This window comes from Muntiacus reevesi, chromosome 1 (assembly GCF_963930625.1).
Source record: "Muntiacus reevesi chromosome 1, mMunRee1.1, whole genome shotgun sequence".
NCBI lineage: Eukaryota > Metazoa > Chordata > Mammalia > Artiodactyla > Cervidae > Muntiacus > Muntiacus reevesi.
The window spans coordinates 201,189,183-201,422,917 of NC_089249.1; the positions used below are offsets into that span (position 1 = coordinate 201,189,183).

At 41.0% G+C, this 233,735-nt stretch overlaps 2 protein-coding genes and 1 non-coding gene across 5 annotated transcripts; all 3 read left to right on the forward strand.

The window, feature by feature from the left end:
• Nucleotides 1–17,609: 17,609 nt before the first annotated feature.
• Nucleotides 17,610–17,716, forward strand: LOC136156611 (U6 spliceosomal RNA). The gene has a single exon (XR_010661105.1). It is a non-coding gene; the product is annotated as a U6 spliceosomal RNA (small nuclear RNA).
• A 1,911-nt stretch (nt 17,717–19,627) lies between these two features.
• Nucleotides 19,628–85,362, forward strand: ACSL6 (acyl-CoA synthetase long chain family member 6). 3 transcript variants are annotated; one of them, XM_065918155.1, is made up of 21 exons: nt 19,628–19,841; nt 37,553–37,773; nt 40,564–40,678; nt 41,314–41,378; nt 41,657–41,758; nt 42,275–42,374; nt 42,972–43,150; nt 44,102–44,134; nt 45,392–45,443; nt 53,742–53,815; nt 55,366–55,443; nt 59,218–59,352; nt 59,911–60,045; nt 61,149–61,244; nt 62,378–62,450; nt 65,754–65,842; nt 66,548–66,664; nt 69,601–69,744; nt 70,779–70,880; nt 71,790–71,861; nt 81,744–85,362. In XM_065918155.1, the coding sequence occupies exons 1-21, from the start codon at nt 19,793–19,795 to the stop codon at nt 81,879–81,881; spliced, it is 2,169 nt and encodes a 722-aa protein (XP_065774227.1). In that variant the 5' UTR covers nt 19,628–19,792; the 3' UTR covers nt 81,882–85,362. The 3 variants fall into 3 exon arrangements, with proteins under 3 accessions (XP_065774227.1, XP_065774224.1, XP_065774226.1); XM_065918152.1 differs by lacking the exon at nt 55,366–55,443 and adding an exon at nt 55,501–55,578; XM_065918154.1 differs by lacking the exon at nt 55,366–55,443.
• Nucleotides 85,363–89,316: 3,954 nt separating this feature from the next.
• Nucleotides 89,317–225,697, forward strand: MEIKIN (meiotic kinetochore factor). Its single transcript, XM_065918164.1, has 13 exons — nt 89,317–89,428; nt 89,601–89,694; nt 90,104–90,191; nt 92,355–92,415; nt 100,513–100,650; nt 107,545–107,664; nt 141,829–141,868; nt 148,602–148,654; nt 157,340–157,401; nt 161,173–161,253; nt 166,762–166,881; nt 216,463–216,583; nt 225,563–225,697. Exons 1-13 carry the CDS (start codon nt 89,317–89,319, stop codon nt 225,592–225,594), a joined length of 1,122 nt encoding a protein of 373 aa, XP_065774236.1. The 3' UTR covers nt 225,595–225,697.
• The last annotated feature ends 8,038 nt before the right edge of the window (nt 225,698–233,735 follow it).

Below are 233,735 nucleotides of genomic sequence, written 5' to 3' on the forward strand. Positions count from 1 at the left end.
TTCTAATTTTAGGAGATTTTGCTGAGAAAAGATATTGAATTGTTGTGGACTCCTCTTTAATATGACAAAGGACACAAGCTTTGGAGTCAGATGGCTTTGGACAAATCTCAGGTTAGCTCTGAAACCTTGAGCAAGTTCCTTCGGCCCTCTGAACCTCGATATCCTCATCTGCAAAATTAGATATTGTAGTAAAATTTATCACAAGCAATAGTAACATACTCAAGCCAGATAAAGATTGACTCTAGGTCACTGGGAAGTACCTCACTTGCTCCAAATGCAGGAATGTAGCTGGGCCTCCAGGGTACACCAGAATCAGGAATACAGCCACAGTTGGAAATGCAAGTCACAAGTTCAGAATCTATCAAGGACTGGCTAAAAAAAACACCTTTCCCTGGGGATTTTTGTTGGGCCTGAGGCCTCTTCTGGTCTGGTTTTTTTACACTGACTTCCTTCACCCCTCACTGGCCCATGGAGAACTCAACAATGAATTTCTCTTTGTCTCTCATCTTTGTTTCTCATCTTTGCTTCTCTGGGAGTATTTGCTTCATTTTTCATGTTCTCTGCAGATGTGCACTCTCTGCAGAAAAAGATTAAAATTCCAATTCAAAATTCCCTTGGATGAACTACACTGGGTTCAGCCATTGTACTGGTTATTGGTCATCTGGACCAATCATCAGGGACAAGGGTAGAGTCACCTGTGTGAACATGGCAGCTTTTATGGTAAAGCTATGGATGGATTGAAGGTCATAGTGCAACTGGTGCAGAGATAATCCTGGCATCCTTATAGAATTGCTATGGTAGAATATGAGCTCATCATGTAATTACCCCTGCGTGGTGCTCAACAAATCTTTAGGTATGCCCTGATTGCTTGTTTGATATCAGCCTGGCACACTAGAGGTACGTGTTGTTTTATTTTAGTGGAAATTCAAGTTACATATTTAATCATCAGTTAAAATTTTGTTTAGGAGATTTTGTGCCTATATTTATATCTGGTATTAGCCTATCAATTTTTCGTTGTTTAAAAATTTGATGTCACATCAACTTTTGGAATTCTATGTATATTTACTTCGTAAATTAAATGATAAAATTTTTTTATAGTTTCAAATACTTTATATGATATAGGCATTATTTATGTCTTCAAATGAAATAAAATTCTCCTTAGAGGGTGTACCTGTGCTCAGTCATGTCCAACTCTTTGCAACCCCATGAACTGAAGCTGCCAGGTTTCTCGGTTCATGGAATTTCCCAGACAAGAATACTAGAGTGGGGTGCCATTTCTTTCTCCAGAGGATCTTCCTGACCCAGGGTTTGAACCTGAGTCTCCTGTGTCTCCTGCATTGGCAAGCAGGTGCATTCTTTATCACTGAGCCACCTGGGAAGTCCTCTTTAGGGAGTAATGGTTAACATATTAGACTGGGGAGTCAGAATGTCCACATTTTGGTCTTTGTCTTAATTTTCTGTGTGACCTCAAGCAAGTCCCTGCTCCTCCCTGGGGTTCTACAGGATTAGGGAGGACAGGACAGATGGCTCAGATGTGTTGAGCTGCCACTTAGCTGGTTCTTCTGGGGAGTCAGCCACTGGTCCTTGGGGTTGGTTCTTCTGGCAGCCCCCTTCTCTACCTTTCTGGTGCCTTCTAGCAGATTTCTAGCCAGTGGTATTTTCCCTGCCTTTGAAGTGCTCTATGTTGTGCTCTTGTTTCTCTCCTGGCCCTGAGAGCGGCCTCTTAAAGTACTGTTTTTGTTATTTGTGGGTCTGAGCCCACTGGGCGGTGTCTTTGACATTGATTTTTTGGTTCCCTGTAATAAGCTCTGAGACTGGGAAGCAGCCTGACTCCCTCCAGGGAATGTACCGTCCTGTTCTGAAAATTCACTTCTCCTTAGACTTCCCAGCACCGGCCCCTCCCCAAGACCTCTTCCATCACTTCTAAAAAGGCCTGCCTCTGCCTGCCTCCCTATAGTCTCTAACATCTTCCTGGGCTAACATGAGCCTCTCTTAAGGTCCTCAGGGCCACCTCCAGTCCTGACCACGTGGACTTCTAATGACCGCCAGAGAAGGGAAAGACTTGGGCACATTCAAGAAGACCACAAATCAGGATATGAGGAGTCTGGTAGCACTGACCCTCTACTCACACCTTGCAATTCATGCCATGTAGGAGGGGACATCATTCTCATTTCTGTCATGATCTTCCCATGACATGCTTCTCCCTCTCCAGCATTCCAACCCTTTCTGAGCCAAGAGAGAGCTCTGGAAATGCTCCTTATTAAAATAGATTTTTCCTTGTTACAGAAATGCCTATTCATTTTAGAAAAATTGGAAAATACAGGTAAATTCAAAGAAAAGAAAAAAAAACTCTTATAATCCCACCAGTCAATGATAATCACTATTAACTTTCCTTCCATTTTTTTCCATGAATGTATATTGCCTAGAAAATCCCATTGACACAGGAGACTGGCAGGCTACAGTCCATGGGGTCGCAAGAGTTGGACATGACTTAATGACTAAACCACGATACGTGCTTTTAAACATAGCTGGCTCAGATGGTAAAGAATCTGCCTGCAGTGCAGGAGATCCGGGTTCAACTCCTGGGTCAGAGAATCCCCTGGAGTAGGAAGTGGCAACCCACTCCAGTATTCCTGCCTGGAGAATTCCATGAACAGAGGAGCCTGACGGGCTACAGTCCATCGGGTTGCCAAGAGTCGGACACGACTAAGTGACTTCACACTACAACATATGAAAATTATCCTGAATATATTGTTTTGTAACTTACATTTTTTACTTGGCCACATGCCACGAACATCTCTGTGTCATTCCACAGTCTTCTGCATCATCATTTTTATGGGCAGCAGAGCATCCTACGGATGTACAAAAGTGAATTCTGCTTTGGGATTGGACTTTTGGATAGTTTCCACCTTGGCACTGTGGTAAATAATACTGCAGTGACAATCCTCATGGACAAAAAAAAAAATCCTGATTTTTTTTTTTCCTCCATGTTAATTCCTAAGCAAACCTGCTGGTGGTAGTCAGGGTTTAAGAATTTTTTAAGATTTGTGACACAGTTTGCCAAGCTTCCCATCAGAAAGGGTTTGCAGTATGTCAGACACTTAGGTGTCCACATTTTCTCCTGATCTTTACCCTGCTTTTATTGTTGAGTTCATCTGGCCTGGCGGTGGGCTAAGCTGCCTAGGTTGCCAACAGGAAAAAGGGGCTGGATTCTGGCTAGATGGGAAGAGTGATAGAAGGGAGGGACTTCCAGGTGAGTGAGGTGTGGATTATGGAAGCCTGGTCCCTCCTCCTCTTACAGGGATCAGCACCCCTATGACCTAGACTTTGGAAGAAGGAGACGGAAAAACAGCGGCATTAAGGCAGCTACTTCACATCTCACCTGAATGAGCAGCTAGGCAGAGAAGGGCAGCATTTCTTCTTTCTGGAATTGCCTGTCTTTGTCCTTTGCCTGTTTGTCTTTTTTATTCTTGATTTGAGTTACAGGTCAAACCCTTCTTCTGTTGCCAGTGTTACAGTTTTTGCAAGTTTTCTATTTATCTTTTAGATTTTTTAATGGTGGTTTTTTTTTTAACATGGAGACATTTAGAATTTGCATGTAGTCAGATCTTCAAATCTACCAGTCTTTTCCTTTGTGGTTTCTGCCTTCTTTGTTGTGCTGAAAAAGATTTTCCCTACCCCCAGATGGTATAAGCATTCAGCCAAATTTTCTTTGAAATGATTCATTTGTTTCATTTCCAAAATCTTTCAGGTATGGTTTGTTTTCCATCAGTCCTGACCTTGTGTGAGCTGGAGGCATATGCACAGGTGTCTCAGGGACCAGTAGTAGTGGCTTGATCAGCCCTGTGGATGCAGGACAAATTGCAAGGGCTTCATCTTTGTCTTTCTCTGGCTCCCAGGAGCCCTCTAGTTATCTAGTTGACCTTTTTAAGAGAAAAGAATATAGCTGCCTTTGATTGGCTCATCAAGAGAATTTTCAATCAAAAGAAACCCAAATGAGTGGGTTAATTGATTTCTGACAGTTTGGCAATGGCACTTCCATAGCACAAGTACATTTCATGTGGGCTGACTTTTTGTTTGTTTGTTCACTGCTGTATCCCCAGTACCTACACAATGCTTTGCGCTTAGTGGGGACTCAGCATAGTACTTGTTAACCAAATAGTTAACTGAAAGAATGCATGGACATCATGTATCCATTTTTTTTTTAATTTAAAGAGGTAATAAAATAAGGAAAGTACTTATGTGGTCAGGTTTTAAAAAGTAGCATATGTTACCAAATAAATTTATCCTTCATTCATTTAGCAAATATTTATTGAATTGTTCTATGCGTGGGGAAAATGGTTGATGTAATTGATTAAATGAGTTAACATATTGTGTTAGTCTTCCAGTACTGCCATAACAAAATACCACATATTGGGTGGCTTAAACAATAGAAATTTATTTTCTCATGTATCTGGAGGCTAGAAGTCCAAGATTAAGGTGTTGGCAAGGTTGGTTTCTGGTGAGGCCCCTCTCGGCTTGCAGGTGGCTGCCTTCTTGCTGATTCTTGATAACACCTTACTCTGCCCGTGTGTCCTCCTGGTGTCTTGTCCTCTTCCTGTAAGGACACCAGCTCTATTGGATTAGGACTCTCCCCTTATGAACTCATTTTACCTTAATTATCCCTTGAAAGGCCCTGTTTCCAAATACAGTCATATGGCAGACTTCAACATGTAAATTTGGGGAAGACACAATTCAGTCCATAACTCATATGTAAATCATATGTCAGAAATGCTGAGAAATAATGGCTGACCCATATTAATACTAAGCACTATATAAACACTTATTATGAAATACACAAAATTGCACTGGTGATTATCCTTGGGGAATAATTTCCAAGCATTTCTATGCTGAACAATTTTATTAACCTGGGGGAAAAGCACTACTATCCAATAAAAGACACGAGTTGAACACAGTTTGCAACCATGTCATCATATATTCAAAACCTTTGCTCTGGATAGGATTTCAAGTTCTTGGCTCAGCTGTCCAGATTTGTGGCTGTCATAGTAAAGAGAAACAACGGTCTGACTTGGCTCAACCAGGCTCAGCAGCCAGCACCTACGTCTCCTAGCGTGTTCTGTGGTGGGGGTGGTGGGCGTTGTGTTGTGTGCCCAGTCCCATGTCCACCTTCCAGAGGGCTGGAAAGACCTTTAACAGTGGGGCAATGAGTAGGTCAGCCTGAGTACTTGGTTGCAAACAACAAAATTCATACTCACTACTTTAAGCAGAAAGAGAATATATTTTAAAATGTTAGGAAGCTTACAGCATAGTTAGTAGGGCTCAAGAAGCAGGGTTAAATCTCAGCTCTCAGAAACAGCTCCCAAATCTATCTACTACTCATCACTTCTGCTACCTGCCTTGTGTCAGCAAGATGGAGCCCACCTGTAGGACTCTCACCTGCTCATTGCTGGCTTTTGAATCAAAGGCTCACGAGGGTTCATCTCACTGGTATAGTCCAAGTCACTTATCTACCCCTTCCTGCAAGAGCGGCTGGATAAGAGAGTTTTCTGGGTTCTACCTTGGGAAGGAGGTACTTGCAATGTGGGGAACTATCCAAAAATAGGAGAGTGTTCAAAAATATTGGAGAGCTCAAATAACAGAGGGTCCGTCACTGTCGGAGCAGCATGGCCTAGATGTCCTAAGTGTAGGAAAACCTGGGTCCAGGGTGACTGAGTCCATCCTTGATTGGCTGTCAGGGGCACTAGAAGCCTGGACTTAGAATGGACATGAGGCCCCAGAGAACAGAAAGTGACCGCTTGTGATGATGAAGAGGCATCAGAGTTATTTCCAGTTAGTTTTGATGCCCAGAAACCTCTAGATCCACCTCTTATACCAGTGAACACAGAGAGGGACAGAAACTTGCTCAGGGCTGCTCCGCATGACAGAATCAGAGCCAGGACTGGGAGTGGTGTCCTATGTTGAACTCTTTATGCCTGGCAAGATTTAGAGCCCTACTCAAATATTTCCCTCTCCCCAGGATATCTCCCCTGGGTGGATTGTGTGTTGTCATGTTCACCACCCTGGACTGCTATTACTGCTGCTTCCTACTTGCCTCTCCTGCTCCTTCAGTGCCCAGCAGGGGGCAGGCACATTATTAGTAAACAAGAACTGAATGAATGAACAAATGAGAGTCTGGAGGCAAGAACTGCTATGTGACCTGAGGCAGATGCTGTCATCACTAGACTTCAATTTCCTGCTCTGTTAAATGTGGTAATGTTCTCTGCATTCTTTGGGTCAAGCCCTGTGCCAAGGCTGAAAATATGATCAGGATCCTGCCTACCTGCCCTCTCAGAGATGCTGATCTGAGAGGAGATGGCATAAACAGCACTGACCATTCCTGTGGCTGGCTGACCTTGCTAACAAACAGAGAAATCCAAGGGTCCTCCAGCTCTGCCTAGGTATCTCTGGGCCCCCGGTTCATTCCTGTTGGGTTCCATGATTGCCACACCCATGTAGAGTCACAGCTTCCCAAGCTCACAAATAGTTCATAGATGGAAAACCGCAGAGTGGAAAGGAAGTCTCTGAAGCCCAGGACAGGAAAGAACAAGACCCCTCACCTAGTGACAGGAACAGACCCATAGAGGAGAAGGATCTGGTCTTGCTATCCCCATTCCTCAGGGAGGACCAAACCATGCTCAGTGAAAGAAAAAGGAAAACACAATGAAACTGTAATGTGTCACAGCTTCAGCATAGGTTTATGAATTAAAATATTCACAAGTAGCAGAGGCATCTGTAAGAATAGTAACTGGATGTTACATCTTGAAGGAGGTCACACTAAATGTATCCCATGACATCACTCTGGAGAGGAGGCCGCCTGGACTTATGCAAAGACCTGGAACACTTCTGCAGTTGAGTGCTGCAGAGGAGGGCTGGGTGTCCGGCTTGAGGCTTGACTTTTGGGCTCTTCGCTCTGCAAAGAAATGCTTTGTTGGTTCTGTTGCCTGCTCACCTCTGTAAGACTGCCTGGTCAGGGGAGACACCTTCTTTCTTCCTAGCATTCTACCTTCCCCTGAGTTTCCTCCTGAGTACCAAGAGGTCTTTAGTTAATCTGCTGCCAGTGGGAGTAAAGTGAGGGTATTCTGACAGCCATATGAGACCCTCTTGGATGATTCCTGCCGATCTGGGAACATGAACAATTCCCCAGTCCCTGCTAGGCTGTGCCTGAGTTCCAGCAGGAGCATCTCTCCCTGGAGTCCCAACTTTACAATAGGGAAGAAGGTGGAAGTGCCTATTGTAAACACAGGAAGGGTCTCAGAGGTATATATCTGCACACCTATACACACAAGGTGTGTATAGACAGGCTGGGCACACACATGACATATATTGCTACTACAGGCCTGTGCCTATACACAAACTCACACCCTAGCTGCCTAGCTGTGAGCACACATGCACACAGGGTAGGTAGGCTCTGGTGGGTCTGAAGAGAGCTCTGGCCCTTCCACCATCTGCTACCTGACCTCTGCTCTCTGATTTCCTCCCCGTTTCTGCCTGGGTCAGCTACTGCCTGGCTAGGGATGGCTGCATATAGACTGACTTGGGCTGCCTGAGCGCTGTCCTCGGTGCTGGAGACCTAGTGGTACATACATATTTTGAGAATAAGCAAGAGTGTTGCAGAAAGTAACCTTGAAATCCAGTGTGGGTGTTCACTGAAGCCTACCAAAATAACTACATTTATTCTCCCAGAAGAATGTGCAGCTGGGCTTCCTTTCAGTCCCAGACACTGAAACAGAAGGTGTTCAGTCAAAACCAAGTCCCACTAAAACTGAGTTCTCTTACTGAGTTTATGATTAATTTCACTATCCAAACATTTATCCCCTTTCTTGTCCTGTCTGAGCTCAATCTTGCACTAACTTGAATAGTCATCAACCAGAGTCAGATGATTATGATGTCAATAACATCATTAGTGTACTGAAAATGCTATTATTAGATATCATCACTAGTGTACAAACACAAGTTTTTTCTCCAAAGCAAGATGAGCTAACACACCCTGAGTCATGGACTACCTGGACAGAGAATCAAAAACTAGAGTCATCCTGACTCTGAAAACTTGGATTAAGAAATGGATGGTGATTAATACCATCCTCTTTGTTCTTCCCCTTTAAAAAAAATTAAAAGGAAAACCCTAACTCAAAGACCAAGCTGGAATAGATTTGAGGCTTATCTTCCACTCTTTTGCTTGGCAGTCTGCAATACATGCTGTACTTTCCTTTACCACAGCCTGGCATCAGTAGGTTGGTTTTGTTGAGCATGAGGTGAGCAGCCCCAAGTTTGGTAAATTTACAGTCTTCACAACCACAAAGGAACCACCACCCCATGTAGGCATCTTGTCCATGCCACACTGGCTGCTGGCCAGTGGTGGCTCTCAGATCCTGTATAGCAGCTACTTGAGTGCTTCTGTCTCACGGACAGCCCCACGGTCTTACTGCTGACCAGGCATTGTTGACCCATGGAGCTCTCAATTTTGTGATGAAAGATGCAAGGCACTGACTTGTTGAGATGTCTCTGGCAAGTAGCAGAGCTCATGTGTGACAGCAACAGGGTATTCTTCTCTGTTGTATTTGGTTTCATCTTTGGCAGGACATTGATTGGGATTTTCCCTCTTGGATTAGGAAACTGTGTCCCTGAGAGACCACTCTGCATTGATTTGTTTGTTTGCTTGATATTTGACAACACCGGCTGTGAACAGCTAATAATAGATAATCGGGGCTCTTTTCCGTCTTGTAGTCCTCTAGGGTGTATTTTGGAGAATTGAGAAATTTTTAGTTGTGCACCTGTGAAAAGGAAAAAAATTGTATTTTATTGTAACACTTGTTGACTTCAGTACTCCTTAAAATCAGGAGAACAATGATCCCTAATGGTTCTCTAAATGATAATGCCATCTACCAACTAGAACTGTAAAAAAGAAGGACACATGAGGAAATTCCTTATGGGTGAGTTTTTATGCTATTGGATTGAAGTGAGGCTTTGGAAAATGGTTTTTGTTTGAGACTTTGGAGTTGGTTTGATTTTTATCTTATATACATGTGTGAGGGTATATTTGTGTTAAAGGAAGTGCACTACTTTAGTTGGCAGACATGGGCAACAAAAGTTCAGTTCCTAAAAATAGCCCTTTATGTTGCATCCTAAGAAATGGGACCACCTTTATTTGTGATTCTGTGACTGAACCCAAACGTACATTGGTTAGCACTGCATGGTCATGATATTCTTTAAGCTCTGGAGAAAATATGAACAAAATGAGGTTCATTTGACAGTCTAAAGCTGATTTTGCTGGCTTGGTAAAACATCATTTTTCAGAACTTTTACCCTAAGGGAACAAGTCCTTCTAAAAGGAACTTGCTTTTCTCTCCCTGTTCCTTTGTGATGGGCTCTCAGGAACTCATCTTTGTCTTACCCAGACCATCCCCAATTCTTTGTCAACTGAAGAAAAAAAGGAAAAAGAGGTCTTTTAAAATTTATTCCAACTGTTATTTATAAACTAATGAGCTTTATATTGTAATATGCATTTCATAACTAAGTTTTAAAATGAAGCTATGAAATCTCTGGTTGTGTTTATCTATATGTCCATGTATGTGTTATAAATTTGGATGGTCTTACCAAAATTAATTTCTAAATGAGCTCTGTTTAATTGGCTTTAAGGAAATATAAAAATAAAAGTAACCCAAATGAATTTCCAGTTCACATGAACTGGGAAATATTCCATATTAAATTGGTAATTGGTATTAAAGTTAGTTTAAGTTTATTGGTTTAATTAATACAGACATATCTTTAGAGGCACCAACATTAAGTATAATAGTTTTATTGTACCTAGGTTTATTAGATGTCAAATAAGATCTTACTATATCCGTTGCAAAATTTGTCAGGAAACAGATAATAACTTGGTATGATGAAATTTTTAAAATATTTTTTTTAATTTATTTTTTGGCCAAGCCACATGGCATGTGGGATCTTAGTTTCCTGACAAGGGGTAGAATCCATGGCGCCTGCATCCCTGCACTGGATTCATGGAGTCAACACTGGACCATCAGGGAAGTCCATGATGAAATTTTTATAAGTAAATTAAATATAAATGAGATAAAAGCTTTTAGGTAAACTCTTTGGGAATTATCATGTTTTAGGAAGGGCTTCCTCAGTGGCTCAGAGGGTAAAGCATCTGCCTACAATGAGGGAGACCCAGGTTTGATCCCTGACTCGGGAAGATCCCCTGGAGAAGGAAATGGCAACCCACTCCAGTACTCTTGCCTGAAAATCTTGCCTGAGTTGGACATGACCGAGAGACTTCACTTTCACTCACTTTTAGTTAGGATTGTCTACTTAAAAATAGTCTCTCCAGATTTGGGTAATGTGAAACTTTAAAGTTTTGCTAAATTAAGTGTTGAAAATTTTTAAAATATCTAGGTCATTCCTAAATAAAATAAGATACTGGAACATTAATTGTTGAACATAGGCTTCCTTTTACAGAGACATTAAAAGTATCAGAAAAACATCTACTACTGCTTTATTGGCTATGCCAAAGCCTTTGACTGTGTGGATCACAATAAACTGTGCAAGATTCTTAAAGAGATGGGAATACCAGGCCACCTGACCTGCCTCCTGAGAAATCTGTATGCAGGTCAAGAAGTAACAGTTAGAACTGGGCATGGAACAACAGACTGGTTCCAAATTGGGAAAGGAGTACATCAAGGCTGTATGTTGTCACCCTGTTTATTTAGCTTATATGCAGAATACATCATGAGAAACGCCGGGCTGGATGAAGCACAAGCTGGAATCAAGATTGCCGGGAGAAATAACAATAACCTCAGATATGCAGATGACACCACCTTTATGGCAGAAAGCGAAGATGAACTAAAGAGCCTGCTGAGCCTCTTGATGAAAGTGAAAGTGGAGAGTGAAAAAGCTGTCTTAAAACTCAACATTCAGAAAACTAAGATCATGGCATCTGGTCCCATCACTTCATGGCAAATAGATGGGGAAACAGTGGAAAAAGTGAGAGACTTTATTTTGGGGGGAGGGGCTCCAAAATCACTGCAGATGGTGACTGCAGCCATGAAATTAAAAAACACTTGCTCCTTGGAAGAAAAGCTATGACCAACCTAGATAGCATATTAAAAAGCAGAGACGTTACTTTGCCAACAAAGGTCCATCTAGTCAAAGCTGCGGTGTTTCCAGTAGTCACGTATGGATATGAGAGTTGGACTATAAAGAAAACTGAGCACTGAAGAATTGGTGCTTTTGAACTATGGTGTTGGAGGACCACAGTTGTGGTGTTGAGAGTCCCTTGGGCTGCAAGGAGATCCAACCAGTCCATCCTAAAGGAAATCAGTCCTGAATATTCATTGTAAGGACTGATGCTAAAGCTGAAACTCCAGTACTTTGGCACCTGATGTGAAGAACTAACTCATTGGAAAAGACCTTGATGCTACAAAAGACTGAAGGTGGGAGAAGGGGACGACAGAGGATGAGATGGTTGGAAGGCATCACTGACTCGATGGACATGAGTTTGAGTAAGCTCCGGGAGTTGGTGAAGGATAGGGAAGCCTGGCGTGCTGTAATTCATGGGGTCACAAAAAGTTGGACATGGCTGAGCGACTGAACTGAACTGAAAGGTATTTAGAACTGTTAATAAATAGGTTCGGTGTCACACCAAGACATTTTTGGTAAATAATACACACATGTTTTTAGAAATTACAAATAATATTTATAAGTTGGCCAACCTACAGAATGCTAATGAGAGACAGGTGACAATTACTGGCTTACTTCTTTGTTTTCACTAGAAATTAAGGTTTTTAAGAGTTGAGAATTCCCATTAATATATGTAATTAAAACTAAAAATTAATAAGAAAAACATCTTTGTATGCAAGGTAAAAGAAGGTATGGAAACACATTTTGTTAAGGGAAGATAATTATGTCTGAAAGCTGTTTATTTCTAAATAGGAAAGAAAATAAGGGACTAATATATATAGCTATAGAAAGTTGTAGAAGGTTTGTGAGGGGAAAACATCTTTAGAAAAGAATTCTATGTGTGGTCAGGACTAACTAAGATTAGCATGAATTTAATTAAGTAAATCAACTTTAATATTAAAGATAAGATAGTAAAAATCCTGAATTTAATTTTTCTCAGTTAAGAGAGCAAAGGAATTTTTTGTTTTTTATTTTATTTTTTACTTATTTATTTTTGGCTGTCCTGGATCTTCATTGCTTTGCTTGGCTTTTTCTCTAGCTGCAGTAAACAGGATTACTCTCTAGTTGTGATGCAAGGGCTACTCTCTGAGGTGGCTTCTCTTGTTGCAGACCACAGGCTCTAAAGCGCATGGGCCTCAGTAGTTGTGGCATGTGGGCTTAGTACTTGTGGTTACCAGGTTCTAGAGTACAGTCTCAATAATTGTGGCACATGGGCTTAGTTGTCCCTGGGCATGTGGGTTCTTCCTGGGCCAGGGATTGAACCCATGACTCCTGCAACGGCTAGGGGATTCTTTATCACTGAGCCACCATGAAAGTCCCCATAGATTTTTGTTTTATTTTGTTTTTGTTTTTAAATATTGAGCTGCTTTGGATAACAGATTGTAAGTTATCTTTTGAGAAATTTGTTGTAAATTTTTATATTTGCTTTTGATAACTTTTATCATCAGTTTGATCAAGTAGATAAGTACTATTTCACAGTGACCTATGACCATATTTGATCAAGTATTTTGAAACTTTTTGGTATTTTTGACAAACTTCCAAGAGATCAAATTCTAATTGAAAATGATTTGACTTCTAACTAACCTTGAGTTTTCCGAAGGGCCCCTGAAGCATCTCAGTTCAGTTCAGTCGCTCAGTCATGTCCAACTCTTTGCAACCCTATGGACTGCAGCATGCCAGGCTTCCCTGTCCTTCACCATCTCCCAGAGCTTACTCAAACTCATGTCCATGGAATTGGTGATGCCATTCAACCATCTCGTCCTCTGTCATCCCCTTCTCCTTCTGCCTTCAATCTTTCCCAGCATCAGGGTCTTTTCTAATGAGTCAGTTCTTCACATCAGGTGGCCAAAAGCTTGGAGTTTCAGCTTCAGCATCAATTCTTCCAATGAATAGTCAGGACTGATTTCCCTTAGGATTGACTGGTTTGATATCCCTGCTGTCCAATGGACTTTCAAGAGTCTTCTCCAACACCGCAGTTCAAAAGCATCAATTCTTTGGTGCTCAGCTTTTTTGGTCCAACTCTCACATCCATACGTGACTACTGGAAAAACCATAGCTTTGACTAGACGGACCTTTGTAAGCAAAGTGATGTCTCTGCTTTTTAATATGTTGTTTAGGTTTGTCATAGCTTTTCTTCCAAGGAGCAAGCGTCTTTTCATTTCATGGCTGCAGTCACCATCTGCAGTGAATTTGGAGCCCCCAAAAATAAAGTCTATCACTGTTTCCCCATCTATTTGCCATGAAGTGATGAGACCAGATGCCATGATCTTAGTTTTTTGAATGTTGAGTTTTAAGCCAGCTTTTTCACTTGCCTCTTTCACTTTCATCAAGAAACTCTTCAGTTCCTCTTTGCTTTCTGCCATAAGGCTAGTGTCATCTGCATATATGAGATTATTTATATTTCTCCCTGCAATCTTAATTCAAGCTTGCACTTCATCCAGTCCAGCATTTCACATGTACTCTGCATATAAGTTAAATATGCAAGATGACAATATACAGCCTTGACATACTCCTTTCCCAATCTGCAGCCAGTCTATTGTTCTGTGTCCGGGTCTTACTGTTGCTTCTTGAGCTGCATACACATTTCTCAGGAGGCAAGTGAGATGGTCTGGTATTCCCATCTCTTGAAGAATTTTTCAGTTTGTTGTGATCCACACAGTCAAAGGTTTTAGCAGAATCGATGAAGCAGAAGTAGATGTTTTTCTGGAACTCTCTTGCTTTTTCTATGATCCAACGAATGTTGGCAATTTGATCTCTGGTTCCTCAGACAAGCAACTCAGAGAGAGACGTTAAACTAAGTAGGATTATTTGGTATGTTAAATTACATGGGAAGTATTGTCAAAGAGTGATAAACCACCTCAGGTTATACTGTATGGGTAAATATTATTAATATATATATTTTTAAATTATATGGAATTCTTAAAAAAAACTGATGTTTTCTGATAAAATGTTATCAGTCATAATTCTAATTATTATCTTCCAATGCTGTCTGTCATAGCACTAACCAAGTTTCTTTGTCAGTTGCATTATAGTAAGTAAGATCTTTAATGCCTTTTGAAGTTTTTGTCATTTATAGACAGTTATTGTTGTACTCTGATGCTTTTGCAAAAATACTTCATCTTCAAGAAGATTCATAGAAAATACAGTTTTCTGGTAACTTTCAGATTATGCCACTGAACTGGGTAAGAAATTAAAGAATCCCAATGGCTGTATAAAACTGTTAACAAAAAGGATTTGTCACATAGCACTGAGTGAGCTGCTGGATATAATATTTTTGTGGTCTTTATCTGAAATATTACAGACTTTTAATCTATGTGTTTTAGATACAAGGAAGCTTTCCCCTTAAGCTAATTATGACTTCCAGCAGCTTGATAAATTACACCTTTATAAGCAGAACTGAAACATTTATCTTTTCTCTCTCCCTGATCCCTCTAGAAATCGTAAACTCTTAAGTTTCCAGCAGCCTTATCAGGTGAATAAGGAAGATCACCTCCTGACAGGTGCAGGAATTGCAAGGTATTTGGCGGGAGAGGGGGACTTGAGAAGAATTCACTCAAGTCTATAGATATCATAAGCAGAATCTGTGACAAGCCCTTGGCATGACTTTCCTGGCCTTGAGAATCCTTTTAAAAAGTTCAATCTAAGATTCCTTATGAAAAGTTCCAGGACAGCCAATTTAAAACAGTCTATATGATCAATTGTTGTTGTCTTAGTTGCTAAATCATGTTCAGCTCTTTTGCAACCCCACGGACTGTAGCTGGCCAGGCTCCTCTGTCTGTGGGATTTCACAGGCAAGAATACTGGAGTGGGTTGTCATTTCCTTCTCCAGGGAATCTTCCCAACTCAGGGATCGAACCCATGTCTCCTGCATTGGAAAGCAGACTCTTTACAACTGTGCTACTAGGTAAGCATATGGTCAATTACCCTTATATAAATAATCAGGCCAAGTTTATTAAAACCAGATGCATTTTGCAAACAAATTAGTTTTCATTTGGCTACATTTGGTAGACACGAGGGTAATTTTAGAGAGAAAAAGATTATGTTTCAGTGGATATTTCAGTGGATATTAGATTCTGGTTCTGTTGAGTTCTGTGAAAATGAAAAGTGAAAGTGTTAGTTGTTCAGTAGTGTCTGACTCTTTGCAACCCCACAGACTGTAAGCCCGCCAGGCTTCTCTGTCCATGGAATTATCCAGGCAAGAATACTGGAGTGGGTTGCCGTTTCCTTCTCCAGGGGATCTTCCCCTGGGTCAAACCTGGGTCTCCCACACTGTAGGCAGACTCTTTACTGACTGAGTCACCAACTGAGGTCTGTATTTACTGCCTAAGATTCATTTCCCAGATAATTCTTTGTTCTTATGTTACATTATTGTAAATTTTATTGAATTATTAAAAGAGCACTCTAAATTTGTTTCTGAACCTTATCAGAGCAGTCTGTCGTTGGGTGAAGAGAAAATGCCCCATGACCTGCAACCAGGAAATTATGCCTACTGGAAAAGGCATCAGTCAAAGGACTGTCTCCAAGCTAGATGAAAAGATCCTTATTAGGGACTCCTAACTAGCTCATGCACAGCAAAACTGAAGGGAATTGACTCTTGAATTAATATTTCCTATTTAAGAAGAATTTCTTCACTGGACTGATCTATGAGAAGGACTACTAACTGCAAATGACACCCACATCCAGGCAAGAAGAAGACGAAAACAGTGGTAGTCTGCTGACCCAAGAATCTAGACCAGATCTGTAAGACCCATCCTACTAATTCAGTTGAACTGTTAACCAAATGTTTGTCTACTGTCAAAATTGAAAGTTATTGTTTTATGTCTAACCATACTGTTGTCCCCGATGTTCAGGATAGAAGGAAAATTCTCTAGAGAAATTATCAGAGTATAACTACTCATGACATGTATCACTGCTTGCTGTAAGTCTACCGCTAAAAATACATGTACAATGATGGTGTGGCAACTTAGTATAATGGATAAAATGCATATCCTATAAAATGTTTCCCCATAATCAGACCTCTGAACTTGTTCACTGTGTTGGATTAGTTTTCCTCCAATGTAGAAAACTAGGAAGGTCCCTCTCTCTAAGTAGATAGATAGATAGATATAGAAGATATAGATATCTATGTAGATATGTATGTAAACAAAAAGGTCTAGCATTAAGGGACATGATGGATTCAGGGAGGCAGTAATCATCCTGGCATCTATTAGGGACCACTAATAGGGACAACTATTTTGATCTGTTGAAAGATTTGCAAACAAAAGGGTAAATGACCAAAAAATTGTTCACATATTGAGGTCTGGGGACGTCATTCTGGCTTACACATCATTTAAATTAAATTGGAACAGTCTATTCTGTGGCTTATTGAACATACATTGTACATCTCCTTTAACCATTAAGGAAAAAATACATTTAGAAGTGAAAATAGAGTAACTGTGGTTCAAGCATTCAAAACAGAGCTGGGTGGCCATTTGTGGACCTGGTTTCAGATTGGTTCCTATATTACTGAGAATTTGAATTTTCTGAACTAACCATATCAGACTCAAGGACACCATCAGCTGTTCTCAAAACAGTATCTCCTAGCAGCTGCCAACTCAACCTTATGAAATCTTCCTCTTACTTTAGGAATATTAGTGACAGATGAAACAACTCAAGCCATAGCCTCCCAGCAGAAGGCATTAAATTCTTTAGCCAGATTAATACTAGACAATAAAATTGCTTTAGATTAGATTTTATCAGAAAAAGGAAACATAAGTGTAGTAGCTAATAGAATCTGTTACGTATATGTTAATACCATTTCAGAAGTTAAGATCTACTTAGATAAAATTAGGAAATTCATTGCCTGGTGACAAGTCTCCCCAGTAGCACCAGGTTCAGGCTGGTTTTCAGGCTTATTCTTTGGAATTCCTTAGTGAGTGAGATCTGTTTACCAAGGTACATTTAAGTTTGGGTTGTCACTCCTCTTCCTGCTTCTAACTGGGTACCTGATTATAAAATGTACTGTAAGCGGTTGCACCAAAGGTGCAAGACTTGGATCTCAGAAATATTTCCTACTTGGTATGCAATGTTTCCATTTCCAATTGAGTCAGGACTATGCCCCCATTTCAACAGGAAATAGCCAGAATGGTCATCACTCTCTTCCCTCAAAGATTTGGCAGAAAGTTAAAACAGGAGTGAGGATTGAAGCTGTGTCTCCCTAAAATTGAATTTTCTTACCGAGTTTATGATTAATCTCTCTATCCAAAACTTGGTCTCCTTTCTTGTCCCCTCTGACACCAGCGCCGTGCTAACTAAACAGTAATCAACCAGAGTCAGATGACTAAAATTGCTGTTGTTGATATCATTAATGTACTAAAAGCTATTAGAGAGATCATCATTAATATACAAACTCAGTGCTCGCTTTGGCAGCACATATGCTAAAATTGGAATGATACAGAGAAGATTAGCATGGCCCCTGCGCAAGGATGACACGCAAATTTGTGAAGCATTCCATATTTTTCTGTAAAAACAAAACAAAAAACAAAAAAAAAAAACTCAGGTTGTTTCTCCAGGGCAAGATGAGCTAACAGACTGCAAGCCATGGACCACCTGGCCAGAGTATCATAAACCAGGGACATCCTAACTCTTGAAACTGAATCACACACCTGGTTTCGGGACTTAATGAAGCTCAAGTTCTTGATATCTCATCGCATAAAGAATTCAGTGAGTCACAAAAGTGATAGGTAAGAAATGGATTTATTTAGAGAGAAGAACACGCCACAGAAAGAAGGTGGGCCATCTCAGGCAAGAAGACCTTGAAATATGGCCTGGTTAGTTTTTATGGGCTGGGTAATTTAATAGGCAGGAGTATTCCAGTTATTTTGCGGAAGGGGTGGAGGTTTCCAGGAATTGGGCCACCGGCTTCTTTTGGGTCTTTGATGGTGAGTCTTGGAACTGTCCTGGCACCTATGGATGTGTCATTTAGCTGCTGATTTGTTACAACCAGTGTATACTGAGGATTAAGGTCTGGTGGAAATTGACTGGTCTACCATCTTGGACCCATTTGGTTCTAATAGTTTACGTTATCCTCCTGCAAGCATGCTAATTCGCTTCAGTCATGTCTGACTCTTTGAACCCCTATGGATGGTAGTCCACCAGACTCCTCTGTCCATGGGATTCTTCAGGCAAGAATACTGGAGTGGGTTGCTATGCCCTTCTCAGGGGATCTTCCCAACCCCAGGATTGAACCCATGTCTCTTAGTCTCCCGCATTGACAGGTGGGTTCTTTACCACTAGCACCACTTGGGAAGCCCCATGTTGTCCTCAGGAAATGCCATTCTTTCAAAGGCACCTTCTGGCCCCTTCTCTCCTGTTTCCAAACTGCGATGAAGAAATGTCACAGAAATGTCACAAGAAGATCAATTTCAGCCTGTTTGTTCATATCCCTTAAGAAAAACACCCTAACTCAGAGACGAACTTGAAGTAGATCTGGGGCTTATCTTCCTCTCCCTTGCTTGGAACACTGCGATAAACACTGTATTTTCCCTCACCAAAACCTGGTGTCAGTAGATTAGGTTTGCGGTGCCTCAGGCTGGGTGAGTTCAGTTTGGTAACACAACTGGTCAGCTAGCAGTGGAGACATCCCCGTCTTTGGGTGCCTGTGTGGCCATTCTTTGTAGCTGTGAGGGGCCTCTTGAGAGGCCTCATGTGCCACATATGATTGTGTGTGAAGACCAGGATTACCTGTGTTTTGGGGAAACACCTGTGATTCCATGTGGTTTTCTGTGACCTCATGTGACCCCGTGTGGCAGCCTGTGACCACATGGAGCCTCCTGTGACCTTGGGTGACCTCAGATTCAATCTTCCCAGAAGGAGAGATGTGCGATCTGGGGTTCTCAGCGAATATGGGCACTGTCCCTCCTAACAGCCACTTTTCCAGATCCTACTTAGACCCTTATCGCCCTTTCTCTTCTTTAGTTAAGAGGGCTTGATACCCAGAGGCTCTCAGTGTCTGCAAACTGAGGTCCTAGGGGGCGTTAGCGTCAGCGGGAATCGGCGCAGCAGCACGTGCGCCTACTAGGACAGGCGACCACAACCTCTCTGCCACCCAGAGTCTGCCCTGCCTTAAAAGCCAGGATCGCGCGGGTAGGGGTAAGAGTCGCGCATTGGCGAGGTGCGCGGCGTCACCACCCCGCGCGCGTCGCCAGCGCGCCCCTCTCCTGCCCGTTTCCCCAGAACGGCGAGTCCTGACGTTGGGCTGGGGTGGGGAGGGCCGGTCCGCTCTGCAGCCTGGCCCCTCCCCCGCCCGGGGCCTCGGCGGTTTCGACGCGGGGGTGAGCGCGCGGGGCGCCCGGACCCGGCCCGCGGCGGACCTGGCTGCGAGCGCCAGTGCAGAGCGCGCTCCCGGCCCTCCCCCTCCCGCCGAGACGCCGCAGCCGCGCGGGAAGGCGGGGCGCTGCGGAGCCGAGGGGCGGGGGCTAAAAATACCCGGCGGCGGCGGCGGCGGCGGCGGCGGCGGCGGCGCGGCGACTGCTGGGGCTGCGGGGCTGCGGGCCGGGGAGGCCGTGCGAGGCCGGGCTGGGTCCCGCTGACCGACATGCTGACCTTCTTCCTCGTGTCGGGGGGCTCCCTCTGGCTGTTCTCGGGTGAGTCCCCCCATCCCCGTCCTCGTCCGTGACCCCCATCCCCAGCACAATGTGGGATCTTGGTCCTGGGTTGGCTGAGCCCCCAGCCCCGGCTTCTGAGCCATCCTTTCAGGACCCCGCTGGATCGCCCAGGTTTCCCCCTTCCAAATTCTGGCGGGCTCCGGGCCGCGTTTGGGAAGCAGCTGTGTCAATAAAAATGAGGGACCTTGCTCACTGTGACCCCACAACAGCCTCGTCTTTGCGACCCCACAACTTCCCTCCAGTTCTCGTGGCCTCCCCCCACCCCCACCCCCAATATGGCGAGGACCATCCGCTGAGCAGACTAGGCCTGAGCCCAGTCGTCCCCCAAGACCAAGTCCAGGGACAGACAGTTTATCCTTGTTCATCTCCAGGGTCCAGAACTGGAGGGTGTTGGGCCCTGAGGTCCCACAGCAGGTCAAGGACATGACCCAGAATGACCTGGGGCATCCCAATCCTGGTTGAGAGGGTCTCCTCACGACCCCTCCCTGCCCACCTTTGACCCTCTGTAAAGCAGGGTTCACCTGGCTCCTCAGCTATGCCCAGGGCTTGTGTCCCCACTGTGCCAGCCCCCAGCCACTCCCCCTCACAGGAGTCAGCTTCTTACCTCTGCATCCTCTCAAGAAACTTTGAGGACCCCCCCCAAGTCCCTGCCCAACACCCTTCCTCCCCCACACAAAACCTGGGCTCTCACCCAGGATCCATTCATCCACCAGTTTTCCTGCCTGCCTCAGTCAATGCTCTCTGAGCTTTGATTTCCTCTAGGTTATGATACCACTAAAGGGTCTCCACCTACCCCCTTGTACAAATTCAGCCTGATAATGTATGTGCAGTGCTTGAACCTTACACTGGCTTTAAACTGACCTAGCCCAGAGCAAATGCTTTATGAAATGTTAGTTTTATTGTTATTTTACATTCAAACAGCAGTATCAGAGGAAGTAGTAAGGTTCTTTCTGAGCAGAAGGGGAGGAAGTCGACCCTTTTGAAATTCTTAACTGAAACTTTGCCTGTTATTTAATATTCACAGCAAATCCTAGGAGGTCGGTGGTGCTGGTTTTTTTTTTCTTTTTTTTTTTTAAGTGAGGTTCAGAATTGAGGTTAATTGACTTGCCAATGTCACACGGATAATATCTGAAAGATTAGGGTTTGATCTGAAGTTTTAATTGATCCATCATTGCTAAGTGCTTCGTGGCATCAGACTTGAACTGGAGGGTTGGTGGGCGTCCCCTTCCATCATTACCCTGTGTCAGGCCACAGGGGCAGCTCCCCTGAGCTGGGGAGAGAGTGAGGCCTCCCTAATCCCCTCAGCTCCCTAAGCTCCTTCTGTCTGCCGGGTCTGAGGACAAGCCGGACAGGGCCCTCTGGGTCTGATGTGTGTATCCAGCAGACAGGGTTGGAGCTAGAGCTAGGGTTAGGAACAGAGGGCCAGAGGTATCAAAATAGCGATGATGATAGTAACAGCCCCTACTTACTGCACGGATGATGCTCTCAGAGCCCTTTCCTTGTGCGAAGACCCCGTCGCGCTACCCTTAGGCGACCCCATCCCCACCACCACCACCAACAACAACCCCCTGGCCATAGGTCCAAGGGTAGCTCTCTGGAGCCTTGGTCTTCTGTGGCTACAGGGAGGTGCCTGAGAACTGCAGGAGTCATCAGCAGCCTCTGAGAAAAAAAATCCTTTCGGTGCAAGATGCTCATCTGAAAGTGGGATTCAGCCAACCCTAACTCAAACTGGCCTTCAGTCCTGCTTTGGTGCGGAATGTTTTGCAAAGCGATCAGGTGCCGCCTAGAGTGGGGAAACCGCCTCACTGAAGGGCTTTTGAGGGTCCTTGGAGTGGTCAAGTAGGGAGGCTCTTGGTACAGGGGGGCAGCTGCTTCCCTAGAGGCCAGATTTCTCAATGCGTACAGGAAATTTCTCAAAAGATGCCACAGTTGGTGTAAGGGTGAAACACTGAGGCTGCTGTGTGGCGCCTACTCCAGCCACACGTCATGGCATTCCCAGATCATTCTACCTTCCTTGGGACTCTGCCTGGACCCAGCCTTTCTCTGAGGGCAGGGAGAACACCTGGGCTAACACTGACTACACATTCTGATCCCATGACAGCTGCCAGAATCCTCTGGCTCAGCTGGGGCTAGGAGAGGCCTCCCCAAAGTGATAGTACTCTTTGTAGAGTTATGTGCCATTTACCACCCAGTCTGGCCCTACAGAGACACGGGGAGAGCCTCCTGGAGGAGATACTGCCTGTCTGGGGGAAGCAACCATGTGCTCTGAGCCTTGGGAGAGCAACGGCTATACTGAGGCCAACCCAGATCCCACCTGTGTGTTGAGTAATAAAGAAGGAAACAAAATAGGCCCCGGTGTGGTGAGTCAGATGCCCTGACCTAGGAAAACATGGTCTCAGTGCTGTGAGCACTCAGAGGACTTTGAGAACAATGGATTGGCACTTCTGCCTGCCAAATGGCACCCTTGTACACAGTAGAAAGAGGCTCACCTCTTGGTGGATGAACTTCTAGGCTGACGCAACCCTGTGTCCTTCTACAGGATCCAGTCTGCACAACCATATACCCGACCATCGGTGACGTCTGAGTGGGCTTCTGCAGCATACAGGGGTGTTTGTCAGAGGCAGGTAGGCCAAACCCCAGGTAGAGAAAGTCAGGTCAGCAAAGATGTGCAGGAAGGACTGTGGTGGGAGATGGGTCTTTTAGGGTCTTTTGCTTGAGTATTGTGGGTTGTCAGAGGGGATGGAGTCTGGATGGGAGGGGATTCTAGAGAAGACGGTTTTATTTCTGGGGGAGAGAAGCCCTTGATTTACCTGCAGTGGCCAGGCTGAGCCAGCAGGAGGAGAGTGGGGGCTGGGAGAGCAGTGGGAGGCTGTTGAGATATGGGTGAGAAAAAGTCTGGCCAAAGATGGTCCAGTTGAGGCTAGGTTCCAGGAAGAGGAGTGGTGGCAGAGACTGGTGTGGCAGCAATCTGGCTATGGGTGTCCAGGGCAGGTGCAGACTTGCACAGCCTAGCTCAGTTCAGCCCAATCAGATTCTTCCTCCATCTCTGCTCCCATTAGGGTAGAGGACTGGTGTGAGATCTCGGGCCATCCCAGGGGGCCCAGGAAGGCAGCCAGGAATTGCACAGACAGTGGACTCCGGGAAGGACATCTGAGGGCACACTTCACAAAAGAAGGCCTGGATTTGCATATGGCGCACCTCTGTGTGGGAGAATTCTGACCTTATTGCCCTCTCTTGCTCCCGAGCCCATGGTGGGGCAGGGGGGTACTCCCCACAAGCGCACGCTAACACCAGGGGGCAGTAGAACCCAGCCGCTCTGCTTCCTGGATGGTTTTCTGTCCGTTGAGATTATAAGGGCTCTTGGGTTGACCTTCAGAAGGCCAAACCTGGCTCAGCTACAGCCCCAGATGGGATCCAGGGCTGTCCCCTACACATAGCATCCAGGATAAGTGAGCATGAGGCTCTGATTTTTTACAAGAAGAGGCTGAAGTTGCAGGCGTTTGTATAACAGAAGCTGCAGTGTGTAATTAGCCAGTGCCTGGCACATAGTAGGCACTCAAAACATTCATTGAATGAAGTACTGTTGGGGAGGAGCGGTGTTTTCATCGCAGAAGTGTTGTTGCAAACGTGCTGACTTGACTGCTGTTTTCTTGAACGTATATCGTGTGTCCAGCACCATGTTCTACAGTCTGCAAGCTATCATTTAATTTCACCCATGACACTGTGGTGCTGTTAGCCCCCTTTAACAGATGCAGCATCAAGACACAAAGAGGTTCAATGGTGAAGCCACCCCTGAGAGCTGTGAGTCAGACCACATTCTCAGACTCCAGGCCACAGAAGGACCTGGAGGATTGGAAAGAACCCAGGCCCCTCCAGCAGGCTGGTCGGTGGGCACAGACAAGGGAGCAGTCCTTGGATGGGGAGTGTTTAAGAAGACAGGCGTAAAGAGCAAAGAGCAGGGGCTGGTACATAGGAAAGGGCTAACTAAATGTTAGCTAAAGTTATAACACCTTGAGCTAAGCCTTCCTCAAAGGAGATACAGGACTCTGACATGCCAAAAGGGAGCAGGGAAAGAACAGACATTCCAGGCAGAAGGACCCATGAGAGAAAAGACTGAGAAGACAGTTGAATGAAAGCTTGGCACAATCTCTACTCAGCCAATGTGGTCTCCGGGGCTGGGCTCTGCAGGCCTAGGAGGCCAGGCCAAAGAGGCTTTATTCTGTGTGGTAGCTGTATCAAGGGCATATGGCCAAAACTGAGCATGTGGATGGCCAAGGTGAACGGTCCCTGCACCCTTCAAGCCACACGCATCTCCCGGGGGCACAGGTTCCACTAAACTATAGTCTTTGGCCTCTTCTACTGTGATCTCCTGAAGACAGAGCCAGGGCCAGTACACAGTGTGTGTGTCAGTGTTGATTGCATAAGTGAATGATGAGAAAAATTCCCTGAGAATAATTTATCTTAATAATGATGTGCTTTATAATCTTTTGTCTCACCACAAGTCCACTGACTGACCGCAGACCTTGAATGTGCTCCTACTGGGTGCCAGGCTCTCTGCCTAGCTGGGGGATGTCGTCAATACGGGGAAAGTCCTAGGGGGAAGTAGGTATGAACCCCTTGCAGCCAGAGCCATAGCAGCCTTCATTGGAGAGCTCAGAACAGAAGGAGGTGCTCCAGAATTGCGTTCACGAATGAGTGAATAACTGCACTTGTAGCTGCAGGGTGACGGGCTTTGTGGAAGGTAGTCTTCTCTGAGGACAAGATTCCATCATTTCCTTAGAGCTCCACGTTTCCAGTCTCCCAGTAGGCTGGGAACTCACTCTGGCCAAGCAGAGCTGAAAGGAGGCCCCAGCCCCGGTCCTCAGCTCACTGGAGGATCTCGTCTGATGGCCCCATGCCCTGTGTTGGCCTGGTCAGAGTCCCCACCAACCACTCATTGAGCCTTAGGAGGGGAAGCACTGTGACTGAGGTACTGTTTTGGGCCTTTGGGGTTGGCCTTCAGGTTAGGCCCAGAGGTGGTGCCACATAATTGCTCAGTTGCTCTGGGATCCCGTGGTTGGTGTGGTCATTCTCTGACCTAGCTACTTGGTGTGGTTTCCTGATTCATGTGAGGCTTGGGGTCCGTGACGAGCAGAAGTAGGAAGATGGAAAACGGGCTGGGACAAATGTGAGCCAAGCCGAGCTGTCTGTTCAGAAGTTCAATCTGTAATCTAAGACCCTGAAAGATTTTAGATCCCAAGAAGTCCCATCTGTGCCTGTTCACCAGCTCTTCCTGGAGATACTCTCCTCTCCCGACAGCTACTCCAGGGAGTAGGGGTGCTTGGGGGTGGCCATGGAGAGTTGGGGGTGGCTGGTTTCTGATTCATCATCTGCTCATTCAGGCCTGCATTCCAAGGTAACTGCCACCTGGGGCTTTAGAGCAGGAAGCCAGGCCAGGATGGTGCCAATGAGGTAACAGTCGGCATCTGTTACCAGATCCTGGGGTAAGCAAACCTGGGCTGGTATCTCTCAGAGCTGGGAATAGCTCTAGTGACTATAGCTCTTGGAGGAATGGAGAGAGAGGACAGGCTGGCCCAGGCTGAATGGGCAGCTCTGGGATAGTGCCCACCAATCAACACCAGGAACCCTGACCCACTCTCTGTACCACCACAGTTTGGCCTACCAGCACAGAAGGTGGCTACCAGGATTAGCCCTTGGTAGCCCTGTTTTTCCCACTAGTGTATTTTCATTGTTTGAGTTGATTTTTGTTTTCTCTAGATTGTTCTCATGGCCAAGAATCCCCAGTGGGGTTCCTCCTGACCACTAACCCTTCCCCCAGCCTTGGCTATAAACCATTCTGGAGACTGACTGCGGGATCCTGTCACATAGACAGGAGGGCTGTGGGGAAGGGGGAGGGGGCAGTAAGGTCAGCCAGAGGTTGGACAGCATGGCCAGCTGGAGCCACACAGCAGAGACAGTCAGAGATGGAGATAGAACGGTAGTCAGAGCTGGGGCAGAGAACGCAGCAAGATGGAATGTGGGCCAGCCAGTGCGACTGGAGAGTAAGGTTGGCCTGAGGGTAGATGGTGAGGTCCTAGAGGTCAGTAAGAGGAAAGCAGGTGTCCATGTGGAGAAGGGGGCCTCCGGGAGAACCTATCCAGGCCTACCATGACCCCTTGACTGTGGAAGGGGTGGTGCTTCTGGCCATTCTTCTGCATGAAGCCATCTTTACCCCAGGATGCTGGAGAACGTACCTTCCAGCAGGTGTGTTGGGTGTGCTCCTCTGGGGGACACCACTGACTCACCTGTATTCAGCCCCCACTCAGCCTGCAGGCTGCCTCCTCCTCAGCCTGGCTCTGCCTGGAGTGGTGCAGAGAAAGGGAAGGCGGCTTTCCCTTGGCCCAGTGGGCTGTTGGGATGTTTGGGGATGTGTGTCCCCGATCCCCTTGCCACAGCTCAGACGGCAGGGAAGGCTGTGACCTATGAAGCCCCCTTTTCCATCTGGATTGAAGTTTCGTTTCTCTGCCTCCCCTACTTCCTGCTTCTCACCAGTGGTGCAGCCCCATGAACTCTCTCAGGGTTTCTTGGGCATGCTTTGTGATCCCAGCACAGCATGGATGGTCATCAGAGATGGGCGTTTTCTCTGGGTTAAGAGGCAGACAAGGCCTGTTTCCCTTGGGTTGCAGGATACCTGTGGAACATCCACAAACCCTCCTCTTGGTTCAGAATCAGCACCGAGGTGGTTTTGTCCTAGATTTTCTCTCAGGCTAAATGATCATATGTGTGTTTGAGATCTTGCTGTGTCATTGTCACCTGTTGATGGGAGTCTGTTTAGCATCCATGCTGCATAGCTTCCAAGCATCCATGCTGCATAGCTTCCAAGCATCCATGCTGCATAACCTGTCCACACAGGTTAGCCTCTCTTGTGTGTCTGGTCTCTAGGTGGGTGCCTAGGGTGTGCACTGTTTTGTACCTGGTTTATTCACTTCAGTGTCATCCACTGCAGAGGAAATCTGCAACCACACATTGCAAACAATGTGGAAGCTGAAGGCAGTACTGTGAGTTTTTCAAGTTAAATGACTATCCTTTATTCTGAGATGATGTTCTTCCATCTGTCTTGTAATAAAATATGTTGGGAATCTGGTTGGGGTTTTGTTATTGATACATTCCTTTAAAAATATGTAGATAGATACAGATATTTGTGCCATGATTAATGGACAGCTCCTGGTGACCCTAGGGTGTCAAACAAGCAGCTCTGAAAGTCTGAACAAGGCTGAAGTCTGACCTTGTGGAGCTCTGTGGGAGATGGAGTCCCAGCTCTGGAGTGTGATTGTGCAGGTTGGGCTCTGGGTTACGACCCCACCCACAGCCCACGGGTGCTTGTGGCAGCAGGCAGGGGTACCCGAGACCCCCGTTCCTAAATGTCTTCTCTGTGCACTGCAAGGGCTCTTGTTTACTGTCACATATTTCTTCCCATTTCTTTCTCCACATTTCACATCAACTCCATGAGAATTACCGAAGTTCCAAATACCTAAAAGTTGCTTCCTGAGGCCCAGTTATGATTATTTCTGAGAAGGACATAACAGCCAGAGCCTCAGAATGGGCCGATCCTGTTTCTTGGCCCCGCCTTCCCCGACGTGACGCAGTGATTTTCTAAGCAGCCACAGGGGCCGTCAGCTGCCTCTGGAGAGCTGGGGGATTCAGTGAGAATCCAGGTGATGACTCCTCAGTGGGTCAGCGTGAACAACGTCTGTCAGCCTCCCTGGGCCAGCCAGGACCTGGTTTAGCTTTGGTCTGAAAGAGATTTTTGTTTTCTGGTGAGAACAGTCCCAGTCTGGCCAAGTGCCGGAGGCAGCGGTAGGAATACAAACCCTTTCATGTGACAGACCCGAGTATAGAGGTGCAGGCCTGCCAGCAGCAGGCCCTCCCCTGCCACGGCTCCTCCGGAGGCAGTGATTTGCATAGTCCCCCATTCATCCTGGCCTTGAAAAGGAGGCCTGAGTTCTCAGTCCTCCCTGACCGGCGGTGGGCTGGCTGCCTTAACTCTGTGGACGCCACCACCTCTCCCCAGCCAGCAACAGGTCTTGGTGACTAGAGGGCAGTGGAAGGCAGAGGCCTCTGCATGGCCCTGAGTCACTCCGGAGGGGATGATTCAGGAGGTGGCAGGGTCCCACTGACCAGCACAGACTTTCTGCTGAACTGAGCGAGATTCAGATTTGTTTCTCCTTGTGCTGTTCTCAAGAGGAACTTGGTCAAAGAATGAGGAAGCCAGAAGATTAAGCTGTTTATCAGAGTCCCAGAAAACTTTAACCAAAAGCAGAACTCCCTTTTCTCTGCTCATTGTCATTCCTGTGAAATAAACCATGACCCGGAAAGGGTGGGTATAGGCGCCTTGTTGACTCCTGGCCGTGGTAGTGGTGCCTCTGGCTGGGATCTGGAGGCATGGCTTGCCTGGGACACTCTGACATCCTCAAACCCCGCGGTGCTAGGTCAGGTGAGCTGGTGGGCACCATCAGCCTGTGGCTGATGTACAAAGCACGGGGTGATGTATAGCTCAGATCATAGTCTTTTTCCCTCAGCAGCCACGTGCCGTCTTCTCAACCTCAGTGCTTCCTTCCCAGGAGTCCCTGCACATTACAGGCCTCTTTCTGGGACTCTGTTGCCTTCTCAGAACTCTCCTTCCCACCTTGCTCCTGATCTCTTGCTCCCTGTCCCTGACTGAGGATGTGTTTTAGGTTCTGTCTTGTGACTCCCACCCCAAGCAGGATGTCTCCAAGTTGCTCCTGAGTAACAAGTGGGCAAGCGAGTCCATTGCTCTCTTGCTCCCCTCACCTCAGTGACCCCAACCACCTCTTAACAGGACCCTCAACCCGCCTACAAGGAACTTCCCCGTAGCTGAAGGGAGTCGCATCCTGTCCCACCTGTAACCCTGGCCACCGGCGGTTGAGCTCTGAGAGCAGGACAGCATGGCCCTGCCAGGAGCAGCCCACGTTTTCTTTCTGAGCTTGAACCTGTAGGGTTTGCCGTGTGTCCTCACTTGGGACCAGTGACGAAATGGATCACTGCTCCCAAGGCCAGGGCTCTGGTAGCCCTAACCTGGACGGGCGGGGCAGGGCGGGGAAAGGATCATGTTGCAGCCACGAGACTTGGCTCCCTGCGTGGTGGGGCCTGGCCAGGGTGTATCCTCTGCCTGTGTAGCGCTCATGGCCCTTGCCATTTTCCCTGTCTGCTGCCCCAGGAATTGGTGTGGAAGGAAGGACAGCGAGGCCTGAGGCTCACGCACCCTGTCAGTCCTAGTCATTGTCCCCTGGAAATACTGCTGAAGGGAACATTGCCATTGTCTTAACTTCTGCTGCTCCTTCTCATTCTGAGAATTTTTGTCCAGTCTGATTCCTGGTAAGGACAACTTTTATCTCAGAGCTTGTAAAAGACACTGTGTTTCTCTTTGCTCCTCTGCGCTCAAGGCTATTTGTATTTTTAAGTGTCTGATTAAGTATTGTTGAGCCTGGCTTCCCGGTGTGACTGTCAGGAATGCGGGCCCATGTTCCCTGACCAGGGCTTAGGGTGAGTGAGATTCCTGAGAGGTACTGGGCTGAGGATGGGGAGCAGAAGGTGATATGGGCCACCTCCAAGTGAACTGCTGAAGGGAAGCCTGTCTAAGACGGGTTCAGGCTATTGAGACAGGGGCCTTGCGCAGCAGTTGGGCACAGCCAGCCTTTAATTAGGCCTTTCTACGTCAGGAGTCTGAGTTAAACCTTCAGAACTACACTCAGGCTCCTCAGGGAGGTTCGGCAGGTGAGCTACTCTGTAACCCAGCAACCCTGAATCCTGGGCCTGTCTCTCGTGGGGGAACGTGCAGTGGGCCTCACCTAGCAATTCCCAGCTCGGGGAGGCCCTCTGCCCCGCGTCTGCCCCAATCCTCTGTGGTCCTGTGAGTCTAATTAAAGCCCAGGAGGAAGGTGGCCCCTCTCTCAGCACAGAGCTCAGATGCCTGTGTGGACGGGGAGGGTGCCGGGCTGAGGGAGAGTTATTGTGTCTTCCTCTCAACAGACCAGGCCACCCAGGTGGGATGGTGAGGTTTGTGCTTCTCTTGACCTGGTGCCTGGGTCACGTGCTTTGTGGGGCAACATTGCTGGGCTGGGACTCCCCGCCTCTGGCACCCTGTGTGGTTTTCTGTCAGCCAGGACCTGGGTTACATCCACTGAATTTTCTGCCCCAGAAGCTACCCTGAGAAGCATTGAAGGAGGCTTTCACCTTAAAGATTTCTCTGAAAATGTGCCTAGATAAGTAAGAGTCCCGCCTGGAAAGAAGAGAAAAGGGCTTTGGGCTGCTGAGGGTGGGTCCTCAGGCATTTGTGCATTTTCGAGCTCCCTCCAGGTGGGGTTGCCAGAGGCTGGGGCCTGGGAGCCCAAACAGGCTTGTGCCAGGTTCCAGGTAAGGGCTGCTGAGGCAGGAAGCTCTCCAAACAGCCCGCCCCCAACGGTGGGGCTAGCAGGGGAAGCCGAATCAGCTCCAGGGAAGGTGTTGCAAGGCCCGCAGGCTCTAGAGTTTCCAGGCAGGCTGAGCGCAGAGCTCTCAAGAGGGAGCTCAGAGTGCTGTGCCGCGACCTGAGGAGGTGGACGGTGCTGGGAAGGCCCTGTTCTGGAAGATTCGGAAGAGTGTGAGTGGGGCTTGAGGGTGGTGCGGTGGGTCCTCTGGGCCAGACCTGCCTTTTACTCTCCAGCAGTGGCCCCTGTGTGCCTGCTCTGTGCCCTGTCACATCCTGTCTCTGGAAGGAAGAGTGAAGAAAGGCTGTAGCTGATCCCCACCCCCACTCCTTCTCCGGTGAAGAAAACTTGCAGGATTGAGGCCCTGCACATCCTGGGACCTCACTGTCCCAGGCTGCCTGCCAGAGGTGTTGAGGGAGTTTTGGGGCTAAGCTTTGGTTTCAGCGGGCCAAGGTGTGGATTCTGGCTCCAGGGTGGCCACCTCCCCGCCCTCCGCCGCCCCACCTCCCCCACCAGCAAAGTGGGAAAGCATCTCAGGGCAGGCCTTGAGAAGGGGCTGGTGTGCTGCTGTGCTGGGGGAAGCTCAACCATTATCTTTTACCTGCCGATACTGGTATTTGGTCTGGAGTGTCCTCACTGCCCAGAACGTCTCTAAGCAAACGTTTTTTCTGGGACTGTGCCTAATCTCTTTCCTCTCCCCGAAGTAGACTGAGTGTGACCTGGTGGGGGTAGAGGCAGCCTCTGGAAGGAGCTGGAGGAGATTCCTGGGCAATGGTGCAGGCTTCCCTCTGCCAGATCTGGCATCCCCTCCCCCACTTCCACTGTTTCCCACCACCCCCACCGCTCATGCTGCCTGCAGGTCCCCAGCCCACGGCTGAGGGCCTGGCCACAGATAGATGTGTAAGAAGACTTTGTCCTTAAGCAACCCTTCTGACAAACCACTCTCTAGAACTGAAGACAGGGTGGAGGTGGGGAGAAGCAGAGGGGTATAATCTGAGGCTCTTTGCAACCTGGAAGAGTAGGGGTTAAGGCTGGGTTGCTTGCCTCTGAGCTGATCTGAGCCAGTGCTCCCCTGCGTGCAGATTGGAGGTGGGGAGCAGCGGGGGCCTTGAGGGGCCATCAGCTCCCCATAGCACTGTTCTGCACCCCGTCCCCTACCAGACCCACTGCCACAGCTGCCGGGGAGCCTCTGCCACCACTCCTAGAGCTCCCACCATCAGCTGGCTTCTCAGAGCAGGCATTTGTTGCCATCAGCTGTCCCCAGGAGGACAGACTTGGGGCAGGGCCTTCACCACTTTTGGGTTTTGATCAAGATGTGGTCAGTGCTCCCCAAGCCCCACATACCCTTTATAAAGGGAGACTGGTACTGGTGGGACCAGCTCACTGCCTCCCCAGTGCCAGGAGCCTGCTGGAAAGGTAGGGTGTGAAGGCATGTCATTCTGCAGGTTGTCTTCGAGCCCTTTTAGCTGGCAGAGACAGAGTAATTGCTTGAGCTAACTTCTGTCTATTGAATATTTTCCTTTCGGTGCACCTGGCGCTATATTCTTTGTCCACAAGATTTTTTGAGATGAGGCACAGGGATTAAGTGACTTGTCTGAGGTCATACAGCTATCAGTATGAGTCAGGACTTGAACCCAGTCAATCCAGCACCAGAAGTCTCCTATGGGCCTTTTCCCTGGCTTGTTTGCAGGAGCTCTGGACCCTGGGAGTTTAATTCTATTTCAGAGCCCTTCACTGGTAGTTAAGGAGGTGCTTTAATGATCTGCTGGCTTGCCTTGTGCGCCCCCATTTCTGAAGCCCTCAGAGGTTTGCACAAACCCATTGCACGGACCTCCTCCCCCCCCCCCGCCACCTCCAAGCAGATACAGAGGGAAGCCAATGTGTTTCTAAGGGGAAGGAAGAATCTGAGGATCATGGAGGGTCTCAGTACCAGGGTACTGACTTCGAAGTTTTGTCCTCAGGTAGGAGGGAGCCAGGTAAAGTTTTTGAGCAGTGGTCACTATTTGGTCATGGTTGTGTATCAGGAACGTAACTCTGGTGTCAGTGTAAACACTGCACAGAGTAGGGTGACCTGTGGGGAGACTGGTGTGGGAGTCTGGACTGCACTCGGTGATGGCTGGACCAGATCAGGCCGGGGGAGGGGGAGGGGTAGCAGGGTGGAAAGGAGTGGTCAGATTTGGGAGATGTTTAGGAAGTAGTCCTGACAGAACCATCTTGCCTGATCATGGAAGTCTAGAGTGCTGGGGTGGGATTAGGAAGCTGGACCAGCAGAGGGCTCTTGGAGTGGAGCCATGGGTTTTGGGGCCATCTGCACTGGAAATGGGCCCCGGGGCTCTGCCTCTACCACCTTGAAGTCAGAGTACTTCCGACCAGGGTCGCCTTCCTCCTGCTCTTTCTCTTTCCTGGGTTTTAACAGCTGTGCCTGTCACTCCCCACCATCCATGGGGGTGTGGAGGGGCCTGGTGCCACCACTTGGTATTCTGAACTGGAGAAGGAGGCATAGGATATGCTGAAGGAGAGGAGGCTAGTTGATGCTGAGGGCTGAGAACCCTTGCCAGGTGAATATTTACAAACACAGCTGCTCTCTTGGCAACACCAGCACCACAGCTGATTCCCTTAGCTGCTGTCCCCCTCCCCCAAGGCCCCCTACCCACGCCCAATGCTGCTGCAACCACGGAAGCCTCCAGGGGACAGAGAATGAGGCACCAATGGCTCAGACCCCAGGGACCACCAAGCCCTACACCAGCTTGACAGAGAAGGAGCAGAAGTCAGAAGAGGCCAAGGCCATGTTAAGTAATGAGATGAGACCAGACTCCCAGGCCCCGCCTCAAGCCAAAAGCCGGGTGACACAGGCTGGCTCTGAGGTCCGTGTCCTTAGAGGACCTGAGTTTGCAGCTCTCCCCTCTGGTGGGTCCCGATCTGAAGCATTCTCAGGGCATGTGAAAGCACCCCTGACTGTCTGAGGTCGGTGAGCCTGCAGGAATGACACCCTCTGGTCGCTACCCAGCCAGGAAGGGCACAGGCCCAGCCTTCGCACGGTAGGACCTGCAGTCACTTGAGTTGCCTCCTTAGGGTGGGCCCCTGAGTAGGAGCTTGGGGAGAAGTGGGTGGCCAAGCCCTTTTCCCACCACTCTCCAGTGTTCCAGGCAAGTGGGCCTCCTGGAAGGGAACCCAGCCGTGGGAAAACGGCAAGTTCATAATGTGAGGCCAAGAGGGAGCCCACCTATAGTGTGTGCATGGTGAAGTGCAAGTGACTGGCCTGGCTGACTTGTCCCCTGCTTACAGGCTCTGGTAGTTATGTGCTGCCCTCTACCGACCTCCCCGACCTGGGCTTGGACTCTTCTGACCAGGTCTGAAGCTGGTTTTCTGTGGGTTTGCATGCTAAGTCACTTCAGTTGTGTCTGACTGTTTGTGACTCTATGGACTTCAACCTATCAGGCTCCTCTGTCCATAGGATTCTCCAGGCAAGAATACTGGAGTGGGTTGCCATGCCCTCTTCCAGGGGATCTTCCTAACCCAGGGATTGAAGCCATATCTCTTACATCTGCCTGCATTGGCAGGTGGATTCTTTACTGCCAATGCCTCCTGGGAAGTCGTTTCTGTGGGTTTAGCACTGTCGCAAAGGAGAGTATGAGTTGTGGGTGTGGATGGTACAGTGTAGGCAAGAGTTGGGCTGGCAGTGCAACACAAGGCAGTGGTTTGAGAAGCTGTAGTCATCTGGGGCTCAGGTCCTGGCTCCCCTGCTCGCTTACTGCACCTGTGAATGGCAGGTAACTTCTTCGGTGGAGTCTCTGTGTCTCCACCTCATAAAGAGTCGAGGACCGAGCGGTGCAGTGTAGAGGCATGGACTCCCCGGTGTACTAACATTTCAGGGACTTTACACAGGTTCTATTCTTCCCTCTCCTGGGGTCTGTGGTGCTTTGGTGATGGCTGAAAGCTCCGCACATCCGGGAAACCAGCCTCAGACTTGTGGCCCTGAACCTCGTACAAGAGTTCATGGGCCCCAGACTTCATTTCCTGGGTATAATATTTAGTTTGCTAAGTGCTCCGTGGTCTCCCTCAGCTCTAGCCTTTGCATATTTGCTTCCCTCTGCTTGGGACACCTTTCCTCTTTATTCTTCAGTCTCGGCATCAGTGCTACTTCCTGTAGGAAGTCTGCCCTGACTCTCTGGACCTGAGTTGGGCATCTTTTCTGGTGCCCTGTGTCTGATCACAGCCCAAACTGCCCTCACAGCACTGCCCATTCCCTTTTGGATCTCCCTGATGAGACTGCGGGCAGGCCCACATCTGGCTTGGCCCTGTGCCCAGCACTGAACTAGATCAGAGTGGGGCCATATGAGGGTCTGCTAGGTGAGTGGGTGGGTAGATGGGTAAGTGGATGGATGGCTTAGTCATTCTTTTCTGTGCTCTGTGACAGCCCCAGCATTGCAACCAGTGCCCACGTTTGGCTGCAGCCTGGGGCCTGCAAGGAGCTGCCAAGGGCCAGGGACTGGTGGTGGTAAGGCATGCGTGTGTATGTTAGTGGCTTAGTCATGTCCGACTCTCTGCAACACTGTAGACCGTAGCCCACCAGGCCCCTCCGTCCATGGTATTCTCCAGGCAAGAACATTGGAGCTAGTAAGGCATACTTCCAGGGTTTTCTCTGAAACTTTTGGGACTGCATAGTTGAGCCCCAGGGCTGGGCAGGGACTTCTTGAGCCTTGGCTTCCCAGCCTATGGAGTCAGTTGAGTCTGCTGTAGGAAACATCGTTCAGCTCTCAGAGCTCACCCAAGGAGCTAGTGGACATATCTAGATTTTCCACTATGTAGTGAGTCATTTTTTATCTGATGGGCCTGGTTGTAACTTAGTCTCTTCTTTGCAGCTTAAGGAAGTAAATCTCCCAAGAAAGCCAACTGGCCTCCTGCCCAGGGTCCTCCCCAGAGCAATTTTCCTTAGTGGATTTACCTTGTTCCATAGCCTGTCCTCTGCTTTGCTGATGCAGAACCTTAATTTCACCAGTTTGCCAGCAGTCATTTGTTCCTGTGGGGTGGCCCCCAAAATTGATCCAACTCAAGCAGGCTGCTGGTAAAACTGGATTTCTGGCTCAGGGACTCAGTGAGGATGCTATGGCTAGGTGGGGGCTCGCTTCTCTCACCCAGACCCTGTGGGTGGTTGATGAGTGTAACCTGGGATCACATAGCCTGCCGTGCCATCCGTAGAGCATAAACCCCTGTGGGCCCCCATACCTGGTTTTGGACACCTGTGTCCAGTGTATTTCAGCCTGGGCTGAACAGCCTCCTTGTTCTGACAAGCATACTGCTAGCCATCTCTTTAGTCCCATCATGCCTCTAGCTACACCACACCCAGGATGAGGAGCTTTACATGCCTGAGTGATACTGTCCCCATTTTAAAGATGGGGAAGGAGAGGTTCAGAGAAGTGAGGTGTGCTCAACCTAGCATAGCTCACAAGTGAAGGAGAAGGGACTTGAACTCTGGAGCTTCACCTGCTTCCTCTGCAGTGACTTTGCACAGCATTGACCTCATCTTTGGTATGGTGATGTTACAGTTCAGCACAGATGCCATTTATTGGAGTTTCAGCAGCTCTCTCCTCTCCTAGGGGTCAAGCATTTGCTATTTGGCTCATATCCTGTGGCTGCAGAGTAGCTATTGCTGGCCTTTCTCATTCTTTCCCAAGAAGGGAAACAACAGTCATGCACCCCAGAGACGGGGCTGAAGGGCCAGTGCATGGTAGCCCAGAGCCCATGCAGCCCTCACTGGGCTGGCAGACCCTTAGGTGTCATAGAGCACTCCTAGCTTTGGGCCGTCCAGGTGGGCAGTGACACCAGGAAGACCCCTGTGGAGGTAGAGCGTCCAACACCTGGCCCACCCTCGCTGCCTTCCTCAGGCCTGGGCAGAGTGCAGACCCCTGAGCCCAGCTAGCCGTGTGTGTGTCTTGCCAGCACTACTTCACTTAGCAGCTAACAGGAGGACCTGGTAGCACTTGGGGGCTTCCCTTTTTGAACCAAATTAAGCCACCAGCACTTGTCACAGAAAAGCCTCCACTGGCCACCCTAGGGCATCTTCCATGTGCCGTTAGTAGGCCCACAGTGTCCACTTGGACTGCATGCTTTATCCCATCAGGGCACCCTGACCACCATATGCAGTGTCACGAGGGATGCTTGTGGTCCGTAGGAGGGACCCAGCACATTGCTGAACCCCTTCTCTCTGAGCCTTCATTCCTTTCCCTTCCCAGCAGCTTAACTCTCGCTCGCCTCTGTTGCCTCCTTTTTCCTCTGAACATTAGCCGATGGGACCCCAGGGAGCACAGCTCAGGGCCGTTGTTAATGGTGGGCCACCTTTTCCTCCCGCCATTGGGTTCTGGTCTGTGGTGGTGCGGAGCCGCGGTGCATAGTGGTCAGCAGTCCGGGGCTGGAGGGCCGTGTCCGCACCTCAGCCTGGCTGCTCTTGGGAGCGCCGCCGTTCCTCAGAAAGTTGGCCCCAGTATCACCTCCGCCCCTGGCAGGCCTTTGGCTATAACTTCTCTTCAAGGAGAGCCCCCCGGTGGGCCAGTATGTGGGCCTGAGGGGACTCCGCTGTGTGTAATGCACTGAACCCTCCCCTTCCGGTTCGCTACCCCCGCCTTCCGGTTCGCTCCCCTCACGTCTGTCAGGGCTGGTCTGTGGGCTCTGCCCCCTCGCCTTCTCTGTGTCCCTCAGGGTGAGAGCCGGGTGCTGGCAGCTTTGAGGTGGTGTGAAAGGCGTCTGCATCCCTTCACCCCCCACTCATCCTGGGCACGGTGCCAGGCACATCTGCTGCCCCTCCATGCAGTCCACACCGCGGGAGCAAGGATAAGCAAGATGCTGTGACCACACACAAGAGGCAGCACACCCAGGCGCTGGGGCTCCGGAGCTGTCAGAGCACGCTCTAGCCCTGGGAGATACGGAAGCACATGTCAGGCGTGGCCCAGGGCCCGAGCATATGTTTCTCAGGAGAACTGGGCCGGGTGTCCGACTGTCTGGTATGGCTGCTAAGGGCTCTCTGGCCTATCACCGGGAAGGGTCCTTCCTGGCATTCAGCTCCTAGTATATGCTGTGCTGCTCCAGGAGACTGTACATCTCACCTCGCTTAGGGCCCAGCCAGGATCAGTGTGTGGCTTCTGACTCAAGTGGGAGGAGAGGCCCCAGATCACCCCTCCCTTGCCTCCTGCCAGGCCTCCTCCCTCACCTGCCTCTCGTTCCCCGCAGAGTTCTTCCTCTCGCTTCTGGAGAAGATGCAGACTCAGGAGATCCTGAGGATGCTGCGGCTGCCTGAGCTGGGCGACTTGGGCCAGTTTTTCCGCAGCCTCTCGGCCACCACCCTCGTGAGTATGGGTGCGCTGGCTGCCATCCTTGCCTACTGGTTCACTCACCGACCGAAGGCCTTACAGCCACCGTGCAATCTCCTGATGCAGTCAGAGGAGGTGGAGGTGAGCAGCATGTGAGCAGCTGGACTGTGGGAAGTAGTGGGCAGGTGACAGGCATCTTGAAGGTAGAACTCAAACTTGTGGCTTATTTGACCTCTGATGGCCCAGAGAATTTTGGTTTCTTCCCTGGGCAGCCAGCCAGGAAGCTCTGAAGCGGCCCTGGACAGGCTCTCCTACCAGATACTCCTTCTGCCTCTCCCAGTAGCTGAAACCCGGCCAGAGACTGACCTTGGCCCTTGCCCTGGGCCTCTGGTTTGCCTGCTTCTTGGGGAGGGGCCTTGGCTTATGGTTGCCTCAGTAGGAGCCCTATGCATGTTCTCAAGGGGGTGCTGGGTAAATTTGCTCCCAGATTCTCCCTGTGCCCAATCCTGGTCTGGAGCTGGGACCCAGAGGGGCCCGACTGCAGGGCCCTGCCCTTCCAGAGCCCACAACTCACAGGCAGAGCCACTGAGGGAAAAAGGGACAGCAGCCCAGCCTGGACAGGGGTTCCAGGCTCAGCCTAGAAGGGCCTGTAAGATTTGTTTCTTAAGTTTATGGAATTTATTTAAAACTTTGAAAGTAAAAGTGTTAGTCACTCAGTCGTATTTGACTCATTGCGACTCCATGGACTCCAGGCTCCTGTGTCCATGGGATTCTCCAGGCAAGAATACTGGAGTGGGTTGCCAGGCCCTCCTCCAGAGGATCTTCTTTTAGTTATTTTGAATAGTTAGTGTATTCACACAGTTCAAAAGCAACCAAAGGACATAGACTGATAAGCTTCCACCTTTTCCCCCTTGCCTCCCAGTTCTCGTCCCCTGAGAATTGTGTTAGCTGTTGTCCACAAGCAAACGTATAGACATCTGCCCATGTTTTAAAATGATAACACACCACATACACCATGCAGCACCTTGCTTTTACTCTTGACAGTATATCTTGTAGGTACCGATCATAAGCATGACAGAGTTTTGCCTGGTAGGAGAGGGCACAGGCTGAGATAGGAGTGGGACCTTTAGAGCATTTTTCCAGAACATGCTCTGGAAATGTGTGCAGAGGTACAGGTGTGTGACAGTGACCTGGTGGTTTTGGGAAGTGGAGATTCACGTGGTGTGGCTGGAAGGTGGAGAAGGGCTGTGGGTATGTAACTTTGTTGCCTGTGGTGACCAGCAGCTCTGGATTCACAGGCCAGCCATACCTCTTCCTAGCCTTATGGTCCTTGGCAGTTTTTATTGTTTTTTTTTTTTTAAATAAACTCTCTGAGCCTCAGTTTCCTCATGTGTCAAGTGGGCAATAAAAAGAGAACCTGCCTCCTGAAACTATGGTAAGGATTTGGTGAGATGATGCAGAGGAAGCACTAAGATGAATTAACTCACCAGGAAAGGCCAGCAAGGACAAAGCCCCATAAACTGGAGAGGGACTCTCAGAGTGGACAACCTGGATCTATTTGGGGTTTTAAGTAGCAAGGAGAGACAGGGCCATTTTTGCTGTGACTTTGCAGGGGCCATGTGTGGGGAGGCACCTGGCGCTTCTGGGCTAGAGGTGACAGCGATCTGTATGCAGTCAGGTTGAGGGCCAGAGAGTGAGTCCCTTGTGGGTCTGGCGGGGAGGACAGGACATGGGCACAGCTAAGGCCTCTCTTCCTGGGAGGGTGGTGCCCTCCCTTGCCTCATCGTCCAGGAGTGCAGGAATCCGGAGTGACTGTAGTGAAGGAGGCGAGGAGAGAGTGTTAGGAGGTGAGATGAGAGAGGTAAGAGAGATCCAGATCATAGAGGGCCTGGTAGCATTTACTCTGTGTGCTACATGGTAGGAAACGATTCAGATCATGTCTCTTACTGGCTTAAAATCCTTCCCAGCTCCCCATTGCCCTCCACGTGAAGCTCAAGCTCCTTGCCTTGACCTGCTGCCTCTCTGGACCCCTCCATTTACCACTTGGAGCGGCATGAGTTGCCTCCAGCCCCCAGGTGCCCTTCTGCCCCGAGTGTTTGCACTCGTTGCCTCTGGTGAGACTGCCAGTCCTTGTTCCTCGTTCTGCCCAGTAAACCCCTTCGTATCCTTTAAAATCCAGCTCAGCAGCCACGCTCTGACACACTAGCCCACGCGAGCCCCTTCTGTCCCTGGCACACAGTCTCTTGCTTGGGAGCCTGAGGAGAGGGGTGGCATGAGGAAGGGGAAGAGGCAGGAGAAGCCCAGCTCCTTTTCTAACCCCAGCGCATGTGGCGTTTGCTACCTTCCCACTCGATTCACCGAAGGTCCGGGCTGTTCCCTTCACAGCCTTCTAGGCCTCTTTTCCCGGGAAAGTACCTTCAGCGGGTTCTCAAACTAATCACACTGTTATGTGAGTGATGGATGGCAGCCGTGATTCTTAACCTTCATGCATAGCAGCAACACCTTGGCGGGTTGATCCTGATGCTTGACTGCAGCCAGCACCCACCACTCTGTTGCATGAGTGAACCATGGGTGTGTCTGCACAGTAACTAAAGATCATGGGCAGTTAGTGTATGCTGACCTGCTGTGTGTGCATGTGTAGGAGACCGCTATACTGGACCCATGGGCATGAGCCGCCTGTTTGAGTGTGGATGTGTACAGGTCCAGTGTGTACAAGCCACGTGCCCATGAACGTGTGTAGAGGTTGTGTGTGTCCAGCCCAGGTGTGTATAGGTTGTGTGTGTCCAGCCCATGTGTGTGAGTGTGCAGAGAGCGTGTCCCAGTTCCAGCCACATGGCCCAGGTGTGCATCCACACTCTGCACAGCCCGGTGCCCTCTCCTGACACCCCCGCCTGCCTCAGCCAGGCTCTCTGTTCTGTGCTTGGCTCGTAGGACAGTGGTGGGGCCCGGCGGTCCGTAATAGGGGACAGCCTGCAGCTGCTCAGCCACTATTATGACGATGCCAGGACCATGTACGAGGTGTTCTGCCGTGGGCTTAGAATCTCAGGTGAGAGGGGCCTTGGGGGTATGGAAGGGTCCCGGCAGGGGTTGAGAAGGTGCAAGGGTGGGAGTGAGTAAGCATGGTTCCAGGGGTATGGCGGATGAGTCATGCCCAGGGTCAGAGGAGAGAAGCCATTGTTAGCCTTCCTGCCACCCGGTCACACAAGTAACTGCTAATGCGGCCAGCGACTGACCTCAGCTTTTGTCCAGCCCTGGAACCGCTGACCTTAAGCTGTCTCTTAGCACATACTCCCTATCTCTCATTGGCAGCCCCTGGTGAGCCTTGAACTACCAGGCTACTGGCTGGCATGGTTCTGAACCCAACTTCCAGGATGTCTGGGTGACGGGAGTTGTCACAGAAAGGCAAATCGCCACCTCTGCCCAGTGGCTCCCGGGTCTCCGTGTCCTCCTAGGGCTGCATCACACAGGTCATGGGGGGAAATAACTGGCACTGTGTCATCTCCCTTTCCTGGGCCTCCCTGATCTCCCTGGGGAGATGCCATGCCTCTGTACTTTAGGCCTTCTTGCACTTTAGGAGGTTTAGACAGGCAGGTGGGGAGCAGTTCACTTGGCGCATGGATGCCTCCCGGGACGGGAGGTTCACCCGGGTGTCTGCTGAGTGGTCTGCTTATCTCTCTGCAGGGAATGGACCCTGTCTTGGCTTCAGGAATCCTAAGCAGCCTTATCAGTGGCTGTCCTACCAGGAGGTGAGTAACGGAAGACAGCCCCCACCCTGTCTACCCACACAGACCTGGCACTTGGAGCGAGGTGGGAGGGTGGGTTGGGGCCACCCCGGAGGGTCTCAGTTACTTTTTCCTTTCCTGGCCTGCCTGTCAAACTCCTGGCAGCAACCTTGCAAGACTTCCAACACCCCTGGGTAGGGAGTTGGGGAGCTCCCTCAGACTGTAGAAATCCCACCTGCGCCTCTCCCTTCCTTGCTGAAGAACCCTTGCTTTCCCATCACCGCTCTGTTGTCTGTGTGCAGGTGGCTGACAGGGCTGAATTTCTAGGGTCTGGACTTCTCCAGCACAACTGTAAACCGTGTACCGATCAGTTTATCGGCGTTTTTGCACAAAATCGACCAGAGGTGAGCATCAGCCTTAACTGGTTTTAGAGGCATCAGTGGAATACAGGATTGGGTACCATAGAACAGCCCAGCTCCCACTGTCGGAAGGGTCTGGGACAAGAGGAAAAATGGAGATCCTTTATCATGCCATCTCTCACTCCCTTGGCCATTGCCCCTAATCAAGGGTGGACATTTCAGCCAAGCTCCATGCGCACCCCACCCAGCTGCACAAACAGTGACTCCCTGAGCCGTGGGAGAGGAAGGACCTGGGGAAGAAGCCCATACAAACCCCGGAGGTGGGCTTGGGGCAATTTGGAGTCCCGTGATTCCCTGGAGCAAGCGTGGACTAGAAGGCTGTGGGTGAGCAGGCACAGCCCGTTAGCTGCATGGGTCCCTTGCTTGTGCACAGGGCCAGAACAGAGCACTCCCGTCACAGGGCCCCAAGCAAGGACCCTGGTTGCCGGGGCCTAAGGGCAGCGCAGCCCTGCAGCTACCTGCTCTGTGCTCCCCCGTCCCCCACCCTGATTCTCTCCACAGTGGATCATCGCAGAGCTTGCCTGTTACACATACTCTATGGTGGTGGTCCCTCTCTATGACACCCTGGGCCCTGGGGCAGTCCGCTACATCATCAACACAGGTGAGCCCAGCTGCCCCCCTCCTGTCCCTGGTGGCCAGCCCCACTTCCCCTTCCCAGCCTTCAGCTTATGCTGATTGTCTGACACTAGCAAACACTTTGCTGCCATTCTCAGAGAACACTGGGGGCTTCCATTTTGGCCCTTGAACTGGCTGACTGAGTCCCCAGTTGGACTTTACGTGAAGGCTCCTTCTGCACAGTAGGGCTGCCAAGAAGGAGCTTCCACACAAGCCCCCCACATAGGCTGCCAACCCTCTGAGATCACTTCAGCTTACGGCAGGTGTTGGGGGTGTGATCAGTATCTTAGACCAGGTGGCTGAACCTGGAGAAAAAGGAATGTTTGGAGTCTACCCCAGGGAATCTCTTGAGGGTAGATTCCAAGCATTCCTAAGAGATTTCCTGGTCTTCTGCCCTTGGCTCCGTCCGGGCTTTGGGCAGTTTTCCTCTGGACACCTGTCCGTTGTGACCTGTCATACGTGTTCATTTACACACAAGCTTGTCTTGTGGCAAACACAGTCCATGGTTCTACGACCTGGCATGTGCTGCCCGCGGTCACAGCCTCTGCCCACACAGCCTGACTCTCCCTGACAACCCCTACAGCTGACATCAGCACCGTGATCGTGGATAAACCTCAGAAAGCTGTGGTTCTCCTGGAGCACGTGGAGAGGAAGGAGACGCCAGGGCTCAAGCTGATCATCCTCATGGAGCCATTCGAGGAGGCCCTGAAAGACAGAGGGCAAGAGTGCGGGGTGGTCATTAAGTCCATGCAGGATGTGGAGGTGAGGGTCTCCTTCTGGGCTGTTTCCTGGGCCACAGCTAATTGGCACCTGAACCAGAGCTGCTGGTTATCTGCCCATACGACCCTGGGATGGATGTCTGAGGCCATCAGGATATTTCATGTGCCAGGGTTCAAACAGGGGAGGCTTCACAGGGGCTGGTGGTGGGTAGTAGAGTTGGTCCCCACAGGCATCCTCTTTGATACGGGCTCAGCTGGTTGGCACAGCTAATGACCCAGGCACCAGTAGGTGATGGTAGTGCCATCTTGCCCCAGAGCTACTCCCACAGCCTCTGGAGTCTCCTCATTTCTGAGGAGAAATAATGCTCACGGCTAGCCTGTCTGAGCCGGAGGACTGTAGTAAACTGGAGTCCTGAAGAGGTTCTTGTAGATGTCTCCCAGGCCACCAGCAGCCATCAGAGCTGGTTTCCTTTGCATGGCCTCCCCAGAGACATTGGGCTGGTGGCAGCCTGTGACCTGCTGGAGTGACACAGAGCATCCCCCAGGGCCTCGGGCTTTCCTCAGTAGCAGCTGACCGCCACTGTGTCCTAGACCCGTGGGCCTTCCAGTTCTCCGCCCGTTTCCCTGTGTGCTCTTGAATGCCTGTGCCATGCCATGGTTCTAGGGGCCACACCTAAGCTGGCAGCCCCAATCTGCCCCTCCAGCCCTGACCACTTAGCACGAGGCCCAGGCCACCTAGTCACTCCGTCTTGATGTACCGTGGACCCCTCAGGCCATCTCCCCATTGTACATGTATACGGTGCTTAGCCTCTCCCTGGGCTGCAGACCCCTATCTGTGATGTGGGGTGGCCAGTGCCTGGGCGTGTATCTTTGTATTCCCTGGATTGGGAATTTTGGACTCTGGGCTTGGTGCAGGATCGAGGCATACTGTGTTTATTTATCTTTTTTTGATTAGAACTTTTGAGTATTTAAAACCAGTGTTTTCCTCTTTCAGGACTGTGGCCAGCAGAACCACTGCGATCCTGTGGTAAGCTCATTTTCCAGCAGGTCTTGATTGAGCAAAATGGTGCCCAGGGTACATCCTTACAGACCTTCCTCACCACGCACAAGGCTTGGTAGAGAGGCCAGAGTAGCACCCCTATGTTAATAAACAGCTGAGGAAATGTCCCCTTGGGTGCTGAGGACTTCTGTGAGTGAGGGTCCAGAGAGGGACCTGAAACAGGAGTCAGATGTTTGGGAGGGAGGAAGAAGGGCAGCCAATCCCTTGGGTCTTCAGTAACTTTTTCTTTGGGAGACCTGATGTTTTCCCTTTCAATGTAGTGAACTCTCCCGAGGATCACTACCCTCTGGGAGGGGCCACTTGGGGACTTTGAGCTTTCTCACCAGGCCTCTTACCTCCAGCCCCCTCTGCAGCTCAGCTCTTCCCACTCACTTCACCACCCTGTGAGCCTTCTCATGCACAGGCTGCAGCGGGTTACATCCCTCTTCCCAGGGCCCTTACCTTCCCAGTAGCCCCTGATGTGTTCCTACCTCCACACACGGTGCCACCCACCACCCCCACCCCCAGCCTTAGAGAACTCCTTTCTGACCCAGCAGCATGCCCTGTCTCTTGCACCTCTGTCTGTGCCCAGGCTGGTTTCCTCTCCCAGATTGCCCACTGTCACATCTCTGGAGAGATGTGGCTTGTCCTTCAGTCTCAACTCCTGTGGCCTCTTCTGGGAAGGCGTCTTCTACATGCAAGTGGTCATGGTGGGCTCCTCCTGGTGACCCCAGGACTACATGCACAGGGCAAGGGCCAGATGCAGAGCAGTCTTACTGACACAGTGGGCAGCTCAGTTCTGGGCTCCATGTCCTGTCCCCAAGCCTAAACCCAGACATTTGGGGAAAAAGTGGGAAGAAAGGAGGAAATGGGTCACATTGCCTAGAAAGGTGAGGTCTTTGACAATGGCCTGTGTGTGGCCACTGCAGCACAATCCCACTAGAATTCAACTCAGGCACAAGTCGGGGAGGTGGAAGGAGCAAGTGTGAGGTGGCTGAGACAGATCTGTGTCCCTGCCTGGTTAGGTGTCCTTGGCTTTTCCTCCTCTTTCCTGGGGACTTGCCTGCTCACCTTTCCGATGAGAGCATGCAGGGCACGCACGTGTGCCAGCACATGCCTGCACCTCACACCCTGCACACACACATGAGGTGGGGCAGGGCGTGCTCAGAGGGGCTGGCCGGGGAAGGGGTCCGGGCTGGCCACCCCGGCCGGGTCTCTGACACACTCCTCTTCTCACCTCTGTAGCCCCCGAAACCCAGTGACCTCTCCATTGTGTGTTTCACGAGCGGCACGACAGGTAAGTGGGCTTCTAGCTCACCAGCCAGGGCCACCTACTCCCTCCCTGACACCCTGGACAGGGTGACCGAGGGCTCTCTGGCACCCTCTGCGGGGGTGGGGGGGGCTGAGCCTCGTCCTGCGCCTGGCTCCAGACACCGGCTCCTTGCTGCTGCTCCCAGCGGCCGACACGAAGCAGTACGGGGCGGCTGGACGGTGTGGACTAGGAGGACTGGGTGGGGGCTACAAACTTCCCAGAGTGCGGACCAGAGGCAGTCTAGGCAGTGGGGTCACGCATGACTGAGGCAGGGCTCTCACCCCTCTGCTTCCTGCCCCTGCGTGGCCTTTGTGTCAGGGACTGGGGAAGGAGTGTGGAGTTTGGTGTGGGAGAGTCTGGTTTTGAGCCCCATCTCCACCACTTGCTGGCGGGGCACCTCTCTGCTACCACTGTCCCCAGTTTCTCACCTGGGTGGTCAAAGGTGCCAAATAGGAGGTGGGAAAGATGTGTTAGAGGGCAGTGCAGATGATCTGTGGCTGGTGTGTTGACAGCAAAGGTGTCAGGAAGAGGAAATAACACACTGCATGCCTGGTGCTGCAGAGGAGTATGTGCATCAGTGTTGGCGGGAACAGCCAAGGATGGCTTCCTGGAGGAGGCAGGATGCACTTCTTAGAGGAGGCAGGACACACTTGAGGAGCAGTTCCACAGGCATGGCATTTTGCAGTCTTCAGTGGCCTGTCCACCCTATCACTGTGCCCCTGAGACTTCAGCAGTCTGCAAGGCAGGCGGGGTGGGGGCTGTCCAAGGGGCACCAGCAGCCAGTGGATACAAAAGGCCTGTGCCCTCTTCTCCCCCCAGCCCTGCCCGGTGCTCTTCTCACTGCTGCGTCTCTGCCTCACCTGATAAGTCGGGAATGGGTAGGAAGTTTCTAGCCTCTTCCCCAGACCTAGGGCTGGCCCACTTTGGTGATATTTCTTGATGGGCAGTCAACTAGGGCTCCCCACGCCTTCTCCAGATGCAGCCTCTAGGGCATTTGGCAGATCCTTGACCAGTCCCACAGGCAGGACTATCCTTGTGGGTGGAGCATGATAAGTATGACTTTATTGAATCAAAATGGGCTTTTTTTGCCATTAACTCACGTTGATTTGGGGGTTTCCCCCATGCCTCAGCGGTAAAGTATCCACCTGCAATGCAGAAGACCCGGCTTCAATCCCTGGGTTGGGAAGATCCTCTGGAGGAGGGCACGGCAACCCACTCCAGTATTCTTTACTGGAGAATCCCCTGGACAGAGGAGCCTGGCAGGCTACAGTCCATAGGGTCGCAAAGAGTCAGACGTGACTGAAATGACATAGCACGCACACAAGCAAGTGGGTGTGAGAATTTCCACCTTACTGCTAAATCCAGTCAGAAGAGAAATAACAGCCTCTGCTCCCCAGGAACTGACATCCAGAGCCAACCCAGAATTTTAAAATATGCCCTTCAGATTTATGTTGCTTTTTATTAAAGAGTTTCAGTGTGAAATTTTGATAACCCGTTCCTCCACCCTGGGTTTGGGAGCAGGTCACTACTCTGGCCTTTAACTTTGGATCCTTACTGTTCAAGAGTGTCCTTGGGCTTCAAAGCACAGAATCACTTAGTCACAACTATGTGACTAAGTCACTTAGTCACAAAAATGAGTCACTTAGTCACAACTGCTGCCCCCTTGTCTCTGGAAAAGAACTTCATGATGCAGAAATGTGCTGTTGCCTAGCTGTGGAGGACAGGCCTGGTGTCCAGGGCTTTTTCAGACCATGAAATTGCAACTGGAAGCTGAGCCATCCTGCCCAAGCTCTACATGGAGGAAACAGAGTACATGGAGCCTAGAAAACAGGTCTTGATTTGGTGCCCAAAGCTCCCACTCCAGAGTTGTGGCGGGTGCCAAGAGTGGAGCTGGGGGAGGGAGCAGGCCCCTTACCTGGTGTCCCCCGACCTGGTCGCACACTCGGACTTCTGTGGCATCAGCCTGAGCCTGTGCTGTGTCTCTGACGGCTGTCCTCCTGTCCGGCACACCACAGCTGAGGAGACAGCTTCCCTTCCACGATAAGTGTCCTGGCCTTGGCTTCGTCAAGAACCATGTTGTTCTTTCAGTGAGGAAAGATGGAAAATACTGTCTGAACCTGACATTTGAAATCATGATTCTAGTGGAATCATTCTGGGAAGATTTTTCTCTTGGTGTCTGATGGAAACATCTATGGAGATTCCCAGAATAAGCCAGTGGTTTGGAGCCACTAGTCAGGCCAAGAAGGCCCTGGAGGAGGTGAAAGCTTGAGGTTTGTCTGCACTCAGGGATGGCTAATGGGTGGGCGTGTGGTTGGTTGTTCATTTCAGACTAAGTATTAGCTGGATGAAATCGAACTGCTTTTCCCAAATGAAAGATACTCTTTTATACTCTGTGGGTATAACGTTATACTCTGTGGGTATAATGTAGCCTAATCTGGGGACTTGGGCCCCATGAATGATAGTGCAGATGTATCCTTATGGGTTCATGTACACTGTCTTCCCAGAGAAGAAACTACAGTGGTCTTTAAAACATGTCCTTGTTAGTCTGTGGGTTTTTAGCAGTCCTTTTCTGATGTATATGGATTCATTCATTCAGCTCAGTTACCACTTTACATCAGACCACTAGGATGTTAGAGGCCAAGACCTAGTGTTACACAGGGATGGAGAAGACACGGCCCTGCCCTCATGAGCTCACGGCTCATGTCCTTGTTCTCTGCCTTGAGGGCCTGCATCCCAGGATGCGTGGAATGCTAGGCCACCCAGAGGTCAGCACAGCAGGATGGAAACAACTCCAGGTCTAAGCAGAGTCTTGAAGGACTGGTGGCTGGAGGAGGAGAGGGGGATGGACATTCTCAGTGGAGGGAACAGCATGTGCAGAGAGGACCAGCAGCAAGAAAGAAAATGTTTCTGCGAGGAAGAGTCGACCGAGGAAAAGAGGGATCTGGTTGCAGGGGCGGGGAACCCCGACAGGAGAGGAGTGATGGGGGTCACAGTTCCAAATCAAAGCTGTGCAGAAGCAGCCCGAGAGGCCAGAGGAGGATAGAAGCTGTCAGCATTGTCGGGTGGCCAAGCTGTGCCCTCGGGATGCTGCCGCAAGAATACCTGCTGCTGCTCGTGTGGTGGGGGCGGTGCTGGGCGCAGAAGCTGACGGTGATGGACCGAGGAGTGGGTGGGAGAGGAGGATGTCAGTTCAGCAAGTGTGGACAGTTCTTTCAAGAGCCGTGGCTGTGTCACCAAAAGGCATGCTCCATAATGTTCCTAGCATGTAACTTGAGAAGTTGAATATGGAAACAATTTAAAATGCCTGTCAGCAATAGAATGGTGTATCTACACATAGGAAGTCATAACTCAGGTGAAAGAAAAAAAAAAAAAAGACACAAAATAGTGTATGATTTCTTTTATATTAAATGACAAAGCCCAGTATTCTTTGATTTCAGAAGTCAAGGATTGTGGTTGCCTTCTGGGATTCTGCTGCTGTGGAAAGCTGGTGATGTTCTGTTTCTTGATCTGGGTACTAGTTGGCTGGATAACTTGTGCCCAGATAACTAGTACCTGAATAATTTTTTTCACTTTGAAAAAGATCTACTGAACTATGTATGTATTAGGGCACTTTACCATATGTATGTTATACTGGAACAGAGAGTTTATTTATTTATTTTTTTTAAAAGATCAGCTGTGAAGGGATGACAGAGAACAGAGTGGCAGCTGGTGGAAGCCATGGGGTTGAGGGAAGGTAGAGTTTTTGTTGTTTTCCCGGAAATACCTGAAAGTGTTGTGAATAGTTGGGAGAGAGCCACCGGAGACAAAGAAAAGGAGGTTAGCTCCGTGGAGCAAAGCCCCAAAGCTCTGCTTTGGGGCTGGGGAGAGAGCAGGCTTCTAAGTCCTGTAGAGAGATACCTACCTGGGGGGACAAAAGGAGGAAGAAAGGCTTCTGGGAGGCCGGGAGGATGGGAGACCTCCTCCGTGGAGGAGTCAGTGTCCTGCCTGAGGGTGAGATGTGTCGTGAGTGGACCAGAGTCTCAGGGGGCGCCATGTGAGTTTCTGTGAGGAACACACCTCTCTTGGGCTGGAGACCGTGAGCCTCTGGGGTCATACTGTGGAGGGAGTGGAAACGGTGGGCAGCTGGATTGACCTGGTGGGGTTACCTGAGTGGGGTCCTCCAGGGGACGCCTGGGGACTGCAGGACTTGGCGGGAGAGTGGCTGGAGTGAGGGACCCTGGAGGCCAGCTTGGGAGGGAGGGGAGGCTGGGGAGCACTGTGTGTCTGGAGTCACAGGAAAGGGTCTCAGCATGCCAGGTTAGCTCTTAGTGGTGGCAGCAGGGCTGGGAGGCTGAGGAGGAGGTGGAGGCCCCGGAACTGGAGTATCCCCTCTATTCCAGCTGAGGATGCCTAGGGAAGCCTGTCGTTTAACCTAGTGTATTAAGTGCCCATCGGCCCTACAGCTGTGCCTGCTCAGGGGTGGGCTCTCTGGGCAAGGGCTCACCTTGACTGACGCTTTTTGCACCATCCCATTCACTATCTGTGTGACCACAGGCCTAAGATTACATCATGGCACTTGTGCTGTGCAGCTTTAGGGGAGTTTCTTAAGCTCTGTTAAGCCTCAGTTTCCTTGTGTAGGAAATGAATACATCTGATACCTATAGCATAGACTTGTTCCAAGAAATAACTGAGCTACCATTTATGAAATGCCTAGCACAGTGCCCACATTGGTGCTCGGTAATTGGCCTGCTGTTACAGTTATTATTTGTATTCCTGCTAGTCCTCGAGTCTGATGTTTTAAAAAAATTGGTGGATATGGGGTTGATGAAAGTAAGACTCAATTCTTAAAAAGATTTGGGAACCTTCAGCAGGGAGATGAATGCTCTTATCTGCATTTTACAACTTCTAAAGCACTTCTGTCACTGGTATCTTTCGTAACCCACCTTTGTGAGAAAGCAGAAAAAGAGAGCCAGAGGAGCTCCCAGTCCTTCTCCCATCCATTCCTAGAGGAGAGACCGTGAGCTCAGCTTCACCCCACAGCTGCCCCATCTCAGGACCAACATCCATCTAGGGCAGATCTTCACCCAGTGAAATGCCCTTCGGAGCACTGGCTAAAGCCAAAATGCTGTTCGCAGAATCTGAAACTCAGAGAGTTTTCTTCCTTCAGCAGCTGGAGAGAAAATGAAGTGCAAGGATGGCGAGTTTATAAGTAGAAGATGGGAAGTGGGCCACAGGTCTCACTCTGCCAAGATGTGAGGGCCTGGGTAGCCCCGTTGTCACTGATGTTGCACCAGGAAAGGAGAGAACCAGAGGACGTGATTTTGCAACTTTGATTGCACATAGGTCTAGCTGGGAATGCTTAGCCTGTTCCTCCCTGTGAGCAAGTTGGAAACATTTTCTTATCATGTTTAAAACAAATGCTACCGGGGGTGTGTCCTTGTCCTGAATCAGAGAAGCAAGCAGAGCCTTTTCAAAGGCTCACCTCTCAACTCCCAACTCAGACCTTGGAGTCTTCTCCCAGGGTTTATTATCAGTGTTTACCTCTCCTTTATCCTCTGGGGCCACATCCAGAGAGGACTTGAGGAAATAATTGGAGCATTTCTTGGAATATTTAAAAGTTCTGCAACTCACTAGAAGTTTGTAAAATTTCATTTATATCTACAAGAAAACATTTGTTTCTTAAAGCTGTAAGCTTTTATTATCATGTTGAAGAGGAAAGGGGCATGTCCAACTAAGCAGAATTGAATAACTGCTACCATTGTGTGTATTCTGGCCTGCAATGAATGGAGGCTTTAGACGTTTTTCATCAATGAAGACAGATTTCTCTTGATATTCTCAAACTCTCCACTGAGGTTATATTAGATGTGAGTAAGTTACTCAGTCTAGCAGGTCTAAAGCTGTGTAGCATAGTACCATGTTTTGTGACAATTCTGATTTCATACTTAATATTTTGGAGGTGTTCCTTAGAAAAAATCCAGAATTTGGGAATCCACAGGTGAAAATTTCTAGATGATACTCTCAGAATAGTTTGTGGGTCCAGGGACTCTTCTGGGATTTGTATATAGGAGACAATTCAGGGAAATTTCTCAACAAGGGTCTGGGTTTGAGGAAAGATGCTGGGATGAAAAGAAAGAGAAGCAGTAAAACAAAGTGCATGGATCTTATTTTCAAAAGGAGGGTATTTTAACAGCTGCCTATTAGAAAATAATTTTTTTTCAATCCTGTAACTTTCTATGTCCCCAACATCACCCCTGTGATTTGCAAGATGGATGTAGATGCCAGATCACATGTTAAAACACACCACATCTTGGTCAGACAGAGGTGATGCCATTATTGACAAAGAGGTCACCAACAGGGTGAGCCTCACAGAGTCTAATTATGAGAGCAACTTTATTTTTGTCTCCATCTGTTCTTTTACAATTGCTTGGTGGAGATAGCTCTTTGTCTGCCCCTGGATAAAACTTAAGCATCCATGCCTTTTCTGGTCCCTCTCAGGTGAGTCCCATGGGCATTGAGTCACAAACTCAATCTTAGTTCAGAATTACAAGTGTCGGTCCAAAATATGAATGTGTCCACTTCATTGAGACTTCCCTACCCAGGCCAGGGCTGGCTGCAGGCTGGGTGGGGAAGGTATGAGATCACGCCTTCCTCCCTGGTGGTCCTCCCCCTCCTCCACTGGCTGCTGAAGGTTTCTGCCCTCTCCCGCCAGATGGAAGGAGGGAGGGAGAATGACTTCGGGCAGATGTTTACAATTGCGTCTGTTGTCTCATGGACACTTTTAGGAGGTCTGTGGAAGCAGGCAGTGCCCTTCTTTGGTTATCTGCTCCCGCTTCACATCCGCTTCTGTCTCTGGTGTGTACTTTACCGCCCCCTCTGGTCTGAGGGCGGGTACTGGCCTTCAGGTAAGAGTCCTCTAAGACGCCATTCCCACCACCACCTGATGTTCCTTCTGTAGACTGTGTTCAGTTTCTGGGGTTTATTATTTGATTTTCAGCCACAGTCTTCCTCACCTTTCTTATTGGGAACCCCGAGCTGTAGGGAACATGATTGTGCTTTTCCAATAGTCTCATTAGGGCCCGAGTTAGCTTGGGTTTCAGATTGGAGTTGGGAGAGAGGACCCGTCATTCCTTCCCTTTTGATGAGCTGTAGGACTCAACAGCTCTCCGAAGAAATCCTCACAAATTCTCCCTCATTCATTTATATTCTCTTTCTCTTTTATTGAAGTGAAATTCGCATAGCATAAAATTAACCTTTTTAGAGTGAAAAGTTCAGTGGCATTTACTGCAATACTCTCTTAACCTCAACTCAGCCCTTTTATTACCTCTTTTCTGGGTGAGGGTTGCAAAGTTAACAATTTGGCTTATTTGGTATTTTTGGGGTAAGTTCTGCACATGGTCTGACCCCTCACTTTTGGAGTTTAACAGATCATGTATCTCCTGCCTCAGTGGAAACTTGTAATTTAATATCTTTTGTACCTGGCTAGGTACAAACTCCGAACTTAGATAAAGCCCCATTTTACAGGTTAGGAAACTGAGAAAGGGAAAACAACCTGCCAGTGTTGTGCTGGCAGTGAGGCAAGGCCAGGATTCGAGCCTGGTCAGGTCTGTCCAGGAGCACCAGCAGTGTGTGTCTGCCCTGACAGGACGTGGTAACCAATGACCTCCCTCCACAGCCTGCTGTGTCTTCTGTCCCCACCTGGCCTCTGGGCCGTCCTAGCAGCCCCGGGCTTCCTCAGGTGCAGCAGTAGAAGGTCGTGTCAAGACAGTCCAAGAACATCCATGTCCTGACTCTGCCAGTGAGAAGGTGGGAGGGCTCTCCCAGCAGTCTGGGCCTCCAGCCTGGCCTGAACTGGGGCCTTTCCAGGTGTCAGTTACAGCGAGGAAGTCCTCTGCCAGCACAGTTGGCAGCTGGAGACTGGGACAGCACTGGCCTAGAGAGCAGCATGGGTTACTGGGGATATGCCTAAGGAGACTGGGGGCCAAGAGCCTGTGCTCCCTGAGGAAGGCAGGAGGGAAGGCAGGGGCCAGCCCGTCAGGCCTCGAGGCACCCCACCTGTGCAGCTGCGTCACCTGCCTCCTGTGGGATCAAGCAGCTGGGAGCCTCAAGGTGGGTGAGCTTCAGGTGTCTGCAAAATGATGGTCCTTCACAGCATTCATCTGCGTGGGACTCTGATGGTGGCTGTGGACGAAGGCCAGAGGTTTGCGTGGACAGCACTGGGTGTCTGGGGCTGACGACTCGGATGCTCTTCTCAAGGAGTGGCCGGTGAGCTTCCAACTAATTTTCCTTCTTGCTCTCTCCTTTCAGGGAACCCAAAAGGTGCGATGCTCACCCATGGGAACGTGGTGGCTGATTTCTCAGGCTTTCTGAAAGTGACAGAGGTGAATAAAGTAGATTTTCTAATGCAGGTTTACTCTCAAGGTCACCCTCAAGCCCTCAGAGGCTTTTTTTTTGTGCTTTCTTTTTTTTTCCCCTGATATAATCTAGGCTGCCTTTCCCAGGCAGGAGCTTCTGTTTTCATTAGAGCAATCCCACTTTCACAGATACTTTGAACCACAAACACTGAAATGATCCATACCTGGTAAATATTCAGTTGATTTCTAATAGTGCTGAGATCCCAGAAAGAAAAAACATGGAAAACTGTTTTCCATTTTTAACTTCAAAAATTGAGATACCTGTGGTTTAATGTATACCTTTATCTAAAAAGTCATCCTTGGTAACTTCTTTTTCCAAGTAAGTCAGGGTTTAATTCAATCATTTTGTGTTTAAGGACTACTAGAGTCTGAGAAACAACGGCAACTGCTAATTTATAAGGCTGTACTAAAAAAGGTAAATCTAAAATCAAAAAAGCTTGATACCTTGGCCTGACAAAAGCATGTTAGCATTTTTAACCAGCTAAGAAGGAAGGACCTTTTACCACAAGTGGTGAGTATCTGAATGTCCTACAGTTTCCTTAAGGAGGAAGTGACATACCTTTTCATATAAATTAAACTTTTTCTCCACTGTAGAGAAAAGCACCATCCATATTTATGCCAGATGGCATTATGGAGCATATGCCCAAATAGTAGGAAAGTTCCTGCATCTTGGTGGGAAACTGAGAGATCGTTGGTAGCTGAGCCCAGGCCAGGAGCCACGAGCAAGTTTCCCAGGGCTTGTCCAGACTTGCCTGGAAGCCAGTTCAGGAGACTGAGGACCTCTGAAAAGGGGCAGAGAGCAGGGAAGTCAGCCCAGGAGAGCTCATCCCTGAGCAGAGCCCCTTGACCAGGGCAGCTCCTGTCCCTGAGGTCAGACCTGGCCCAGAGAGGGGGATCCCGCTCTGGCACCCCCTGTGAGGCCCTGTTCTCAGGTGTGGCTCGTGAGGCCTGGCTCCAACCGCCACACATCTGCCCCCGGCCCTCGTAGACACAGACCTAGGGTTCTCTGGGCCCCTTTCTCCAAGAGGACTGGAAAGTGCCCACAGGCTGAGACCCTCTGAAGCCCTACCCCGGTGGCCCAGGGATGCGGGTGAAGTGGGGCCAGAGGCAGACCCTGCAGCTGTGGGGAGGGGGAGGTGCGCCGAGGTGGCAAGACGACTGCGTGAGCTGCAGGCCCTCCCAGAGGAGACTTCCCTGCGCAGCTGACTCTGCTGGTTTATGTGTGCTGCAATTGGCTCTTTGCTTCTGCAGATAACCTAGACCCACTGGCGCTTCGACCTAACACTCGGCTTCCTACGCTGCCCTTTCTCTCACTTCACTTTCTGCACCTTCTGTCTTCCTCTCACTCCTCCCCCTTTTCACTTTTTCTCTCTCTGTCATCTCTCCTCTGTCTCTTCTCCCTCCCCATCTTCCTTTTTGCCCCTCCAGGTCATTTTCTCTTTATTGTTTTATGACTCTCTCGTTGTCTTCCTGTCAGTGTTTCTTTCCTTTCTGTCTCCCATGCCCGGCACCTGCAGAAAGTGATCTTTCCGAGACAGGACGATGTGCTCATCTCCTTCCTGCCTCTGGCTCACATGTTTGAGAGAGTCATCCAGGTAAGACGCCCGCCTGACTGACCGGGCCTTGCCTGGGCTCCTTCTGTTTTCTTACAGAGTCAGTGGGCTCCCACTTGTGCGGATGTACACATTTCCTATTTGCCTTTAGCACACATGTTTGAGCGAATGGTACAGGTAAGGCCCTGGCTTCAGGGAGGCACATTCTGTGCGCTGAACCCGCAGCCCTGGCAGGGTGGCGCTTTGGCACTGGCAGTGTGAAATAGAACTAAACTGGCCTGTCTTGGAAGGTGCCACAAGGGGTCAGAGGACCATGGCCCCTCGACCTGTCTCTCTTGGGACCTGCCTGCACCACCTGGGGACACAGCTTGGCTGAGAGAGGTCCCAGCTGATGGCATCTGCTCAGAGAGCATTGCTTCTCTGCAGAAGTGCTTTATTGTTCAACCTCTGTGCAGTGTGGCCCCGTTTATGGCCAAACACCTATATTTTATAACTTCCGTCACTCACAAACTTCTAAAAGAGAAAACAAGACAGTAAAGTTGGGGAATCAAGCCACTCAGGCTATTGATGGCACTGCCATTGTGATTGGGCACTAGGACAGACCTCCTGGGGACAGAGAATGGAGGGATCCACGTGAGGTTGTGGGGACAGAGAAACATCTGTGTGTGTCACTTACGGAACCAGCCTTTGCCTACATTATCTCCCAGCCAGTCAGTCAGTTCAGTTGCTCAGTCATGTCCTACTCTTTGCGACCCCATAGACTGCAGCACGCCAGGCTTCCCTGTCCATCACGAATTCTCGGAGCTTGCTCAGACTTATATCCGTTGAGTCAATGATGTCATCCAACCATTTCATCCTCTTGTTGTCCCCTTCTCCTCCTGCCTTCAATCTTTCCCAGCATCAGGGTCTTTTCTAATGACTCAGCTCTTCGCATCAGGTAGCTAAAGTATTGGAGTTTCAGCTTCAGCATCAGTCATTCCAATGAATATTCAGAAGGACTGATTTCCTTGAGTTTGACTGGTTTGATCTCCGTGCAGTCCCAGGGACTCTCAAGAGTCTTCTTCAACACCACAGTACAAAGGCATCAATTCTTGGGCACTCAGCTTTCTTTATAGTCCAACTCTTATGTCCATACATGACTACTGGAAACACCATGGCTTTGACTAGATGGACCTTTGTCGGCAAAGTAATGTCTCTGCTTTTTAATACGCTCTCTAGGTTGGTCATAACTTTTCTTCAAAGGAGCAAGCGTCTTTTAATTTCAAGACTGCAGTCTCCATCTGCAGTGATTTTGGAGCCCCCCAAAATAGTCTCTCACTGTTTCCATTGTTTCCCCATCTATTTGCCATGAAGTGATGAGACCAGATGCCATGATCTTAGTTTTCTGAATGTTGAGTTTTAAGACAGCTTTTTCACTCTCCTTTCACTTTGCTCAAGAAGCTCTTCATTTCTTCACTTTCTGTCGTAAGGGTGGTGTCATCTGCGTATCTGAGGTTATTGATATTTCTCCTGGCAGTCTTGATTCCAGGTTGTGCTTCACCCAGCCTGGCATTTCACATGATGTACTCTGCATATAAGTTAAATAAGCAGGGTAACAGTATACAGCCTTGACGTACTCATTTCCCAATTTGGAACCAGTCTGTTGTTCCATGTCCAGTTCTAACTGCTGCTTCTTGACCTGCATACAGATTTCTCAGGAGGCAGGTCAGGTATTCTGGTATTCCCATCTCTTTAAGAATTTTCCACAGTTTGTTGTAATATACACAGTCAAAGGCTTTGGCATAATCAATAAAGTAGACCTAGATGTTTTTCTGATATTCTCTTGCTTTTTCTATGATCCAATGGATGTTGGCAGTTTGATCTCTTGTTCCTCCACCTTTTCTAAATCCAACTTGAACATCTGGAAAGTTCATGGTTCATGTACTGTTGAAGCCTGGCTTGGAAAATTTTGAGCATTACTCTGCTAGCTTGTGAGATGAGTACAATTATGTGGTAGTCTGAACATTCTTTGGCATTGCCTTTTTTTGGGATTGGAATGAAAACTGACCTTTTCCAGTCCTATGGCCACTGCTGAGTTTTCCAAATTTGCTGGCATATTGAATGTAACACTTTAACAGCATCATCTTTTAGGATTTGAAATAACTTAACTGGAATTTCATCACCTCCACAAGTTTTGTTCATAGTGATGCTTCCTAAGGCCCACTTGACTTTGCATTCCAGGATGTCTGGCTCTAGGTGAGTGACCACACAATCGTGGTTATCTGGATCATGAAGATCTTTTTTGTATAGTTCTTCTGTGTATTCTTGCCACCTCTTCTTAATATCTTCTGCTTCTGTTAGGTCCGTACCATTTCTGTCCTTTATTGTGCCCATCTTTGCGTGAAATATTCCCTTGGTATCTCTAATTGTCTTGAAGAGATCTCTAGTCTTTCCCATTCTATTGTTTTCCTCTATTTCTTTGCATTGATCTCTGAGGAAGTCTTTCTTATTCTCCTTGCTATTCTTTGGAACTCTGCATTCAAATGGGTATAACTTTCCTTTTCTCTTTTGCTTTTTGCTTCTCTTCTTTTCTCAGCTATTTGTAAGGCCTCTGCATACAGCCATTTTGCCTTTTTGTATTTCTTTTTCTTGGGGATGGTCTTGATCACTGCCTCCTGTACAATGTTCTGAACCTCCATCCATAGTTCTTCAGGCACTCTTGTCTATCAGATCTAATCCCTTGAATCTATTTGTCACTTCTACTGTATAATTGTAAGGCATTTGATTTAGGTCTTACCTGAATGGTCTAGTGCTTTTCCCTATTTTCTTCAATTTAAGTCTGAATTTTGCAATGAGGAGTTCATGATCTGAGCCACAGTCAGCACCTGGTCTTGTTTTTGCTGACTATATAGAGCTTCTCCATCTTTGACTGCAAGGAATATAATCTGTCTGATTTTGATATTGACCATCTGGTGATGTCCATGTGTAGAGTCGTCTCTTGTGTTGTTGGAAGACGGTGTTTTCTGTGACCAGTGCATTCTTTTGGCAAAACTCCATTAGCCTTTGCCCTGCTTCTGGGCACAGCAGAAACACTATCTCCTAAGCCTCTCCCATTTGGCCTTGGGGGAGATCTGGTTTACTAGGCAGGGCCTTCTAACTTTTCAGACCCGGATTCCATTGCCAGCGATTATCACTGGCAAATGGTGACTCTGGGCAAATGCCTTTACCTCTGAGGCCTTTGCAGTCCTCATCTGTAAAACCGATAAGAATTCTGTCTCCCTTACATAATTGCTATGAGTATGAAAGAAAGGAGCTCCTTGGCATATTCCTAGTCCCAATAGCAACCAGCCAGGCTCCATCGTGGTCTCCCTTAGCCAACAACATCAGCAGCATCTCCAGCACTCTGCACACCCTCCCAGAGTTGCCGAGGTGTCCCTGGGGAAGTGCGCAGGCACCCTGAGACCTGGAGCAGACACACCGATGAGGTAGTACAGCTCAGGGATGGAGTCCCCACGGAGGCCTCTGCCCAGGCTTGGGAGTGAGCACGGAGGGGCAGCCACCAGTGAGTCTGGCTTCTCTGGCATTCCCCAAAGCCTCAGGATTCCACCCTGTCTCCTGCTTCGCTTCATGTCTGAGTGGGACTTAGCGGGGAGGCGGGGAGCCGTGGAGGGGGATATGTCACCTCAGATGGCTTTCTTCAGTGTCCTGTGGCTGCAGCCAGAGCTGGCTTAGGGGGTCACAGGTGCCTCCGTATGGGGCAGAGCTTTGGACAGCTCTGGACTGCTCCCAGGAGTGACCACCCTGAGGGACTCCTTCCTTTCTGTCCTCCCCCTCCAGTCCGTCGTCTACTGCCACGGAGGGCGCGTTGGCTTCTTCCAGGGAGACATCCGCCTCCTCTCAGATGACATGAAGGCCCTGTGCCCCACCATCTTCCCAGTGGTCCCCCGCCTGCTGAACCGCATGTACGACAAGGTGAGCCTCGCGGGGGGTCTTTGCTCGTTCGGACGGAGGCTGAAGCCCCAGGTCCTGAAAGTCGCCGCCTCTCCTATATCCTGACTCTCACCCCTGCTTCTCCTGTTTTCTTCCAGCTCTCCAAAACCCTGGTTGGGAGATTTTGAGGGGAAGGAAGCTTCTTTCTCAGCTGTGTGCCTGGGCCTCGTAGTGTTAACCTTTAGCTGGATGTCACACATTTAATGAAACTCCTGCTTCCCTGGTGGCTCAGTTGGTAAAACGTCTGCCTGCAATGCGGGAGACGTGCGTTCAGTCCCTGGGTTGTGAAGATCCCCTGGAGAAGGGAATGGCAACCCACTCCAGTATTCTTGCCTGGAGAATTCCATGGACTGAGGAGCCTGGTGGGCTACAATCCACAGGGTCACAAAGAGTCAGACATGACTGAGTGATTAATACTTTCACTTGCAGGGGCAAAAATAGTGTGGCTTCTCTGCTGACCAGTCTGAGCTTTCTTCCTGGGAGTATGTCTTGAGGTGGGGTATGTAGTCCTTACAGCTGTTCCCAACTTCTGTTCCTCAGATCTTCAGCCAGGCAGACACCCCATTAAAGCGCTGGCTCCTGGAGTTTGCAGCAAAGCGTAAGCAGGCCGAGGTCCGGAGTGGAATCATCAGGAACAATAGTATCTGGGATGAACTCTTCTTTAATAAGGTTCAGGTGAGAAAATGAACAAGTGATGATGGAGTGGCACCCAGGTATCCAGTGGATGACCTTATAGAAGAACTGGAGAAGTTCCATCCCAGTGGCATGGCATGTAATCTTATAAAATAGTAACTTATTTGCCAATGAAATCAAAGCTTAAGCTACCATTGAAATTTTAAAGGACTCATTTTTGTTCTTTGGAGACGTGTTATATTTGCCTGCCTCAACCAGCAAGAATTCTTGGACTCCTGGAAAGTGAGTTCCCTGACCTCTGTAGGCAGTAGGACAGCTTTGCCCGTGGGTAGTCGGGTTCACCAGGGATCTCCTGGGACCTGAGGATTTTCTCGCCCCCTCCCTGTAACCTTGGCCGCGGTGCCTTTCCAAGCAGCACAAGGCTCTAGCATGATGACCAAGAATCTTCCTTTCCCTCCTTGTTTCCCATCCCTTCAACTTCTCCCAAACCAAGCCGTATATGAACTACTCATTCCTGTATCCCCACTAAAGTTGTAAACCTCTGCATCACACAAAGAATTTGTAGTTAATTAGAGGAGTGAGCATCACTCATTTTTCCTTACTACTCTATTTTTAGCTATGAAAATGAATATTTAAAATCTCTTGGCTCAACTTACAGAAACAAAGTGCTTAAAAAATTCATTGTCCTCTGCTGGGCATAGGTGAATAGCTCATGGCATTGATTTAGAAATGAAAAAAAAGGCCATGCCATTAAGGTGCAAGTGGGAAGAAATTGTCCTAAGTAATTGTATTGGATCCTTGCACACAATGAGAGAGTGAGGGAGCAGCTGTGTATTTTAAGAAAGGGAGAACCAAAATTACAGAATGCCGCACAGATTAATGGCTCATGTCTCAAAATACATAAAAGAGCTAGCCAGCTGTACTGTGGCTTGGGTTGCAAAGCAATTTGGATCGATGCATTTGGAAGGAGAAGGGCCTTCCTCACCTCAGCTCTTGGGTTGTACAACCTCAGGCTGCCTCTGATCCCAACTTCAGGGTCCAGGTTAGGGTGCAACTGTGGTGTGTTTTTGTTACGTGAGACCCAGGTGAGCTGCACGTCACCTGCAGCAGCACAGACTCTGGCATGTTTTTCTCTCTCCCCACAGGCCAGTCTTGGTGGGTGCGTGAGGATGATTGTTACTGGAGCAGCCCCCGCATCACCAACGGTCCTGGGATTCCTCCGGGCAGCTCTGGGCTGCCAGGTACTGCCTTTATGTGGCCTTCCCTGGGGGCAGTGGGGTGTACACTAGGACAGGGCAGGGAGCCCGTTGTTCCCTCTTCTGTATAGAGAAATAACCCTAGGGGCAAGATTTTTGTGGGGTAAAAGCTCCCTGCTTTCAAGATGTAAAAAGCCTAAGGGTCACCAAAAGCCAAGATAGCCTTGTGCGATCCCATAGAGGGCAGCCCTGGTTGGCTCCCCCGTCCCTGGGATTCTCCAGGCAAGAACACTGGAGTGGGTTGCCATTTCCTTCTCCAACACATGAAAGTGAAAAGTGAAAGTGAAGTCGCTCAGTCGTGTCCAACTCTTAGCGACCCCGTGGACTGCAGCCTACCAGGCTCCTCCGTCCATGGGATTTTCCAGGTAAGAGTACTGGAGTGGGTCACCAGTGCCTTCTCCGGACTTATGCAGACTATATAGTAACATAGTTGTGATTGGTGGGTTTTCAGTAAAGTAGGCACATATATTTCATAAATGTGCACGCTTAAAATTTTATGCTTTGGAAGTTGTGGACTTCTTGAGACTTCCCTGGCAGTCCTGTGTTTAGGACTCAGTGGTTTCACTGCTGGGATCCTGGTTTCAATCCCTGGTCAGGGAACTAAGATCCTGCAATCCTCCCCACCCCACACACACAAAAAAAAAGGAAGGAAAAAAGAAGCTATGGGCTTCTTAGACTGACCCTCCTGTTATTCAGCAACATGAGCTGGCCTCTCCTAAAGGCTGCTCTCCTACATGGTCTAGTCATGCCAGCACATGGGGCTCTGAAGGGAAATATCTTACAGAGACAAAAGAAAACCTCTAATGGATTTTAAAATGTTTGTCTTTACTATGCATTATTCAAACTGAAAATAAAGTCAGTGGTTGAAAATAAGAAGTCTTTATCCCAAACCACGTAACCTTATCTACTAAGTGTCTCTGGTAAAAATAGCATTTCTTCCAAGCAGAGTAGCCATGCCTGTTATCTGTCCAGTTTCTCCTGGAGTTACCTAGTTTCAGGGCACCGTCCCTAGCCAGGAGAGCCAGATGCTCAGTGGGAGGTTAGCTGACTGAAAAGGGCGGCCAGTTACCTGCAGGAGGGCGCGCATCTCCAGTGCAGTTTTTGTGTTCTGCTTGAAGGTTTATGAAGGTTACGGCCAAACTGAGTGCACGGCGGGATGTACCTTCACCACACCTGGGGACTGGACCTCAGGTAGGATGGGCTGGAGATGTGGGAATGAGTTAGAACAGCAAGCTCGAAAACTTCCTCTTGGAGAGGATACTTACAAGCGCACTTAGGAAATAGAAGAAAAACATCGATGGTGGTTTTGTCTGTGTTGTGGCATTATGGAGCTGGTTTTTTTGTTACATATTTTTGTACTTCCTTTTTTTTGTATTTTCCTATTTCTTTCATAGATAATTAGAAGTCACGTTTTAAAAGTAACAGATCACAAAATACAGCTCCAGATAGAAAAATACCTATAATACTAATATATTGGATTTTATAGTTTCTAAATATCACAGTGTAGCCTATAGTCATGTTACAGTGAAGGAAGCAGGCTGCAAACTGGATATGACCTAAGAGGGAGGGACAAGTTTATAGCAGCCAATGTGCTATTTCTTGAAGGGCCATTTCAGAGGCTTTTTGGAACTATGGTCTCCTGTGACTGCAACATCTAAAAGGCAGTGGCAGCCTCAGAGAGGAGCAACTACTGCCCACACCCTCATTCTGAGGAGACATTTTTCGGGACAAGGAGGAGGCAGTAGGTATTGGCCTACATGTATTGGCCATCACCAAATTTAGACCAAATGCTAGAAGAATCTGAAAAACATTTGTCAAAAGACTCCTTCCAGATACCAGCTTCCTCTGTGAGCCCGGGGCTACCCTTCATGCTTAAGTTTGCTCAGCTGTAACTAGAAAACTTGGAATGATGTACATAGGAAAGAAACATGCTTAGTAACGCAACTATTTTCTGAGCACCTTGAGGTAGTCAGAAGAAACATGATAGGTGAATTCTAAATTGAAATCACATTTGGCCAAGTGAGGTATAGAAGCATTTTTTTTTTCTTCTGAGTTTTATCTCCTTAAGCTTCTGCTGAATAAAGTATATCTTGTATGCAAAGTTTTTGGTTTCCCTACCACTGGCACATTTACTACAAGGACTGTATTCTGAGATCATGGCTCATTAACTTTTTTCTTGTTATGCCATATTATATACTGATTGCTTATATATGTGCCCTTCCTTTTGGACACTTTCTTCCCTCTTATGATATCCGCTCCATTATCACATGTGAAGGTTTGGAAGTTTTACCATTTTTAGGCATCCTTACCATAAAAACATACGAAAGTTTATCAAGTATGAGAGGATAGCTGTCTTTGTACAATACTGTAAAAGATTTGACAATCTCTCATTTAAAAGAGAACGTGTCAGAGCCTCCTTTTTGTTTTCATGGTTCACTTTATTTCAGGACCTTGGCCAGCACCTGCATAAAAATCCTCCCCTTTGCCCGTAATCCGTGTAACAACCACAGTTATTAGAACATAGCTTAGGTGTAGTTTTGTGGTTGGAATATACAAGACCAAAAAAATGTAAAGTCTTATTTGGGGTGGTGGGGGAGAGAGAATTGTAGATGATTATTATGCACATTAATCAATAGTCTAGTGACTGGGAGAAAGGCAATAGTGACTATTTTATGATCCTCAAACTGAAAGAACAAAGAGAGTGGAGGTGATGGGATTCCAGTTGAGCTATTCCAAATCTTAAAGATGATGCCGTGAAAGTGCTGCATTCAATATGCCAGCAAATTTGGCAAACTCAGCAGTGGCCATAGGACTGGAAAAGGTCAGTTTTCATTCCAATCCCAAAGAAAGGCAATGCCAAAGAATGTTTAAACTACCGCACAATTGCACTCATCTCACTGGCTAGCAAAGTAATGCTCAAAATTTTCCAAGCCAGGCTTCAGCAGTATATGAACTGTGAACTTTCCAGGTGTTCAAGCTGGATTTAGAAAAGGCAGAGAAACAAGAGATCAAATTGTCAACATCTGCTGGATCATCAAAAAAGCAAGAGAGTTCTAGAAAAACATCTACTTCTGCTTTATTGACTATGCCAAAGCCTTTGGCTGTGTAGATCACAACAAACTGTGGAAAATTCTTAAAGAGATGGGAATACCAGAATACCTGACCTGCCTCCTGAGAAATCTGTATGCAGGTCAAGAAGCAACAGAACTGGACATGGAACAACAGACTGGTTCCATATTGGGAAATGAGTACGTCAAGGCTGTATATTGTCACCCTGCTTGTTTAACTTATATGCAGAGTACATCATGTGAAATGCCAGGCTGGTCAAGCTGGAATCAAAATTGCCAGGAGAAATATCAATAATCTCAGATATGCAGATGACACCACCCTTATGGCAGAAAGTGAAGAACTAAAGAGCCTCTTGATAAAAGTGAAAGAGGAGAGTGAAAAGGTTGGCTTCAAACTCAACATTCAGAAAACTAAGATCATGGTATCCCGTCCCATCACTTCATGGCAAATAGATGGGGCAACAATGGAAACAGTGAGGACTTTATTTTTGGGGGCTCCAATGTCACTGCAGATGGTGACTGCCACCATGAAATTAAATGATTCTTGCTCCTTGGAAGAAAAGTTATGACAAACCTAGACAGCGTATTAAAAAGCAGAGACATTACTTTTCCAACAAAGGTCTGTCTAGTCAGAGCTATGGTTTTTCAAGTAGTCATGTATGGATGTGAGAGTTGGACTATAAAGAAAACTGAGCACCAAAGAATTGATGGTTTTGAACTGTGGTATTGGAGAAGACTCATGAGAGTCCCTTGGACTGCAGGGATATCAAACCAGTCAATCTTCAAGAAAATCAGTCCTGAATATTCATTGGAAGGACTGATGCTGAAGCTGAAACTCCAATACTTTAGCTACCTGATGTGAAGAACTGACCCATTGGAAAAGACCCTGATGCTGGGAAAGATTGAAGGTGGGAGAAGGGGACGACAGAGGATTAGATGTTTGGATGGCATCACTGACTCCATGGACATGAGTTTGAGTAAGCTCCAGGAGTTGGTGATGGACAGAGAAGCCTGGCATGCTGCAGTCCGGAGGTCGCAAAGAGTTGGATATGGTTAAGTGACTGTACTGAACTGAACTGAAACGAAACCAAAAGAAACGATCTAATAATGGGGAAATGTCTTAATATAAAAAAATCCTGACTGTGTGGTTGCTGTGGGTATGAGCCTCCCTACAGATCTGGGCCCCGTAAGTCTGTCCAGCTGGACGGATGTAGAACAAAGGCCCTGCAGGGGTTGGTTGGCCTCACCTTGCTCCAAAACTTTATCATCAGTGCTTACTTATGACAAACACCTGTCTAAAGGTGTATTGCTTTCCATCCACAGTTCCCCACTTTGACCACTTGAGGGGTTTTACATAGCATGGAGCATCTTCAGTGCTGAAACTGAAATGAACACTGACAAATGCCCCTTTGTTCTGGTGTTCTAGGACACGTAGGGGCACCTCTGCCCTGCAATCATATCAAGCTCGTCGATGTCGAGGAGCTGAACTACTGGACCAGCAAAGGAGAAGGAGAGGTAAACTTGAGTGTTTAGCCATTCATGTCTGTGGAGGCTTCATTATGTAGGAAGTAAAAGAAAAAAAAAAAAAGGAATTATTTTCCTTTCACCCTATGTGTAAGGTCATTTCATATTCCTGATTAATTTAAACCCAACTAAATTGAGTATTTCCTCTCCTGTTTACGAAGTAACCAACCCCCAAGGATCAGACTGGGCTGATCTAAAATAAGATTTGGGATTGCTAAACTTTTTGTAAAAATCCATTTTTTTTTTCTTAACTGGCATGGCTTGCTGCTGTGTATCTGTTGAAATAGAAACGTGACCATTTGGAGATAGGCCAGATGGGGTAGATAGAGCTTGCCCGCAACTGCTGATCCCATGGGAGTGGATGGGAATGTGAGTGCCTGGTCATGAAGCGGGGCGTCAGGCATCTCTGGCAGAATCAGCCAGCCTTCTGTCTCTAGGGAGATGCCATCCAGTGCTACAGAGCTGGGTTCCTGAGGAAGAGGGGATGGCATAGGCCGGTCTGGGGTGGCCAGAGCAGAGAGGTCACTGCTTGAGAGAATGCTGGTGGCCATTTCTGTCCTCTCTTTCCACCACTGTGGTTTCCACAGTGGATTTCCTGAGGGATAGTGTACATTTTTCTACACGTGCCTCATGACAGCCTCCTATCAGGGTTCCTTATGCTGCGTCCTGAGAGAAACCAGGTGTTTGTCCCTACAGATATGTGTGAGAGGACCAAATGTGTTCAAAGGTTACTTGAAAGATCCAGAGAGGACAAAGGAAGCCCTGGACGAGGACGGCTGGCTTCACACTGGAGACATCGGGAAGTGGCTGCCGGTGCGTACGTTGGAACCATGGACCTCCACACATTTTGGTGGTGGGAGTGTGTGTCATCTGGTTCACTTCCAAGGCAGGAATCTTCACGTCCACCCCAACAGTCATTCCAGAAAACCTCCAGGAATTTGGAGGTTTTTCCTTACCTTGCCCCCAAAGCTTCCTTCTCCATCCTCCTGATGAAGGTGACAGGGATCTTTGGGGAGCATAGAACTGGAGTTTGAGGCCCACTGCCTACCCTTAAGTGGCTTCCTAGAAGAAGTCTGACAGTGCTCTGGAATCTGATGGATAAAGAATTACACATGGAACAAGGGGTTCATAGCTCTAGGAGATCTGAGAAAGGCAGGGCCTGGGACACTGGCCTCCAGCTGAGAGGTGACACTGAGCGATGTGAAAAGCTTGGAGCTGAGCAGGAGGATTCTAGGGTTCTTATGTCTCTGCTAGCAGCTACTCCAGTGACCTTGAACAAAGCTTTATCCCTCCCTGTGGCTTTGTATTAACTCACTTGTAGAATAAGAAAGTAAGTTACATGGCATTCTTTAGCTGTGGCCCCCAACTTTTAGTTAAAACCAGTTATGGTGATTCATTCTATCATTTGTAAAATGGGGGTAATAATATTGCTTACCTCTGTGGTCATGTTGTAAGGAAGAAATGAGATTACAGTGTACCTGTAAAGCTCTTAACACACTACCTGGCACATAGGATATGCTTAGGTGAAAGCTATGACCACAGAAAGGCTCCATCCCTGAAACTAAGAGCCCCCCCACCTGCTCCAGCCTGCCCCAGGAAACCATTCCTGTGTCTCTGGGAAATTGCTAAGGCTTTGGGTGGATGTTCTGAGATGTTGAGTTTATCAGGCAGGTTAGTGATGTTGAGCCCTCCAGGGGCTGGTGAGCTGATTTGCCCCTGCTTGGAACTGTGTACTTCACTGGGAGATACCCTCACTCCTGCAGCAGACATGCATGTGTCCCCACCACGTACCCAGGACCAAGGACTCTGCTCAGGGAAGAGACACATCTTTAGACGCTACCCAACCCAGTGTGGTGGGAATGAGATGATGGCCATGCTCACCTGGGGGAGAAGCAGAGAACAGGCGTCCACTGGCTCTGAGTCTCAGGATTTCAGTCCTGTCCCAAGAGAGGGAAGAGCAAGAAGGACAGTCAGGGCAGGAGTAGTAGCTGCGCTAAGTTGAGGAAAACCAGGGTGTGAGGCAAGCGCTTCTAGCTGAGAGCCCACAGTGGAGGAGAGGGGCTGGAGAAGCAAGCAGGGCCCTGGACACTTGCAGAGGGCCGATTGTCCCTGATGGGGACAGCGAAGCCCAGGCTTCAGCCCTTGCTTGTATAGGCCCCTTTCAAGGCTCTGTACTTCATTTTATATTATTAGGGGGGAATCCTCAAAATTGGGGAGAAACTTGAAGTCCCACAAAACTGCATCTGCCAATGATGCCCTATAACTCAGATGAAACCACCCACCTTGCAGGGTGTTGTGAGAAGCAAGTAAATTGATTCATGCTTGAACTCACAGCCCAACGCAGTAGGCAGGCAGTCTGTGGGAGTCAAGTTTTTAGATTATTTTGGAATAGTATTAGATAGGGAAAAATTATAAGTTTCTGATCCGGAAAGACCTGATGTAAGTCCTGGTTCTCTCACCTCCTACCTGCATGGCTTTGGAGGAGTTGACTGACCTCTCTAATCCTCACCTTCACCATTTGTGAAATGGAGGTGATGACACCCAACTCATGGGGTGCCACGAGGCCCAAAGAAGCCAGTGTAGTGAAAGTGTTTGATGTCCAGGCTGGATTTTGAGCAAAACAAGGCCTGCCTGTTTTTCTCTTCTGGTGTGTTTCTGATGACTGTGGTTCTGATAATTGAACAGATAGAGCAGGGCCAGAGTGTGTGCACACGTTAGATAAGGAAGTGGTTTTGATGGGAGGAAGAGTCGACTGTGAGAAGGATTTATGCATGAGGATGGGTGAGCCTGACTGCTGGAAGTCCCAGGAGAGCGCAGTGGCAAGGCCATCTCTAGGTCTGGGGCTTGGGGAATGGGACAGGCTGGAGGAGGAGGAGGAGGGCCATCCTTTAGGGCACACTGCATTGTGCAGGGCAGACAGCCTGGCTTTTTTTTTTCCTTAAGTCTTCTGAGGAGAGTGAGGTTCTGAGGCTGGAACTCAGTGAAGACCTCTGGCAGGAAGCTCAGACAGATGCAGGAGTGGCCACGGAGGACATAAATGGTAGTCACCTCAAGGGACATTGTCAGTAGAAGTGAGGACATGGCAGCATTCAAGGGTTGAGCCAAAGGAGACAGACCAACCTTTTTATCTCAGAAATTCAAAGAGATGTAAGGGAGTCAGGGAAGTGGGAGGGGGTCCTGGAAGCCAGGGGCTCAAGCACTCACTGCCCAGGGGTGGCCTGCCTGCCGCAGAAGTCTTGGAGAGAGAGGGTCCCTCCTGCCATCTGGGGGACTCCACCAGAGCTGTGCTGTGTGCTGATGGATGGAGTGTCCACCCTTTGGGAGTGGTGGCCTAAGCGTGGTTCACAGGAGCGAATCTGAAGATTCAGATGACAAAGGGGACAGCTGGAGCCCCAGTGGGAGGGTGGGGAGCCTTCTGATGAGGAAGACACCTATTGCTGGGCACCTGGTTGGCAAGTGGGAGGGGGAATAGGGCACATGCTGAGGGGAAAGGACAGTGGGCACTCAGGGCCCAGCAGAGCTTGAGAGCCTTCCACTTGTGTACACACCGTCCCTCTCTGGCCACGTGGTGACTTCATGAGGGCAGAGATGTCGGGTGCACGAGCAGATCCAGTGGGGCGTGCAGGGTGGGACAGGGCGGGGGTTGAGGGTCTATGGCATGAGTAAGTGAGGGGCTATGGCATGAATAAGTGAGGGGCTCAAGCTTGGGAATGCCATCTTTTTATGAAGCTGCTTGTCCAACTCCACAGGCTGGTACTCTTAAAATTATTGATCGGAAGAAGCATATATTTAAACTTGCTCAGGGAGAATATGTTGCGCCTGAGATGATTGAGAACATCTACATCCGGAGCGAGCCTGTTGCCCAAGTCTATGTCCATGGGGACAGCTTAAAGGTGAGTCCCCAGGCTTCAGCCCTCCCACACGTGCCAGGCCTGATGAGAATTTGGGGAATGATTTCCTAAGTATCTGGTATTTGATTTAAAGTGATGACCATTCATTTCCAATCAGACACTGATATTACCTGGCATATAAGATCAGGAGAGAAAGGGAGAAATCTTAATTGCTTATAGTTTGATAAATTTGCAATTAGGTAAATAAGTTGCTTGAAGTAGTAGTAATGCACATTCCTACTACTTTTAACTTATGCTTCATCTACTTCCAAGAGAAATTTTGAGATCTGAAGTCAGAAAGATCATTGTGAATATATTCTGTGCTATCATTGCATGCTCAGTTCCTTAGTTGTGTCTGACTCGACAACCCTATGGACTGTAACTCTCCAAGGCTCCTCTGTCCATGGGACTTCCCAGGCAAAAATACTGGAGTGGATTGCCATTTTCTCCTCCAGGGAATCTTCCCGACCCAGGGATCGAACCTGAGTTTCTTGCATCTCCTGCATTGGCAGGCAGATTCTTTGATACTGTGTCATCTGGGAAGCCCCTGTGCTGTCATTAGATTTATGTAGTTAAACACTATTATTTTTTTAAGAAAATACTTTAAAAATTAAAATTGTGTTCTTGATGAATGAGGACCATGTTAATGAATCAATTTCAAAATGGTCTGGAAATCCTTAGAAATGTATGTCTTTTGGATCGTATAGTTGGGTGATTAGTATCCTAAAGACGGTCTCATTTAAATTTGTCATTAGAATCAAAGGTACAAACAGGACTAACCTTACTGATTTTTAATCTCCTTTAAGCTGATTTTTTATTAATCAATCTTTTACAAAGTTAAGGAAATATATCAGAAACATTCAAGAATATTTTGGTCAAGAATGTGTGATATGTTAGTGGAAGTGTTTCATAAGCATATACATATTTTTAGGAAAGAGTGGAGTCTGAGAATACCAAGATAAGTTTTAATGCTGGACCACAAATAACCACTTTAAAAACTTTTGTCCTAACTGTGTTTTCCTCTGGTGGGATCACAGGCCTTTTTGGTGGGCATTGTCGTGCCCGACCCAGAAGTCATGCCCTCTTGGGCCCGGAAGAGAGGAATTGAAGGGACGTATGCAGAGCTCTGCACAAATAAGGTCTGTACCTGGGGGCTGTTTCCTCAAAGCCTGCTGGACCTTCCATGATACTGCTTAATGAGAGAACACAAAAACGGTAGCCCAAGTGAAATTTGAGCCAGTAGGGAAATTTGCAACTTTATTTTATAAGTGGTGGGAGTCCTAAACCAGAGGTTTGTCTTTTGTTATTGTTATAGAAGAACCTTAATTCCTCTTAGAATACTTGATAAATGTTTGAACTTTCCAGCCAGGAGACATCACAGAAAGCTTGCCCAGCTGTTTTGCAGCTTGGAGGAGAGTCCAGGGAGTGAGGGGGCTTGCCCAAAGCCACATAACTGGTTAACAGCAGTGTCAGATGTGAGCATAGGCCTTCTGACGGCCCTGTTCTCTCCTGATGAGAGGTAGATTTTGTGTCTACTGGGCTTAGAGAGATGGTCATGGAATTGCAAAAGGAGCACAGTTCTCTCTGTTGAGAGCATTAGCTGCTCACACCTTCCAGACACCTCCTGGCATGTGCACAATTCTATGGAAGAGGATCTCTGTGCCCTGACTCAGCATCAGCCCTTCAGTTACATGGCCTGTTTCTTAGCAGTGTGAACTCTAGAGCTCCCACCAGGCCCTCGGCTCCTCTGGGGGTCACAAGGTACCTGGGACTCAGCAGGCTGACCAGAGGGCCAATTTTTAAAAAAGCTGAGTAGTCCCTTAGCCTGCTCTCAGGCACTCCTTAGGCCTTGCCAGCACTTACTTACCAGATGAGAGGTGGTGATTGGCTTGCTGCCAGCGAGTGTCAGCCGTAGCTGGGGGTTCAAACGGTGGGGTGACGTGTTGGTATGGTTACTAGTTGTACTTTGCTCAAAACTCATTGATTCTTCTATCTCCATTTTGAAATGTGATTTTGCCTTGTAATTTTACCTATATGGTTTGCTTCAGGAGCTGAAAAAAGCCATTTTGGAAGATATGGTGAGGTTAGGAAAAGAAGGTGGACTCCACTCTTTTGAACAGGTAACTGTTACCTTTTCCATAATTGTTATGGCCCTTTATGTAGGGATGAAAATTAAAGTCACCGACGGTGACCCTAACCTAGATTCCCCATCCTCCAGACTGTGGCCTGCAGGCAGTCTATGTACCAGAAGACCTCTGAAGACCTGTTCCAAGCTGACTTTGCAATAACCTGTAATCTAGCTAAAAGAGGTCATATGCTAAGTGAGACTGCACTCATTGTCCTCAGAATAACAAATGTTCATAAAACTGAAATATTTTCCTAGCTGTCACTGGTAGAGCATGTCTACATGGTGTGTCTCCGAGCTGCATGCGATACTCAAGAGCAGCAGAGCCCTGTCTCATTTTTATTTTTATGGGGACTGTCTTCTTGGCTTGCAGCCAGCGATCTTACTTGCTGGGACATGGAAAAGATTGCACTTCTGGGGCCAGGGATCTGTCAGCCCAGCGTGCCCTTTACAAAGAGGAGGAAACAAAGTGTGTTGGGAGTGGACACAGCAAACCTCTTAAGACTTTTTGACTTTTCAAGGTTGGGCCTCTTTTTTGTAACTGAATTCATGAGCATACTTGGTCCTTCTTACACATACCATTTATAATCCTCTGTAATCAAAAATTCAAAAATACAATTCTTTAAACAGAAAAATATTAATATGGATTTTTAAAAATCCCCCAGTATGCATTTAATTATAATTGATTTTCATAAAATGTTTCTCCAAGAACAGAGCCTATAAGGTTTATGAGAATTTTTAAATTTTATATGTTCATTTTGATGTTAACCTAAAAGCATTTTTTTTCATTTATTTTTATTAGTTGGAGGCTAATTACTTACCATATTGTAGTGGTTTTTGTCATATATTGACATGAATCAGCCATGGATTTACATGTATTCCCCATCCCGATCCCCCCTCCCACCTCCCTCTCTACCTGATTCCTCTGGGTCTTCCCAGTGCACCAGGCTCGAGCACTTGTCACATGCATCCAACCTTGGCTGGTGATCTGTTTCACACTTGATAATATACATGTTTCGATGCTGTTCTCTCGAAACATCCCACCCTTGCCTTCTCCCACAGAGTCCAAAAGTCTGTTCTGTACATCTGTGTCTCTTTTTCTGTTTTGCATATAGGGTTATCATTACCATCTTTCTAAATTCCATATATATGTGTTAGTATACTGTATTGGTCTTTATCTTTCTGGCTTACTTCCCTCTGTATGATGGGCTCCAGTTTCATCCATCTCATTAGAACTGATTCAAATGGCTGAGTAATATTCCATGGTGTATATGTACCACAGCTTCCTTATCCATTTGTCTGCTGATGGGCATCTAGGTTGCTTCCATGTCCTGGCTATTATAAACAGTGCTGCGATGAACATTGGGGTGCAGGTGTCTCTTTCAGATCTGGTTTCCTCGGTGTGTATGCCCAGAAGTGGGATTGCTGGGTCATATGGCAGTTCTATTTCCAGTTTTTTAAGAAATCTCCACACTGTTATCCACAGCAGCTGTACTAGTTTGCATTCCCACCAACAGTGTAAGAGGGTTCCCTTTTCTCCACACCCTCTCCAGCATTTATTGCTTGTAGACTTTTGGATAGCAGCCATCCTGACTGGCGTGTAATGGTACCTCATTGTGGTTTTGATTTGCGTTTCTCTGATAATGAGTGATGTTGAGCATCTTTTCATGTGTTTGTTAGCCATCTGTATGTCTTCTTTGGAGAAATGTCTGTTTAGTTCTTTGGCCCATTTTTTGATTGGGTCATTTATTTTTCTGGAATTGAGCTGCAGGAGTTGCTTGTATATTTTTGAGATTAATCCTTTGTCTGTTGCTTCGTTTGCTATTATTTTCTCCCAATCTGAGGGCTGTCTTTTCACCTTGCTTATAGTTTCCTTTGTTGTGCAAAAGCTCTAAAAGCATTTTTAAACCAAACCAGTTTTAAATACATTGCTAAAATTCATACAGCAATTATTTGGCAACTAGAAAACAGTTCCACAGATTAAGACTTTAATTTCTTAAGTTTCAAACTGAGGAAATCTAAGTAAACACAGTTTCAGAGTTTGAGAAAAATATTTTTCTTTTGAAATAGATATTTACATTAATCTAGGTTGAGAAACACTGCTTTGCCTGCATCTGTCAGCATGTTTTCGGGCAGATAAGACCTAGATAAATAGATTCTTATTTTAAAAAACTATAAAATCTAAGGCATTCAGGGAAGTCACATATATCTTTCTGAATGCAAAGTCACTTCTGGCATGATAATTATTTAAATTTTTAAATTTGCTAGAACTGACTTCATTGCTTCTCCATTAAGGGAAGCTATGTGACTACAGACAGGATCCTCTATGTAGAGCAGGGGCCACAGAGTTGTTGGAGATTTGGTGCGTCTGGGCCTCTCTGTTACCTGAATGGCTGGCAGTAAGGGCGATGGGGGTGTGGTGTGGATCCTACAGATATCTTTGTGATTCCCAAGGCTTGCACGCCCCCTGCTGGATGTGGGCTGTGTGACCTGCCTCAGGGTACATGGAGAATTATGAGATTCTCCTTCCTGGAAAGGACTACCACTTTTAAAAGATTATGTTTAACTCTATGGCTGATTCACATCAATGTATGACAAAACCCACTGAAAAATTAAAAAAAAAAAAAGAAAAAGAAAAAAATAAAAAAAATAAAAAAAAATAAATTCTCAACATACAGAAAAAAAAAAAAAAAAGATTATGTTTAAAGAAACTTTTGGTTAAATTTCCAGTGTTAACCATTGCTCCAATTAGAGCTTTTACTGAGAAGGGGCCCATTCTTGACTTTCCATATGCCTGAAGCAGAGTTTCTGCTCTATTACTCTGCCCTTGCCATGGTAACCTCACATACAGAAAAGTCATGTGGCATCCCAAAGGCCTGAGTTTCTTTGCCAGGGCTGTTTGTTATCTCTTCATTTTCTCTGTTCTCATTCTCCCCTTTGTTGGTCTGTGGCATCCTCCCCACCGCAGCCAGTGTGTACCCTCAGCTGACCACAGGTGAGCAAAAACCAGGCTTCATAACTGAGAAGGGTGTGCTCCTGATTGTATTCTAAAGCTTGACAGAAATTATTCCAGTTAAGCCATAATCTATTGTCAGCTAGTCCTTTTCCCTTTCCTCATAAAGGAATGATCAAATAAGGCTTTTGCTAGTTTTTTAACAGCACCCTCCCCTACTGCCCCCACCCCAAATACATGCCCACGGCTTAAATCATTCAACAGATACATTAGGAGTTGAGACTTACTGGGCAGGATTGATCTGAATTAAACTTTGAATTAGATGAAAATTTAATGTAATTTAATTTTCAGAAACAGACAATTCCTAGAACTAGGCCAACCATCATTAATTTATGGAGATCTTTGAAAGATATTTCTTAATGAGTAGATAGGAAGCATTTAAAATAACTGTATCAATAATTAAAACATATAGGTTCTTGAGAAGTATTTGAGCATACTTAACCATGATTTAACCATTTTCTTGACATTTATATGGCCTATTAGTTTGTATAGGCATATAAATACAAAGTGAACTTTGAAACTTAATATTATTTTTCAAATCCTGACTGCAGAGCCCTTGCTAAATATCTTTTACTGTATTTTCTGTCATTGAGATGAATACTTACCTAATCAGTTTGCCTTTAAATCAGAAATTAATTAAGCATTTCCCTAGTTAATTAAATTAAAAAAAATTTCTCCTGTCTTAAATTATTTAGTTTGTATTTATTATCTACAGGCAATAATCTGTGTTAAAGTGTTTCACTGAATAATTCCATTGAATGATTTTTCAGGATTATGAAAATTTCTATACTTCAGTGAGTTGGCATAAATTGACACTTGTGAAACATTATATTCTAATATAAAATTTAAATGTTACAGTGTCTTTATTTTTTTTTTTTTTTTTAATTTATTTATTTTATTTTATTTTTTTATTATTATTTTTTTTAATATTATTTTATTAGTTGGAGGCCAATCACTTTACAACATTTCAGTGGGTTTTGTCATACATTGACATGAATCAGCCATATAGTTACATGTATTCCCCATCCCGATCCCCCCTCCCACCTCCCTCCCCACCCGACTCCTCAGGGTCCTCCCAGTGCACCAGGCCCGAGCACCTGACTCATGTATCCCACCTGGGCTGGTGGTCCGTTTCACCATAGATAATATACATGCTGTTCTTTCAAAACATCCCACCCTCACGTTCTCCCCCAGAGTTCAAAAGTCTGTTCTGTATTTCTGTGTCTCTTTTTCTGTTTTGCATATAGGGTTATCGCCACCATCTATCTAAATTCCGTATATATGTGTTAGTATACTGTAATGTTCTTTATCTTTCTGACTTACTTCACTCTGTATAATGGGCTCCAGTTTCATCCATCTCATTAGAACTGATTCAAATGAATTCTTTTTAACGGCTGAGTAATATTCCATGGTGTATATGTACCACAGCTTCCTTATCCATTCATCTGCTGATGGGCATCTAGGTTGCTTCCATGTCCTGGCTATTATAAACAGTGCTGCGATGAACATTGGGGTGCACGTGTCTCTTTCAGATCTGGGTTACAGTGTCTTTAAATTAAAAAAAAAAAAAAAAAACTATGAAATCACTGGTAAGAGTATAGTTTCGGAAAAGGAGCTAACATCAAGTATCTCCTTCCTTCTTTCCACAACAAAAACTTTGCTTATTGCAAACTGGAAAACATGTTTTATGTTGTGTTAGGCATAATGGGAGAATAAAGACTCATCTCCTTTTTTCCCCGCCACAATTCAACAATTTGGTTTTATTAGAAAATATGTAATTATTTATAAAAAATGAAAATTGGTAAGTTTTGAGAAATTTTTTTTTTTCTGGGGGGAAAAAAAAACTAGGTTGGCGATCCACAGTTAAAGTCAGTGTTAGCTAAAGAACTGTTTTGACTCATTTCTTCCCAATTATGGATTAGATTTTTAGCTACTGGAGCAATTTGTACAGGTATTTTCATGGAAGGATTTAAATAGACCCAGGGCTGTAGGTCAGGCTGGAGCAGGGCCTGGCAGCAGTGCCACTTTGACCTGTTTGTTAAGTGGCTGAAAGGCGAGCTGAGCGCCGTATTGCTTGGCTTCCTGCAAGACTGTATTTGTTTCCTCTCCTCAGGAAGAGACTGTTGTAGAGAGCCACAGTGACCTGCAGATGCCCCAGTCAGCACTTCAGGCTTGCTGCAGGTAGCTGGTTTGACAGATACTCAGAATCTACCAGCTGATGCAGTTCTTTCTTCCTAAGATCATAATCTTTCTTTTACATTCTACTTACCATCTTAATAGCATAATAGCATTGGTAGCTCTGTGTGAGAGTCATCTTCCCCGTACTGTACCGTCTGAAGCTTCTGCTTATCACTGCTGGATTTTCCAAGGTGTTCACCCAAGTCCCTGTAGTGAATGTAGACTCTTGTCTCGGATACACATGTTCTCCACATGCTGTTAGGAACGCAGATAAGCTGAAACCCAGGCTGCAAGGACACTGTAGGAATTTACATTTTGGCATTGGCATCTCCTTGTAAAATTATATTATTTTCATTTACAGAAGAAGGTGGATGCATTGTTTACACTTGTCAGAAGTCTTCCCATGCTGCTGTTTCTATCAGGAGCTAAGGATGTTAGCTCTGTCAGTTTTTTAGTTTTTCATTTCATGACAGTAAACATGAGTTGCAAAGTTAAAGCACTGTATCTTGGGTTAAGTTTTATTTGGATTTTGTTCATATTTCCTTCATGCTAACTAGTCTTGTTATCAAATCGTGATTTCCAAACTCAAGTAGCAGAACTTAGATGACATGTACCAGACATAAGAGCAGAGCTGCTCGAGTAGGTCTAGGGCTTGAGCCAGAGCCTACCTCCTACCCCCACTTTCAACCTAACCCCCTCAGTTACCCCTGCCCCACTCCACCTCCATGCACCTCTGACTTTCCCCCACTTCATCCCACCCCTGCCCTCAACACCTCACCTTCATGCCCACGTCCACCTCCACACACCCATCCGCAGTGGCCACTGCAGAAGCCCTGGTTCTTGGTGTACTATGGTCCAAAAACATCTCCCTTGGGACCTGTTTCCAGTGACTTTTGCATCCCCTAGGATGATCTGTGTTTGATAAAAGCACATTAGGAAAAAAGTATATTCCAGAGGGTACAAAACCTGGCAGCCCTGTCCCTTACCAACTCCAGCAACCAACTTACATACTTGCTTCTTTGAATATCAAGATCACTGGGGGAATTTTCACAGAAAACACTTATTACAAGGACCTTTACAAATTTCGAAACATTAGATAATGCCTCTTTTTTGGGCAGGAGCCTCAGATTTCCACCTATTCATATTGGATATCCAAGTAGAAATCCTTCAGATGTGTGAAGTAAAGTTGAGGCTGCTACGTGTAATGCTAGCTTTAGTTTTAGTGTAGTCCTGTCCTCCCCTCCTCACCACACATGGTCCCCTTAAAATGCTATTCTTTCTACAGCAAAAGTGAATTCCTTCATTTGAACAAATTTCTAAGAGACAAAGGTGAATCTCATTTGTTAATGTTGTGCTCATTTAAAAATCATCACAGTTTTTAATTATAAGCATGCATTTTAAAAATGCCAGAATTTGTTAGAATTTTTCTTGAAAGCTTTTTAAAAAGTAGAAAGTGTAGCTGTTTTAGGGGTCTTCTTTGAATATTGAGTCTTTGATCTGAAAAATCAATGAATGCAATGGAGAATTTTCTGAGCAAAGAATTCTTTGTCATATCACAATATCCACCTGCCAGAACACTAGGCCATTGGCATCAGAGATTTTTGAAAACAGTCCTTGACATGTTGAATGTTTTGTGACTGTTTGTGACTATTTGCATGCATTGATTTTCTCCCAAGTTTTTTCTGGTTGTTAAATATGCATAACATAAAGTTTACCATCTTAAACCATTTTTAAATGTGTAGTTCAGTGGCATTAGTACATTCATAATGTACAACCATTATCACCATCCATCTCTATAACTCTTTTCATCTTGTAGAATGAAACTCTGTACCCATTGAACAAAAAAATTCCTTCCTTACCCCAGTCTCTGGAAACCACCATTTTAGTTTCTGTCTCTATATGACTTTGACTACTCTAAGTATATTATCTTTTTGTGTCTGGCTTATTTCACTTAGCATAATGCCCTCAAAGTTCATCCATGTTGTAGCATGTGTCAGAATTTCCTTCCTTTATAAGGTAAAATTTCACCATATATCTCTGCCACATCTTGCTTATCCATTCATCTGTCAGTGGACATTTGGGTTGCTTCTCCATTTTAGCTGTTGTGAATAATGCTGCTGTGAGCATGGATGTACAATTATCTCTTCAAGATCCTGCTTTCAGTTCTTTTGGATACACACACCACACACACACACTCCCCAAAGTGAAACTGCTGGGTCGTATGGTAATTCTGTTTTTAAATTTTGGAGGAACTACCATACTGTTTTCCATAGTGGCTGGACTATTTTATATTCCTACCAACAGTGCACAAGGATTCTGTTTATATCCTCACCAACACTTATTATTTTCTCTCTTTTGGATAATAGCCATCCTAATGGGTGTTAAGAGTATTTTGTTTTGTTTTTTTAAATAAGTCATTTCCTGATTGTACCCATGGATTTTAAGTAACAGTTCTCCTATGACAGTCGCAGGTAACACAGGGACCTTGCGCTCTTGTTCTCCTGGCTTCTGTGACCCACACCCCCATTACTGCAGCCATAGAGCGACCTCTCCCTTCCCCTTGCTGTCTTCATCTGGCCAAAGCCTACTTATCCTTCAGAGTTTAACTCAAGCATCCCTTTCCAGTGAATCCTGACCCAGGTGGGGTTAGGGGTTATGTCAGAAATGCATTCATCTCTGAAAGAATACCCTCAGTATGTTACATACATAGGGTGTGTTTTTGTGGTTTTCTTGCATAAGAAGTCCAAGACAGGATGTCCAAGGCAGGTACAGGTCTTCAAAGCCCTGGGCACTCTGTCTTTCTTCCCGCTCTCCATTCTGGGTATGTTGGCATATCACCTTATGGTCACAAAGTGGCTGCTACAGCTTTGGACATTGTCCATATTCAAGGAAGGAATAAGGGGGAGTGGGTAGAAATAGGTATATCTGAAATTTTCATGAGGAAAGCAAAAACTTTCCCTTCTCAGTAGCCAAAAGTGGATCTCATGATTACCCGCTTAGTCTCAAGGGAGGCTTGGAAATAGGGAATAGAATTGTCATAGTTTACATATAGACCATTTTGGCCCCAAACAAAACCCGGTTTTATTAGCATGGAGGGTGGGGAACGATACTAGCAAAGCGACGGACAACTGCTTGTCCCTATAGTAGTAATATTCACATGGCAGCATCTCTCTTTAGATTGTAAGCCCATGTGGGCAGAGACAGTGTCTTGTTCTTGTATCCCTGGTGCCTTATACCATACCTGACACATAGTAGTTGCTCAATAAATGATCAGTTCATCAAAACAGCAAGTGAAAGTATATGTGTATTTAGCACATTTAATTTTTTAAGTCTTTATATAGTGATTCCTTTGCTATTTAATAATATGGATCTGTTATCTCAACAAAATAACTAAAGGTAGACCCAGTTGTCAGTCAGGATACAATTTTTTGGAGAGACTGTCATTCTAGGATTTAGCTCAAGCCCAGATGATAAAAGTCTTTGTGGAATTGACAGTGACTCTTTCAGTTGGAATCCTGCATGAGAGGAGCCTGCCCAGGCCTTCCCAGAATAGTTGATCTATCGCTCCAGCCCCCCATTCAGCATTGCAGAGAGACTTTGTATAAGGAGGCTTGGGATCTGCCTCTTGGAAATAAGCACCATGAACACTACACCTGATCTCTCCATTCCTCCTTCCAATAATGCGATAAAATTTTCTGGCAGAACTTTTTTTTTTTTAACGTTTACTCATTATATCCCACCTAGATTTTATATTTCTCCTGTGAATGGCATCTCCTCCATGCAGCCCTCCAAGCCGGAAGCCTGGGAGTCCTCAAAACTGCCTCTTCCTTATTTCATCTCATTTCTCTCTGACTCTCTCTTAGAACCACTTACTTGACTGTCTCTGTCACTGCTCTAAGCGTAGGCCCTTATCTTTTTCTCTTCTATGGACTGGTCAGATCCTTCTAATTGGTTTCCCTGCTTCTAGTCTTAACATTTTTAAAAACCATGTTCACGTTTCTCTTGGAGAGAACTTTATAAAATGTGTATTCAGCTGTGTTATTGCCCTGTATAAAAATCTTCAGTGCCTTCCTACTATCTTCCTCTAAAACTGCCCCATCTACCAATTTGGCTTCATCTCTCACCTCCTTGGCCTCCTATTTCATGAAACTACAAAAAGAAACCACTTGGATGTCCTTCTTCATACTCTGCTATTTCTCACTCCCGTAGCTGTGTTCATGTGGTTGCCTCTGCCTGGAATGCCCTTCACCCACCTCTCCTCCTTGACTGGTTAACTCCTGCTTGTTCTTTAACACTCCCCTAATTTGGGAAGGCTCCCCTGACTAGGTGCCCCTCCTCCTGTGTGTACCATTCTCTCCCGTAATTGCCCATCTGCTCTGCTGGATGCCAGCGTGCACTCCCCAAGGGCAGGGGCGCTCCTGATTCCTCCTTGTCCTCAGTGCCCGGTACAGAGTAAGGAACTCATTCCTTTCCGTTGACTGGCTAAATGGAGGAGTAAGAAGGGGATGAGGTGGCTTTCAGATCTATCAAATAAACTGACATGCTGTTACAATAACTCTGACTTTTTAAATAGGCCTGTTTTTATATCAGTATTTCTATTCCCATATGCCTGTCTACTTCTGCCATGTATGCTATGAATGCTGTGTTATACTCCTGATAAAGATGTATTCTGCATTTGGTTTTTAGGTTAAAGCCATTCACATCCATTCTGATATGTTCTCAGTTCAAAATGGCTTGCTGACACCGACCCTAAAGGCTAAGAGACCTGAGCTGAGAGAGTACTTCAAAAAACAAATAGAAGAGCTTTACTCAACCTCCATGTGAAGTTCAAGGAAAGTTCTTCTCGTATAATGGACAATGTAGCAATATTATAGTTGTTCTTGAACGTAACAAGTCAGAATGATGCAGCCGAAAATGAAAAGCACTTGACCTTACGACTGAGCCTTTTCCTGTCTCTAGAGGTCTTTAACAATATTTCTCTCTCATCACTGAGTACACTTTATTTTTATTACAATGATATTGTAGCAAGCTGCTAAAAATATCACAAGTGGCATTGTAAAAAAAAATTGACTTTTCTTAAGAACTGTGTACCACTAAAAGTAATATATTCTCAATGTTCACAGAACTTCTATTAAATATAAAGGAAAAACATAACTGATACATTGTACTTAGTTATTTTTGAAATAGTAAACAGGTATGGCAAATATTGAGGCAAGGTGGACTGCCTTATTTGATAACTGATGGTCAGAATCACAATTAAATCAGACTTAAATGAAAACTAATACAGAATCTTGCTGAAACAGACATGATACATAACTTCTACATAGCTTCATAGCTACATAACTTCAGATTCTTTAAACATAATAATTCTTATTGGTGTGAAAATGTTTTCAGTCCAATTTTTACTTTTATTTATGATGAATGCAAATTCAAACATTCTTAAATGTTACATTTACATAACATTTTACAAAGACTTTTCAATCCATTTCCTTATTTATTAATCTTATTAAAATATTAGGAGCTACCCAGAAGTAATGTAATATACAATTATTTCAAGGATAGTATGTGTATATTCATGGATGTCTTACCACGTGTATTATGAAAGATGTCTGTTGACTCTACATTGGATGGAGCTTTAGGGAAGACTTGGGATAAGAAACCCAGAATTATTTCTCACGGTGGGCAGCAATTAATATACCAAATTTCCTTGCTGGGTTCTTCCAGTCTTCCATTTTCAACATGTCTATGCCAGGCCTGGGAAACATATGTGGCAATAATTCTGAACAGTTTCTCTTTCTTATAAGACTGTCAAGGCAGGATGTAGGGAGGAGGGGATGTCATCTCCAAATAAAATAATTTTTCAACAACGTATGTTTGAAGAACCTCTTCAAAATACCCCTAGAAAACTACCTAAGTCCATCATAGATAACTGTCTCCTTGGGGAATAATTTCACGCACAGAATCTCTAAACACTTCTAAGTACGCATGAAAACCTCCTCTCTTGTATTATGTGCTCAAATACTTCTTGTACCTGGGTGCCAACAGTGTCACATAATTAAAGCCCAGCATGAACAGCAATTAAGTCCTAAGCTACAGACTGCATCTGAAGAAGAAACTGTCCCTAGGAAAGTGTTTTTAAAGTGTTTTAATCTGTAGAGCCAGGATCTGAAAATAGACAGGGGCAGTGGTCACAGTCCAGAAGCTCCTTTCACCGGGAGCAGATCCATACTGTCAATAAGGCTGTGGGTTAGAAACTGCATAATCACACAGGCTTACTAGATGAATCTGCACCAGAGATGATACATTTCAGTCTTTGCAATAGTGGACCAGCCCCAGTTTTGTTTGATGTATTTATCCAGTCTTCTACATATTCCTTCTACTGGATCTCTCTGCAGTCCCACTGCTTGCACTTAAGATTTTACTTGTGGTAAATAACCCAGTTCTATGCACATTAACTTTTAAAGGCATTTCTAAACAAACAAATACTAAAAATGTCCAAGGCCACATCTATATAACATTAATTTTTTAAATTTAATATATATTTGACTAATTAAAAGAAAATCACTACCTGAGTTGGATATTCATACTGTCTTAAAGGCGAATAGCTTCACATCTTGAAGAAAATGAAGCTGTTTCCCTTTGTCCTTCCACTCAACTAAATTTCATGTTTGTCTTTGTTTACAAAGGATTTTAGACAGTGTAATTTTAAGCAGATAATTTCCATTTTATTTTGATTCAATTTTTACCTAATAATAGAGATAATTGATTATGGGTAACTTAAGATTTCTTTTCCTCACTTTAAAGATCTTAAGTTTCTATTTAGCCTTCCTAATCCTCATGAAAATCATCACACTTGGGCATATAAACAGGTTCTTGGAGATGTGCTGAGAAAAGTATAAACAGCGGGCCTTAAATATATTACATGTACATTTATTTTTTCCTCTGTTTACTGAATTTTTTAATAAAATAGAAATGAAACAGTATGTGTTAATGAAAGAAAATCCTTCTTGCCTCAGATTTCCCAACTTTATTTTGAGGGGAAAAAGTTTGTATTTCTCTTTAACCAATATAGAAAAAGGTTCTGTACTTAAGATATTTACATTCATAGTGTACATCAGATCCAATTTAAATCCAAAGGTGTAACAGCAATCAATTACTTAAGCATAAACATGTTCTTAAATGTTTGGCCTTTGTTCTGTTTCTCATTCAAATTTGTTGGCAATTCTCACATTTTACAAACTGATATTGTTGTTTATAAAGATATAAAGTAGAATATACACTATTTTCTTTCCTTTTGCCATAAGAGTCATCTTTGTATTGTATTGTGATTTTCCTCCAGGTGACAGAGGAAACTGACCAGGTGTGGTATGCAGGCCTAGCCTCACATATTAGGAACTCAAGAACTCAGGAATCTAAGGAATAAATACCCAGTCTCCCTTACATGAGCAGGTCAACTTTTCATTCTAAATTTAGGTAAAACTGCAAGCATGAAAAAAATAGAATTTGTCATTGCAATTTTCATAGTCAAGTAATGTTTTAGCAACTTGAAGTCAGCACTTAATTTGATTGTATTACCCATCAAAGAGTCTCTAATCTTTTCTGTTTCTAGCAGTAAAGGAAATGAATTATTCTTTATTTTCCAAATGTATTAATATAAAGCACAAATGTGATGTAGTTACTTAGAATACAAAATACTATGAAATGAATGTAAAGAATGGAAAACTATTTTTGCATGAAAACAGACCACTTACAAACTTACTTTCTCAGGAAAAATGAATTATATATAAAATTGATAAACTATATGTTGAATTAAGCTGGTATATTTTCTTGCCTGTTTCTATTTTAAGAAAGCATATAGGTGAAAAGAAAAAAAATGATCCCGGTAGTCAGAATTTTCTCTCAAGTATGCTACACAGTCCTCTCTGTGAATCTACAGTTAACCACAGTAAGAATGGAATTAGCGTTCAAGTGAGGACAAAGCCCTAATGAGAACACATAAATGGTATAACCCAGAGGCAATAGATACATATTACCTGGAGACAAGCATTTCTAAACTTGGTCCAAACAAAAGGTTTTCATGGGGTGACAGTGGCTTTTAAACATTCATTTGACTGATTATTTTTATTTTTCTTGTTAAGTCATTGTAGCAGTTGCATGAGGGGAAATGGATATTTTTTTGATGAATTGCTTATTCTACTTTCAATTTTTAAAAATTGAGGAAATTTAAAAGTTACCTTTTAAATATGCATAAAAGTATATTAACTGTAATTATATTTTTAGTTGCTTTGTTATAATAGCATGCATATCAAATATACAATGCATTTATGAAAACTTTTGTAAAAAATAAAGATTTTTTTGTTTCTCAAAGTTGCTTATAATTACTATTTTATATATTTATTTAGCATAATCCTCTGATGTTAGTATATTTGGTGATCACTGGTCATAATGCTTATGGTAAACATGGAATCAAGCTATATCACTAGGCAACATACTCTACATCCTTTGTAAGGATCCCCAAACTCCAAAGACTTATGGTCCCCCCAGAGAAGCTCTCCTTTTCTTTGCACATTTGCTATTATAAATGTGTCCTGGATTTAAGTGTATCCAGGATTTAATTCATTTTTATATTTTAAAAGAACACATGATTGTATTCAAATTTTCCATCACAATGGCCCTTAAGCAGTATTTCCATGTCTTTTACCCATACACAGTGGGTACACTCTTAAAATGGTATATTCTGCTGTGTCTAAATTATGCAGATTTTGCCTTCTCCATATATTTGCTACCATCTACTCCTATTTTCAAAGCTTAAGCTTTTAGTGTAGCTGGGGCCCCTCTCATCTCTTGTCTGGAATATTACAGTGCTTTTAAAGTTAAATCTTCCTGTTTCCACCTCAGCTTCCTCAAATTTCACCACCCACATTTGAGTCAGGGCAATGTTTCTAAATTGAAAATCTGGTCATGCCACTCTCCTGCTTAGTATTCCTTCAATGACTTCCCATACTTTCTGGGGTAAAGTTCAGACTCCCTGGTTCAGCACATAAGGCCCAGGGTCTCTTCTCCAGTCCTTCCTCCAAAGAGTCTTGGTTCCAGTTATGCCAACCACTTTTTGCAGTGGCCTAAAAGCATCATGATTTTAGTCTCCTTTTCATAGAATACCCTTTCCTTTAATCTCCCTAATTCCTATCATTCATTTCTTATATCTCAGTTCAACTACCCTTTTCTCTAAGAAGCTTCCCATATGGTTGCATGGTTAACTGACCCTCTGCCACATGCCCACTAAGACTAGTTGCTTGTGGTTGTAGCCCCAGCACAGAAAGTCTGTTCCATCATGGAGGCTCAAGAAATGTCTGTTGAATAAAAATTCCCTTGGCCCTTTTACATAGGTTGCATAGTTAACTGCAATACTTGAAGATACTTTTCATTTATCACTTATTTTTTCCCAACCCTGTGGACTAAGCAAAAATCAGCTGCTTTTCAGTTGAACCCTAAATCCTGTGGATGGTACCACAAATGAAACTGCTCAGAACTCAGGTTGCAGGGGTTTGGGGGGCGGTCACTTGATAAGAAAATGGTACTCTGAAAGATTTCCTCTGGGCTCCAGGGAATCCTATATCCATGAACTGGCTGTTTTCCCAAAAGCTTTCTTCAGAAATCTCTTAAAAATTTGGAATCTGTTTGCCCATAGAAGTTAGCATTTCCATGACTTCCAAATCCAGTCAAAACAATCATGACTGAACTGAAACACTGAAAGCAGAATTCTAAGTATAGATATGGAAACAATATAACAGGGAAATGGAAGATGTTCAATTTAACACTTAATGACTGAATGCTTGAAATATCATTTGTGTGTTTGAGGATAGAGTGGAGGGAGATACTGGATTGAGATACCTCCGCTCTACTTAACCCTTTGGTAGGGGACACATTTCTTTCTCCTTGTGTGGGCTGGGCAGGCGGAACTTTAAATTAACCAAGTTTGACTGTACAGTTTCCTCCTCCCCTTGCTATTTAAGGCTTCAAGCTCTTTTCCTTGCTCTCCTCCCCCACCCCTTTCCCAGCCATGTGTTGGGAGGAATGGGAGCATGACAAGCACACTAGCCAAATATTAGGGGATTCATGCCACCTATGCCAACCTCCTGTCCTAATGAGCCTCCTAAGACAGGTGTCCTAATTGCTCACCTTTGAATTGAGGGGACAACCAGAACATCTCTAAAGACACTTTTGGCTCAAGGAATGACACAGGAGGTTATTTCAAGTTTTGAAGCCCTGGGCATTAACTCCCATAAATCCTGACTTGATGGCACCTCAGCGAATGTAATTCAGTATAGAGAGGGTTCTAGAGAATAGTGCCACCAAAGGGCAGATCAGCTTTTGCTTCAAGCTGTTTTCCTTTTCCACCATTTCTTCCATTTCTATGTCTTGGGCATTCCAGGATCCATACCTCCTAAAATTAAGAACTCCACAATTTTTTTTTAAAAACAACATTCTCCAATGGGAGAGAGGGGAGCCTGGAAACCTGGCTTGTAAACTACAGACTGCCTGTCAGTGTGTATGGATGTGACTAGAGAAAAGATGTTGAAATATGATAATTGCTTTATACAACAACAAAACTGTGAGATCCTTGACTATTTAGAACCATTTCTAATTTCACTTCTGTACCCCAGGACCTACCATAATGCCTGACACAGAGTAAGGTGCTGAGTAAGTACTAATTCAGTGACTCAAAGCACGATATGTAATAAAGTAAGAATGACTGCCCTCTATTCTTTACAAAGTTAAATTTTAATGATTAATTATTAATTAATAAGTGACTTTCTATGAGCAGATTTTGAATTTAAAAATCCAGTGATTTTATTATGAAAATATTGTGGCTATATGTGTGCTTACATACACAATATTGGAAGATCACGGAAGTCTGAGTTTTTCTAATTTCATCTGTACAAATAGCATGTTTTAATGTTGTGAAATGTCATTTTTTTGTTTTTGTTTTGGTATGCTTTTTTTTCTCAATTATTTTTATTAATTGGAGGCTAATTACTTCACAACATTGCAGTGGGTTTTGTCATACATTGACATGAATCAGCCATGGAGTTACATGTATTCCCCATCCCAATCCCCCCTCCCACCTCCCCCCCCCACCCCACCCAATTCCCCTGGGTCCTCCCAGTGCACCTGGCCCGAGCACCTGTCTCATGCATCCCACCTGGGCAGGTGATCTGTTTCACCATAGATAATATACATGCTTTTCTCTCAAAACATCCCACCCTCGCCTTCTCCCACAGAGTCCAAAAGTCTGTTCTGTACATCTGTGTCTCTTTTTCTGTTTTGCATATAGGGTTATCATTACCATCTTTCTAAATTCCATATATATGTGTTAGTATGCTGTAATGATCTTTATCTTTCTGGCTTACTTCACTCCATATAATGGGCTCCAGTTGTGAAATGTCATTTTTTAAAAATAAGAAGATGGTTATTAAATACACAATATGTTTATCAGATGCAGCCAGATGGTCTATCTTCAGTGTATGGAGTGAGTGGTCATTCCCATGTTACTCCCTTTAGGCAGAGAAAAAGACCTGAGCCTCAGGGCACTAGGACGGGAGCCCTTGTGGAACTCTCTACCTTAACCACAAGGCTACTCAGAGATGTCCAGGAGGTAGCTTCTAGGCTGGGGTCAGAGATTCTGCTTGTCCCTGAGAAGAAACCTCCTGGAACCTACGCACTTCTAATGCTTGGTTAGACTCTCAAGTGACCATGGCTCCACAGCAAATTGGCGGCTCTAGGGACTGAGGTGCTCAGAAAACATTCCCTGTCACTGTAATGTACTTTCATTCCTCTCTCACCTTCCTGCACTGAATCAGGCTTCCCCCTAGGTAGACTCTATGTGCTTAGAGACCTCAAACTCCATTACCATGGCCTTCCTGGTAATGTTGCTAAGGAGACTGGCCCAAGTATCAGTACCAGGTGTTGGGCCCAGTTGACTACGTCTTCCCAGAAGCCACCACATCACTGCGTCTTCCCAGAAGCCGCCGCGCGACTCCGCGGAGATAAAAAGGCGGGAGTGAGGCCGGCCGCTCCAGGCCAGCGTGGGGGGTTGGCGCTGTAGGCCTTTTGATTTTTCTCACCTTTTCCGTTCCTCTCTGGCTGCCCCACAGGCCTGGACCCTGGTTCCATAGGACTGTAGCTCGGTTCCGCAGAAAGACGACGAGACAGGCCGTCCAGGGCTAAGAGGCCTCTGGGGCCTGGCGGTGGGGTGACAATGTGGTCACTAGGGGTCTATACCCGCAAAAAGCAGGCTGGCGGTAGGCTCAACCTAACCCCAAAGCCAGGTCTAGGTGCCCCGGGCAAGGCGGAGGCCCAGTCACGGCCCGGCCGAAAGCTCTTTGCCCACCGTAAGCTCCGCGGGGCTGGCTCATGGCGCAGGATGCGGGGTGGTCAAGAGCCAAGGGCGGGGGCGGTTGGGCCTCAGCCCCAGGGCCCTCCCCAAGGCCTGCAAGCAGGCCTATGAGGCTTTTATCCTGAAACGTGTCACCCTGTCTGTAGGCCTGAAAAGAAATGGCAAAACGCGTGGTTTGCGGAGAATCGCGGAAAAATCTGAGCGGAGTGGTCAGGGAGGTGGCAGCTCTGGGCCACCGAGGTGTGTATACACAAGTAACAGCTCCATACCTCTGGCCACTTCAAAATTTCAGTACTGATTTGATCCTAATAACCTCTCATTCTAAGAGTCAATGAAGAAAAAGAGTCAGTGAAGGAAATAACGTGTTCTGATTTGGCTCTTCTCAGAACACAGAACCAGGAATTTGACTTAGGAAAGAGATTTTTTTTTTTAAAGAAGGAAATTTGGCCAAGTTGCCCAAAGGCAAGTGAGATATAATCTCCAGGAAAGCATACCTGGCGTATTGGGTGTTGATACAATTCACACACTATGTTCTTGGCTAATGATGACCCCATAGAGCCTTTCAGATTCTAAACAGCGTGATCAGTGATCTGGAGTGTGGAGAGCCAAGTCCAGACACTACAAACTAATTGTGTTGTTTGTTTGTTAGCACTGAGTTAAGAGTTACAGGAGAGAAAAGCATGCATGAAAATAGCACTAGTGAAGAGACCCAGGATGAGAAGACTGCTCTATTGAGTGTACGTATGTTTCTCCTCTGGTCCTCGGGTAAACTTAGTGCAGAGACTAGTGGTACCTAATGTACCTCTGAAAGGAAGTATAATATGATCTTTGTTCAGTAGAGACTACATAACTTTCCAGTGTTTTTATAAATACCGATGCTGTGGCTTTAGATAGGGCCTTAAATTTCTAATTCTGGTAGACTCATCGCCATGCATTTTTATTTTTCTTTGCTTTGTCAAAGATTTAAGAGATATTCATTATTGGCTAATTTTCTGTGTGACAAATATAAAATGCTTCTTAGTAATTCTGTTATGTTTGGTAGCACACGTTTCAAAGTCGTTTTCATGTTTTCTCATTTGACTTTGTATTAAAAATTAGAAACAGAGGATTCATTATCATTAGAATATTATGTAACTTCTTGATCTAATGTACTTAATATGGATTCTGTAAAATAGTTTAAAGATGTGTAGCAGTAGTTTGGCCTTCCCTGGTGGTTCATATGGTAAAGAATCTGCCTGCAATGCAGGAGACCTGGGTTTCATCCCTGGGTGGGGAAGATCCCCTGGAGAAGGAAATGGCTACCCACTCCAGTGTTCTTGCTTGGAGCAGTAGTTTGGAGAAACTCAGATTTTAAAAATTACTGGTGACTCATCTGACATTAGCATTAAATTTGATAGTCACAGTCCAGCATTTTAGCTTGCATATTTCTCTATGACATGTTTTTTGGGGGAGGGCAACTTTGACAAAACACATTTTTTAAAAAAGTCTTTTCCCCAGATTTTAACGGTGTTAAGTGTCCCTAACAGATGATTCAAGATGTGCAAAAAGAATATTTAAGCAGTTCCTTTTAATTTTTGTATTTTCCTTCCATTTATTTTTTTCCTGTGCCTTTAAAAACTTTTTTTTTTACAAATTATTGTATAAATTCCTCTAACATTAAATAATCTTCAAAAATATGGCTTTTAGTGTCTGCATAGTGCTTTGTCTTATATATAGGCATACTGTAATTTCTATAACTTTTTTTGTGGTTGAGAGGTTGAGACTGTTTCCAAGGTTTTGCCGTTTTATATATCAGTAGATATCCTATCACAGAAACTGTTTTTATATACCTTAAATTGTTATCCTAAGATAAATGTGTTGCAGTGGGTCAAGGGTTGGATTATGTTTAAAATTTTTATTTTATTTATTTCATTCTGTCCAGCTGGCACCATCTTATCTGAAACTTAAAAATAGATAGATAGATAGATTTGATAGATGAAAAGTAGGATGTTGTTTACTTTCCATTTCTTTGAAAGCTACTAAAGTTGATACTTTTTCTCATTTTGTTGGCCATTTATGTAACTTTGTGAAATACTCATTCCTTATATATTGAAGATAGTTGTACTTTACACACATATGTAACAAATATTTCCACATTGTTTGCCTTTTATTTTACTTTTGGTATTTTAGACCTATTTATCATTTTCTTTTTATTTATTTTGCTTTTGTATTTAGAGGGGGAAAAAATCCTTCTTGCCTAGGGGATAGAGAAATATTCATCTTTATCTTCTCGTTGCTGGTTTATCAGGGACTTCCCTTCTCTGGTAGCTCAGCTGGTAAAGAATCTGCCTGCAATGCAGGGGACCGCAGTTGGATTTCTGGGTCAGGAAGACCCACTGGAGAAGGGCTAGGCTGCCCACTTCAGTATTCTTGAGCTTCCCTGGTAGTTCAGACAGTAAAGAATCCTCCTGCAATGTGGGAGACCTGGGTTCTATCCCTGGGTTGGGAAGATCCCCTGAAGAAGGGAAAGTCTACCTACTCCAGTATTCTGGTCTGGAGAATTCCATGGACTGTATAAGTCCATGGGGTCATAAAGAGTCGGACATGACTGAGTGACTTTGATTTTCATAACTGAGTGACTTTCATTTTCACTTTGCTGGTTTATCCCACAATAGTTATTGACTAGTATATTTTTGACACCCTAGATATGTCCATAGTATTATATTTTAAGATTTAATATTAAATATCAGATTACATCTATATCAATAAGTTGAAAAATGTTTTAAATATGAAAGTGATACACAAAGTTGACATTAGTTTTGTGTTTTTAAAATAACCAAATCAATGTTTTTATAGTATTATAATATAAAAATATTCCATCTCATAATTTGTGCTATATGTTTAATTCTTATTTCATATAGGAGTCAGTGACAGATGACCTCCAGACTGATAGTAGTTCATCAAGTATTAAACAAGTAACAGGTAAGACTGGCAATGTGAACTCCTTCAACTTACTTTCTTACAAACATAAGCATCCATTTGTATCTATCTGTCTTCTCTTCCCATCTCAGTAGAAAAAATGTCTTTCTCCTGGTCCAAGTTGAATCCTTCTGCCTGTGCTCTGGACTTCATCCTCAAAGCCTTCAAACACAATTGTGATAGGTGTTATAAAAGTGAGGTAGACTTGACTGTAACTGAATTTAGTTGAAGAGATTAGAGAAGGCTTCCATGAGGGAGTGGTAATTTACATGAGATCTGAAGAAATGTAGAGCTTAACTATACAGAAAGATGAATAAAGAGAAATCCAGGCAGAGGGAACATAGGAGGAAATGTGATAATAAGATAAGGCTGGACAGGCCGAGACCTCCCATAGCCTTGTAGGCCATGCCAAAGATATTTATCTTTGGAGCAGCAGGAAGCTGCTGAAGTCTTTTAAATAGGGAATAATATGTTCATATTTTTTAGTCACTGTATGGGAAGAAGCAGAAGTGGATGTTAATAGACGTCCTTTGGGAGGCTACTGCAATAGTAAAGGGGAGGCATGATGGCCTTTTATACTAACAGGTGACACTGGAAATGGAAAGAAGTGGATATACATATGGTTATTGTAGGAAATGAAATTGACAGAATTTACAGATGAAGATTGAAGATGGAGGTGTCAAAGGTGACATGTGTTTCTGGTTTGCATAACTGACTGTAAGGTGGTGCTGCCATTCACTGAAAAAATCTTGTTTGAGAGGGAAATCATAAATTCTCTCTTTAATATATTAAGTAATGGGTGCCTTTAAGATGACTAGTAATTCAAATAGGGAGTTGAACATGGAGGGCTACTGATAGAAATTTGGTGTAATTGAACTTATTTTTGAAAACAAAAAAGGATGTCATTACTACACCAGAAAGCCTGAGGAATTCTTAAAGACAGATGAGATCAGACTGATGAATATATGAAGAGCAGAGAAAAACCACTGCAGAGGTAAGAGTAGCTCTGGAGATGCACTTAACTCAAAACACTTGGTCAGTAAAGGTGAAACACTGTAATAGACGGGACCCTGAAGGAATTGTCAAGATGATGGATTAAGCACTGCATTTAAGCAGTGTATGACCTGGCCCCCTTCTCATCCCTTCTCATATTGGGAACACTGGCAACTTAGTGCTTGCTGCCAGGTCAGAACCCTAGGAATTACTGCCTAGCAAAGTGAACTAAGACTTCATTTTGGCTCCTTAGGATCAATGTTGGAGCTGGAGAGAGGAGCAGAAGAGTCTGAAGTAACTCCAGATTGCCATATGGGTAGCAAAGGGGCAGAGAAGTTAAAAAATATAGATTATGCTACACTTGTTAATCCCAGGGAAAAGATACATAATGGCTCTCTGAAGTGGGAATTCTGATATAGGAGACTTCGAGTGTGGATACTAGCCAAATAGGGCAGTGCCCCCATGTAACCTAGGACTTTCCAGGTGGCTCAGTGATAAAGAACCCACCAGCCAATTCAGGAGATATGAGCTCGATCCCTGAGTCGGGAAGATCCCCTGGAGAAGGAAGTGGCAACCTACTCCAGTATTCTTGTCTAGAAAATCCTATGAACAGAGGAGCCTGGTGGGCTACAGTCTATAGGATCACAAAGAGTCAGACACAACTTAGTGAGTGAGCTTGCACGCACTCTCGTGTAGCCACAATGCCCAGAAAATGCAGGAGATCACCCCCACTCAGAACATAAGTCCCCAGAATGTCACATCACTCTTCTAAAATCTCCAGAGGTAGCTTGTTTTTTTTTTCAGAATTTATATTCTCTGCCTCTATAAACAGAAATTCTCAAATAGACATATGAACAGACAATCAAAAACAGTCAAATCTTTGAAGAATACCAGTGCCATGAAAGAGAGGACACAAATGAACCAAACAAAAGAATCAAAACCTGAAGGAATGATAGTAAACTTTAAATATCTCTTTAGAGACAAGAGGCAATTGAATCCATAATGTAATAGGCTGCTATAAAAAATTATAGTCCCTGAAAACTAAAAATATAAAATTTTAAAACAATAAACCAACCTAATATTGGGATGTATTCAGCTGAAAATCAAATTAGCTAGGTAGAAAATACAGGAATTTTCTTAAAATATAGTGTAAAAGAATATGGGAAGTGCTTAACAAATGCTTTTCCCTCCTTCTTCTTCCTTCTTTGCCTAGTTAACTTCTGCTAGTTCTTCAAATACAGATTCAGGTGCCATCTCTTTTGGAAGCCTCTCCTGACTGCTCTTCTCTCTTTCTAGATGAGTTGTTCTTTCCTAGTAGTTCCATGGCACTCAAAACATAGGACTCAAAACAACAGTATAATATTTGTTCCTCTAAGCTCTAAAGCTGTTGAGAATAAGCACTGCCTTTTATCTTCCTATTCCATGCTTGAGACATAATTTTAAATGCTTGTTGAATGAGTTTTCTACTCTTTTTAGAGGAAATAAACAATTGTATCATAATCAATATTTTAAGAAATTATAGTTTAAATATATGATAAATGTCCTTGGTTACTAGCTTTATCAAGTTGATGTGTGAAAGGTATGAGAAAATAGAAGACAGACTGTCTCTAATTAGCAAACTAGCTGTATCTGAGTTTGTTTGATATTTGATTGATATTTGAGACCTAGAATACTTTATACTACAATAAAATATAAATGGTTAGGTTTTGAGCAACCCACAGAATTCTATTTAACATATAATTGTTTTAATTCTGTCTTGGAATCTAGAAATTTTGCAACATGATTAAAATTAACTCAGGATTTCATGTTTAATATGGAGGATTGAACATATTTATTCCTTCTGAAAACACTAAAATATCAATAAAGGCATAAAAAAGGCATGAGGCCATAACGTAGAGAAAAAGAGAAGAAACCTTAGCTGACGAGAGATAATCAACAAAAGTTTGGAATCTGCAACGTAAATGAATTAAGTTTAATAGTCCTAATAGAAAAAAAAAAAAGGCCAAAACCTAGGGCAAACCACGAAGTGAAACAATGCAGATTGAAGGTTCAGAAATTAGAGACATATTTGTGAAGGAATAGGTAGGGATAATGTTGAAAATAGAATTTTTGGAAATCTTTAAAAGTTGCAGTTAGATACTTTGATCCCTCCGCCTGGACAGCGTAGCCGGGCAGCTACTTTTATTCCCCCCATGGCTGTCCAGAGACTCTGAAGCAAAGGCATGCTCGGTACTGCTGAGGGCAGGGGTGCTATACTGAAAACTAGCAGTGGGGGGTGGGAGGAGGAGGGAAGGGAATTAAGTAAAGTCTGTTTACTTATCTCAGACTCATCACACTCAGGAAAATACACCCCAGTTAAGAGCCTGGAGGGTTCCTCTCTTGGAAACTTCTCTGACCAGGAGAAGACCTGTATTCTGACAGTAATTACCTGGTTCCTGTCCAAGAACCCTTCAGTAAAGCCCATATTGCTTCCTCAACCTCTCTTATGAATCCAGTTTCCAGCCACTATTTAGTCCCTCCTTCTTAGACATTCAAGAATGACCAGACATTTAAGGAATTATACAGATTTTATATGCATAAAATAAAAGTTAGATACCAAATAAAAAGAAACTTGAAGAACACAGACAATGCAAGAAAACTTTTTTTTTCATTTATTTTTATTAGTTGGAGGCTAATTACTTTACAATATTGTAGTGTTTTTTGCCATACATTGGCATGAATCAGCCACGGATTTACATGTGTTCCCCATCCCGATCCCCACTCCCACCTCCCTCCCCATCCCATCCCTCTGGTTCTTCCCAGTGCACCAACCCTGAGCACTTGTCTCATGCATCCAACCTGGGCTGGCGATCTGTTTCAAACTTGATAGTATACTTGTTTCAATGCTATTCTCTCAGAACATTCCACCCTTGCCTTCTCCCACAGAGTCTAAAAGTTTGTTGTATACAAATGTGTCTCTTTTTCTGTTTTGGATATAGGGTTATCATTACCATCTTTTAAAATTCCATATATATGCATTAGTATACTGTTTTGGTGTTTATCTTTCTGGCTTACTTCACTCTGTATAATGGACTCCAGTTTCTTCCATCTCATTAGAACTGATTCAAATGTATTCTTTTTAATGGCTGAGTAATATTCCATTGTGTATATGTACCATAGCTTCCTTATCTGTTCATCTGCTAATGGGCATCTAGGTTGCTTCCATGTCCTGGCTATTATAAACAGTCCTGCGATGAACATTGGGGTGCACGTGTCTCTTTCAGATCTGGTTTCCTCAGTGTGTATGCCCAGGAGTGGGATTGCTGGGTCATATGGCAGTTCTATTTCCAGTTTTTTAAGGAATCTCCACACTGTTCTCCATAGCGACTGTACTAGTTTGCATTCCCACCAACAGTGTAAGAGGGTTCCCTTATTTTTAAGTCATATTTTCATTATTATCCTCAGTGTGATGAAGAAACATGTCCATGAAATGAGTGTAGGCTTCAAAAAAAAGGAGCATTCAGGGAACAAAAAGAATTCTTGAAAATATGAAATCAGGAATAAAACATTCTATGAAGGATTGGGTGATCAATTTAAAGAAATACTCCAGAAGTTGAACAGATATTAAAGAGAAGATAAAAGAAATAGTGGTGACACAACTCTGTGAGTAAACTAAAACCCACCAAATTGTATCCTTTAAAAGATTGGGATTTGTGGAGTATGAATTGTATTTCAATAAAGCTGCTATTTTAAAAAGAAAAATTATAACCTGAGTCCAGGCATTCTAATATCTGAAAAACAGTAGTTCCAGATATTATAAAGTAAACAGGAATGAAATTATTAAGCACATGAAACTGGAAATTTTTTTAGAAGTAAAAATGATCATGAGTGTACATATTGAGAGAGCCTACCAACTGCCCATCACAATGAATGAAAAAGACCCATACCAAGACACAATGTCATGTAATTTAAAAATCTTCGGGATAAAGAGAGAAATCCTTCTGTTTTTCAGAGGAAAAGAAATTACCTATTGCAAATAAGCAATCAAGAATGTGAATAACATTGAACATCTTAGAAGCAACTCTAGAGGCTAAAACATTGTGGAAAAGTGCACTTTTTCTGAAGAGAACAGATTTTGCAGAGATAGGATAAAGCCTCACCCAAAATTTGTTTTAAATTTCAAGATTAATGATGCCACTCACATACCAAGAGGGTGTGGAAGGGTTTATTACTGATATAATGAGGCCTCCTAGAGAGGAGAGTGTCTTCCTGGACAGGACTGAAAGTGGCTTGAGAGAGCAGGGAAGGGAGACTGGGTTGGGGTGTTTAGGTGGTTAGAGTGGGGCTGGGATGAGGCTTTAGCATGCCATTTTTGCCAGAAGATGGAGCACCAGGGCTCATCAACTTGTACAGATATGGGACAGAAGGGGAACTTGGAACAGTGAGGTTTAAATCTGTCTAACACTAAAGACTGCATCAGTCTTTTCAATATACTGGCCTAGAATTCTGTACTCAGCTAAACAATCACTCAGATAGGAAGATAGTATAAAGAAATTTTCAAACAGGTCTTCTATGCACCTTTTCTCAGGAAATGAAGAAGATATTCCAACAAAACCAGAAAGGAAATCAATAAGGAAGAAATCATGAAATCCAGAAATCAAAGGCTCTAACACATGAAATATATAAAAGAATTTCTTAGGATCAGGGTAAAGGGAAATCCCAGGAGGACATCTGTGCAGCATGTCTAGCAGACAGTCAATCCCAATTTAAGCAAGTGTAAGAGATCTCCAGTAGCAGTACTTTAAAAAAAGAAAAAAAGGAAGGGAAGAAAAAGGAGGAGAGAGAGGAAGGGAAGAAGAAAGGAAGGGAAGGAAAGAACTGATAGATAACCTGGCATTTTTTTTTAATTGAGAGGAAATTTATACTTTTGCAAAAAATTGAGATGAAATAGGTACTTAGAAAACTAATTGAAAGTTAGGTAATCAATAACTCAAAGGAAAAATAAGAACTTGTAGCAAAAATGTGACATAAATAATAGAGCTCATAGTAGATGGTTCAGCTGTAAATATATTTAAGCAATTATAATAACAGAATCATTGAATACATTTAATTTATAAATATAAATGTATAAAAAACAATAGAGTTAATAGGCTTGAAAACATTTGTCTCATTATGATAGGGAGTTATGAGACAAGAGGTTGCAACTTTTTTTTAAATTCCTTTAAGAGGTGGTAGTTTTTGCTAAAAATTTGTAGAACTGAGTTTTTAAAATGTATAATTTGATATAAATGTAATTTTAAAATGCATTTACATTTCTTTCTTGTGACACCAGGAGCAGCCTTCTATTATTATAGTCAGGAACATTTGTTTATTCTTTTCTCTACCAAGTTTCCCCGGGCGTGAGTACAGGGCTTTCCTAGTTTCTGAGCCCAGTTGGAATTCTGGAGTTTGGTGGAAGGATTTTCTCTCCTGAGAGTGGTATTCATAGAATTTTGAGAGGTAGACGGCACGAGAGATGCTGCAACCGAGAATGAGAAGGATGAAGACAGTGAGAAAAGTAGCAAGGACAGGGAAGGACACTCTGGGACAGTTGAAGTATGGGAAGAGAATCATACTCAGAGGAAGAGCCTGACTCTGACATCTGAAGAGGTGAAGAAGGGTGGTAGCTTGAGTAGGTCAATTTAAGTGGTGCACTGGTGGCTGGAGGAGGTGGCCACATTGAAAACAGTTGTCAACATTAAGGAGGGGGTTGGAGTGAAAGAAAAAGATGTGGTGAGGTCAAAGTGGGAAGGATAAAGAGTTAGTAGTCTTGGGTAGGTAAAGAATGAGCAGAGATAGATATAAGTCAACTCTAGGGCAGAAGATAATGGGTTTTAAGAGTGATGTTCTCCTTTCATCCCTTATCCCACACTCCACCAGTTTCTGTTAGTGTTGACCTCTGTTTTATCATGTTAGGAATGTTTCATAAATGCTAACTGTCTATAGTAGAGTATATTTTCTCTTTTCTTACTAAACCTTCTGGTTCTTCAAGTAAATTCTAAGTTCTATCCCTGTCATTTACTGGAAAGATTTTCATTGTCTGCTCTCACAGGGATGACTCTAAGACTTCTGAATTAGAGAGATTTTATGTTCATATATTTCCCCCAATTTCCTATTGAGATGTTTGTTTTCTTATTATTGAATTTTTGGAGTTCTTTATATTCTGGATTCCAGTCCATTTACAGATGTTTTCTCTTACTCTGTGGCTTGTCTCTTTGAAATAGAAGGTTTAAACTTTGCTGAAGCCCGATTTATCACTGCTTTTCTTTTATGAATCATTCTTTAATTGTTACATTAAAGAAATTGTTACCTAACTCAGTGTCATGAAGATTTTATCCTCTGTTTTTTGTAGAATTCCGTAGTTTTAGGATTTGCATTTAGAATCATGATGCATTTATAGTTAATTTTTTATATGATGGAAGATATGAATGCAAGTTATTTTATTTTGTTTTGCTTTTTCATGTGGATATACAGTTGTTCCAACATAATTTGTTTGAAAGAATATCCCTTCTCCATTGAATTGCCTTTGCGTCTTGGTCAAAAATAAGTTACTCTTATGCATGTAAGTCTATTTCTGGACTCTGTTCAGTTCCTTTGATCTGTGTTCCCTTGAATCTATGTTTTGCTCATTGTTTTTTAAATGGAATAACTAGAATCACCCTTTCTTCTTCTCAGCTAGTCAGCTTACAGTTAATGGGTTACTTATATATAAAACTTGCACTTGAAAAATTAGGTATGCATTTTATTTATTTATATTTATTATTAAGGTATACTTGATAAAATTTGTATTTTTGAGTCAAGAATTATAACTGAACCAAAGTAGGGAAAGAATAAATTTATAAAACTTTGAAAAACAATGGAAGGGGTTTATATTGCATTTTCTTCATAGCAAAAATAGACTTATATTCTAAGATTGAAATTCAAGTACAATTTAAGATTGTATACAATTCACATGCCTTTTCACTTTTATGTGTAATTTTACATTACTAGTATACAACTGCATGTATATTTCTACAAGTTTAAGTTCTTAGGATTTTGAATCTGTTTACTGTTGAAACATTTTACTCTTTTTGCTTGTTTATTCTATAGGACTAAGTTTGCAGCATGATATTTCTGGCTCTCTTCTAAGTTATTCATTTACAGACCCTTCTACAGAATACAAGAGTTCCGAAGAGAATTTAAGTAGCTTCCCATCACCTGAGCTCTTCAGAGGATCAGATTATTTAGGTGAGAAAATTTCAATCTTAAGTTGCTCCTCCATAGAAGCTGCTCCTTTGTCTACAAATTCTGCAATGAATAATGTTCCTTTTGAGAAGGTATACTTATCTTCCTCACCAAAACCTCTCTGCCCACTATCCATTGTGTTCCACACTCAGTCACATAGGACTATAGATCAAAACCACCCAGATCAGGAAAAGATGAAGAGATTAGCATTTACATGTAATACATATCCAGTTGTTAATATTAAGCAACTTTATACATAACATATGTATATTTGTTCTCTTGAACTATGGGTTATCTTTTATTTCCTATACTTCTCTTACTTTTCAGTAATTCAAAGGTTGACTGGACCATCTCCCTGCTTGAATTTTTTCTATAAATTATCAGTTATTTATGTTTGCCATATGTATAATTAACAGCCTTTTTTTAATGATGTAGATTGAACATATGCCTTCTTCCACAACTTTGTGCAATGGCAGAAAATGACTTTTTTAAAAAGACATAAACACATAAGAGTAAAGAGAATGAGAAAGAATAAAGCATAAAGTTTGGGAAGCTAGAGAGCAAATGGTATGATAAAGTGGACTTGAAAAAGCTGAATCCTGAATCAACAATGGGAATACCCCTGAAACAAGCTAGTTTATAGAATACTATAGTATCCCAGAAAAGCTTTCAATGTGGTTTGTAAAATACTTGTAAAAAGCTGTGTCCAAAATACAAAAATTGTAGTGACTTCTCTTTCTCCTTTCCTAGAAATTTATTCTTCGGGGTGTTTTGAAACAGAGGGACCCTGAACTAAGCACTGTTAATAGCAGGGATATCATGGTATTTTGAAATGTTGTCATTTACCTTGTCATAGCCTCATGGTGGGTGAAGTTTCCTTTCTCACTCTTTGGCTTTGGGGTTGGCCATATGACTTTGGGCAACATGGATATCAGTGAGTGATACATAAGCAAACTTTTGATATGTGCGTACATAATTGGTTTTGTCCCCCTATCCTTTTCTATCATGAGGAAAATGCAAATCTTCTTCCACTTATGATGGGAAAAACTCTTAAGCTGAATCATTGTGAGTCAGGGACCATACGCATATCCTAATTAGCTTCTACCTCTATTATTGAACTCCAGAATAAGAGATACAGAGCAGGATAGCCCTGGGCAGACTGCAGACTTCGGAGAGCTGCCCCAGTTGATCACCCGACCTATAGCCTGAAGCGGAGCTGCTTGAGCCAAATAGTAGACAGGTGTAAGAAAGAAATGCTTTCATTTTATGCCACTGAGATTTCAGTGTTATTATATAGAAAAAGCCTACTGCTTCAGATACTGTAGTGAATGCAGAAAGGGGTAGTTAAATGCAAATGTACATTCCAAATTGTGGGACTGCTCACCCAATGCTTAGTCTCATGCTAACCCAATAGCCCATTTCTCTATTCAGCTTCTAGAATGCTAGCACCCAGAACTGAAACTTCCAGGCAGGAAAATGGAAGTTTTTTCCTGAGAAATCTGAGCAACCCTAAAGAAAGTATCAAAAGATACTGACCTCAGTAGTGCTTCAGTGAAACTGACAGGAACCCTACAGTGAAGTTGCCAATGTGGCCAGCCCCAGCTAAGCCATAGAGATCCCACTTAGCCATTTAGGGCCCCCTCTCAAATATGAGTAAAAGGCAAGGACTACCATACTTCTGATGAATTCTCTAACATAAAGCATAGGGGTCAAAACAGCAAAATATGGTAGTAAGTCAGTAAGGTGTTGGAATAGTAAACTCTAGACTTGCCTTTCCCCATGGACACACCAATTCAACAACAACCCCAGGCAAGCTCGAAACCAGTCACATCAAAGCAAGTAGAAAAACTCAAGAACCCTTTCATCGTAATTCACATCTACCATACAGCACCATACAATTGGCAGGAAAACTTCAGCTCCCAGATTTTCCCTAGGGAGGAAGGGAAAGGACTGAACTATGTGCCAAAAGCTCTCAATTATTTGGAGATAACCAAAGAATGGAGTACTGACTTGTCTGCCTCAGAGTGCTGGCAGGACCTGACATACTCTAGAAGTCCGATGAGTGCTGAAACAAAGATACCAGTTTATCCTAGCATGAGAACATTCACTAGATCCTGGCTTCTCTTTGGGAAGGGAAAGATTTGGACTGTGTTCAACATTCCAACATTTCTGGGGCTGTCCAAGGGACTAGCTTTTGTCTCATCTGTCTTAGAGCAGTGATAGGACTTGTTATATTCTAGATGCCTCATGGCCACTGAAAACAAAGACTCTGGTTTGAACTAGCAAGAAGGTTTGAGAAGATCCTGGTTGGAAAGACTGATGAAGATTTTCTCCTGTATGAGGCCTATCTGTTTACAGAATGGGAAAGCTGGCTGTTTTATCTAATGTGCAGACACCAACACAAATGACTAAAGAGAAAGAAGAAACAGGGAAACATGGTCCAAAAAATGAGAATAAGATAAAGCTCCAGAAAGTGACTCTGATTAAATGGAAATGTATGAACTACCTGACAGAGAATTTTGAATGATTGTCATAAAGACATTCAACAAATGTTCATAAAGAACTCAGGAGAACAATGTATGGAAAAAGTGAGAATTATAAGAAAGAGATTTTTCAAAAAGAATAAAAAAAAATCTTAGAGCTGAGAAAAACAATAAATGCACTAAGGAAAAAAGTAAAAGATCAATTGGAAGAAAGAATCAGCAAATTAAAAAATAAGTCATTTGATATTATCCAGTCACAGGAGCTAAAAGGAAAAAGAATATAAAAGAATGAAGAAAGTTTGACACTTGCAGAACGCAAGAAAACAGATCAAGGGAAAAGGGAAGTGGGGAGGGAGGGAGGGAGGGAGAAGGAAAGGGCCAGAAGGTTTCTTCACAGAAATGGTTGCTGAAAACTTCCTAAATCTGGAGAAGGAAGTGTACATCCAGACCTAGGAACCCCAACAAACCTCAAATGAGATGAACCAAAGAAATTCACATGGGGGCACATAGTCAAACTGTCAAAAGTCAAAGAAAAAGCACTTTGAAAGCAGTAATATAAAAAGCAACTTGATATATACAGTGAGACCTTATTAGACTATTTATGGATTTCTCAGCAGAAACCTTGCAGGCTAGAAGAGAGTGGAAGTAAATAGACGAAGTGCTGAAAGAAAGAAACTTCCAACCAGTAATACTGAAGCCTGCAAAACTATCCTTAAGAAATGAAGAGAAGTCCAAACAAACAAAGGCTGAAGGAGTTAATCGTCACTAGCCCTGCCTTACAAGAAGTGCTAAAGGGAGTTCTTCAAGTTAGAACAAAGGACTCTAAACAGCCATATAAAAGCATATGATTCATATCAATGTATGACAAAACCCACTGAAATGTTGTGAAGTAATTAGCCTCCAACTAATAAAAAAAAAATAGTAGAAAAAAAATAAAAAACAAACAACAACAAAAAAAGCATATGAGAGTATAAAACTCATTGGTAAGTATATAAACAAATGCACTGATACTATAACAGTGACATATAAATCACTCTTAATTCTAGTATAAAAGTTAAAAGACAAATATAATTATAAAAATATGTTAATGGCTATACCATATGAAAGGTGGTAAATTATAACATCAGTACTGCAAAATGTGTTTGAGGGGTGAAGTAAAAGCGTAGAGTTTTTGTTAAATTGCTATCAGTGTAAAATAGACTATTAAAACTATGTTTTATGTAAGCCCCATAAGTACCTATGGAAGATACATAAAAGAAAAATAGAAAGGAGTCAAAGCATATCAATATAAAAGAATCAATGAAAGACAGAGGAGCAAGAGAGGGAAGAGGGGCAAAATAACTATAAAACAGAAAACAGTTAACAAAATTGTAATAGTAAATCCTTCTCTATCAATAATCATCCTCTATCAAAAGTATAAATGGATTAAACCCAATCAAAAGAGAAGAGTGGCTGAATGGGTTGAAGAAATAATCCAACTGTATGCTGTCTACAAAAGACTCACTTAAGATTTAAGGGCACACATAGACTGAAAGTAAATGGGTGGGGAAAGGCACTCCATGTAAATTGTGACCAAAAGAGAGCACAAGGGGCTGTACTTATATCAGATAAAAAGTAGACTAAGTCAGAAACTTTTATAAGAGACAAGGAAGAATAAATCAAATAAAGGATCAATTAAAACACTCAACAGTTATGAATAAATATCCACCCAACATCAAAGCACCTAACATAGAAGGTAAACACTGGCATAACTGAGGGTAGGAATAGGCATACAGTCATAATAGGAGACTTCAGTACTCCCACTTTTAATAATGGATAGAACATCTGGGCAGAAAATTAACACTTAACTGATTTCAAAGTATATTACAAAGCTATAGTAAACATAACATTATAGTGCTGGAGTAAAGACAGAGATATAGACCAGTAGGACAGAATAGAGGGCCCAGAACTAAGTCCATAAAGACATTTGATCTTTAACAAGAGTGCCAAGAATACACAACGTGGAAGAAATAGTCTCTTCAACAAATGATGTTGACAAAACTGGATAGCCATATACAAAAGAATGAAATTGGACCCTTATCTTATACAAAAAAGTCAGCTCAAAATATAGTAAGGACTTACATGTGAGACCAAAAACTATAAAACTCCTAGGAGAAACATAGGGGAAAAGCTTCATGACAATTGGTCTTGGCAGTTATTTCTTGGATGTGACACCAAAACACAGGCAACAGAAGCAAAATTAGACAAGTAGGCCTAGATAAAACTGAAAAGCTTCTGCGCAGCACAAGAAACAATCAACAAATGAACAACCTATAAAAAGGGAGAATATTTAGAATCCACATATCTGATAAGGGATTAATATCCAAAATATATCAGAAACTCCACAATTCAATAGGAAAAAATCCAAATAACTTGATTTTTAAAAATGACAACTTGAACAAACATATTTCCCCCAAAGAAGATAGTCACATGGTCAGCAGGTATATGAAAAGATCACTAACCATCAGGGAAATGCAAATCAAGATCACAGTGAGATATGACCTCCCAACTATTAGGATGGTTTTTTTTTTTTTAAAGGTAAGTGTTGGCAATGATATGGAGAAACTGGATTTCCTTTTGTACACTGTTGATAGGAATGTAAAATAGTGAAGCTGCAATGGAACAATATGGCAGTTACTCAAAAAATTTAAAATAGAAGTAACATATGTGATTCAGCAATCCCACTTCTGGGTATTTATTCAAAATAATTACTGTCAGGATCTAGAAGAGATATTTGAACTCCCATGTGCATTACAGACTTTTCACAATAGCCCAATGACCACTGATGGATGAATAGATAAAGAAAATATGGTATATGCATACAATGGAATATTATTCAGCCTTTAAAAAGGATATTCTGCTATATGCAACACTACAGAAGAACTTTGAGGACATTATGGCAAGTAAAATAAGCCAGTCACAGGCAGAAAGATACTGTATGATTCCACTTGTATGAGATATCTAAAGTAGTTAGATTTATAGCAGTTGAGAGTAGAATGTTGGTTGCCAGGGCCCAAGGAGAAGGAGATGTGGGGAGTTGCTAATCAACAGGTAGAGTTTTAGTTATGCAAGATGAATAATAGATTCTAGAGATGTGTTGCACAACATTGTGCCTATAGTTAACAATACTCTATTGTACTCTCACATTTGAGGGTAGGTCTCATGTTAGGTGTTCCCACCACAATAAAATTAAAAATAAGAGAAGAAACCAAACAGAAATAGGAATACAAGGAAGATACTGGGGGAAAAAGTCTTCCTTGAGATAAAAATATGTATATTGCATCCCTTGATTAGGAACAGGATGCTATTTAATAAAAGGGGGAGTGAGAATATTCAAGAATAAATTTTAAAAAAAGAATAAATTATCACCAGCCAAGGTTGGATGCATGAGACAAGTGCTCGGGCCTGGTGCACTGGGAAAATCCAGAGGGAGCGGGTAGAGAGGGAGGTGGGAGGGGGGATCGGGACGGGGAATACGTGTAAAACCATGGCTGATTCATGTCAATGTATGACAAAACCCACTACAATATTGTAAAGTAATTAGCCTCCAACTAATAAAAATAAATGAAAAAAAATTTTTTTAAGGGTAAAAAAAAGAATAAAGGCAATAGCAAAATGGAAACCTCGGTAGAAGGATTAGAAGATAAATTGAGATTTCCCAGGGGGAAAAAAATCAGGAGGGAAAAAAAGTAGAAAAAGGTTTAGTTAGAGAAGTAGTATATGAAATCTAATATCAAATAATAGGAGTCTCAGAAAAGGATAATGAAATAAACAGGAGGAAGAAAATCACCAAAGATATAACTCAAGAACAGTTTCTAGATCTAAGAAGTATGATTTCTGGGTTGAAAGGGCCATACACTGTCTAGCACAATAGATGAAAAAACACCAAGACAAAACAATATGAAATTTCAAAACATCAGAGAATGGAATAAATAGAATGGATTTATACAGTTTGGTAGGGTTTAAGATTAAATAGATGAAGAATACAGAAAAATCTAAACAAACAAGACTTTATTGGCTCCAGGAAAAACAAGAGGTGGTCATTGTATATATACCAAAAGAGTTCAAGACAGTGTTTTTATGACGATTTATCATCATAACGTTTGCATTGAATACTGGCCTAACTAAATATGCTATATAATATGAGGATAATGGGGAAAATGGGGAAAAGGAAATAAGAGTATTTGGGCATTGCAAAAGTCCGAAGATTATTTAATATCCTGATGTCTTCAAGGCTTTTCTTTATGCTTCACCTAAACTTTCTTCAATTACCATAGCTTTGTATGGGCTAGGAACCTAAGTTGGGGAGAAAAAGGTAACCTGCCACTTGTGTGCTATTCAAAGTTTTGTGCCATTTCTCCCTGCTTTTTTTTAGAATGGGAGTGTCCCATGCTGGAAGAAAACATGCCATGTAGGAATTCTACTCTTTTGGACATAAGTAAAGCGGTAGCAATAGAGAAGGTACCTGAGTTTTCAAATCTCTCTGCAATTTTAGGTAAGTTTCACATTCTTTTTCCTCATGTCACAAGGGGGAAAACCCTTGTCATTATTGAAAAAGCAAAGTATTTTTTCTCTTGAATGATTTTTTAGCTAAATTAACCAATTAGGATTACTTTTGGCTACACACAATATCTGACTAATAGTAAGTAACTTAAGCACATACGGGTTTACTTTTTAAAAACATTTATTTTGAATTTTTTAAATATACTTGCAGAAAAGTTGCAAAAATATTAAAAAGGGTTTCCATATACCTCCCATCCAGCTTTCTGAAATGTTATCTTCTATAACCATAATCAGTTCAGTTTAGTTGCTCAGTCATGTCCGACTCTTTGTGACCCCATGTACTGCAGCACGCCAGGCTTCCCTGTCCATCATCAACTCCCAGAGTTTACTCAAACTCAAGTCCATTGAGCTGGTGATGCCATCCAACCATCTCATCCTTTGTCATCCCCTTCTCTCCTGCTTTCAATCTTTCCCAGAATCAGGGCCTTTTCCAATGAGTCAGTTCTTTGCATCAGGTGGCCAAAGTATTGGAGTTTCAGCTTCAGCAGCAGTCCTTCCAATGAATATTCAGGACTGATTTCCTTTAGGATTTACTGGTTTGATCTCCTTGCAGTTCAAGGGACTCTCAAGAGTCTTCTCCAACACCACAGTTCAAAAGCATCAATTCTTCAGCATAATACAATGGTCATAATTAGGAAGTTACATTGGCATTAAACTGTTAGCTACAGACCTGATTCACATTTCATCAGTTTTTCCACTAATGTCTTTTCTTCTGATTCAGGATCCTATCTCAGATCCTACATTGCATTAGATTGTTAAAGTTCAGTTCAGTCGCTCAATCATGTCTGACTCGTTGCGACCCCGTGAACCACAGCACGCCAGGCCTCCCTGTCCATCACCAACTGCCGGAGTCTATCCAAACCCATGTCCATTGGGTCCGTGATGCCATCCAACCATCTCATCCTCTGTTGTTCCCTTCTCCTCCTGCCCTCAATCTTTCCCAGCATCAGGGTCTTTTCAAATGAGTCAGCTGTTTGCATCAGGTGGCCAAAGTATTGGAGTTTCAGCTTCAGCAGCAGTCCTTCCAATGAATACCCAGGACTGATCTCCTTTAGGATGGACTGGTTGGATCTCCTTGCAGTCCAAGGGACTCTCAAGAGTCTTCAACACCACAGTTCAAAAGCATCAACTCTTCAGTGCTCAGCTTTCTTTATAGTTCATCTCTCACAGCCATACATGACTACTGGAAAAATCATAGCCTTGACTAGATGGACCTTTGTTGACTAATATCTCTGCTTTTTAATATGCTGTCTAGGTTGGTCATAACTTTCCTTCCAAGGAGTAAGCGTCTTTTAATTTCATGGCTGCAATCATCATCTGCAGTCATTTTGGAGCCCCCAAAAATAAAGTCAGCCACTGTTTCTCCATCTATTTGCGATGAAGTGATGGGACCGGATGCCATAATCTTAGTTTTCTGAATGTTGAGCTTTAAGCCAACTTTTTCACTCCCCTCCTTCACTTTCATCAAGAGGCTCTTTAGCTCTTCACTTTCTGCCATAAGGGTGGTGTCATCTGCATATCTCAGGTTATTTATATTTCTCCTGGTGATCTTGATTCCAGCTTGTGCTTCTTCCAGCCCAGCGTTTCTCATGATGTACTCTGCATATAAGTTAAATTAGATTGTTATTTCTCCCTTAATCTACTGTGACAGATCTTCAGTCATTGTCTTTTGTAAGCTTGATACTTTTGAGGATTACTGATCAGTTATTTTGTAGAATGTCCCTCAATTTGAATTTGTCTAGTGTTTTCTCATGATTAGAAAGAGATTATGCAATTTTTGATAAGAATACCACAGAAATGATGTTTTATTAAGGAATTCTTAATGTCAGTGCATTTATGTTATTATTGGTCATATTAATGTTCACTTGATTAAGGTGATATCTGGTTTTCTCCACTGTAAAGTTACTAGTTTCCCTCTGTAGTTAATAAATACCTAAAAAAAAGATAGTTTATGACTCCATAAGTCCTGTTTCTCCTCAAACTTTCATCCACTGATACTACCATTCATCAGAGGAACTTGACTGCAACAGTTCGTACTGTGGTGTTCATGTAATGGTGATTTTCAATCAATACTTTGCTGCTACAAGTTAAATTTATTAATTGAAATTTCTTTTTGTAAAATACCTATTTTCTGCCATTTATTTATTCACTTATTTATATCAGTATGAACTCATGGATATTTATTTTATGGGTTAAAATCCACTTCTTTCTTGCTTTGTCTCTCTCTCTCTCTTCCTCCTTCCCTCCCTTCCTTCCTTTATCCTATTATACATACAGAGAAGTTTCAGACTTGTTAACCCAGATCCCTGTGAGAAATACATTTGCTAAGGAAATTGCTACAGCATTTATGTACAGTTCTATTTGTCTTTAGCATTACAATGTCCTATCAACAGACTCTTTTCCAAAATTAGATAGGTTAGTTCTTTTCCTCCACTTTCACTGAAATTATTATTCAGTTTTTATATAGTAATTAATATATTCCTTCTTAATGTTGAATTCAGTTTTTGATTCCCCCTTCCTGTTTTGTTTTGTTTATTTATTCAGGGGGAGGGGGCTATGTGAAGGTATGTGAAACATTACTATGGTTCTAAGAATTATAGTTATACAAAAAAATATTATCAGAGGAGTATTGCTTTATCTTTCTTGTACTGCTACCATGATGCTTTGCCCTCTTCATTCTACCCCATTTCCACCCACCCCTTTTGGTAAGCAGTCTCTCCTATGCTTTATCTTTTTTGTGTTTCTTTTACACAAATGAACAAAGCCCTGTGTATTTTCTTTCTTTTTTAAATTGAGGTATAGTTGATTTACAATATTGTATTAGTTTCAGGTATACAGCAAGGTGTTATGTATATATGTATTTTTCAGATTATATTCCATTATATATTATTACAAGATATTGAATATAATTCTCTATGCTCTAGAGTAAATCCTTGTTACTTATCTATTTTAGGTATAATAGTTTGTTTCTGTTAATCCCATACTCTGAATTTTTCCCTCTCCCTCTTCCCTTTCCCCTTTTATAGCCATAAGTTTGTTTTCTATGACTGTGAGTCTGTTTCTGTTTTGTAAATAGATTCATTTGTATTATTTTTTAGATACTACATATAAGAGATACCATACCATACCAACTTTCTTCACTAAATATAATAATCTCTAGATTCATGCATGTTGCTGCACATGGCAATATTTCTTTTTATGGCTGAGTAATATTCCATTGTGTGTGTGTGTGTGTGTGTATACGCACACATACATATTACGTCTTAAGTTAGTCATCTATTGATGGGCACTTGGGTTGTTTCCATGTCTTAACTATCTTAAATAGTTCTGCTGTGAATGTTAGGATGCATGTATCTTTTTAAAATAGAGTTTTCATCTTTTCTTTTCCCAGGAATGGGATTGCAGGATCATACTTACCTCAATTTTAAGTTTTTTGAGGAATCTACATAGTGTTTTCTATAGTGGCTACATTTTCATTGTGGCAATTTACATTCCCACCAAAAGTGTATGAGGGTTCCTTTTCTCCACACTCTCTCCAACATTTTTTTCGATATACTTTTTCATGATAGCCATTTTAACAGGTGTGAGGTAATACTTCATTGTGGTTTTGATTTGCATTTCTCCAATAATTAGCGATGTTGAGTGTTTTTCATGTGTTTATTGGCCATCTGTGTGTCTCCTTTAGAGAAATGTTTATTTAGGTCTTCTGCTCATTTTTTTTTCATTTATTTTTATTAGTTGGAGGCTAATTACTTTACAGTATTGTAGTGGTTTTTGTCATACATTGACTTGAATTAGCCTTCTAGTCATTTTTTGATGGAGTTGTTTGCTTTTTCATATTGAGTTGTTTGACCTGTTTGTCTCTATTGAATATTAACCTGTTGTCAGTTGCATCATTTACTAATATTCTCTTTCATTCTGTTGGTTGTCTTTTCACTTGGTTGATGGTTTCCTTTGCTGTGCAAAGGCTTTTAAGCTTAATTGGGTCCCATTTGTTTATTTTTGCTTTGATTTCTTTTGCCTTGGGAGACTGAGCATAGAAGATATTACTGTGATTTATATCCAAAATATTTTGCCTGTGTTCTCTTCTAAGAGTTTCATCATGTCATGTTTTCAGTTCTTTTTTTTCTTTTCTGCACTGAGTCTTCATTGTTGTGCATGGGATTTCTCTAGCTGTGGCTACTGAGCTCTCATTGTGATGGCTTCTCGTAGTGGAAGACAGGCTCTAGGGTGCCAGGGCTTCAGTTGTTTCAGCTCACAGGCTCTAGAGTTCAGGCTTTGTAGTTGTGGCACATAGGTTTAGTTCCTCTTCAGCATGTGGAATCCCTAGTTCCCAGACCAGGGATCAAACCCATGCCCTGCATTAGCAGGTGGATTCTCAACTACTAGACTACCAGGGAAATCTCTGTCATGTCTTTATATTTATTAAAGCATTTTGAGTTTATTTTTGTATATGATGTGAGGGCGTGTTCCAATTTCACTGATTTACATGTACCTATCCAGCAACCCACTCCAGTATTCTTGTCTATAGAATCCCCATGGACAGAGGAGCCTGCTGGGCTACAGTTCATGGGGTTGCAGAGTCAGACGCCACTGAGTGACTAGGCACAGCAAAACACATCCAGCTTTCCTCACACCTCTTGCTGAAGAGACTGTCTTTTCTCCATTGTATATTCTTGCCTCCTTTACTGTAGATTAATTGACTGTGTCTGTTTTTGTGCTAATACCATGCTGTTTGGATTACTGTATCTTTGTAGTATTGTCTGAAATCTGGAAGGGTTATGCCTCCTGCTTTGTTCTTTTTTCTCAGGATTTCTTTGGCAATCTGGGTCTTCTGTGGTTTCATATGAATTTTGGATTATTTGTTCTTGTTCTGTTAAATACAGATATGTTGATACAGATTGCATCAAATCTGCAGATTTCTTAAGGAGTATTGTGATTTTAAAAATATTAATTTTTATAATCTGAAAGCTTGGGATATCTTTCCATTTCTTTGAATCATCTTCTGTTTCCTTAATCAGTGTTTTATAAAGTTTTCAGTATATAGGTCTTTTACCTCCTCAGGTAAGTTTATTCTTAGATATTTTTTTATATGATTTTTTTAAAAAAGGCGAAAGATTTATATGATCTGAAGAGAAACCAGAGTATTATATGATTTTTAAACAGGATTTTTTTTTACTTCCTCTTTCAGATATTTCATTATTAGTGTAAAGAAATGCAACAGAGTTGTATATATTAATCTCATATCCTGCAACCTTCCTGAATTCGTATTTTAGTTCTAATAATCTTTGTCTGGAGACTTTAGGATTCTCTATATAGAGTAGCATGTCATCTTCAAATAATAACAATTTTACCTCTTCCTTTCAATTTGGATCCATTTTTGAGGAATTTTTTAAATTGAAGTATAGTTGATTTACACTGTTGTGCCAGTCTCTGCTGTATAACCAAATGACTCAGTTATATATACGTAGATATGTTCTTTTTTTGTATTATTTTCTATTTTGGCTTATCCCAGGGGATTGGATATAGTTCCCTGTGCTATACAGTAGGACCTTGTTGTTTATCCATTCTAAATGTAAAAGTTTGCATCTACCAACCCCAAATTCCCAGTCCATACCTCTCTCTCCCCACTTCCCCTTGGAAACCAAGTCTGTTCTCCCTGTCTGTGAGTTGGTTTCTGTTTTGTAGATAGGTTTGTTTGTGCAATATTTTAGAGTCCACATTTAAGTAATACCATGCGGTATTTGTCTTCTTCTTTCTGCCTTACTTCACTTACTACAATAATCACTAGGTCTGTCCCTGTTGCTGCAAGTGGCATTATTTTTATAGCTGAGTAGTATTTCATTTACTATATCTACCCTATCATCGTTATCCATTCACCCGCCAATAGGCATTTTGGTTGTTTTCATGTCTTGGTTATTGTGAATAGTGCTGCTGTGAACGTAGGAGTGCTTGTGTCTTTTTGAATAATATTAATAGTTTTGTCCAAGGTATATTCCCAGAAGTGTGATTGCTAGAGCATATGGTAATTCTATTTTTAGTTTTCTGAGGAATCTCCAAACTGTTTTCCGTAGAGGCTTCATCAGCTTACATTCCTACCAACACTGTAGGTGGGTTCTCTTTTCCATTTGGATACATTTTATTTCTTTCTCTTGTCTGATTGATATGACTACGACTTCCAATGATACATTAAATAGAAATGCCAGGAGTGGGCATCCTAGTCTTATTCCTGAATTTAATGGGAAGCTTTTCAGCTTTTCAGAGTTGAATATCATGTTTGTTGTGGGCTTGTCAAAATGGCTTTTATTATATTGAGATATGTTCCTTCTGTACCCACTTTGATGTTGACTGGATGTTGAATTTTATCAAATGCTCTTTCTGTGTCTACTGAGATGACCATGTGATTTTTGTCTTTTCTTTGTTATCATGACTGGATGTTGAATTTTATCAAATGCTCTTTCTGTGTCTATTGAGATGATCATGTGATTTTGTCTTTTCTTTTGTTAATGTGATGTATGTCATTGCTTTATTTACATGTGTTGAACCATCCTTACAACCCTGGATTGAATACAACTTAAATCATAGTGTGTGGTCCTTTTTTGTATTGTTGGATTTGGTTTGCTGATATTTTGTTGATGATTTCTACTTCTATATTCATCAACAATATTGACCTTTAATTTTCTTTTTTTTTTTTTTTTGTAGAACCTTTTCTGGTTTTTTTGTTTGTTTGTTTTTTTAATCAGGGTGATGGTGGTCTCATAGAGTGAATATGGAAGTACTCTTATCTCTTCAAGTTTTTGAAATAGTTTGAGAAGGATAGGATTAGTTCTTTTTATGTTTGGTGGAATTCTTCAGGGAAACCAACCAGTTCTGAATTTTTGTTTGCAAGGAGTTTTTTAAATTGCAGATTCTACTTCATTTCTAGTGATCAGTCTGTTCAAACTGTTTCTCCTTATCTCAGTTTTGGCAGCCTGTATGTTTGTAGAAACTTGTCTATTTCTTCTAGGTTCTCCAATATGTTGGCTTACATATCTTCATAGTATACTCTTTTTTTTTTTTTTTTTTGTATTTCTGTGGTATCAGTTGTTACTTCTCCTCTTTCATGTCTTATTTTGTTTATTTGGATCCTCTCTTTTCTTCTTCATGAGGCTAGCTAGAGGTTTGTTGATTTTATTTCTTCAAAAAAGCAGCTTTTGGTTATATTGATCTTTTCAATTATTTTTTATCTCTATTTTATTTATTTCTTCTCTGATCCTTATAATTTCCTTTCTTCTGACTTCAGGTTATCTTTGTTCTTCTTTTTCTAATTATTTTAAGTAATACATTAGGTTCTTTAAGGTTTTTTTTTGTTTCTTGAGGGTGGTCTATATTGTTGTGAACTTCCTTCTTAAATTTCTTTTGCTCTATCCCCTAAATTTTGTATTGTTTTGTTTTCATTTTTGTTTGTTTCAAGGTATCTTCTGATTTCTTGTTTGATTTCAACATTGTTTTTTTTAGTAACATGTTGTTCAGTCTCCATGAGTTTTTGTTCTTTTTATGTTTTTCACTCTAGTTTCATACCATTATGGTCAGAAAAGATGCTTGAAATAGTTTCTGTCCTCTTAAATTTGTTGGGGCTTATTTTGTGACCGATTATGTTGTCTATTCTGGAAGATATTTTCATGCACACTTGAGAAGAATGTGTGTGTGTGTATATATATATATATATGTATGTATGTATATTGGTGTCATGTCATGTAGATATTAAGTCCAGTTGGTTTGTTGTGTCACTTAGAATTTCCGCTTTTTATTGATATTCTGTCTGGGTCATCTCTCCATTGATGTCAGTGGGGTGTTAAAAGTCTACTATTATTGTACTATTACCCATTTATCCCTTTATGTTAGTATTTATTTTATATATTTATTGCTATTGTTGTCATTCATTTACTAAGTTGTGTCCAACTCTTTTGTAACCTCATGGACTGTAGCACGCCAGGCTCCTCTGGCCTTCACTAGTTTCCAGAGTTTGTTCAAATTCATGTCCATTGAGTCACTGAAGCTACCAAACCATATCATACTCTGCACCCCCTTCCTCTTTTGTCTTCAGTCTTTCCCAGCATCAGGGTCTTTTCTAATGAGTCAGCTCTTCTCATCATGTGGCCAAAGTACTGGAGCTTTAGCAGCAGTCCTTCCAATGAATATTCAGGATTGATTTCCTTTAGAATTGACTGGTTTGATCTCCTTGCAGTCCAAGGGACTCTCAAGAGTCTTCTCCAAAACCACAATTCAAAAACACCAATTCTTTGATGCTCAGCTTTCTTGATGGTTCAACTTGAAACTCAGTGTTAAAAAAAACTAAGATCATGGCATCCCTTTTATTGGGTACATTTATGTAAATGAGTATAATATAATCCTCTTGTATTGATTCCTTTATCATTATGTAATGCCCTTCTTTGTCTTTCTTTGTTACTTGTGTTTTAAAGTCTATTTTGTCTGAGTATTGCTACCCTTATTTGTTTGTCATTTGTGTTTGCATGAAATATCTTTTTCCATCCCCTCATTTTCTAACTGTGTGTGTCTTTTGTCCTGAAGTGAAACTCTTTTAAGCAGCATATTGTAACTTCTTGTTTTTTTATCCAGTCTGCCACTCTGTGTTTTTTGATAGGAACATTCAGTCCATTGACATTTAAAGTAAGTACTGATAGGTATGTACTTACTGCCATTTTCATTTTTGTATTCCAGTTGTTATTGTACTTTCTCTTTGTTCATTTCTTCTTCCTTTTGTTTTTTCTTTTGTGGTTTGATGATTTTCTTTTGCAGTATATTGAGTTCTTTTCTTTTTGGTTTTTATGTATCTTTTGTATGTTTTTGATTTGTGATTAACCTGGATTACAAGTATATTGACCCATAATTATATCTACTTGCTTTAAACCGATAGTCATGCAAGTTCAAACACATTCTAAAATTATCTACATTTTATACTGCCCTCCCCCACATTTTGTGATTTTGATGTCCTATTTTACAACTTCATGCCTATCCTTTGACTGTTAATTGTAGTTATAATTGTTTTTACAAAATTTTTAATTGTTTTATTTACTCCGTACTGTCATCAATCATTTTATATATTTGCCTTTCCTGTTGTGTTTTTTCCCATTACTATAGATTCTTGCTTCTTTTCTGTTTAGAAAAGACCTTTCAATATTTCTTTTATGGTAGGTGTAGTATTGTTGAATTCGTTTAGTTGTTGCTTGTCTGAGAAATTCTTTATCTTTCTTTCTGTTCTAAATAATCTTGCTGATAGAGTATCCTAGGTTGCCGTATCCTAGGTTTTTTTCCTTTCAGGACTTGGAATATATTATGCTATTCCATTATGGCCTGTAAAATTTCTGCAGATAAATCAGCTGGTAGCTTTTTTGGGGGAGGGGTCCCCTTGTAATTGGCTCTGTTTTTTCTCACTGCCTTACAATCCTCTCTCTAACTTTTGCCATTTTAATTATGATATACCTTGGTGTGCTCTTTTGGGTTAATCTTATTTAGTACCCTTTGTGCTTGCTATGGGCTTCCCTGGTGGCTTGGAGGTTAAAGTGTCTGCCTGCAATGCGGGAGACCCAGGTAATACTTGTTTCCTTCTTTAGGTGTGGAAAGTTTTCAGTCATAATTTCTTCAAATACATTTCCATCCATTTCTCATTTTCTCCTTCTAGAACCCTTGTTGTGTAGGTTGGAATGCTTTATATTATCCCATATATTTCATATGTTGCTTTCAGTTTTTTCATTTGTCTTTCTGTCTGCTGTTCTGATTGAATGATTTCTATTATTCTATCTTCTAGATCACTTGTTTGTTCTTCGTGTCATTTACTTTGCTATTCATTGTTTCTAGATTGGTTTTTATCTTGATAATTGAACTGTCTAGTTTTGATTGGTTCATTTTTATAATTTCTAGTTCCTGTTACAGTGGTCTGCATTTCTATCAATAATGTTTCTTAATTATGTTAACTTTTTTATTACTACCTTTTTGATTTCAGGGTTTAGAGGACTGGTGATCTTTGTTTCATTGTTTTTGCTTACAGAGGATTTCTTTGTTCTTTTAATTGGGAGTAGTCCCTCTGACTTCATTTTACTTAACTTTGTCTGTCTTTATTAATTTAAGAGAAACAGTTGTCTACCATGATCTTGAAGGGATGTTTTTACATGGGAGCATCTTGGTTCAGGATGTGTGTGTCCAGTATTTTGGGTGTAAGGGCTGGTTTTGGTATCGACACCAGCCATGTCTTCCTTTCAATAATGTATTGACCATTATTCCCTAGATAGGGGGTATGGTTCATGCTAGACTGTCTAGAGCCTATGCAGAATGAGGCAGGGCTTCCTCTCTGCTCAGTGACTGTCACCATCTTGGCAGAGGCAAGGTCTGCTTCCCAGTTGTTGGATTGGAAGTTCTGAGGGTCAGGTTTAATCAGGCTCTGTTGCCTTTGAGTGTGTCCTCTACCCCACAGCAGGTGAGGCCCATTTGGTCACAGAGCACCTATGTGCTGCCTGTGTAGGCCTCTGTGGTTCTGCTCAGAAACAGCTCAAGGTCACATCCATTTCTCTCTTGCGTTCATCCTAGATATAGCAGAAGGCTGTGATGAGACACAGACTGAGGCTGGGGATCAGGGCGTTGTGAATACAGGAAGTGAGGTGGTTGTGCTGCCCCTTGAGATCTGAGCTGCCTCTCTGGCAGATCTCTTCCAGAACCTGTCTGCTCCAGATCTACACTAAGGTGTGGTAAGGAGTTGGTGGAGCCAGGGCACTCTCACTGGGAGACGAACCACCACCTATTCCTGAGTGTGCTGACAATGGCCTCCACAGCTCCACTGAGATTACATTCCAGCCACTCTCAGCTGTCTCTGCATACCTAGATGAAGTCCTTTCCCAGGGCCTTTGTGTTCAAGGTTCAGCACTTAACCACTACACACTCTTTTTTTAAAAAATATTTATTTTTTAATTGAAGGATAATTGCTTTACAGAATTTTGTTGTTTTCTGTCAAACCTCAGCATGAATCAGCCATAGGTATACATATCTCCCCTCCCTTTTGAACCTCCCTCCCATCTCCCTATCATCCTACCCCTCTAGGTTGATACAGAATTCCCTGTTTAAGTTTCCTGAGATGTACAGCAAATTCCCATTGGCTATCTATTTTACATATGGGAATGTAAGTTTCCATGTTACTCTGTCCATACACCTCACCCTCTCCTCCCCTCTCCCCACGTCCATAGATTTATTCTCTATGTCTGTCTGTCCACTGCTGCCCTGTAAATAAATTCTTCAGTACCATTTTTCTAGATTCTGTATATTTGAGTTAGAATACGATATTTATCTTTCTCTTTCTGACTTACTTCACTCTGTATAATTGGCTCTAGGTTCATCCACTTCATTAGAACTGTCTCAAATGCATTCCTTTTTATGGCTGAATAAAATTCTATTGTGTATATATGTACCACAACTTCTTTATCCATTCATCTGTCGATGGACACTGAGGTTGCTTCCATGTTCTAGCTATTGTAAATAGTGCTGCAATGAACAATGGGATTACTTACATTTTTTTCAATTTTGGTTTCCTCAGGGTATATGCCTAGGAGTGGGATCGCTGGGTCATACGGTGGTTTTATTCCTAGTTTTTTAAGGAATCTTCCTGCCATCATCCATAGTGGCTCTATCAATTTACATTCCCACCAACAGTGCAAGAGCGTTCCCTTTTCTCCACACCCTCTCCAGCACTTATTGTCTGTAGACTTTTTGATGATGCCATTCTGACCAGTGTGAGGTGATATCTCCTTGTAGTTTTGAGTTGCATTTCTCTAGTTATGAGTGATATTGATCACCCTTTCATGTGTTTATTAGCCATCTGTAGGTCTTCTTTGGAGAAATGTCTGTTTAGGTCTTTTTCCCACTTTTTGACTGGGTTGTTTGTTTTTCTGGCATTGACTTGTATGAGCTGCTTGTATAGTTTGGAAATTAATTCTTTGTCAGTTGTTTCATTTGCTATTATTTTCTCCCATTCTGAGGCTTGTCTTTTCACCTTGCTTGTAGTTTCCTTTGCTGTGCAACAGCTTTTAAGTTTAATCAGGTCCCACTTGTTTACTTTTGTTTTTGTTTCCATTACTCTAGGAGGTGGGTCATAGAGGATCTTGCTTTGATTTATGTCATCGAGTGTTCTGCCTATGTTTTCCTCTAAGAGTTGTATAGTTTCTGGTGTTACATTTAGGTCTTTTTTTTTTTTTTTTTTTTTATTATTATTATTTTTTTTTTTTTTAAATATTATTTTATTAGTTGGAGGCCAATCACTTTACAACATTTCAGTGGGTTTTGTCATACATTGACATGAATCAGCCATATAGTTACACGTATTCCCCATCCCGATTCCCCCTCCCACCTCCCTCCCCACACGACTCCTCAGGGTCCTCCCAGTGCACCAGGCCCGAGCACCTGACTCATGTATCCCACCTGGGCTGGTGGTCCGTTTCACCATAGATAGTATACATGCTGTTCTTTCAAGACATCCCACCCTCACGTTCTCCCCCAGAGTTCAAAAGTCTGTTCTGTACTTCTGTGTCTCTTTTTCTGTTTTGCATATAGGGTTATCGCCACCATCTATCTAAATTCCGTATATATGTGTTAGTATACTGTAATGTTCTTTATCTTTCTGGCTTACTTCACTCTGTATAATGGGCTCCAGTTTCATCCATCTCATTAGAACTGATTCAAATGAATTCTTTTTAATGGCTGAGTAATATTCCATGGTGTATATGTACCACAGTTTCCTTATCCATTCATCTGTTGATGGGCATCTGGGTTGCTTCCATGTCCTGGCTATTATAAACAGTGCTGCGATGAACATTGGGGTGCACGTGTCTCTTTCAGATCTGGATTCCTCAGTGTGTATGCCTAGAAGTGGTATTGCTGGGTCATATGGCAGTTCTATTTCCAGTTTTTTAAGAAATCTCCACAATGTTTTCCATAGTGGCTGTACTAGTTTGCATTCCCACCAACAGTGTAAGAGGGTTCCCTTTTCTCCACACCCTCTCCAGCATTTATTGCTTGTAGACTTTTGGATAGCAGCCATCCTGACTGGCGTGTAATGGTACCTCATTGTGGTTTTGATTTGCATTTCTCTGATAATGAGCGATGTGGAGCATCTTTTCATGTGTTTGTTAGCCATCTGAATGTCTTCTTTGGAGAAATGTCTGTTTAGTTCTTTGGCCCATTTTTTGATTGGGTCTTTTATTTTTCTGGAATTGAGCTTCAGGAGTTGCTTGTATATTTTTGAGATTAATCCTTTGTCTGTTTCCTCATTTGTTATTATTTTCTCCCAATCTGAGGGCTGTCTTTTCACCTTACTTATAGTTTCCTTTGTTGTGCAAAAGCTTTTAATTTTCATTAGGTCCCATTTGTTTATTTTTGCTTTTATTTCCAATATTCTGGGAGGTGGGTCATAGAAGATCTTGCTGTGATTTATGTCGGAGAGTGTTTTGCCTATGTTCTCCTCTAGGAGTTTTATAGTTTCTGGTCTTACATTTAGATCTTTAATCCATTTTGAGTTTATTTTTGTGTATGGTGTTAGAAAGTGTTCTAGTTTCATTCTTTTACAAGTGGTTGACCAGTTTTCCCAGCACCACTTGTTAAAGAGATTGTCTTTTTTCCATTGTATATCCTTGCCTCCTTTGTCAAAGATGAGGTGTCCATAGGTTCGTGGATTTATCTCTGGGCTTTCTATTCTGTTCCATTGATCTATATTTCTGTCTTTGTGCCAGTACCATACTGTCTTGATGACTGTGGCTTTGTAGTAGAGTCTGAAGTCAGGCAGGTTGATTCCTCCAGTTCCATTCTTCTTTCTCAAGATTACTTTGGCTATTCGAGGTTTTTTGTATTTCCATACAAATTGTGAAATTATTTGTTCTAGTTCTGTGAAAAATACCGTTGGTAGCTTGATAGGGGTTGCATTGAATCTATAGATTGCTTTGGGTAGAATAGCCATTTTGACAATATTGATTCTTCCAATCCATGAACACGGTATGTTTCTCCATCTGTTTGTGTCCTCTTTGATTTCTTTCATCAGTGTTTTATAGTTTTCTATGTATAGGTCTTTTGTTTCTTTAGGTAGATACACTCCTAAGTATTTTATTCTTTTTGTTGCAATGGTGAATGGTATTGTTTCCTTAATTTCTCTTTCTGTTTTTTCATTGTTAGTGTATAGGAATGCAAGGGATTTCTGTGTGTTAATTTTATATCCTGCAACTTTACTATATTCATTGATTAGCTCTAGTAATTTTCTGGAAGAGTCTTTAGGGTTTTCTATGTAGAGGATCATGTCATCTGCAAACAGCGAGAGTTTCACTTCTTCTTTTCCTATCTGGATTCCTTTTATGTCTTTTTCTGCTCTGATTGCTGTGGCCAAAACTTCCAACACTATGTTGAATAGTAGTGGTGAGAGTGGGCATCCTTGTCTTGTTCCTGATTTCAGAGGAAATGCTTTCAATTTTTCACCATTGAGGGTGATGCTTGCTGTGGGTTTGTCATATATAGCTTTTATTATGTTGAGGTATGTTCCTTCTATTCCTGCTTTCTGGAGAGTTTTAATCATAAATGAGTGTTGAATTTTGTCAAAGGCTTTCTCTGCATCTATTGAGATAATCATATGGTTTTTATCTTTCAATTTGTTAATGTGGTGTATTACGTTGATTGATTTGCGGATATTAAAGAATCCTTGCATTCCTGGGATAAAGCCCACTTGGTCATGGTGTATGATTTTTTTAATATGTTGTTGGATTCTGTTTGCTAGAATTTTGTTAAGGATTTTTGCATCTATGTTCATCAGTGATATTGGCCTGTAGTTTTCTTTTTTTGTGGCATCTTTGTCTGGTTTTGGAATTAGGGTGATGGTGGCCTCATAGAATGAGTTTGGAAGTTTACCTTCTTCTGCAATTTTCTGGAAGAGTTTGAGTAAGATGGGTGTTAGCTCTTCTCTAAATTTTTGGTAGAATTCAGCTGTGAAGCCATCTGGTCCTGGGCTTTTGTTTGCTGGAAGATTTTTGATTACAGTTTCGATTTCCTTGCTTGTGATGACTCTGTTAAGATCTTCTATTTCTTCCTGGTTCAGTTTTGGAAAGTTATACTTTTCTAAGAATTTGTCCATTTCATCCAAGTTGTCCATTTTATTGGCATAGAGCTGCTGGTAGTAGTCTCTTATGAACCTTTGTATTTCAGTGTTGTCTGTTGTGATCTCACCCTTTTCATTTCTTATTTTGTTAATTTGGTTCTTCTCTCTTTGTTTCTTAATGAGTCTTGCTAATGGTATGTCAATTTTGTTTATTTTTTCAAAAAACCAGCTTTTAGCTTTGTTGATTTTTGCTATGGTCTCTTTAGTTTCTTTCGCATTTATTTCTGCCCTAATTTTTAAGATTTCTTTCCTTCTGCTAACCCTGGGGTTCTTCATTTCTTCCTTCTCTAATTGCTTTAGGTGTAGAGTTAGGTTATTTATTTGGCTTTTTTCTTGTTTCTTGATGTGTGCCTGTAATGCTATGAACCTTCCCCTTAGCACTGCTTTTACAGTGTCCCATAGGTTTTGGGTTGTTGTGTTTTCATTTTCATTTATTTCTATACATACTTTGATTTCTTTTTTGATTTCTTCTATGATTTGTTGGTTATTCAGAAGCGTGTTATTTAGCCTCCATATGTTAGAATTTTTAACAATTTTTTTCCTGTAATTGAGATCTAATCTTACTGCACTGTGGTCAGAAAAGATGACTGGAATGATTTCAATTTTTTTGAATTTTCCAAGACCAGATTTATGGCCCAGGATGTGATCTATTCTGGAGAAGGTTCCGTGTGCACTTGAGAAAAAGGTGAAGTTGATTGTTTTGGGGTGAAATGTCCTATAGATATCAATTAGGTCTAGCTGGTCCATTGTATCATTTAAGGTTTGTGTTTCCTTGTTGATTTTCTGTTTAGTTGATCTATCCATGGTTGTGAGTGGGGTATTAAAGTCTCCCACTATTATTGTGTTACTATTAATTTCCTCTTTCATACTCGTTAGTGTTTGCCGTACATATTGCGGTGCTCCTATGTTGGGTGCATATATATTTATAATTGTTATATCTTCTTCTTGGATTGATCCTTTGATCATTATGTAGTGTCCTTCTTTGTCTCTTTTCACATCCTTTATTTGGAAGTCTATTTTATCTGATATGAGTATTGCGACTCCTGCTTTCTTTTGGTCTCCGTTTGCGTGAAATATTTTTTTCCAGCCCTTCACTTTCAGTCTGTATGTGTCCCTTGTTTTGAGGTGGGTCTCTTGTAGACAGCATATATAGGGGTCTTGTTTTTGTATCCATTCAGCCAATCTTTGTCTTTTGGTTGGGGCATTCAACCCATTTACATTTAAGGTAATTATTGATAGGTGTGGTCCCGTTGTCATTTACTTTGTTGTTTTGGGTTCACGTTTATACAACCTTTCTGCATTTCCTGTCTAGAGAAGATCCTTTAGCATTTGTTGAAGAGCTGGTTTGGTGGTGCTGAATTCTCTCAGCTTTTGCTTGTCTGTAAAGCTTTTGAATTCTCCTTCATATCTGAATGAGATCCTTGCTGGGTACAGTAATCTAGGTTGTAGGTTATTCTCTTTCATTACTTTCAGTATGTCCTGCCATTCCCTTCTGGCCTGGAGGGTTTCTATTGATAGATCAGCTGTTATCCTTATAGGAATCCCTTTGTGTGTTATTTGTTGTTTCTCCCTTGCTGCTTTTAGTATTTGTTCTTTGTGTTTGATCTTTGTTAATTTGATTAATATGTGTCTTGGGGTGTTTCGCCTTGGGTTTATCCTGTTTGGGACTCTCTGGGTTTCTTGGACTTGGGTGGCTATTTCCTTCCCCATTTTAGGGAAGTTCTCAGCTATTATCTCCTCGAGTATTTTCTCATGGCCTTTCTTTTTGTCTTCTTCTTCTGGGACTCCTATGATTCGAATGTTGGGGCGTTTCACATTGTCCCAGGGGTCCCTGAGGTTGTCCTCATTTCTTTTGATCCTTTTTTCTTTTTTCCTCTCTGCTTCATTTATTTCCACCATTTTATCTTCTACCTCACTTATCCTATCTTCTGTCTCCGTTATTCTACTCTTGGTTCCCTCTAGAGTGTTTTTGATCTCATTCATTGCATTATTCATTTTTAATTGACTCTTTTTTATTTCTTCTAGATCTTTATTAAACATTTCTTGCATCTTTTCAATCTTTGTCTCCAGGCTATTTATCTGTACCTCCATTTTGCTTTCAAGATTTTGGATCATTTTTATTATCATTATTCTAAATTCTTTTTCAGGTAGATTCCCTATCTCCTCCTCTTTTGTTTGACTTGGTGGGTTTTTTTCATGTTCCTTTACCTGTTGGGTATTTCTCTGCCTTTTCATCTTGTTTAGATTGCTGTGTCTGGAGTGGGCTTTCTGTATTCTGCAGGTCTGTGGTTCCTTTTATTGTGGAGGTTTTACCCAGTGGGTGGGGTTAGACGATTGGCTTGTCAAGGTTTCCTGATTAGCGAAGCTTGCGTCAGTGTTCTGGTGTGCGGATCTTGATTTCTTCTCTTTGGATAGCAATGGATTGCCCAGTAATGAGTTTTGAGATGGGTCTATGTGTTAGGTGTGACCTTGGGCTGTCTGTATGTTGACGTTCAGGGCAATGTTCCTGCGTTGCTGGAGAATTTGCGTGGTATGTCGTGCTCTAAAACTTATTGGCTCTTGGGTGGTGGTTGGTTTCGGTGCAGGTATGGAAGCTTTTTTACGGTCACTTATTACTTAAAGATCCATGTAGTCAGGAGTTTTCTGGTGTTCTCAGGTTTTGGGCTTAAGTCTCCTGCTTCTGGATTTCAGTTTTATTCTTCCTGTAGTCTCAGGACTTCTCCAACTATACAGCACTGATAATAAAACTTCTATGTTAATGGTGGAAAGTTTCTCCCCCGTTAGGGATACCCAGAGAGGTTCACCGAGTTACATGGAGAAGAGGAGAGGGAGGAGGGAGATAGAGACGGGCAGGAGGAGAAAGAGGGGGACTCAAGAGGAGAGAGACAGATCTACGAAGTTGTCTGATCCCAGAGTGTTCTCCGTAGCCCAGACACCCACAAAGATTCACAGAATTGGATTGGGAAGAGAAGGGGAAAGGAGGAAATAGAGGTGTTCTGAGGTAGAAAACAGAGTCAAGATTGGGAGAGAATAATCAACACATTCGTGAATAAAAATGGGAGCTGAATATTGGATTCTTAAATGTTCACAATTTATATCATATACTGAAAAACAAAAATTAAAAATCTAGAGTAGAGGTTAGACTCTTAAAAATACTATATTAAAAACAAAAACCAAAACACACAAAAGAAATTTTAGAAATATATATGAAGTTTGGTATAAAAATAGGGCTTCTCTTCTTCTTTTTTTTTTTCCCTTTCTTCTGTAAGGTTATAGTGGATTGAAAATGAAGATTAAGGCGTAGTAAAAGGAGTGCTAGAGGGCTTTAAAAGAAATAAGAGAAAAAGAAAAAGAAAATAGAAGAGAAGAAGAAAAAAGAACAGAAAAAAAGAAGAAAAAGAAAAAAAAGAAAAAAGAAAGAGAAAAAAAAATTGTTTTGCCTAATTAAAAAAAATCGTAAAAATCTATGAAAGTTAAGGAGTAATGGGGGAGTAATAAGGAATTTTTAAAGGAAAATAAAAGAGAACCAAGAAAAAAGAAAAAAAAAAATTTTTTTTTTTCCTTACTTAAAAAAAAAAAATAAAAAAGAAAAGAAAAAGAAAAAATATATCTAGGAATTTCTCTGGAGCTGTTGCGGTCAGTGTGGGTTCGGCTCAGCTTCACATAGCTCCTCGTTCCAGCTTACACTTCTCGATATCTACAGGCCCTTCCGGTGTAGTCAGTCGGTGGTTTCTTCAGGGATTTTAATCTGTTGCACCGGTCCCTTCTGAAGTGGTTCCCTTTATTTGGGTTCTGTTGCCGGTTTCCCGCGCCTAATTTCCGCCCTGACACAGGGGGCGGAGGTGGATTCTTATTCAGGTAGCTAGTTCCGTCGCGCTGCAGGGAGGGGCTGTGCGGGGAGGGGCTGTGCGGGGAGGGGCCGGCGCTCCCGGGAGAGGCTTGCGCTCTTTTCTCGGTCTGCGCTGCTCAGGCTCCAGACTCTTCTGTCTGAAGCGCGCGCCACGCTGCGCGCGGCTCCAGCCCTCGGGCGATTCACAAAAGCGCAGCACACAAAGCTGGGCCCGCGCTCCGGCCCCACGCCGCCCAAGCGGCCCAGGCAGCCAGGCGCTTGACGGGCGCTCTCTCCCCGGGTGCGGCGCGTCTTCTGCCCCGCGCGGTCCCAGTCTCAGTCCCCGCCGGCGCCAGTCGGGCGTGCGCGCCCTCTGCCCTCCGCGTCCCCAGCCCCAGTTCCCGCTCGCGCCGGTCAGGCGCCCACGCCCTCCGTCTCGCCGCGACCCTCCCGGTGGACTTCGGTCGCCCAGAATCTCGGTCCCTTTGTTCTGCGAACGGCCGGCAGTGTGTTCGGGCCGGTTAGTTTTCTCTCTCTTTGCTCTCCCACAGTTCAAGCTGGCAACTCACAAAAGCTCCCTCCGATTGTCCTCAGGGCGCTCAGGCCCGGACCCTGCCCCAAGTAATGCCGCCTGCCCCTCTCCGTTCCGCCCCCACTTGCTGGTGGCGGATGCGGGCGTCTGGGGTACTTTTCTGCTGGGAGTTGCTTTTAGGCTCGTAATCTGTGGGTTTTATTTATTCTATCCCTCCCAGTCAGATTCAAACTCTTGAGATTCCAACACTTCCCCCAGGCCCGCCAGTGCGAGGGTTTCCCGGTGTCTGGGAACGTCCTCTATTAAGTCCCTTCCCGGGACGGATCTCCGTCCTTAGCTCTTTTGTTTCGCTTTTTATCTTTTATATTTTGTCCTACCTCCTTTCGAAGACAATGGGCTGCTTTTCTGGGCGCCTGATGACCTCAGCTAGCGATCAGAAGTTGTTTTGTGAAGTTTGCTCTGTGTTCAGTTATTTTTTTGATGAATTTCTAGGAGAGAAAGTGGTCTCTCCGTCCTACTCCTCCGCCATCTTGGCTCCTCCTCCACATTTAGGTCTTTAATCCATTTCCAGTTTATCTTTGTGTATGGTGTTAGGAAGTGTTCTAATGTCATTCTTTTACATGTAGTTGTCCAGTTTTCCCACCACCATTTGTTGAAGAGGTCTTTACCACATTGTCTTTGCCCCATTGTATATTCTTGCCTCCTTTGTAAAAAAGTAAATAAATAAAGGTACCCATAGGTGCATGGGTTTATTTCTGGGCTTTCTGTCTTGCTCCATTGGTCTGTATTTCTGTCTTTGTGCCAGTGCCATGCTGTCTTGATGACGGTAGCATTGTAGTGTTACCTGAAGTCAGGAAGGCTGATTCCTCCAGCTCCATTCTTTCTCAAGACTCCTTTGGCTATTCGCGGTCTTTTGTGCTTCCATATGAATTGTGAAATTTTTTGTTCTAGTTCTGTGGGAAATGCCATTGGTAATTTGATAGGGATCTCGTTGAATCTGTATTTTGCATTTGGTAGTATAGTCATTTTCACAATATTGATTCTTCCTACTCAGGAACATGGAATATCTCTACATCTGTTTATGTCATCTGTGATTTCTTTCATCAGTGGCTTACAATTTTCTGTGTATAGTTCTTTTGCCTCCTTAGGCAAGTTTATTCCTAAATATTTTATTCTTTTTGTTGCAGTGGTGAATAGATTTGATTCCTTAATTTTGCTTTCTGATTTTTCATTGTTAGTATATAGAAATGCAAGTGACTTCTGTGTATTGATTTTGTATCCTGTGGCTTTGCTGAGTTCACTGATTAGCTCTAGTAATTTTCTGATAGTATCTTTAGGGTTTTCTATGTACACTATCCTGTCATCTGCAAGCAGTGAGAGGTTTACTACTTCTTTTCTGATCTGGATTCCTTTTATTTCTTCTTCTTCTCTGATTGCTGTAGCTCAAACTTCCAGAACTATGTTCATTAACAGTGGTGAAAGTGGACACACTTGTCTTGTTCCTGATATTGGGGGAATGCTTTCACTTTTTCACCATTGAGAATAATGTTTGCTGTAGCCTTCTCATATATGGCCTTTACTATGTTGAGGTAGGTTCCTTCTGTGCCCATTTTTCAAAGCGTTTTAATCATAAATGGGTTCTGAATTTTGTCAAAGGTTTTTTCTGCATCTATTGAGAATATCATATGGTTTTTATCTTTCAATTTGTTAATATAGTGTATCACATTGATTGATCTGTGTTTATTGGAGAATCCTTGCATTCCTGGAATAAACCCAGCTTGATCATGGTGTATGAACTTTTTGATGTATTGCTGAATTCTGTTGGCTAAAATTTTGTTGAGGATTTTTGCATCTATGTTCATCAGTGATATTGGCCTGTAGTTTTCATTTTTTGTGTTGTCTTTGTCTGGTTTTGGTATTAGGGTAATGGTGGCCTTGTAGAATGAGTTTGGAAATGTTCCTTCTTCTGAAATTTTTGAAGGAGTTTTAGAAGAATCAGTTCAGTTCAGTTCAGTCACTCAGTCGTGTCCAACTCTTTGCGACACCAAGAATCACAGCATGCCAGGCCTCCCTGTCCATCACCAACTCCCGGAGTTTACTCAAACTCATGTCCATTGAGTCGTTGATGCCATCCTACCATCTCATTCTGTGTCGTCCCTTTCTCCTCCTGCCCCCAATCCCTCCCAGCATCAGGGTCTTTTTCAATGAGTCAACTCTTCGAATGAGGTGGCCAAAGTATTGGAGTTTCAGCTTCAGCATCAGTCCTTCCAGTGAATACCCAGGACTGATCTCCTTTAGGATGGACTGGTTGGATCTCCTTGCAGTCCAAGGGACTCTCAAGAGTCTTCTCCAGCACCGCAGTTCAAAAGCATCAATTCTTCAGCACTCAGCTTTCTTCACAGTCCAACTCTCACATCCATACATGACCACTGGAAAAAGCATAACCTTGACTAGACAGACCTTTGTTGGCAAAGTAATGTCTCTGTTTTTGACTATGCTATCTAGATTGGTTGTAACTTTCCTTCCAAGGAGCAAGCGTCTTTTCATTTCATGGCTGCAGTCATCATCTGCAGTGATTTTGGAGCCCCCAAAAATAAAGTCAGCCACTGTTTCCATTGTTTCCCCATCTATTTACCGTGAAGTGATGGGACCAGATGCCATGATCTTAGTTTTCTGAATGTTGAGCTTTAAAGCCAACCTTTTCACTCTCCTCTTCCACTTTTCTTCTTCACTTTCTGCCTTAGGGTGGTGTCATCTGCATATCTGAGGTTATTGATATTTCTCCTGGCAATCTGATTCCAGCTTGTGCTTCTTCCAGCCCAGCGTTTTTCATGATGTACTCTGCATACAAGTTAAATAAGCAGGGTGACACCATACAGCCTTGACGTACTCCTTTTCCTATTTGGAACCATTCTGTTGTTCCATGTCCGGTTCTAACTGTTGCTTCCTGACCTGCATATAGGTTTCTAGGCATTTGCTTTTCTCTAAATGTTTTACAGAAATCTTCTGTGAAGCCATCTAGTCCTGGGCTTTTGTTTGGGGGGAGATTTTTGATCACAGCTTCAATTTCAGTGCTTGTAATTGGGTTGTTCATAATTTCTATTTCTTCCTGGTTCAGTCTTAGAAGATTAAACTTTTCTAAGAATCTGTCCATTTCTTTCAGGTTATCCATTTTATTGCCAAATAGTTGTTCATAATAGTCTCTTATAATCCTTTGTATTTCTGCACTGTTTGTTGTAACCTCTCCTTTTTCATTTCTAATTTTGTTGATTTGATTCTTCTCTATTTTTTGCTTGATGAGTCTGGCTAAAGGTTTGTCAATTTTGCTTATCTTCTCAAAGAACCAGCTTTTAGATTTATTAATCTTTATTATTGTTTCTTTCATTTCTTTTTCATTTGTTTCTGCTCAGATCTTTATGATTTCTTTTCCTTCTACTAATTTTGAGATTTTTTTGTTCTTCTTTTTCCAGTTGTTTTAGTAAAGGTAGGTTGTCTATTTGATGTTTTTCTTGTTTCTTGAGGTAGGATTGTATTTCTGTAAACTTCCCTCTTAGAACTGCTTTTGCTGTATCCCATAGGTTTTGAATTGTCATGTTTTAATTGTCATTTGTTTCTAGAAATTTTTTTTATGTCCCTTTAGATTTCTTCAGTAACCTGCTGGTTATTTAGGAAAATATTGTTTAATCTCCATGTGTTTGTGTTTCTTAAGGTTTTTTTTTTCTTATAATTGATATCTAGTCTCATTGCATTGTGGTTGGAAAAGATGCTTGACACAATTTCAATTTTCTTAAATTTACTGATGTTTGATTTGTGACCCAAGATGTTGTCTATCCTGGAGAATATTTCATGTGCATTTTAGAAGAAGGTTTATTCTTCTGCATTTGGATGAAATGTCCTGAAGATATCAATGAAATACATCTCATTTAAGGTATTATTTAAGACTTGTGTTTCCTTATTAATTATCTGTTTTGATGATCTCTTCCTTGGTGTGAGTGGGGTGTTAAAGTCTCCTACTATTATTGTGTTACTGTCAATTGCTCCTTTTATGTCTGTTAGTGTTTGTCTTATGTATTAAGGTGGTCCTATGTTGGGTGCATAGATATTTACAATTGCTATGTCTTCCTCTTGGATTGATCCCTTGATCATTATGTAGTGTCCTTCCTTATATCTTGTAATCTTCTTTAAGGTCTCTTTTGTCTAATATGAGGATTGCTACTCCAGCTTTCTTTTGCTTCCTATTTTCATGGAATATATTTTTCCATCCTCTCACTTTCAGTTTATATGTGTCTTTAGTTCTGAAGTGGGTTTCTTGTAGACAGCATATACATAGGTCTTATTTTTGTATCCATTCAGTCAGTCTGTGCTTTTTGGTTGGATTATTTAATCCATTTACATTTAAAGTAATTATTGATATATGTGTTCCTATTGCCATTTTCTTAATTGTTTGGAGTTTGATTTTGTAGATCTTTTTCTTCTCTTGTATTTCTTGACTATATAAGTCCCTTTAACATTTGTTGTAAAGCTGACTTGGTGGTACTGAATTCTCTAAACTTTTGCTTGTCTGAAAAGCTTTTGATTTCTCCATCAGTTTTGAATGAGATCCTTGCCGGGTACAGTAATCTTGGCTACAGATTTTTCCCTTTCAGTACTTTAAATATATCCTGCCGTTCCCTTCTGACCTGCAGAGTTTCTGCTGAAAGATTAGCTGTAAAACGTATGGGGTTTCCCTTGTATGTTACTTGTTGCTTTTCCATTGCTACTTTTTTTTCCCTTGCTACTTTTAATATTCTTTCTTTGTGCTTAATCTTTTTTAGTTTGATTAGTATGTGTCTTGGGGTGTTTCTCCTTGGGTTTATCCTATATGGGACTCTTTGTGCTTCTTGGACTTGATTGACTATTTCATTTTCCATGTTGGGAAATTTTCAACTATAATCCCTTCAAAGATTTTCTCATACCCTTTGTTCTTCTCTTCTTCTGGGACGCTTAAAATTCAAATGTTGGTGTGTTTGATATTGTCCCAGAGGTGTCTGAGACTATCTGCAGTTCTTTTCATTCTTTTTATTTATTCTGCTCTTCAGAAGTTATTTCTACCATTTTATCTTCCAGCTCACTGATTCATTCTTCTGCTTCAGATATTCTGCTATTGATTACTTCTAGAGTATTTTTAATTTCAGTAATTGTGTTGTTTGTCTCTGTATGTTTATCCTTTAATTCTTCTAAGTCTTTGTTGTTGTTTTTTTCATTTATTTTTATTAGTTGGAGGCTAATTACTTTACAATATTGTAGTGGTTTTTGTCATACATTGACATGAATCAGCAATGGATTTACAAGTATTTCCCATCCTGATCCCCCCTCCCACCTCCCTCTCCACCCAATTCCTCTAGGTCTTCCCAGTGCACCAGGCCCGAGCACTTGTCTCATGCATCCAGCCTGGGCTGGTGATCTGTTTCACTCTTGATAGTATACTGGTTTCAATGCTGTTCTCTCAGAATATCCCGCCCTCACCTTCTCCCAGAGTCCAAAAGTCTGTTCTGTACATCTGTGTCTCTTTTTCTGTTTTGCATATAGGGTTATCGTTACCTCTTTCTAAATTCCACATATATGTGTTAGTATACTGTATTGATCTTTATCTTTCTAGCTTATATCACTCTGTATATGGGCTCCAGTTTCATCCATCTCGTTAGAACTGATTCAAATGAATTCTTTCTAATGGCTGAGTAATATTCCATGGTGTATATGTACCAGAGTTTCCTTATCCATTCATCTGCTGATGGGCATCTAGGTTGCTTCCATGTCCTGGCTATTATAAACAGTGCTGCAATGAACATTGGGGTGCATGTGTCTCTTTCAGATCTGGTTTCCTCAGTGTGTATGCCCAGAAGTGGTATTGCTGGGTCATATGGCAGTTCTATTTCCAGGTTTTTAAGAAATCTCCACACTGTTCTCCATAGTGGCTGTACTAGTTTGCATTCCCACCAACAGTGTAAGAGGGTTTCCTTTTCTCCACACCCTCTCCAGCATTTATTGCTTGTAGACTTTTGGATAGCAGCCATCCTGACTGGTGTGTAATGGTGCCTCATTGTGGTTTTGATTTGCATTTCTCTGATAATGAGTGATGTTTAGCATCTTTTCATGTGTTTGTTAGCCATCTGTATGTCTTCTTTGGAGAAATGTCTGTTTAGATCTTTGGCCCATTTTTTGATTGGGTCATTTATTTTTCTGGAATTGAGCTGCAGGAGTTGCTTGTATATTTTTGAGATTAATCCTTTGTCAGTTGCTTCATTTGCTATTATTTTCTTCCTAATCTGAGGGCTGTCTTTTCACTTGCCTTATAGTTTCCTTTGTTGTGCAAAAGCTTTTAAGTTTCATTAGGTCCCATTGGTTTATTTTTGCTTTTATTTCCAATATTCTGGGAAGTGGATCATATCTGGGAGGTGGGTCATAGAGGATCCTGCTGTGATTTATGTCGGAGAGTGTTTTGCCTATGTTCTCCTCTAGGAGTTTTATAGTTTCTGGTCTTACATTTAGATCTTTAATCCATTTTGAGTTTATTTTTGTGTATGGTGTTAGAAAGTGTTCTAGTTTCATTCTTTTACAAGTGGTTGACCAGTTTTCCCAGAACCAATTGTTAAAGAGGTTGTCTTTTTTCCATTGTATATCCTTGCCTCCTTTGTCGAAGATAAGGTGTACATAGGTTCGTGGATTTATCTCTGGGCTCTCTATTCTGTTCCATTGGTCTATATTTCTGTCTTTGTGCCAGTACCATACTGTCTTGATGACTGTGGCTTTGTAGTATAGTCTGAAGTCAGGCAGGTTGATTCCTCCAGTTCTATTCTTCTTTCTCAAGATTGCTTTGGCTATTCAAGGTTTTTTGTATTTCCATACAAATTGTGAAATTATTTGTTCTAGTTTTGTGAAGAATACCATTGGTAGCTTGATAGGGATTGCATTGAATCTATAGATGGCTTTGGGTACTATAGTCATTTTGACAATATTGATTCTTCCAATCCATGAACACGGTATATTTCTCCATCTATTTGTGTCCTCTTTGATTTCTTTCATCAGTGTTTTATAGTTTTCTATGTATAGGTCTTTCGATTCTTTAGGTAGATATACTCCTAAGTGTTTTATTCTTTTTGTTGCAATGGTGAATGGTATTGTTTCCTTAATTTGTCTTTCTGTTTTCCCATTGTTAGTGTATAGGAATGCAAGGGATTTCTGTGTGTTAACTTTATATCCTGCAAGTTTACTATATTCGTTGATTAGCTCTAGTAATTTTCTGGTAGAGTCTTTAGGGTTTTCTATGTAGAGGATCATGTCATCTGCAAACAGTGAGAGTTTTACTTCTTTTCCTATCTGGATTCCTTTTACTTCTTTTTCTGCTCTGATTGCTGTGGCCAAAACTTCCAAAGCTATGTTGAATAGTAATGGTGAGAGTGGGCACCCTTGTCTTGTTCCTGATTTCAGAGGAAATGCTTTCAATTTTTCACCATTGAGGTTATGCTTGCTGTGGGTTTGTTATATATAGCTTTTAGTATGTTGAGGTATGTTCCTTCTATTCCTGCTTTCTGAAGAGTTTTAATCATAAAAGGATGTTGAATTTTGTCAAAGGCTTTTTCTGCATCTATTGAGATAATCATATGGTTTTTATCTTTCAATTTGTTAATGTGGTGTATTACATTGATTGATTTTTGCAGATATTAAAGAATCTTTGCATTCCTGGGATAAAGCCCATTTGGTCATGATGTATGATTTTTTTTAATATGTTGTTGGATTCTGTTTGCTAGAATTTTGTTAAGGATTTTTGCATCTATGTTCATCTGTGATATTGGCCTGTAGTTTTCTTTTTTGTGGCATCTTTGTCTGGTTTTGGAATTAGGGTGATGGTGGCCTCATAGAATGAGTTTGGAAGTTTACCTTCTGCAATTTTCCGAAAGAGTTTGAGTAAATAGGTGTTAGCTCTTCTCTAAATTTTTGGTAGAATTCAGCTGCGAAGCCATCTGGTCCTGGGCTTTTGTTTGCTGGAAGATTTCTGATTACAGTTTCGATTTCCTTGCTTGTGATGGCTCTGTTAAGATCTTCTATTTCTTTCTGGTTCAGTTTTGGAGAGTTATACTTTTCTAAGAATTTGTCCATTTCTTCCAAATTGTCCATTTTATTGGCATAGAGCTGCTGGTAGTAGTCTCTTATGATCCTTTGTATTTCAGTGTTGTCTGTTGTGATCTCTCCATTTTCATTTCTAATTTTGTTAATTTGGTTCTTCTCCCTTTGTTTCTTAATGAGTCTTGCTAATGATTTGTCAATTTTGTTTATTTTTTCAAAAAACCAGCTTTTAGCTTTGTTGATTTTTGCTATGGTCTCTTTAGTTTCTTTTGCATTTATTTCTGCCCTAATTTTTTAAGATTTCTTTCCTTCTGCTAACCCTGGGGTTCTTCATTTCTTCCTTCTCTAGTTGCTTTAGGTGTATAGTTAGGTTATTTATTTGGCTTTTTTCTTGTTTCTTGAGGTAAGCCTGTAATGCTATGAACCTTCCCCTTAGCACTGCTTTTACAGTGTCCCATAGGTTTTGGGTTGTTGTGTTTTCATTTTCATTCGTTTCTATGCATATTTTGATTTCTTTTTTGATTTCTTCTATGATTTGTTGGTTATTCAGAAGCGTGTTATTTAGCCTCCATATGTTTGAATTTTTAATAATTTTTTTCCTGTAATTGAGATCTAATCTTACTGCACTGTGGTCAGAAAAGATGACTGGAATGATTTCAATTTTTTTGAATTTACCAAGGCTAGATTTATGGCCCAGGATGTGATCTATTCTGGAGAAGGTTCCGTGTGCACTTGAGAAAAAGGTGTATTGATTGTTTAGGGGTGAAAGGTCCTATAGATATCAATTAGGTCTAGCTGGTCCATTGTGTCATTTAAAGTTTGTGTTTCCTTGTTAATTTTCTGTTTAGTTGATCTATCCATATTTGTGAGTGGGGTATTAAAGTCTCCCACTATTATTGTGTTATTGTTAATTTCCTCTTTCATACTCATTAGCGTTTGCCTTACATATTGCAATGCTCCTATGTTGGGTGCATATATATTTATAATTGTTATATCTTCTTCTTGTATGCTCCTTTGATCATTATGTAGTGTCCTTCTTTGTCTCATTTCACAGCCTTTATTTGAAAGTCTATTTTATCTGATATGAGTATTGCGACTCCTGCTTTCTTTTGGTCTCTGTTTGCGTGAAATATTTTTTCTAACCCTTCACTTTTAGTCTGTATGTGTCCCTTGTTTTGAGGCGGGTCTCTTGTAGAGAGCATATATAGGGGTCTTGTTTTTGTATCCATTTAGCCAGTCTTTGTCTTTTGGTTGGGGCAATCAACCCATTTACATTTAAGGTAATTATTGATAGGGATGGTCCCATTGCCATTTACTTTGTTGTTTTGGGTTCACATTAATACAACCTTTCTGCATTTCCTGTCTAGAGAAGATCCTTTAGCATTTGTTGAAGAGCTGGTTTGGTGGTGCTGAATTCTCTCAGCTTTTGCTTGTCTGTAAAGCTTTTGAATTCTCCTTAGTATCTGAATGAGATCCTTGCTGGGTACAGTAATCCAGGTTGTAGGTTATTCTCTTTAATTATTTGAAATATGTCCTGCCATTCCCTTCTGGCCTGAAGGGTTTCTATTAATAGATCAGCTGTTATCCTTATAGGAATCCCTTTGTGTGTTATTTGTTGTTTCTCCCTTGCTGTTTTAATATTTGTTCTTTGTGTTTGGTCTTTGTTAATTTGATTAATATGTGTCTTGGGGTGTTTCGCCTTGGGTTTATCCTGTTTGGGACTCTCTGGGTTTCTTGGACCTGTGTAACTATTTCCTTCCCCATTTTAGGGAAGTTTTCAGTTATTATCTCCTTGCGTATTTTCTCATGGCCTTTCTTTTTGTCTTCTTCTTCTGAGACTCCTATGATTCGAATGTTGGGGCATTTCACATTGTCCCAGAGGTCCCTGAGTTTGTCCTCATTTCTTTTGATTCTTTTTTCTTTTTTCCTCTCTGTTTCATTTATTTCCACCATTTTATCTTCTACCTCACTTATCCTATCTTCTGCCTCCATTATTCTACTGTTGGTTCCCTCCAGAGTGTTTTTGATCTCATTTATTGCATTATTCATTTTTAATTGATTCTTTTTTATTTCTTCTAGGTCCTTGTTAAACATTTCTGCATCTTCTCAATCTTTGTCTCCAGGCTATTTACCTGTAGCTCCATTTTGTTTTCAAGATTTTTGATCATTTTTATTATCATTATTGTAAATTCTTTTTCAGGTAGATTCCCTATCTCCCCTTCCTTTGTTTGACTTGGTGGGCATTTTTTCATGTTCCTTTACCTGTTGGGTATTCTCTGCCTTTTCATCTTGTTTAGATTGCTGTGTCTGGAGTGAGCTTTCTGTATTCTGGTGGTCTGTGGTTCCTTTTTATTGTGGAGGTTTCACCCAGTGGGTGGGGTTGGACGATTGGCTTGTCAAGGTTTCCTGGTTAGGGAAGCTTGCGTCGGTGTTCTGGTGCGTGGAACTGGATTTCTTCTCTCTGGAGTGCAATGGAGTGTCCAGTAGTGAGTTTTGAGATGGGTCTATGCGTTAGGTGTGACTTTGGGCAGCCTGTATGTTGACGCTCAGGGCTATGTTCCTGCGTTGCTGGAGAATTTGCGTGATATGTCTTGCTCTGGAACTTATTGGCTCTTGGGTGGTGGTTGGATTCAGTGTAGGTATGGAGGCTTTTGGATGGTCTCTTATTACTTAATGTTCCGTGTAGTCAGGAGTTTCCTGGTGTTCTCAGGTTTTGGGCTTAAGTTTCCTGCCTCTGGATTTCAGTTTTATTCTTCCAGTAGTCTCAAGACTTCTCCAACTGTACACAGCACTGATAATAAAACTTCTAGGATAATGGTTAAAAGATTCTCCACCATGAGGGAAACCCAGAGAGGTTCACAGAGTTACATGAAGAAGAGGAGAGGGAGGAGGGAGATAGAGATGAGCAGGAGGAGAAAAAGGGGGACTCAAGAGGAGAGAGACAGATCTACACAGTTCTCTGTTCCCAAAGTGTTCTCTCTAGCCCAGAAACCCACAGAGATTCACAGAATTGGATTGGGAAGTGAAGGGGAAGGGAGGAAATAGAGGTGTTCTGAGGTAGAAAACAGAGATTCAAAAGTGGGAGAGAGTAATCAACACACTCCTGAGTAAAAATGGGTACTGAATAGTGGATTCTTAAATGTCCAAAATTGATATCAGATACTGAAAAACAAAGATTAAAAATCTAGAGTAGAGGTTAGACTCTTAAAAATACAATATTAAAAACAAAAACACAAAAAATTTTAGAAATATATATGAAGTTCGGTTTTAAAACATGACTTTTCCTTTTTTTTTTTCAAGGTTATAGTGAAATGAAAATGAAAATTAAGGAGTAATAGAGGAGTAATAGAGGACTTTAAAAGAAAATAAGAGAAAAAATAAAACAAGGGAAAAAATTTTTTTTCCTAATTAAAAAAAAAGTAAAAATATATGAAAATGAAAATGAAAGTTAAGGAGTAATGGGGGAGTAATAGGGAGTTTTAAAAGAAAGTAAAAGAGAAAAAATAAAAAAAGAAAAGAAAAGAAAAATTTTTTAATTAAAAAAAAAAGTAAAAATATATCTAGGAATTTCTCTGGAGCTGTTGCGGTCGGTGTGGGTTCGGTTCAGTTTCAGATAGCTCCTCGTTCCAGCTTACACTTCTCATATCTACAGGCCCCTTCCGTCGTAGTCGGTGTTATCTACATGATTTTAATCTGTTGCACCGGTCCCTTCTGAAGCAGTTCCCTTTGTTCATTTGGCTTCTGTTTCCCGGTCTCTTCAGTGTCTAATTTCCGCCCTGACACAAGCGGGCGGAGGTGGTCTCTTGTTTAGGTTCACTTGTTCAGTCGTGCTACGGGGAGCGAGGGGCACTGCAGACAAATGTCACTGGCCTGTGTCTGGGGCACTCGCAGTGTTCCGGCCACACTGGGTTTGCCCCTGCTCACGGGTGTGTGCTTTCCCCGTCTACACTGCTCAGGCTCCTGGCTGCTCTATATGGAGCGGGCCCTGCGTTGCGTGTGGTTCCAGTTTTCGGGTATTCCACAAAAGCGCGGACTCGGTTGGGCCTGCGTTTTGTGCCTTCCCCAGCCCGAGCTGCTCAGGCTCCCCTCCACGGTCCCAGCCTCAGGTTCCATGCGCGCCAGTCGGGTGCGTGCGCCTTGTGTCTATTCTTGGGAGCTGGCCTCTAGCTGCGACCCTCCCGGCGGATGTCAACCGTCCGGAATCTCAGGAAGTCTTTGGTTAGAAACTGGAGGCCTGTTTGCAGTTTGGTTGGGGGTGCCGTCTCTGGGGCCGAGTTTGCCCCTTTCCCCTCCCCCCTGCCTCCTGCCTCTGGCGGGGATGGGCCATGGGCCAGTCCGCCGCCGTCTAACTCTTCTCTGGAATTGCTCAGTCCCTTTGTTCTGCGAATGGCCGGCAGTGTGTTCAGGCCGGTTAATTTTCTCTCTCTCTCTTGTTGTCCCACAGTTTAAGTTGCTATCTCTCTTTAACTCCCTTCAATTGCCCTCAGGGCATTCGGGCCGGTCCTTACCCTAAGCAATGCCACCCGCTCCTCTCCGTTTCGCCCCCACTTGCTGGTGGCAGATGTGGGCATCTGGGGTACTTTTCTGCTGGGAGTTGCTTTTAGGCATGTAATCTGTGGGTTTTGTTTATTTTTCCTCCCAGTTAGGTTGCCCTCCGAGATTCGAAAACTTCCCCTAGGCCCGCCAGTGAGAGGGTTTCCTGGTGTTTGGAAACTTCCTCTATTATGACTGCCTTCCCAGGATGAGTCTCTGTCCCTAGCTCTTTTGTCTCTCTTTTTATCTTTTATATTTTGTCCTACCTCCTTCGAAGATGATGGGCTGCTTTTCTGGGCGCCTGATGTCTTCTGCTAGCGGTCAGAAGTTGTTTTGTGAAGTTTGCTTAGCGTTCAAATGTTCTTTTGATGAATTTGTAGGGGAGAAAGTGGTCTCCCCGTCCTATTCCTCCGCCATCTTGGCTCCTCCCTCTAAGTCTTTGTTAACTGATTCTTGCATTTTGCTTTCAAGGTTTTTGATCATCTTTACTATCATTATTCTGAATTCTTTTTCAGGTAATTTGCCTATTTCCTCTTCATTTATTTGGACTTCTGTGTTTCTAGCTTGTTCCTTCATTTCTCTGCCTTCTCATTTCTTAAAAAACTTATTGTGTTTGAGATCTCATTTTCCCAGGCTTCAAGGTTGAATTCTTTCTTCTTTTTGGTTTCTGCCTTCCTAAGGTTGGTCCAGTGGTTTGTGTAAGCTTTGTATAGGGTGAGATTTGTGCTGAGTTTTTGTTCGTTTGTTTGTTTTTCCTCTGATGGGCAAGGCTGAGTGAGGTGGGAATCCTGTCTGCTGATGATTGGGTTTGTATTTTTGTTTTGCTTGTTGTTTAGATGAGGTGTCCTGCACAGGGTGCTACTGGTGTTTGGGTGATGCTGGGTCTTATATTCAAGTGGTTTCCTTTCTGTGAATTCTCACTATTTGATACTCCCTGGGGTTTGTTCTCCAGTAGTCTAGGGTCTTGGAGTCAGTGCTCCCACTCCAAAGGCTCAGGGCTTGATCTCTGAAGTTCCCTGTGCTTGAGTTTCCTCAGTAGCCAAGAAGGAGTGGTGACAACATCTACTCTGAAGGCATGCTGTGCCACTTCTGCAGACCCTCATACTGGCACCAGGATCTGTGTCCTCTAGCTGAAGTCATCCCTTAAAGTCAGCCTCCTTGATGAATAGCCCTCTCTCTTAGATGATCCTCTGGTGATTTGAAGATTTTGAAATCCAGTGGGACCTGTGTGGTCCTCCTGCATTCCAAAGCCTTTCTCTCCTCCTGGGTCCCAAAGCCTTTGTTCACACATTTTTAATGCCACCCTACATGCATGCAAGATAGTGGCCACCACAGCTCCATCCAGATCATGCCTCAGGCACTCCAGTGTGTCTCTGTGTAGCTAGACCAAGTCTTTGCCGAGAACCTGCTTCAGGCTGTGGTGCAGAGTGAGTGGGGCTGGGGTACTTCCCCTTTTGGGTTGGGAGGTGCCGTGAGGTTCTCTTTGACCTGATTTTTGGCAAGGCAGCATGTGCGGACTCCTCATTCCAGCTCTACTGTCATCTCAGTGGATTTCTGAGCAGGAAAGGATGTTTGTCTCATGCACACAGGACCCCAGGACTGTGATGACCAGGTTGGGCTTAACTTAATGCTCCCCAGGGGAAGGGTCTACCCACACAGATGTTTTATTTCATTACAGATTCCTCCCAGGGGCACAGGTCCTGACCTGATGCCTTTTTTTTCTCATCCCAGCTGGTTATGTGGAGATCTTTCTTACAGCTTTGATTGTATAGACATTTTCCAGTTAGTTTTCCATGATAATTATTCCACATGTGGATATATTTTTTATGTTTGCTGTGGGAGATGAACTCCATGTTCTCCTATTCTGCCATCTTGATTTCCCTCCCCTGAATTATATTCCTAATAGATCTTTTTTCCCCCTTAGATACCTCTTCAGAAGACTATCAGAAGTGCCACAGAAAAGTGTAAGAACTAACATTTTTAAAAGTTGTTGTGTTTTTAATGCTTTTTGTTCTCATAGTTATATAGCAAGTATGATTTTTAGCCCACAAATTCAGGTGTTTGTTTATTCAGTATTTGTTGAAGACTCACTGTATGCGAGGACTGTTCTGATTACTGGAGTATATTTTCCATCTATTCGTCTGTCTGTCTGTCTATCTGTCTAACTATATAATTGTTGTAGTGAACAAAATTGATTAAAAACAAAATTTCTGCCTTAATTGAGTCCACATTCTAGTTGGAGGATATTAACAATAAGTTAACAAGCAAGTAAATTCATACCATGCTATATGGTAATAAATGCTATGTAGTCCCCTAAAGCAAGTTAGGGGACTACAGAGAATTAGGGTCGAGATTTGCTCTTTTAAGTAGTGTGGTCAGAGACTCACCATTGAAAAGGTAGTATTTGAGCAGAGACTTAAGAAGTAAATAGACCAAGCTGTGTAATTCATTGGAGAAAAGAACATTCCAGGTAGAGGGACTAGCTGGAGCCATCCCCGTGGCAGGAAGGCTTGGGCTCCGGGTGTGAAGTGAGGAGGAGTAGTGAGGTGGGAGATAAGTGAGAGAACCAAGATGCCAGATCATATAAAGCATTTTCGGCAAGTATAAGTGAATTTTAAGGCTGTGGGAGGGTTTAGAAGGATGATGTGATATGGCTTATGTTTTGAAAGAATCATCCTAGCTGCTGTATTGAGAACAGACTATGATAAGGCAAAGAATTAGGGAAATTATAGTTAGGAGAATACTGGCCTAACTGAGCAAGAAATATTGGATTATGGACCAGAGTGGCAAGGGAAGAGATAGTGAGAGGTCAGAGTTTGGATATATTTTCAAAGCAGGACTAACAGGATCCACTGAAGGGCTGAATGGTGAAGTATAAAACTATTCCTGAGGATGGTCGTGCCTCATGATTTACCTGAGACAGTCCCAGTATGTACCTGCTATTGTGACATAATCTTTAATAGAGCTGACTTTTACTCTCAGAAGGGTCCCAGTTTGGGCAAATCATCACTGTAAATATAGATGTATAGGCCAGAGGTGGGGGAGAAGTGAAGTTGGGTCTTGAGAGTGTCTGGGTCCCATGAGTTGTCTCTGAATTTTTACTGATTTGTGCTGCAGGTTTCAAGGCTAGTTCTGTGCCTGGGCTGGACTCTATTGATAAAGTCTTTGATGAACTTGCAGCCTTATTTTGGGCCTGAAGTTCTCCATTGCTGATTCTTCCTCACCTTAGCTTCTGTTACTACCCTAAGCCCCTTAAGTCTCATTGAAGTTCTCCACCCAGACTTTGACTTCATTTTCTTTCTGCAACATTCATGGTAAACTCTCTTAGACACAATAGCCGTATGCCAGGTATTTTGGTCCTAAATTTGACCACCTTCTCTGCATTGCCTTTGGTTTGTGAAACCTTGAGAACTAGCAAGATGTTAAATGTACTTCCATGTAGTCTTAGAGTTTGGAAAGTGACCTCAATAGATGAGAACAAAATAAAATGACAATTACTGTATCCCCCATTCTGTGTAGTACCATGTATGTCAAGCTTGTAATAGATGAGATCAAAACCTAATTCTTTCATCATTACCCCATCACCAATCTCCAAGTTATTTGAAAAAAAGAGTAAGAATGCACTGAGAGGATGAAATGATTGAGGATATTTTTGTTGATGTTTGGCAGAAACCAACACAATTGTGTAAAACAGTTATCCTTCAATTAAAAATGAATAAATATTTTTAAAATGTTTATTTCTTTGATAAGAGTTGTTCGTGTCATATGCAAGGAGAGAGAGAAACTTCTCCCTCACTACAGCACAAGAGAAGAAGCCCCCAGAGAACCATTTGGAAAGTTCAACATGTATTCCCTGGAATTTGGTTTCTGACTCACATCTGGAAAGGTTCAAAGCAAGAAGGTCAGTTAGATGCTGTGGAGTGGCTGATAAAGAGGACGCTAGATATACTTTCAGATTTTTTCACAGCAAAGATTTGTGCATATTTCCAAGATGTCAGACATAGATCCCACAGAAGGAATCATCTTGAAAGGGACCATGTCCAGTATGACTTCTTGGATAAGACAAAATAAACTTGACTGAAAGAGGTTGGAGGGACTTCCATGGTGGTCCAGTGGTAAGACTTCAAGCTCCTAATGCACGGGTTCTGGATTCAATCCCTTGTCAGAGACCTAGATCCACATGCTGCAACTAAGAGTTCACATGCTGCAACTAAAGATCCTGTGTGCCACAGTTAAGACCTGGTGCAGCCAAATAAATAAAAAAATTTAAAAACACAATGAAAAATATATTTTAAAAAAACAAGGCTGGAAATTGTATCATCAAATGCAAAATCTGAGAACATCATAAAGAGCAGCAAGTGAGAGCATCCTAGGGATAGGGAAATCTTATCTTGAACTCTTCAAAAAATAATACTTCAGGTTTTAAAAAGTCAGCATTTGGTTATCTGTCATGCCCAAAGGGCACCAAGGACATGTTATAATAGTATCAATTAAGATCAGGATAGACCTTTCCTATTTTTTCCTGCAATTCCTTCCTGCTGCTCCAATGCCAAAGAATCTTAAAGAGTAGTTAGCAAATGGGGGAGGAAAAAGAATAAGAAATAGAGGGGGAGAAAAAACTGTAGTTGCTTTCCTCACTTCAGGAGTCTAACTCAGAGCTAGGTTGGGAAAAGGAAGAGGTTTAAATTAAATAATAAGAGTTGGGTGTATTTTAGTTTCTCAGTCATGTTCGACTCTTTGCAACCCCATCAACCATAGCCTGCCAGGCCCCTGTCCATGGAATTCTCAAGGCAAGAATACTGGAGTGGATTGCCATTTCCTTCTCCAGGGGATCTTCCCAACCCAGGGACTAAACCTGGGTCTCCTGCATTGCTGTCAGATCCTTTACCATCTGAGCCACCAGGGAAACACTGTAACTGTTAATCTTGCTTTAAATCTTAAGTCCCAGGTATGGGTGTGCTCGTTTGTCTTTGCTTTGCAGCCAAGTTCCGTGATTTACAGTTATCACAAACCTGGCAGAGGAGTTTCTGCTTGTTACCCCAGTGCAGCTCTGGGAATCCAAAACAGTTTCCCCAAGCAATTTTCCTGAGAAGCCTGTAGAAGTTGACATTGTCCGTTTTTAACCACTAGATGGTGATAGCGCAGAATCCAGGTTTTCTTATGACATATTCTGAAGATATCCAGCAGGTTAAAGAGGCAAAAGTAATGAGGAATGTTTTATGCTGTTAACAGTAGACAGGCTGAACGGTAGGTAGGCAGTGAGAGCAAGTTCTCCGTGTGGATATGGGTAAGACACCCTCTCTTCAGCAGCCATCAGCATAAGGTGCAGTGCTTCACAAGCTACTTGTGCTAAAAGGCTGGGTTTTATTTTCAGACTGTTTCAGTGCCTCTAGATTTGAAGAAGACTAATAGTGGGGTTTTTATTACCTAAAAGTGTGTGTTTATTACCAGAGAGTAACACGAAAACAGTAGAATACACATGAAATTTCATTTGGGGGCAAAAAAGTACTATTTTTGACAGGATGAATTTGTTGTATTTGTATTGTATTGTATTTGTTTCTTTTTTTTTTTCAATTTTTACAATTGAAGTATAGTTGACTTACAATGTTGTGTTAATTTCTGCTGTGCAGCCAAGTTATTGAGTTATACATACATATTCTTTTTTAAGTATTATTTTCCTTTATGGTTTATCATAGGATATTGAATATATTAATAGTTCTCTATTCTATACAGTATGTTCCCTATGCAGCTGTTTATTCATTCAATATATAAAAGCTTACAACTGCTAACCTCAACCTCCCACTCTATCCCTCCTGTAACTCCTTCCTTCTTGGTAATCACCAGTCTGTTCTCTATGTCTCTGATTCTGCTATTTCATAGATAGGTTCATTTGTGTCATATTTTAGATTCCATATATAAGTTATATGATAATCTCTAGTTGCGTTCGTGTTGCTGCAAATGGCATTATTTTACCCTGTTTTGTGATTGAGTAGTATTTTATATACATATGTATATGTGTATTCCATTGTATACATGCTCTACGTCTTCTCTATCCATTCAGCTGTCGATGGACATGTAGGTTGTTTCCATGTCTTGGTTATTGTGAATACTGCTGTTATGACCATAGGGGTATATGCGTCTTTGAATTATAGTTTTAAATTTGTCTTTTTGACAGGATGAATTTAAAGGGGAAATAGGAAGGAGTAAAATTCTTTTTGCTGACTGAGTTCAACTTTTCACTAAAGCAGTAATAGGAATTTAAAAATAATCTTTTCACAGTTAGTTTTCAAGTCCACTGGGGACTCAGAAATCCCACTTTGGTGATCAAAGGCTGAGCTTTGATCTTTTTTTTTTTTTTTTGACTCATAAACAGAAGTTTATTTCTCTTTTTCTTCAGTTTTTTAATTTATTTTTTAACTTTACAATATCGTATTGGTTTTGCCATATATTGACATGAATCCACCATGGGTGTACATATGTTCCCTTTCCTGAACCTGCCTCACACCTCCCTCCCCATCCCATCTCTCTGGGTCATCCCAGTGCACCAGCCCTGAGCACCCTGTATCATGCATCGAACCTGGACTGGCGGTTTGTTTCACATATGATAATTTACATGTTTCAATGCCATTCTCCCATATCATCCCACCCTTGCCCTCTCCCACAGAGTCCAAAAGACTGTTCTCTACATCTGTGTCACTTTTGCTGTCTCACATACAGGGTTATCGTTACCATCTTTCTAAATTCCATATATATGCCTTAGTATACTGTCTTGGTGTTTTTCTTTCTGGCTTACTTCAATAATAACTATTCCTCTTTCACACATTTGATTGGGGGCAGTCTCATTTATCAAAGTATAAAACAGAAAAAAAATATTAATTTTTTAAAGCATTATCTCTCATGTTACTTGAGTTCCTTACCAGAAGAATCCTAGAAGACAAGACTGCTATTCTTTTTGCATAAGTAAGATAATCATGACTCAAAACAGGTTAAGTAACTTTCCCAAGGCCACTCAAGTGTAAGTAGCAGACCTGAGCTTTAAATTGAGATCTATCTGATTTTAAATGCTAGAGAGGGGGTGGAGAAAAGGGAACCCTCTTAACACTGTTGGTGGGAATGCAAACTAGTACAGCCATTATAGAGAACAGTGTAGAGATTCCTTAAAAAACTGGAAATAGAACTGCCATACAACCCAAGCAATCCCACTGCTGGGCATACACACTGAGGAAACCAGAATTGAAAGAGACACGTGTACCCCAATGTTCATCACAGCACTGTTTACAATAGCTAGGCCATATAAGCAACCTAGATGTCCATTGGCAGATGAATGGATAAGAAAGCTGTGGTACATATAAAGAATGGAATATTACTCAGTCATTAGAAAGAATGCATTTGAATCAGTTCTAATGATGTGGATGAAACTGGAGCCTATTATACAGAGTGAAGTAAGTTAGAAAAATACCAATACTGTGCATTAACACATATATATGGAATTTAGAAAGATGATAATGATGACCCTATATGCGAGACAGCAAAAGAGACACAGAGATAAAGAACAGACTTTTGGACTCTGTGGGAGAAGGTAAGGGTGGGATGATTTGAAAGAATAGCTTTAACCTAGATGCCCATCAGCAGACGAATGGATAAGGAAGCTATGGTACGTATACACCCTGGAATATTACTCAGCCATTAAAAAGAATTCATTTAAATCAGTTCTAATGAGATAGATGAAACTGGAGCCCATTATACAGAGTGAAGTAAGCCAGAAAGATAAAGACCAATACAGTATACTAACGCATATATATGGAATTTAGAAAGATGGTAATGATAACCCTATATGCAAAATAGAAAAAGAGACACAGATGTACAGAACAGACTTTTGGACTCTGTGGGAGAAGGCGAAGGTGGGATGTTTAGAGAGAGCAGCATCGAAACATGTATATTATCTAGGGTGAAGCAGATCACCAGCCCAGGCTGGATGCATGAGACAAGTGCTCGGGCCTGGTGCACTGGGAAGACCCAGAGGAATTGGGTGGAGAGAGAGGTGGGAGGGGGGATTGGGATGGGGAATACATGTAAATCCATGGCTGATTCATGTCAATGTATGACAAAAACGAAAATAAATAAATAAATAAATAAAAGTGATAAAGACATTTAAAAAAAAAAAGGAAGAACAGCTTTGAAACATGTATATTACCATATGTGAAATAGATCGCCAGTCCAGGATCAATGCGTGAGACAGGGCGCTCAGGGCCAGTGCACTCAGATGACCCAGAGTGATGAGATGGGGAGGGGAGTGGGTCGGAGTTTCATGATGGGGGACACGTGTACACCCGTAGCTGATTTGTGTTGATGTATGGTGAATTACATCATTGTAATTATTGTAATTACAACAACTGTAAAGTAATTACAATATTGTAAAGTAATTAGCCTCCAATTAAAATAAATAAATTAATTAAAAATAAAAAAATAAATGCTATGCTTTGCTCTGTACATGTTGTCTCACACTGATGGATGCACATAATTGCCTTTTCAAAAAACTATTAGTTCATATAGATATATTAACATTTTTCTAACTAGTTGTATTTTTTCTACAGGATAATCGACTGCATAGAAATGTTCTTATTTTAAGTATTATTTAAAGATTCTCAGAAGTTACTGAAAGAGTAAAAGAATTCCATTAATTTGTTCTTATTCTAGCATGACGATGTTAGCAGACCGAAGTATTTCTCCAAAACCAAAGGCAGAAGCAGGTAATTAATAATGAAATTTGCATCAGGTTCATATTCAGAATCAGGTAATTAATGATGTAACTAATCATTTTTATAATCCTCTATTTCTTTATTTTTGTCACAGTATGGTATATGTTAAGAAAACTGGTAGCCCAGGAAACTGAGTGCTTTTTAATGTGTGGTTGTATTTAAGAAATGAAGATGTGTGAGGTTAGGTCTTAACTATCCCCACAGTACCTATCATTAATTCATTTAATAAACATCTACTGAGTATATATTCTATACTAGGCATTACTATATATACGAACAGGGAGTGATGTAGTTCCCCTGTCCTTGTAAATTTCAATCATAGGAGAAGAAGGTAATCAGTTAACAGATACATTGAAGTTATGTGTGATGATTGAAAAATAAAAGAAACAACAAAATGCCTTGCATTTTTTGGCCCTCTATTATGCAGTTTATTATTAGAATAAACTAAGCAAGACATTTACAACCTTATTAACATCTGCTTCATTTCAGATTTCTATTTTCTTTATTTCCTGCAATAAGTTTTATAACATTTGTTTAGGGATAAATTTAAAGAATTACTTGCTTTGTTCCTGATGCATATAAAAGTCTGCATGAGCTAGGGAAAAAAAAGGAATTTTTGGTGTTATCTTTATTTTAAGCAGTTATCTTAATGAGCATTTATAAAATGCTAGGTATTAGGAAGTATGGGTATAAAAATGATTAAGGTGGTTTCCATCCTAAGGGAAATGAATCTGGTGATAAAAGCTAAACTTGTAAAAGCACACATCCTTGAAAAGAGTAGCACCTACTACCCTGGAGGATGAGCATTAGAAGAAAGATTTGTTTTACAGATGAAAGATTAAGGAGCTTGTGAACAAGAGAAGAAAGCTATGAAAGGGAAAGTTGATAAGGGCACCAAAAACAATCATGATTTTATCTACATCTTGGCAAATAAAAAGCTTCTGTTTGCAGTGGAAAATATCTATAAAGCCTGGTAGTAATGCTGAATAGTCATTCTGTAATTAACGTACGCTTTTGTATTATTATTATGTGGTTGATTGACTTAAATTTTAAAATTAATCACATTTTGCTCCAGCGGTATTCTCCACATATTCCTTAATTCAACAAATCCGTTTGTTCCAGTTGTTTTTCAGGCTCTAAACTAAATATTTGGAAACTGAGAAATGACTATATTTCTGACCTCAAAGATCCAATAGTCTAGTACTAGAAACAAACGAGAAATTACTTCTCAGACTTCTGCTCAACCTTCTTTGCAATCTTATCTACTGCTATTAGTTGTTAAATGTGGGAGTTCTTAAAGGCTGATTCCTAGATTTTAATCTCCTTTCAGTCTACCCACTGATATGTATAAGTATCCTATAAAAGGCAGGACATCCAAATTTTCCATTCATGACTCTCTTCTCTGGAGCTGCCTGTGGACATCTCCCCTTGGATGATGTGAGATACCTTATCTCATCATTCATTAATTTCCCTCATTCAGCAAATATTTATTAAGCACTCATGGTGTAACACAAACTGTTTTAGTTGCTGGGGAGCATGACAGATTCCTTGCCCTAACATGGTATATGTTATAGTAGAGAAAGAAAGATAATAAACAGATAAACAAGTACATATAACAATGTCAGAAATAAGAGTAATGTGGTACAAAAAGGAAGGTAAAAACACAGAGTGTGGCTAGGGATGCTGTTTTGGCCAAGTTAATCAGGGTAGGCCTTTCTGAGGACGTGACATTTGCACAGAGCTTGAATGAAGTGAGAGAGTGGGCTATGTGAGAAATCTGAAGGCAGAGCGTGCCAGGCAAAGGGAATAATAAGAGAAAAGGCCATGAGATGGGAATGTGTTTAACATGTTTGAAGAAAAGAGGTTAGTGTGACTGGAGCAAAATAAGGAAGTAAAAGTGAATAGTTGAGGATATCCCTGGTGGCTCAGTGGATAAGCATCTACCTGCCAGTACAGGGGACATGGGTTCAGTCCCTGGCCTGAGAAGATTCCACATGCCACAGAGCAACTAAGCCCATGTGCTACAACTACTGAGCCCAGGCTCTGGAACCTGCAAGCCACAACTAGTGGGCCGCTGTGTACTGAAACCTAGAGCCTATGCTCCTCAACAAGAGAAGCCACTGCAATGAAAAGCCCACTCATGACAAGAAGAGTGGTCCCTGCTTGCTGCAAGTAAGGAAAGCCCATGCGCAGCAACAAAGACACAGAGCAGCCAAAAATAAAAATAATTAATTTTAAAATATTTTTTAAAAATTTCTGATGAAGTGTTAATTTAAAAAAAAATTAATGGTTGAATTGTGGTCACAGAGCAAGTAGTATAATGTAGTCTTATAAGCCATCACAAGGAGGAGGAATATTTTTCTAAATGTTCTGATAAGTACATTTAGAGTAGAGGAAGGACATAATAAGGTACATATTTTAGAATTATTACTGTTGCTACTATGCAGAGAATAGACTAAGGGGGCAAGAGTGGAAGCAAGAAAACATTGTCAGATAAACTTTTTCAGATAAAATGGTCAAACAATAGTATTTGAGACTTAAGTGGTTGGTAGCAGTGGTCTGATTTAAAATATATTTTAAAGGCAGATGGGCCAGGATTTTCTGATTAGGCTCCTTAATGGGTAAGAGAGAAAAGTCAAGAATGACTCTTAAATTATCGGTTTGAGCAACTAGATGAATATTGGTATAATTTCTTGCAATAGGGACATTGTAGGGCAGAGCAAGTTAGGAGAGTGACTAAGAGACTTTGATTTGCACATATTAACTTTGTTCTGTCAGCTCATCTACGTAATGTTCCACAAAAGAATAAATACACAAATATGCATACACTCAATATATTCAATATATATGAAGCTCGAGATCAGGCAAGACTATTCTGAAAGACAGAAGTCAGAATAATGATAATCTTTAGAAAGGGAGATCAGTTCAGTTCAGTCACTCAGTCGTATCTGACTCTTTGCGACCCCATGGACTGGAGCACACCGGGCCTCCCTGTCCACCACCAACACCTGGAATTTACTCAAACTCATGTCCATTGAGTTGGTGATGCCATCCAATCATCTCCTCCTCTGTCATCCCCTTCTCCTCCTGCCTTCAATCTTTCCCAGCATCAGGGTCTTTTCAAATGAGTCAGCTCTTCACATCAGCTGGACAAAGTTTCGGAGTTTCGGTTTCAACATCAGTCCTTCCAATGAACACTCAGGACTGATCTCTTTTAGGATGGACTGGTTGGATCTCCTTTCAGTCCAAGGGAACTCTCAAGAGTCTTCTCCAACACAACAGTGCAAAAGCATCAATTCTTTGTCACTCAGCTTTCTTTATAGTCCAACTCTCACATTCATACATGATTACTGGAAAAACCATAGCCTTGACTAGACGGACCTTTGTTGGTTGACAAAAGTAATGTCTCTGTTTTTTAATATGCTGTCTAGGTTGGTCATAACTTTCCTTCCAAGGAGTAAGTGTCTTTTAATTTCATGGCTGCAATCACCACCTGCAGTGATTTTGGAGCCCAAAAAAATAAAGTCAGCCACTGTTTCCCCATCTATTTGCCATGAAGTGATGGGACCGGATGCCATGATCTTAGTTTTCTGAATTTTGAGCTTTAAGCCAACTTTTTCACTCTCTTCTTTCACTTTCATCAAGAGGCTCTTTTGTTCTTCTTCGCTTTCTGCCATAAGGGTGGTGTCATCTGCATATCTGAGGTTATTGATATTTCTCCTGGTAATTTTGATTCCAGCTTGTGCTTCATCCAGCCCAGCATTTCTCATGATGTACTCTGCATATAAGTTAAATAAGCATGGTGACAATATACAGCCTTGACGTACTCCCTTTCCTGTTTGGAACCAGTCTGTTGTTCCATGTCCAGTTCTAACTGTTGCTTCCAGACCTGCATACAGATTTCTCAAGAGGCAGGTCAGGTGGTTCGGTATTCCTATCTCTTTCAAAAGTTTCCACAGTTTATAGTGATCCACAGAGTCAAAGGCTTTGGCATAGTCAATAGAGCTGAAATCGATGTTTTTCTGGAACTCTCTTGCTTTTTTGATGACCCAGCAGATGTTGGAAATTTGGTCTCTGGTTCCCCTTCCTTTTCTAAAACGAGCTTGAACATCTGGAAGTTCATGCTTCATGTATTGTTGAAGCCTGGCTTGGAGAATTTTGAGCATTACTTTACTAGTGTGTGAGATGAGTGCAATTGTGCAGTAGTTTGAGCATTCTCTGGCATTGCCTTTCTTAGGGATTGGAGTGAAAACTGACCTTTTCCAGTCTTGTGGCCACTGCTGAGTTTTCCAAGTTTGCTGGCATATTGAGTGCCGCACTATCACAGTATCATCTTTTAGGATTCGGAATAGCTCAACTGGAATTCCATCACCCAGTAGGTTTCTTCGTAGTGATGCTTCCTAAGGCCCACTTGACTTCACTTTCTAGGATGTCTGGCTCTAGGTGAGTGATCACACCATCGTGATCATCTGGGTCGTGAAAATCTTTTTTGTACAGTTCTTCTGTGTATTCTTGCCAACTCTTCTTAATATCTTCTGCTTCTGTTAGGTCCCTACCATTTCTGTCCTTTATTGAGCCCATCTTTGCATGGAATGTTCCCTTGGTATCTCTAATTTTCTTGAAGAGATTTCTAGTCTTTCCCATGCTATTGTTTTCCTCTATTTCTTTGCACTGATCAGTGAGGAAGGCTTTCTCATCTCTCTGTGCTATTCTTTGGAACTCTGCATTCAAATGGGTATATCTTTCTTTTTCTCCTTTGCTTTTCAGTTCTCTTCTTTACACAGCTATTTGTAAGGCCTCCTTAGACAGCCATTTTGCTTTTTTGCATTTCTTTTCTTGGGGAGATACTAACTGGGAGAGAAAATATGAAGAATGGAAAGCAACTTCTGTGGTGTTGGAAATATTTTATGTCTTGATCTAGGAGATAACTATGTGGACAAATCCATGTAAATACAAGAGTTGTTCCCACTATTGTATATATGGATTACCTTAGTAAAATATTAAAACATCAAGGGAAAAAAACAAAACACCAAGAGGCTTATTAACCTTCAGTTGGGGATGTCATGAAGACAATTTGTGACACAAGAGCCCAGAGTTCAGGGCAGAGACTGTGGCTGTAGATAAACATTTAGAGTCAGATATAGAGGTTTTGAAGTCATAAGAGTAGATGTGTCATTTATGAAGAGAAAATTTAAAAATAGACATGTAAAAAGAATGTGAATGGAACACTTCAACAGTTAGAAGCAGCTATAACAGAAGTTTCCAAGAGGTTAAACAGAAATTGTCGATGAATTGTCACAACCAAGGCTTAGCCCAGTCTTCCTTGTCCAGTGTCCTCCAACTCAGCAAATGTAGCTTGACGAACTGAAACATGGGACCATCCTCAAAACCTTCTGCTTTGTCATTCCTGTCTCTAATTTGTTACCAAGTCCTGGTATTAATTTTATCTTTTACAGAACTATCAAACCTACAGCTTCTCTCTACATTGGAAGACGAAGAAGAGAGGGATAATTAGCCTCAAAGGTTGCCAAATTTAGCAAACAAAAATACACAATGCCCAAAATTTCAATTCAGATAAGCAGCAAATAATTTTTAATAGAATTGTATCGTAAACATTGCATAGACAGCACTATTACATGGAAAATATTTACAGTAAAAAAAAAAATTGGTAATTCATCTGAAATTTAAATGGGCATCCTGTATTTAATCTAGCAATATATTAGCCTCTGCAGTGAGGCTATAATATGTAATACAAGGATTAGAAAAACAAGAGTTTGTATGCCAGTTTGAAGAGCTTAAGTTTAACTTGAGGGTAATAAAAAACCTTTGAAGGGTTTTAAGCAGATGTTAGATTTGTATTAATATTTTGGGTATACAGTGTGGACAGTGGACTTTAGAGGGAGATGAAGCTACATGAAGCCTATGAAGTTACATAGGAAGCTATGTAACTGTTAAGTGTGGGGTACAGATAAAGTTAACATTATTCTCAATGGTGAAAACCTGAAAGCATTCCCCCTAACATCAGGAACAAGACAAGCGTGTCCACTTTCACCACTGTTAATAAACATAGTTCTGGAAGTCTGAGCTACAGCAATCAGAGGAAAAAAAAGAAATAAAAGGAATCCAGATCAGAAAAGAAGTAAACCTCTCACTGTTTGCAGATGACCGCATAGTGTACATAGAAAACTACTAGATACTATCAGAAAATTACTATCAGAAAATACTATCAGAAAATTACTAGAGCTAATCAGTGAACTCAGCAAAGTCACAGGATACAAAATCAACACACAGAAATCACTTGCATTTCTATATACTAACAATGAAAAATCAGAAAGCAAAATTAAGGAATCCTATTCACCACTGCAACAAAAAGAATAAAATATCTAGGAATAAACTTGCCTAAGAAGACAAAAGAACTGTACACAGAAAATTGTAAGCCACTGATGAAAGAAATCAAAGATGACATAAACAGATGTAGAGATATTCCATGTTCCTGAGTAGGAAGAATCAATATTGTGAAAATGACTATACTACCAAATGCAAAATACAGATTCAACGAGATCCCTGTCAAATTACCAATGGCATTTCCCACAGAACTAGAACAAAAAATTTCACAATTCATATGGAAGCACAAAAGACCGCAAATAGCCAAAGGAGTCTTGAGAAAGAATGGAACTGGAGGAGTCAGCCTTCCTGAATTCAGATTACACTACAACACTACCATCATCAAGACAGCATGGCACTGGCACAAAGACAGAAATACAGACCAATGGAGCAAGACAGAAAGCCCAGAAATAAACCCATGCATCTATGGGTACCTTTTTTTTTTTTTTTTTTGGACAAAGGAGGCAAGAAAATACAATGGGGCAAAGACAATGTGGTAAAGACCTCTTCAACAAATGGTGCTGGGAAAACTGGACAGCTACATGTAAAAGAATGACATTAGAACACTTCCTAACACCATACACAAAGATAAACTGGAAATGGATTAAAGACCTAAATGTAACACCAGAAACCATAAAACTCTTAGAGGAAAACATAGGCAGAACATTCGATGACACAAATCAAAGCAAGATCCTCTATGACCCACCTCCTAGAGTAATGGAAACAAAAACAAAAGTAAACAAGTGGGACCTGATTAAACTTAAAAGCTGTTGCACAGCAAAGGAAACTACAAGCAAGGTGAAAAGACAAGCCTCAGAATGGGAGAAAATAATAACAAATGAAACAACTGACAAAGGATTAATTTCCAAACTATACAAGCAGCTCATACAAGTCAATGCCAGAAAAACAAACAACCCAGTCAAAAAGTGGGAAAAAGACCTAAACAGACATTTCTCCAAAGAAGACCTACAGATGGCCAAGATAAACACATGAAAGGGTGATCAATATCACTCATTATTAGAGAAATGCAAATCAAAACTATAAGGAGATACCACACACTGGTCAGAATGGCCATCATCAAAAAGTCTACAAACAATAAATGCTGGAGAGGGTGTGGAGAAAAGGGAATGCTCTTGCACTGTTGGTGGGAATGTAAATTGATAGAGCCACTATGGATGATGGCAGGAAGATTCCTTAAAAATCTAGGAATAAAACCACCATATGACCCAGCGATCCTACTCCTAGGCATATACCCTGAGGAAACCAAAATTGAAAAAGACGCATGTAATCCCATTGTTCATCGCAGCACTGTTTACAATAGCTAGAACATGGAAGTAACCTCGATGTAACCATCGAGGAAGTAACCATTGACAGATAAATGGATAAAGAAGTTGTGGTACATATACACAATGGAATATTACTCAGCCATAAAAAGGAATGCATTTGAGTCTGTTCTAATGAAGTGGATGAACCTAGAGCCAATTAATACAAAGTGAAGTAAGTCAGAAAGAGAAAGAGAAATATCGTATTCTAGCCCATATATACAGAATCTAGAAAAATGGTACTGAATAATTTATTTACAGGGCAGCAGTGGACAGACAGACATAGAGAATAGATCTATGGACATGGGGAGAGGGGAGGAGAGGGTGAGGTGTATGGACAGAGTAACATGGAAACTTACATTCCCATATGTAAAATAGATAGCCAACAGGAATTTACTGTTTGTCTCAGGAAACTCAAACAGGGAATTATGTATCAACCTAGAAGGGTAGGATGGGAGGGAGATGGGAGGGAGGTTCAAAAGGGAGGGGAGATATGTATACCTATGGCTGATTCATGCTGAGGTTTGACAGAAAACAACAAAATTCTGTAAAGTGATTATCCTTCAATTAAAAAATAAATTGTTTAAAAATAAAGAGGCTTGAGTATGTTTTAAACGCTAGTAAAAAAAGTTATAGTAGAAAGAGAATGGAAATGGAAGGATAATTAAGAATTCAAGTTCCATTCAACTTTTTCTACTAATTGAAAGATAAATCTTTTATATACAGTTTATTTATTCCTATGAAACCTGGAGATTTTGAGATAAAGATATTTTTAAGAATTCTTTCTCCTGTCAAGTTGTTCAAGTTAGGTTGTTCAACATATACTAAGTTTTTCTTCTAAAACTATTACAAAATCAATCATTAAAATCCATTTTTTTTTTTCAAATTTGAGTTCTCTTTTCTGTACTTTAGATCTAACAACAGGTTAAATAGTGTTAAATAATTAACACTATAGTATATCTTGTTATAGATAATGCATCTTGTGGAGTTTTACTTGCTGAGAAAAATTACCCTGGGGAAAAGAAAGAAAAAGTAAGTATTGAAGCAGAATAACCTTATAAACCATAAGTTTTGTTAATATAGAAAATACTTTTTTCTTTTAGACAATACTTTATTACGAATTATTTTTAAGCTATTTAAGCCAATAATTGAAAACATTTTTGGAGTTTATCAGATTACATTATTGTTACATGTATATATACTCTATATAAATTTAATGAAAGAGGATTAAAATGTACAATTTTTCCATTTTCTTTTTGGACAATTGGATGTCTGTTAGTAATTTAAAGTGACAATAATGCATTTGCTCTGTAGTCAAAACAGTGTTCTATGCTAAGGAATTATAAATCAGTACATTAGGCCTGAAATCCAGTGGTCTTTGAGAAGGAATTCGGACTTGACTTTGTATATAAAAGTAGCTACTATTTGAGTGGCTACTCAATGTAAGCATCATTCCAAGCAGTTTTTGTTAATTATATGTTTTTGTAGCATTCCTGTTAGGTAAGTCTTTCATTTATTTTTTAGCTATTTGATAGCTGAGAAAAATGAGGTTAAGTGTTACCCAATATGCTTGAGAAATTTATGGCAAGTCTTCCTTGGTCTGAAGCCTATACTTTTTTCACTCTACCATACTGTCATTGTATAACTGGGGAGCAGATTGAGAGAGGGCACGAATGTTAGCAAGAAGATTCATAAATACAAAGTTACAAAGATTTTTGGTGGGAGATTGTGGTAGCTTTAACTAGGATGTTTTGTAGGAGATATGGAAAAATATGCATGGATTCATGATATTTTGCCTGTAGAGTTCATGGATTGAATATAGAGGCAGAAAGAGTGAGTAGTGAGTGTCAAGAAAGACTTCTAGGTTTGTGTCTTAAGCAGCTTTGATGGATAAAGGTGCTATATAATGTGATAGGAAAAGTAGGAGGTCTGAAGGCACATGAAGATGAAAATGTTGGAAGCACCCCTGACTGCAAGTTTGCAGGTCAGAAAAATAAAAGAGGAGTGTACAATATTATAGATATTTTAGATCGTATAGTATTGGATGAAATCACTTGGGAAAGAGTATCTAGAGAGTAAGGAAGAGAAAGGGATCCAGGATCAATTCTTGGAAAATTCTACAGTCAGATGGAAAAGAAACAGTGGACAGAGAGGAGGGGAAAATAAACAGCATATTGTATCATAGAAGATACGGGAGGAGGACTTTTGCTCCTAAAAGGGAGAGGGGCCAGTTTTGCCGAGTGCTGCTTGCAGGTCATGTTATAAAGAATTTTGGAAAATTGGAGGACTTCCAGTTTCTGATCTAACATGAAAGGAATTTAGAAATCATTGCTCTGTCCTAGCAAGTAGAAACCTGTACAAACTGAAAAAATGAGCAACGCTTTATAGATCTGTCAAAAAGTAAGGTCACATGGTAAACTGCTACACCAGATCATGGAAAGACAGACAGGTGGATACAGAGAATATTGACCTTCCAGAGCAGAAACACATGAACAGAAACCTCTCTGAGAACCAGTGCTGGGGTGGGAAAACTAAAAATGTCATTGATGAATTTCTGAAGCCTCATTGTAGACAACTCAAGAGGAACCCATTCATCAGAGGAACCTCCACACTTCTGTGAGTTTTACCTGCAGAAACTCTACCACATCCTCATAATGAATATCAGTGAAGAATACCCTCATAGTTCTGGTAGTGGGAAGGGAAAAGAAACCATTTTGAAATATCTCAGAATATTCTGTTCTTAACAGAGCCTGCTCTTAGCAGGCTTTAAGATCCTAACTTGCCGGGATTTTAGCAGAGCCTAGCCTACCTGGGGAAGGGAAATACCTGATTCCAGCCAGCTCTGCCCTTCCAAGCAGAGAAAGAAAATTGCCCTATTCTAGCTCCCTCTAGCCTTCCATATCGGGGAATGGAAGTACCCAACTACTATAGGATGGTCCTTTCTAGCCATCCTGTCTCAATTTGAGGGGAGGCGAACTAAGAAGAACTGGTGATGTTCACAGTCCAGGGGCATAGGCTCAATAAAATACTGACTTAATCATAGAATTGTAGAAGGCTTCCCTTCTTCCCCCACAATTTATCAGTGAATTATTAAAGACTATTCACCACAGTTGTTATTATCCAGTACAACATGTCCACCTTTTAGCAAAAATTACAAGCCATATTAAAGGCCAGAAATTACTGTTTAAAGAGACTGAATAAGCATTGGAACCAGAGTCAGATATTACAGTAGTGTTAGAATTATCAGACCAGAAATATAAAATAACTATAATTAATATGCTAAGGCAGTTACAGGAAAAAGTAGACAACATGCTACATAAGCAGAGAGACGGGAATTCTAAGAAATAATCTGAAAAGGAATGCTTGAGATCAGAAATGCTATAGTAGGAATGAAGAATGCTTTACTTATTTTTGAGAAAAAGTTTTTAAGTTTAAACTTTGAAGTTGAGAGAATTATAGATAGAAATACATATCCCATTTTAATTATAACACACATCCATATAACAGTAAAAGTAGGACATCTGAGAAGTGATACAAAAAAATACTTTTTTTAGCACTGTGAAATGTGTCTTAGGATTCTGAATTTGTTTCAGCCTGAAAAAGATCCTGAATCTGGAGACACAAATTTTCAAACAACCTTAAGCTGTCGTCATCTAAAAATCAAGGTTTCATCATCTCACCAGAGGTCTGTTGTAGAAAGCAGTGCAGGTGAATCAGTTGCTAAAGTTCTGCTGCCTCAGCCTCTCAAACCTGCATTGGTAAGCACTGGCCTTTTATTAGCTGATTCTTGAAAGGACTGTAAAATGAAAATGTACTTCTTAGAAAGATTTAGATGTACATAATTTCTTAGCAAAACTAGGAAAAATTGCTGAGAATCTATATACTTACAGCTATATACAGGCAGGTATGTTTTAAATGGACTAACAGTTGACAGTTGGTTTGCTTGAGACCACTGGGAAAGATTATTCGGCAGAATTAAGAGTTCAAGTGGCACATTGGAGGGGTAATACTGGGGAAAGGAAAGCAGGGAGGAAGGCAGATTGGGGTGAAATAGCCTCAGTCTTCAATGCAGAGCTGAAAAAAGCTCTCCCAGTGGGGAGGTCTCAGCATAGATTGTCCATTACAGGAATGTTACATTGGGCTGCTATGTTCAGATGTTGACTGAGGCTTGCCAAAGAAAGTAATGGCCTCAACCTAAAAGCTGAAGCAGGTTCTAAAGATGTTGCAGCTGGGAGCTATCAGATAACTGTGCTCCTTCATTGGAGCAGCATGTTTCATATATAACATTTGCATGACAATTCCTGTTGTTCAGATGAACATATTGCAAGATTATATAGCTAATAAATTAGAGAGCTAACAGACTTAGTGTACTAAGTAAAAGTACCTATAAACTTTTTGATAAAAGTTTCCTAATAAATATTCCAAATTGTGTCTTGAACAACTAGTTTAAGAGATTTCTAAGCCAGAAGAATGAAAGGAAGAAAAGATGAAAGAAAAAAGAAACCTAACTCAACTTCCCTATGATGTTCAAATTTTATGAGTTTGGGTTCCAGGCTTCTCAGCATATACTTACACCTATTCAAAGAGGTTTATTATTTGTACCATTTGGAGTTTTTTTGGAAGTTGTTTAACCTAGCTCAAGTCAAACAGTTCTTTAGTTACCTGTCTAGTGATTTTAAGTTGAATTAGTAGATTAAAATGTTATTACTGTGACACATTATGATCTAGTATAAAATTTTGAGTTTACTGTATTAATTTATTTCTTTATGCTGTTCAATTCTCTTTTTCACAAAATATTGATAGAACACACATTCCAGTACTTCTGATAAGAAAAGCAGAGGCCTGTTAACAAGTACTCCATCTTCACAAACACCTGGTTTAGTGGTAAGTGTTATTATTAGCATTCAGCACTTGTAGTATCTATTTTCTGGCTCTCTGTTCTCCCTATTTTTCTATTTCTCCTAGACTAGGAGAATATTGCACATATTCAGTAATGTCTGTATTTTCTGTTGCATAAATGTATTTTCACTGGAAGTACTCTATATACTACTATACATGAAAGAAATATTTTTCTTCTTTTAAAAATTTTTTACTGTGGCAAAAATACATAACATAAAATTTACCCTTGTAATCATTTTTAAATATACAGTTCAAGTACATTCACATTGCTGTAACCATCATCCATACTCAGAAATTTTTCATCTTGCAAAACTGAAATTTCATACCCATTGAATAGTAAATTCCCCATTCCTTCCTCCTCCAGTCCCTTGTAACCACCATTCTACTTTTTGTGTCTTTGAATTTGACTGTTCTAGGCATTTCATATAAATGAACCATATGGTATTTGTCTTTTTTGTGACTGACTTATTTCACTCAGCATAATGTCTTCGCAGTTCATCCATGTTGAAGAATATGTCAGAACTTACATCCTTATTTAAGACTGAATAATATCCCATTGTATGAATGTACCACATTTTGCTTATCCATTCTTCTGTTGTTGGACATATGGTTGCTTCCATCTTTTGGCTATTGTAAATAATGTTGCTATGGGCATGGGTATACAAATATCTCTTTGTGGCCCTGTTTTGAATTCATTTGGTATATTACTTGAAGTGGAATTGCTGGTCCTTTGGTAACTCTCACTGTAGCTTTTTGAGGAACCACCGTACTATTTTCCATGTCAGCTGCACTATTTTACATTCCCACCAACAATTTACAAGGGTTCCAATTTCTCTACATCTTTGTCAACACTTACTATTTTCTGTGTGTGTGTGTGTGTGTGTGTGTGTGTGTTTTTAATAGCGGGTGTAAGATGGTACCTCCTTGTGGTTTCGATTTGTATTTCTCTTGAACTGTGGTGTTGGAGAAGACTCTTGAGTCCCTTGGACTGCAGGGAGATCCAATCAGTCCATCCTAAAGGAGATCAGTCCTGGGTGTTCATTGGAAGGACTGATACTGAAGCTGAAACTCCAATACTTTGGCCACCTCATGCGAAGAGTTGACTCATTGGAAAAGACCCTGATGCTGGGAGGGATTGGGGGCAGGAGGAGAAGGGGACGACAGAGGATGAGATGGTTGGATGGAATCACCAACTCGATGGTCACGAGTTTGAGTAAACGGGAGTTGGTGATAGACAGGGAGGCCTGGCGTGCTGCGATTCATGGGGTTGCAAAGAGTCGGACATGACTGAGCGACTGAACTGACTGACTGACTGAATGGCTAATGATGCTGAGCATCTTTTCACGTGCTTATTGGTCATTTTATATCTTCTTTTGAGAAATCTCAGTTCAAGTCCTTTGTTCATTTTTAAAATCAGGTTGTTAATTTTTTTGTTGTTGAGTTGTGAGAGTTCTTTATATATTCTAGATATGAACCCCTTGTCAGATATATGGTTTACAAATATTTTCTCCCATTCTGTGGGTTAGCTTTTCATTCTGTTGATAGTACCCTTTGATGCACAAAACTTTTACATTTTTTTAAATTTAATTTTTAAATTAATATATTTAATTTAATTGGAGGCTAATTACTTTACAATATTGTGGTGGTTTTTGCCATACATTGACATGTAGTCCAGTTTATCTTTTGTTCTTGTTTTTGTTGTCTGTGCTTTTGTGACATATCGAAGAAGTCATTATTAAATGCAATGTCATGAAGTTTTCTCCCTGTATTTTCATCTAAGAATCTATAATTTGCCTCTTACCCAACCAGAATTCTTCTGAGGTTCAACTGAAGAGCCAGGTATACAGCTTGCAAGTAGGGTAAGATCAGGTGTGCCTCTTCAGTGCAAGCAGTCCTCACAGAAGTTCATATAGTAGTTTGCATAGCAGTCTGGAGAGAGGCAGATTCAAGGAGATAAGATTCAGTATCTTTTATAATAACACGTAGATGTAGCTTCCAGGGTCCCCACAAGGGGCATGCCTAATTACAAGAGTCAGGGAAGCCCAAAATGTGTGTTTTCTAGCATTTTTAAAATTTACATTGCATGTATAATTCCTCACTACTAGATATCATTTTTACCCTAAGCAGTGTCACCTAGTAATATAGTTGACATTCTTACCTTTATCAGATTCTTAGTGAAACAGAGCTGGAGAGTTAACCAAACATCACTTTTGCAAGATGGGAAAAAGGTATTCTGTGAACACCCTGCTCACAGTCTTTCCAGTATTCTAAAGTTTAATATTTTTCCTAGAAAATGGCTGTTTTTTAAATTCATTTTTGTTTTATCTTTTGAGTTAAAAAAATACATATATATATATATATGAGAAATGTGTTTAAAAATAATTTTTCCCCTACAAAACTAATTAATTGACTATTTTGTAAATACCAACATCTTTTTAAAATTGAGCTATAATTCACATTTTTTAAAATTCACCTTGCTGAAGTATGAATTCAGTGACTTTTAGTATACTCATAAGCTTGTGCAACCACTACTACAATCTAATTAAAGAACATTTTTCATCACCCCCTTAGCAGTCACTTATCATTCCTTCCATCTCATCCTCCAGCTTCTGGAAGTTACTAATCTACTTTCTGTCTCTTTAAAGTTTGCTTATTGTGGCCATTCCATATAAATTGTATCATACAGTATGTGGCTTTTTGTGTCTAACTGCTTTCACTTACCATAATATTTTTAAGATTCATCCATGTTACAGCATTTATCAGTATTTTGTTTATTTATGGCTGAATAATATCTCATATTAAGGATATATCACATTTTATTTACTAATTCATCCGTTTATGGGTATTTGAATGAATAGCAGTGCTATGAGTGTTCATGGACAAGTCTTTGTGTGGATATATGTTCTCAGTTTTCTTGGGTGTATACCTAGAAGTAGAAGTCGAATTAACGGGTTACATGGTAACTGTATATTTAACATGTTTTTGTGGTGGACTTTTAGAAACAGCTTTATTGAGGTACAGTTCACCTATTTAGAATATAAAATGTTTTTTAGTATATACACGAATATATACCATCATCACCCCAGTCAATTTAGAACATTTTTATCACCTCACAAAGAAACCCCATTCCTTTTAACCATTGCCATTATCACTTTATTCCTCCATTCCACTATCTGGTCCCAAGCAACCACTAATCCACTTTTTATCTCAATAGATTTCCTAGCTATTTATTCACATTTATGTGAATAAAATCATATGTAGCCTTTTGTGACTGACTACTTTTAGTTTAGCGTATTTTCAAGGTTAGTATATACCAGTACTTCTTTACTTTTTGTGGTCTAATAATAGTAATGTATTCATGGCCATTTGAGTTGTTTCTGCCTTTGAGTTATTATTAATAATGAGGAGCTATAAACATTCAGATACAACTTTTGTGTGGATGTGTGTTTTCATTTCTCTTGAGCATATAGCTAGAAGTAAAATCACAGAGTTATATGGTGACTCTGTGGTTAATAATTAGAGGATTGATAGGCTGTTTTCCAAAGTGGTTGAACAATTTTACATTCCCAGCAGCAGTATGAGTGTCTTGATTGTCTATATTCTTACCAACACTTACTATCATCCATCTTTTGGCATGTGAAGTAGTATCTCATTGTGATTTTGCAATAGAGCTTATTGGCCTTATGTATATCTTCTTTGGAGGAATGTCTACTCAGATCCTCTGCCATTTAAAAGTTAGGCTCTTTGTCTTTTTATTGTTGAGTTGTAAGTGTTATTTATATGTTCCAGATACTAGACCCTTACCAGATAAATAATTTTCAAATGTTTTCTCCCATTTTGTAGGTAAATATTTAGTGTCTTTAATATATAAAAATACTTTTGAGAGCGCTTAATGGCTTGACATTTTAAGGTCTACATTTTTTTCCTTCTTTTTATTAAATGAGTCTATTTGCCCTTTGGTTCATTCCATAGCTTGCTGCCACCAAATAAGTCATTTAGATTCCCCTCAATTCCAAGCTGTCATTCCTTGGCTGGCTTCCCTGAAAGGAGGCCAGTTGACTCAAGGGCTTCTAGGGATTTTCGTTTTCTAGGGTCTCACTTTCAGGTGACCTTCTTAACACTGTTTCAAGATACACATTGATAGGTCTGAAGTTTTTCTGTCTCTCTACGAGGAAAAGGAGCTGGGCAAGGGCAGATGCCCCCAGTCCCCACCCAGTGCAGTTGATAATTCATTCTGGGCACACATACATGTGGTATAGCCTATGTTTAGGCTGGGTTACTGTAGTCAGATCTGGAGCGTCAACATGACAGAGCTGCTTGAAATCCAAAACTAAGGAGAATGGATCATGACTTTGGTTTTAAATATTTTGATTTTGATGTAGAAATATGTGGTAACTTGAGCAACCTGATAATGATAGGGGTATGGTGCTCCGGAACAAGGTAGAGATTTAAAAATCTCTAGTGTACAGTTGGTAGGCAAAAAGAAGCAAAGGCAGAACACTGGGGAAGTCTAACAGTTAAGGGAAGATCAGGGAAATCAGTTCATGAGGTGTAGTTGCTAGGTAGGTGAATTTCATTTAGTGGGCAATTCCGTTCAGTTTAGTTCAGTTGCTCAGTCGTGTCCAACTCTTTATGACCCTGTGAGCCGCAGCACGCCAGGCCTCCCTGTCCATCACCAACTCCCAAACTCATGTCCGTTGAGTCGGTGATGCCATCCAACCATCTCATCCTCCATTGTCCCCTTCTCCTCCTGCCTTCAATCTTTCCCAACATCAGGGTCTTTTCAAGTGAGTCAGCTCTTCACTGGCCAAAATACTGGAGTTTCATCAGTCCTTCCAATGAACACCCAGGACCAGTTTCCCTTAGGATGGCCAAGGGACTCTCAAAAGTCTTCTCCAACACCACAGTTCCAAAGCATCAATTCTTCAGCACTCAGCTTTCTTCACAGTCCAACTCTCACATTCATTCATGACCACTGGAAAAACCATAGCCTTGACTAGACGGACCTTTGTTGACAAAGTAATGTCTCTGCTTTTTAATATGCTGTCTAAGTTGGTCTTAACTTTCCTTCCAAGGAGTAAGCATCTTTTAATTTCATGGCTGCAATCACCATCTGCAGTGATTTTGGAGCCCCCAAAAATAAAGTTTGTTACTGTTTCCACTGTTTCCCCATCTATTTGCTATGAAGTGATGGGGCCACTTAATATGTATAAGTTAAATGATACTTTAGCAAATGAAAATTCTTATTTAAAAATAATTTTAAAGCTAAAGAGCCTTGTATTATTCTTTATAGATTCATTTGTTCCCAGTTAAACATGCATCTTTTGAAGAGGCATTTCTAAATATCAGCAATTAATTCAGATAAAATTATTCATATGTCAAGCTCACAAGAAAATCATTCAATTGAGAGAGTAGTTCAACTTTTCTTTGGTTACTTAAAAATGATTGTTTTGCAGTATTGTACTTCTACAAGAGTAATGTATTCTTTTATAGATTGATTTGTCCTCAGTGCAAAAAACATCTTTTGAAGAACTATTTCCAAATGTCAGCAATTATGTTAATTCAAATGAAATTGTTCCTGTGTCAACTTTGCAAGACAGTTCTTCAAATGAGGTATAGTTTCAAATTTTCCTTCACTTACTAAAAGAAATAATTACTTTTATATTGGATACTTTGTATATGAGATACTTCCAGAGATCTGTAACTCAGTTAAGGCTAACATCATCTACATGTGGAGTCAGCTATCAGATATAATTCCAAATAAAGGATATTAAGCTGTAACTTTACATCATCAAGACCTAGGAATAAAAAAACCCCAGAGGAAATAGTATTATCCTACTTGGATCTAAAACTCAGTATGTCTGTACATAGAAATTGTTGACATCAACTTAGTTGTGTTAACAAGAATATATGGAAGTACTAATAGAACTCATAACTCTTAAGAGTCATGGTGGTGGGGGGTGGGGTGGGAGGATGGGAGTAAAGAGAGAGGATGACTGGAAAAAGAGAGAACAGAAGAGAGAGGGAGGGAGAAAGAGAGGGAAAGAGAGAGAAAATGGAGAGAGGGCAGACAAGAGAGACAGAAAGAATAAGACAAGAAAAGGATGGAGAGATAAAGAAATAAAAATGCAGAACTTAGGAATGAGTAGTAGTTTATTGTGTCTAGACCCTGGTGTGACCCTAAGGTGAAGATGGGGATGCAGATGGTGAGGGAAAAGCTAGAGATGAGATTGTAGAGATAAGTAGAGGCCAACATCAAAGAAGGTCTTATAATCCTTGTTAAGGAATTTGGATTTTTTTCTAGAGGGGGTGCTGGTAAGGGCTGTAAACAGGAGATATGAATGTTCTAGTATAAAGTTTATTTTGGCTCCCAGGTTGGAGAAAGGCTGAGACTAGAGGCAACTTGAGGGATAATCTTCCAGAGAAAGGAAGAGGAAGAAAGAATATAGGATAAGAGGCTTAAGGATATTAAAAAGGGTTTAAAATAGGAGTTTAGGGGAATGGAAGAACTGCTGCTAAGTCACTTCAGTCATGTCCGACCCTATGCGACCCCATAGACGGCAGCCCACCAGGCTCCCCCATCCCTGGGATTCTCAAGGCAAGAACACTGGAGTGGGTTGCCATTTCCTTCTCCAATGTGTGAAAGTGAAAAGTGAAAGTGAAGTCGTTCAGTCCTGTCCAACTCGTAGCAACCTGATGGACTACAGCCTACGAAGCTCCTCCATCCATGGACTTTTCCAGGCAAGAGTACTGGAGTGGGGTGCCATGGAAGAACTAGGGAAACCCAAAATTATAGCCCATTGCTGAGAGCCTTATTGATACTGGGAACTGTTACTTAAAAAAATTCTTTGTTGAGCCATGATATAATTGACATACAATGAGCTACACATATTTAAAGTGTGCAATTTAAACTTATTACATATATGAGCACTCTTGAAACCATCAGCACAATCAAGATAGTGAAAATATTCGTCACCAAAAGTTGACATTGGTATGGTGGTGGTTTAGTCACTAAGTCATGTCTGACTCTTGTGACCCATGGACTGTTGCCCACCAGATTCCTCTGTTCATGGGATGTCCCAGGCAAGAATACTGTAGTGGGTTGCCATTTCCTTCTGTAGGGGATCTTCCCAACCCAGGGATCGAACCTGGGTCCCCTGTATTGTAGGTGGTCTCCTATATTGCAGACGGTTTCTTTACCAACTGAGCCACGAGGAAAACCTGGTATTGATATACACAATTGTTTTTACAAAGCAGAAATAAAGACACAGACATAGAGAACAAGCCTGTGGATACCAAGGGGAAAAGAGGGGAATGGGGTGAATTGGGAACTTAGGATTGACATAGATATACTAGTGATACTATGTATAAAATAGATAACTAATGAGAACCTTCTGTATAGCCCAGGGAACTCTACTCAATGCTGCATGGTGATCTAAATGGGAAGAAAATCCAAAAAAGGGAATCTATCTATCTATATATATATAGCTGATTCACTTTTGCTGTACAGTAGACACTAAGACAATATTATAAAGTGACTATAATAAAATAAAAATAAAAGTTTTGTATATAACCATCTTTGAGACCACCACCACAATCAAGATAGTGAAAATATTCATCACCAGAAGTTTCCTCCTATAATATTACAATTTCTTTCTTCATGCCCCCCAAGCAACTACTTATCTAGTTACCGTCATAACAGATTGGATTTTGGAGTCCTTCAAGAAAGAGAGAGATTTTGTCTTTTTAGTCTGACTTCTTTCACACATCATAGCTGTTTTGAGATTTAGCCATATTGTCGAGTGTATCAATCAGTTTCAGTTCAGTCGCTCAGTTGTGTCTGACTCTTTGTGACCCCATGGACTGCAGCATGCCAGGCCTCCCTGTCTATCACCAACTCCTGGTGTTTACTCAAACTCATGAGTAAGTCAGTGATGCCATTCAACCGTCTCATCCCCTGTCGTCCCCTTCTCCTCCCATCTTCAGTCTTTCCCAGCATCGGGGTCTTTTCCAATGAATCAGGTGGCCAAAGAATTGGAGTTTCAGCTTCAGCGTCAGTCCTTCCAATGGATATTCAGCATTAATTTCCTTTTGGATAGACTGGTTGGATCTCCTTGCAGTCCAAGGGACTCTCAAGAGTCTTCTCCAACACCACAGTTCAAAAGCATCCATTCTTTGGCGCTCAGCTTTCTTTATAGTACAACTCTCACATCTGCACATGACTATGGGAAAAACCATAGCCTTGACTAGACGGAACTTTTTTGGCAAAGTAATGTCTCTGCTTTTTAATATACTGTCCAGGTTGGTCATAACTTTGTTTCCAAGGAGCAAGTGTCTTTTAATTTCATGGCTGCAGTCACCATCTGCAGTGATTGTGGACCCCAGATAATAAAGTTTGTCACTGTTTCCCCATCTGTTTGCCATGAAGTGATGGGACCAGAGACCATGATCTTAGTTTTCTGAATGTTGAGTTTTAAGTCAACTTTTTTCACTCTTCTCTTTCACTTTCATCAAGAGGCTCTTTAGTTCTTCTTCGCTTTCTGCCATAAGGGTGGTGTCATCTGCATATCTGAGGTCATTGATGTTTCTCCCAGCAATCTTGATTCCAGCTTGTGCTTCATCCAGTCCAGCATTTCTCATGATGTACTCTGCATATGAGTTAAATAAGCAAGGTGACAATATACAGCCTTGATGTGCTCCTTTCCCATTTCAGAACCAGTCTGTTGTTCCATGTTCAGTTCTAATGGTTGCTTCTTGACCTGCATACATATTTCTCAGGAAGCAGGTCAGGTGGTCTGGTATTCCCATCGCTTAAAGAATTTTCCACAGTTTGTTGTGTTTGAGTGTATCAATAGTTTGTTCCTTTTTATTGCTGAGTAATATTTCATTGCATGGTATACCATAATTTATTTACCCATTCATCTCTTTATAGACATTTTGATTATTTAGCTGCTGGGAACATTTCAGTGAAGTATTTGTATTAACAAAGAATCTCTCCATAATCAAACTTTAGTGAGGCTATCCTGAGCTCTCTTCTCAACTAGGCCTTGACCTTGGGCTTCCATGTCCATCCTTGAATATGATTTTAGCAAGAATTCTGCTCACCAGTTTACAGAAAGTCCTCCACCCCTTATATCTGACCATTCTGGCTGCCTTTAGCATGCTGGCATATTAAGTCTAATTCAGTTCCTGGACCCAGTTTCAATGAGTGTATGATGGGGAGGGTTTTCCCACGCTTAACAACAAGCAACCTCCAGGCACCAGCTGCGTATCCTAGAAAGTGAAAGTGAAAGTCGCTCAGTTGTGTCCTACTCTTTGTGGCCACTTGGGCTATACAGTCCATGGAATTCTCCAGGCCAGAATACTGGAGTGGGTAGCCTTTCCTTTCTCCAGGGATTGAACCCAAGTCTCCTGCATTGCAGGTGGATGAAATTCAACCCAATTCTGACACTATCTACCCAGAGACAGCAACAGATTCCACAGGTAAAGGGCTCTGTCCTACAGGAACACCTTATACTTCAGACACCAATTGCAAGCCCAGGTTATTACCTGTGTTCCTGATAGGCTGGCTACAAATTGGAGGTTCCCATGACCTATCTCCTGAGACTTCAGACTCCAGTCACAAGTCCTTTACTTCTAACTTACTGGCTGTAAATCAGAAATTCTCACAACTCTCTCCTTGGGTTTGATTAATTTTCTTTAGTGGCTCATAGAACTCAGAAAAACATTTTACTCACTAAATTACTGGCTCATTATAAAAGGATATGATTCAGGAACAGCCAGATAGATGAGGTGCATAGAGCAAAGTATGGTTCAAGGGTGCAGAGCTTCCATGCTTTCTCTTGGAGTGCCATTCTCCCCAGTCTCACCAACCAAGGTGCTCTTTGAACCCTGTCCTTTTGGAATTTTATGGAAACTTCATTGCATAGGCATGATTGATTAAATCAATGAATTCAACCTCTAGCTACTCTCTCCTTCCTTATGAGAAGATGCTATGGTATGGGCCTGAAAGTCCCAATCCTCTAATTACCTAGTTGGTTTCCCTCACAACCAGCCCCTATCCTAACTATAGTTCAAAAGTCACTTTATTAATGTAACAAAAGACACCTCATTTATCACCTAGGGAATTTCAGCTCTATGCCAGAAATGGGGGCAAAGACCAAATATATATTTCCTTTCATAAATCATAGTATCTTAGATCAGTTTAGCAAGAATCTCCTTACCCTTGTTGTCTCTCCTCTTAGCAGTTTTCCCATCCTCTGATGCTTTCACTGTCCATTGGCTTTAAATCCCCAGCTATCTTTGCTGTATATGGAGTTGGACACAACCTCTCTCTGCTATTGCAACACCACTGTTGCAGGTTTTGAATAAAATCTTCCTTATTGTTTTAACAAGTGTTATAATACATATTCTTTTACAATATGGGTGTATATTTTCTTTCCTCTTGGCTAAATACCTAAAAATGGAAATTGCTAAGCTGTTTTCCAAAGTTATACCATCTTACATTTCTACTAGCAGTGTTTGAAATTTGCTTCTTTACATGTGACACTTAGTATGGCCAGTCTTTTAATTTGAACCATTCTAATAGATATGAAGTGATATCGTAATGTGATTTTAATTTGTATTTCCCTAAGGACTAATGATGTTAATCACTTTTTCATGTACCTATTTTGGAGAAGGAAATGGCAACCCACTCCAGTATTCTTGCCTGGAGAATCCTGTGGACAGAGGAGCCTGGTGGACTGCTGTCCATAGGGTCACACAGAGTCGGAAATGACTGAAGCAACTTAGCATGCATGCATGCATTGGAGAAGGAAATGGCAACCCATTCCAGTATCCTTGCCTGGAGAATCCCAGGGACAGAGGAACCTGGTGGGCTGCTGTCTATAGGGTCACACAGAGTCAGACACGACTGAAGTGACTTAGCAGCAGCAGCAGCATGTACTTATTTGACATCTGCATATCCTTTTTGGTGATATATATCTGTTCCAATATTTTGTCTATTTAAAAAATCAGTTGATTTTCTTATTGTAGAATTTTGAGAGTTCTTTGCATATTCTGGATGCAAATCCTTTATCAGATATATGCTTTGAAGAATATTCTTCCAGTGGACACCTTGTCTTTTCACACTATTTCTACTGTCTTCTTAAAAATAAAATGAAAAACAAACCTTAATGTAGTATATTTTACATATAATAAAATTTACCCATTTAAAGTTTTACAGTTAAATGATTTTTTTGTAAATTTAGAGAGTTTAAGCATCACTGTATGTCAGTGTTAGAACATTTTTTACCCACAATAAGATCCCTTATGCCCATTTATACTTAAGCCCTGTTCTCAGCCCCAGGCAAATACTGATCTACTTTATATCTCTTGAGTTTCCTTTTCTGGGCATTTCATATAAATGGAATCATATAATATGTAATTGCTTGTGAAACAGTTTGAAGAGCATAAATTTTTAACTTTGATGAAGTCCAACTTGTCAGTTTGTTATTGGAATATGCCTTTGTTGTCATATCTGAGAAATCTTTGCCTAACCCAGGGTCACAAAGGTCTTCTGTGGTTTCTTCTAGAAGTTTCATAGTTTAAAGTTTTACATTTTTGCCTATGAGTTAATTTTATTAAATGATGTAAGATACGGATTCAAGTTCCTCTTTTTGCATATTGACATTCAATTACTCTAACACCATTTGTGAAACTGCTATCCTTTCTTCACTATATTGCCTTTGCATCTTTGCTGAAAAAAAGTTTCCACATATATGTATGGGTTTTTGTCTGGATTCTCTATATCGTTTCATTCATCTACTTGTCTATCTTTATACCAGTACCATGTGGTATTGAATAATGTAGCACTATAGTAATCCTTGATATCAGATAGTATTAGCTCTCTGACTTTGTTATTCTTTTTCAGTTGGTTTGACTTTTAGGTCCTTTGCACTTGTGTATGAATTTTAGGATTAGCTTATCAATTTTTACAAAAAAAAAAAAAAAAAACAAGAAACTCTAATGGGATTTTGATTTGGATTGCATTGACTCTATAGGTTAATTTGAGGATAATTGACATCATAACAAGATTGACTTTCCCATCTTAAGAAAAAAGTGCATCTGTCCATTTTATTTAGGTCTTCTTTAATACCTTAAAATTTTTACTGTACAGGTCATTATTCCCACCTGATATCATTATTTCTCACCTAATTTTAATATTTCATATTTTTGATGCTATTAATTTCTATTTCTCACTATTCATTGCTAGCATATAGAAATATATCTTTTTAAAAAATGATTCCTTTTTTATTAACTTTTTATTTTGTATTGGGGTGTAGCCGATTAATAATATTGTGATAGCTTCAAGTGAACAGTGAAGGGACTCAGTCATACATATACATATATCCATTCTCTCCCCAAACTCCCCTCCCATCCAACTGATTCCTTTTTTAAAAAATTATGGAAAAAATATGTATTTATTTTTGTTTGCACGGGGTCTTTGTTGCTGTCCAGGTTTTTTCTAGTTGCAATGAGTGGTGTCTACTCTTTGTTGAAGTGCACATGCTTCTCATCACAGAGACTTCTCTTCTTACAGACACAGGTCCTAGGGATGCAGGCTTCAGTAGCTACAGCATGCGGGCTCAGTAGTTGTGGCTTGCAGGCTCTAGAGCATGGTCTCAAAAATAGTGGCACATGGGCTTAGTTGCTCTGACACATGTGGAATCTTCCTGGACCAGGGATCGAACCCCTGTCCCTTGCATGGGCAGGCAAATTCTTGTCCACTGCAACACCAAGAAGAAGTCCAATAAATATACTTTTTTGTTTGTTGATCCTTATATTAGTCTTCTTGGACTACCATAACAAAATTGAATAGACTAGGGGGATTAAACAACAGAATTTTATTTTTTCAAAGTTTTAGAGGCCAGGAAGTCCACGACCAAAGTGCTGCCCTATTCATTTTCTGGTAGGGCTCTTTTCTTGTCTGGTAGGTAACCACCATCCTGCTATGACTTCACATGACCTTTTCTCTCCATGCAAAGAAAGAGAGGGCTCTGATGTTTCTTTCTTTTCTTATGCGGGCACCAGATCTCTCAGATTGGGCCTCACCTTTGTGAACTCATATCATCCTCTCATAGACTCTATCTCCAAATACAATCTCATTGAGGGTTATGACTTCAACGTATAAACTTTGTAGGGACACAAACACTCAGTTCATAATAAAGATACTGTAAACTTGCTAATCTTAATTATTAGCTCTAGTAGTACTTCCCCCTAAAGTTTCTATTTGACCATAGACAATTATGTCATCTGTTAATAAAAACAGTTGTAGTTCTTCCTTTCCAATATGGATGCCTTTTGTTTTTTCTTGCATAATTGCACCGATTCCATCCTCCTGTACAATGTTTAAAGAGAGACGTAAGGAGAGCAGATATGCTTGCCTTGTTTCTATATTTTGATGAACAACATTTAGTAGTTCACTCTTAAGTATGATGTTATCTGTAGGTTTTCTGTATATTTTCTCTTAGTTTGGGGAAGTTACCTTTTATTTCTAATATGCTTGAGAGAGTTTATCAGAAATAGATGCTAGATTTTGCCAAATATAGCTTTTGTGTCTGTTAAAGTGATCGTAGGGTTTTTCTTTTTCAGTTTGTTAATATGGTGAAGTGATGATTGCAAATTGAATATAATGTATTGATTGATGTTCTAGTGTTAAACCAACTCTGCATCCTGGAGTAAGCCCTATTTGGTTGTATTTTTCTTTTTATATATTGTTGGATTTGATTTGCTTCAATTTTTGCATCAGTGTTCATGAGGGTCTGTAGTTTTCTTTTAAAGTGTATATAGCATTGAAATGTGTATATTATCATATGTGAAGTGGATTGCCAGTCCAGGTTCAATGCATGAGACAGGGTGCTCAGGGCTGGTACACTGGGATGACCCTGGGGGATGGGATGGGGAAGGAGGTGGGAGGGGGGTTCTGGGTGGGGAACACATGTGTGCCCATGGCTGATTCATGTGGATGTTTGGCAAAAACTATTATAATATTGTAAAGTAATTAGCCTCCAATTAAAATAAATAAATAAATAAAGTGTATGTCTGGGTTTGGTATCAGAGTAATGATTAAGCTCATAGAATAAGTTGGGAAGTATTTTTTCCTCTTCAGTTTTCTGGAGAAGAGATAGTATTATTTCTGCCTTAAATTATTTCTGTTGGGTGGAATTCACTATTGAAGCCATATAGGCCTGGAATTTTCTTTGTTGAAAAGAAATGTTACAATTACTACCTTTTTCTGGAGGAGGGCATGGTTACCCACTCTAGTGTTCTTGCCTGGAGAATCCCATGGATAGCAGAGCCTGGCGGGCTACAATCCACAGGGTCACAAAGGGTCAGACACGAGTAAAGCGACTTAGTATGTATAACCTCTTTAGGGCTATTCAACTTATCTCTTTCTTCTTGAGAAAACTTTGGTAGTTTGTGTATTTCAAGGAATTTGTCTATTTCCTATAAATTTACTGTCAAATATTTATAATATTCTCCCATTATTCTTTAGTATATGGGCATCTGTAGTGATATAATCTTTCTCATTCCTGGTATTGATCATTTGTTTTCTCTCTCTTTTTTCTGAACAATCTGGTTTCTGCTCTGATGTTATTATTTTTTTTTTTTTAGTCTGATTAGTTTAGGTTTAATTAGCTCTTCTTTTTTTACTTTTTTTACTTTTAAGATGGAAGCTGAGGTCATTGATATGAGACCTTTCTTCTTTTCTAATATAGTAGTTTTAATGCTGGGCTTGCCTGGTAAGCTGGGCTCAGCTGGTAAAGAACCCGCCTGCAATGCAGGAGACCCCGGTTCAATTCCTGGATTGGGAAGATCCCCTGGAGAAGGGACAGGCTACCCACTCCAGTATTCATGGGGTTCCCTGGTGGCTCAAGCGGGAAAGGATCCACCTTTCAATACAGGAGACTCGGTTCGATCCCTGGGTTGGGAAGATTCCCTGGAGGAGGGCATGGCAACCCCTCCAGTGTTCCTGCCTGGAGAATCCCCGTGGACAGAGGAGCCTGGCAGACCACAGTCCATGGGGTTGCAAAGAGTCGGACATGACTGAGTGACTAAGCACAGCACAGTTTACTTCAACTATGGATTTACTTCACCTTCTGCTCAGATACATCCCACAAGTTTTGACACGGTGTGTTTTCATTTTCATGCAGTTCAAATACTTCCCATTTTCCCTATGTATTTATTCTTTCATCCTTGGGCCATTTAAAAGTGCGCTATTATACAAGTATCTGAAAAATTTCCAGAGATATTTCTGTTACAGATTTCTAATTTCATTCCATTGTGATCTGAGACTATACTTTATATGCCTAGATTCCTTTTAAATTTGTTGTTTTTGTTCAGTTGCTAAGTCATGTCCAACTCTGCAACCCCATGGACTGCAGCACATCAGGCTTCCCTGTCCTCCACCATCTCCCGGAATTTGCTCAAACTCATGTCCATTCAATCAGTGATGCCATCCAACCATCTCATCCTCTGTCACCCGCTTCTCCTCCTGCCCTCAATCCTTCCCAGCATCAGGGTCTTTTCCAATGAGTCAGCTCTTTGTATCAGGTGGCCGAAGTATTAGAGCTTCTGTTTTAGCATCAGTCCTTCCAGTGAATATTCAGGGTTGATTTCCTTTAGGCTGGTTTGATCTTGCCGTTCAAGGGACTGTCAAGAGTCTTTTCCAGCACCACAGTTCAAAAGCATCAATTTTTTGGTGCTTAGCCTCCTTTATGGTCCAAATCTCACATCTGTACATGACTATTGGAAAAAGCATAGCTTTGACTAGGCGGACCTTTGTCAGCAAAGTGATGTCTCTGCTTTTTAATATACTGTATAGATTTGTCATAGCGTTTCTTCCAAGGAGCAAGCATCTTTTAATTTCATGGCTGCAGTCTCCATCCACAGTGATTTTGAGGCCCAGAGAATAAAATCTGTCACTGTTTCCATTTTTTCCCCATCTATTTGCCATAAAGTGTTGAGATATGTTTTATAACCCATATGGTTTATTTTGGTGAATGTTCTGTGTATGCGAGAATCATGTGTATTCTGCTTTTGTTGGGTAAAGTGGTCTATAAATGTCAATTGGTCAGGTTGATTGGTTTTTTGCCTACTTAGTCTATTGATTATTAAGAGATATTGAAATCTCTTACTATAATGGTAGATTTGTCTCTTTCTCCTTTTAGTCCTGTCCTTTTTTGTTTCACATATAAAATATGTGAAACATATTTCATATTTGAACATATATTTCACATATTTTATATGTGAAACAAAACCTCTGTTACTAGGTGTATAAACATTTAAGAGTGGTTAGGATTGTTATATCCTCTTGATTAATTCATCCCATTTATCATGAAAGGCCTTATTTATCCCTGGTAATATTCTTTGCATAGAAATCTCCTTTGTCTGATGTTAATATAGCTACTCTAGCTTTCTTTTGACTGTTGTTAGCATGATGTATATTTTTGTATCCTTTTACTTTAAAATTTGTTTTAGAAAAGTTTTAGTTTTGTAGCAAAATTGAGAGGAAAATTCAGTGAACTCTCATATATTCACTACTCCCACACCTGCATAGCCATAATTATTATCAATATCATTCACCAGAATGTACATTTTTAAATCAAGAATGAGCCCACATTGATATATCATAATCATCTAAAGTCCGTAGTTTAAATTAGACTTCATTCATGGTGTTGTATATTCTGTGGGTTTGGACAAAAGTATAAGAATATTATAGGCATATCTCAGAGATATTGCAGGTTCAGTCCCAGATAACAGCAATAAAGTGAATATCACAATAAAGTGAGTTACAGAATTTTTCTGGTTTCATTGTGTATATAAAATTATGTTTATAATATATAGTAGTCATTTAAGTGTGCAATAGCTTTCTGTGTGTGTTAGTTTCTCAGTTGTGTCCAACTCTTTGCAACCCCATGGACTGTAGCCCACCAGGCTCCTCTGTTCACAAAATTCTCCTGGCAAGCATATTGGAGTGGGTTGCCATTTCCTCCTCCGAGGGATCTTCCTGACCCACGGATCGAACCTGGGTCTCCTGCATTGTGAGCAGATTCTTTACCATCTAAGCCACCAGGGAAATCCTGCAATTGTTTTACGTATCTTAATTAAAAAGTTATTCAGTCACTAAGTCACATCCAGCTCTTTGCAACCCCATGAACATGCACACCAATTTCTTCTGCACACTATCATGCACACTCACATGCACACTATCTTCCGGAGTTTGCTCAAATTCAATTCCATTGAGTCAGTGATGATATCTAGCCATCTCATCCTCTGCCACCTCTTTCTTTTGCCTTCAATCTTTCCCAACATCAGACTCTTCTCTAATGAGTTGGCCTTTCACATCAGGTGGCCAAAGTATTGGAGCTTCAGCTTCTGCAACAGTCCTTCCAACGAATATTCAGGGTTCATTTCCTTTAGTATTGACTGATTTGATCTTCTTGCAGTCTAAGGGACTCTCAAGAGGCTTCTCCAGTACCACAATTTTAAAGCATCAATTCCTTGGCATTCAGCTTTCTTTGTGGTCATTCAACTCTCACATTCGTATAAGACTACTGGAAAAAACCATAGCTTTGACTATACAGACCTTTGTCTGCAAAGTGATATCTCTGCTTTTTAATATGCTGTCTACGTTTGTCATAGCTTTCCTCCCAAGGAGCAAGCATCTTTTAATTTTGTGGTTGCAAAAAGAATTTTATTGCTAAAAAATGACAGAACAATTATAATAGTAACATCAAAGGTCACTGATCCCCATAACAAATATAATTATAATGAAAGCATTTGAAATATGTGTGAATTGCCAAAATGTGACACACAGACATCAAGTGAGCAAATGCTATTGGAAAATGGCGCCAACAGACTTGTTAAACAGAGGATCACCACAAAACTTCAATTTGTAAAAAAAAAAAAAAAAAATTATATATAGTATTAGCAAAATGCAGTAAAGCAGAGAGCAATAAAAGAGGTATGTCTGTAATTATAATATCATATAGGGTATTCTCACTGCCTCAAATATCCTCTTGTCCTACCTATTCATTTTCCCTCACCTACTGCTGACGGCCACGGATCTTTTAATTATCTCCATAGTTTTGCCTTTTCCAAAATGTCGTATAGTTGTAATCCTACAGTATGTATAGCCTTTTCTGTTTGGCTCGTTTCACTTATTAGTGTATATTTCAGGTTCCTCCATGTCTTTTCTAGGCTTAATAGTTCATTTCTTTTTAGAGCTGAATAATATCCCATTGTCTGGATGTTTATCCACTCAGCTATGGAAAGACATCTTGATTACTTCCAGGTTTTGGCAATTAAGAATGAAGCTCCTTTTAATATCAATGTGCAGGTTGTTAAAATTAATTTATTTGTTTGACTGTGCTAGGTCTTAGTTGCAGCATGTGGGATCTTCAATCTTCATTGTGGAATGAAGGATCTTTAGTTGCAACATGTGGGATCTGTAGTTGTGGCATGTGGGATTTATTTATTTATTTTAAAATTAATTTATTTATTTTAATTGGAGGCTAATTACTTTACAATATTGTAGTGGTTTTTGCCATACATTGACATGAATCAGCCATGGGTATACATGTGTTGCCCATTCTGAGCTCCCTTCCCACCTCCTTTCCCATCCCATCCCTTATGGTCATCCCAGTGCACCAGCCCTGAGCACCCTATCTCATGCATTGAACCTGGACTGGCAATCTGTTTCACATATGATAATATACATGTTTCAGTGCTATTCTCTCAAATCATCCCACCCTCACCTTTTTCCACAGAGTCCTAAAGACTGTTCTTTACATCTGTGTCTCTTTTGCTGTCTCGCATAGAGGGTCATCATTATCATCTTTCTAAATTCCATATATATGCATTAGTATACTGTATTGGTGTTTTTCTTTCTGACTTACTTCACTTTGTATAATAGGCTCCAGTTTCATCCACCTCATTAGAACTGATTCAAATGCATTCTTTTTAATGGCTCAGTAATATTCCATTATGTATATGTACCATGGCTTTCTTATCCATTCATCTGCCAATGGACATCTAGGTTGCTTCTGTGTCCTAGCTATTGTAAACAGTGCTGTGATGGACATTGGGGTATACTTGTCTCTTTAAATTCTGGTTTCCTTAGTGTGCATGCCCAGCAGTGGGATTGCTGGATCATATGCCAGTTCTATTTCCAGTTTTTTAAGGAATCTCCACACTGTTCTCCATAGTGGCTATACTAGTTTGCAATCCCACCAACAGTGTAAGAGGGTTTCCTTTTCTCCACACTCTCTCCAGCATTTATTGTTTGTAGACTTTTTGATAGCAGCTATTCTAACTGGCGTGAGATGGTTCCTCATTGTGGTTTTGATTTGCATTTCTCTGATAATGAGTGATATTGAACATCTTTTCATATGTTTGTTAGCCATCTGTATGTCTTCTTTGGAGAAATGTCTGTTTAGTTCTTTGGCCCATCTTTTGATTGGGTCATTTATTTTTCTGGAATTGAGCTGCAGGTGTTGCTTGTATATTTTTGAGATTAATTATTTGTCTGTTGCTTCATTTGCGATTATATTCTCCCATTCTGAAGGCTGTCTTTTCACCTTGCTTATAGTTTCCTTTGTTGTGCAAAAGCTTTTAAGTTTAATTAGGTCCCATTTGTTTATTTTTGCTTTTATTTCCAATACTCTGGGAGGTGGGTCATAGAGGATCCTGCTGTGGTTTATGTTGGAGAGTGTTTTGCCTATGTTCTCCTCTAGGAGTTTTATAGTTTCTGGTCTTACATTTAGATCTTTAATCCATTTTGAGTTTATTTTTGTGTATGGTGTTAGAAAGTGTTCTAGTTTCATCCTCTTACAAGTGGTTGACCGGTTTTCCCAGCACCACTTGTTAAAGAGATTGTCTTTTCTCCATTGTATATTCTTGCCTCCTTTGCCAAAGATAAGGTGTCCATAGGTTCGTGGATTTATCTCTGGGCTTTCTATTTTGTTCCAGTGATCTATGTTTCTGTCTTTGTGCCAGTAACATACTGTGTTGATGACTGTAACTTGGTAGTATAGTCTGAAGTCAGGCAAGTTTATTCCTCCAGTTCCATTCTTCACTCTCAAGATTGCTTTGGCTATTCGAGGTTTTTTGTATTTCCACACAAATTGTGAAATTATTTGTTCTAGTTCTGTGAAGAATACCATTGGTAGCTTGATAGGGATTGCATTGAATCTATAGATTGCTTTGGGGTAGTAGACTCATATTCACTATATTAATTCTTCTGACCCATGAATGTGGGATATTTCTCCATCTATTTGTGTCCTCTTTGATTTCTTTCATCAGTGTTTTATAGTTTTCTATATATAGGTCTTTCGTTTCTTTAGGTAGATTTATTCCTAAGTGTTTTATTCTTTTCATTGCAATGGTGAATGGGATTGTTTCCTTAATTTCTCTTTCTGTTTTCTCATTGTTAGTGTATAGGAATGCAAGGGATTTTTGTGTGTTATCTTTATATCCTGCAACTTTTCTATATTCACTGCTTAGCTCTAATAATTCTCTGGTGGATTCTTGTAGAGTTTTCTATATAGAGGATCATGTCATCTGCAAACAGTGAGAGTTTTACTTCTTCTTTTCCAATCTGGACTCTTTTATTTCTTTTTCTTCTCTGATTGCTGTGGCTAAAACTTCGAAAACTATGTTGAATAGTAGTGGTGAGAGTGGGCACCCTTGTCTTGTTCCTGACTTTAGGGGAAATGCTTTCAATTTTTCACCATTGAGGATAATGTTTGTTGTGGATTTATCATATATGGCTTTTATTATGTTAAGTTATGTTCCTTCTAGTCCTGCTTTCTAGAGGGTTTTTTTTTTTTTTAACATAAATTGATGTTGAATTTTGTCAAAGGCTTTTTCTGCATCTATTGAGCTAACCATATGATTTTTGTCTTTCAGTTTATTAATGTGGTGTATCACATTGATTGATTTGCAGATAGTAAAGAATCCTTGCATCCCTGGGATAAAGCACCCTTCATCATGATGTATGATCATTTTAATATGTTGTTGGATTCTGTTTGCTAGAATTTTGTTCAGGATTATTGCATCTATGTTCATCAGTGATATTGGCCTGTAGTTTTTTTGTGTGTGTGGCATCTTTGTCTGATTTTGGTATTAGGGTGATGGTGGCCTCATAGAATGAGTTTGGAAGTTTACCTTCCCCTGCAACTTTCTGGAAGAGTATGAGTAGGATAGGTGTTAGCTCTTCTCTAAATTTTTGGTAGAATTCAGCTGTGAAACCGTTTGGTCCTGAGCTTTTGTTTGCTGGAAGATTTCTGATTACAGTTTCGATTTCTGTGCCTGAGATGGGTCTGTTAAGAATTTCTATTTCTTCCTCGTTCAGTTTGGAAAGTTATCCTTTTCTAAGAATTTGTCCATTGCTTCCAAGTTGTCCATTTTATTGGCATATAGTTGCTGATAGTAGTCTCTTATGATCCTTTATATTTCTGTGTTGTCTGTTGTGATTTCTCCATTTTCATTTCTAATTTGGTTAATTTGATCCTTTTTTTTTCTTGATGAGTCTGACTAATGGTTTGTCTCTTTTATTTATCTTCTCAAAGAACCAGCTTTTAGCTTTGTTGATTTTTGCTATGGTCTCTTTGTTTCTTTTTCATTTATTTCTACCCTAATTTTTATGCTTTCTTTCCTTCTGCTAACCCTGGGATTCTTCATTTCTTTCTTTTTTAGTTGCTTTAGCTGTAGAGTTAGGTTATATATTAGACTTTTCCCTTGTTTCTTGAGATAAGCTTGTGTTGCTATGAACCTTCCCCTTAGCACTGCTTTTACTGAGTCCCATAGGTTTTGGATCATCAAAAAAGCAAGAGAGTTCCAGAAAAACATCTATTTCTGCTTGATTGACTATGCCAAAGCCTTTGACTGTGTGGATCACAATAAACTGTGGAAAATTCTTAAAGAGATGGGAATACAAGACCACCTGACCTGCTTCTTGAGACACCTGTATGCAGGTCAGGAAGCAACAGTTAGAACTGGACATGGAACAACGGACTGGTTCCAAATACAAAAAGGAGTACGTCAAGGCTGTATATTGTCACCCTGCTTATTTAACTTATATGCAAAGTACATCATGAGAAACGCTGAGGAAGCACAAGCTGGAATCAAGATTGCCAGGAGAAATATCAATAACCACAGATATGCAGATGACACCACCCTTATGGCAGAAAGTGAAGCAGAACTAAATAGCCTCTTGATGAAAGTGAAAGAGGAGAGTGGAAAAGTTGTCTTAAAGCTCAACATTCAGAAAACTAAGATCTTGGCATCTGGTTCCATCACTTCATTGCAAATAGATGGGGAAACAGTTGAAACAGTGACAGACTTTATTTTTTGGGGCTCCAAAATCACTGCAGATGGTGACTGCAGCCATGAAATGAAAAGACGCTTACTCCTTGAAAGGAAAGTTATGACCAACGTAGACAGCATATTAAAAAGCAGAGACATTACTTTGTCAACAAAGGTCTGTCTAGTCAAGGCTATGGTTTTTCCAGTGGTCATGTATGGATGTGAGAGTTGGACTATAAAGAAAGCTGAGCGCCAAAGAATTGATGCTTTTCAACTGTGGTGTTGGAGAAGACTCTTGAGAGTCCCTTGGACTGCAAGGAGATCCAACCAGTTCATTCTAAAGGAGATCAGTCCTGGGTGTTCATTGGAAGGACTGATGCTGAAACTGAAACTCCAATACTTTGGCCACCTCATGCAAAGAGCTGACTCATTTGAAAAGACCCTGATGCTGGGAAAGATTGAGGGCAGGAGGAGAAGGGGATGACAGAGGATGAGATGGTTGGATGTCATCACCTACTCAGTGGACATGAGTTTAGGTAAACTCTGGGAGTTGGTGATGGACAGGGAGGCCTGGCGTGCTGCGGTTCATGGGGTCCCAAAGAGTCGGACACGACTGAGAGACAAAACTGAACTGATAGTTTTTGGGTTGTTGTGTTTTCTTTTTAATTCATTTCTATGCATATTTTGATTTCTTTTCAAAATTTCTTCTGTGATTTGTTGTTTATTCAGAAGTGTGTTGTTTAGCCTTCATATGTTTGTATTTTTAATAGTTTTTTTCCTGTAGTTGACATTTAATCTTACCGCATTGTGATCAGAAAAGATGCTTGGAATGACTTCAATTTTTTTGAATTTACCAAGGCTAGATTTATGGCCCAGGATGTGATCTATCCTGGAGAAGTTTCTTTGTGCACTTGAGAAATAGGTGAAATTCATTGTTTTGGGGTGAAATGTCCTATAGATATCAATTAGGTCTAACTGGTCCATTGTGTCATTTAAAGTTTGTGTTTCCTTGCTAATTTTCTGTTCAGTTGATCTATCCATAGGTGTGAGTGGGGTATTAAAGTCTCCAACTATTATTGTGTTAATGTTAATTTCCCCTTTCATACTTGTTAGCATTTGCCTTACGTATTGCAGTGCTCCTATGTTGGGATCATATATATTTATAATTATTATATCTTCTTCTTGGATTGATCTTTTGATCATTATGTAGAGTCTTTCTTTGTCTCTTTTCACAGCCTTTATTTCAAAGTCTATTTTATCTGCCATGAGTATTGCTACTCCTGCTTTCTTTTAGTCTCCATCTGTGTGAAATATCTTTTTCCAGCCCTTCACTTTCAGTCTGTATGTGTCCCTTATTTTGAGGTGAGTCTCTTGTAGACAGCATATATAGGGGTCTTGTTTTTTTTTTTTTTTTTTAATATTTATTTATTCACGTATTTGGTTGCATTGGGTCTTAGTTGCGGCACATGGGCTTAGTCGCCTCACGGCATGTGGAATCTTCCTGCACCAGGGATTGAACCCATGTCCTTGCATTGCCAAGCAGATTCTTAACCCCTGGGCCACAGGGAAATCCCAGGGGTCTTGTTTTTGTATCCACTCAGCCAATCTTTGTCTTTTCGTTGGGGCATTCAATCCGTTTACATTTAAGGTAATCATTCATAAGTATGATCCTGTTGCCATTTACTTTGTTGTTTTGGGTTCGAGTTTATACACCTTTTTCTGTGTTTCCTGTCTAGAGAAGATCCTTTAACATTTGTTGAAGAGCTGGTTTGGTGGTGCCAGATTCTCTGAGCTTTTGTAAGTCTGTAAAGCTTTTGCTTTCTCCTTCATATTTGAATGAGATCCTTGCTGGGTACAGTAATCTGAGTTGTAAGTTTTCTCTTTCATCACTTTAAGTATGTCCTGCCATTCCCTTCTGGCATGAAGAGTTTCTGTTGAAAGATAAGCTGTTACCCTTATGGGAATCCCCTTGTATGTTATTTGTTGTTTTTCCCTTGCTGCTTTTAATATTTGTTCTTTGTGTTTGATCTTCATTAATTTGATTAATATGTGTCTTGGGATGTTTCACTTTGGGTTTATCATGTTTAGGACTCTCTGGTTTCTTGGACTTGGGTGGCTATTTCCTTCTCCATTTTACGGAAGTTTTCTTCCCTAAAAGAAGTTTCTCCTCTAGTATTTTCTCATGGCCTTTCTTTTTGTCTTCTTCTTCTGGGACTCCTATGATTCGAATGTTGGGGCATTTGACATTGTCCCTGAGGTCTCTGAGGTTATCATCATTTCTTTTAATTCTTTTTTCTTTTTTCCTCTCTGCTTCATTTATTTCCGCCATTCTATCTTCCACATCACTTATCCTATCTTCTGCCTCAGTTATTCTACTGTTGGTTCCCTCCAAAGTGTTTTTGATCTCAGTTATTGCATTATTAATTATTGATTGACTCTTTTTTATTTCTTCTAGGTCCTTGTTAAACATTTCTTGCATCTTCTCAATCCTTGTCTCCAGACTATTTATCTGTAACTCCATTTTGTTTTCAAGATTTTGGATCATTTTTACTATCATTATTCTGAATTCTTTTTCAGGTAGACTCCCTCCTCTTTTGTTGGTTTGGTGGGCATTTATCATGTTCCTTTACCTGCTGAGCATATCTCTGCCTTTTCATCTTCTTTAGATTGCTGTGTTTGGGGTGGCCTTTCTGTATGCTGGAAGTGGGTGGTTCCTCTTTATTGTTGAGGTTCCTCTCTGTGGGTGGGGTTGGGTGAGTGGCTTGTCAAGGTTTTCTGGTTAGGAAAGCTTGCCTCGGTGTTCTGGTGGGTAGAGCTGGATCTCTTCTCTCTGGAGTGCAATGAAGTATCTAGTAGTGAGCTTTGAGGTGTCTGTGGGTTTGTTGTGACTTTGGGCAGCTGGTATATTAATGCTCAGAGTTATGTTCCTGCGTTGCTGGAGAATTAGCATGGTATGTCTTGCTCTGGAACTTGTTGGCTTTTGGGTGGAGCTTGGTTTCAGTGTAGGTATGGAGGCTTTTGGATGAGCTCTTGTTGATTAATGTTCCCTGGAGTCAGGAGTTTTCTGGTGTTCTCAAGTTTTGGATTTAAGCCTCCTGCCTCTGGTTTTCAGCCTTATTCTTACAGTAGCCTCAAATCTTCTCCATGCATTCTGCACCAACGATAAAACATCTAGGTAAATGGAGAAAAGATTCTCCACAGTGAGGGACACCCAGAGAGGTTTGCAAAGTTACATGGAGAAGAGAAGAGGGAGGAGGGAGATAGAGGTGACCCCAAGGAGAAGAGGGGGAATCAAAAGGGGAGAGAGCAATCTAGGCAGTAATCAATTCCCTATGTGCTCTCCACAGCCCAGAACACCCAGAGAGGTTCACAGAGTTATATACAGAAAAGAAGAGGGAGGAAGGAGATAGAGGTGACCAGGAGGAGAAGAGGGGGAGTCAAAAGGAGAGAGACAAATCTAGGCAGTAATCAGTTCCCTAAGTGTTCTCCATAGCCAAGAATACCCAAAGAGATTCACAGAGTTGGGTAGAGAAGAGATGGGGGTGGGAGGAGATAGAGGTGGCCTGGTGGAGGAAAAGGAGAGTCAAAAGCGAGAGAGGGCAATCAAGTCAGTAATCACACTCCTAAGTAAAAATGGGTGCTGAAGACTGGATTCTTAAAGGTACAAAGTTGATAACAAGTACCAAAAAGCAAAGATTAAAAATCTAGAGTAGAGGTTAGACTCTCAAAAATACAATATTAAAAAAAAATCACAAAAATTATGAAAAAATATATGTGAAATTTACTTTAAAGATAGGGTCTTTTTTTGGCAAGGTAATAGTAGTTTATAAAATGAAAATTAAAGGAGTAATAAATGACTTAAAATTTAAAATTTTTTTTAAATTGAAAAAGTGGTAATAGTTAAATATATCTGGGAATTTCTCTGGAATTGTTGTGGACAGTGTGGGGTCAGTTCAGTTTCAGATAGTTCCAGCTTATACTTCTTCTCGAGGTCTATAGGCTCCTTCCAGTGTAGTCGGTACTAACTACATGGTTTTAATCTATTGCACCTGTCACTTCCAATGCGGTCCCCTCTGTTTATTTTGGCTTCTTCTATTTGCAAGTCTCTTCAGTGTCCCTGACACAAGGGGGTGAAGATGGTCACTTATTTAGGCTCACTTGTTCAGTTGTGCTGTGGGGAGGGAGGAACACTACAGGCAAGTATCACTGGCGTGTGTGGGGAGTGCTTGCAGTGTCTGGGCCACACTGGCTTTGCAGCCCCCGCCCCCCGCCGCCCCGCTCCCAGCGTGTGTGCTTTCCTGGTCTACACTGCTTAGGCTCCTGGTTGCTCTGCAGGGGAACTGTCTAAAGTGGGCCCTGGGTTGCCTGCACTTCCCAGGTCTAAGCCACTCAGGTTCAAGTTCTTGGGTACTACACAAAGGCACAGACTCAGTTGGGCCTGCGTTTTGTGCCCTTCCCAGTTCTGAGCAGCTCAGGTGACCAGGTGCTTGGTGAGCACACTCTCCTCAGGTGGGCAGTGTGTCTTATCACCTCCGTGGTCCCAGCTGCTCGGTTTCCTGGGTACGCAACAGGAGCGCTGTCTCAGGTGTGCCATGTGTCTCCTCTGGGCAGCTGATCTCTGGCTGCAAGCCTCCTGTTGGATGTCAACCGTCCAGGATCCCAGGAAGACTTGGTTAACAACTGGGAGACTGCTCGCAGTTTGGAAGAGGATGCGGTCTCTGGGCCAAGATTGCCCCTCGCATTCTGGCTCTGGCTGTCACCTGCCTGCCTTTTTGCCTCCGGTGGGGATGGGCTGGTCCGCAGCCAGCTAGCTCTCCTCTGGTATTTGCTCAGTTCTTTGTTCTGTGAGCGGCCCGGCCTTGCCTTAGGTTAGAGCTTTTCATGGGAAAGTTCTCTCTCTCTCTCTCTCTTTCTTTTTTCTCTCTATCTTTTTTTTTTCTCTCTCTCTGGGTATCCCACAGTTTGGGTTGCCATCTCACATTAGCTCCCTCAGATTATCCTCAGGGCTTGGCCCTATCCTTACCCTAAGCAATGCAGCCTGCACCTCCCTGTTCAGCCTCCACTTACTGTTGGTGGACTCGCGCGTCTGGGCTACTTCTCCAATGGGAGTTGCGGTTAGGCGCATAATCTGTGGGTTTTATTTATTTATTTTTTCCTCCTGGTTGTGTTGCCCTCTGAGATTCCAAAAATCACTACAGACCCACTGGTGAGAGGGTTTCCTGGTGTTTGGAAACTTCTCTTTCACAACTCCCTCCCTGGGACGGGTCTCCATCCCTACTCTTTTGTCTCTCTTTTTATCTTTTATATTTTATCCTACCTCCTTTCGAAGACAATGGGCTGCCTTTCTGGGTGCCTGGTGTCCTCCACCACCATTCAGAAGTTCTATTGTGGAATTTTCTCAGTGTTCAAATGATCTTTTGGTGAATTTGTGGGGGAGAAAGTGGCCTCCCCATCCTTTTCCTCTGCCATCTTAGGACCGCCTCCGGCATGTGGAATTTAGTTCCCTGACTGGGTCCTCTGCACTGGGAGTGTGGAGTCTAAGCCACTGGACCACCAAGGAAGTCCCCATGTGCAGATTTTTGTGTAAACATAAGTTTTCAAATGATTTGGATAAATACTATGGAGTAAAATTGCTAGCGCAAATGGTAAGCGTATGTTTAATTTTTTAAAAAACCACCAAATGGCTATACCATTTTTCAGGCCCACCAGCAAAGAATGAGAGTTAATCTTGCTCCACATCTTCATCAACATATACTGTTTTTGATGTCTTAGAGTTTAGGCATTCTAATAGGTGTGTAGTGGCATCTCACTGTTGTCTTAATTTGCATATCCCTGATGTGGAAATATGGGCATCCTTTCATATGCTTACTTGCCATCTGTATATCTTCTTTGGTAAGGTGTTTGTTAAGGTCTTTGGCCCATTTTTAAAATGTGCTGTTTCTTACTGTTAACACTTCTTTGTATATTTTGGGTAACAGTCCTTTATCAAATGTATCTTTATTTTTTCATTTTTTTTTAATTATTTTTTTTTCATTTATTTTTATTAGTTGGAGGCTAATTACTTCACAACATTGCAGTGGATTTTGCCATACATTGATGCCCCCTCAATGTATGGGGCATACATTGCCCCCTCCCCAAATATATCTTTAAAAAATATTTTCTTCTAGCTTGTGCCTTTTTTTTCTAATTCTCTTGATATACCCTTTTGCAAAGCAGAAGCTTTAAATGTTAAGTAAATCTAGCTTATCAATGATTTCTTTCATGGATCATGTCTTTGATATCTAAAAAGATGTTAATCAAAAAAAGACATTACCACACCCAGGATCTTCTAGATTTTCCCCTATGTTATCTTTAGAGTGTTTCATAGTTTTGCATTTTACAGTTAGACCTTTGATCCATCTTGAGTTAATTTTTGTGAAGGTTGTAAGGTCTGTGTCTATATTCAATTTTTTTTTTTTGTAGGTGGATGTCCATTGTACTGACACCATTTGTTGAATAGACTATTTTGCTTTATTGTATTGACTCTGCTCCTTTGTCAAAAATCAGTTGAGTATATATGAATGTCTGTTTCTGGGTTCTCTTGTTCCATTGATCTGTTTGTCCTTTTTTCTTTCTTTCTTTTTTTTTTTTTTTTTTGCCAATATCACACTCTCTTGATTACTCTAGCTTTATAATAACTTAAAGTTATTATAAAGACTTTATAATTAAGTCTTAAAGTCCTCTGACTTTGTTCTTCTTCAATATTGTGTTCTGTATTTTGGGTCTTTTGCCTCTTCAATCAGTTTTTCAATATTCACAAAATCACTTGCTGAGATTTTTGGGGGGATTGTACTGAATCTACAGATTCAGTTGGGAATAACTGCCATTTTGACAACATTGAGTCATGTGTGACTATGGGATATATCTCCATTTATTTCATTCTTTTTTAATATCTTTTATCACAGTTTATAGTTTTTCTCATGTAGATCTTATAGATATTTTGTTAGATTTGTACCTAAATAATTCATTTTGGGCATGCTAATTGGTAATGTGTTTTTAATTTCAAATTCCAGTTCTCCATTGTTGTTATATAAGAAAGCAGTTGATTTTTGTATATTAACTATGTATCCTGCAACCTTGCTATAATTGCTTATTAGCTCCAGGAGTTTTTATTGTTGTTGACTCTTTTGGATTTTCTACATAGATAATTCTGTCATCTGTAAATAATGACAGTTTAATTCCTTCTTTACACTCTGTATTTCTCTTATTTTCTTTCTTGTCTTACTGCATTAGCAAAGACTTCCAGTATGATGTTGAAAAACAGTGTTAAGAGGGAACATTCTTGCCTTGTACCTGATCTTAGTGGGAAAGGTTCAAGTTTTTCATCATTATGGATGATGTTAGCTATAGGTGTTTTTTTAAAATATTAATAGATGTTATTTATTAGTAGCAAGTTGAAGTTCCCCTCTATTCCTAGTTTTAATCATAAATGAGTATTGTATTTTGTCAAGTGCTTTTCTGCATCTATTGATATGGTTATGTGGTTTTTCTTCCTTAGTCTGTTAATGTGATGCTGTTATTTAGTCACTGAGGCATGTCCAACTCTTTTGCAACACCATGGACTGTAACCTGCCAGGTGTTCTGTCCATGGGATTTCCCAGGCAAGAATACTAGAGTAGGTTGCCATTTCATTCTTCAGGGGATCTTCCTGACCCAGAGATTGAACCCACATTTCCTGCATTGGCAGGTGGATTCTTACCACTGAGCCAGCAGGGAAGCCTGTTAATGTGATAGATTCCATTAATTGATTTTTAAATGATGAGCTGGCCTTGCATACCTGGGTTAGATCCCTCTTGGTCTTGATGTATAACTCTTCTTATATATTGTTCCACTTGATTTGTTAATATTTTCCTGAAGATTTTTGCATCTATGTGAGAGACATTGGTCTATGGTTTTCTTACTTGTAATGTCTTTTTCTAGTGTTGGTATTAGGATTATGGGTATCCCTCGTGGCTCAGTGGTAAAGAATCTGCCTGCCAGTGCAAGAGACACGTGTTCAACCCCTGGGTTGGGAAGATTCCCTGGAGAAGGAAATGGCATCCCACTCCAGTATTCTTGCCTGAGAAATCCCATGGACAGAGGAACCTGGCAGGCCACAGTCCATGGGGCCTCAAAGAGTCAGACATGATTTAGTGACTAAACAACAGCAGCATCACATTAACAGAGCTGTTGGACACAACTGAGCAACTGAGCTTGCATGCTTTAGGATTATACTGGCCTTGGAGAATAGGTTGGGAAGTGTCCCCTCTGCCTCTGTCCTCTGATAAAGATTGTAGAGAGTTGGTATATTTTATTCCTTAAATGTTTGGTGTAACTCACCATCGAACTCATCTGGGCCTGATGCTTTCTGTTTTGTAAGGTTGTTACTTATAGATTCAATATCTTTAATAGATATGTTCTATCCAGGTCATCTGTTTTTTTCCCGTGTGCTATCATTGGAAGATTGTACCTTTCAAGAAACTGGTCCATTTCATCTGAGTTATCAAATGTGTAGGCATAAAATTGTTCACAGTATTCCTTTCTCATCATTTTAAATTTTGTGGGCTCCATTGTAGTGCTGTCTTCTCTTTCATTTTTGACAGTAATAATTTGTGTCAGTTTCTTTTTTCCTCATTAACCTATATAGCTTATCAATTTTATTGACCTTTCCAAAGAACTAGTTTTTGTTTTGTTTTGTTTTTTTCTTCTTTTTCTCTATTGCTTTTCTCTTTTCAATTTCATTGGGAATTTTTTGCTTTAATTTTTATCTCTTTTATTGTACTTACTGTTGATTTAATTTGCTGTTTTTTTCTTTCTATTTTCCTAGGTGGAAACATAGACTCTTTATTTTATTTCTTTCTTCTTTTCTGACATGAATATTTAATGCTATCAATTTCCCTCTAAGTACCGCTTTTGCTGTATCCCACAAATTTTGGTACGTTGTGTTTTCATAAAATATTTCTTGAGATTTCTTCTTTGACCTGTGTATTATTTATAAATGTGTTATTTAATCTCTTAAGTATTTGAGAATTTTTCAGCTGTCTCTCTGTTACTGATTTCTGGATTCATTCCATTGCAATCTGTTAGTACATACTGTATGATTTCTATCATTTTAACAGGTTTAAAATTGCCTTGAATGTGATTTATCTTGGCAAATGTTCCATGTGAACTTGATAAAAATGTTTAACCTGCTGATGTTGGATGAAATAGTCTGTAGATGTTTATTGTATCCAGTTGATTAATGGTGCTATTGAGTTCAACTATGTCTTTACTTATTTTCTGCCTGCTGGATATATTTCTGAGAGAGGATTTTAATCACCAAGTACTATAGTGGATTTATCCATTTCTCCTTTCTGTTCTATCCATTTTTCCTCATGTTGTTTGATCCTCTTTTGTTAGGTACCTACACATTAAGATTTTTTATGTCTTCATGAGGAATTGATTTATTTATTATTAGGTAAAAAGTCTCTTGATGAAAGTGAAAGAGGAGAGTGAAAAAGTTGGCTTACAGCTCAACATTCAGAAAACTAAGATCATGGCATCCGGTCCCATCACTTCATGGGAAATAGATGGGGAAGCAGTGGAAACAGTGTCAGACTTTATTTTTTGGGGCTCCAGAATTACTGCAGATGGTGATTGCAGCCATGAAATGAAAAGATGCTTACTCCTTGGAAGGAAAGTTATGACCAACCTAGATAGCATATTAAAAAGCAGAGAAATTACTTTGCCAACAAAGGTCCGTCTAGTCAAGGCTATGGTTTTTCCCGTGGTCATGTATGGATGTGAGAGTTGGACTATGACGAAAGCTGAGTGCCGAAAAATTGATGCTTTTGAACTGTGGCGTTGGAGAAGACTTTTGAGAGTCCCTTGGACTGCAAGGAGATCCAACCAGTTCATCCTAAAGAGATCAGTCCTGGGTGTTCATTGGAAGGACTGAGGCTGAAATTGAAACTCCAATACTTTGGCCACCTCATGCAAAGAGCTGACTCATTGGAAAAGACCCTGATGCTGGGAGAGATTGGGGGCAGGAGGAGAAGGGGACGACAGAGGATGAGATGGCTAGATGGCATCACCGACTCAATGAACTTGAGCTTGAGTAAGTTCTGGGAGTTGGTGATGGACAGGGACGTCTGGTATGCTGCGATTCATGGGGCCACAAAAAGTCGGACATGACTGAGCGACTGAACTGAATTGAATTGAATGCATTACTCTAACCCTTATAATCTTCCTTACTTTGCAGTCTTCTTTATCTGATATTAATATAAGTACTCCCACTTTTTTTTTGATTAGTGTTAGCATGTTATATCTTCCTCCATTTAATTAAAAAAATTTTGTTGGAGTATAGTTGATTTACAATGTTGTGTTATTGAATAGTTCCAGGTGTACAGCAAAGTGAATATGTTATATGTATATCCACTCATTTTTAGATTCTTTTCCTATACAGGCCATTACAGAGTATTGAATAGAGTTCCCTGTTCTATACAATAGTCCTTATTAGTTTTCTGTTTTATATATAGTAGTGTGTATATGTCAATCCCATTCTTCTCCCCTAGTGTGTTAGTTGCTCACTAGTGCCCGACTCTTTGTGACCCCATGGATTGTAGTCCACCAGGTTCCTCTGTCCATGAGATTTTCCAGGCAAGGATGCTGGAGTGGGTTGCCATTTCCTTCTCCAGGATATCTTCCCAACCCAGGGATCGAACCTGGGTCTCCTGCACTGCAGAGAGATTATTTACCAACTGAGCTCTAAGGGAACCCATTGTTAACATGTTTATTTTCTATATCTATATTTCTGTTTTATAGATAAATTCATTTTTACTCTTTATTAGATTCCACATATAAGTGAAACCATGTTATATTTGTCTTTAACTTACTTCATTCAATATGACAATCTCTAGGTCTATCCATGTTCTCGCAAATGTCATTACAGTATTTTGTTCTTTTTATGGCTGAGTAAAATTCCATTGGAGAAGGCGATAGCAACCCACTCCAGTACTCTTGCCTGGAAAATCCCATGAATGGAGGAGCCTGGTAGGCTGCAGTCCATGGGGTCGCGAAGAGTCGGACACGACTGAGCAACTTCACTTTCACTTTTCACTTTCATGCACTGGAGAAGGAAATGGCAACCCACTCCATTGTTTTTGCCTGGAGAATCCCAGGGATGGCGGAGCCTGGTGGGTTGCCGTCTATGGGGTTGCACAGAGTTGGACATGACTGAAGTGACTTAGCAGCAGCGGCAGCAGCAACATTCCATTGTATATATGCATCATGTCTTCTTTATCCATTCCTCTGTTGATGGACATTTAGGTTGCTTCCATGTTCTGGCTATTGTAAATAGTGCTGCAATTAATATTGGGGTGAATGTATCTTTTCAAATTATGTTTTTCTCTGGATATATGCCCAGGAGTGGGGTTGCTAGATCATATGGTACCTCTATTTTTTTTTGTTGTTTTGTTTTTTGAGGAACCTCCATACTGTTTTCCCTAGTGGCTGTACCCAGCAACAGTGTAGGACAGTGTAGTTACTTTTCTCCACACCCTCTCCAGCATTTGTTTGTAGATTTTATGATGTTGACCATTCTGACAAGTGGAAGTGATACTGCCTTGTAATTTTGATTTGCACTTCTCTAATACTTAGTTATATTGAGCATCTTTTCATGTGGTTTTTAACCATCCATATGTCTTCTTTGGAGAAATGTCTCTTTAGATCTTCTAACTTTGATTGAGTTGTTTGTTTTTAATATTGAGCTGTATTAGCCATTTGTACATTTTGAAGATTAATCCCTTGTTGGTTGCTTCATTTGCAGATATTCTCTACTACTCTGAGAGTTGTCTTTTTGTTTTGTTTATGGTTCCCTTTGCTATGCAGAAACTTTTAAGTTTAATTAGATCCCATTTGTTTATTTTTGTTTTATTTTTGTTACTCTAGGAGGTGGATTGGAAAAGACCTTGCTGTAATTTATATCAGAGAATGTTCTGCCTATGTTTTCTTTTAAGAGTTTTATAGTTTTTGGCCTTACATTTAGGTCTTTAATCCATTTTGAGTTTATTTTTGTGTTTAGTATTAGGGAGTTTTCTTTTTTAATTTTACATATATATATTATATATATATTTATGACTGTACTGGGTCTTCATTCCTGCACAGGGTTTTCTCTAGTTGCAGTAGGTGGGGGCTACTCTGTAGTTGTGGTGTGTGGATTTCTCATTATGGAGGCTTCTTTTGCTGCAGAGCACGGGTTCTAGGGTGCATGGGCTTCAGTAGTTGGTTCCTGGGCTCTAGAGCATAGGCTTAACAGTTGTGACCCATGGGTTTAGTTGCTCCACAGCATGTAGGATCTTCTCGTACCAGGGTTTGAACCCATGTCTCCTGCATTGGCAGTCAAGGTTTTTATCACTGATCCACCAGGGAAGCCCCTATAGAGTGTTCTAATTTCATTCTTTTACATGTAACTGTCCAGTTTTCTGAGCACCACTTATTGAAGAGACTGTCTTTTCTCCATTTTATATTCTTGCCACCTTTACCATAGATCAGGCCCATGGGTTTATCTCTGAACTTTCTCTCTTGTTCTGTTAATCTGTATTTCTGATTTTGTGCCAGTTCCATATTGTTTTTATTACTATAGCTTTTTATTGTAGTATAGTCTTAAGTCAGGGAGCCTGATTCCTCCAGCTCTGTTTCTCTTTCTCAAGATTGCTTTGGCTATTTATGGTCTTTTGTGTTTCCATATAAATAGTAAAAAAAAAATTGTAATTCTGTGAAAAATGCCATTGGTAATTTGAAAGAGATTACATTGAATCTATAGATTGCTTTGAGTAGTATAGTCATTTTTACAATATTGATTCTTCTAATCCAAGAATATGGTATATCTCTCCTTCTGTGTGTGTCATCTTTAATTACTTGCATCAGTATTTTATAGTTTTCTATTTTTCTTTTTTTGCTGTTGAATAAAAATCATTTGTTCGTTTATTGGGTACCTGTTATGTATCAGGGACCAGGTCGAGTACTGGTTACACAGAAATGATTCAGAAGAACATTGCTTACAATCTAGTGAGGTCTATAGGTAAGAATTTCAATAAGATCTGGGACAGTCAATGTTAGAAATGTTTCCCCAAGAAAAGAATTAAGATCTGAGCTTTGCATATTAGTACTGGTTCTACTGATGATAGGACTTAAGCAAATTTCTGGGCTTAATTTCCTCATTTTATATTTCAGTCTACAACATAAAAGATGTTTGCTGTACCCAAGGATTCAGTTCCTACTTACATAGAATCATTATTCAACAATCAAATGATTGATGATCACCTTCCAAAAAAAATGCACTTAAATGGTGAAACTTGTTTACACGTGTTATAATCACACACATCCCAGCATCTTGACATCACAGCTCTCTTTTTTAATTTTTCTGCCCATCTTCTTTTTTTCCTGTTAAATTCTCAAGTACAGTTTTAACTGTAATTGCAATCAAATTATACACATAATGATGTTTTTAGGACCACAAATGTTGAGAATCAGACATTAATCATAACACTCAATTAAGAACACACTCTTATTATTGTTTCTTGCCCCAATATTTTGCATCCTTGTGTTCTTCTTTGTGAATTCAGTACAACATAAGCATTTTGATGTTGCCACTTAATCTTAATAAATATTATCAGTATCATCAATTAGATATTGCTATTGAATATATGAGTTGTCGGGCTTTATGACTTTCAAGTGCTTTACACTCTGACTTATTCTCAACTATGTAAGTTTTCCCAGAAGCAAAGCAACTGGGAAGTTGGCAGAATCCAAGGACTGAGGACTTTTCTTGACTTCAGCCATGAAAAGAACGTGTCAGAGAAGTATTGCTCTGATAATCACTCTGGCTGACTCCATCAACCTCTTAACCACTTGTGATGCCATGTCTATGTATTTGGTTGCAAGAATGATATTGCAGCTATCATGTTAGAATTATCATTCTTTTAAAAAATTAATAGACCAGATGTAGAGAACATTCATATGGATACCAAAGGAGGAAGAGGGGTAGAACTGGATTGGGAGATTGGGATTGACATGTTGTTTAGTTGCTGCGTAATGGCCAACTCTTTTGCGACCCCATGGACTGTAACCCACCAGACTCCTCTGTCCATGGCATTTTCCATGAAAGAATACTGGGGTGGGTTGCCATTTCCTTCTCCAGGGAATCTTATCCCACCCAGGGATTGAACCTGCGCCTCCTGCATTGGCAGGCAGATTATCACTGAGCCACCTGAGAAACCTAAATATATATTCTACTATGTATAAAATACATAACTAATGAGAACAGACTGTATAGGACAGTAAACTCTACTCAATGCTCTGTGGTCACCTACATGGGAAGGAAATCCAAAAAAGGTGGGGGTATATGTATACATACAGCTGATTTACTTTACTATACAGCAGACACTAACACAATATTATAAAGCAATAATACTCAAAATTTTTTTAAAGTTAAATACACTTTAAACTAGTGGAAATATCTTGAAAAATTAATATTTTTCTCCAATAAATAATTTTACAGGAAAAATACCTTATAGTTTTCTGAGTACAGGTCATTTTCCTCCTTAGGTAGGTTTATTCCTAGGTATTTTATATTTTTTGATGTGATGATACATAGGATTGTTTCCTTGATTTCTCTTTCTTATCTTTTGTTTCTAGTATATAGGAGTGCAAGAGATTTCTGCAGATTAATTTTGTATTTTGCAACTTTACTAAATGCATTGATAAGTTCTAATAGTTTTCTGGTAGCATTTTTAGGATTTTTTGTGTATAGTATCATGTCATCCACAAACAGTAACAATTTTACTTCTTCCTTTCCAATTTGGATTGCTTTTATTTCTTTTTCTTCTCTAATTGTTGTGGCTAGGACTTTCAAAACTGTGTTGAATAACAGTGGCAAGAGTAGTCATCCTTGTGTTGTTCCTGATGTCAGAGGAAATACTTTCAGCTTTTTATCACTGAGAATGATGTTTGCAGTAGGTTTGTCATGTATGGCTTTTATTATGATAAGGTAGTCCCCTCCTTTTTTTGGATTTCCTCTATGTCTACTTGATGGAGGGTTTTAATCATAAATAGGTATTGAATTTTGTCATAAGCTTTTTCTGCTTCTATTGAAATCATCATATGGTCTTTATTCTTCAGTTTGTTGATGTGATGTACATATTGATTTGCAGACATTGAAAAATCTTTGTATCCTTGGGATAAATTCCACCTGATCATTGTATGCAATGTTTTTAACATTTTGTTGAATTTGGTTTTCTAGTATTTTGTTGAGGACTTGTGTGTCTATATGATATGTTCATCAGTGGCCTGTAATTTCCTTTTTTTGTGATATCTTTGTTTGATTTTGGTATCAGAGTGATAATGGGCTTATAGAATGAGCTTGGAAGTCTTCCTTCCTCTGCAGTTTTTTGGAAGAGTTTCAGAAGGGTAAGTATTAGTTCTTCTCTAAATGTTCTATAGAGTTCGCCTGTAAAGCCATCTGGTCCTGAGCTTCTGTTTGTTGGAAGATTTTTACTCACAGTTTCAATTTCAGTATTTGTTACTGGTCTCTTCATATTTTCTACTTCTTCCTGGTTCAGTCTTGGGAGGTTGTACATTTCTAAGAATTTGTCATTTCTTCTAGGTTATCCATTTTATTGGTGTACAGTTGCTCATAGTAGTCTCTTATGGCATATAGTTTCTTACAGAGTCTCTTATGATCCTTTGTATTTCTTTGGTGTCTGTTGTAACTTCTCCTTTTTCATTTCTAATTTTATTGATTTGGGTCTTTTCCTTTTTTTCTTGATGTGTCTAGCTAAAGGTTTACCAGTTTTGTTGATCTTCTCAAAGAACCAGTTTTTTGTTTCATTGATCTTTGCTATTGTGTTCTTTGTATTTCATTTATTTTTGCTCTAAGTTTTATGATTTCTTTCCCTCTACTAACTTTGGGTTTTGTTTGTTCTTCTTTTCTCTGGTTGCTGTAGGTATAAGGGTAGGTTGCTTATATGAAATTTTTGTTATCTCTTAAGATAAGATTGTTCTGCTATGTTCTTCCCTCTTATTACTGTTTTTGCTGTGTCCTGTAGATTTTGGATCATCATGTTTTCATTGTCATTTGTCTTTGGGCTAGGACTTTCTGTGGCTAGGAATTTCAAAACTATCTTGAATAATAGTAACAAGAGTGGACATCCTTGTCTTGTTCCTGTATCTGATGTCTCTAGGTATTTTTTTAATTTCCTCTTTGATTTCCTCTGTGATCCATTGATTATTTAGTAACACATTGCTTAGCCTCCGTTTGCTTGTGGGGTTTTTTTCCTGTAATTGATTTCTAATCTTACAGCATTGGAAAATATGCTTGATATGATTTCAGTTTTCTTAAATTTACTGAGGCTTGATTTATGGCCCAAGATGGGATCTTTCCTGGAGAATGTTCTGTGTGCACTTGAGAAGAAAGTGTGTTTTGCCACTTTTGATTGGAATGTCCTATAAATATCAGTTAATTCTGTTTGGTCTAATGTGTCACTTAAGGGTTATATTTCCTTATTAATTTTCTATCTGGATGTTCTGTCCATTGGCATAAATGGGTTGTTTACATCCTCCACTATTATTGTTTTGTTGTTGAGTATCCCTTTTATGGCTGTTATCATTTGCCTTATATATTGAGATGCTCCTATGTTGGGTGCATATATATTTATGACTGTTATGTCTTCTTCCTGTATTGGTCCCTTGATCATTATGTAGTGGCCTTGTCTGTCTCTTATAACAGTCTTTATCTTAAAGTATATTTTGTCTGATATGAGTATTGCTACTCCAGCTTTCCTTTGATTTCCATTTACATGAAATATATTTTTCTATCCACTCATGTTCAGTCTATATGTGTCCCTAGGTATGAAGTGATTCTCTTATAGACAGCATATATTCAGGTCTTGTTTGGTATTCATTCAGCCAGCCTGTGTCTTTTTGTTGCAGCATGTAATCCATTTACATTTAAGATTATTATCCAGATATAGGTTCCTATTGTCATTTCCTTAATTGTTTTGGGTTTGTTTTTGTAGGCCTTTTTTCTTCCCTTCATCTTTTGCTATTTTCTCTGTGTTTCCTGCCTAGAGAAGTTCCTTTAGCATTTGTTGGAAAGCTGGTTTGGTGGTGCTGAATTGTCTTAGCTTTTACTTGTCTGTAAAAATTTTGATTTCTACATTAAATCTGAGTGAGAGCCTTTCTGGGTAGAGTATTCTTGGTTGTAGGTTTTTCCCTTTAATTACTTTAAATTTATAGCAGTCTCTTTTGACCTTCAGGGTTTTTCCTGAAAAAAATCAGTTGGTAACCTTATAGGGATTCCCTTGTATATTATTTGTTGCTTTTCTTCCTGCTGCTTTTAATATTTTTTGTACCTAATTTTGTTAGTTTGATTTTTTTCCTTCATGGATCACAGCCTTGTCATGGCAAAGGGGCTTGCATAACTCAGTGAAGCTATGAGCCATCTGTACAAGGCCACCCAAGATGGGTGGGTCATAGTGAAGAGTTCTGATAGAACATGGTCCACTGGAGGAGGTAATGGCAAACCACTTCAGTATACTTACTGTGAGAATCCCATTAACAGTATGGCAAAATATATGAAATTGGAAGATGAGGCCCCCCAGTCTGGAAGGTATCTAATATGCTACTGGGAAAGGGCAGAGAGCAATTAAAAATAGCTCATGAAAGAATGAAGAGGCTGGGCCAAGCAGAAATGACCCTCAGTTGTGGATGTGTCTGGTGGTGAAAGTAAAGTCTGATGCTATAAAAAACAATATTACATAGGAACCTGCAATGTTAAGTCCATGAATCAAGGTAAATTGGACATGGTCAAGGAGGAGATAGCAAGAGCAAACATCAACATCTTAGGAATCAGTGATCTAAAATGGATGGGAATGGGCGAATTTAATTCATAAAACCATTATATCTACTACTGTGGGCAAGAATAGCTGAGAAGAAATGGAGTAGTCCTGGTAGTCAACAAAAGAGTCCAAAATGCAGTACTTGGGTGCAGTCTCAAAAATGACAGGATGATCTCAGTTTGTTTCCAAGAAAAACCATTCAACATCACAAGTCTATGCCTGCAAGACCTCCTAGAACTAACACCAAAACAAGATGTCATTTTCATGATAGGAAATTGGAATGCAAAAGTAGGAAGTCAAGAGATACCTGGAGTAACAGGCAAGTTTGACCTTGGAGTACAAAGTGAAGCAACGCAAAGGCTAACAGAGTTTAGTCAAGAGAACACACTGGTCATAGCAAACACCCTTTTCCAACAACATGAGAGATGACTCTATACATGGACATCACCAAATGATCAATACCAAAATCAGATAGATTATATTCTTTGCAGCCGAAGATGGAGAAGCTCTAAACAGTCAGCAAAAGCAAGACTGGGAGCTGACTGTAGCTCAGCTCATCAGCTCCTATTGCAAAATTCAGGCTTAAATTGAAGAAAGCAGAGAAAACCACTAGGCCATTTAGATATGACCTAAGTCAAATCCCTTATCATTATACAGTAGAGGTGATGAATAGATTCTAGGGATTAGATCTGGTAGACAGAGTTCCTGAAGAACTCTGGACAGAGGTTTGTAACATTGTGCAGGAGGCGGTGACCAAAACCATCCCAGAGTAAAATAAATGCAAGAAGGCACAGTGGTTGTCTGAGGAGGCTTTATAAATAGCTGAGGAAATGAGAGAAATGAAGCAGGGGAGAAAGGGAAAGATACATCCAACTGAATGTAGAGTTCCAGAGAATCGCAAGGAGAGGAAAGAAGGTCTTCTTAAATGAACAATACAAAGAAGTAGAAGAAATCAATAGAATGGGAAAGACTAGAGATCTCTTCAAAAACATTGGAGGTATCAAGGGAACATTTCATGCAAGGATTGGCACAGTAAAGTTCAGAAATGTTAAGGACCTATCAAATGCAGAAGATATTATGAAGAGGTGGCAAGAATTCACAGAAGAACTATACAAAAAAAGTTTTAATGACCAGAATAACCACAATGGTGTGGTTACTCACCTAGAGGCAGACATCCTGGAGTATGAAGTCAAGTGGGCCTTAGGAAACATTACTGCAAACAAAGCTAGTGGAAGTGATGGAATTCCAGCTGAACTATTTCAAATCCTAAAAGACGATGCTGTTAAAGTGCTGCACTCAATATGTCAGCAAATTTGGAAAACTCAGCAGTGGCCACAGGACTGAAAAATGTCAGTTTTCATTCCAGTCTCAAAGGAAGGCAATGCCAAAGAATGTTCAAACTACCAGAGAATTGCACTCTTTTCAAACGCTAGTAAGATTATGCTAAAAATCCTTCAAGCTAGGCTTTAACAGTATGTGAACCAAGAACTTCCAGATGTACAGTCTGGGTTTAGAAAAGTGTCAGAGGAACCAGAAATCAAATTTCCCACATTCATTGGATCATAGAGAAAGCAAGGGAATTCCAGAAAAACATCTACTTCTGCTTCATCGACTACATGTTAATCACAACAAACTGTGGAAAATTCTTAAAGAGAGGAGTACCAGACCACCTTACCTGTCTCCTGAGAAACCTAGATGGGGGTCAAGAAGCAACAGTTAAAACCTTACATGGAACAACTGACTGGTTCAAAATTGAGAAGGGAGTACTGCAAGGCTGTATATTGTCAACCTGCTTATTTAACTTATATGCAGAGTATATCATGTGAAATGCCAGCCTAAAATAAATAAATAAAAATTTTTTTAAAATAATTTTTTCTCTGTGAGGGTTAAAAAGATCTTTTCCTTATCCTTGGTGTCTTGAACTTTCATTATCATGTATTAATACTTTGGTATACGTTTTCATTCATGCATTGTGGTAGAACATAGTGGATTTCTTTTAACCTGGAAACATTAACACTTTGGTTTGGGGAATTTTTTCATATTATTTCTTCAATAATCTCCTCCTCTCTGCATTTTTCTCCCTTTTCTGGAACATCTATTATTTGCATAGTGGACTTCCTATACCAGCCCTCTCAATTTCTTATCTTTAAAATAATGTCTTTATCCTTTCATTCTACTCTCTGGGAGATGCCCTCAGTTTTATCTTCCACATCTTTTATTGACAATTTTGTATTGATGTTGTGGCTAAGAATCCACCTGCCAATGCAAGGGACACAGGTTCAATTCCTGGTATGGGAAGATCCCACATGCCAGGGAGTAACTAAGCCCTTGAGCCACAACTACTGAGCCCACTCTCTAGTGCTTGAGAGTTGGAACTATTGAACCCTGCGTGCCCTAAAGCCTGTGCTCCACAGCAAGAGAAGTCACCACAATGAGAAGCCCGTGCACCACAGCTGGAGAGAGTATGTGTAGTTTAAAGAAAAAATTAGATGGATACCCTTGTGCTTACCCACTAAGCAGACAATGAAATAGAACTTTACAAATACTGTCTCTCTGAAACCCAAGGAATCTCACTATGATTCCATTAATCCTGTTGCATAAGTAATGAATGTCCTGAGATTTGTGCCATTCATGCCTCTAAATTCTTTTTCTGTTTATAACTGACATCTTTGCTAAATATTTCATTCCATGAGCATCATATATTTCCTAATTTAAGTGTTACTCAATATTTTTCAATAAGGTTTTATTATTTTAACCAGAATAACCTTATATTTTTGTTGTTGTTAAATATATTCCTAGGTATATTATTTGATGCTATGGCAAATTATGTCTTTTTATCATTGTATTTTAAAAATTTGTTTATGGAGTATATAAATACAAATGATTTGTATATATTTGTGTATATGCAGAACCCTGCTGAATCTTGTTAATGCTAATATATGTGTGAATTCTTTTAGATTTTCTATGTAGACAATCATATCATCTTTGAATAATAACAGTTTTGTTTCTTACATGAGAGTTGTCTCATTGTCTTGGATAAGACCCTTATTGTCTTGGATAAGACCTCTAGTACAACATATTTCTTATTTAAGATCTAAAAGGAATTGTTTAAAAAGTTTCATTGTTAAGCTTAAAGCTTGTGCAAACTTATTTTATAAACAACTTGTATTAAGCAGGATAACCTGTAGTAAGAAATAACTAAGAAAAATTTTAGCAGCTAAAACCACAGTTTCATTTCTTGCTCATGCTATATATACCTCCATTGAGTAGACTTAGGGCCCTGCTCATAGAGCAGCCCCATCTTGAATATTTCTAGAAATTATGCCAGTGAGAAAGAAAGCTCTGAATCATCTTACACTGGCAATTAAATGTTCTGGCTTGGAAGTGACATTCATTACCTCTGCTCAAAACTCAATGGCCAGAAATACTCACATGACTTTACTGAATCAGAAGGGGGCCGGAGGTACATCTTCTCCAGAAAAACAAAAACTCTTTGAGAAAAAATACTCAGGACCATCACTATCCTTTACTAGGTTGAGAACTTACCTCTATTTCAAGTTTTCTATGACTTCTGTTAGCCTAATGTCATTTCCTTGTAAACTATATGTATGCAGGAAAGGGTTAAAAATATCAGGCCTGCACATTTCCAGGGTCCTCAGGCTTATCCTGGGATGAGGCTCCTGGGAGATGACCTCTGAGGCCTTGGAGTATCAGTGGATATTTGGGTAACAGTATTTTTTTTATGTCCTGAGCCAGGTCAGATAGTTTATGCTAACGAGTGATTTATGGTAAACACCTGCTTTTGTTGCCTGAGGCTTTGGGCCACCTTGTATCAGTTTGACCTCTGGGGGACTGGGGTCTGAGTAGCTGAGGTCAGTCCTGCAGGCACTGCATGCTTATGTGACTGACTCTAAATAGAAACCCTGATGCCAAGGCTCACTGAACTTCCCTGGTTGGCAGTACTTTGCGCTCGGGAGAAATAATGTTCTCCATTTGACTTCAGCAAGGAGTGGACAACTGGGAGCTTATCCTCCTGAATTCAAATCTGTATGCCTTTTCTTCTGGACTCCACCTTATGTGCCTTTTTTTTTGCTGATTTTATCTTGTTTTAACTTTTTTTAAAGTAATTGTTTGAATTGAATTAGAGTTGACTTAAAACATACTGTTTTCAGTTATATAGATAATGACTCAGTATTTTTGTAGGTTATATTCTACTTTAAGTAAGGTGAATGTGCTGACCACTGCACCTCAGAAACAATATTCCACTATAAGTTATTATAAGATAATGGCTCTCATTCCTATGTTATATAATGTATTCTTGCTGCTAATCTACTTACTACATAGTAGCTTTCATCTGTTAATCCAGTCCCCCTAATTTGTTCTTCTTCTCTACCATCTTCACTTTGATAACCACAAGCTTGCTTTCTGTATCTGTGAACCTGTTTCTGTTTTACATTTATATATCAGTTTGTATTATTATTTTTTAGATTCCATATATCACTGATATCATAGAGTACTTGTCTTTGTCTGACTTAACTTCATGAAGCATAATATTCTCTAGGTCCATCCACGTTGCTGCAAATGACAGAATCTCATTTGTTTTTTATGGCTAATGGTCCTTTATGTGTATGTATTGCATCTGCTTTTTCCATTTGTCTGTTGATGGGCCCTTGAGTTGTTTACCTGTCTTGGATATTGCAAACAGTGCTGCTGTGAACACAGGGGTACATGTATCTTTTCATTTTTTCTGCAGGTATTCCCAGGAATGGAATTACTGGATCAAATGGTAGTTCAATTTTTAGTTTTTTGAGGAATCTCCATACTGGTTTCCATAGTGGTTGCACTAATTTACATTCCCACCAACAGTATACAGGAGTTCCTTTTTCTCTACATCCTCTCCAACATTTGCTTTTTGTAGACTTTTTGATGATAGCCATTCTGACAAATGTGAGGTAATGTCTCGTTGTTGTTTCAATCTGCATTTCTCTGATAAGTAGCCAAGATGAGCATCTTTTCATGTGCTTGTTAGCCATCTGTTTATCTTCTTTGGAAAAATGTCTAGTTAGGTCTTCTAAGCCATTTTTTTATTCGGTTGTTTGTTTTTGTTGATACTGAGTTATATGAGCTGTTTATATATTTTGGATATTAACTCCTTGTTGGCCATATCATTTGAGAAAACTCTCCCATTCTGTAGGTTGTCTTTTCATTTTGTTTATGGTTTCCTTTACTATGCAAAAGCTTTTAAATTAGGTCCTGTTAACTTCTTTTTGCTTCTACTTCTTCTGCCTTAGGGGACAGATTAAAAAAATATTGCTACTATTTATGTGAAAAAGTGTTCTACCTTTGTTTTCTTCTAGTTTTATAGTTTCTGGTCTTAGATTTAGATCTTTAATCCATTTTGAGTTTATTTTGTAAATGATGTTAGAAAATGTTCTAATCTCATTCTTTTACATGTAGCTTTCCATTTTCCCTCAGAACCACTAGTTGAAGAGATTGTCTTTTCTCCACTGTATATTCTTGTGTCCTTTGTCATAGATTAATTGTTCATTGGTGTGTAGGTTTATTTCTGGGCTTTTTATTCTGTTCCATTGATCTATGTGTGTGTTTTTGTGCCAGTACTCTGCCATTTGATTGCTATAGCTGTGTAGTATAGTCTGAAGTCTGGAAGGGTTATACCTGCATGTTTGTTCTTTTATCTCAAGATTATTTTGGCAACTTGGGATCTTTTGTGGTTCCCTACGATTTTTACAATTACTTGTTCTAGCTATGTGAAAAATATTGTTAATTTTGATAGGAATTGCATTAAATCTGTAGATTGCTTTGGGTAATATGGCCATTTAAAAAATATTAATTCTTTCATACCAAGAACATGGGGTATCTTCCCATTTCTTTGTATAATCTTCAGTTTCTTTCAGCAGTGTTTTATAGTTTTTAGAGTATAGATCTTTTAACTGCTTGGTTAATTTTGTTTCTTGTATTTTATTCTCTTTGATGTAATTATAAACAGGATTTTTTCCTTTTCATTATTTTTGTATAGAAATAAAAAATCTGTTCTATAAAAAACAGATTTCTGTGTTTTAACCTCACATAATGCAACTTTACTAAATTCATTTATCATTGCTAATAATGTTTGAGTGGGGGGCTTTAGTATTTTCTGTATGAAGTATAAAGGTGGACATGGCAACCTACTCCGGTATCCTTGCCTGGAGAATCCCCATGAATAGAAGACCTGGGCGGGCTACAGTCCATAGGGTTGCAGAGATATCATATTACCTCTTCTCTTCCAATTTGGATACCATTTATTTGTTTTTCTTACATTATTACTGTAGCTAGGGCTTCCATTACTGTTAAATAGAATTGGTGTGAGTGGGATCTTTGTCTTGTTTCTCACTTTAGAGGAAAGACTTTCAGGTTTTTACCATTGAATATGATATTGAGTGGATTTGTTGTAAATGACTTTTATTAAGTTGAGAGTTTTTGACGAGAGTTTTTATCATGAATGGATGTTGATTTTTGCCAAATGTTTTTTCTGCATCTGTTTAGATGATGACATGATTTTTATCCTTCCTTTGGTCACTGTGCTGTATCACACTGATTCATGAATGATGAACTGTCTTTGTGACCCTAGACTAAAATCCAAATCCTAGACTAAATTGATCATGGTATGTGAGTCTTTTCATATATTGTTGGATTTGGTTTGCTAAAATTTTGTTGAGGACTTTTGCTTCTGTATTCATCAAGGATACTGATCTGTAATTTTCTTTTTTTGAAGTGTCTGTGTAATTTGGTGTCAGGGCAATGGGGGCCTTATAATAGAATGAACTTGGGAGTATTCTTTCCTCTTCAATTGTTTTGAATAGTTTGAGAAAGAGAACTATAGTTCTTTGTATGTTTGGTAAAGTTCCCTTGTGGAGCTGTATGGTCCTAATTTTTATTTGATGGGAGTTTTTTAAATAAAAGGTTCTATTTCACTTCTAATGAGTTGGTTTGTTTAAATTATTTGTTTCTTAGTCTTGGCAGGTTGTTTGCTTCTGTAAATTTGTCAATTTCTTCCACGTTGTCCAATTTGTGGGCATACTAACTGTTCATTCAGTTCAGTTCAGTTGCTCAGTTGTGTCCGACTCTTTGCAACCCCATGGGTACAGCATGCCAGGCCTCCCTGTCCATCACCAACTCCCGGAGCTTAGTCAAACTCATGTCCATTGAGTCGGTGATGCCATCCAACCATCTCATCCTCTGTTGTCCCCTTCTCCTCCCACCTTCAATCTTTCCCAGCATCAGGGTCTTTTCACATGAGTCAACTCTTCACATGAGGTGGCCAAAGTATTGGAGTTTCAGTTTCAGCATCAGTCCTTCCAATGAATGTTCAGGACTGATTTTTTTTAGGATGGACTGGTTTGATATCCTTGCAGTCCAGGGAACTCTCAAGAGTCTTCTCCAACACCGCAGTTCAAAAGCATTGGCAGGAGGGTTCTTTACCACTGGACCACCAAGGAAGTCCTTCAGTTCTTTTAAGTGGAAGATTAGATTATTTGAGATTTTTCTTATTTCTTGAGGAAGGCCTTTATTGCTATAAATTTCCCTCATACAGATGTTTTTGTTGCATCTAATTGGTTTTGGGAAATTTTGTTTCCATTTCATTTGTCTTGAGATATTTTTTTGGTCTTCTCTTTGATTTCATCATTGACTCACTGGTTTAGTAACATGTTGTTTAGTCTCCACACGTTTGTTCTTTCCCCATTTTTCTTTCTATAGTTGATTTCTATTTATATACCACTGTGATTGGGAAAAAAATGCATGATATAATTTCTGTCCCTTTAAATTTTTTGAGGCTTCTTTTGTGGCCCGGTACGTGATTTATCTTGGAGCACTTGCTATATGCACTTAAAAAGAATGTGTATTCTGCTGTTTTAGGATTTAATATCCTCTAAATGTCTATTAAGTACACCTGGTCCATTAGGCCGTTTAAGACCACTGTTTCTTTATTGATTTTCTGTAAGGATGATCTGTCCATTGATGTCAATGGGATGTTAAAAGTCCTCTTGTATTAATATTACTGTATTATTGCCAATTTTTCCCTTTATGCCTGTTAGTATCTGCTTTATATATTTAGGTGCTCCTGTATGGGTTTGTATGTGTTAATGAGTATAATATCATCTTCTTGTATTGTTTCCTTTATACATGATAATTAATCTTTTTTTTTTGGTATAGCTTTTGTTTTAAAATCTTTCATCTGATATGGGTATTAGTACCCCCACATTCTTGCTGTTTGCATGAAATATTTTTTCTATACCCTCACTTTCAGTCTGTGTGTGTCTTTAACACTGAAGTGAGCCTCAGGTAGGCAGCATATTGAAGAGACATTATTACTCCAATCGTCCACCCTGTGTCTTTTGGTTGGCACATTTATTTCATTGACACATGAAGTAATTACTGTAGGTATGTACTTATTACCATTTTATTACTTTTTTCCAGTTGTTTCTGTAGTTGCTTTCTGTTCATTTTTTTCTTCTTTTTGTTTCTACCATTATATTTTGATGATTTTCTTTAGTGGTGTATTTGGTACATTTCTTTTTGGTTTCTGTATCTGTTGTAGGTTTTTAATATGTGGTTACCCCTGGAGAAGGAAATGGAACCCACTCCAGTATTCTTGACTGGAAAATCCCATGGACAGAAGAACCTGGACCTGGGGTCGCAGAGAGTCACACATGACTGAGCAACTAGCAGTTTACCATAGAAATAATATTGACCTATAATTATATATACTTGTTTTAAATTTGTATTCATTTAAGTTCAAACATATTCTAAAAGATCTAATTTGTTTTTACTCTTCTCCCCAACACTGTGTTTTTGTTGTCATATTTTGCATCTTCATGTTTACCTTTTTGCTGATAATTGTAGTTGTAGTTGCTTTTACCATTATTTTTTGTCTTTTAATCTGCACACTGTCTTAATTAAATAATCTTCAAAGCTTACTATATATCTGTCTTTCCTACTGGAATTTTCTCTTTTTTGTTGATTCTTACTTCTTTTTCATTTAGAGACCTTTCAACATTTCTTTTAGGGTAGGTTTAATATTGATAAATTCTTACTGCTTTTCCTTGTCTGAGAAGATCTTTTTCTCTCTTTCTATTGTAAATGATAATCTTGCTGAATAGAGTATCCTCGGTTGCAGGTTTTTCCCTTTTAAGACTTTGAAAATATAATGCTGCTCTCCTCTGACCTGCAAAGTTTCTGCAAAGAAATCAGGGGATAGCTGAATGGAAATTCGCTTGTGTATGACTCTTTGTTTTTCTTTTGCTGCATTTGAAATTCTCTCTTTAACTTTTGCCATTTTAGGCATGACATGTCCTGGTAAGGGTCTGTTTGAGTTCATCTGGGGAAACCCAGTGGCTGTGCTGTCAATCAGAAGTCTAGACTGCTTCTGGGGTACTGCTTGAGTAAGCACCAGCAGTCGCCACCACTGCCCCACCTGGGCTCTACCCTAGAACTGGGTCACCTTTGCATCCCAAGGTGGAGTCTTTTCCCCCGTGCTGGCTGCCACAGATCCAGTGCCACTTTGTGACATGGAGTGAGCTGGACCAGGGTGTTCACTTGACTCAACTGGAGAGTACTATGAGGCAATTGTTGGAAACCCAGCAGTCGCTAAGGCAGACCTTTGTCTTCCCTGCCTGGGATCAAGCCAGTACCCGCACACTCCTCATGAGTGAAGTCCAGGTTTCTCCAACCTTACTATCCCTTCCAGTGGTTCTCCAACCAGCCAGAGGGGCAAATGACTAGGTTCTCCCAACAAAACTCTGGTACTGCTCCATATCAGAAGGATGGAAAATGAATACTGGGCAGGAAAATTGTAGATGTCCACCTCAGAGTATAAATTTTACATTAGAATAGGCTTCTGTATAAACTTTATTTAAAATATGAAGTGCCCTTCATATATATGTATCTCTGCTTCTGAGTTCTAAGAGATAAGATATGTTATGTTTGAAAGAAATGGCATTTCTTTAATCTGGAGATGATCTGCTTGATGGGATGTTGTCAAAATTAACTGACAATTACTATTAAATTACCAGTGGCATTTTCCACAGCACTTTTGGTACTTACTTTTTTGTTGTTATAATGAAATTGTAGGAAGATGTGAAGTGTATTTTGTCATCATTTCTGCTTAAAACTATTCTGAGCTGAATCTTAAATAATGACTCTGACACTGACCTTGACCCTAATCATTTAACCCACTATTTTGTTGCTCTTATTTGATGATTATCCTGTGGATCTAATTGATGATCTCATCCTCCTAAGATCTGTATCTGTTTCTACTACAACAGGTGTAGCCCAGGTTGTGTATCAATTTAGGACCTCTCTGCCCCCCTTTAGTGATTCTGGTTTTGTGTCAGAATCTCATGTTCAGCATTCTCTTCTTCTTGTTAGCCCATTACCGAGCCAGTCACTATGTCCAGGGGCATAGAATACATTGATTGTTTAGACTGGGTCTTGTGACCATGTTGATGCTTAGACGTGTTATCAGTAGTGCCGGGAAAACTGGACAACTACATGTAAAATAATTAAATTTGAATATTCTCTAACACAATGCACAAAATAAACTAAAAATGATTTAAAGACCAAAATGTAAGATCAGATACTATAGAATTCCTAGCGTAAAAACATAGGCAGAATACTCTTTTGACACAAGTCATACTTATGTCTTTTAGGATCCTCTCCTAGAGTAATGGAGATAAGAACAAAAATAACAAATGGGATATAATTAAACTTAAAAGCTTTTGCACAGCAAAGGAAACTATAAACAAAATGAAGAGATAACCCCAAAAATGAGAGAAGGTATTTGCAAATAATGCAAGCGACAAGGGATTAATCTCTAAAATACAAAAACAGCTCACACAGCTCAATATCAAAAAACCAAACAACGCAATCAAAAAATGGGCAGAAAATCCAAACAGACTTTTCTCCAAAGAAGATATACAGGTGACTAAAAAGCACATGAAAAGATGTTCCACATCACTAATTAGAGAAATGCAAATCAAAACTACGATGAAACCCTCCTACATTGTTGCTGCTGCTGCTAAGTTGCTTCAGTCATGTCCGACTCTGTGTGACCCCATAGACGGTAGCCCACCAGGCTCCCCCGACCCTGGGATTCTCAAGGCAAGAACACTGGAGTGGGTTGCCATTTCCATCTCCAATGCATGAAAGTGAAAAGTGAAAGTGAAGTCGCTCAGTCATGTCCGACTCTTCGAGACCCCTTGGACTGCAGCCTACCAGGCTCATCCGTCCATGGGATTTTCCAGGTGAGAGTACTGGAGTGGGGTGCCATTGCCTTCTCCCCCTACATTGTTGATGAGAATCTAAATTGGTATAGCCACTATGGGGAACAGTATGGAGCTTCCTTTAAAAACTAAAAATAGAGCTCCCATATGATCCTACAGAAAGCGAAGAATAAAGAATAAAGATAAAGAAGAACCTCTTGATGAAAGTGAAAGAGGAGAGTGAAAAAGGTGGCTTAAAGCTCAACATTCAGAAAACTAAGATCATGGCATCTGGTACCATCACTTCATGGCAAATAGATGGGGAAACAATGGAAACAGTAACACTTTATTTTGGCAGGCTCCAAAATCACTGCAGATGGTGACTGCAGCCTTGAAATTAAAAGATACTTGCTCCTTGGAAGAGAAGTTATGACCAACCTAGATGGCATATTAAAAAGCAGAGAGATAATAAAAATAAATTTAAAAAAAGACCATTTGTGGTAAAAACAAAAGTAAAAAAATAAAAAGCAGAGACATTATTTTGCCAACAAAGGTCCATCTAGTCAAGCGATGGATTTTCCAGGAGTCATGTATGAATGTGAGAGTTGAACTATAAAGAAAACTGAGCACCAAAAAATTGATGCTTTGAACTGTGATGTTGGAGAAGACTCTTGAGAGTTCCTTGGACTGCAAGGAGATCAAACCAGGCCATCCTAAAAGAAATCAGTCCTGAATATTCATTGGAAGGACTGATGCTGAAGCTGAAACTCCAATACTTAGGCCACCTGATGTGAAGAACTGACTCATTTGAAAAGACCCTGATGCTGGGAAGGATTAAAGGCAGGAGGAGAAGGGGATGAAAGAGGATGAGATGGTTGGATGGCATCACTGACTCAATGGATGTGAATTTGAGTAAGCTTAGGAGTTAGTGATGGACAGGGAAACCTGGCATGCTGAAGTCCCTGGGGTCGCAAAGAGTCAGACATGACTGAGTGAGTGAACTGAACTAATGATCCTACAATTCCACCCCTGGGCATATACCTAGAGAAAGCTATAATTTGAAAAGATACATCCATCCCAGTGTTCATTGCAGCACTATTTACAGTAGCCAGATGTGAAGCAACTTAAATGTCCAACTTCTGGTTGCCCAGGGGAAGATGAGTGAACAAAGAAGATGTGGTACATTTATACAATGAAATATAACTTGGCCATTAAAAAGAATAAAATAGGCAGAAGACCTAAATAGACATTTCTCCAAAGAAGACACACAGATGGCCAACAGGCACATGAAAAGATGTTCAACATCACTAATTATTAGAGAAATGCAAATGCAAAGACTACAGTCAGGTATCACCTCATACCAGCCAGAATTGATATCATCAAAAAGTCCACAAACAATAAATCTTGGAGAGGGTGTGGAGAGAAGGGAACTCTCCCTCACTATTGTGAGTGCATGTTCAGTTGCTTCTGTTGTATCCCACTTTATGTGACCCTATGGACTGTAGCCTTCCAGGCTTCTCTATCCATAGGATTCTGCAGGCAAGTATACTGAAGTGGGTTGTCATGCCCTCCTCCAGGGATCTAACCCATGTCTCTTGCGTCTCCTGCATTGGTAGACAGGTTCTTTACCACTAGCACCAGCTGGGAAGCCACCCCCTCAACGTTCTTGGGAATGTAAATTGGTGCAGCCACTGTGGAGAACAGTGTGGAGATTCCTTAAAAAACTAAAAATAGAGATACTATATGACTCTGCAGTTCTATTCCTGGGCGTATATCTGGAGAAAAACATGATCTGAAAGGATACACGCACACCAGTGTTTATTGCAGCATTGTTTACAATAGCCAATACATGGAAGCAACCTAAATATCCATCAACAGAGGAATGGATAAAGAAGATGTGATACATACATACAATGGAATATTACTCAGCCATTAAAAAGAATGAAATACTGCCATTTGCAGCTACGTGGATGAACCTAGAGATTGTCATACTGAGTGAAGTAAGTCAGACAGAGAAGGAGAAATATTGTATGACATCCCTTATGCTGCTGCTGCTGAGTCACATCAATCGTGTCCGACTCTGTGCAACCCCATAGACAGCATCCCACCAGGCTCCTCCGTCTCTGGGATGCTCCAGGCAAGACTACTGGAGTGTTTTGCCATTTCCTTCTCCAGTGCATGAAAGTGAAAAGTGAAAGTGAAGTTGCTCAGTTGTGTCCAACTCTTTGCAACCCCATGGACTGTAGCCTACCAGGCTCCTCCGTCCATTGGATCTTCCAGGCAAGAGTACTGGAGTGGGTTGCCATTGCCTTCTCTGGACATCCCTTATATGTGGAATCTAAAAAGAAATGATACACATAAACTTATTTTAAAAACAGAGACTCACAGACTTAGAGAAGGAATTTATGGCTGCCTAGGGGAAGGATAGGGGGAAGGGATAGTTAGGGAGTTTGGGATGGACTTGTATACACTGCTACGTTTAAAATGGATAACCAACAAGGACCTACTGTATAGCGCATGGAACTCTGCTCAATGGTATGTGGCAGCCTGGATGGGAGGGGAGTTTGGGGGAGAATGGATACGTATGTGTGTAAGGCTGAGTCCCTTTACTGTTCATCTGAAACTATCAAAATATTGTTAATCGGCTATATGCCAATAGAAAATAAAAGTTTTTTTTAAAGAATGAAATAATGCCATTTGCAGTAACATTAGTGGACCTAGAGATTATCATACAAAGTGAAGTAAGCCATTCAGAGAAAGACAAATATCATATAATATCACTTACATGTGGAATCTAAAAAAGTATACAAATGAACTTATTTACAAAACAGAAAGAGACTCACAGATGTGGAAAAGACAAATTTATGGTTACCAGTGGTTAAAGGGGACCAGGGGAGGGACAAAGTAGGAAGTTGGGATTAACATATACACAGTACTACATATATAAAATAGAAAACCAATAAGGACCTACTGTAGAGCACAGGGAAGTACATTCAATATTTTGTAATAACCTATAAGGGAAAAGAATCTGAAAAGGAATATATATATATATCTTAAAGTACTTAAAGTACTGTGTACTTTTCTGTGCTGTATACCTAAAACTAACATGTCATTGTAAATAACTATACTTCAACTTTTTAAAAAGTTATAAAAGTAACTACAAGAAAGACTAAACATTAGTGCTGTGGGGGAAGGAATGTAAAGTGGTATATAAGGCTTATTTAATTTAATCCATGAATTATAGACTAAATAAATATCTTTATAAAATTTCCAAAAAATTAACTGAGTTAGGAAATCAAGGAATCTACTGTTTGACTTAGACTTAAATTTAAATTCATGTTTTAATTCAGTAAATCCTATAAACTTTCTCTTCAACTTTGGAGTGCTTGAATCTCAACTCTACCATTACTTTTCTCTATGTTTTTTAAATAAGTTATCCAGCCTCTCTGAATTTAAGTCTTCTTGTTTTACAAATGGGAATAATATAATCTGCTTTACTGGTTCTTGTGAATATTAAATAAGCAAATGTTTTAAAACTAATTATATAGTGTCTGGAGTGAAGTAAGCACTTCCTAAATGCTTTATATTGCTAATATCTATGAAATATATCAATATTGAGACTATCTGCCTTTGAAATAAAACAATCTATAGATGTATTACCTGAAAAAATTATGTAATATCTGTTTTTTCAGGTTCCTTCAAGTGCATCAGAAATATGTTATATTATTAAAGCATCACCAGGAACTAGACAAGTGGAAAGTAAAGGAATTATTGTAAAGAAGAAATATTCTCTTCCTAAAGATATACCTCAAGGTACTATAGTATGAATGCAGAACCTACTTTTTGAAAGATACAAAAGGTTTTTTCATTGTAAATTCCTTATGTACCCGGGAATTAGTTATAAGTTGTATTCTGGGAGTTCTTCTATGAAGTAGAAATGGTAAAATTATAAAAAAGCTTGGTCAGTTTTCAGAATCTGAGTAAAATAGGTTTTTGAAAGTCTATTACTGTCATCTCTTAAAAAATTAGGTTATGCCATTGATTTAAAGTGTATTTATCTAGTATCCTTCCTCTTATAATTATCTAAAATTTAGTGATGTTGGGTTTCATAGATATTTCATTTTTAAATATATGGAGATATTTTTGCATTCACTTAGTATTAGTTGAGCACTTGCTCTGGGAAAGGCACCTCATTATATCTTCTTTATTTCTCACTATTACTTTATGATAACAGGATGTATACTTTTTTAAAAAAAATTAAGAATCTGAGACTTAAAGTAGTATGAAATTTGTCCAAGATCACACTGCTACCAAGTAATGGTGAGGAATTCAATCTCTCAAGGTTTCTACGCTCCAAATTTAGATTTTTCTGTACTTCCCTCACTGCATATCAGACAGAATGTCTAATTACTCAGTGAAGCTTGGGAACCTTTGAAAGGTAAGCAAGCAGTGAAGAAACTAAAATTTAATAGGTTATGTATAACTTGATCCTTGCCCCCGTTTCCTCCACAGAACATGCCCAGAGCACTCTTGAAGTCCACAGAGATCTTTTTCATTAAGTTCCTTGACTACTTAATTTAATGATGCTCATTTGACACTTAATAGTATACTACTGGGCTTCCCTGGTGACTCAGATGGTGAAGAATCTGCCTGCAGTGCAGAAGACCTGGGTTCAATTCCTGGGTTGGGAAGATCCCCCGGTGAAGGGAATGGCTACCCGTTCCAGTATTCTTCCCTGGAGTATTCCATAGACTGAGGAGCCTGGCAGTCTACCTGACATAATTCATAATGCTAACTTTTTATATTCTTTGGGTTATGAAGTTTTAAATGAAGAAATCACATAATAGACTTCTATCTCAGTCCCCAATAATTTTAGCATAGTGGTAGGGAATAGTAGATGCTGTATCAATCAGGGTTCTACCAAAGAAACAGAACAAGTGGTATATATAGAGAGACACATATATGTATAGGTATATAAAGGGATTTATTTTAGAGAATTGACTTATGCAATTGGAAGTTCTGATTGCAACCTGTAGGGCAGGCTAAAAACTCTTGGGCAGGAGCCAATGATACAGTAAGTCCTCAGGAGGAAGTTTTCTTCAGAGAAACTTCAGTTTTGTTCTTAAGGTCTTTCAGTTGATTGTATGAGGCCTACCCACATTATCAAGGATAATCTCCTTTACTTAAAGTTATTTATCACATATGCTCACCATAATACCGTTGTAGGAGCACCAAGATTAGTATTTGATTTAATTAGGTAATGTTACCTAGCCAAGTTGATGCATACAACTTACCATCACAGTCTACTCCATGTCAACTATGCATTCATATGTATCTCCTTAAACCATATTTAATGTCTAAATAAAGACAATAACAAAGTAATACTTCTGCCTAACATACTACAGCTACCCTACATAAAACTGAAAATGTGATCACTCCTTCCCCATAAGAGGATAAAGTCCTTGGGTGATGTTTGTTTTTCCCCTTGATATCCTGTAACTTGGGTACTATGATATAAAGTTAAGTGTTATTAATACAACTTATGTTACATGATACAGGCATGAAAAAGGGACGAAAACAAAGATACTTGCTTAACTAGTCATGTGGTCATAACAGGTACTTATAACTACCTTCTTCCACTACCTCTACCAACCACCTCAACTGGTTGCGGTTCTTTTACTGGTCAGGTGACACAGCTGTCATTTCTGAAGGTCCTGTGCCATCAGTAGTCCCACTTAGACTGGGTTATTATAGTTTTCCATTGACCTTAATGATGGGGCTTCTCTGTCTGTGGGATTCTCCAGGCAAGAATACTGGAGTAGGTTGCCATTTCCTTCTCCAGGGGAACTTCCCAACCCAGGAGTTGAACCCAGGTCTCTCCCGCATTGCAGGCAGATGCTTTATTGACTGAGCTACACCAGGAAGCCCAGAGATGCTCTAAATGATCTCCTGTATTCCAGACATCCTCTTCCTTACCTCTATCCTGACACAATAGTCTGATTTCCCCTTGGTCGTCAAGATCAATCACCCCAGTCAGCACAAAGAGGTTCCTTCTTTGCCTGTTGATTCAGAGGTGTGAGAAGCCCAATGTGGCTAGGTGGCTGTCTTAATTTCCAGTTCAATAGAATCATTGTTGTGACTCCTGGTAACAGCATTTTTTCCTTTTGAACTAAGACATCTAGACCTGTAGAGCATAAAGTCATGGCCACAGGAGGCAAAAATTCTCCTAGTGGGTCACCAGGGGTAGTATTGAATGGTCTCACTTCCATTTCTACCACTTGATTCCTGGGCCTGTGAATCATGGTTATGGAGAAACAGTACCACCATATATTGGATGCTGAGTCAGAACATACACAACCTTAGGCAGAACCTTCCCCCTGTTCTACAGGTTGATGCTATAATGAATCTTCCAAAGGCATTTCTACCATTTTGTCAAGTCAGCTGCTTCAGAGTGGTGGGGAACATGATAAGACCAGTGAATTCCAAAATCTTGGGCCTATTGCCAAATTATTTTTTCTGTGAAGTGAGTTGTGTGATCAGAAACAATGTTTTGGGATAACATGATGGTTTATAAGGCCTTCTGTAAATCCTTGGTTGGCGAGTTTTGGCAGAAGCATTATGTATAGGGAAGGCAAATCCATATCCAGAATAATTGTCTATTCCAGTAAGAACAAAATGTTTCCCCATTCATGATGGAAGTGGACCAATGTACTCAACCCACCAGGTAGCTCATTGACCACTCCAGGGAAAGTAAAAGTTGCTCATTGTGTCTGTTCTTTATGGAATTCTCCAGGCCAGAATACTGTGAGTGGGTAGCCTTTCCCTTCTCCAGGGGATCTTCACTAGGTGTTGGTCTTTGTTGCTGACAGATTGGGTACTCAGCAGTGGCTGTAGCCAGGCCGACTTTGGTGAGTGGAAATCTGTTTTGCTGAGACCATGCATAATCTCTATCCCTGTCACCATGGCCACTTTGTCCATTGGCTTATTGGGTGATGACAGGGGTGGCTGGGGAAAGAAGCTAACTGGTATCCACATAACAGTTAATTTTATCCACTTGATTATGAAAATTGTCCTCTGCTTAGGTAATCTTTGGTGAGTGTTCACGTGGGATACTGATATCATCATGTTTTTTTGCCCATTCAGAGAGTTCTAGCCTCATACCTCTTCTCATATTTTCTTGTTATCAATTTTCAAATCATGTATTTTTCAAGTACCTGACTACCAAGCCAAATTATTGGTCACAGTCAATGAAAGTGAAAGTGTTAGTCGCTGAGTCATGTCCAATTCTTTGCAACCCCATGGAATGTAGCCCCACCAGGCTCCTCTGTTCATGGAATTCTCCAGGCAAGAATACTGGAATGGGTAGGCATTACCTTCTCCAGAGAATCTTCCCGACCTAGGGATAAAACCCAGGTCTCCTGCATTGCAGGCACCTTCTTTACCATCTGAGCCACCTTGTATATAATCACACATCTGGCCATTTCTTCCAATAAAGTGAACAATCGAATTCAGTCCTTGAAGTTCTGCCCACTTGAAGGATATTCCTTCACCAATTTCCTCCAGGGATGTCCTAGAAAGAAGCTATAGGTGTTAAAGCTGTCCACTTTCAGGTGGTGTCTGCATATCATGGAGAACCATCTGCAGATGAAGCCTGAGCTTTGTTTTCCTCAGTTACCTGACCAGAACTCCCCATGATACCATTAAAGCAAGCAGGGAAAGAAGATAAAGTATCAGGAATAGTGGACATGGGCATGTGGCTCACTTCCTCATATAACTTACTTTTGCCTTCAGGGCCTGCTTGAGCCCAATCTCATAAACCTGTTTCTATTTGCTAACAGCATGCTGCTCTTCACAGTCAACTTTATGGCTTGGTGTGTCAGACAGCACACAATTCATGGTGGGCAGCTCAGCTCTCATTGTAACTTGGTGGTCCATGGTTAAGTGTTTGATCTCTACTGAGACTCAGTAGCAGAGCATAAACTATTTCTCAAAAAGAGAGTGATTACCCACGGAGGATGGCAGCACTCTGTTGAAAAATCCTCAGGGCCTGTACTGTGATTATTCATCTACAAGCCCCAAACAGCTTCTCTTTTTGCCACTGCCACTTCAAGCACCATTCAATCTGCTGGACCATTATGGCACAAGCAGTATAGTATCCTGGACCTTTTTCAGACTCTTCTCTTTTTTCTGAGACCTCCTCAAAACCAGCAACTTTTTAGGTCACTTAGAAAGTGGGCTGGAGTTGTACACACAAATGAGGGATATGTTGACTCCAGAATCTAAAATGACCCTCTACGTATTGTGTCTGGTCTTTGGTTGTTGGAGGGTCCAGATGCAACAATTTATCCTTTACCTTGTAAGGCAGATCTCTCATACCACTGGACCCTTAGAAGTTTCACTGAAATGGAAAGAAACCCAGCAATTCCATTTCCCTGGGCCCTAGAGACCCAGCAGTTCTATTCCGAGGAATTCCTCATAAGAAATATACTAGAATGTTCATAGCAGTACTATTGGTAACAGCTTCAAACCAGAAACTATTTGAATATGCCCATCAACAGTAGAATGGATAAATAAACTGTGGTATAGTCATTGATTAGAGAGCTATATAGTACTGAGAATCAACAGTATACAGTTACTTGCAAGAGTATTGATGAGTCCCACATAAGAAGCCAAACACAATAGAGTACATTTAATATTACTTATATTTAGTACAAAACTAGGCAAAACTAAACTATGATGGAAATCACTATGGTGGATGTCCTTGTTGGGGAGCTGGTATTAACTGGAAAGAGTTATAAGAGGAAATTCTAGGGTCCTGGTAGTGTTCCGTTTCATTATCCCGATGGTAGTTACATGGATGTGTTGTTTCTGAAGGCCCAAGAAGCTGTATAGTGCTTTCCTGTTTGTATGTAAATTGATAAAAATTGACAAATTGATATCATTAAATTGATAAAAATAAAAATAAACCCTTAACTTGATCTTTTTGGCCTGTCATAATAATTCATCAGGTAATATCATAGTTCTGGGTTTAATTATGCAACAAACCAAAACTAAATTGTGTCTAGGAGGTTCTTTCTAGTGTTAAGACCAAACTTTTTAGTTTAATTCAGAGAGTCCCCCTGTTGCATATTGAACCAGTTGTGCCACCTCCTGGCTTCTTTCTAGGCCCTCATCTCATATAGCAGCCTCCATATTTAAGTAATTCCCTTTCAACCTCTGGGCACTTGTCTCTGTCTTTCCTTTTGTAAAAATAGCAAAGCCCCAAGCTAACTGTGAGCATGTTATTTTAAACATGCAGCAGCCTATTTTTAGCCCTGGCATTTAACAGTTTAGCTAGTTTGGCAGTAATCTAATCAGAGACAGAGTGAAGCTCACTTTTGATGGTCTAGGACCCCTGTTCAGTATGCTGCTTGTTCATTTATAACTGGTATTATGCTGATTAAAGAAAAATTTGGTGAAAGTAAACCACGAGTCCAAAAGTGATATTGTTGAAGAGATGGTGTGGGTAAGTAGAGATCTGAGAATGGTTACAGACAGACAGATAGAAGAGGCCTTATAAAACATCTAGTCCAAGGTTTCTCATTGTGTGGTCCTCAGACTACCTGTACCAGAATCACTGTAGACCTGATAAATTATAATCTCTAGAGATATGGCACAAGTATCTACAATTTGATGAGTTTTCTACGTGATCCCAATAAGCACTAAAATTTGAGAACCATACAATAATCTAGTTTGTTTTACTCATTCTGCATACAACAAAAACGACCTGGCTATATTGATAAGTAACTTGTCCAAGGTCACACAGGTAGTTACTGGCAGAATCCGAACTAGAACTTAGCTTTCCTGGTTCTTGCTAAGTTTGACTGTTGTTGTTCAGTAGCTAAGTTATGTCCGATTCTTTGTGACTCCATGGACTGCAGTACGCCAGGTTTCCCTGTCTTTCATTATCTCCCAGAGTTTGCTCAAACTCATGTCCATTGAGTCAGTGATTCCATCCAATCATCTCACCCTCTGTCACCACCTTCTCCTCCTGCCCTCAGTCTTTCCCAGCACCAGAGTCTTTTCCAGTGAGATTGCTCTTTGAATCATGGACCAGAGTATTGGAACTTCAGCTTCTGCATCAGTCCTTCCAATGAGTATTCAGGGTTGATTTCCTTTAGGATTGACTGGTTTGATCTTCTTGCTGTGCAAGGGACTCTCAAGAGTTCTCCAGCACCACAATTTGAAAGCATCAGTTCTTTGGTGCTCAGTCTTCATTATGGTCCAACTCTCACATCCATTCATGACTACTGGGAAAACCATAGCTTTGACTACATGGACCTTTGTTGGCAAAGTGATGTCTGTGCTTTTTAATTTGCTGTATAGCTTTTTTCCAAGCTTTTCTTCCAAGGAGCAAGCATCTTTTAATTTCATGACTGCAGTCACCATTGGCAGTGATTTCGGGGCCCAAGAAAATAAAATCTGTCACTGTTTTCACTTTCTCCCCATCTATTTGCCATGAATATGGAGTTTTAAGCCAGATTTTTCACTCTTCTCTTTCACCCTCATCAAGAGGCTCTTTAGTTCCTCTTCACTGTCTGCCTTTAGCGTGGTATCATCTGCATATCTGAGATTATTGATATTTGACTGGGTAGCTGTCATATAGGGAATGTAAGAGTAGATAGGGCTCTGGGTTTCTCAGCTCATCCAAACAGAGAGCTTCTCTTTGCAATACACATTGGATTTCTATATTCTATTTAAACAGAGACTTAAAAAATTTTTTTAACCAATAAGAAGAACCAGCCAATCATTGCTTTATACTTCTTACAGTTACAGCAATGGAGGTCTAAGTTATTGGTACTTTAATTCAGCCAACAAGCATGCATTAGGCATTGTATTATTAGCTAGGGATATGAATACAGCTGTTGTCCTTCAGGGCTTACAGATTCGTCATGAGGTAGACTTCACAGTCTTCTCTCTAAGGTGATAAGTTAGAAGTGGAGCAAAGCATCCTAGGAGCCCAGGAGAGGATGGTTTTAACTGTGAAGTGTCAGGGAAGACTTCCAAGGTAACAGTACCTTTTGGAAAATCAAACAAAACCTGTAGCTATCCTTAGATTTTGAGATTTTTATTTTCTTCAGAAGAGATGATAAATGATATGTTAAAAATTTATATCTTAAGCTAGTATAATAACAACTTTTACCTGGATATATATCTTGAGTGAGAGTTTGAGTCTTTAGATAATAGTAGCAGGCAGAAGTATCACACAGAAACACAATTAAGTATGGTGCTCATACCACATTGGAAATTTATAAATTATGCAGATTCCTGTGTCATTGCTTCAAAAGTCTGATTCAAGATTTCTGGGAACTGAGAACCAGTGTAACCTAAAATGTATATTGGTATAAATTACCAGGATTTAGTGATTGTTTAGGGACTGCTTCAGGGTAGTCAGAGAGAAGGGCAGTTAGAGGATGACTCCTAGGTCTCTAGTATTGTAAAGTTTTAGAGATGATGTGCTGTAGGTGATGTCAGGGGGAAATATAGAGTATGGCCCTGGATGTATATATGAAGGCCAAGGAGGGGTGGAGGCCATAGTTGGATGGGCTGGTTGCCACTTGGTAGTTTAAGTTGTATGGAGAGGATGACTGTGGCCCAGTTTCCAAAGTGATCAACAAGTAAGCAAATAGTATCTGAGGTCAGTGAAGATAACAGTAAGAAGAGTAGAGGGTAGAATAGCCAGTACTTCCCAAACTTTAGTTTACTTGTGACTTGCTTGAGGATCTTATTAAAAATAGAGATTTATCATTCTCTTGGTCTGGAATGGAGCCCAAGATTCTACATTTCTAATCAACTCCTAGATGACATTGAAGTTACTGGTCCATGGACCTCTAAAGATACAGGTCTCCGTTGCTCAAACAGCTGTACATCAGACTTTCCTGGATATTTGAGTCCCTTGTTCAGAGGTTCTATCCTATTTGGTATGGAATATAGCCTGGATTTCGGGATTTTTAAAAGCTCAAATAACTCTAAGGTGCAGCAGAGTTTGAGAACCATTGATATAGGCTGATTAGGCCAGGCATAAGGTGTATTGTAGTATGAATGTGACAGTGGAAATACATAAAGTTGACTCCACTTGCTATTATCATCTAAAAATTCAAAATCTCACTAAAGATATATATCCAGGTAAAAGTTGTTATTCTATTAGCTTCAATATGAATTTATAACATACCATTTATCATCTTTTCTGAAAAAGAAAATAAAATCTCAAAATCTAAGGATAGCTATAGGTTTTGTTTGATTTTCCAAAAGGTACAAGATATTGGGAGGAAGAAAGTCCTCAGAATCCTGTATTGGAAAGAACCTGGGTTCAGCTACAGCAGGTTGGTAGGAGAATGAAAGGAGAGATAGTCTGGAAAGGGAGATTCTGACTAGCTGGTGGCTGCGGAGGACTGGGATGGGAACCACAACTGGATGGATTCCACCAGGTTACCAGGCTGGAGTTAGCAGCCTATGATGGCCACTGACAGCTGTCTTTGCTGGGCTTTCTGTTGGAATGTCAGACAGGTCTCTTCGTGTCTCCAAAGAGAAGAAAAGTATCCTCAGTATGTCCAGGAGGGAGTGAGCCAGCTATTCCTTTTTCTTTCTTTCTTCTTTTTAATGACCTCTAGATTTGTTTCCTAAGGATTGATGGACTGAAACTAGAGTTGCTTGGACATCAAGTGTTCTCTCTCCTAGGGACTGGTTACTAATAACTATTGGACATGTGCTGGTGATGTATATGAAATGATCTATTGTTATTTTTTTCTCCAGATATTATAATAAAAACAAGTGGAAGGATGTAGCAGGTGTGGCTGAATTTTCACTACTTTGAAGACTTGGATGTGAAGTCAAAGTCCGTGAAGCAGAATATCTGCTTGAAATTACATAAAATTAAAAAATCAAAATTCTCTAATTATTTGTGCTATATCCTGATGTTGAAATTCTACTGAGAGTCTTATAAATTACTTTTAATGAGCTGAGAAAGAATCATTCTTCTATCTGCTTCTCAAATATATATATATATATTATAAAATAACAAACAGCTTATATATACTGTACACTAAATAGATGACTTCAGCTATTTATAAAATGCAATAGCAGGATACCAGGTAACTTACTTTGATGGTTTTTTCCCAAGTTTATCCTTTGTATGGATTAACAGTAGTAAAATTGTTGATGCTTATATTACAAGCTATTTTTAACAGAACTTAATTGAAACCACATGAGTGAGAGACCTAATTCCAGGTCTGACTGAAAGAAACTCTATACTCAAGGTTTGCTGAAGCAGAGATTGTATAATACTTTCAATCAATCAGACACTAAGTATTTAATATATTACCTCATCCCAAACAACCTTCTTTAGCTAATACTATCTGTCTGTAGGATTTTTTTAGGGGGTAATATAGCTTATTATGTTATCTTGGAAATGACCTTCCTAAAAAGCAGCAATCCTGTTGTCAGTGAACACAGTATAGTATATAACTGTTGGTGAGGTTTTAATTCTGATGGTTTTACTAATGTTATTAGACATAAAAGTAAGTGAGGCAAAATTTCAGAGCTACTTCAGTATGAAAGAAAATTCTAAAATTGAAGAATTAACTGAGGTTACATAACCCATATAGTACTCATTTTATTTATTTTTTTTCTTTTTATTTTTTTTTTGTATTAGTTGGAGGCTAATTACTTCACAACATTTCAGTGGGTTTTGTCATACATTGATATGAATCAGCCATAGAGTTACACGTCCGATCCCCCCATAACCCATATAGTACTCATTTTAAAATAAGAGTGTCATGAAGATATTCTTGTAAATAATTTCACAAGGCCGTAAGCCACTAACAAAACTTAATTGCGATTTTGGCTCCCTATTCTAATTTGGAGGTAAAATACAGGAAAGCGTTTAGGAAATATAGAAGAGATCATTAATGATGGAGGTTAGAACCAAATTTAGACCTGATTTCTAAATCAGTACTCAACTAAGTCAGCAACTCTTGTGGTTGTTTTAAAAAGCAGAAATGTGATAAGCAGTGGGGGAATATGAAATTAAATAGAAGGCTTATTCCCTGCATTCAAGGAGTTTATAATCCAAGGGAGAGGGGTGAGAATGAGAACAAATTGTTTGACAGTTTCTAAACAGGTGGTAGGTTCTTGTGAGAAAAAATAATACCTGATTTTTAGACTGGGCCTAGTGGGGCTGGATGAAATAAACATCTGATAGTTTCATATTGCTGATAAGAAAATATAGCTATCTTAGAGAGAGAAAGACTTGGCCAGGCTGATGTGATTTAGAAAGTGAGATAGCCAGGAAGTGAAGGTAGGACTATGTGAATCCACTATTTTTACCAATTGGAGAGGAAAAGGTGGGAGGGAGGAAAGAGTTGCAGCTGAAGTTCAAGGATTACTGGTAAAGGACATAACTTTAGTTATGATTAAGAGGAAGGAAAGTAGAATAACCTGACTTGCTGTCTGCCAGAAGTGAGAAGTTCCAGGAAGATTCCTGTTGGCAAATCCTAGAAGGTTATACTCTTGACTTTACATTGGTGGGTAGGCTCCAGACATCTTTCAGTGAATCTCCCTGGAAGACCATCAGAAAAGTTCATATCTTTTTGGGGAGAGTGTCTCCATAGTTTTCATCATATTTTCAAAGTGGTCTTTGTTTTTTAAAAAGTTAACAATGGTACTGGACCACTTTATTTTAGCATACAACGAATTACATTTCATTTTTAAGCACTTAAAATTATATTTTCAAGTTCATGAAAAGAAAAAACAAACCCTCATGTGACAAGTACCCAGAAAATTCAGTTAAAAATTCATGAAAGGCCAAGCAATCATGATGCCATTTCCATTTAAAAAATTTTAACTAAAGTTTTTTTCACCTTTCCAATGTTTGTTCAGTTAGGACTAGCTTCTTTATCTCATATTGTGCATACAGCATGTATGTTTATATGAAGGGTGTGATGCCTAGACTTTCCAGATAGAAGTTATCTTCAGTCTCCTGCTCTACTGTAGCTTTCTAACCTTCATTTTAAAATACTGGATCATCTTATATCTTAAATGCTGTCTTGATTCTACATGTTTTTCTACCTCTCTTAATAATTCCTTACCTGTTTATATCCATGTTTCCTGAAAAGAGTCCTTTCTGATTTTTCACTGATTCCCTTCACTACTCAGTCCTTTCTCCTCTTCCTTCCCCTACCCTCAACACACATAAAGTGTGCTTTCACCTTGGACCCTTCACTGACAGTGGTCCCCTCAAGGCTACCAGAACTCCTTTGATGTTAATCTAAGGAGTATTTCTCAGTTCTCATCTTACCCAGTCTCTCCTAGCTAATGATGTTGTAGACTATTACTCTCCTCTTGAAAGCCTACAGTAAGGAATGACTTCTCTGAAACATTACTCTCCAGGCTTTCATCTCATCTCTTATCTCATCCCATCTTTGATCTCTTTCTCTTCCATTTCTCCTTACTTTCCTTTGACCAGTCTTTAAATTTTGTTGTTTCTTTGAGTTACAATCTAGGACTTCTTTTTTTTTTTCTTCTTAATTTGTCTTTGTTGGTCTGCACTGGGATCTCTGGTTGTGACCTGTGAACTATTAGTTGCAGCATGTAGGATCTAGTTCCCTCTCCAGGGACTGAACCTAGGCTCCCTGTGTTGGGAGTGCAGAGTCTTAGCCACTGAACCACCAGGGAAGTCCCATATTCTAGGGCTTCTTAAGTTACACTGTCTCTCTTGGTGATCTCATCTACCACTGCCATTGGTTATTATCTCTGTTCAGTTGATCCCAAATCTTTGTCAGTAACTGCCATGGATATTGGTGGTGAATATGTGTGGTGACTGGCCCTGCCTGTGTCCCCCAAGTCTTTCCTTGTGTTCTCACAGCATCTTGTACTTGCCTACATCATACCGTTTATCACAATGTACTGTAATTGCCTTTCAAATTCTACTCTTTCTCCCTTCAACTATAAGATTCTTGAGTGTAGGAACTACATCTTGTTCACCACTGTAAATTTGTTCCCCTCTACCTCCATTATAATTGGATTTTGAGTTCCCAGGTCACATGATTTAGGTGGGATTGATCCCACCTTTAGTTCTAGAGGTGGGCCTTTAATGGTTTAAATCAATTACATGGTCCTCCTAACTCAGGCACAGTGATTGGTTCAGGATTAGGGGCAAGGCCTAAAATAATGTATTGGATTAAATCTCAGAGCTTTTTCTGGGAATACTGGATATAGCCTTTTTATTATATTATTCCTCTAAGGAGAGCTGCTGGCAGCCATCTTGTGTCCACAAATGGAGGCACTGTCTGGGAATGGAGTTCACACAGAGGAATTAGAGCTGGAATACAGAAACTAGATTCTTGATATTATTGTTGAGTCTTTGGATACAGCTGTGCCTGAACTGTTCTGTATTTTAGCTTCAGTTATGCTAGCTAATCAGTTTTTTTTTTGCTTAGGCTAGTTTAGTTTGGGTTTTCTATCATGCGCAACACAGAACATCCTGACTCACATGACTCACATGAGACATTTCTAGAATTCTAAGTCCCTGTGGCCAACTGCTTACTTGTCATCTCCACAGGGATTTTCATGGTACCTCATACTCAACATATCCCAAATTGAATTTATATCTCCTTGAAGCAGTTATGTCTTCTGTCATCTGTTTCAGTGTTAGATAGCTTCATCTATCCAAGTTACCTGAGCCAGAAGGTTGCTATCACCCTTTTTCTCTTACTTTCTCACAGGCAGGCAATCATGAAGTCCTGTTGATTTTGAATCCTAAAAGTCCTCAGTATTTTCCATATTCCTCCATTCCTATGGCTGTTCTCTTGAGTTCATGCTAGTACTTTCTTGCCTGACTTAGAATAAAAGCCTCTTCACTAGTTTCTCAGTCATTATTCTTGTACCCTATAGTCAATTTTCCACAATGCATCTAGAGAGAGCTTTCTAAAATGCTCATCTGATCATGTTGTTTTCTGCCTAAAATCCCTTGATAGCTCCCCATGTCCTCTAGATAAAATCTTTTAAATGATTTTTACATAGTTTTATTAATCCAGTTCAATTTACCATTAGATTATATTGTAGGTCACTGGATTTTTAAATTCTCCCTTGCCTCCAAGCCCTGACTGTGCTGCTCCATCTGCCTGGAACACACTTTCTATGCCCACATCTTTTTTATTTTTTTTAGCATATCCCATTTTAATTTTTAATCCCGATTTATTTCACTTTTCAGAAAACTCCCCTTAATTCCTCCAAAAGGTTGCTTGTTTTTCCTTACTTTTATCCTGTACTTGCTGATATCATAGCATTTATTATAATATAACATCATGTAATTGCCTGTCAAGTTCTGTTTTTCTCTCCCTATACTCTAAGCTCCTTGAGTGCAGGAACTACATTGTGTCTATCATTGTATTTCTAGGTTCTAGCAGTTCAGAGACACGTAGTAAATATATTAAGTGTTTGAAAAATGTGTGTTGAAAGAACGTCAGTCATAGATGTGTGCTGTTAGTTACTTTTGTATACTTTCAGTAGCATTCAATGTGACGATTTCAAGGCAATCTTATATTTAATATAAAAGTTTGATTCCTTAAAAGCACTTATCACAATCTGTAATAACTTGTGTACCTGTTGGGTTTCTTAAGGGTGAGGGCTGTACCTGTCTTGTACATTATTGCATTCTTAGCACCTGGAACTAAGCAGGTGTTTGATTTCATCTTTATTAGATTCTTTCTCTTAGCATATGATATTCTCTGATATCTTCCATCTCAAAAAGAAAAAAGAAAGACAAATGTCCCTTCTTCCGTCTCCTCTCAATCCCCATTTTTTTCTGCTCCTTATCTCAGCGAAGCAGAGTAGTTGTCTATACTTGCTTTATTACTCCCTCCCTACTCTTTCTTTTTTGAGTCCTCTCCATTCAGGCTTTTGCTCTGGTTTCTATTGAAACTGTTCTTGTCAAGACGTCTATGTTGAAAAATCTAATGGACACTTAAACTTTAAGTAACATTCAACACAGTTGATGTCTTCTTCTTTTTTGGGTTATTTTCTTCTTTTGTCTTACTACTACTCATCCTTCTTTGTTGAGTCCTTCTCGTGAAGACTTATAAGTGGTGTCCTCTCTGAATATTAGTGCTGGACTCTCTACTATACATACATATTCTTTATAGGGAAACTCATTTATTCTGTTATTTTAAATTCTGTGTATGAGATGATGTCTATCAAATTTTTCTTCAGCCCTGCATTCTCCTCATACATTCTACTTCAGGTGGATAGCTAGTGGTCATTCAAACTTAATATATCCAAACTTAATATGCTAGATTTTCTTCTTTAAACCTATAATTTCCCTCATCTTTCCATCAGGAAATTACTTCCAGTTGGTTGCTCAAGGCAAAAACCTAGGGGTCAATCTTTAGTTTTTCTTTCTTTCACTTCTACTATAAATCCTATTAGTTCTGTCTTCAAAATAGTTAGCTAACATCAACTCTTGCCTAAAATACATGGTCTACCCCTATATAGTTTCTCTCATACCATTCTTATTCTTTGATACTCCTTTCTCCACACAGCAACCAGAGTAATCTTCTAAAATCATAAATTCTATCATGTCCCTTTCCTGTTTTTAAATTCCTACAGTAGTTTCCATCACACTTGATCCAATCTCGTTTGCATGATTTACAAGGTTCTACATAATCTGGCTCCATGTCTCCATTTAAACCGTATCTCAAACATCTTCCTCCTGTCAGAGTATATTCAGCTGTTTTGGCCTCTTTTTTTTCTTCAGACAGGAGAAACCCCTTCCTGTCTCAAGAGTGTTTGTATTTTTCATCTCTCTTCTATAATGTTATTTACTATCATCTTCCCATGGCTTGTCCCTTTTCATTCTTTTTTTTTTTTTTTTCATTTATTTTTATTAGTTGGAGGCTAATTACTTCAAATCCCACATTTGGCTCCCTCCCAGTTGTATACTATTAACTCTTTCTTTCCTAACTTTTAGCACTACTTGCAAACATTTTGCTTACTTTGCCTCTTCCCACTAAGAACTAAGCTCCTGAGAGTAGGAATAGACAGCCAGAACATTGAACTGAGACCTTTGAGGGACTGAGGAAATATTTGTTAAATAATGATTGTTTGTCTTCTCTTGTCTCAAACCACTGCCATTCCCATTTTATATAGCAGCAAATCATTGGTTGGCTTAAAAGTTTTTAAAACTGAGGTACTCTGAGTCCATGTAAGTGTCATTCAGGAAGTTTTACTTGATCATCTTGATTCAACTATCTTGTTCTGAGATGCTATCAATGAAAATCTAATTTGTTTCAGAAGAATTCAGCACAATTGAGGTTGTGCTTATTAGCATGGTGGTTAAAGGAGCAAGATTCCAGTTTTATTGCCACCTTTTGCTGTATCTGATAACTGGAAAATGGCTGTAGGGCGGAGTGTGCCTCTTTTCTCTGTTATTGGAATCAGGTGGACAGAGACTCAAAGGCCACTGGGGTTTGCACAGAGGCTAAATTTTCTACTCCTGAGTGAAGTGTAGGCCTTATGTCTAATTTTATAACCCAACAGCTCCACATTTATATGTCATTAATGAATAATTATTTTATTTCTCATATATTTATTTCTTTATATTATTTATTTAGGGGCTTCCTTCTTGCCCCTAAATATAGAGAGGCTACTTTAAGACACCTCAGTTTCTCTGTGAAAAGAGGTCATGTTGAGTAAAAGGGGAAAAAAAGATAACATACACTGTCACTGAACTTGAAAATATTTTCAGTTTAATCTGCATAATTAGGTATAGTTACATGTCCTCTTTTATGGCAAACTTCTATCATTTCAGTGCCCTCTAAGTCTATAATTTGAATATTACACTACAACATAAAGGAAATAGGATGAATGATAGCAAGTACTGGATTGGCCAAAAAGTTCCTTCAGTTTTAAAATAAAAATAAAAGATACTTTATCATTTTTACTAGGAACTCTATTGTACAACGAATTCATTGTTTTATCCCACTACCTTCTGCCATTTTTCAGGCAGCTTCATAATTTCATCTTCCCCGAACTTTTTATCTTTTTGAGCAAAGAACTGTTACTGGTGCATCAATTCCAGTCTTCAGGAATTGAAATTTTTTCCCTTAAGTAAGTTAGTTACTTCAGTCGCTCAGTCATGTCCGACTCTTTGCGACCCCATGAACCGCAGCACGCCTGGCCTCCCTGTCCGTCACCAACTGTCAGAGTCTACCCAAACCTATGTCCATTGAGTCAGTGATGCCAGCAAATCATCTCCTTCTCTTTCATCCCCTTCTCCTCCTGCCCTCAATCTTTCCCAGCATCAGGGTCTTTTCAAATGAGTCAGCTCTTCACATCAGAGGGCCAAACTATTAGAGTTTCAGCTTCAACATCAGTCCTTCCAGTGAACACCCAGGACTGATCTCCTTTAGGATGGACTGGTTGGATCTCCTTGCAGTCCAAGGGACTCTCAAGAGTCTTCTCCAACACCACAGTTCAAAAGCATCAATTCCTTGGTGCTCAGCTTTTTTATAGTCCAACTCTCACATCCATACATGACTACTGGAAAAACCATAGCCTTGACTAGACGGAACTTTGTTGGCAAAGTAATGTCTTTGCTTTTTAATATGCTGTCTAGGTTGGTCATAACTTTCCTTCTAAGGAGTAAGCGTCTTTTAATTTCATGGCTGCAATCACCATCTGTGGTGATTTTGGAGCCCCCCAAAATAAAGTCTGTCACTGTTTCCACTGTTTCCCCATCTATTTCCCATGAAGTGATGGGACCAGATGCCATGACCTTAGTTTTCTGAATGTTGAGCGTTAGGCCAACTTTTTCACTCTCATCAAGAGGCTCTTTTGTTCTTCTTCACTTTCTGCCATAAGGGTGGTGTCATCTGCATATCTGAGGTTATTGATATTTCTCCCAGCAATCTTGATTCCAACTTGTGCTTCA

What these genes read in the sequence shown, in the direction of transcription:
- ACSL6 (XM_065918155.1), top strand. Translation starts at nt 19,793, where the DNA reads ATGCTGACCTTCTTCCTCGTGTCGGGGGGCTCCCTCTGGCTGTTCTCG. An exon ending in TTGCACAAAATCGACCAGAG is followed by an intron (nt 41,759 to 42,274) that starts GTGAGCATCAGC and finishes TTCTCTCCACAG; the next exon opens with TGGATCATCGCAGAGCTTGC. An exon ending in AGAACCACTGCGATCCTGTG is followed by an intron (nt 44,135 to 45,391) that starts GTAAGCTCATTT and finishes TCACCTCTGTAG; the next exon opens with CCCCCGAAACCCAGTGACCT.
- MEIKIN (XM_065918164.1), top strand. Translation starts at nt 89,317, where the DNA reads ATGTGGTCACTAGGGGTCTATACCCGCAAAAAGCAGGCTGGCGGTAGG. An exon ending in GGCAGCTCTGGGCCACCGAG is followed by an intron (nt 89,695 to 90,103) that starts GTGTGTATACAC and finishes TTTGTTTGTTAG; the next exon opens with CACTGAGTTAAGAGTTACAG. An exon ending in CAGAAGTGCCACAGAAAAGT is followed by an intron (nt 141,869 to 148,601) that starts GTAAGAACTAAC and finishes TTCTTATTCTAG; the next exon opens with CATGACGATGTTAGCAGACC.